The sequence below is a fragment of the Paroedura picta genome, chromosome 3, assembly GCF_049243985.1.
Source record: "Paroedura picta isolate Pp20150507F chromosome 3, Ppicta_v3.0, whole genome shotgun sequence".
NCBI classification, from domain to species: domain Eukaryota; kingdom Metazoa; phylum Chordata; class Lepidosauria; order Squamata; family Gekkonidae; genus Paroedura; species Paroedura picta.
In genome coordinates, this window is record NC_135371.1 from 147,246,771 (window position 1) to 147,500,488 (window position 253,718).

A 253,718-nucleotide genomic window follows, 5' to 3' on the forward strand; every position below is an offset into this window, starting at 1 on the left:
TAGAAGACCATTTTAAATATCTAAAAATAATGCATGTCTTCTGAAGCACTGGATGTATATTTCAACACGGGCTATGCTGGGTAACAATTCCGTAGCTTTAGCATTTGTCTTCTTCCTGCTGTCTTTTCTCAAGCTTTATGGCCAACTGAAAGCACCCTCTTGGTGGTGATCAGCAACCAGCTGGCAAATCTGAATGGCATCAGACAGCCCACAGAAAAGCAATAAAACAGCTTTGGAATTTTCTTCCTCCAGTGGTTCTAAAAAAGCCTAAATCTGGCCATTTTGTTAGAAGACGCTAGCATCTTTTTAACTGAGGGGGGAAATATAGTAGGCATGGATGAGCAAGGATTCTATCTAGCTATTTATTTAATTAAAATAGCATATTTATCTGTCATGTCGTTCACATAGATAAGTTTTATTAAACATTGCTTTTAGGTCTGCAGTCGTGTTCACCTAAATATAAGCTCCACTGAACTGAAAACAGAAGAATCTAGTCTGCAATACAGCCTATTAATGTCGTTGCCCACTTGGAGCCTTTCGGGGGAGAATTTCAACAGTGGTCTTTTATACAGATTAGTGTGCATGTGCATAGAGCCTGCATGAATGTTCATGCACCCATTTGCAAAAAAAACCAAACAAACCACTAATGCATATTCATTAAAACCATCTGGATGACCATGGGGTCTGATACACATGTTGAAAATGAATATGACAGAATATGTCATCTTGGATATGACAGAATATTCAATGTGTGTATGAAGAAAAATCACATGTACACGGATTGTATATGTATTCTGTACATGTGTAATTATAGTGTCAATAGTTCTATATAGAACATCTACTCTTCAATAGCTGATTCATATAAATAGCTGCAGTCAGGCAGGTAGAGTGGAATGATCCACTTCACCCACTGGCCTAAACTGAAAGGGAGAGAAAAATGGATTATTGTTGCCACTTGTACTCTGTGCTTATGAACAGCGCAATCTTAATTATGTAACCCTTTAATAAGGGAAAACGTGAAAATACCTGTCAGTAAACGAGGGGAGGGGCGTCGTCTGCGCAGTCTTATTCAGACCAACACCAGCCTAAAACCATGGAAATCAATCGGGCTGGAGTAAGTCTGCATAAGAGGCGTAACTTTTCTCCACCATGAAGCAGGAGTCCGGTGGCACCTTAAAGGCTAACCTTAATTCCAGCAGGAGCTTTCCAAGTCCGAACTCCCTTAAGCAGAGGCGCTGGAGGGAACTGTGGCTCGAATGCTTAATGGGGACAATATTGCTCGTCGTCTAAGGCGCGGCCTCTTCCGCTGTCCCTGACGCCCAAGGCTGCCCACGGGAGAGGGGGGGGGGGGGCTCTACCAGAGGCCTTGACACGGACGGCCCCGGGGGCGGCGGGGCGGGACTCCGAGGCCGCGGCCCGTTCTCCTCCCGGCGGGCTGGGTAGGCCGTGGTGGCCGCGCTTCCCCGGTAGGGGCCGCTGCATCGGCAAGGGCCTCCCTGCCTGCCTGCCTGCCTGCCTGCTTCCTTTCTCCAGTGGGCGGGCTCAGTTCCTCCCCGCCCGACCCACGGCAGCCGGAGGGTGCTGCGGCCGCTGAAGCGCGATCGATGCCGGGAGCTCGGAGGCGGCGGCGGCGCTGCTGAGAAAGGGGGGGCGGCGGCGGCCCCGCCCGGAGATGGGGATTCTCAGCATCACGGACCAGGTACGGCGGCGGGAGAGGAGAGGGCGGGCGGGCGCTCGGCCCCTCGGCCCTTGCCCCTCACCCCCGCGCCGGCCTCCTGCTTCCCAGCCCGGCCGCGGCCGCTACGCCAGCCTGGGGATGCGCGGCCTACTGGTGGAGCCGCCCACCGAGTTCGGCGGGAAGAGTCGGGTTTGGCCTCGCGGGCAACGGGATGCGGGCCGAGCTGCAGCGGGCAGAGCAGGAGGATGGGGAAGAGGCGGGCCTGGGCTGGGCCCGGCGCGGCGCTGTGGGCATGGCGAGAAGGCCGCCGGCGCCTGGCTTTAGCGTCGCCTGTTTCCCGCCTAAGTCGAAGGAGCCCCGCTTGCCCCGTTCGCCGCCGCAGTTCCACCTGCAGCCTCCCCCCTCTTCTTTCACTTTCGGTCCTGTCTGTGCTTTCCTGCGCCCCCCAGCTTGGCCTACCACCCCGTGGCATTTGTGTGAGCCTGGATCTCTTTGAGTGTTGCTGGGTCCCGGTCCTCGGAAGGCTTTTGTCTCTTGGGACAGGGAAACCATTACAGGGGGAAGGGGGAAGTTGCACCCTGGAGAACATTCTCTTCCCAAAAGCAGCAGTCGTGGAACGTGCTTTATTAGGCCCATCTAGATTAATATATGCGATCTCATGCTGTTTCCTTTTGCTTGCTTGTTTGCTTTCAAGAATGCTTTTTAGGGTAGAGTTTCATTCTTCAACTTCATAATATGCTTTATTTTTTTGCGCTTGGTCCTAATAAAAAGTATTACACGGCTTTTGTTTCTGGACATTGCTTTGGACCTGTGCAGCTGCCTGACCGCTTCTGTGCAACTGCAAAAGACACAAGAGCCTTCTCAAGGTGCAGATCTTGCAACCCTGTTCTCCCCCCCCTCCCTCCCCTCTGCTTGGCTCACAGATTGTTGTTTTGTTCCCTCCTTGCCAGCATTTTTTCCTATCCTTATTTTTACATACACGCACTCATCAAGCCATTGGAGCAGATGGTTCAGGTCTCCTGTCATTCTTCAAGAGATATTTCTCTTAACAATCTTTAGTTAAGCCACTGGTCCAGGGCCAGTAACCTTGTCAGACTTCCTGTTCAAGGTGCCTTGCGATGTGTGCATGTTTTCTATTTGTAATTTTAGTGGCCTTCTGTATTCTTGTTTATGTGAATGCAAAAACAGTTGCAAAGAGGTGGTTTGCATCCTTTCAGTAATGTCTTGTTGGCCTTTGAAATTGTGTTTTGTCATGGCCTGGCTGCACGCTCACCTTTTTTTCTGTGTCTTTTCTGTCCAGCTAATCTAATTTACTGCTGTTGCAGAATTGGAGTTCCCAGTCAGGGTTACTCTTTGGGCTATGTGTCACAATTTCCAAGCTTGACGGTTGGTCCTCTGAGTACTTAATTTGCAGTGTCTGCTATCATGACTCTCATACTTCTGATTTTTTTTAAAGTGATGCTTACTGCTCTGTGGATATAGTGGGGTCCACCACACACCTTATATGATGTAGACAAAACCTCTGTGGCTGTAATTGTATGTTCCTGTAACATGGGCTTTGCTTTCTTAATTTAGAAGGGTAGCTGTGCTCTGTATGAATAAATGCATTAAAATTAGATTGAGGAATTCCATCTTTTCATTCTTCATTATGTTTAGAGTATTTAATGTTTGGCCAAATATTTTTGTATTATTGCAGTTTTAGAGCTTTATGTTCTGTTTGAAAGAATGTTTTAGAGATAAAATGCCTGTCATTGTAGGTAGGCTGTGGGAAGGGCCTTCTCCTACAATCAAGCATCCAGTTTGCTTGAGGGCAAAGAAAGAATTAGGCTAGTTCCCTAGGATTGCCTCTGGTTTTTTTTAATTGCCTGAATGTTGGGCTACCAAGTGGGATCTTTTCCTCACCCAAACCAGACTTCTTAGTGGTTGTGTGCACTTTGCACAGGGATGCATTGACTCTCCTGTCTTTTGGAGATGGAAGTTAGAAATCGGCTTTCACTCTCACTCATACACTCTCTTACACATATGTGCACATGCACACACACACACACACACATTTTCATAGCATCTTTGTACGAAGTGTATTACAATAATTATTGGTTATCTGTCATTTCAATCCTGGAGAAATCCCTAGGTTCCAATCATTTGGGCAAGAACTTTTATATTGATATTAACCCCCATTCCATATAGGACAGTTTTCTTTTTTTTTAAGTGGCGTTGGCTCTTGGTAATTGAAAATATTTTTCAGCTCCATTCATACTTCTTTAATGTAGCTGAGGAACCAGAGTAGACTTTCTACACTTGGACCTTGAGAATGTGCTATAGATCCCACACACACACTGGTTTTGGATTTTTGTTTCCATTATGAATAGTGTGTGGTGTGTGTATGTGTGTGTTGTACCAGTTCCACAAGAATAATGTGTGTTGTGTGTGTGTGTTGTACCAGTTCCACAAGAAGATGTGTAGGGACCATCTCCTCTTTAAAGGAGGGATGCTGAGTTCACAGCATTCCATGTGGATGACTCATCCCTCTCCCTTTCCTTTTGCTGCGCTATCAAGCACTTTGTATGAAGGGAAATAAACCTGAGGTTTGCTGGACAGAAATATTTCTCTGGAAAAAGATGCAGAAGCTGAAGGAAGATGAGATGAACAGATGGGGCTGGCATCAGTGCTGCCTTGTACTAGCCTGTGCTGTTTATGTGGGAGGACTGTGAGGGCATTGGTAACAGTTTTCTGCTGTATTCCCCCCTTGAGATTGTGATTTAGAACTGTACCAAGATAAGGGAACTGTACCAAGATAAGGGATTTGGATTACAGTTTCAATTAAGAGTATGTCCTGCACACTAAAACAGCTACATATTCCACTGCTCTAGCATAATCCCAAGTCTGTACTGATGTTGAAGGAGGATATCCACATGCCATGGGAGGTCTTAATTTGTGAGGATGTTGAAAAGGGTGTGGGAAGACTGTGTTTTGTTATGGGAGGGGTTACTGGAAGGGAACTAGACAGGGGAGGTAGTGAGATGAGAGATAGGGAGGACTGCAAGGGACTGGGGATCCCTGTTATTGGGGGGTATGGAAGCTATGACGGTGGGAGAAGATGGGCCAAATGAAGAGGTGGGAGATATGGGAAAACTTGCACCTCTTCTAATCTTTGTACCATCCTGAGATATGATAGTGGTAGTCGGAATAATAACCTTTATCCATCATTGGTGTTGTGTGATACCAGGTCCATAAAAAATAAGACTGACTCTGCAAGGTTTACTTGAGGAGCAAAATATGGACCTGGCCTGTGCGATCAAGACCTGGGTACGGGAGGGCAAGATGGTTGCCCTGAAAGAGCTGGCCGCACCCGGTTAATCAGACCTCCACCAATCATGTATAAAAGGTCGAGGGGGGGGAGTTGTGATGCTCATTTGGGAGTCTTTCTCCTTTAGGACACTCCCTGCTTCAATGATCCCAGCCATTGAATGTGTGCGCCTGTGTGGGACACAGAGGAGAGTTTGGCTGTCTGACCGGTGTACCAACCACCTAATACACCAGCAGATTCCCTTCCAACCTCCTGGAGCTAGTGGCTGAGTGGGCCTTGCAGTTTCCCAGGATGATAGTCCTGGGGGACTTCAATGTCCATGCAGAAAAAAAAGGTACTTCACTGGATTCAGAACTAGTGTCAGCCATGGCAATACTGGGACTCTCTCAATTTGTAATGGTCTCACACATCAAACATGACGCACCCTGGATTTCATCTTTGGGATGGGGGATCATATTGGTCTGATGCAGTCTGCTGTAGTGCCACGGTGAGACTATTTCCTGTGGACTTGAATGGTCAATCAGGTGGCCTGTCCTGCCTCTGGTTGCATCCCCTCCAACTTCTTCCATGTGGAAGAATAGCCAGCCCACTCTACTGTGCTGACACTCAGAGGTGAACCGGCTGGTGAGTGAGCTGGGAGGGTGGGCTGTGGGGGGCCAGGGCCCATAGTGGGGGTGGGGAATCGGACAGGCAGTGGCTGGGGTCTGCCAGAGAGAAGAACCCGGCCCTGGCCTCCACCATGTGGGGGGCCACTGCATTCACTGAGAACCACGGAGAGGGGCAGGACGTGGGCTGCAATGCGAGCCCTCCCTACCACATGCCGAGCTGTTGGTCAGCCTGCCTTTGAGCCACTTTCTTGGCTGGCTGTGTTGTGTGGGTGGCTGCCGGCCTCCAGCAAGGGCTGGTGAGCGGGAGGCCCCGCCATCGACCCCATGAACCAGCCTGGCTTCAGTGCGGAGGCTGGGGGCTTGTGGTGGCTGTGTAGCCTGTTGTCCCTGCCTCCTGCCTGCCTGACCCCCCCCATGTGGCCCCAGGCCGCCTCCAAGTTATGTGCTCAGCTGCCTGCTTCACCCAGCCGGGGTGTGGACTCCTTTGAGGAGGGCTGGTGGCCAGCGGCTGGGGGGGAGGTGAGTGCTAGCATCACCACCATAAGTGAGCTCTGCTACCTTGGGGGGGGGGCTGGGGCAGCTTCGAGTGGGGTGAGACAGCTTGACTTCTGTGGGAAGGCGGAAGGGGGAGCTTCGGGTGACCACGAGGACTACCATCCCCACCGCCTGCCTTCCTGTGGACCCAGCCTGCGTTCAAGACCTGTGTTACACCGCCGGCGTGGTCGGGGCAGGTGCTGGCCTCCTACGAGGCCGGTCTGTTGGAGACCAGGGGCTGTGGGGGAAGCAAGACCCTAGCACGCTGCTGCAATGCAGCCCACCTTCTGTCAGGAGCTGGGTAGGGGAGCTGAGGTTCAGCAAGCCTTTTCAGGGCCACAAAGGGGAGACGTAGAGTCCTTGATGGAGCTTCCCATCACCATCCCTGGAAAGTCCACTGAGGCCTACTGTGGCTTCAGTGAGCCTTTTGGGGGCAGCGGAGGGAGGCACGGAATCCCCGCCAGTGCTCCCCCCCCCCGAAAATGCCCGCCAAGGCCTCTCCAGGCCTCAGCTGGCCTGCCCGGGGAGGGGGGCCTTAACGCCCATTGGACTTTTTGGTTAGTCATAATAAGATTCTTATGAATGCTTATGAGATGGCAATGAGGGCCACAAAAAGGGGATATTTTTGGCCTCTATTGCCTCCACTAGCTGACTGTCGATACAGTTATTTGAAACAATTAGATCTTTGGCAGCTTTAGCTACAGGACCATCTGAAATTGCATGATCAGGCATTAGCAAGCTTTTTTGTGGATAGAAACTTGTTGCTCCACCACAATTTAATCACTGACTTTGATGCGGCAGTGGAACTGAAGACCCCTTGGGCGTCGTCTGCAACCTTTTCAGGTTTCGGACCGGTGGTGGGGGGAAGGCGATCTGGGAGCTGTGCATGCGCGTTTGTGCCGGCGGCCGCGCTTCCCTCCCGCAAGCTAATTGGCTGCTTTGGGGCTGTTGAAAGCTAGTGGTAAGGAGATCTGGATTCCTCTCCGGGAGACTATCAACCTGTCACTAACTACAGGGACACTCCCAGAGAGACTGAAGTAGGCTGTGGTTAGTCCACTTTTGGAAAAAAATATCATTGCCTCCATGCATCTCAGCCAACTACTGCCCTGTCTCATATTTACTGTTTCTGGATAAGCTAGTTGAGTGTTTGTCACAGATCAACTACAGAGTTTCCTCGAAAAAACGTTTACTCGTGATCCATTTCAGTCTGGCTTCTAGCCTGACCATGGGGTTGAGATGGCTCTGGAGACAGTTGGATCTAGATGGGTAGGCACAGGTTTTATAGTTAGATCTAATGGCAATGTTCATCACAGTTTCTGTTGACATCCAACCTAGCCACTGTGATCCATGCAACGGTCACCTTCAGACTAAATTACTGTAACTCACTCCACACAGGGCTATCCTTGAAGATGCTCCGGAAACACTTAAGTAGTCCAAAATACAGCTGTGTGGGTCCAATGGAGGGCCCCTATAAAACCTGTGTTCTCCCAGCTGCATTGGCTCCAAAAGGGAGACCGAACCAGATTCAACATTTTGGTTATTACCTTTAAAGCCCTAAACAGTCTGGAATCATTGTACCTGTGGGATCACCTCTCCCTGTACTCCCCCCATCGAATTCTAAGATCTAGCAAGCAAAATTTGTTCAGGGTCCCTGGCCCCAAGGATATTAAATTGGCCTCAAACAGGATCAGGGCCTTTTCACCCTGGCCTGCTGGAACTCCACCGGGCTTGCAAGATGGTATTGTTCCAGGAATATGCTGGCCTCCCTGTAAAAAATAATTTTAAAATCCCAAATTATACCCAGCTACAGTGAGTATGACCCCCTCTCCCTTCCTCCCCTTTCTCCTTTCCAGCCAATAGAGGAAATTAGACGTGGTTATTTTAAATGTAATTTTAAGAAATTACAATCTATTTAATTTATTAGTCTGGTTTTAGAAACTCTATATTTTATTTGAATTTTATTTTTTATTTTTATGTAATTTTACTTGAGATGTAATCTGCCCCTGAGACCCAACAGATAGGATGGAGAATAAGTGTTGTTAATAACAACAACAACAATAATATTTATGCTAGGGCAGCAGAGAACAGCAAAAGGAGGTGATGGGGAAGGAGAAAGACAGTAGTGAATCCTGTATATTTTGTACAAAGAGATCCATACCACATCCCTCAAGTTCTTTGTGTTCTTATCACAGAAATAGACTATAGTGATTCCTCAATCCTGATTGCAGTTTCCCTGTACAAAGAAGTTTCTGTGCAGGCCTCTACAAATCTGCAAGTCAGGAGCAAAAGTTCTTGGCACAATTTGAGTGTGGCAGTCACCCAATCCATCAAATTGCTGATGATGGTCGGAGGAGTTTGGTTCTAGATTTTTAATAGAAGAATGTCCAAGAGTCAACAGTTGGATGCCATGATCATGCAGAGGGGCCACGGGAGCTCAGTGCTTGTCCTGACTGGCTGAGCTTTGTGTTCATGGCAACAACTGGGGCTTTAAGGAGCCAATGGAGGATAGAAGAAATCCAGGGTTGGAAGCTGGAAGAAACTGAATGCATAAGCTGATAACTGCTAGCATTGTCACTCCCTGACTTACGTTGCTTGATACATCTAATGTTGTTAGCCTGCTTGTTGCCTCGTCTACATGAAGCAGTGTGCTAGTGCTAGTGTAAGCCAGGTAAGGTAAAGGTATCCCCTGTGCAAGCACCGAGTCATGTCTGACCCTTGGGGTGACGCCCTCTAGCGTTTTCATGGCAGACTCAATACGGGGTGGTTTGCCAGTGCCTTCCCCAGTCATTAGCGTTTACCCCCCAGCAAGCTGGGTACTCATTTTACCGACCTCGGAAGGCTGGAAGGCTGAGTCAACCTTGAGCCAGCTGCTGGGATTGAACTCATGGGCCTCATGGGCAGAGCTTTCAGGCTGCATGTCTGCTTCCTTACAACTCTGTACCACAAGAGGCTCTTGTAAGCCAGGTATCCATTCTTTTAAGGAATGATGTTTCTCATCCCTAGGGGTTATGCAGGAAGCAACAAAGGAGGGCAAATCTCTTGTGCTAGAATACAAAGGAAGCAAAAATATACCTGCCAGTTACTTAACTGTGCGTTAGTCTTCTCCTTGTGATCCTTCCAGTTAGGGGACATGAATCCCCACAACTGTGACCTCAGCAGTTCCCTGCAGCACATGTACCTCCCCTCTCCTGGGTGTGTGTGGTGGGGGGAGTCTCTTACATTACACTGAACTTTGGAACAAGCAAGAGTTTCTCTGTGGCATACAAAGAGAATTTGAGGTAGGGAGTGATGTCACACCGCCCTTTGGAGCAAATAGGTAGTGGTATCAGGTGTGCAGAGATCAAAACTTTACACTCTTCGTATGTGTGCATGCCAGGAAAAGAATTGGTGGCAACCATGTAGTGGCTTGTCTACCAGGCTAAGCCAGTTTTGCCAACCATGCTCCTATGTAGAAAAAAATGGGCCTGGAATACAGGATAATTCTTTCATGCCCTGATCATCTGTGAAAGGCTTTGGAGAGGCTTTCATATGCAAGCTCTGAACACTTAGTTATATCTCTCACCTTTCTCCATCTGTTTCATTGATTAACTACTGGTGTCGATTATGCTGTGAGTAATTCAGAGTATTTCATTGGGTCGGTACTCAGCAGTACAGCAAAGCATGAGCTTAATAGTTATTTGGATTGTTGTACTGTTACTGTTTTTGTTTAAGGATAGATGTATTACAGTTTTTTAAAAAATTAGAACGGATATCTATAAGTTTAACCATATTTGACCTTTCACCTCCATCTGGTTGTAGTCCGTCCATGCAGATCTCTATTTCTTGTAGCATGCCCCAAATTTTGGTATGTTCATCTCTCTTAGGAGGGACATAACTGAGCTTCAAGGCACACTCTTCTAGTATATTAGACCTCTGAATTAACCTTTGTTTTTGTTATATACAATATTGAAAATACAAGCCTAGCTTTTCCAGAGCTAGGAATTATATCTTTCTGAAATCTGTAGAATCTTTTATCATTTCTGCCACTCAGACTTGAATGTGGTAGAACAGACTGAACAATGGCTGACCCAGGATGCTTTTATTCCTTATTTGAATACTTTTGGGTTATGGTAAGAATGCCTAATTCCCTGTTTATTTTATACCTGTTTTTCTTCTCTCCTTTGCAGCCTCCTCTGGTCCAAGCCATCTTTAATCGTGATATAGAGGAGGTTCGGTCGTTGCTGAGTCAGCAGGAGAATATCAATATATTGGTAAGTATTGGTGCACCAGATTTTCTTGCACTGGGCCAATACTATGTGAACATGGTGTTATCTGAAAATCACATTCCTCTGTTTCTTGCCATCTGGGTATCATTTCCCACAGTGTAGGTGGAGTTTGGGGAAAGGTCTTCTGGAGTTTTGACAACAACTTTCCACATAACCTTCATCCAGTCATTGTGCTGCTTTCATTCTCCCCTTATAAGAAGAAGATGCTAAAATTTCCTGCTTCAATGCTTGTGTAATTAATTATTGGTATATTTGGCTACTGTGGTACAATGACTATCTTGCTTCAGAATCCTGCTCAAACCTTCACTGGATGGTTTGCTGTGAGCTACTTGTTGCTTTTCATCCTTGTCTTGTTTGTAAGAAGTGCTTAATGGTGAACATAGGATGGTTATGGGCTTGGGTAAGGATTGTAAAGTACTTTGCATACTTAGAAGTGTTGTACAAGCCAGGCTCAAATCAGTAAATGTCGACTTTGTTGGGAATCAGCTGTACCAGATGTATTGGTCTAGCTGTACAGAGCAGTGAATGGTGCCAGAGTCAGCTGTTCTTTTTGGCAATGTATGAGTTCTGGATTAGTCTCATGGCCTCTGGGTGAGAACAGTCTATGTTAACAGTGTTGTTTGTCTTGTTTTTATGTAAACTTTGGGGCACTAATTGGCTCTTCATTTCATCTTGGCTTATTTCACACAGGCACATGTAATGCATGCCTTAGTATGACACATAAGTGGTGTGCTTTGTGATGCTAATTATGAACTGACTTCCTCTTTTAGAACGGGGAAGGAGAGCCTTTCTGTGGTTGAAGCAAGCCAGCAAAACTACTGATTATACACACCTTTTACTTGTCTTGTACAGCATGAGGGCTTTATTGGTAGCGCCCAAGGCTCAGGAATGTGGTAAATCTACTGTTTTAGCTGTTTGATCATGTAAGCACGATGTACTGTCAAGGAATTCAAAATAAAAAGTACCAAGTATAAGCACTGGGAAAAGTATTGGAGATTATACTGGAGATTATAATGTCTTTTGTGTAAGTAGCCAGTTATTTATACAAAAGTCATCAATAATCTCTGATCTCTGCTAGAAGGTTTACTTGCAACTAATCACCTTTCCCAAAAGGAGCCTTTCTAAATTTCAATATTGTAATAGTATTAAACATAGATGTCATTTGTATTGTTTTATTCTATTCTGTTCTGAACACCCATGTTTAATAAAATATTAGGATTTAGAGACAGTTTCTTTAGAAAGCCTGCATTTGCAGGCTACCTGCCCTCAGAAAACCTGGCCACTGTGATCCATGCAACGGTCACTTCCAGATTAGACTACTGTAGCTCGCTCTACGCCAGCCTACCCTTGTCCTTGATCCAGAAGTTACAGATGGTATAAAATGCGGCTGCGAGGGTCCTCAACTGGGACATTTTGGAGGGCCCATATCCAGCTGGTGCTTCATCAACTGCACTGGTTACCTGTCTATTTCCAGGTTGGGTTCAAGGTATTGGTATTAACATTTAAGGCCATACGCGGTCTAGGTCCAGCCTACCTGCGGGACCGTTTGTTTTGCTTATGCCCTCCACAGGGCTCTTCACTCAAAAAAAAAAATCAAATCAAATAATTTATTTACGGTCATTTAGACCAAAATTTTAGAAACACTACTATACAATGCAGTTTGTAAAAGGGAAGGTAATACATTAAAAGGTTAAAAATGCATCAACAATAAAACTTAAAACTTCTCCACCATAAAAGCCAACATTTAGAAGCATTAACTGCTGTTGACTATTTTACACGGATAAAATGAGCCATAAAAGCAATAAAACTAATAAAGCTGTTAAAATATAAAACAAAAGAGAAGATTAAGAGACACATCTACTAACCAAAAAACATAAGAAGTTCTGTGGACCTATTATGGCTATACATGAGTGACCCATTCTTTCCTAATTCTTAAAGCTAGCCACGCAAATTTTGCTACTTTGCTAGTTGACAAATTATCTGTATCTGATAGCAATATTTGCAGGCGATGCTTTCTCAGGTCATGAGGGCATTCTAAAAGCATTGGTACTAATGCACCTGTGCGAATATGATTATACAGCTTGCACTCAAATAAGTGCAAGTGTGTTTTCTACTTGACCCTCACTGCAGATACACAGTCGATCCTTGAGAGGAAGTCTATCAAATTTCCCGTTCAAGTAAGCAGAGGGTAGGGCATTGTGACGAAGGAGGGTAAAGGATCTCCTATGCTCAGGATTTACCAGTTTTCTTAGATATTGCATCTGGGTGTTCCTGTTTAGGATATCTTTCCTAAAGAGTGGGTCCTGAATATTGTTGAGATCATGTTGCTTCTCTACTTCTATCACTCTTGTCTTAACAAAATCTATAGCCTTGTCATAACCCATAGACAAAAACAATTGATATGAGAGACTATAGTAGCACAACTTTTTAGTGAGTGCAATTTGCCAAGGTGCGACGCATGTGTCGATCACTATTAACATTTCAAGGCTAAGGCTCTTGCTCAGCTAACATATGGGGCTTCAATTAGTATAACGGGCAGATTGGGCAGTCTAGAAAAGGTCCAGTCTAAATTTCTGAGGGCAATTCTGGCAATACAAAACAACATCTCAAACGTAGCAGTTAGGATTGAGACAGGTATGGTTAACGTTCAGTCCAGGCTTTGGATAGCTACCTTTACATTCTGGGCCCTTCACTCCGCGGGTATGAATTTACTGGTTGTTCCGGGCCCCCGGGACGTGTGCCTTGCCTCGACCAGGGCCAGGGCCTTTTCGGTCCTGGCCCCAACCTGGTGGAATGAGCTCTCGGAAGAGCTAAGGGCCCTGCCGGAGTTACCAGCTTTCTGCAGGACCTGTAAGACGGAGCTCTTCTACCAGGCGTATGGTTGAGGCCAAGGCAAAGTCCCAGGGGAGGGGTTTTCCAACTGGTTCCCAAATTCATCTCGGCCCCGGCTCTCATTACATTCTATTAGATCCAGTGCCCCACCCTGAACAAGGAGGATTATTAGAGATTATGGTCGCCGTTGCATAGTTGGTTAGTATGTGATCGTTATTTTAATGGGGATTTTATTGGGGTTTTATTGTTTTAGAATTGTATGTGTAAACCACCGTGAGGCTACAGCGAGCGGCGGTATAGAAATCTAATAATAAATAAATAAAAATAAATGAAATTGATAATCAAATCAATAAATAAAACATTGAGTTGAGGCTCCCAAATAAGCTGTGGCAAATGTAACTGTTTATTCAAAACAACAGCTGGGAAATCACACTGGTTGAATTGGTGTTTTGATGGACTTCCTCAGCAGCCAAAATCTGTGTTAGATTTATAACAAATATGTCAAATGTATACAAAATCCAAAAGCAAAAAATAAAACTATAATAACATTCTGTTATTACATTTAGAGATGGCATCAGTAGCCTTCTTTAAAAAGCTAGTAAAGTTGAACCTGGTTTGGTGGACAAAGAGAAAGAGCTTCCTGTCAACTCTGAAGGTAGAAAAAACCCTATCCCAAGGCTACTAACAGTTGTTCCTCTCACAATCTCAAAATGTTACGAATATACCCCAGCCTTTGGCTCTATATTGTAGGGATACTTTAGGGATGCTAGTAATCCAACTGCTCCCCAGTTGGATTACTAGCATCCCTACAGTATAGCTCCAAAGGCCGGGGTATATTCATAACATTTTGAGATTGAATAGAGGTATTGCAAGTACCAATTTTCATACAATTGAGAGGAACAACCACTGAGGAAAATTCCCTTTGAAAATGGGAGATATCTGGAACCCGTTCTGCTTGGATGCTACAATAAACCTACATAATAAGAAGAGACTTTTTATTTTTCTTTATCCTGTGTTAGTTTTGTTAACTCTGTTAGTAGCCTTTTTTTCTCTTTTTGTGTAACACTACAAACCGTCACTTTTGTCTGTATTAACTCTGAAGGTAGAACAGTTCACAGATGTCAGTCTCATGGGCTGGGGTGTGACTCTCTGAGGGAACTTAGTCCAGGGACTGTTGCCTCCACAAGAACCTCAGCTTTCTGTAAATATCCTTGAGTTGAGGGCGATCTTTCTAGCACTGCTGCACTTCAAGAACATTCTAATCCATATGAACATATTTGTGCGTACTGACAATGTAGCAGCCAAGGTGTAGCTGATCCATCAAGGGGGCTCCAGATAGTCCAAGCTACAGGCAGAGGCAATCAAGATCCTGAAATGGGCAGAAAAGCATCTGCATGTGATCTGGGTAGAACACAGTGAGGGAGTACCCAACAATCAGACGGACTGGCTTAGCTGCCAGACAATTTCAGAAGGAGAATGGTTACTGAAGGGGGAAGACTTCCAAACGACAGTAGAGAAGTTGCAGTAGACCTGTTTGCGTTATCCAAGAAAACGTGACCCCCACTTGAATGTTAACTCATCATCCTTTTTGTCAAAAATCATCTAAATGTAACATTGGCTACAAAGAACCTAATGCAGGAATAATCTGTAAAATAATTATATAAAGCAGTAGTCCCCAAACTCCCGGTTCAGGAACCGGTACCGGTCCGTGGATCAGTTGGTACCAGGCCACGGCTCCCCCTTGTCCTCCTCCCCAGCTGTTGCCTCGGGGGCTACTCTGCCACCGGCTCACCTTTGGTGTTCTCCGACGGCCACCATGGCTGGGGTTCCCCCTCGGCGTGGCACTGCGCAGCTGCTGCTGGCAGCGCCGCCCAGTGGGCGGTGGGAAGTCAGGGGCACTGGCAAGAAAGCAAATGGAGCAGGGGCTCAGGCAGCGGCGACGTCCCTCGGCAAAAGACTACCTCCCCCAAGCCTCAGTAAAATTGTCAAGCGTTGACTGGTCCCCAGTGATAAAAAGGTTGATATGAAGTAAATATTATTACTTGGCCACATAAGTTCAAGGGAATTGTATAAACATAATTAAACATAAATTTCAAAAAGCTTACCAAATATGATGTGCACAGAATCCCTGAAGAGTTACAGACAATCCAACCATCAATTCACAATCTGAACTGTAACATTTGTATAAATGTGATTTATTAATTTATCAATCAGCAGTCAACTTATAATTGGGTAATTATGTGCAGCTGTTGCAAAATAAACAATTTGGTCATGTAAGATCAGAATAATCTAAATACCTGGTGCATGCATGATCAACATATTAATCTTTTAAGATCAGAGTGATTTACGTGTTGATCATGCGTGCAGCAGATAAGCTTTTTGAAATGTCTAGCACTGCTGCATAATTTTGAAATTATGTTAAACTGTTTATGTTTATATTCCTCCCTTGTACTTTCATTGCCAAGTAATAATATTTAGTTTGTATTATTGTTTTACAGATTATTCCTGCATTAGGTTCTTTGTTGGCAATGTTCTTGTTCTTGTTGTTTTTTATTAAATTTCTAGCCTGCCACTCCCACGAAGGCTCGTGGCGGGTTACAATATATATAAAATCCCCAATGAAATTATCCCTAAAACACTATAAAATACAGCATAAACACAGAACCAAGATGTACAGTCACCAAAAAACAGCTAAAAAGCTGCACTGGCCTCGACAACTCTTCCCCCACCGCCACCCTCTGGGTTAAAATTACATGCTTTTTGACAAAAATAATGGGGGAGTTCATTCACAATTTAACACATTATGTTTTCATAAACTGGCTTTTTATTATGTAATAGTTTTCTGTATTAATATTAATTCTATATTACTAGAATTAATTTTGATGAATGTAGTGAATGTATTAATACTGATGAAGGCTTGTAGCCGCAATGTCTGCCTTGTTAAATACCACGAGTTTCACTTTTCGATACTTCAAGCCATAAATTGATAATGCAAATGCGAATTGCATTTGTAGTAATAATTATAAGTTTATTTCTAGCCATGCACAGTATTTTCTATAGTATTTGGCCTGAAACTGTGTAGACCTTATTCTGTTTGAAAAACAAGAGGGCCAAAGAACAACCTTGCCTTACTCCATATATTTACTTCTGTCTTTATATTATTTATTATTTATAGTCACGTTTCTCACTGACTCAGGGCAGATTACAGAGTGAATCAGTACAATCAAGAGGTTAGGACATTCAGGAAACAATGAAATAGCATTTGGGTTGTAGTTTTGCAAGAACATTAACTTCCTTCTCCAGCAGTAATGTTGGGTCCGGTATAACTCCAAGGTTCTTTACTGAGTCAGCAATAGTCAGCTGAACCCCATCAAAAGTGGGGTAGTATAAGCTCCCTCAAGACTTCTTCTTTCCTGGCCAGCATGACTTTCCAATTTGTTCATTCTTAGCCATTTAACCACAGCAGCCAGGCAGTGACTTAGGATCTCTATTGCATCTGCATTTGGATAAGGATATATATATATATTTGTGTTTATGTATTATCTGCATATTGATATTAGTCAATCCCAAAGGTATGTATGATTTGGTCTGATATCTTTACATAAAGATTGAAGAGCATGGGATATAGGACAACAACTGGTCTCCAATGGCAGTTCTTTGTGTCTGTTCCATGAGGAGTGTTTTAAACTAGTCCAGTGCACAACACAAATGCCTACTTGGGCTCCCAAGTCCCTTGGCAAAATGGCATGGTCCATAGTGTCGAAGACAACAGATAAATCCAGAAGGAGGAACAAGGAGGCCTGACCTTTGTCTATATATAGATGGAGGTCATCAGTTAAAGCCACCAGTGCAGTCTCCATCCCATAGCCTTGTCTGTAGACTGAAAAAGGTCTATGTGTTATCCAAGAAGACCTGGAATTGGTCTGCCTCTACTCAATCACTGTACTTATCAAGGACAGATTAGAGATGGGGTTATAATTGTCTATGTCAAATTTGTGTATGAGTGGTTTTTTCAGTACTGGTCAAATATCTGCCTTTTTGAATGGTTAAGGTGCCCTGAGTTAGTGATTGATTTATAAATAGATACGAAGGATTTGTTGATGTTGTCTTTACATAATTTAAGAAGCCAGGATGGGCAAGGATCCAGGGCACAAGTGTGGCCTTCACAGAACCCAGGAGCTTATCAACATCCATCATGGAAACTGGGTTAAAGTGGTCCATAAATAGAACAGGCAGTTCTTCTGATAGAACTATGTTATAATCAATAAATCAGACCATATTCTTGATATTTTATCAGCAAAAAAGGTATCACAACTAATTGTTTGGTCCTGATACAATGAAAGCTCACTTTTAGGATTTAGCAGATGCCATGTTAACAGTTGGGATGGTCTGAACTAGATGATGTTACAGTAGTAGAGAAGTAACATTTTTTCACTACCATCATCACTTGCTTCATAAGGCTTAGATCAAGCTTTATAACATGATCTGACAGATTTGGAATGAGTGCTCCACCAGCAGTGTTTTAGACATTTCCTAGCCCTTTTCTGATTATCCAACTCCGTTGTCAACCAGGGGACCAAGCTTTATCTCAAGGTCAGGAGATAACTTGCTGATAGCCTTGTTGATAGCTTCAAGAAACTTCAAATTTCTCTTCTACTACAACCTCAACAGGACATGTGTTTGGAATTAAAAGATCCCCCAAAACGTTCTGGAATCTAGTAATATCCCAGCCCTTTAGATGCCATATGGCTCTGCTCTTAAAAAATCATGCCTTCAGCCCACCAGTACTGTATGGCACTTTGCAAATAAGAGTTCCCTACCTCAACAGAGAGGTTTCCTATGTACATGGGGATGGATGCAGTGAGATTGGAGAAATCCTGTGGCTTGAACTCCTTCTGTTTGTGCATCTGTAAGGTATACTATTCTAGACAAGAGCCTTACAGAAACGAAATATATCCCATGCCTGCAACTTGATATCTTCTGTGTTGAGGAATGTTATATGAAGATGCTACTAATTATTTGCAAATTGGTACAAAAAGCTTCACCAGCTGGAGATCTTGTGTGAAGTCACAATTACCTTTACAGCTTTTTGGAAGGGCCAGCTTGAAGCATAGAAAGCAAGGGCACCATGCTTCTTGCCTCCATACACACATAAGCAGCAGTGTAAGAAAGGAAGGTCATTCCATGGTAGGAAGGATTTTTTTTACCACCATTATTCAGAGACCACCTCACGAAATCTCTCCCTTGCCTTCTCTCTCTTCCCCCATCTGTATAACACAGAGCCCATCTCACCAATTCCTCCTCCATTTCCTCCTCCTCCTATACCATGATTTGATTTCATTTGATTTCCTGTCATGTGCTTGTATCTTGATGGGTCTATAAGGACTGTAGCCTGTGTGTTCTTTGGGATTCCACAATATGACTCTACCTTGATCTGCAACCTACTCCATCTTAGATCTAGAGTGTGTGCTTTATAAAGATTTAGTCTTGAGTCACTTCTTAGAAAAGACAGTTATTCAGCATTCAGCAGTAGGGCCATTCGTGGTCAGGGCCCAGTGTACCTGAGGGACCGCCTCCCTGCCTATGCCCCCAAAAGAGCTCTGTGCTCCACCGCCACCAACCGGCTAATGATCCCTGGCCCTAAAGAAGTCCGCCTGGTCTCGACCAGGGCCAGAGCATTCTCCGTCCTGGCCCCCACCTGGTGGAATGAGCTCCCAGAAGAGATCAGGGCCCTGACAGAGCTTAAAGAGTTCCGCAGGGCCTGCAAAAAGGAGCTCTTTCGCCAGGCATTTAGTTAAGACCAGGCACAACCAACAACGAACAAAGGGCCCCTGCTTCCCCCCCCCCTTCCTCCCAGAACTCCACCAGAGTGCTCTGGACCTGTTGTGCCATTTGCATGTTTGCATTGTTATACTGTTATATTATTATTATTGTTATACTGTTTATTATACTGTTATTCTGTTACAACCAGTTATTATTGTATGATTATTAATGAAGACTGTTCTATGTATTGTTTATAAGTTTAATGTGTACCGCCCTGAGCCTCCGGGGAGGGCGGTATAGAAATATAATAAATAAACAAATAAGTAAATAAATAAATAAATAAATAAATAAATAAATTTGATCTGTTGGATTTGGTGGGAAATTCAATTTAATTATTTTACTAGCAGCTAGTACTAAGTGCTGGTCTACAATTTGTGAGTCAGGGCTGTGCCTGGACATTTAAGTTAGCACTATAGGCAGTTGTGTTTGTATAATTCAGATTGTTGTCCTCAGAAGAGGGTCATGTATTTCTGGTGCAAAATGAATGGCATCTGAGCACTGGGCCATTATCATTATACATTGCCCGAGTCCGTCTGTTCCTGTGCTTTACCTTGCTTTGCTCTTCCTGTTAACTGATTCTGACTGGAATTGATCCTGGCATAATAGGTAGATCTGTTTGCTGTTAGGATTTTCTGTACGTATGTGCTATTTTTGTAAAAAGGGTCATTGTTTTATTCCAGTGACATTAAAACCTTTTATCTTCAGGGAATCCTTTCTATATGTATCTGCCAAGTAACCCTCCTATGACAGAACTGTTAACATATTGCAAGGGAATTTGGGAAATGATATATTTATTTAACTTGAAGGGCAAGCTGGGCCTGTTATGCTAACATTTCCCTGTAAGAATATCTCACAGTGTCTTAGTATGGCTGCAGAAGAAAGTTATTCTTCATAGGTCTCCCTGGAACACAGGGTCTCCCTGGAACACAGGTTGACAACTGTTTTACAAATTTGCATAATTCTGCAAGATTAGAGTTTTTAATAACTGGTATCTCTTAGATGGTTTAATTAACCAAACAATTAGGGTTATATGCTTACTTAGAAGATTTTTATGCCACCTTTCCCGGAACCTGTCTTAAGATGGCTTACAAAATAAAAAAAACAAAACATTAGTAGGTATTAAAATACAGCGTAGCATAAAAACATAGGTAAAACATATATAAAAATACATAATAAAAACTAACCACAAACAGTTTAAACAACAGTTTCCGGGCTAAAATAGTGTTACAAATAACCCTTTAATTAAATACTTGAGTGTGAACAAAGGTGTTCTGGCATCTAAAAGAAAGCAAAGAAACTTATATGGGAGGAATGACAGATCATCTGTCTGAATTATCCTGCTTTTTACACTGTCAGTTTAACATTGCAGCAATTAAGAATAGACTGTCACATTCAAAAGCAATACAGGCTGTACATGGTATTCATATGTAGATCAAGAGAGTACATCGCTCTTGCCAGGTAAAGAGATCAGACATGCTATTTGCATTCATCTTTGTTTGTCAACAAAGAAAAGTAACAAGATAAAACATGCAGACGAGGTTCCTTGAAAGGCATGGTGGACACCATTTTTGTTTGTGGTTTAAATTGCTGATAAAAAAGGCTGAATTAGCTAATTGTTTGGCACCAAAAATTCCCTTAATAAAAGTGCATTCATTGCTAAAACCATAAAGTAGCACTGATCAATGTTCTCCATTGGATGATAATTAAATATCCATATTCTTTAATATTTATAATTTGAGCACTTAGCCTATTATGGAGATTGGGTAGTTATTTGGTATAAAATAGAAGTGAAAGATCTTTCACACAGTTCATTGAGCATTACCTGTAGTGATTTGTAGCTCCTGACCCAAAGTATTAAGTCATAATAAAAATGTTACAACTGTTGCATAGTGGGATATTTGTAAAGTTTTCTCACAACATTTATTTTGCAAAAAAAAAAAAAGATTTTCATAAATTTACTTTTAATATAGTATAAATTTGCAAAAAAGAACTGGTTTCATTTTAACTAGGTAATTGAAAAAGCTATTATAGTTGAAGCTTTACACAAAAATACGATTTAAATATAATCTTGTCACAAAAATGTTGATTTTATCCACATTGCTAAAAGATGAATGTTGTGGCATGAAGTGCTTCTACAGGGCAAATATTTCTGCTTTGAGGCAGAAGAATTCGGAGGTCGGGACTGACAACACACTAATTTGTATCTGGCTACATTTTTGACCCTTGCAATACAAGCATTGAGATGCAATAAATTCTTAGGAAGATAAGCTTGAAGATTTTGTAGCTGATCTAAGTACAGCAATATGGTGATTGCCTAGGGAGAGATGACCTCGGCAATGAAGGACATGGATACTGTTTTCTGTTTGGTCATCTTCTAATGCCTGTTATCATTTTATTTCAAATCAGGACCAAGAAAGACGAACCCCTTTGCATGCAGCTGCATACTTGGGAGACTCTCCAATTGTTGAACTCCTAATACTATCAGGTAAAAAGTATAGTTGTGCCCATTCAAATTGGCAGAGAGTTTCATATGAATTGAAAGCAGAAGACACTCATATTACATAGGGAGTGAAGCCTTGTTGCTGATACAGTAGTGAATTGGGAAGACTTTTTTTTTTTGAGTAAGATTGCTTCTCTGTGCTTAAGAACTGTCCTGTGAGATTTTCTTTTCGGTTAAGCTAGTGGAGGTGCCCTTAGTAGTAATGGTAGTGGAAGTGTCATATATCCCCCTGTAGATGAAGCAGCTATGTATCAGATGATTTTTAATTGAGGGAAAAAAACACTGAAAAACAGTGAAAACATATATGAAAAGAATAATATTGATGATAAGAGGATCATAATGAGCAGGTGGCAGGAAGGAGAAATACCTTGCTACTGATTTTTTAGCAGTGTTTAGATTGTGTTTAGCAGTCATCTTCTGAATGTTTAATGCCCTTCTCAGAACTTCAAGAAACACTGGCTTGCCTGTATGTGGAATTTTACCTCTCTCTCTCTCTCTTTCTCTTTCTCTCTCTCTCTCTCTCTCTCTCTCTCTCTCTCTCTCTCTCTCTCTCTCTCTAGGTGCTAACGTTAATGCGAAGGATACCCTTTGGCTAACCCCGTTACACCGTGCTGCAGCTTCTCGCAATGAGGTGAGTAGTGAGCCATTGATTTTGACCATGCCCATGTGCCAGACTGCCCAAAGCCACATTTTAAGCAACTTCATTTCACCTTCCCGTATTGATGGTACCTACCAGGAGTCATCCTGAAAACCGATACATTGCAGTTATTGTATTAACAGTGTTGTGGCTGCACACAAGAGGTATCTGGATATAGTTATTGCAGTATATCAGCAGAGCCTGCATGTGATGCTTGCCATCTTATCATACCCCTGTAAGTTTAATTGATTGGGCTTCCGTTACATCTTTCAGGCCCTGTTCTCAGGCTTTGCTAGATTGCCAACCTGCGGGTGGTGCCTGGAGAGCTCCGAGTCACACAAATCATTCCCCTTGAGGAGAGTTGCAGCTTTGCATTGTGGGCTTTATAACAGCTGAGATGAATGCATCCTTGTTTTGCTCAGGCACACACGGAAATGAAACTAACTTCTTGTTTAACAAGCTTTGTATTAGTGATGCCGCACTCACTGCAGACGTGTGACGTCCAGGGGCTTGGTAGGAGTTGTGGCCATCTTGACATTACTTCCAGGGTTCCTCCGAGCCAGAAGTTTGGAAAAGGCTGGGTTAGGGCATTGTTTCCCAAACTTCTAATAGCTGCAGCACGCTTGTCTTAATTAGAACAGGAGGCACATTTCAGTCTTGCACCTAGAAATAATGCCTTGCTCTTGTGTTTATGTATGCAAAGAGCAGTTGCTCATGAGGACAGATAGCATCTGGATCACAAATGAGTTCTGTGATTTAGTCTTGCCTGATGCAAAGACTTGTGGAATTACCTGCTGTTAGCAGAAGCCAGTTGAAAGGAATAGATCATGCACAAATGCAGCAGCCAATCTGGACTCTTAGCAGCTTTTAACATTTTTTTTATTTTTCACAGCCCTGACACACAGGTTTAAGAATTCCTGGCTTTGAAATATCCCAGAAGTCTCATTCACTGCTACTTCTGCTGTTGCCCTGTGGCCCAGAGTGGCTAACCCAGCATGGATGGCGTAGTATCAGAACCACATTGTTGCTTGGTGTTGTTGCTGGATATAATTCTTATCTAATAGTTTGTTTTATTAAACAGCATTATGTCTCAGTAATAATGGACTCGGCCTGAAATTTCAGATCTTTGCAGTCTGAGGTCCAGGGCATTGTTTTTTGTAAATGAATGAACAAATAAGCTGGCCTACCTGTCTACATGATCCCGTATTAGACTTTTGTGGACTAAATGGAAATGCACTCCCCTGCCCACTCCCGTGGAAATAATCTTTTTTTGTAAGAAAATGAAGAAAAGCCCTCCGCTTCAGGCTAAATGTCCTTCATGTTCAGCATTCTGTTTGTCACAGTGGCTGGTCAGATGCCTCTTTACAAGCCTGAGAAGACATTGCAGATATCCTGATTTGGCATTTATTCTTCAGAAGGTGGGACTGAAGGCAGGACAGTACCTTCTGAAATTTAGTTCTTTCTGAGTGACATGCATATAGCTCTGCTATGATATTTTGAGCATGTCCGGAACATGCTTAGAGAAACCCTTTAGCACTAAGTTTAAAAAGATTTTTTCAGTGTTGGCTCCACTGTCCAAGATGGGTCCCCAAAGTGGTGCCTGGTGGCCCTTTCCTGGCATCTTCAGAGAGTGCTTAAAAGAGGGTGGGAACAGATGGGTCTTCTGGTTGGCTGTGTAGATGAAAAGGCATCCTGTTACAACAGAGCTTCTACGAGAAATGCTGAGAAACTACTGTGTGTAACCTTGTTCCCGGGCATTTTATGGTTAGCACCACCTACTGTTGCAGCCATTTGTGGTTGTGCACTCCACCTTGTGTGAGAATTCCACAGATGCCCACAGGATCAAAAAGAGTCAAGGTGCCTGCTCTAGGAACCTGCTCAGCTATTTCTGCACATCACCCTACCTTTGCATGCTCCTTGTTTATTCGCATTATTGTTCAATGGTTTTCCAAAGGGTTATTGAGACTTTATCATCCACTTGAAAAAAACTTGTCATCTCTGGAACCTTCAGTTGGTGTTTGTCACTGCTGATGAAATACCCCTTTGAACCTATGGCCTCCTGTAACCTCCATTTGTTTTTATTAAATACAGTCTTCCATGTAGCTTGAATTCTGCCATAAAATTAACTCTGCCCTTTGACCGTTTTACCTACAACTTCATTAGATAAAGTGATCCCGATCCTACTTTCTTTTTTTGAGGTACTTGTCTCTTTCTATCTGAACCAATATTTAATGACCATCACCTGTTCATCTGTGGTGAGCACAAAGGATTCAGAATCTCCACTCTGCCCATGTCCTGACATCTCTGTGCTACCAGCTAGCAAATCATCCACTGGCAGATCTTTCTGGCTTTTCTGGCTATTGGATCATGGCAGACTTTTAGGTTTTTGTGGAGAGAGACTTATTCAAGATGCTTGCACAGAGAAGGAGAGTTGGCTTTTATATTCACTATCCGAAAGAGTCTCAGAGCAGCTTACAGTTGCCTTCCCCTCTTCTCCCCACAGCAGACACCCTGTGAGGTAAGTGAGGCGGAGAGTGTTCTAAGAGAATTGTGACTGGCTCAAGATGACAGCAGCAGCACCTGAAGCTGGTCCCAGCTTTCTGCATAGATATGTCACCATATCATAGATATTGGAGTGTAAAAGAAAGCAACCTTTGGTCAAACAGTGCTGGACACCTTGTTCCAGTAAGGCATGTATGTTTCCACCTCCATATAGGTCAGCTTGGTAGTCTTATCTCATGAGTGTGGTGCAGAGACCATGACAGAGAACAGGTTGCTTACCTGTAACTGATGTTCTTTGCATAGTCAATCTGTGCAGTCATAGGACCTCATTTCTGCAGCAGGTGTTTGATTCCCCCCCCCCCCAAAAAAAATTCTGTGTCTTGGAAGAAAGAACTATTCAGGAAGCATGAATATGCATGTTGCTTTGGAGTGCTCCTAAAAATTAGAGCTAATTTCAGAAAAATCCCTTTCTTAGCTTAGAAACCATCTCCAAACTTATTCTGTGCATTCTTGAATCTTTTCAGCATGCTCACTCAAAGAACAGTAATTACAAATAAACAACCTGTTCTAATCCTGCTAAAAAAAAGCCTTCCACATTGCACAGCAATCAAGATGATTCAGTAAATATCTTCTCCAGTACAGTCTTGTTGCTAAAGAATTGTAGAACATTCCCTCCCTTTCATTGACTATGACTTTGGACCTGTTTTCAGTGAGAGAGTAGACTGCATTGCTCTTAGTAGAATAATAATAAAATACATAAATGGATAATAGAGGAGCTCTGGGTGTTAAGGGTGCTGTTGTAAGATCCTGCTGGACTTCTCTGTAAAGTGCACATGTAAAGATTGTGGAGTAAGTCTAGGACATTAATTGCGCCGAGTTCGGCCTCCCCAGAGTGTGTCCTGCTACAAAAGCTTCCGTTCTTCCTCACCAGAGCCTGTTAACTTGTGCAATTATGTTTTCATGCTGGCCTCACAGCTTCAGGCCATTTCCAACAGCTGAGAAGCACAACTTAAAGCTGGCTCAATTAATTCACTCTCTGCTCTAAAAAAGCATCAGCATTTTTCTTTATTGATGGCTGGCTTGGCAGAGGAGGGGCTGTTTCTTCTCATGCAGAGCTTGTAAAGCAGTGCTGGTTGTGGGATATTATCTTATGCTAACAGAAGGGGAAGCAATGTCAAAATGTAGGCCAGTGGGCTACATTTTCCTCCTGCCAACACCACTGGAGAGCATTAATTAACTACAAGATCACATGGCTCACTCTAGAAGTCCTCAGAGAGCCCATCAGTGGCAGAGAAGCAGTTTTCCTTTGCTTACAGCCTGACCAGAATCTATAAGCCAGTTTTGTCAAGCTTTACACAAGCAGCATGGATTGTATTTCTGAGACTGAGCTGGATGCCATGTGTTTGGGGAGCTCTTGGTTATTGATGCTTCACCCCTAGGCTATGGCACAAATTACTGCTATATCTCCCTGGCTCCTTGTAATCTCCAGTATTCTTGTAGCCATATAATATTTGAAGCCTCAATTGAACACTGAACTACACTGAGTGAAATCTGAGAAGGCTTTTCTGTCTAGCATCATTTCAGTGCAGAAACTTGACATACTGATACCATGAGTCCAAAATGCATGGTGTCTTGGAAGTTTGAGGAAGAAGGAACCTTTTCATGCTGTTAAACTTTTTAACTGCTCTACAACAAAGTTTTTATTGAGTGCTCTTTAGGCAGGAGCTTCCATCAGGAATCATAAGAATTGGGATGGCAGCAGGAATCTGCTAAAGAAACCAGCCCTGAATCTGCATGTCCTGGCCAACTACTGCCCCATCTTGCATCCAGCATTTCTGGGGAAGCTTTAGTCTTGGATCTATTTCAGTTGGGTTTCTGACCCAGCCATGGGGTCGAGAAAGCATTGGTCGCTCTGATGGACGATCTTCAGTATAGTTGATCATGAGCTTTTAACTGACCACCTTCCTGTCGCGGGGATACAGGGGACAGACTTGCAATAGCTGATCTCCTTCCTTCAGGGTCATGGACAGAGGGTTGTAATTGGGGAGAATCTATCACACTGCTACCAGCTCCAGTGTGGAATACTGCAGGGTGTGGTTCTCTCCCCAGCTTTCTGTGACATCGTCATGTGCCCTCTTGCCCAGTTTGTCCAAGAACAAGTTTCTGACAGATCGGTTCCTCAGTGGAACAGGCTTCCTTGGGAGGTGGGAGGTTCCCCTTCTTTCGATGTTTTTAAGCAGAGACTAGATAGCCATCTGACAGAAATGCTGATTCTTTGAATTTAGACAGATTCTAAGTGGGTGGACAGAAGGGATTGTATAGGTGCTTGGCTCTTGTGGCCGTTTCCTACATTCTGCAGGGGGTTGGACTAGATGACCCTTTAGGTCCCTTCCAATTCTTCACCGCTCAGAACTACAAGTCACAATTCTGTTAGGGCTGTTCTTGCAGAACACTTCTCTTAGAGCTCTCTCAGCCCCAACTGCCTCACAAGGTGTCTGTTGTGGGGAGAGGAAGGGAAAAGTATCTGTAAGCCATTTTGGAGCTCTTTCAGGTAATGAAAAGCAGGGTACAAAACTCCCAGCTCTTCTTTTCTAGTTTAGTCCTTCAAGAGGCTCCTGGCTGTCTTGTCCCAGTGCTGCTAGATTCCCCTGCAATGTTATCCTGCTAGAGTTTAGCCCTTCCAGTGTCTATGGAGCTGTGCTCCTTGCATACTTCTTTCTCCCCAAGTGCAGGAGGTAATTAGAATGTTATAAAATCCCTGTTGTTCCCCATAATACTGTCCTATCCTCACTCATAGTGCTTTATTATTCCTCTAATGGCCCCTCATTGTGTCCTGCTCAGCCAGCCTTTAAAGCTGTACCTGTTTCCTATCTCCGGCAGAAGGCACTTAACCTCCTCCTAAAGCACTCGGCAGATGTCAACGCTCGTGACAAGTATTGGCAAACACCACTGCATGTTGCTGCTGCCAACAGAGCCACCAAGTGTGCTGAGGCCATCATTCCCCTACTCAGTAGCGTTAATGTGGCAGACCGCACTGGCCGCACGGCATTGCATCATGCTGTACACAGCGGGCACATCGAGGTAAGGAGTGTTTGTCTTTGAGAATGCATTCCTCGTCTATGAAATGAGGATTATTTTTATTTTTATTTTATTATTATTTGATTTATTCCCTGCCACTCCCAAAGCAGTCTCGTGGCGAGTTACAGTGGTCCATCATAAAAACCCCAGATAAAAACAGGACATCCAACAATAACAGGAAGGTAAACTAGCATGAAAATCATGTTAACTTAGATCTGTATGTACACAGGTGACTAAACCACGTGCCTTTTTCTTTTAGAGAACAGGAACATGGGGGAGCTAAGGAAGGGGGGACGTTTGTGTGTGCATGTGCATTGGACAACTTTGTTGTTGTTATGTGCGAAGTCGTGTCCGACCCATCGCGACCCCATGGACAATGATCCTCCAGGCCTTCCTGTCCTCTACCATTCCCCGGAGTCCATTTAAGTTTGCACCTACTGCTTCAGTGACTCCATCCAGCCACCTCATTCTCTGTCGTCCCCTTCTTCTTTTGCCCTCGATCGCTCCCAGCATTAGGCTCTTCTCCAGGGAGTCCTTCCTTCTCATGAGGTGGCCAAAATATTTGAGTTTCATCTTCAGGATCTGGCCTTCTAAAGAGCAGTCAGGGCTGATCTCCTCTAGGACTGACCGGTTTGTTCGCCTTGCAGTCCAAGGGACTCGCAAGAGTCTTCTCCAGCACCAGAGTTCAAAAGCCTCAATTCTTTGACGCTCGGCCTTCCTTATGGTCCAACTTTCGCAGCCATACATTGCAACTGGGAAGACCATAGCCTTGACTAAACGCACTTTTGTTGGCAGGGTGATGTCTCTGCTTTTTAGGATGCTGTCTAGATTTGCCATAGCTTTCCTCCCCAGGAGCAAGCGTCTTTTAATTTCTTTGCTGCAGTCCCCATCTGCAGTGATCTTGGAGCCCAGGAAAATAAAATCTGTCACTATCTCCATTTCTTCCCCATCTATTTGCCAGGAATTGAGAGGGCCGGATGCCATGATCTTTGTTTTCTTGATGTTGAGTTTCAAGCCAACTTTCGCACTCTCCTCCTTCACCCGCATCAACAGGCTCTTTAGTTCCTCTTCACTTTCTGCCATTAGAGTGGTATCATCTGCATATCTGAGGTTGTTGATATTTCTCCCTGCAATCTTGATCCCAATTTGTGACTCCTCTAATCCCGCATTTCTCATGATGTGCTCTGCATACAAGTTAAATAGGCAAGGTGACAGTATACAGCCTTGCCGAACTCCTTTCTCAATTTTGAACCAGTCAGTGATTCCATGTTCAGTTCTCACTGTTGCTTCTTGACCTGCATATAAATTTCTCAAGAGACAAATAAGATGCTCTGGTATTCCCATCTCTTTAAGAACTTGCCACAATTTGTTGTGCTCCACACAATCAAAGGCTTTAGCATAGTCAATGAAGCAGAAGTAGACGTTCTTCTGGTACTCCCTAGCTTTCTCCATGATCCAGTGTATGTTGGCAATTTGATCTCTAGTTCCTCTGCCTCTTCGAAATCCTGCCTGTACTTCTGGAAGTTCTCGGTCCACATATTGCTGGAGCCTAGCTTGTAGGATTTTCAGCATAACTTTGCTAGCATGAGAAATTAGTGCAATGGTGCGGTAGTTTGAACATTCTTTGGCATTGCCCTTCTTTGGGATTGGAATGTAAACTGACCTTTTCCAATCCTGTGGCCATTGTTGAGTTTTCCAAATTTGCTGGCATATTGAGTGTAGCACTTTTACTGCATCGTCCTTTAAGATTTTGAATAGTTCAACTGGAATGCTGTCACTACCACTAGCTTTATTGTTGCTCAGACTTCCTAAGGCCCATTTGACTTCACATTCCAGGATGTCTGGCTCCAGGTCAGTAACTACCCCATTGTGGTCATCAGGGATGTTAAGCTCGCTCTTGTATAGTTCTTCTGTATAATTTTGCCACCTTTGTTTAATCTCTTCTGCTTCTGTGAGGTCCCTACCATTTTGGTCCCTTATCATACCCATTTTTGCATGAAACGTTCTCTTCATATCTCCAATTTTCTTGAAAAGATCTCTGGTCCTCCCGATTCTATTGTTTTCTTCTATTTGTTTGCACTGTTCATTTAAGAAGGCATTCTTATCTCTTCTAGCTTTTCTCTGGAATTCTGCATTCAATTGGGTGTATCTTTCTCTTTCTCCCTTGCCTTTCACTTCCCTTCTCTCCTTAGCTATTTGTAAAGCTTCCTCAGACAGCCATTTTGATTTCTTGCATTTCTTTTTCTTTGGGATGGTTTTAGTTGCTACCTCTTGTACAATGTTGCGAACCTCCGTCCATAGTTCTTCAGGCACTCTGTCTATCAGATCTAATTCTTTAAATCTATTTATCACCTCCACTGTGTATTCGTCGGGGATATGATTTAGTTCATACCTGAGTGGCCTAGTGCTTTTCCCTACTTTCTTCAATTTAAGCCTAAATTTTGCAACAAGAAGCTCATGATCTGAACCACAATCAGCTCCTGGTCTTGTTTTTATTGACTGGATAGAACTTTTCCATCTTTGGCTGCAGAGCACATAGTCAATCTGATTTCTGTGTTGACCGTCTGGTGATGTCCATGTGTAGAGTCGTCTCTTGGGTTGCTGGAAAAGAGTGTTTGCTATGACCATTGTATTCTCTTGACAAAATTCTACCAGCCTGTGCCCTGCTTCATTTTGTTCTCCAAGGCCAAACTTGCCAGTTATCCCGGTTATCTTTTGGCTTCCTACTTTAGCATTCCAATCCCCCATGATGATAAGCACATCATTTTTGGGCGTTGCTTCTAGAAGGTGTTGTAGGGCTTCATAGAACTGATCAACTTCATCCTCTTCAGCAGCAGTGGTTGGGGCGTAGACCTGGATCACTGTGATGTTGAATGGTTTGCCTTGGATTCGAACTGAGATCATTCTGTCATTTTGGGGATTGTATCCCAAGACTGCTTTTCCTACTCTCTTATTGATTATGAAGGCTACTCCATTTCTTCTGCGAGATTCTTGTCCACAGTAGTATACCTGATGGTCATCTGAATTAAATTCACCCATTCCTGTCCATTTTAGTTCACTGATTCCTAAAATGTCAATGTTCAGTCTTCTCATTTCTTGTTTAACCACGTCCAGCTTGCCTTGATTCATGGATCTGACGTTCCAGGTTCCTATGGAATAAAAATCTTTACAGCATCGGACTGTCTTTTCGCCACCAGTTACTTCCACAACTGAGCGTCCTTTCGGCTTTAGCCCAGCCGCTTCATTCATTCTGGCGCTACTCGTACTAGCCGTCTGCTCATCCCCAGTAGCATATTGGACACCTTCCGACCTGAGGGGCTCATCTTCCAGCGTCATATCGTTATGCCTATTGGAACTGTCCATAGAGTTTTCATGGCAAAGATACTGGAGTGGTTTGCCATTTCCTTCTCCAGTGGATCACCTTTTGTCAGAGCTCTCAGCTATGACCTGTCCGTCTTGGGTGGCCCTGCACGGTATAGCTCATAGCTTCACTGAACTACGCAAGCCCCCTTGCCACAACAAGGCAGCGATCCTTGAAGGGGGTTGGACAACTTAAGAATGTTAAATAAACCTTGTCTGCAAAATGGCAGAATCTACATACTTTACTCCATCCAGAGAACTCAGAAGAGTGGGTTTTAAGCTCAAGATTCCAAGCCTTTGGTTCAAAATTGGGATATTTGAATTTACATTCAAAATTGGGATATTGTGTAACTTTCCTATCAAAATGTCCGGAAAAGTTGCATTAATTGATTTTGTTTTTGAGGGGGGTGATGTTTGTATTGATCTAGCATAGAGAGGCACTTGATGAGAAATCAGACCTGACTCTTCTTTTGTAGTAAGAATATTTATATTTACATTTATATTAAAAATAAGTCCATATAAATATATTTAAAACATTTTGAAATCAGTTCATTTAATTTAATTTGGAAGCCGTATCAAGTTGCATCTATTCTCTCGAATGGGAGAGGAAAACATAAAGTGCTAATTTTGGCAAAGGTTTTTATACTAATTAAGTTGTTAAGCATTTTCAATAGGGAGGCCAGATATTGTTGGTGATGGTCCCAGGCCTCAATCATAGGCCTCTTGAGACAGCTCTGTCTTGCAAGCCCTGTGGAATTATTTAATGTCCAGCAGGGCCCTGATCTCACTCAGGAGAGCATTCCACCTGACTTTTCTGCCAAAAAGTCGTGGCTCTAGCTGAAGCCAGTTTAATCTTCTGGGACCAGGGACCTTTCCAAGCTGCTTCTGTTTCCCTTTTATATTTATGTGGGGGGCAGAATGCAAGCCTTTATGAATACACATAGCTGGAGTTGCTGCACCTCAAAATGAAAATTGCAGGTTCTGGCAGTGTCATGCAAAGCATAGAGTACCATGAATAAATCTTTGCTGGCCTTAAAGGTGCTACTGGACTCTGATTGTATTGTGCTACTTCGGGCCAACATGGCTACCCATTTGGATCTATCATGTAAATTGTGTTTGGCTTTGGTGTCACATGTTGCTCTACTTTCTGAGTCTCCTCCTTCTCCGTCTCTTTCTAGATGGTAAACCTGCTTTTAAATAAAGGGGCCAATCTGAGCACATGTGATAAGAAGGAGAGACAGCCTGTACATTGGGCAGCTTTTCTTGGTAAGTTTTCTTTTCCTTCTTTGAGGACTCTGGCGTGTGGTTGCGGTGTTTGTATACCAGTATTCTGGTAAGGTACCGAGTACCTTGGAAAAATAACTGGCAAGGAATTAGAAGCACCTGAGGGTTGGCAGGCACCAGATGAATCCTGCTGTAGGCTGCCACTTTGCAATCCTAGTGGGAGACGAGAGAGCCATGGCTAATCTCCCCCTTAACCACCACCCCCATCCTTGTGTTGGCTCATATCACTCACCTGGTCTTCTGGTAGATTACAGACAAGGTGAGGGAGGGGGAGAAGACCCCACTAGGTTAGGAATGGGTGTGCTCCCTTGCTTTCGTGTTCAAGGCCATTGCCAAAACGGCAACTCTGTCCCTGCTGTGATCTCACAAGGTGGCTGTAGGCAAGCATCGTGGCTTCAGCCTCCCATGGAAAATAATACTGGCTTGCCTTACAACATATTGAAAGGCTCTGGCAAGGTGCTTTTGAAGCACTCTGAACACTCACGAAGCACTGCATGGATGTGTTTGGAGTCTTGCCGTTTTCTGTACTGCACAGCCAGGCCAGCCAAATGTAACTAAAGATGAGCTGGAAGTGCTGCAGCTGTGCTGACGCATACTAAAGCACCTCCCCAGGAAGGGGAGAAAAGAAGCCGATGGCTAGGAGTGGGACCCCAGCCCCTTGCTGAGGGCAAACAGACCCAATTTGATAATGAGCAAAGGGCAGCCAGCCCCAGGAATAGACCGACGCTGGCACTAATGCCAGCATGCAAATGCTGGCTATGAGACCTATTCTAATCAGAAGTATGAGTTCAGGGCTCTGGGCATTTAGGGCCTTTGCCGTGCATACACAGACACTTTGCTCACCCTCAGCAAGGGTTAAGCTGTCACAGCATGCGAAGAATGTTTGTTACTGTTATAAAGATGCCTGCTACTTAGAGGCAGAACCTTCTGGTGGATTCATTTCCTGGTTATGGAAATAAGTTCTCTTTAATACACCAGTGATTATAGTTCAAAGAACCTTAGTTCTGCTATACTTGCTTCCTTTCTGCAATCACTTGTGATTGGAATGCTCCCCCCGCACACACACAAAACACAGAGGTAGCCAAATAATGCATGTGGTGTTTAAGGTCCATCAGCAGCTGTTAACATAATATCTAGGACCATTTATACTTTATTAGTCTTCTTGCACTTCAGTCAATGGAGAGTGCTGTGCTTCAGTCTGTGTAGGGCAGGGGTAGTCAACCTGCGGCCCTCCAGATGTCCGTGGATTACAATTCCCAGGAGCCCCTGCCAGCGAATGCTGGCAAGGGCTCCTGGGAATTGTAGTCCACGGACATCTGGAGGGCCGCAGTTTGACTACCTCTGGTGTAGGGGAAGAGAGCTTGCACTTTTAATTCGGTCCTCTATTTTTGACTATGTGTCTGCTATTTCTCATGAGTGAACACCAAGTGAATCCGTGCAGGCTCAATAAACCATTTAATGAGGGAACCTCCTAACAAGTGTGCCAATTTCCAACAAAATAACAAACAAGTCCAACCAAGCGGGTCCTGGTGAATTACCCTTTTTCTGGTAAACTTTGTCAGTGTGTAATATAACAATCCGTATCAAAACAAATTAAGATAATGAATATAATACCACTTACGAGAGGTCTATAGTAATAATGGAAATACAGCTTTCACTAGTGACACTAAATTCCTTCCCAACAGAGGTTACAATCCTTACCAGTGGGCGGAATGCGATAGAATGGCAAACACTCTGTGTTCTCTCTCTCCAGGAACTTGCAGTGGCAGTTGGTCATGCCGTTCAAACCACAGTCACCATTTAAAGTTTAAATACAAAGCAACACGGCAGTCATGTGCATACAGTGCAGGAAGATCTCAGTTTCTTAAAGAAAAATCCTTATATAGAATTTTTAAAGGGACTGTCAATTGCATACATATACAGTATAGGACATTCACAATTCACAATTACTTAAATCAATTAATTACTAAAAAGTATGTATAAAGAGACAAACAAGTCAGTACAAGATAGCCATTTATAGGAGACATCCAAGGTCCCATGCTGAATTTAAACCAGGGGGCAATAATGCTTCTTTTTGCAGGTTTTGAGTCTTGACATGCAAATGAATGAAACTTGTCAGAATGCAGCAAGCAGGACATACATACAAGTGCATATGCAGCTTGAATAAAAGAAGACATAGAGACCATTTAACCTGTGCTTTTACGTATTATTAAACAAAGCATTCTTAGGCATTGGCACATTATATCTGACATTAGCTTAACCTCCGCTTTATTACAGTATATTATTTCAGCATAGACAAAAGGTATGGTTACCAGGCAGTATAATAACCTGTATAACATGAATTCAGTCTGTTTCGTTTTCCCCATCATCCCCCTATACAACAGTATGATTGACAGGATGTATGATTGACATCTTGGCATCATGAAGACTTAAATAGATCACCATTATAATAATTAATCTGGCATTAGTTCACAAGAGCGGCTTTCAGTTATAGAATGGCCTGATTGAACGAGAATCGATCTGCTGTAACAATCCTCTTCCCTTTGTTTTCCTTATTTGTCTGTGCGCTCTTTCTTTCCAGGGCATTTGGAAGTTTTGAAGCTGCTTGTGGCCCGAGGAGCAGATGTCACATGCAAGGACAAGAAGGGTTACACACTACTGCATACAGCGGCAGCCAGTGGCCAGATTGAAGTTGTGAAACACCTGCTGAGGCTTGGAGTTGAGGCAAGTTTTGTGCCAGGACCGGTTCAGTGGGCGCTGTGGTGCAGCTGACCACTACTTTTAGGCATCTTCAGTTATGTGCCTTGTAAATATTTATAGACAAGTTAGCAGATGAGTGTTCTCATACAAAAAATAATGTCTGGAAACTTGGGAGGTTGCTTTGTGATGTACATCTTCATAGTGAGAGAGGTGTGACACCAGTACATGATGTATGCATATAGGACATAGTTTGGTAGATCTGCTTTGTGGGACTGGATGGGGATGCAGTTGGTATCATATATTCCTGATGCGGGAGAGAACTTCGAAAATCTGTAAAAACCAGTGGATGTGACCAGGTTCTTTTTATGGGATGTGATACCTTTCCTAAATGCTTTGGAATATTAAACTTCTGGATTTGCATTTGTCCAGAAGGTAGGGAGTAGATTTATTTACATACAAGGGGTCCAATTTTTGTTTTATTGTGTGTCTTGCAAATTTGGTTCTCTACACACTTCTTGGAATTTTAAGCGTCATTATTTCCATGTAAAGTTGCTAGATCGCTTAATGAAGGAAGGAAGTTAGCATGTTAAGCTTACACAAGATGCTAGGTAGGGTGTTTTTGTTTTTATAATTGTTTTTATCCAACCTTTGTGGTACTTTTCAGGACCAAAAATGGGCTTTGAAAGGAGCGGCAGGCAGGAGGGCGTGAGAGGGTGGCCGCGGCTCCCTTTGGCCTGCAAAGCGGGCTAAAGGGAGTTGAAAGGGCCCCTTCCCAGGCGGCGGCACTGCTGCGGGAGGATCCCTTTGGGCCGGCAAGCACTCTCACCGTGGCGAGAGCTCCTCCCGGGCTAAATGGAGTGGGAAGCTCCCCCCCCCCCGGTGGCAGCAAAAGGGCTTTGCGGCCTACAGGGAGGCTGCAAACTCCCCCTGCCAGCTCCCTCCCAGCAGGAGCGTACCTGCAGGCCACAAAGCCCTGTCTCTGCCTCTCTCCTCGTGGGTGACAACAGAGGCTACAGCTACAAGACTTCTAGCAGGCAAGGAGGGAGGGTGGGAGCTGGAGGAGGAGGGCCAGTCTGGGTGGACCTGGATGGACGGGGCCCCGGACAGTCTCCTCCCAGGAGGCTGTTTCTCAAATATGTAAGGGAGCGAAATAGTGTTAAGGATATATTTAGCAAGGTAGCTTCAAAGTTACTAAAAGTTTGAGGATAAAAACGGCTTATTTGAAATCATATTGATCTAAATGTTAGATAGTTCATTATTGAATTTATTATGCACGGCCCTAGACCATGACAATATAAAACATTAACAGTATAAAATAAGTACCAAATGTACAATATAGAATGCAAAATTCAGATTAAAACAAAGATGCCAGAGAAATTCTTATAGATTCTTATAATAAAACGATGTAAGTGAAACCAGGCCAAAAACATGATTTAATGAAGCTGATATACCTGCTGTGTATTTGTGTCCAAAGCCTTTGCTTGCTTGGCTCATAGCTTCGTAGCAGCCAGAGCAAAGAGTGCTATTCTATTAGTTATAAAAGTGATCATCATCTGATAACAGAAATAAGCGTTTTTCAAGATCTAAAGAAGAAGAGAGAAAAGTTGCTTGGATCTTATATAGAAGTTTAGTTCTGGGTTCTTTGAAAAGAGAGCAGAATAGTACATAATGTTGAATATCCTCTGGAACCACATGAACAGGGGCGTATTTTTTCCCCTATTTGAGCAAACCTTCCTATAAGAAAGGCCAGTGGCATGGTCTGGAATCACAAAACGGTGAAGGCCAGTCTGAAGTTTTTTGAAGTGATGTTAACTAGATATAGAGATCTTTCTTGATTGGTCTTAATTAATTTAAACAAAGAGGCGAACCTAGGTTGTAATAGTAATTGCCTGTCATAGGAGTTACCAGTCTTAAAAATCCAGTCTTGTAAATTAAAACCGGGGATTGGTGGGCCCGTCAGGCCCTCTGAAATTGAACAGCAGGAAAGAATATTACTGTGATGTGCAGTCCAGGAGTCATCAGTGTGTCTCAACACATCAAAGTTTGATCTCACTGGGAGTGCTGAGGTAGGATCTGTTGCTTGGTGTGGAGAAACTTAATTAACTAACATCCCTCAAACCACCAAAATGCTGAATTCTTCCCCGAGCTTAAAATCAAAACAAAGTACAAATCATGAAGCTGAATAAGTTTTGCTTGGTTGGAAGGATGGGGTGGGGTGTGAATGACACTGCTTAGTTCTGGAGGTTCAGCAAAACCAGGTGATTTCCATGCAGTTCAACAATATACAAAACCTTTGTTTTGTTAATTCCATATATGAAGCCACTTGTAGAAATAGAGCTTTATAAAGCAACAGAGGCAAAACCATAACAAAGTAAACATATACACAGGTTTATCAGACTATTTGCCATGATAGTTAAATTTCCTTGCTGCATTGGAGGAGGGTTGACTTTCAGGCACTTGTGGACTTGCCAGTATACTGCCTGCTGCTGACTTCTGGTCCAGTCCTGCAGGGTTGCTGTTGTAATACGCTCTTTAAAAAGCCAGGCTCTCCCTTCTGCAGGGAGCTTGTAATCTAAATTTTGTTAAAGTGTCACAGGAGAGAATCTGATATTTTTTTTAAGCGCACCATACATATGTTGTATTTCTGGAATTTTGCTCTCAGAGGCAATCCATTTTTAAAACATTAAGATATTTGTGCCCATTTTTCTCGCACGAGGGACTCAAGGCAATTCTCGGTGGTGATTAACACAGTACAAATTCATCACACATTAAAAACGAATAGCTTGCCATTATCAAGAAATATAGAAGAAGAGTTGGTTTTTATATGCCGCTTTTCTCCACCAGGAGTCTCCAAGCGGCTTCCGATCGCCTTCCTTTTCCACTCCCCACAACAGACACCCTGTGAGGGAGGGGAGGCTGAGAGAGAACAGATCTCCTAGCCATGCACTCTCTTAGAACTGTTGAGCTTCACACGGTTTCCTAAAACTTTAAATAAGGTGCCTTTCTTCTGCCAATACAGCGAAGTCGAGAATTGAAATTTACATTCTCTCCCACAGTCTCTCTAGGTGTATACATTAGCTGGGGAGCTGTCCATGTGAGCGGTTGGGTTACACAATGACTACAATTACAAGAGTACTTGTAGTCATGACCAGAACAGCATTGGGGTAATTGTTTCTGGCCAAGAACTCTGCACACTACCAGATATGGCACATTCACATGTTTGTCCTTCTAGATTGATGAACCAAATTCTTTCGGCAACACTGCACTTCACATTGCCTGTTACATGGGTCAGGATGCTGTGGCCAATGAACTGGTCAACTACGGCGCCAACGTCAATCAGCCCAATGAGAAGGGCTTCACCCCCTTGCACTTTGCTGCTGTCTCTACCAATGGGGCCCTGTGCCTGGAACTTCTCGTCAACAATGGAGCCGATGTGAACTTTCAGGTATGGCCAGTAAAGCTGTGTACGGGCTTTAGATGAAGGTGGTGGAAAACCAAGGATTATTTTTAAATGCCTGTGGATGGTCAGAGCGAAGTGAAGTTCGTATTCTTGGTGGGGCGATAATATTCACTCCCTGATTTGCCTTTATCTTTGCAGAGTAAAGAAGGGAAGAGTCCTTTGCACATGGCTGCCATTCATGGACGGTTTACACGCTCTCAGATTCTCATACAAAATGGTAAGCAGAGCCAGTGCTCCTATGGTTGATACCTTGTGATGTTACTTTCTTTCTCTGATTTGCTTTGCAGCTTTTTGTTTTTAAGCCATAGAGGCATCTTGTTTGTCCATGCAGACATTTAATATACAAATGGGTATGTTTGGGTTCCAACTCTTGGTATAGCTGGTTTCTTCAATTCTTTTCCTTGTCAGACCAAGATGTGCTTCTGATCATATCTGAAAGTCAAAGTTGCTTATGGATTTTGCTTTCTAGGCAGTGAGATTGACTGCGCTGACAAATATGGCAATACCCCCCTCCATGTTGCTGCTAGATACGGCCATGAGCTGCTAATTAGTACTTTGATGACGAATGGTGCTGATACTGCAAGGTGAGGAAAGGTGGGGTCTCCTGGGAGGAGAGAGGACATTGGGGGGGGGGTGTTTAAGAGCACTTATAATGGAGTGATTCGCAGAAGGTTAAGGAAGCATAAGCATACAGGCCAAATAATAAATAATAAAGAAGCATAAACATACAGGTCTGTCAATTTAAAAATTAACAAAACATATTAAAAAACATGTATTTATTTTATCATTGTTTAAATACAGACATTAGTGCTTACAATAACCTCAGTTAACATTGTCAATCTGTAATTATGCAAAAGTGACAAATATTGACCCTGACCAAATGTGTTTCAGCCCTAAACTGACCATCCTTAGTGGTCAAACTAATAACATTGCAACATGGCTCCTGACCTAATAATATACAATTCAGTCATCATAAACTGACCAAGATACAGTTATTGTGACACTTTCTGTCTATGACCAAGGTTAAGAATATTGATCTTTAACCTCATTCTTAAGAGTGCACAACAAGGTGCATTCCTTGTTCCTATGACGGTGATTAAATCAGTTGTGTCCTTTTCTCACTTGATCTGAAAAGCTCTCTAAGCCAGGAGCCAACAGGGTGGTTTTGCTTCTCATGTAAAGCAACTGCTGTCTTGTACACATAATGGTAGTTAGGCTGAGGAGCGGTAGAAAGGGCTTGCGTTACTTGCATCTTCTGTAGGTATGCTTATGCGGAGTAGCAATTGTGAATTTGGGACAATAATTTGGGTGTGATCCTTTCCCAGATCTCGAATGCCTGACCAAAAGAGTAACAGTGTAGTAGCTGATACACTTCAGTCACTTCTGGGTGTGCTGAGAGTCATGCTTACTGCATTGCTATTGTGTGCTGCTTGTGTGTGGTCCAATCACATTTATTTCCCATATTTTTCCAGGCGTGGGATCCATGACATGTTCCCCTTGCACTTAGCTGTTCTCTTTGGATTCTCAGACTGTTGTCGTAAGCTACTTTCCTCAGGTACTTAGTTGCCATGCTCTTCATTATCTTTTTAAGTGGTCATAAGGACTCATGATCCTTTCCGATGTGTGTCCCTGAATCCAGTACAGGCTGCCAGGAAGGCTTGAAGGATATCTGGTAATACTAGTGGACTGTGCTGCCAAGTTGCAGCCAATTTATGGGGATCCCATAGGGTTTTCAAGGCAAGAGACAGACAGAGGCAGTTTGCTATTTCTTGCCTCTGTGTAGCAACCCAAGACTGCTCTAGTGGTCTCTTATCCAAAGACTAGCTAGGCCTGGCCCTGCCTAGCTTCCACAATATGCCAAGATTTGGGCTAACCTGGGTCATCCAGGTCAGGGGTGAAGGATAGACAGAAGTATTAGGCAGTTGGTTGAATTTTCTTTAGTTAACACCTGCATTTATTTATTTATTTACTTTCTGCTCCTTATAGTCTACACTTTTCACAGAAAGTGTAAAACCCAAGTAGAAGGGTATAGACATACCTCCCCGCCTTCACACCAAGGGGCATCACAGAGCAACCTCGGCAAGATATTAAGGAAACTGGGTCCTTGCTTATCCAGCTCTCAGAGGCAGTGTATATGGTAGGGGGGAGTATTTGGTATTGAAGCCAAATTGAAGTTAATACGTGCTCCTTGTCTAATACTAGGATTGTTCTTAATCTGTGTCCAAGGACACCCATGTACAAAGAAAACAGATAAATGATAATCAGCAAGGCACGTGTACAGTGGTTCATTTTGCACCAATTTGTGTACACTTTCTTCTTGAGATTGTGCGGGCTTTGTAAAATTGCAAAAATCTTGGTAAGGAACCATCTAGTAGGAACTGAGTAAATGAAGGGCAATATTCATTTTTTTATTCTGGGGTACATTGTAACAGATGACATGGCACAGAAAGCTCACTCACAGAACATTTGAACCTCTTTCAGATACTATTTGTCTGAATGTGATCTCCATAACGGTGAAGGCTAGCAACCGGAGGGGTGAGGGGGTGAGGGTGCCTATGAGAAAAGTACTTCCCTGAGGTTTTCAGGAATATGGATTCCATTTGCAAGCAGTAGACTTTCCATGGGATCAATCTTCTTTTGGATTTACAGTAAACAAATAATTTTACCCAAATCTTTCTCCTTGCTGTCTCCTCCCCTCATAGGTCAGTTGTACAGCATCGTCTCCTCACTTAGCAATGAGCATGTGCTGTCTGCAGGCTTTGATATCAATACGCCAGATAACCTCGGGAGGACCTGCCTCCATGCTGCTGCTTCCGGAGGGTGAGTGCTGCTGCTTCCGGGGGGTGAAGTTCCCTAAAGAGTGTGCGTCTCATTTGGCTTATTTCCTACTCCATAAGCTACTTGAAGTTCAGTAAATATTGTCCATTTCTATTTAACAAGACCTGATTCTCTAGATTCAGCAATAACTTGGTTACTGGCAGAGCGCCCAAGTAGCATTGTGATCAAATTGGTGTGGTTCTGATTACAACTGGTTTAGAATGAATATTAGACTATCACTAGTTATTATTAAGACTAAAACGGTAATGACTGGGGAAGGGAATGGCAAACCACCCTGTATTGAGTCTGCCATGAAAACCCAAGAGGGCGTCACCCCAAGGGTCAGACATGACTCGGTGCTTGCACAGGGGATACCTTTAACTTTAGTTATTAAAACTGTTTTTAATTCTCTTATCTGTCAAATTGGGGTGGAAAATTTCCTTTGCGTAGCCATTTTCTCTAGCTGCTGTAGGCAGCAGGGGTTTTGTCTTTATTGATAAGGGTTTCCCATAACAGTATAATGTATTTAGGAAGCATGCTTTGAGGTCATAGCTATTTCCTGTGTAAAGGTTTTAAAGTTTTGTCTGCATTCTGGTCTGTGACCATATAAATATATTTGTACGTGCTGTTTCCTGTGGTATAGTAACGGGTCCCACCCACAAACAAATTTATGGCAGCAAACCAGAAATTGATAAATTTATAAAGTGCACAGAATTATAAGACTCCTTGCATTCAGGTACAAGTGTACTCAGGCTACCGAGTGCTGCCATTTTAAATCAACCATGCATTCAAGGGGACCAATCGTTCTCTGTTGTGCCCTACAGTTGTTCCTTGTTTCTTCAGGTTGTGACTACATTCCCTTTGGTTTCCTTTGTAGGAACGTTGAATGTCTTAACTTGCTGTTGAGCAGCGGAGCTGACTTGAGGAGGAGAGATAAGTTTGGAAGGTAAACTTTTGACACAGTGTACTTGTTGTTGGAAGGCAAGGAAGGTCTGTGGGATAGCGATTCTGAAAATTGTCATGTTAGCATAGGGCTGTTTTCAGAATGTGAATTCTGCTTCTTTACACCAATATGTCTGTCCCACTGAAGGGGATTCTCAGTCTTTGTTGGAGCACAGTGCATAGCCAGAGTCATTGGCGCAACAAGTGCAGCGCTGGCTTTGTATATGATGAGATCTAGAGTCAGATCCTGCCTCTATCATGGAAGTGTAAAATGGTATTTGTGGAATGTTGTTGTTAACTGTGTAATTTGATAATTCCCTGGCACCAAGGAAGTCCGCTTGACCTCAACCAGGGCCAGAGCCTTCTCCGTCCTGGCCCCCACCTAGTGGAACAACATCCCAGAGGAGACCAGAGCCCTAATGGAACTAAAACAGTTCTGCAGGGCCTCCAAAAGGGAGCTCCTCCACCAGGCATTTGGTTGAGGTTGACCGAAACTAAATGACATCTACTGGGCCCCTGAACTTCCCTCCCTTGTACCCATGTGAGAGATCTGACCAATCATGGGTCTTTTAGATTGTTCAATACTTTAGGACAGTGGTCCCCAACCTGCGGGCCGCGGCCCGGCGCCGGGCCGCAAAGGCCATGGCGCCGGGCCGCGGCTCCCTCTCCCCGCCCCCCCTCCGCAGTAAAAAACTTCCCAGGCCGCAAGCTTGCGGCCCTGGAAGCTACTTACTGCGGGAGGGCGGGCAGGGAATCAGGGCCGGGCCGCGCCCGTGCAGGCCGCGCCCGCTCGGCCCGATCTGCGGGCGCGGCCCGTGGCCGCGGCCCATGGCCGCGGCCCGATCCGTGGGTGCGGCCCGCGGGTGCGGCCGGGCGCGGCCCGATCCGCGGGCGCGGCTCGCGGGCGCGGCCCGAAGCATGGGCGTGGCCCGCACGGGCGCGGTCCCTGCGGGCGCGACCCGATGCCCTGCCGGTCCCCAGCCTAATAAAGGTTGAAGACCACTGCTTTAGGATGTTATTTTCTCTGTTCATTGTTATTATTACTGTTACCTTTCATTCATTATAGTCACTGAGTTTGATGTATTGTTCTGTTTACATTCTATGTGAACCGCCCTGAGCCTTAGGGGAGGGCGGTACCCAAATGTAATAAATAAATGAAATAATAAAGTTAATTATTTGTTAGCAATAATAAATAAAAAAATAATGATAGATGTGATTCAGACTTTCCATCCTTTCAGCTCAGACTACCTGTGATTGCTGCCTTAACTTGGGCCTTGCGTTGGTCCAGCCCAGGGTTAGGTTGCTGAATTGACTCAGGGTTCTGATGGAGAGCATTGATGTGGATGGCTTCTTGCATCCGAGCTTCTCGATAAGTGATGCTTCCAGCTTCCTTTTCCTTCTCTTTTCTCATCCAGGACTCCTTTGCACTACGCAGCCGCCAACGGCAGCTATCAGTGTACGGTGACGCTAGTCACTGCTGGAGCCAGTATTAACGAAGCTGACTGTAAAGGCTGCACACCCTTACATTATGCTGCTGCTTCAGACACTTACAGGAGGTAGGAGAGAGATTTGCCTGTTGTGGCAACTGTTGGCTACAACTTTTCTGCCCAGAAAAACCTGTGATAAGAATAGCTTGCCTTTTGGCACCTAGGTTTAGGGGTACTGAATCTAAAGCTCTTACATTATTCTTATGTAACAGTTGTTTAGAAAGGGAGGGTTCCAACTGGGGTCCGAATTTATAGTGATCGTGGCATTATCTGCCCAGAGGCTTAAAAATCTATAAATCAAGCTCCACCTTAACAAGACAGGGCCAGTTCTGTAAAATTATAATTGTTTGGGTCTCTGGAGTTGCTCCCTGGTTTCAGGATAGACCAGGCTATCCCATCTTTTGCATCTCTTCCTCTGACCATCTCAGCAAAACTAACCTAGGTCTCTTCTCTTGCAGAGCTGAGAGTCATTCAGGAAACAGCCACGACACTGATGAGGAGCCACTGAAGGAGTCACGACTGAAGGAGGCAATCTTGTGAGTCCCTCATCCATTTGTGGGGGGAGAGGGGTCAATTTTAGGGGGTTCAGCTATTGCTTCGGCCATATTCCTGTTCTCATCTGCAGGGCCAGAATGAGTTTAAGCACCTGGGACAGTACAAAGCTTGGCTGTAGTTAGGGACCTACTTTGGAAATTTGGCTGTCTGTGGCTCTCTCTGCATTTCGATGACCCCCCACTGTTGATGTATGATTTCCTTTCCTCTTACTGAAACTGCTTAACGGGTTTTTGCAAAGTGCCCTAAATGTCCATCTGGCATGGAAAAGGGAGTAAAAACAATACGGTACCATCTTACAACCTCCCTTGGGGATTGACTGTGGGTAGAGGCAGTTTTTAGCCATCTTGTTGCTGGAGTTTTGTGTTTTATTGGGTAGGGGGTTTTACTGGATTTCATGTCTGATGTAACTCGCCTCGAGGTGTTCGAAAGAGACGGGCTAAAAATAGAATGAATAAATAAGCAATCAAACCATTATTACACATTTGTTTCAGTGTATGGAAGATACTAGTAGTGCAGGGAAAAGTTGAGTATTCCCTCAGTGAAGAAGGATATCCTTGTGAGTGTTACTCTTCCCATCCTACTCCTCAAGCTGGGCAGAGCTGAGTGTCTTGTAGTCTTTCTGTTTCTGGTGGGAAGAGAATGTTTTCAGAGATGCACTCCTTGTCCACCTGCAAAACAAATCCGAGATTATAACTAAAAAGACACAGAAAAGATCCTTTCAGCTGCTGCGTGGCTTGTTTCAGATGTTGCTGAAGCCCACGTGGCTTTTATAGGTGCACATAGGCTTGCCTCATGGAGCCAGTGGAGTAGGGAGACACCATGGAAGTGGCCATATTCAAATAGCCTTGATGGAGCTCTTTCAGACCAGCAGGATATAGCTCTAGCAGCTTTGCTCTCCTCTTCCCTTTGTTTGGATCCAGCCAATCATTCTGTTGAAGTGGGCAGCCATTCAGTAGACTTTGTATCACTAGCTCACAGAGAAGAGACCCACCACCACATCTCCCAGGCTGGCACAGACTAGATTCAGAATCAGACAGAAGTCCATAGGCATGGCACACAGCCTCCAATAGTGATGCACCTGCAGAGGTACTATCCTGCATGGAACAGGTCCATCACAGAATGATGTGTGCTGCAGGTGTTCTAGTACAGTTAGAAGAGTAAGATAGCTCACTAAACTATGGAGAGATTTATTACCTCTCCAACCAGAGAAACACTGGATAATTTTTGAAGTGATAGTCATCAATATTCTGACAGTAATACAGGTGCCTCATGTGTATAGATTCTTAGGCACCTGCTCTGTTGGGCCCAAAGAAAATAGATTGGCCAATCCTAGATCTGAAGAACCTAGAGAGGATAAGGAAGTTCAGATTGAAGAACTTGACAACCATTTTTCAGTGTCAGCCTACCTTCGTATTCCCATTTATTACCATCACAAGCCATAGTTCTGGCTCTCATATAACCAGCTACATTACCAGTATAGCATACTCCTCAACCCCACAAGTGGTTATACAACTTTGCCTACAAGAAATCACTACTAAGACAATTTTCTCCAGCCCTCTCCTGCCAGCCAGCAATGAAAACAGCAGGTCCTCACAAAAAAAATTGCAAATTCCTAGCCCATCAAGAGAAGTCCTGTCTTATCCGCTGTTAAGCCTTAGTCCACCTGGAATCCCTCCAAAGCAGCTGGAGCATATCTTCTACCAGGTTGGATAAGAAAGTTCCATGGTGCCATCCTTTCTAGGTCTTCTCTGAGGAGGTTGCCATGGCCTCAGCCAGAACACTATCAGAACTCTGTTTTCTCTTCATAGGAAGGAATAGTCCATCATCTTTCAAAGTATACATTACAAGGAGTTGTAGGGCTTCTACTTGGGCCACATCTTCTATGTTTATTAAGATACTACAAGCTAGAAATTTATTCTGAAGCTACATTTAGCAGATGGATGGTCCAGCAGGCTCTTTCCCCAGAAGTGCCTTAGGCTTTTCCTGCCTGGGATGGCATATTTTTTGTCCTACAAAGGTACCCTCTTCACCCAACTGAAGACGACTTACCAGGCAGGTTTCTTTTCATCACAGAAGTGGAGCCTATACTTCCCTAATCAGGTTGTGGCCAGGTTCCTGACTTTATCCTTGTAAAGTAAGAACATCAAAAAAGTAGTATGCTGTACATACATAACTTGGAACATCATGTTCTGTTTAGATATTCCTTAAGTAACATTCAGATTTTTTTCTGCCCTGATGGATGACATGAAGGGATCCACCTTCCACCAGAAATTGAATGATTCTACAAGATTTTCATCACAGATCTGTCTGCAAAGCAGGGTGGGAGGAGTAACCTTCCCACAGATAACCCTCTAATCTGCTGATGAAAAGAGACTCTCGTGCAGAGTCCAGCATTTTGATGTCCTCCTCTCAGCTCAGTTAATTGTGGCTGAAAGGAGTGTTTTATTGAGACTTACTTCTGAATATCATTTTCCTTATTCTATTGGAATAGATAGGGTTGGCCAGAGGAACTCCCTGATTTTGCAGAGAGGCGTGGCTTCTTTCATGATGCCATTGTGTGGCATTTTCATAACAGAGCCAACATCTAGGTTTGCACAGAAGCTTTGTGTCCTTCTAAAAACACACCTGTCTTATTCCATTATCTAATCTTATTGTTTCAGTTGTTTAGAGTTCTTATTGGATAATGGTGCTGACCCATCTCTCCGGGACAAGCAGGGCTATACCGCTGTCCATTATGCAGCTGCCTATGGCAACAGACAGAACCTAGAACTGGTAAGTCAAAGTGGTCACTTCTTTGAAGGTACTATTAAGGAATGCAGTTTTGCATGAACTTTCTGGCTCTGAACTCCGGTCTGTCTTTTTCTTGAGTCTTTACTCAAGCACATTGACACTGTTGCTTTAAGTAGATATAAATGCAAGAGGAGCTGGAGTATCTGTATGGCTGGGAACAGATATTGTGCCTTCTTTTACCGTAGCTCCTGGAAATGTCTTTTAACTGCCTGGACGATGTGGAAAGCACCATTCCAGTCAGCCCTTTGCACTTAGCTGTAAGTGTTTGTCATGAGCTTGGCTTTTGTAGCATTCTGAATTCTTGTTGTACTAGGGACCAAGTCCGCATTTGGGAATACAACAGGCGCTAGATTGGGTGGGGTGGAAGAACTCTGTGGATGGCCTCTCCTTCCCCCCAGGACCTGGAAAGGCTTCAGGTAGCTGTTATGGAATTCACCAGCAGGGGCAGCTCTCACGTGGCAGGGCTTCACAGCCTCCAGGCTTCAGAGGGAAGTGGCAGGAGGAGGGGGTGGTTACGGTTGGGGGACAGAAGGCAATTGGCTGGCCCCTGGACAGACAGGCAAGCTGGTTGGAGGAAGAGGCACTCAGAGGCAAGACAGCTCCCCTGAGTGGGTATTAAGCTCTGAGGGACACTTAAGCCATGAGACCAGCTCCTCCTCCAGGCCCTTACCAGGATTCTTAAGTGAAACAGATTGTGAAGAATAAGCTTGTTGGTAGAACTGCAGTGATTACCTTTTGAGTGCCAGCATTGTTCTGGAATAGTGAGAAGAGAACCTGGAATCAGGGCGCAAGCACATCTGTTCAGTCCTCCATATTTAATCTTGTAGACAAACAAAGAAGAAAACTGGAGGGGGGGTTGTTATTGCACCATCCATGTGCATGACCCTTTATAGAGTACAAGAAGTGAGCTTCCTAGCTCAGGTGTTTGCAGTCTGTCTGTTAAGATAAAGAAGACAACTAAGGCAGGCAGAAATCAAGAGAAGAATGTGGGTTCATTTCAGTTGCATGTATTTGGGTTTAGTTTCAATGCAGAATGGGGATTAGCAGTCTGTCAAAGGCTTTGAGACCCTTGCAAACTATTGTTTTTTTTGGGGGGGCTGCTTCTAGGCCTATAATGGTCACTGTGAAGCCCTGAAGACACTTGCCGAAACCCTGGTGAACCTGGATGTGCGGGACCACAAAGGGCGGACAGCTTTGTATCTTGCCACGGAGAGGGGCTCTACGGAGTGCGTGGAGGTGCTCACCAGCCATGGTGCTTCTGCCCTTGTGAAGGAGAAAAAAAAGAAGTGGACACCCCTACATGCTGCAGGTGGGAGCAGGACAATTCCTGAATCCTGAGCCCCCTGACTCCTTGGAGAAATGGCAGCTTAAGAAAGTGGGGGGAGAAGAGAGAAGTTCCGTGCTTAGTCTCTTAATTCTTCTTCTTACATTACCTACAGCTGCCTACGGGAACACCGATTCCTTGCATCTTCTTATTGACAGCGGGGAGAGAGTCGACATCACAGATGTCATGGACATTCATGGGCAGTGAGTTTCTATTAGATTCTATCCTAGTCTCCCTGTATTTAGGGTGGAGGTTCTTCTGTTCCTGATATTAGGCAGGAATGATAACAGCTTTTTGTTTTTAAGGATCCCAGACTACTGAATAAGTGACAAATAGTGCTGTGTCTGTGCTTTAACTCCATAGTAACATAGCAGAATATGGTACACATTAGCAGAACTGAGGTTTATTTAGTGCAAACTGCGAGTGACTTCAGGAAACAGCTTTTTTGTTTAGTTCCAAGTTTATACATTCCTACTTACAGTTCATGAAGCATACACCTACAGGAGAGCCTTATCCTGAATAAAATGCCTATGGAATAAACAAGGGTAAACCCCTTTTAGATTGTGTTGATGAGTTTTCTCATCCTAAGTCAGATGTTCCAGTACTTTATTTTCATCAACGTCCGAGAGTTGATGATAGCAACTTGGCATTGTGTTGTTGTTATGTGCGAAGTCGTGTCCGACCCATCGCGACCCCATGGACAATGATCCTCCAGGCCTTCCTGTCCTCTACCATTCCCCGGAGTCCATTTAAGTTTGCACCTACTGCTTCAGTGACTCCATCCATCCACCTCATTCTCTGTCGTCCCCTTCTTCTTTTGCCCTCGATCTCTCCCAGCATTAGGCTCTTCTCCAGGGAGTCCTTCCTTCTCATGAGGTGGCCAAAATATTTGAGTTTCATCTTCAGGATCTGGCCTTCTAAAGAGCAGTCAGGGCTGATCTCCTCTAGGACTGACTGGTTTGTTCGCCTTGCAGTCCAAGGGACTCGCAAGAGTCTTCTCCAGCACCAGAGTTCAAAAGCCTCAATTCTTTGACGCTCGGCCTTCCTTATGGTCCAACTTTCGCAGCCATACATTGCAACTGGGAAGACCATAGCCTTGACTAAACGCACTTTTGTTGGCAGGGTGATGTCTCTGCTTTTTAGGATGCTGTCTAGATTTGCCATAGCTTTCCTCCCCAGGAGCAAGCGTCTTTTAATTTCTTTGCTGCAGTCCCCATCTGCAGTGATCTTGGAGCCCAGGAAAATAAAATCTGTCACTATCTCCATTTCTTCCCCTTCTATTTGCCAGGAATTGAGAGGGCCGGATGCCATGATCTTTGTTTTCTTGATGTTGAGTTTCAAGCCAACTTTGGCACTCTCCTCCTTCACCCGCATCAACAGGCTCTTTAGTTCCTCTTCACTTTCTGCCATTAGAGTGGTATCATCTGCATATCTGAGGTTGTTGATATTTCTCCCTGCAATCTTGATCCCAATTTGTGACTCCTCTAATCCCGCATTTCTCATGATGTGCTCTGCATACAAGTTAAATAGGCAAGGCGACAGTATACAGCCTTGCCGAACTCCTTTCTCAATTTTGAACCAGTCAGTGATTCCATGTTCAGTTCTCACTGTTGCTTCTTGACCTGCATATAAATTTCTCAAGAGACAAATAAGATGCTCTGGTATTCCCATCTCTTTAAGAACTTGCCACAATTTGTTGTGCTCCACACAATCAAAGGCTTTAGCATAGTCAATGAAGCAGAAGTAGACGTTCTTCTGGTACTCCCTAGCTTTCTCCATGATCCAGCATATGTTGGCAATTTGATCTCTAGTTCCTCTGCCTCTTCGAAATCCTGCCTGTACTTCTGGAAGTTCTCGGTCCACATATTGCTGGAGCCTAGCTTGTAGGATTTTGAGCATAACTTTGCTAGCATGAGAAATTAGTGCGATGGTGCGGTAGTTTGAACATTCTTTGGCATTGCCCTTCTTTGGGATTGGAATGTAAACTGACCTTTTCCAATCCTGTGGCCATTGTTGAGTTTTCCAAATTTGCTGGCATATTGAGTGTAGCACTTTTACTGCATCGTCCTTTAAGATTTTGAATAGTTCAACTGGAATGCTGTCACTACCACTAGCTTTATTGTTGCTCAGACTTCCTAAGGCCCATTTGACTTCACATTCCAGGATGTCTGGCTCCAGGTCAGTAACTACCCCACTGTGGTCATCAGGGATGTTAAGCTCGCTCTTGTATAGTTCTTCTGTATAATTTTGCCACCTTTGTTTGATCTCTTCTGCTTCTGTGAGGTCCCTACCATTTTGGTCCCTTATCATACCCATCTTTGCATGAAACGTTCTCTTCATATCTCCAATTTTCTTGAAAAGATCTCTGGTCCTCCCCATTCTATTGTTTTCTTCTATTTGTTTGCACTGTTCATTTAAGAAGGCATTCTTATCTCTTCTAGCTTTTCTCTGGAATTCTGCATTCAATTGGGTGTATCTTTCTCTTTCTCCCTTGCCTTTCACTTCCCTTCTCTCTTTAGCTATTTGTAAAGCTTCCTCAGACAGCCATTTTGATTTCTTGCATTTCTTTTTCTTTGGGATGGTTTTAGTTGCTACCTCTTGTACAATGTTGCGAACCTCCGTCCATAGTTCTTCAGGCACTCTGTCTATCAGATCTAATTCCTTAAATCTATTTGTCACCTCCACTGTGTATTCGTCAGGGATATGATTTAGTTCATACCTGAGTGGCCTAGTGCTTTTCCCTACTTTCTTCAATTTAAGCCTAAATTTTGCAACAAGAAGCTCATGATCTGAACCACAATCAGCTCCTGGTCTTGTTTTTATTGACTGGATAGAACTTTTCCATCTTTGGCTGCAGAGCACATAGTCAATCTGATTTCTGTGTTGACCATCTGGTGATGTCCATGTGTAGAGTCGTCTCTTGGGTTGCTGGAAAAGAGTGTTTGCTATGACCATTGTATTCTCTTGACAAAATTCTACCAGCCTGTGCCCTGCTTCATTTTGTACTCCAAGGCCAAACTTGCCTGTTATCCCGGTTATCTTTTGGCTTCCTACTTTAGCATTCCAATCCCCCATGATGATAAGCACATCATTTTTGGGCGTTGCTTCTAGAAGGTGTTGTAGGGCTTCATAGAACTGATCAACTTCATCCTCTTCAGCAGCAGTGGTTGGGGCGTAGACCTGGATCACTGTGATGTTGAATGGTTTGCCTTGGATTCGAACTGAGATCATTCTGTCATTTTGGGGATTGTATCCCAAGACTGCTTTTCCTATTCTCTTATTGATTATGAATGCTACTCCATTTCTTCTGCGAGATTCTTGTCCACAGTAGTATACCTGATGGTCATCTGAATTAAATTCACCCATTCCTGTCCATTTTAGTTCACTGATTCCTAAAATGTCGATGTTCAGTCTTCTCATTTCTTGTTTAACCACGTCCAGCTTGCCTTGATTCATGGATCTGACGTTCCAGGTTCCTATGGAATAAAAATCTTTACAGCATCGGACTGTCTTTTCGCCACCAGTTACTTCCACAACTGAGCGTCCTTTCGGCTTTGGCCCAGCCGCTTCATTCATTCTGGCGCTACTCGTACTAGCCGTCTGCTCATCCCCAGTAGCATATTGGACACCTTCCGACCTGAGGGGCTCATCTTCCAGCGTCATATCGTTATGCCTATTGGAACTGTCCATAGAGTTTTCATGGCAAAGATACTGGAGTGGTTTGCCATTGCCTTCTCCAGTGGATCACCTTTTGTCAGAGCTCTCAGCTATGACCTGTCCGTCTTGGGTGGCCCTGCACGGCATAGCTCATAGCTTCACTGAACTACGCAAGCCCCCTTGCCACAACAAGGCAGCGATCCTTGAAGGGGGATTGGCATTGTAATTCCTGCTAAATATCCTGTAGAGTTAGGATTATAATACAGTTTCTGGATTTGCAGCAATTCCCATTGTGACCATTAAGCATCGTCTAATTCCTTGATTTCAACTCCAAGGCAGACCTGCATTTCATTCTTCTGATTTCAGCTCTTAAGGCGCTGTCTCAGCACCTTCCTAGCATTGGAAGTTTAGAAGCCCACTAAAACGGGTGAATCAGTCTTACTGCGTGAATGTTTGGTTTTGCTATTACTGAGGGATTCTCACTTTCTTAACAGAACCCCATTGATGTTGGCAATCATGAACGGCCATGTAGATTGTGTACACCTCTTACTAGAGAAGGGGTCCACAGTGGATGCAGCAGACAGGAGAGGCAGGACTGCACTGCACCGGGGGGTGAGTAGAAGTATTGCTTGGAGATTCACAGGTCACCAAGAGAGCTGGCTGTGTGGATCTTCAGCCACTATGATAAAAGCTTAAAAACTGGCATCGTACATTTGAAACCTTGGGCTGATATACTGACCTCACCTTCCAAAGGGCATTCCATCAAAGGGAAACGCCTGCCTACACAGGTACTGTCACAATAGTATTTGTGCTGGGCACATTCTCTCATTAGTTGCTGTTCTTTGCTGCTCCCAGGCTGTTACTGGCTGTGAAGACTGCCTTGCAGCACTGCTGGACCATGATGCCTTTGTATTGTGTCGGGATTTCAAGGGCCGGACCCCGATCCATTTTGCCTCGGTGTGTGGGCATTCTGAAATCCTGAGGACCTTGCTGCAGGCAGCGCTCTCTACTGACCCTCTGGACTCCGTGGTGGACTATAGTGGCTACTCACCAATGCACTGGGCTTCGTACAGCGGTAAGAATTCAGAGGGCTGTGTATGATTTCCGGGATCCTTTCTCATGGCATATCGTGAGCCCGTCCAAGTGGATTGGTGTGCTTAGTGAGGCCCTGGCTTAACCAAGTAGCAAGCTGTAGTATGAGATGATGCAGCAAAATGACACTTCTTAGTGCTCAGGACAGTGGCTATGAAACGTTCTGTCCTTGAGGAATCTTTCCGTTTAAGTTAGTCTTTACCTCCCCATGACATTGCTTTCCCCATTTTTTCCTTTCTGCTGTCCTTCACTCAACTTGCTCCTTTCTCTAAAGCTCCAAATTCCAGGAATGCTAAGAAACATGTTGTCAAAATGAATCATCCAGATTTACGCAATTTGGCACAGTGTATCCTAATTCTGGGTATGGAGAACAGAGTAGCTACTGAATAAGGCCTCCTCAAAGCGACAGGCAGATTGTTACAGCTTCTGTCATTAGCACGAAATGCAGAAAATCCTGGCTACCAAATCCCAGTATATGCTTTTTTGTTGCTATCAGAAGAATTCTCTAGAACTTGAAAAGCGACCAGATGGGTGATCTTGATTTTGCTGGTATTTAATTTCATGAAGCTAGAGGGTGATCTAATCATTTTTGCTGCCTCTTCTCTTTCCTTGCCAGGGCATGAAGATTGTCTTGAATTGTTACTTGAACACAATCCATTTGCATACCTAGAAGGAAACCCCTTTACTCCATTGCACTGTGCAGTGTAAGTAACAGTTGGCCCCTGAAGTATGGTGGGAGTGTCGTAGATGGGATTAATGGGTGGAGAGGAGAAACAAAGGTGGACTTCTGCTCTGGTAGTGAGACCCTGGGGTATGTGCTTTTTACAGAAATCACCCCAACTAATTCTGTTCTTTTGAAGCAAGGCTTCAATGTCAATGATTTTGAAAAGCCATGTCTAAGACTCTTAGATGCAGAAGCCTGAAAATTTTGGTCTACTGATGGGCTGAGAATATTTGTAGTTGGAAATCCTATCAGTTCCTACAGCTCTTTGGCTCGGAGTATAAAAGCAGGTTTTCATTTGGAGAGTCATGTAGAATGTTGTAACCCTCCGCAAACCAGCTTGCTGGGAGCGGCGGATAATAATGTAGTCTTCATGCAACCCACTAGAGGGCATATGCAACTCTTCTCGCCACCAGCAAAATGATGAGTCAGTTGTGGCAATTAGCAAACTATGCAAGGAAAGTTCTTTGTAGCAGAATGCTCTACTGGCATCATTTACATTTCCTTTGTCCTGCCCTGAGACATTTGTAATTTTTTTTAAATTCATTCATGCGCTCTTTTCTGTAGGATAACTCAGGATCCAAGCAAGTAACCACAGTATAGAAACAACTAAACATTGAAATTACAACTATAAAACACATTAAAACACCTTATGCACTAATAGTAGGATAATCCCCCTTTGCCCAGGCTCCACCTGCCCCAGAAGCTCTCTGGGTTTTTTTGGAAAACTTTTCTATAAGTATGGGGCAGCCACTGGAAAACCCAGGCTCAAGCCTTAGAAGGGGCATTGACATTGGGCCTTGCTGAAAAAAACAATATCTGCTACATGTGGACATACATGGAAAGGTAGCCCTTCAGGTTTGTAGTCCCTGAGTATCAAAAGGCTTTAAAGTATGCACCATATTGGAAACAAATAGGCAGCCAGTGAAGAGATCTCAAAATAGGAGTAATACGTTCCTGGCAGCTAGTGTTTAATAACATTATGTCTGGATTGTCTCCAAGAGTAGTCCCCTGTGGAGCGTGTTACAGTAATCTAGTATTGGGTTTACTGAAACAGATCAATACTGAAACAGATCATGCATTAGCAAATATGGATATTTGCTATATTTAGCAAATAACTAAATGAATGTGGGGAAAAAACATTTTTCACAGGCATGGACACCTGTTTCTCTAACAGGAGGCAAAGATCCAATATGATTCCCAAGCTGTTAACATTATCTTTCAGTGAAAGTTGCACACCATCGTTGGTAGGAAGAACAGTCCTACTTAAAGCAGCGGCCCTCCCAGCCAGCAACATCTCTGTCTTACGTGGATTCAGCTTCAGTTTGTTCTCCCTCAAACACTTGACCATTGCATTCAGACATCGAGCCAGGTATCCCCAATTTGGGGAGTAGTAAAGGGGCCTTTGCCCAAATTTGGGGGTGGTGTAGGGGCTTTTGCCCGAATTTGGGGGTATTATCACTTTCTGTATTTAGATTTCTAACCTTCCTCGTCCTAGAGGCTCAAGAATAAAATTTCATCATATTAAAACACTTTTAAAAGTTCCTAACATTCTGCTGGCTTCAGCCTGGCCTCTAAAAGCCACCTGAAGATCTAGAAGGTGCTGAGGTTTAAGTTGGATGACCTTGAGGGGAAGGGAATTCCATTGTTGGAAGAAAGCTGCCAAGAATGCTCCTCACTGTACTCACAGTATATTTTTGTTCTACTCCCTTCCCTTTTTTCTTTTCTTCAGTGCATTTTTATTCTTTCAACTTGCTTGCAGTTACGACAGCAGAGTTAAAATTTTCTAGAAATCACTGATTGTGGTAGGGAGGAGAGAATGCACAAATTGAGCTGCATTATACTAAATCAGGTTGTTTGTCAATTTGATCCTGTCTGTTCTAGTTAGAAGTGGCTCTCCAAGATAATAAGCAGGGATGGGCATGAACAACCTGTAAATAAAAATTCATCACAAATTTTGCCCTGTTTGTGGTTCACGAGCAAAAGTTCATGACGGGTCTACCATCACAAATTTCCATGAACTTTTAAAGCAGTTCATGGATAGAACAGAAAGCAGGGGTTTAAAGGGACACCAAGTCTTTAAACTCATGCTTTCTGTTTTCCACAAAAGCCAGCAAAACCGCTGAGCAGCTGAGAGGCTCTCCCCACTGCTCAGGTCTTTCAGGGCTGAAGACAGCCCAAACAGCTAAGCAGCATGGTCATTTAAAATGACTGTGGTCCCTTTCAACGGATTTTTGCAGGGTCATGAACCAGTTCCACTGATGAACAAGCCACCTAGTTAAGTTTGGTTTGTGTTTCGTTCACAAACTGACACAAACCACATTTTCCTGATTCATGCCCATCCCTAGTAATAAGTAGCCCTCCTTCCTGTCGTTCTGTTAACAGTCTGAATTCAGGATTTTCTGCACAAAAAATATCCTCTGGTTATGAAGCTACAGCCCTTCCTCTTTGTGTGTAAAACATGCCACCCTTCTCAGTTTTTCTGGGTGTGGAATTGGGCTTACTGTGGGTGGGCAGGTGTGAATTTCCTGCACTCTGCAAGGGGTTGGAGCTAGATGACCCTGGATGCACTTCAACTATGGTTCTGTGATTCCTCTCTTTTAACAACATGCAGAAGAAAACTACGCCAAGCTACTTGAATTAATTTTATTATGTTTCTTTCCTCCTGCAGAATTAACAACCAGGATGGCACTGCTGAAATGCTTGTCGAAGCACTGGGTGCCAAGATTGTTAATAGCAGAGATGCCAAAGGAAGGTGAGTGAGTGCCCAGTCTTGTTGTTTGCCATTGCTGGACTCCTTGGCTGGGTTGTCACCTCCTTGCTAGCATCAATGTTAGGACAGGACCCTTTCCTCCATGAAGTGGCATTTTGAAACTAGGAGAATTGCTAGAAGAGGAGAGGCTGAGGCTACCTCTCTTGCACCTTTCTAGTGATAAATGGGAGCTACCTAGTTACTAGAGTTCTAATCTGGTGATCAGGCCTCTAGCTTCAGTTCTGTTCTCTCTTTGGCTGCCATCAAGTGCATTATCTAGTCTGTTTTTTCCCATGTTTTGAGATTATGCTCCAAGTTTTTGTACCCCTTAGATTGTACTCCAAGCTTTTTTGTCAGCCAACAGCAAAAGTTTTGTGTCTTTAAGCCACGGATTCCAAACCAGGGGTCCATGGACCCTGGGTATCCACAGGAGCTCTGGAGGTGGTCTGCGGCCTTTTTCAATCTTCCTTAATGGACTCAGCCACAATCTAGGGAACCAGCTGTTTCCATTGCTCCCAAGCGTGAGTGAATTCTTCCATGGTTTATGCGCCTTTATGCCTACTCAGCCTTAAATGGCTCCTCCATTCAGTTCTCCTCAAGCCTGTCTGTTAACATGGGAGTGGTGATGTCACTTCCAGGGGTGTTACAGGGAGGCGTGACCAGCTGATATCACTTCCAGGGCTCCTCGAAGCTTGAAAAATTAGTTCAGGTGCTCCTCCACAGTCAAAAGGTTGAAAAAAGTTGCTTTAGTCATTAAGGGGTGGATGGCATGGATGTTAGGAATACCACCACCATTATTGGCAGGGGCTGCTTTTTATCTTCTGTAATGTCTAGTTGGACGGCAAGAAAGAAGTAGTTAATTGTATGGACATATGAACAGGAAAGAACAAGCAGGGAGGAGTTATGTTTTGGTTTATCCGTAACGTCAAAATTGTCCAGTAGATGTTCATAGGACTTGTGCAGCTACTACAACCCCTGTCATGATGGCTGAGCAGAAAGAGCATTTTTCTAGGGTTGTATCAAGAGCTTGGAAAAACTATCCTCAGGAAAGATGAGAGACTTCCCCCGTCCCTACATAAAAATAAACCAGAGCAGCACTTTTGACTGATGTTTAAGACCTTTCCAGAAGAAGCTGCAATCTTGGGCCCCACAATATACAAAGAAACAATTCAAAAGTTGGTGCACGATCAGGTCCACATTTGTTAACGGTATCCCCTCTCCTCTTTCCAGGACCCCCCTTCACGCTGCTGCCTTTGCAGACAACATCCATGGTTTACAGCTGCTTTTGCGCCACCAGGCTGAGGTAGACATGACTGACCAACTGGGAAGGACCCCCCTCATGATGGCTGCTGAAAATGGCCGGACAGCAGCTCTTGGTGCGTGGTGAATCCTCTGCCCTTGTGCCTACTTTATTCGCCCCATCAGATCCCATCTGCTCCAGAGGTCTGCTTGCTGTGCCACAGCCTTTAAAATGCGCATAAGTTCTAGGGTGGAGGACAGCTGGTCTGAGATATGTACCTGGCTGTGGTCTTTGCCCAACTCATTTCTGGTTGGTGCCTGACTATTTGTAAAGGTGCACTTCTTGAGTTCTTTACATTTGAGAATGAAAAAGTAATCCCAGAAAGCGTTTCTTAAGGGTCAGCGTGTTGTATCCCCCCACACCTCCGGAGATTCGCCCCAGGGAGAAAATCAGAAGAAAGCTTGGGCTCCCCTCATCCAGAGTGACCCAAGATACTTTGGTGCATGAGGCAAAGAATGCAAATAATCCTCCCCAGCAATAATTTATCTCTAAACTGAAAAATTAAGAATTTTGCTGCCCTCCAACAGTGCCATCAAAATGTCACCGGAGACTGGTTGGCTTATACTGAAACGTCGTTCCTGAACTTGCTATGTGTGTGTGTATGACCATACCAGTAAATGGCCTGCTTATTGGATTGCAGAATCATTCTCTGCCAGCTTCTATGCACTTTAAAGTATGCAAGCCAGGGACTTGGTCTTGGGGGGGACAGGCATCTTTACTGATCCTTGTTTCGAAGTTCATAAGCACCCTAATCATGCGCCATCAATCACATCGTCTCCTGTGGTGGGCACATGGGAGAGGGCCTTTCCAGTGGTCACCCTGCAAGTATTGGAGCAGCCTCCCCAGGGAAGTGAGCCCAGACCTCTCATTGTCCAGCTTCCGGAAGCAGCTGGAGTCAGTTTTATTTATGACTGCTTTTGATGGATTTAGTTTTTTGTTGTTGTTGGTAGTCCTGTTAACATGGGGGTGGTGATGTTTATTGTTGATTTTATTGTGGTTTTATAATTGTTGTTTTTATGTTTTTGTGTTTATACATTTTTTTAATCCAAAGATGTTTTATTTGTATTGTAAGCTGCTTTGAGTTCTGCAAGAGAGAAAGGCAGCATGACCCTCTCTTCCTCCAACACTGTCTGATAAGAGAAAGCAGTAACATGTGACGAAATGGGCATGAGAGCATTTTTCACGTACTTAAAAATTAAGTGCAAGAAGATATCACAAAGGGTGCTATATCCTGGGAAGAATGATACTTTATGAAATCAGGAGGAGAAGTTCTAAAATGTTGTTTTCTTTATCTTCTTCCCCTCTTAAAGAGTTTCTGCTGTACAGAGCAAAAGCGGATCTAACTGTGCTGGATGTCAACAAGAACACAGCTCTTCACCTGGCCTGCAGTAAGGTAAAGAGCTCAAGAGCAGGCCTGCATAAGGGCAGGCCTTCTCTGGCCATCTTCTTGTTGTTGTGTTGTCAGATGAAGCTAGGAAGTGATCTTTTACCACCTGGATTGCGATATGGGTGTCAGGGACAAGACTGTGTTTGTGATTTGCACTCAAAATGCATTTAAATTATGCCTCTCAAATACATGATGACGATTGATGACTACTAAATTAGTTGAGTCTGCTTTGTTCCAATGCAAGGAGAATTGTGTTGACAGAAGAATTGGGGAGGCCATAGATGTGTATTGGGTACTAGCTAACTGTGGAACATTAAGGAAGGATAGTGCCTTGCAGACACTGGGACCTTGCCCTGTCTTGACAAGGATGCTAGGAACTTGCCACTTTAAAATCAGAATTACTAGAATCCACTTCCTGTGCTAACTATAAGTTCCCTTAGTGGGCACGAACTGGCTGACAAACTAGTTTGTCATGAATGTTTGCTGATTTATGGTTCATGAAGCAATGGTTGCAAACTGAAGAACCACCATGAACTTTCATTAATTTGTATGTGCCTTAAGCCCCTGCTTTCTGCTCCCCGTGAAAAGTTGGAGGGAGCAGAAAGCAGGGGATTAAATGGCTCTGAGCCTGCCTAAGAAAAGCCCTTTTAAATAGCTGATCTGTGGGAGAAAACTATTCCATGTAGTGCAACTATTTAAAGGGATTTTCTTTTGAAAACCCCTTTAAGCAGCTGATTTGCTCAGAACTCTGTGGCTCAAGTATTTAAAGGGGCTTTCTTGGACAGTCAGCCCCTTTAAACAGCTGATCTGTATGAAACAAAGTGTTCTGCATGGCTCAGCTGTTTAAATGGGATCTCTTGGGCAACTAGCTCTTTAAACAGTTGAACTACAGGGAATAAGCTGCCCACGTGGCTCAGCTGTTTTGGCACAAACCCAGTTCATATGATGGCCAACAGGGTTCATGTGGCTGATGGTCAGATTCTTGGTTCACCCACAAACCATGAAGCAAATCACAATTTTGTGCTTTGTGCCCATCCCTACTTGTAGCCCCTTTGCTATTTCTGGACTTCCTCTATCTATCACATGCAGGCTTGCTCAATCTGGAGTTCGTAGCAACCAGTAGCTTGGGAAAAATGCACCAGTTTGGGAAAAATGCACCAGTTCTAAAAATGAATAGTCCTCCAAGTTATCTACTTTTCCTTCCAGGGTCATGAAAAGTGTGCCTTGTTGATTCTGGGAGAAACCCAAGACCTTGGCCTTATCAATGCAACTAACAGTGCTCTGCAGATGTGAGTATTTGCACAGCTGGTGGAAATGGAAAACTTGTCTTCCTTGTTTTTTCTACAAGTTGCCTTTCTTTTCTGTCCAATAGCACTGTAAAGTTAAGGAAATGAAGCAAGGAAAAGCATCATGTGTAGTGAATTCCTTCCCAAGCCCATTGATGTCTCCTCATTTGATAGTAAAATGTAATTTCACTTGACAAAAGAAGTGGAACTCTTTCTTGGGGGCGGGGGTTCTTTAGAAAAAACAAGCCACTTTCTGTGATGCTGGATATTTTATCATCTGGAGCATCAGTCACAGCCTAAATGAGAGATGGACAAATTGGTATAATAATTGCATTACCCATTGCTTTGCAAAGGCTTAGTTGGGATGAGTTTTGTTTAAATAAGAGATTATACAGAGTTTTCTCTGTTTAGCCCTCATTCCTTTTTCCATGGAATCCTGGGAACTGTAGTTCAGTGGAGATCTTGTGTAGAAAATTCTAAGCACTCATATGGGCAGAGGCATGATCAGTAAATTGGTATATATGCCATATAACTTGATACTGCAGGGCCTGATCATATTCAAAGATGGTGATGACATTTTCTCCAAGCGCAGATTCACTAGTGACTGTGGAACATCTTATATTGCTCATAAATGTCTGTACTGCCTTTCTATTTATTTACTTACTTAGATTTTTATACTGCCCTCTCATAGAACGTTAAAACATATATCATAGTCATAACGTAACACAACAATAACAGTTCCAATAGAACAGCTCCAATAGTGGATCTAAGATCAACAGAATTTACAGCAGGTTCGATTGATTAATGCTTTAACAGTGACAAAAATTTTAACAGGAACCCCTAGGGAAGTCTGATTAGTTTCAGGTCATGGAGGAGGTGTCTGAGGGGGGACCAGTTGATGTTGATGGGTTGGTCAGCCTCAAACAAATGACTGGTGGAGGAGTTCTCTTTTGCAGGCCCTGTGGAATTGTGGGAGTTTGGGCAGGGCCCTGATCTCTTCAGGGAGTTCGTTCCACCAGGTGGTGGCCAGGACAGAGAAGGATCTTCTCTAGCTTTCACAATCAGTTAACATTTAAGTTAGTAGTATAAAATGAGTACAGCTTAATTTTGTTAAAAACAAGCAACTGAACAGGTAAAGCAATACCAGTATCAAAAAGAAATTTACTGTTTTGTCAGTCTTATTGGGGGACAGGTTAAGTCTCAGGTGGTGTGAATCTTTGTAAAGCGCTAGATTTTTCTCTAATTTGTCTGAAATTGTAGCTGGGCCTAGAAAGAGGGTTGCAGCATATTTTTAAGACAGTGGTTCATGACCAGATACACAAGATATCCACAGATTAGGCGCTTGATTTCCAAGCTTGGGACCCTTCTCGTCAATCAACCTTGTTGACTTTCTCTCAGTTAACTCTCAACCTGCCCAAGAATATAAGTGGAATCTAGTTAATACCTTCCCCTCCCCCCTTCTTTTTCCTTCCTGCGGTCTGCAGGCCGCTCCATATTGCAGCTCGAAACGGACTGGCCTCTGTTGTTCAGGCTCTGCTGAGCAGAGGTGCCACTGTGCTTGCTGTGGATGAAGAAGGTGCGTATTTTCCATTCCTGTATTCCTAAACTCTTCTCTGTTTCAGGTCAGTTGCAGTGCAGGATATTGGCAACATTTATTCACTCACACAAGGGTGTGGCTAACTCAGCTGGTTGGGAAGAGGGGGAATTTGGCATCATTGCACATGTTCTATATGAAGTTGAATGAGATTCTCCTCTCCTCCCCCCTTCACTTTTAATGTTGGGATTTGATCTCTTTTTTCTTTGGGTGTTTGATGCCGTCTAGCCAGAAAAGGAATATGATCTTTCAACTCCTTTATTTGCTGAGGAAAAATTGTCTTGTTCTGTATTTATCTGCAACCTGAGAGGTCATATGTTTACATTAACACTGCATAGATCTTTTGCCCCCCCAAGAAACACAGGCTTGTTCAGAGCTTCGAGACAGCATAAACTGGCAAAACTACTGGTTTGCATTCTTTCCTTGCTCCTGAAAGTTCCCCTTGTGCTTTTTTGCTAATGGATACCAACACAGGGAAGTTGAGCAGGTTCTAAGGATGGAATATTTATTTCCCCCTGTATCCATTTTCCCCTTTCTCACTAAATGTTAGAGCATTCATGGTTATCTTGGCTGAATGCATTGGGGAAATGTGTCCAGAGAGTAGCCAGGTAGATGTTGTCCACCGTTGTCCACAGATAGTGGCAGAATGGCTAATTGGCAATGATTTCCTTAAATAACAGGAATTAATAGCATTCCACCCCTTGCTGAGATACATTTGGGCTTCTGTTGCAGAATGCAAAGAATCAGCCGTTCTAGACTGAACACAGAAGGGTGGAGGCTGTGGCTGCAGTCAGCTCAGGGTGGACATGAAGACACCTGTCCAATGGGAGGAGGAATAAATGGAATAATGGGATACGTTTAAGAATGTGAAACATGGATTCAAAATTTGTTGTGCACCCTTCCTTGTGATTTCTGTTGATATATTGTGTCAAGATTTCTCGAAAGCAGACACAAATTTTGTTAATGTTAACTGAACTCTACAAGTAAACACAAATCAGCAGTGGTTATCTAACTAGATTCGACTGGACTGCCTGGAATTCAGTGCAGGAACTCCTTGTCATTCCAAGCAATAATAGTCCCCCCAGAGCTGTGACTCTCAATTCCCTGTTCCTCAGGGCAGTGCATTCAAACACTGCTGAACTCTTAACGAAGGAGAAGCAGGTAGCTGGACAGAAAGTTGGGCGTTCGCTCCATTGGCTTTCCATCAATTGCTACTGTGATAATATTCCTAGAATATTGATTCTGGAGGACTTTAATGTCCATGCTGGGCTGCCATCCTCTGGAAAAGGACCAGACCTGGTGTTGGCCATGGTGACACTAGAGCTCTCACATTTTCTTGCTGGGCCTGTTCATCAGGCAGGGCACACTCTGGATTTAACCCGTCGTGTGGAAGTGGAACTGATAGCAGCAACTGTTGTTCCATGGTTAGACCACTATACTCTTGAAAGCTCGGCTCCGGTTACCACCCCTGACTTAGTTGGGCAGCAAGCAGATTTTAGCTCGCCTGCAGAGACTTCTGGATCCAGAAGGATTCCTGAATGCTCTGTGGAATCCAGTGCCTTCTGGTGCCTCTCTAGATGGTCTGGTCAGTGACTGCAACAACCAGATGCCATTGCATTCCAGATCAGGTTTAAGGTTCTGGAAATCACTAAGGCCATACAGTCTGGGCTCAGCATACCTGAGGGACTGCCTTATTGTCTATGCCTCCTGAAGAGCATTATGCTCAGCCAGTTGCAACCAGCTAGTGATCCCTGGCTCCAAGAAAGTACATCTGGCCTCATCGTTTTCTGTCCTGGACCCCACTTGGTGGAATGAGCTCCCGGAGGAGGTCCGAGCCCTGTTTGAGCTAGCACAGTTCAGCTCTGTAAAACAGTGCTCTTCCGCTAAGACTTTGGTTGGAACCAGTGATCTGATAGCATCTATTGGGCCATCCAGAACCCCCTCAGAATAGCCCAGTGGGAACATCAGGAATGAGCCGGTGTTATTTTATTTTTATTTATTTTTATATTTATACCCTGCCTCTCATGACGATGTCGCCTCAGTTAAGGACCGGACATCCGCCAACTATGGTTTAAATGTTTTAACAACTAGTATAATGTTGAAATTTTAATGTGATTAATATTTAGTAGAAATTATGTTTTTGCATTGTCTATTTAATTATGATGTACACCGCCCTGAGCCATCTGGGCGAGCAGTATATAAATTCAATAATCATCATAATAATTTCTCAGAGAAGGGCTATCAGTGCCCTGCTCTGTTGTGAGAAGGATAGCCTGGCCTTGGCTTGGGCATTGGCACTGGGATCATGTGCTTGCAAAGCTATTCCATGCTGTTACAGAGGAAAGGAGGCATGGAAGAGAAACCAGCCCCAGGCAAGGCTTGTCAAACTGTATCAATCTTTGTGGCCCCTGTCATTCATGAGACAAGGTGGCCTGTAGCGACCTTGTTGCCCAAATTTGGTTTGGTGGGATTGAGTCTCTTTCTTTCTCTTTGTCTCACAGGCCATACCCCAGCCTTGGCTTGCGCCCCCAACAAGGACGTTGCCGACTGCCTGGCACTTATCCTTTCCACCATGAAGCCTTTTCCACCTAAAGACGCCATCAGCCCTTTCAGCTTCAACCTCCTCAAGAACTGCGGCATTGCTGCCAAGACAGCAGCCTGCAGTGCCCTGCCCAACGGAAACAGCTGCCCCTACACCAAGGATAGGCACAATGCCATCGGCTTAGATGGTTGTTACTCGGAGTAGCTTAAAAACCACGATGGGTGATCTAATCTATTTATTTAGAAATTCTATAAATATAGGACACTTTAAATGAGAACAAGACTGGAGGGACCTTTCAAAATGGCCTGGGTACTGAGGGGGGAAGAAGATCTCAGCTTCTGCTTCCTATATAGACTCTTATTTGACCACTAGCATCTCTTGCCCTGAAATAAAACTGACAGGCAGAGATGTGTTTCTCAAATTCAACTGCATGGGAACCCTCTGCCACCCGTTATTGCCACGGCACTGAAAGCAGGCAGGTTGCAGATCACCTGCTCTTCATGCAAATGTTTTGGCATTATTATTTTTTATTTAAAGAAAATCATTTGCCCTACTCAAAATTTAGGTTTGCTGAATTGGAATTCCTTAAGGGTTTTTTTTTTTAATATTAGTCTATGAAATCTGAAAGCCTTGCTTCAGTCCTGACTGCCCGTGCCCTTCACTCAAGGGCACTGCCCATAGATTCTGAGCATGTGGTTTCATTGGATGTGTTCCATGGCCACCCATTTAAACTTCAGTTCCCACTGGTTTGATGATCCTGAGAACTGAAAGGAGTCCAAACCAAATTAATTTCTCATGTGGGTTTGCTGAGTAAGAAGGGCACCGATCAAGGGTGGGGCGTGGGGGGGCTGAATTGTAAACCCAAAGCCACTGAAAGTTGACCACTGCAAGGCTTTCTTACCTGTTTGCTGTTGTGATCATTTCCTCCATGTTCCTGACTAATAATGTTCATTCTGTAGGCCAGGGGTAGTCAAGCTGCGGCCCTCCAGATGTCCATGGACTACAATTCCCAGAAGCCCCTGCCAGCATTTGCTGGCAGGGGCTTCTGGGAATTGTAGTCCATGGACATCTGGAGGGCCGCAGTTTGACTACCCCTGCTGTAGGCCATTGAAGCTAAGCAGGGAGCAGAAGCCTGAATTTCTTCCGTGCTTTATTTGGCATTAGGGCTTTGATGAATAAGGGGACCACCAAGGGTGGGCAGCGGCGCCTGGCAAAGTGCCACTATAACTGCTCCTTTTCTGATGATGATGATGATGATGATGATGATAAATCCCCCCCTCTGTTTTGTGTTTGTCGTGCTTACCCCCTTTTGATTCCAGTGAAAACACTTGAATTGAGAACTACTGTAACTGGGACACTCTGATACCATAGGCAGCTTGTACTCCTATGTATGCAAAATGGGAACTGTTGCCCAGCCAATGTGGTCCTCTCTGAAAACTTGCGTATGCGCTGCCCGAATTATCCCTACCATATCAGGCACTTTAGGGATTTTCTCTTTCTGGAGGCTTTTCTTTTTTTTTTCTTTTTTTTCCCCGAAGGGTGGGGGGAGGTACCAAAACATTGGATCCCCAAAGAGAATTTCCTTCTTGGGTTTCCCCCACTTTTCTGTGTTGTGCAGTGTTTCCACATTAGACAAGTCAGTGTTGCTTTTTTTTTTAAAAAAAGAAAAGAAATTATTTATAATGAAACAAGCAAAAAAAAAATCTTTCTGCAAGTATCACCTTTTTTAAGGAAAACAATGCACTTCAAAAACTTACTTACAATCCTACACTTGTATTTATAATTATTATCCCCCCCAATAGAATGCCATTTAGCAAGTTTCATTAGGGAGCTCACACGTGTGTGTTTGTATGTATGTCTGTTAGGGTTAGTGTGTTGGGTTTTTTTTTAATTTTAAAAATGATATTTATAAAAATGCAGGCTTTGTGCATTTTGAGTGCGTGCACTGGTTTTTTTTTTCATACTGTAAATTTTATCATGTGTAGGAACTAACAAAAACCCACCATATCACATGTATGTTCAAAGCCAAAGATTGGGGTGTAGCAATCAGATGAGGGCAATTCTATTTTTGATCCAGCAGTTTTTCCCAGTCTTAGAGAGCTGCACTGGTTCTTGAACTGCAGCTGGCAGAGTACAAGAGACTTGCAAAATGAATTATTCCAGGACATCACATGTTTGAATCAGTGAGCCATTGGGAATAGAGAACCTTTTGAGCCAATTATTGTCTATATCCCTAAACCCCTTCTTCTTTAGGAATCTGCTAGACTGTTGTGGAGAATAATATGAACTAACTGTATACATTAACCATCCTGATTCGTGGTGAATTTTACAGTTGTTTTTTTTTAAACACGTAAGTTACAATTTCTTTAACCAAAAATTTAAATTGAAAGCCAATTTTGTTGTTGTTGCTTTTACATTGTCCTTGTGATACCGAGTGAGTCCCATAGCCATTCCCAAAGCCTCGCTGACCTTGGGCTGGTCAGGTTTTCAATGGGGGAAATTGGAAACCAGCCAGTTGGTAGGCAGGTATCTGCCAGAGAGAAGGTTAATCCAGATGCAAAAGGCACCAACAAACCTGAAAACGAGGAAACCCTTTGGCACTCTATAATTTACCAAAGCCAACCCGTTAGAGCCAAATATTTGAAGTTGCAATCTTGTCCTTTGGTGAACAGTGATTCCCCCCTCCCAAAAGAACATATTCTCCGTTCTCATGTTATTTCCCTTTTGTTCAGTCTCCACCAAATGTACTTTGTCTTCCCAACAGACCACTGCTTATCATCCCGAGTCAGCTCCTTAAATGCGAGCTGAACATTTCATTAGTTTGCTACGTATGGATAGGTTGCAAATATCGGGGGCCTTAAGGTAGCGTGTTCTAGTCTTCTAATGAACCCAGCCATTTTCTTCAGCCAAGCCTTCCACAAAGACTAGGGCGCTACTAGCTTAGCTGTTTCTTTCTTTGATGCCCAAGGAACTTTGAGAGATCTTTTTCACTTTTGCAGCTGCTAAATGTAAGCATATCGAGTTTTACTTGCGGAAAATGCACTTGCCAAATAGCACAGCAACAGCCTGTCGCAAATTGGCCGTTAGTTTCTTAGCTGCACTGTGGTTGAGTTAGTTCCCTCTGCCCTCAGTAGTTCCAAGTTCTCTTACCTTGTAAGAAAGTGTTAACCTTTCTACACCAAATACCTCACGTGGGAATAGAAATCAACAAAACTTGAATGAAAAGGTCCCTCTTCCCACCTGCCACCCGCTGTCGTGTAATACCGAAAGGTCCTTTTCACTACGCGACAGAGGGAGAGCTGGAAATCGTTTTAGAACCTTGTTTACATTGTAGGGTTTTTTTAAGGTACTGGCAACTTGTAACTTTTTCTAAAGTATTTTATTTCAGCCTTGAGATGTGTTTCTCTTCTCTCTGCCACCCAGGAGGAAGGAGGGGGGAGACACAGGAAAGGAAACTATAGAAAAATGTCCGCAGTCACATTCTTTTTCAAGGGCTAAAATTAATCCTTTAAAGACCATGAAATCTCTGGAAGGACCTCTAGAGTTTGAGGTATTTACAAAAAGGGGGTCTGAGGGACCCTGCACTAATTATTGTTGCACCAGGATTTGGGAAGACCTATCTCCCCAGTCCTCTGCTTCCTCCTCTAGATGCTACTGTTGGGTCTACAACTCACCTGTACTAGGTGGTTGGTCCATTCATTTTTTGGGTAGCCAGGGGGAGCATGACACATCACTAGTTGGGAAACAGAAAAGCTGCTTCATAGGTTTTAGGGCAATTTTTCTGTGTTAAGTGAATGATTGTGAAATTAGGGATGTGAAATGCAAAGACTGGCGGGCGGGGGGGCTTCCCTCAGTAGCACAAGCCTGTGAACATCAAGTATTATCCATCTGCATGTCGTCCAGTTACATTTTTAAAAATTCAAAAATGGCAGTGTGGGGAGAAGCTTAAAGTGGTGGTAGGTTTTCCAAGGTCATTTCAAACAAGGGAATCTCCTAGCCTTAGTGGTATATGGATGTGCTTGCTTTGTTTTGTTTTGCTTTATTATATTAAGATTGTAGCAGGTTTCTAAGCAAGTTTTCTTTTTCCTTAAGGAAAAATAACCAGATACCTGATCTTTTTCAATTAATACGTACTAGCTGATAACCTGTTCCTTTTCTCACATGACATTAAACCTTCACTATATGACAATCAATGTGATCTCTTTAAGGGCTTCAGCTTTCTTAGTTCTGTAGCATCATGCATTTTTTTTAACGTTCAGTTTTGTACCTTTTATCTCTCTTTTACAAATAATTGTGATGATGATGAAGAAAATGGAGTGGAAAGAATTCCAGCAGCGCATACGTGACTAAATCTTTTTTCTTGCTTGCTTTTTAAATAAAGGTGGTGGGTGGAAGCTGGGGAGGGGGGTGGGAGGGAGAAATTTGGCCAATTCTGCTGCAGTTGCCAGTCTTGTTCTCTTTTAATGCCGTAACATGTACATTTTGACAGCACAGCTTGACAATTTTAAGTAATAATCAAAGTGTCTGGTGGTAATAACTTGCATTATTGTGCTAAGATGAAAGTTGGTTTTCCCTAGTGCATTGTAAAGGAGGCCTTGGAGGCAAACTTCCTTTTCTCTTCTTCTCTTCCCCCCACCCCCTGCCTGCTTCAGTATTCTGTGAGCACACTAGTGAAGGATGTGCAGTATTTTATGCAGAGCTGGGGGGAGTGGGGCGCCATTTTTCTATGCAGAAATTACAACAGGTTCTTGCTCACTATCCAGTCCAGTTCCCACCCACCTTAGGAAGAGCGTAGGTCTGACCATGTTTCTTTCTCTTTTGACTTCAAAATAGATGACCCCCCCCTTCCCCCCAATTCTTTTCTTCATCTTTAAAAACTGGTCAGTGAATTTCCTCCACTAACTCAGCTAAACAAGGAAGTTTCTCTCCAATACCTTTCTCCAAAGCACTTGCTTTACAAGTAAATAAGCACTTTTGTTTTAGAAGCATGAGGGTCTAGTTCCCCCTTTTATAGCAACCCATAGGAAAAAGGCCAACAAGGGGAAATGGGATCAGGAGGATGTGGGGTTTTTTTTTTTGTTCTTTTTCTGTGAGGGGTGGGTGGGAGGGCGGAGAATTCTTTTAATTAATTTCACGTCTCTAGAGAATTAATGAACAAAGGGAAGTTGTGTTTAAAAAAACAGCACAAATACATTTCAGCTTGATAAGTGTATTTGCACTGCCATTGTTAGATAAATGGGCCACCCATCCTGGGCGCCCAGCTGAGCCATATGACTATTGACAAACACTGAATGTAAATGTCCCTTGGAGAGGGCAAGTACTGGGAAGCTATAAATTGGTATTATATTCTGAAATGGGCACTTCACTTGATTTGAAATAATGAATCCTGATAAAAAATGATATTCACTTATTTTATTTCATTTTATGGATTGAGGGAGGGAGTTTGGGTAGGTGGGTGGGGAAAGCTCCTAAGTTCCTGGATATTAGGATAAATTTTATTGTTTTCGTGTTTAAATCCCTCCCCAGGAGTATGAAATCAAGGGATATAGAGTCCCTTACGGCTCTACGATAAGAGATAAATTACGACTAGAATGGTGCTTTTCCTAGAAATTGATATTTGAATTAGTAATCAAAACCCAGCTCCACAGACATTTTTTTTTAATGTTTTGGAATGTTTTCTGACTGTTTTCTGGAGAAACTGGGGAAGCTTATTCGTTGTTCTTTGATGAGAAAATTTGGAGGGGGGGAGGATGGACTAGCAGTGACCCTGAAAGACATCTTTCTTACCACTGCCAGTCTTCTCCTAAGATGTCCCCAACGTTCCTCTGCAGTTGAGCATCCTAGCATTAATTCTCTGTTTGTGCAGGGCAGTTTGGCCCAGCAAGCCTGGTGACATCCATTATTAAATGGAAAGTATATCTGAGAACATAACCCAGGATTCCTTGAAGTTCAGAGTTTATATGGCCAATGTCAATGGGTTCTCTGGTAGATTACTCACTACAGAAGGGAGCTCCCTGAAAACAAGAACATTGCTGGCTGAAACAACTACAGGCCTTTTTTGTATGCTAGTTCCATTCAGCTGTTAGTAAAAATAATCTCAGCCCAAATTACACTCCTCCAACCATGCTGTAGGGACCATATTATCAGACAGGGAGGATAGCATGAATTTCTTTCAAAATCACTTCATACTGTAAGTCCAACTCATTTTTCTCTTGAGTTTTAGACACAAAACAAGAAAAAAACTAAAAAGAGTAAGGGTTGGGTGGGGAAAGGGAAATTCTACATTTTAAATAGCCCCAGTTGTGAAAGTGATGGATTGTTCAGTTATTAAAAAAAAAATTCCTCTGGGCTGAAATCTTCTGGATTGTCCAGCACTAAGCATGTAGTAATTTAAAATCTTGATGTTAACACCATTAATTGTTTAAGAACTCCATGCAGAAAAAAGGTGAAGATGTATAGAGATTTCCCAATTGAAGAGAAGTGGTTAATAGTGGCAAGGATGTTATGCGAGCCTTGGAGTGGTGACTTCACAAGAATCATGATTATTGGATCAACAAAAAAGCCTGTGCTAGAATAGGAAGACAGTGATCTGGGGTGGGGCAGGGGATAAATCTTTAAGGACTCCTTTTTTACGGCATCTGTAGCAAGTTCTCAGTGTCTTTCTTTCAATATCCTATGTGTAAATGCTGCACCTATGTATATTATGCACATAAACATTTCTTTTGAATAAGATAGGACAGACCTCATCACCAGTCAGGTATAAACAACTCTTCCTCTTCTGTATGTTGGTTTTTCCAGTGCGTGTGTGTGTGTATGTGCGCGCGTGTGTATATGTTCTGTGAGCATTTTTTCAAATTCACTTCTGGTGCAAAAACAAAAGGAATTGAAAAAGAAAAAAAAATAGCCTTACTTTAAGTCCAATTTTAATCTTAGTTTGTCAACTTGAATATAATAAAATGCATGAAAGTCTTTGAGGCCAGCTGAACCTTGTGTGCACTGTGGGTGGCAGTAAACTTTTTTCTAGACAAAAGTTAGTATGCAATTTCAGCCACGCTTGGCTCTTTGTAAAAGACCTGCTTTATTTTCTTGTTAAGAATGGCACAGGAAGGTTGGATTATGCCTGCTTGTGCCTGATTCGCCTTCTCAAAACTTTGGAAACTGACCCTCCCTGCCCCGCCTTCCATGACCAGAATAGAAACCTTTTTAATACTGCATGAATAACCTCAAGCGTTTTTCTTTATTCCCCATGCAGCCACCATTTCCAGAAGGCGGAAAGCTTTCAAACCCCTTCAGACACCTGGGTAGGCCGCATCGATGGCATGGCAGCACGGTTGCTGTATTTGATACTCTGCCTGAGGGCCTCCACCTTGCTTTTTTGGGTACATGAATGGGTAAAAAAAACGAAGGTTATTATTTCATGACTTTTGCACTGTTTAGTAAAGAAAAGCCAGTGACATCTCTGGTCAGAGTTGGCTTTTGAACTGGGGAAGCCAGGACACATCACTTCTTACGACGATAACTGGAAAGCAAAGGGACATCTTTTTGCAAAAAACTGGCATCTTACGAAAGATCGGGAAAGAGAGTGCCTTCAGATTTTTGTCTCTGTCTGCATCTGAAGAGATGCTGCCTTGGTGGTTATTGGTACCTAAACCCGCATCAGTGCAGAGCGCAATCCAAAGTGGAGGTGCTTTATCAGGAATAGAGACTACCTCAGTAAACAGCACAAATTGGAGTGAGATCTGGAAGTGTCTGCGATTTAACTGTTGTCTTGATCATGGACTAGTGTTGGTTTTTCGTTGACTTGGTAGGGAATGTTGCTGTTTTCCCCATGGCGGTTTTGCCTGCGGTGCAGTAGTTTGGCACTGGATCAGTCTCTTTGATCTTGGAGACGATGGTTGGTTTAATTTTCTTCTGTCAGGTTGACTGGGTTTTTCTGCATTGTGATTCTACCAGCATCTTTCTATCTATCACTTCCTCTAAATACACCAGCTTTGTGAAACAGATGAAAACAATCCCCTCCAGAGGTTCTTCAGTATCATAGCAGGGCAGGGGCCACCCACCCGCCCTGTGTTACATCCCTGAAAACAAATTATGTTGTTTGTGTTAGGAAGGAACACACATACAGTTTTGTTTTCTCTGGGCATTGCCTTAATTCCAGAATTTGCACTAATATTTTGTCTGGCCAGTTGGGGAACTCTTAGGCAATGGGGGGGTAAATAAGAGTGAACAGTGTACTGGGTGGGGGGCGGGAGAAAGAGACAAGTGTTGTGAGTTGACCAAAAAACAGAAAAGGCCAGTTCTTGTGGTGGAACTGAAGACGTGGAGGCTTATGTCCAGACTCAGGTGGCAGGGCAGGACGGAGGACCCTTGTGAAACATGCCCCTCTTCTCTTGTTCAAGATAGATTTGATGAACAGTACGCTCGCTTATTTGGTGCAGATTTTACAATACTGCATCTGCTAGGATATGAGATTAAAATTTGTCATTCCATTCTATTTGCAGTGGAGTAAAAAAAGAAAATGACATTTTTGGCACAGTTGGCTTTCAGAACAGAGGCTGATGTTTATAAACTAGAAGAGGTAGCAGTACAGTCTGACAAGAGACGTTTGCTACCAGGTTGTTTGGGATTCTTTTCTTTCTTTTTTAGTTTTCAGAAAGGCATTTTTTCATTGGTCCACTTGAAAGGTACTCACTTAAAATGGTAGCTTGAGTTTTTGTGTGTGTCTTGAATTCAAGTTTTAGTTGGGAAAGACTTCTGTGATGGGCTGGGTGACCTGCAAAATGGTCTAAATGCCTGCTGCTGGTCAACACTTTCTTGCAGAGGAATGGGGCATTTTAAAGTTCTTCTACTGGCTTTCCCCCATCCCTTACCTTTCTCTGTTCTCGCCCAAATAAGGCTTTGAAAAACTACACTGATCATTCCAGATGTGGGTGCTACCTGTGGTGGAAAGGTATAAGAAGTGGTCAGCCCTTTTCAAGGACAGCTGGTTGGTGGGCCTCCTGCTCAAAAAAGATGCATCATACCTCAGAGCTTTAGCTCTCTGGAATACTGGGGGGGGGAGGGGGGAGGTCTTTCACATGAAGATTTTCCTTGTTTATTCTGGCTGAGCTACAGTGGCTTTTCTCTGATCTTCTTCAGAATATCATTGTCATTATTTGAGAAAATATGCCAGGCTGATGATGCCCTTGTCATGCAAGGACAACCAACCAACAGTGATATGAGGAAACTTGGAGAAAACTGCTGTAGTTCAGTGCCCACACCTCTGGAAAACCTCTCATGTGTAAAGGTCCTTGGGTCTAAAGAAATGTGGCTTTTCTCTTCCTGCACTGCGGCTCCCTTTTTCCCCTCTCATATAGGAACCCTGAGTGGCAATTAGGATTTTCTGTCTTGCTCCCATGCATTCCACCAAAGTTACGTATCTTGTGTGCAAAACAATTCTTGATTTCTTCCTAATGTGAGCAACCCTTAGAATATTAAAGACTTATAAACACATATGATATGGTCTACAATAGCAGTCTGCATATTGCACTTCTTAGGTGTCATATAGAGAAACAATTACCTGGTCTTTTCTTCCTAATCTAGATATTCCTTTGTCCCGCAATAGGCGAACTGGATGTAACTGTTTTAGCCTCTGATTAGCTTTCGTTTATATTAGCTTCCTCCTCCATTCTATCCCAAGGATATTGAACGGTGGAGTTTTATTTCACAGCTTCTCGATGCCACCCTAGTGTCTTACCTGCCTTAATAATGGCCAAAATGTTTAGTTTTTGTTTTGCTTAGAGATTATGCTTAAGAGGTTTAGGAGCCATTTTAATTTAGGTAGCAGTTTTGAAATATGGAATGTCTGCAAGGTTTCAACGGAAGGAATGCAAAATCCAGGCAGTCTCTTTGCTTGTTGGAGTGTCTTGTGTGTGACATGGCTTTGGTACTTGCCCTTATTTTTGTACCTCTGGGTAACCACACTGTCAAGAGCTCTTCTGCCAAGCCTTGACGTTTCCTTTCTTCAACATGCAGGCAACTCTGTAATTTTCTAGTCTTGCAAACTCCCAAGCATTTGAGAGGAAAGAAGAACCTTTTCAGAAAAAGGTGAGGCTGCTTCGGCCTTTGCGGGTATGTTTAAAATAATGCTACCCAATACACGGTGGTTCTCTCTCTTCCCACCCCCAAGGGTGACTTGATGGCATAGTTGTTCTATGGCAGTACAAAATTTGCAAATTGCACTGAATATAGCTATGTGCCAGCTCATAAACTGTCGTTTGTTTTAGTGTTTATCCTCCTCTCTTCAAACCAAAAATTAAGTATTTTTTGTTCTTGGGAGGATGATGCAAGTATAGTGTGTGTGTTATTTGCCAAGTTTTTCTCTTAGTTCAGCTAACTCCTCAACTCTTGCATAATAACAGTGCTGTGCTAGAGAAGATAGTATAGGGAATTTTAAATTGCAAAGCATTTTAATGGTTTCACTCCTCCCTCTGCTGCAGGTGAATGGTATATTTATCATTCAGGAAGCATATTTAGCTATATAGAGACAGATTTTTCACCTGAAGCATTTGAACCTTTCTGCCCATTCTAGAAATGCTTCTGATTTATAACTCTCAGACTCAGATTTATAACTGCTAAAGACTCTTTCTGTGGCTTTTTAAAATGCAGATAGGTGCTTGCCCATGAAGCCAGTATCTAAAGGCACATGTCTGTGGTACATGAGAATTTGCAATTGGAATTTGAACACACAGGTGTTAAAGCTTGAGGCCCCAGGGCACTCCCTGATTCCATTTGAACTCAGCCACTGGGGGGGGGGGGATGAAAAAATAGGACTAGTTTCCTTGAGGTGAAAGACAAGAGTATCCCTTCCCCATTTACATCATGACATGCTGCTGTCATCCAAAGAGTAGCTTTTCAGATGAGAACAGAAAATCGTTCCACCTTTGTCTTAGCACTGTAACTGAGAATGCTTCCTAAGGGAGCAAGAGAAGCCATTGTTCGCTTTTTCCTCAAGTAACTGCGAACTCAGCCACCATGGCCAAACACTACTAGTTTCTGTGGTGCAGAATTCCTCTGGGGGGAGCACAATTTGGGCTTTTCGGATTCTTGCTTCGCCAGCATGTCCTCCTTGAGTGCTTCTATTTCTGTACTATCCAAAGTATTATTGGGGGGGGGGATATTTCAGTTTGCCTCTTTTGTCTTCAGAATAAGTCCTTCCTGCATTTGCCTGGCTTAATTTTCTGGGGTACAGTGAGGGAGGTCTTTTCTATAACCGGTGAACTAACAAGAAGGAAGCGGTACACCTATATATGAACCCAGCTTGCTATTTGATTAGAGACACGAAAGCTAGGAGCAAGGGCATAGCTCCTTTTAGAGGAGCATTTCTTCTTACTACCATTCATTCCCCTAGCATCAGTAGCCCTTTTCCTTACTCTGAGGCCTCACAGTCAGTTACACATAGAACATGGACACGTGTGCTGATGGCCCGGTGGGAATGTGTTGAGGCATTTGAACATGCTACAGCTAGCTAGAGCACAGGGTGCCGTTTTCTTCTGTTCACAATTTACAGAAAGATCCCAGTTGGCCTTTAGAGTATAGGACAAGACCTGGATACCAAAACAGAGCCTTGAACGCCAACAGTCACTCATCATTCCAGACTGAAGAAATGATGGCCGTAGTTCATGAAAACAGCAGGTGATCTCAATATGAGTCCTGCAGTTCTTCAAACAAGTTCCTTCCTGAGCCTCCACCCTGGCGGGGAGCATGTCTGTTCTTGGACTTCCCTGCCTCAGGGCTCTTATTGCAATAAGAGACGGAAATGGGCCACAAGCTCCAGGTCACTATTGTTTACTGCAGCTTCCTTGAGTTCATTGGAAAGTAGAGACTCTTAAAACCTATTTTAAAATTAAAAATAAAAATTGGAGTGTTTCAGAAAACAGTGATTCATGGCTTGGGGAGAATGGCATGTATTAGAGTCTAGGGAGCCTTCTGCCAACTTAAGAGGCTCTTCCATTAGAGGAAAGTGCCTTAGGCTGGAGGAAGGTTTGGCCCAGTGGAGTGGTATGTTACATGCCCCTATGTTACATGAACCAGATGCTTTGTTTTCTGTAATTCAGTTGTCTTGAAGCCTATAGCTTGTCTGTTTTCCCCCTTTTTTCAGGTTTGGTAACCTCTTTTGAAACCGAGATGGGGATTCCATTTGGCAATATCATATACGGGGGGCGGGGGTGGGGTGGTGGTTTTTCTTTCTTGCCTTAGTTACTTAAACTCCATTCCCAAACTTTGTATTCTGCTGAGGTTTCTTGAGGCGAAGCCATGGTAAACTTGTACTATTGTTAATGGTTCTGTTGCAACAGATGACACCAGATCAGAGCACTGGAATGGTGTTTCTTTGAAGAACAGCAGGAGTTGCTTTGATTTCCTTGCATTCTGTTCATTACAAACATGCCCGAATAGTTGGCCCAGGTTGCCTTTCATGTTGGGTGTGTGTTTGTCTTATAGCAATACATGTTGGGTCTAATCTCGCAGGCACTTCAAAAACTACCTGTGCTCCAAATACATTTCTTTCTTGGGAGCAGCAATAAAGGGACGGGGTGGGTTATGGGGAGGGAGATCAGTTGCTGTGTTGAGAGTTTGCAGCCTTATAGCTTGCACTGGGTTAAGTTTTGTTTGCATTTTTTTGCTATAATGGGTAGGATTGTGATTGGACCTATATGACCATTAATTTCACTCCCGGCGTGTGTGGAGGGGAGGGGTTGTTCTTTGTAGTTTTGATTATTCCCATGCTGTTTGTTTTTATATTTATCCTTCTACTCCACTTCTCAGTGTTGTTTTTTTACAAACAAGGCCTGTTACTTTGCACTTGGACACGCAAATGGTGTGTGTCACTCAAGGGGCATCCTAATTGTGTGGAGGGTTTTTGTGAGCGGGATAGGTACAGTCAGTATTTTGTGGTGATCTTTGTAGCTGAGGATGGTCTCGATGGATTCTGTTCTGTCTGCATGAGCCATGAACTTTGATTTCACTTGTTACTTTGTCTTCTCCTCTGACCGTAGCCATTCTTTCTAGGGGCACTGCAGAGAGCTGAGGAGAAGAAGGTTGCAGGGAGTAAGTGGGCACCTATCTCTCACTTTCTTAAGGGATAAGCTGTCTGTTTAGCTGTCAGAGACTTCCAGGTTGTCTCTTAGAGCTCTACAGAAATGTTCTGTAGAGCCTGCCTTTAGTGGGAACATAAAATACCAGGCCAAACTTCACTCTGAACAATGGCATAAGTGGTTCAAAAACACAGCCTCGAATTAAAGAGCCCGGAACTCTCTTAAACCAAGTTGTTGTTTTTTTCTTTTCAAAAATCGATTGTGGAGTGCTCTTCTAAGACTACTGTTTAATGAGGAGGCCTTGGCTAGGGGGTCTAGGGCTGATCTTACAAACTCTGGGAGGGAGGTGTGGCGTCCCAAAGGAAGTCTCTACTGTTCCCACTTAAAACTAAGAGGAGGCAATATAGTATTCTCTTAGACCTGTCGCTACGGTTCCTAAGCAGGAGCTTTTGCGAAGTGGAATGGATTTTCCCACCACTTTTCACATCTCTTAGATCCAAAGGCATTATTCAGAGAAGAGTATACATGTTGGTGTGGCATCGGCTTAATGTACTGTCGTTAATTTTATCTGCACATTTTGGGCAAGGCTTGAAACCTTAATTAGCATCTCCGCAGCATTTCATTAATTGCATTAGGGCCAGTTGCTGACTTTTTTTGAATTAAAAGAACTCGACGTGGCTTTTGCTGCTGGGTCTGTCTTTCAGGGGAGCCTGGAGGGAGGCAAGTGTCACTTCTGAACTCTGCTGAATGATTCTGGGGCGTCCCTCCCTTCCCCCATTACAGCATTCAGGCATCATCTGCACGCTCTGGTGTCCCAGGGCCATAGCCTCACTTGATCTGTTCTCCGCATTACAGTAAGGAAAGGCGGTGAGCTTTGATAGTCCTCAGTTGCCCTGGCTTTCTTTCCCTGTCTTTAAGGTTCTCCCCATCCAGGGTCACAGCCTCAGCGATCCCGACTGTGGAGGACCAGCATGAGGATAACCTGTATGGAAAGAGAAGGCTGTGGGAAGGCAGGCAGAGCTCACCACACCTCACAATTCCGCCTAAGTTGCCTGCCCCAAGAGCAAGCACTTTAACCTGTGTGTATACACATGTGTGTGTGTATATATGTATGTATGTATGGGAGTGAGAAAGAGAGCAATATCAATATGTTTTAATTGAGGGTGGCCCCAAGATGTAGACCAGGGGTAGTCAACCTGCGGCCCTCCAGATGTCCATGGACTACAATTCCCATGAGCCCCTGCCAGAATTCTCTGGCAGGAGCTCATGGGAATTGTAGTCCATGGACATCTGGAGGGCCGCAGGTTGACTACCCCTGATGTAGACAGATGAACAGGTGAGGTAAAGTCACCATGAGCTTTTAGTATTGACAGGATGTCTGTGCATACACACTTGGGGTTTTTTTTGGATTCTGCGATGACATGTAAACGTGGACCTTGTTGTCAGGGATTGCATTCCACCATTGCCTCTGCATTTCAGAAGCGGGTGTATCTTCTGCTTCCCGCAGGAGTTGACCCTATGCCTGGGTTGCCATTCCCCGCCCTTTAGCTGTATTGCTGATATGGGGTTCTCTCCGTGGCCAGTTTAACCTGGCAGGACGTCGCACTGAATTCTCATGGTTTATGTTGGATCTGTTTACTCCAAACGCAAAAGGAATATCGTTCTGCAGTGGCTTTACCATTTCTGATTGTCATCTGAATTCACCCCAATTCTACGTTTATTGGTCCATTGAAAACAAAACCCAAACCTGTATACTTTTGGATCTCTTCTCCCTCCCCCTCAAGAGCCCAACTCAGAACAGCTGTTTAGTAATTCAAGGGTATTTAGGTTGCTATGCATGAAAATGGAAGTTTGGATGTGAAATTTGTTCACTTTTCAAAACTTTAGGGGGACAGGAGGAGAAACAGGTCTTTGCACCTACCTCTTGCAATAAAAATGAAGTGGAGCAGGACGCAGTAGAGCCCTTTCTTGCTCTTCATCTCTGTCGGCATAAAGACTGTGCAAGGAAGAAAATCTGAAGGGAGAGGAGCAGCAGCAATAGTGGAAATGCTTTCTCCTGCTCTATAGGGTTTTGTGTTCCTTCTTAGGTTTTGTGTTCCTTCTTGTGTTCCTTCTAGCAAATGTAAAGGGGGGGATGGGGTGAAGGTGGGTTAGCTCCTAGATCAACTGCTTGCACTTATCGAGCTTGCTTCGGGGTTTGTTTGGGGGGAGGGGGTCTTTCTGTTTAACAGCTTGGGGTCGGATAACCTCGGGGAAGAAAACTACTTGTGTGTTCTCCTTCGGAGCACTAAACTTAAACCTGCTGATCAAAACCAGCGTGCAGGCACATTTGTCCTCCTTGGGAACAGGGGCCTTAATTGGAGGGTGCTTGGCTAAGGAGGATTATGGTTACTGGCTTTAGATGCCTTTGTTACGCATTTTTGCAAGACGAAAGGGTGGCTGAGGGAGTGCTGTTTGATAAGTAATGGTGTCCTGAGTAGGGATGGGGGGATGTGGCCTACAGAACACTCCCCATCCAAGCCTGTTGACATACAGCTGCCGATGGAGGCTTAACTTTGCACCGTTGTCTTGTTAGTATTGTGAATTTTGGACCAATGCTTAGAACAGACTTTTTAAAAAGGACACATTCTATCAGCTCACAGGCCTGCCTTCCTGCTTGCAGACACACGATCTTCCTTCGAACACTGGTTTAAAGCACAAAAATGGCTCTCTTCACAAATGGCTTGCAGGGTTTGTTGTGGGTAGGAGCTTCCAATGTGGCCCCAATCCCTCTCCCTAGCTAATGCAGTCCCAACCTTACCTGGCCCAGTTCCAACCCAAATGCAGCAGAGAGTCTCCTTGTGTTCCAATGTAGAATCAAATCTTTTTTGTACGTCCCACCTTACAGTCCAAAAGCTTGAGATGCAGGTGCTTTTGTTGGCATCATTCCTTTCTCAGTGGTTTCCTTCCCCCCCCCCCCGATCCCACCTCCGTTAGGGGCCTCTTGACAAAACGAAGCACTTGTCTCTGTCAGTAAACAGACCTCTGACAAGTCTGCATTTCTTCCCAAGAAAAGAACAGACCACCTCTTTTCCCTCTGCCTGGTTGTTCCATGAAATGAATGCATTAAATTAAAACATCTATATAAATGTATTATGAAAAGAATAAAGGCAATTGGAGAGCTACCACAAGCCATCCATCACCCCCCCCAACACCCCCCCCTTCCTGGGCACAGTGTGGAAGCCACCTTGTATAAGCCCCTTATGTGAATCCAGTGAATGGTTACTTTTTTTGTCTCAGATGTTATATATATATAAATATATAATATGCATTTTTGGAATTTCTGCATCACCTTTTGGGGGTGGGAGGGGGTTGAACAGGAACTTAAAAGCGAAATTAAAAACAAAGCATTCAGACTTGATCTATTTTCTACAATGTATGCTGCGACCAGGTCCTGTTATTCATATTGTGGCTTTGAATCAATTATGTTTATTAAAATGCTGTTGCTTCTATCTGTCTCTGACTTGTTTTTTCTGATAAAACATGTGGGGGAAGAGAGGGCAGAAGTGACAGGCAGCTTCTAACAACACAATCTGGTTGCTTATATCCCCTCCAAAGCTAACCTGTTCTCCAACCTCGCTCTGTGGTGGATACCCTAAGAAATAATTTTCTTATCCCTATGCTTCACCATTGGTAAGGCAAAGTAATGTTACTATTTCAAGACTATAGATTTTGGGAGCTTTGAAGTCAAGGAAGATACATATCAGTCTAGGATAGCTCTGATCTCCAGAAGCCTGTAAAAATGTAATGTAATCCCACTTTAACTGCTACTCCCTTTTCAGGAAAAGATTGCGGTCCACTATGAATGGCAGTGAGGTCTAGTAATGTTTTTCCGTATTAAGGGTCATTCCATAGGTATTTTAGTCTCCTATTTCGGTGGACTGTTCCTGGTAGAAAACCTGAACCCTGTTGCCCAAGTATGTTTCGTGTGTGGTGGTGGCCCTTTTTTAATCTCACTTGGATCATGGGGAATGAGCATCTGCACACCTGCCTGTTCCTTTTCACTGAGAGCGAGAGAGCGTGGTGGCACGGGTTCCCTGGTGCCTTTTCTGGATCCTCCATTTAGCCTTCACCTCTAATCCCAAATCTTTCTTTTCCCCCGTCCGGTACTCTATATCTAGTACCTTTGTAACTTGTCCTTATTTCAAGGAGCTCAGCAATGTATATGATTCCTTTTCATAACAGCCCAATAAGTTGCATAGGCTGAGTGGGACTGTCACAGGATCATCACCCAGTTAGTTTCATGGCAGAATCGGAATCCGGGCCCAGGCCTCATATATGAGGGGTAGTCAACCTGTGGTCTTGCAGATGTTCATGGACTACAATTCCCATGAGCCCCTGCCAGCAAACACTGGCAGGAGCTTATGGGAATTGTCGTCCATGAACATCTGGAGGACCACAGGTTGACTACCCCTGTCATATATAACCACTATCCCACCATGGTTTTCTTAATATGCTTTCTCTCACATAACCTGAGGCTCAGGCAAAGTCCTTAACCTCTCTATTCTTAGTTCAAACAATGCCAGAAACTTGTGTGAGCCACGCCTTCCTTTTTTCCTGTCCTCCCCTGTGTGAACCATGGGAGGCACTGTCAAACTTATCCCCTTGTTTATCTCAGGTGCCAATACCCAGCTGTGGTGCAACAAGGTGAAGACTTTGCCATTTGAAGAATTCAGTGCCCTTTGTCTTGAGCTAACCAAGCAGTGACAGCCAAGGCTATAGGCCTTGCCCAGGTTAAAACTTGTTAAAAATTGGTTGCAGACATCTGTGAGCCTTACTCTAAACTTGTGAGGAGGGCCTTGAATACAATGGGTGACTGAGCACTGACCTGCACCCCTTCCATCAATTCTACATGTGCTGAAGACCAGGGAAATAGCCTTTCTGGGACTCTCCCAGAGCTTTAAAAAATGTATGGTCAAGGGGCATGCCAGGGGCGTGGTGGCAGGGATCATGGTATTTGTAGTTTGTGGATGTCTGGAGAGCCACAGTCCGGCCACCTTTGTCCTAGGCTATGAGAGCCACTGCAAAAGCTGCCGATGTGCAGCTTGAATTGTTCTATGGCTTCCCTAACAACCCTTATAAAATCAGGCCTTCAGAGCCTTACGGTGGAGAACTTCAAGAAGGCCTAGCTGCAGCCACCATTTTCTTTTAGCATAAGGTAAGGGTGAGCTCTGCTCTTCCTGCCTAAGGAATCCTGGTTTTCTCATATTAGAGGAAAGCAAATATGACTACATTATTGGGAGGGGATTGTTGATTCAGTGGCAGCTATGCCTGAAGTGAATGAAGGTGTTCAAAATCTCATTCCTCTTTATTGGTACATGTGATTAAATGAGAATGAATTTCAAAACTACATCCATGATACAGATAGCTTGTAAAACGCAGCCATGCCGCAGATACGTTTTTTGCATCCCCCCCCCTCCCAAAAAAGAGTCATGGTTACTTCTCCCATTGAAAGACTTTCTGTTAAAGTGCAATAGGAGCCTACAATTTATATCCAAACTGAGCTGCTCCAGAAGACAGCTGCTGCCTTACATCTCCCCCCTCCCCCCCTTGCTCTGCGAAAGGCACACAATTTGTGCCTCAAGCAATTTGCCACTACTACCGTTTATACATGGGCCTCTTGTGGCGCAGAGTGGTAAGGCAGCAGACATGCAGTCTGAAAGCTCTGCCCATGAGGCTGGGAGTTCAATCCCAGCAGCCGGCTCAAGGTTGACTCAGCCTTCCATCCTTCCGAGGTCGGTGAAATGAGTACCCAGCTTGCTGGGGGGTAAACAGTAATGACTGAGGAAGGCACTGGCAAACCACCCCGTATTGAGTCTGCCATGAAAACGCTGGAGGGCGTCAGCCCAAGGGTCAGACATGACTCGGTGCTTGCACAGGGGATACCTTTACCCTTACCGTTTATACAGTACAAGGTGTTTCGATGTACTCGGGTACCAGTGTCCATAACTGACCACCATTCATGGGAAACGTACTAGAAGGTATACCATTGGTTTGCTGCCAACTGTGGTGGGAAGATAAAATAATGCATTGCTGGTGCATCTGTTCTTGCGTTTCCCCATCAAATGGACATTCTCTTGGAAAAATACAGTCCATTTCCTCAGCCCTCAGGATGCTGTGGGAAGTAGAGGCTGTACTGGAGTGGGCCACGATTTCATTCTTCGTAGCTGGGTGCCGCATGTTGCAAAAGTGCTACCCATCCACGTGGAAACTGATCTGGCCTTCAAAGATGGCAATGCAAAGCATAAGGGCTCCTCCCAGAAGGAAGCCCAGGTTCTGGAGGACAAATGGTATGAAGGAGCCTCTTTTCCCCCTGGGAGAGTGCCTCTGCAGCATCTCGGGCAGCTTAAAAAAAGCACAGAGAGTCTGTTAGGCCCATTGGAGCCACAATAAAGCAGCCTGCAGGTTAAAGGAGATTTGTCATTGAAAACAATAATAAGCAGATTGTACAGTTGTCTTCACTGCATCACAGTCTTTTGGCTACCTGAATCCCTGGGCCTTTTAGGAACGGAGGCTTTGGGGTGTCACTTCACTCTCCTGTCAGAAATAATGTCTCTTTCCACTCTGCAACATGGAGTACATGCTTCTCCTTTCTGCTTGGTTTTTAGCCTGAACCTATACATTTTACAAAGAGCCTCTTGTGGTGCAGAGTGGTAAGGCAGCAGACATGCAGTCTGAAAGCTTTGCCCATGAGGCTGGGAGTTCAATCCCAGCAGCCGGCTCAAGGTTGACTCAGCCTTCCATCCTTCCGAGGTCAGTAAAATGAGTACCCAGCTTGCTGGGGGATAAACGGTAATGACTGGGGAAGGGAATGGCAAACCACCCCATATTGAGTCTGACATAAAAACACTAGACGGCGTCACCCCAAGGGTCAGACATGACCCAGTGCTTCCACAGGGGATACCTTAACCTTTACCTTTACACATTTTACAGGGAGAAAACCCTGCAGAGTCCAAAAGAGTGTTTTCAGACTTTAGTTAATGTAAACCTCCCCTTTAAGAAGCTCAAGGCAGAATGTATACTTTGTACCAGACCAGGAAATGAGAGTAGGCAGAGGTATGACTGGCTGAAAAGCCACCCAATGAGCTTTCTGAGATTTGAATATGTTTTTAGAATCTGGATATAAGGTAGGTCACAATGAGGCAACCAGCCCATCCACCCATACTTGGTGATGTATGGAGGGAGGTGAGCCATTGGAAAGTTCTTGGTAGGCCATGTTACTTCCACTGGCTGGGAAGACATCTAGGATTTCCTTCCTCTTCTCTCTGGCCTAGGTTGATGCCTTTTTCACACACAACGTTGTGTGGGTGGGAAGTGCTGTCATAGTGTGGGGTTCTGAAGGCAAGAGATGTTTAATGGTGGTTTGCCATTGTCTGTGCAGCAAACTGGACTTCCTTGGTGCTCTCCCATCCAAGCACTAACCAAGGCTGACTCTGCTTAGCTTCTGATATCTGACGCAATCAAGCCAGCCTAGAAAAGAGCAGCTGTGAAAACACTACAGTCACTCTTCTTTAAAAAAATTGAAAACCCACAAAATGGCTCATCTGGCTGTCAAAGCTTGATCCTACCATGGCATTTCCTAATTTCCTGCCTTGGTCTCGTCTCTATGTACACTTTTCTCCTACCTTTTCTTCACAACCCCCTCTTCTATTTCATCCACAACAGCCCTCGTGAGACTGAAAAGGCAGATGATGGGAAAGAGGTAGTAGTCCTTACCATGTCCACCAGGGCCACATACAAGAAAATGCCAGCCGTGATAGCAAAGATCCACGAGGCGACGTCGGAAGTGCTCTTGCTGACAATTGACCCCACGACTGCACCACAGTAGGCCAGGAAAGCAGAGAGCAGGTTGAAGAGCAACACTCGCCTTAGAGGAATGCCTGCCTGGAGCAGGACCGCACAGTCTCCTGCAGAAGACAGAGAATACCAGAAGCATAAGGACCACATCTTTCAAGGCTGGGATGCACAAAACCATTCTCTCTCTCTCTCTCTCTCTCTCTCTCTCTCTCTCTCTCTCTCTCTCAAATGCAAAAAGACAGAAGAGGCAACTAGATTAAGGTGACCAGATTGTCCCAGTTTTGGAGGGACATCTGGGGGCACCTGGCAAATTGTACTTATGTTGAAATTAAAAAAATATTTATTACAATACTATTTTTGCGTTCTATGAAAATGTTTGTTGCTCCATATAGACCAAATTTTAATCAAGAACCGCTCCCCCCCCCATCGGTCAATGGTGTCCCACTTTACCAATGTTAAAATATGGTCACCGTAAACTAGATTATTAAGGCTTTGGAATACTTTTCTGGTATAGTGGAAGGTTTGGGGGTTTTCAGTTCAGAAGAACAAGATGCCTAAGGGAGGGCATGATAGAGATTTATAAAATGAAGAAAGGAGTAGAGAAAGTGGATTCAGAGAACTTGGTGTTCTTGGGTCTCTGTTCCTTTTATCTTGGACCTGTCTCGGTATGACCAAGAGGCTGCAGTTATTCTCTTACCTGTTTGGATACGTGTAAAAATTTCCACCTACATTGGCCTGTCTGGAATCAAACAGTAGCCATGCTGCTACAGGTACAAGTAAGCCCTGTATGTTGACAGGTTAATATTATTATTATCTTATTTAATAGTTTGGTGAGCAGAAAAATTTGTACTCAAGGTGACTTGCAAGATAAATAAATGTTCACAAAATTAAATAGGAGGATTTGAAACAATATCAGTCATCCAATGGTTGGAAATTCTGGAGGCAAAAAGGTTTTGAACTGCTGACAGAAGGAGATACGGAATCTGAGGGGCTTGTGGATGGATGTTGCACTGAGGACTGTTTTTTTTCCCCATTTCTCACACTTACCAAGTTCATGGGGCAGTTCATGGCAGAATACAGCCACCGTGGTACTTAAACCACTAGAGATTCCATCAGAGAAGGCAGCTCCTAGAGGGGAAAAATTCCAGATTAGTGTAACCCGAAGGCTGTCTGTCTTCAATTTTTGGCAACCTGAACCATGCAACTTAATCTTGTTTTATGATGGTCCAACTTGATGGCTTTCTGAGTCGCTTGTCTCCTTATGATTATATGCAAGGAGCCTTGGACAGGTCACCCTGAAAATGTGTGACAGAGAAGGGTCTTGTGCAACTTCCTTTCTAGCTCATGGGGCATAACCAAATTATTTTATGAACCCCACCACTGTGCCACCCCAAATATCAAAATGTCTTCCTAGGGGCAAAACATAAGGACTGCAATCACACTAAATAATACAAGGCAGTTGGTGCAGCAGAATCGGTATGTGTCATCGCAAGAGCTGAAGAGACCTTCTCACAAAGGTCTCTACATCTTAATCCCAGGTTTCCAACAGGACTTTACAACTAAAGAGCTTCCCAGAGAGTTGAAGCCAATTTAAAAGAGAGATCTCTGGTTGTCATGGGCACACTCCTACCGCTCTACAAAACCCTGCAATGCGTTTTGCGTTTCTTCCAAAGCCTACGTAATCTGCTTGACATGAAGTGAAACAAGGATGAACGAATCCTGTATGTGCACACCACAGGCAAGCAGTGTCTCTCACAGACCACTTTCAGATCTCTTTAAAGTGGTCTTTTTGGGTAGCTGTGCCCAGAATTTAGGCTGACTTCCTACAAAGGTTGGGAATTTTTATTTTATTATAAGCATATAGAACACCATGAGACACAGAATATTTACATTTGTTTATATTACGAAGTTTGGATTATTTTCTTCCATATGATGCCAGAATAAGCCTAATGCATTAAGCCTTTGTTAAGAATCCTTTGTTAAGAACTCCTTACCAATGGCCAGCCCATCTGTGAAATTGTGTATCCCATCCCCTAGAATGACCATCCATGCTATGTCTGCAATCCCAGCCCTGAGGTTGCCAGATGGGCTGTGGGAATGTCCATGGTGATGCTGTTCTGCTGCCTGCCTCTCCAAGTTTGCCTCATATTCTTCCAAGTTGTGGACTTGGACAGCACAATCCTGGACTTCACTGGAGGGATTCCTGGGTTCTCCTTCAGGCATTGTCAGACTCTCAGATTCAGCACCTGGAACCCAAAATAAGCAGAGTAACATCAGTAGACCTTGTCCACTGTACCCCACCAAAACCACAAGAAAATTGCCATGCACGGCATGGACACTTTCTTGTCCACACGGTATACTTTTTATTTCAGTTTATTGTAGAACTTGTTTCTGCAGTTTGCCCACTTCTGTGGGGACCCATTTGGCACACTTAGATCCACCCCTGCATCTGAATGGGACACAAAATAGCCCTTAATGAAATGTAGTGTAAACGAAGGAGGCTTGATACTAAAAAGAATGAAAAGCAGGCAGCAAAACAGACTCCATGACTTACCATGAGATGTTGCTCTAACTCCAGCATGGCTGCTCTCCTCCATCTTCACAGGAGACCGATGAGATGGCTTTCCAGCCGTGCCCTTTAGAAGAAGGAAAACGTAGGTCTTAGGCCTAGGTGAGAGATGATGATTCTGGCACAGAAGTGGTTATTCATCAGACAAGTGCCTCATATAACTGAATGTGGCTTTCAGAAATCCTTCAATCTAAAGAAGATCTTTGACGGAATGGGTTGCCTTGAAAACTATGCTCTGAGTGTAGACATTTTGGAAACCACAGACATCTTAAACCACAAAAGTATCCAAAAACAAGCAGGTCCCTGTATAAATAATAACAACTCAATGAACAAATATACTATAAAATAAAATGCTAAATATATTTATGTTGCATTTCTTGGTTCCAAATCACTCTGATAAACCATTGCTCATGAACAAAAATATTTGCAGAGATGTTCACATAATGTAACAAAGATACTAGGCAGGGATTTGGTATTTAACACCTGGTTCCAGTGCTCTTTGTCAGTAGCCAAAACAAGCATAAATTGGATAAACCCTCCTATTGGCAATAAGGGCAAGCTGGGGTAAGTCGCGGTTTCTATTTTCAGCAACCACAGGAGTTACTCCTAACAGCTATCTGTAGCTAAAGCTATACAACATATATATAGTGTTTTATTTTATAGCAGACTAGCAGTAAAGACCGTTGTGCTCTGTAATGTAATGGGCGCTAGCTCATGGTTGGGTGTAGATTTAGTGCCTCACTTGGAAGCTGGCAACCCTAAGAGGAGGTCTCTCTGTGCACAGCAGTCTTGACCTTTGTCAGGTTTATGCACATCTAGAAAGTGTGGAATTCAAGAACATGAACCTACACCAGTCTGGCAACCTTACCTCCTCTCTGCAATGTTCTCTTGACCTGAAATAGGTCAGGGGGTGCTTGGTGGCTGGTTAAGTGGTTGCAGAGGCATTATACACTTTTGAGGCCCCACCTCCAAGCCTCCAGGAATATTTCCAGATCAGGGACAGGCAAGCTCCAGGTGGGGCCTGGAGATCTCTTGGAATTGCTGCTCATCTCCAGACTACAAAGATCCCTCCCCAGGCAAAAAATGGCTGCGTTGGAGAGAATCACTCTATAGCAGCAGCCCTCAACCTTTTTCAGGCCGGGGACTGGTCTGCAAGGGGGGAGGAGAGGGAGGCCTGGGCACCCTCGCGCGCAAACGCAGGTGAAAATGGCAGCTTTGGAGGGTGGAGTCTGAGACATTGTAACATTTTGAGGACCCACCTCCAAACCTCAAGGAATATTTTCAGTCCAGGGGTAGCCAACATCCAGGTGGGGCCTGGAGATCTGGAATTACAGCTCATCTCCAGATTATAAAGATCAGCTCCCCAGGTGAAAATGGCAGCTTTGGAGGGTGGAAAGGGTTGTTGTGCAGAAGAAACATTTAAGGCCTCCCACACAGGTTGTTATGGAGATGAAATACTTGAAGTCTACTGCACAGGGTTGTTGTGCAGATCAAACAGGAGGCAAAAGAACCTTCACAACAGCATCCAGTTTCATCTGCACAACAATCCTTGCGTGGTAGGCCTCAAATGTTCAGAGAGCTGTGGAGAAGAGACATGCATGGCTTGGCTGCATCTGCCCTTGAGCAGCGAGGCTGGCCACAGCAGTATTTTAAGGGGCTTTTCTGTGGCCTCCCTGTCAGCCAGCAGTTAGGCAGAAGGAGAAAGCTTTCCCCCCTCAAAAGGAAAGCACTCCCGTGCCCACAGACTCCCCTGTGTTGCTCTTGGAAATGCACCTCTCCCTCAGGGGCTGTTAGAGGCTTCCTTCACGGTAGGCCTGAAGGGAAGGGAGGGGGTCCGGAATCCTGAGCAAGAGCAGCAATTGGCCTTGGGGGGGTGGGTGGGCGGGAAGATTCCACCAATTGGAGTCTTTGGAACGTTCAGCATGTTGTCAGAAGTATGAATCACTCTTTAGGTATATAGATTTGTTCAAGGAGTTGTTATTTATACATAAACCTGCTTGATTTTGGATCTTAAGCCATGGTCCTCATTAAATAAGACTCTCTTTGGCTCTGGTTGTAATGCTGGTACATGGAGATGCTGGGGTTTTTTAATCTCTCTAAAGGTAGCAGTGAAGGACTATGTGGGGGTTGTGGTACTGTTGAATAACAGCAGCATGGAATGTGAGTTGGCTCCCTCTGGTGGTGATGGTCAGCTGTGTAAAATGTACTGTTGTCTGAAACAAACGTATTACAATGCCCTTTCATATGTTTTTCCATCTTTCTCCTGCAGTTAATGTATGTACGAAAAACAGAAAATCAATTCTGACTGCATGTTGTTCTGGGTTTCTGTATTATCGATGGTCATGCAAAATGTCTGATTTAACAAGTGTCTTTTAAGTTTCCAGAGCTTTATATGTTATTTCAGGCTTAGAGGCTGGCATGTGCGCATTTAATTCACTACGCATGTCAGCCATAATGATCCAGCACACAACACCAGCAAGCCATGTGGAGATTTTGCAAATTCAGTGCTGGTTGCTGCCACTTTGGGCAGCTGAGCTAGGGCTGGCTGGATGATCACTGGTAGCTATGGGATTGTAGAAATTCCCAATGTGACACGCTAGCCTGCTACAGCAAAAACAAACAGGAGTCTTGTGGCATCAGAGAAGACGAATAAGATTTTGTTCTAGTATATGCTTTCCTCAACTACAACTAATTTTGTTAAGACAACTCAGTTTTTACACAGCCTACCAACACCACTAAAAGGTAAAGGTATCCCCTGTGCAAGCACTGGTCATGTCTGACGCTTGGGGTGACGCCCTCTAGCGTTTTCATGGCAGACTCAATACGGGGTGGTTTGCCAGTGCCTTCCCCAGTCATTACCAACACCACCAGTTCAGTAAACACTTCTCCCCTCTTTCCCACTTTCCCAAACCTTTTCTGGTTCAGAAGCAGAGGAGCCCCTGTGTGGAAACAGCCTCTGTCATGTGCAGCTGAACCTTCTTCCCCAAACCCAAACAAACAAATATGAGATTTCCCAGCTCAGCATAGAAAACTATGGATGGGAAGAGCAACTTTTGTTTGTAAAACATGGTGCTGAAATCTTTGTTCAATTCTCCAAGCCAAAGACTCGTCAGCCTGGTCGATTCCCCAATGATGAGAATCCTTTGAATCAATGTAAATAGAACGGAGGATCTTTTTGTTTCATGTTTCGAAATGATTTTTATTGTAACAATTGTAATACTTCGTATACTTTTTATGAAGGAATCACTGATGAAGTTCTCAAGAATGAAAACATTTGCTTACCAGTCTCCATTTTGATGATTTATTAAAAGACACAGAGGAGACAGTTGTTTGTCAGCTTCTTTCATTTTAAGTCTCCAAGCTAGGATCTCAGCTGCCCAAGACCCTGCACTTCTTACCTGCTTTCTGTGAATTTTCCTCAGTGTTCCCATAAGATTCTCAATGAGGAAAAGGAGATAGATGCCTCCCAGCACACACAGGCCCCTCAGTACTGCATCATCTGCTAAGAGTTCTTGGTTCAAGGGCAATGGAGCATGGGGTCTGACTTGTGCCTGGATTAAAACAGTTCAAGAGAAAAATAGTCTTTTGATAAAAAAGAATATCCCAAGATTTCTGGCTGGATCAGACCAAAGCTCCATCTAGACCAGCATGATGTAGCTAACAAGGCATGAGAAGATAAGAAGAGTCCTACTGGATAATACCAACGGTCCATCTAGTTCAGCATCTTGCTTCACAAAGTGGCCATTCAGTTGCCAAGCCCTGGTATTCAAAGGTCCACTCCCTCCAGACTTTCCAGGAAGATCACAAACAGGGCAGCAGAACAACATTCACCCCTAATATAATGTGTAAAGGTGCCAGAGCACAACTGGAAGAAAGATTACCTGGGAAGAAGCAGCTTCAGGTGGTAGGACTGGTGGTGTTGGGGGTAGGGAGAACAGCAGCTACTCACTGCCCATCTTTTGTATCCTTTTTGGAAGCCCAGCTCTCACAGATGGGTTTTCGCCTGTCTTATTTCTACCAATGGGGGTGCATTCCAGTTTTCTCATTGGACAAATAATGACTTCCTGTGGTCATTTCAGGTTGGAAAGAGTTTCCTCCCTACTTTAGCAACCATTTCCCCACCTGACCCCAAAGATGGCTTTTTAAATCAACAGTTGGCATATAATAAACCTGTCCATCAAGTTCACTGAACTCCCAGCTTTCATGTTTTTAGAGTCTCTGGCATCTTTGTTGTGGAGATACAAGGACAATGGCATATTTCTGCAATAAAGGGGCCAATGCAAAGGTCCCCAACCTTTTAAAGTCCACAGGAACTTTTGGCATTCTGGCACAGAAGGTCTTGTGGCTTGTGTTGATTGACAACCCGAAGAGTGGGTTGTCCACACTTCCTGCTTCCCTGCCGCCTCTTTGGGAGTCAAAAAGCCACAATGAGGTGGTGGGATAATGCAGGAGGGGTCTCCCGTCAGGAAGTGTGCAAATGTGCGGTTTCCTATCATGCGTTTGCAAGCAGGAGGCGGCCTGTGTTGTATGCCTCCATGTGGAATCGGTTCCAATAACATCCAAGCCTGGTGAAACGATCCTTAAACAAATGACCAAAACTAAGACTGCTGTCATGTCAAATTTGATTCCCCACTCCTCCATATGCAGCCACCTGGGTGACCTTAGGGTGTTAACTGCACGGAGCTTTTATTCCAACCCCAGATCGATTCAGTCCCTGCCCTCTACACAGAATGCCGTTTGGCATTCCGTTTGGATGTTGGGCGATTTAAATTTTCCTACTGCAGCAAGGATTGATCCAGAGTGACCCTACCTTTATTCTGCCATATCTGAGACTGCTTTTAATCCTGAATATATTCAGAAAATCGCATTGTTTTGAATCTGGGCTCTCCTCCATGGTAGAGGACCTGTGATTGGCTACAGGTGGTCATGTGACAAGCCTGCCTCAAAGAAGAAGCCCCTAATTTGTGCCTTCTTCGTTCCCCCCCTTCAAGAAAAGAAAGGATTTTTTTCCTCCCTCCTCTGACTTCTTGGATCCTCTCCCCCCCCCCAAGAAAACAAAGAAAGAGTCTCCATTTGCCGCCGCCCCTCTTCTGAGCCTCCCTAACCACGTGCAGAAGACTTTCCTGTTTCAATGGGGAGGGGGGGGGGAGAGGAAGACTCGAGTTCAAAGCGATCTGAATTCAACAGGATTGACAATGGAATAAAAAAAGTAAGTGCAGACTCTGCCCAGGCTAGTCAGAGTCCTGTTAGGGCTGTTCTCACAGCAGTTCTGTCAGGGTTCTGTCAGGGTTCTCTCAGCCCCACCTACCTCACTGGGTGTCTGTTATGGGGAGAGTAATAAAATCAGAGTCACTGATACAGGCAGTGTTTTTGTAAACGACAACTGAATTCCAGGGGATTGATTGGCTGTTTTGACAAAGAATTATCATTGGCTGTATTTGGTTGTGTGACACAGTCTACTAATGTAACAGAATTAATTTTTGCTATATATTTGCTAGATCTGTGTGACACAGTTTACTAATGTGAAAATTTTTGCTATATATTCCCTGTCATGTAAGAAGTTCATAGTCTGATGAAGACCGCTTGACTCAAAAGCTCACACCCTGAATAAATCTTTGTTGGTCTTAAAGGTGCTACTGGACTCTGATTTTATTGTGCTACTTCAGTCCAGCATGGCTACCCATTTGAATCTATTGTTACGGGGAGAGGAAGGGAAGGGGATTGCAAGCCACTTTGAGACTCCTTTGACCACTGGAAAGCAGGGTATGAAAACCCCCTCTTCTTTTTTTTCACTGTCAGGAACAATGGAACGCCAAGGAGAACATTGAGGCTACCCCCATGGCCTCTGCAAAGGCCTCTGCAATCACAATGGCAATAACTGTACAATGGGGCGTCATCATCATGTGGAAGCACCCAGATGCTGGTCAAAGGCTCCTTCCAAATGCTTCCCTTTCACTTTCTCTTCCAAAAGCCATAAGAATCACACGCTCACGTGCAAGGGAAGCAGTACGTACGTGTGGCCAGAGGTGCAGCAGAGCGTCTCCACACAGGGTCCCCACAGCCAGCGCCACCAGAAAACTGAGAAGGGATTGGAAGACTTCGCCGCTGAGGAGAGGGACAAGGACAAGGGCTAGTGCTGAAGGCAAACTGGTCAGGGTGATGGCTGCAAATCCCCAGCCCAGGCCTGTGGGAAACAGACAGCAGGAACAAGCTGAGAGTGGGGACACAAGCACCCAAAGCGACAATGTGCATGGCTACGTTTTGCAACCCAGGCATATCCTGGGCCCCCGGGCCCTGCGTACTTCTTTGCATGTCTCAAAGGCAGCAGAACTTCCTCCCTCTGGGTACTGAGGGTCTGTTTCCTCCCCCTAAAGCAGCAAGATCACAAACAGCCCTGCAAGGATTCTTAACAACAGATCTCTGACAGATCATTAACAACATCTCTGCTTGGGATTTCCCAAAACAAGGGTCCCAAAAGCAATGGGAATGTTGAAAGGGAGATTTAAAGTGGCAAATCCCTGATGACCACAAGCGCAAAGAAAGAACACGTGTGCGTGTGGGAGGCGGGGAAGGCAGAGGTTTGTGGATGAGCTGTGATGGCTGATGAGTAGGGAAGAAGGGGCATGCTGGGGTCAGACCCAGGAAGGTTCCTAGAAATCGGCTTCTGCAGAGGTGGACTGGAGAGGAAGCTTCTTTCAAAGTACAGCAAGGCTTGTGGTCCCAGAGAGATGCAATTGCTCATGCCGTACCACCTGGGAAATGTTTATTTTGTATTTTCCATGGGAATTTATATTCTGCCCTTTCTTTGGAAACTCAGGTCAGATGTTGGGCCATAGCTGGTGTGCAGCCCGTGGGGACACTGTGCAGCAGAACACTTTTTTTAAAAACGTGGTGTGATAGATCCCATTTATAAACAGTTTAAGTTTGGTTTTACCATTTCTAGTTTGCAATAAAATCAGTGGCAAGACTCTCCCCTGCCATTCTAATGTTCCAAACTCTGCCCATGGGACTTGTCCAGTTGTGCTCACTGAAGATTCCCCTGATTAAGTGTGGATTTTTCAAAATCACCATCACTGTTATCATCGCTCAAGGGATCCTAAAAACAAAAATCACCTGTTTCTATCGACTGACCATGGCAGCCCAATTAATGGGGAGAATGGGAAGGAGTATCTTAAGGAAGTTCCTGTTCATTTAAAGATGTTTGTTATATTGCAATATTGGCAATGTTATTATTGTTTTATGGGGTTTTAATGGGGATTTGTGATATTGTTACCCGCCACGAGCCGCAAGGGAGTGGCGGGCTATAAATCTAATAATAATAATAATAATAATAATAATAATAATAATAATAATAATAATAATAATAATAATGAGGGGTTCACCTTAAAAGCAACTATTAGTCCTGCTTCTGTAGAGTGATAGGCATATCTGGATTTCTTTTTAAAAGGACTAATGTTTCTGAAACTCTACCTGTGAACACGGCAGCTTCACCTGTTGAAGAACGCTGCCCATACCCCCTTCTTTCTGGCAGAATATATGTTTATGTACTGACCATTCTATTGGTTAATAGACTTCTTAGCTGGGAAAATGTTCCCTTGAAATCTCCTAGGCTTATAGTTCTGAATGCCTTCAAATTTCAAGAACATTGACATAAGTATCTTGGTTGCCATGGCACTCATGTGTCCTTGTTCCAAGGTATACATTTTAAAAGAAATAAAATGCATGCTTTCCCTCAACACATCCTAGAACCTTTGCCAAGAAAAGCTAACAGAAATTTATTACATAACCCAAGTAAATATTTAATTTTATCAGCTCCCCAGATGTGCCTCTCCACAGGGCTGATAATGTTCCAGAAAGCAAAGGAGCAGTAAACAGAGGAAAGGAGATGGAAATTGGAGGGAAAGGACCATCTGGAGGCAGGAGGGACAAAGGGCAGGCACCACCCCCTTTTTTTGTTTTGTCAAATCACAGCTGACTTATGACCACACCTGATATAGTTTTCATGGTAAGAGACATTCAGAGGCAGTTTGCCATTGCCTGCCCCCACCTCACGACCTTGGTATTCCTTCAAGGTCTCTCATCCAAATACTTAACTTTCAATGTGAAATTGGGAGAGCCTAGAATATCCAGGTCAAGGCGCAGCTAGCAATAGGGAAAGCATAAATTAAAATGTAGACAACAAAGCATTCTTATTTAAGTTTAGAATACCTTGTCCAGTCCCCAAAAACTCTGGTTTCCACATTTTTTGGTCACAAGGATTAGAAGCTTGGTGTTCCTTGTCAAAAAATCAAAATCTTTGTATGCCAGAGTCCATCCTTACAGACACATGTAACTGGCCCAGCCCTGCCAAGAACTCCAAGTTGGTATATTATAGGGGATTAGGACAAAGGTGCCATAGACTATTTTGTGGGCCACATTTTGGGGGAAGCAGCATGAGTTACCAGGCCAGAGGGAGCTTCCCATCATGCCAGGAGACACTGCCTCATCATAATGCTGGATGCAGACCCGGCTATCAATCTGGTAGAGCAAAGCTGGACACAGCAGAGTGAACTGCTCTGGAGTGATCTTGGAGACAGGATCCAAACCAAAATTCACCAACAGCTGTGATACATTGAGGCACTGCAGACAATTGAAACACAGGGGGAAAACAAAAGAGAAGGGTGGAAGTGAATGTGATATAGTCAGGCCTAGAAATCCAGTCATTATTGCATTGAGTAACAAAGCCAGTTCAAAAATAAGGAAAAAAGCAGATCCAGTTCTGTTTAGTGAGTGGCAAGGCTTATCTCTAGAACTGTGGACCCCAACCTTTTTATCACCAGTCAACGCTTGACAATTTTACTGAGGCCTGGGGGAGGGGGGCTCCGCTTGCTTTCCTGCTGGCACCCCTGACTTCCCGCCGCCCACTGGGGGGTGCTGCCAGCAGCAGCTGCGCAGTGCCACACCAAGGAGGATCTCCAGCCCTGGCGGCTGCTGGAGAGCACCAAAGGTGAGCTGGTGGCAGAGTGGCAGGGCAGCCCCCCAGGCAGCAGCCAGGGAGGAGGACAAGGAAGAACCGCGGCCCGGTACCAACCGATCCATGGACTGGTACCAATCCCCGAGCCAGGGGTTGGGGACCACTGCTCTAGAACATGAAAATATCAAGGCTCATTCCTTACTCCAAGGTAGCCAAACTGTGGCTCTCCAGATATCCATGGACTACAATTCCCATGAGCCCCAGCCAGCGCATGCTGGCAGGAGCTCATGGGCATTGTAGTCCATGGACATGCAGAGAGCCACTGTTTGGCCACCCTTGCGCCAGTAGCCACATGTCCAGGATGAGAGGACAGGACCTCCAAGCAGTCTTTCAGAACCCTGGCACCTCTCACCACCCTGCAGCCCTTGCACTGCCTCCAATGATCCTTTTGCCATGAATGCAAGAATTAGTGAGCCAGTGCAATGTAGAGGTTTGAATGGCAGACTAGGACCTGTAGAGTTGCCAACCTCCAGGTAGGAACAGAGAAAGCATCCTGTCGGTCCATTGTGAGCAGCATAGACAATGAAAACCCGCTTACAACTAGGCTACCAGTTGCAGAAATCAAATAACCACCTTTATTTTCATGAAGTTGCACCATAGGGACCAAGCCCTATGAAGATAGGTTGAGGGACTTGGGAATGTTCAGCCTGGAGAAAAGGAGGTTGAGAGGGGACATGATAGCCCTCTTTAAGTATTTGAAAGGTTGTCACTTGGAGGAGGGCAGGATGCTGTTTCTGTTGGCTGCAGAGGAGAGGACATGTAGTAATGGGTTTAAACTACAAGTGCAACGATATAGGCTAGATATCAGGAAAAAAACTACAGTCAGAGTAGTTCAGCAGTGGAATAGGCTGCCTAAGGAGGTGGTGAGCTCCCCCTCACTGGCAGTCTTCAAGCAAAGGTTGGATACACACTTTCCTTGGATGCTTTAGGATGATTAGGTCTGATCCTGCGTTGAGCAGGGGGTTAGACTAGATGGCCTGTATGGCCCCTTCCAACTCTATGATTCTATGATTCTATAACGTGAACTGATTATAAAACACATTTACGTATCAATTTCCTTAGAGACATAACTGTAAAATGAAATGAAATCTGCATATGTATGATACAAATGTGATGGACAGACTTACATCCTCATGCAGGTGGTTATATATGGAATGATCCAGGGCAAGGACCCTCTCCAGAAGATTTAGGTCAGAATGTCCAGGGGGAGACGCGAAGGGAGGTTCGCCCTTCCCAGAATACTCTGTTGTTTGCCAGGAGCTTGATTTGGTGATATGGCTGCTACCAGGGAGTGCAGGAGGTACTGATTCTGGCATAAAGTGGTCTGTCTGAGAAAGCCCATTCCTGAAGAAGAAGCAAAACAATCATTCCCAAGGAACAATTTGCGGTTACAGTTCAGAAGCCATTAAGCCTGATTAAACAGTTTGTTAGCAAGTACCTTAATCTTCAGGCCCCCACCATCCTGAAGACAATATGACAGAAAGCTCTGGATAAAATCCCTCACTAAAGGAAAGGCAGCTGTCATGGAATAAGCAAGAGGACACGTCCTCTAGTGGATTAAAAGATGGTTTATGAGGAGGAAGCAGTGACCATTTTCACAGGACAGTCTTACCTTGCGTTACAAGTTGAAGCCCCATCTTATATTTCCCGTTTATGGCACTTGGTCCAGAATAGGGTAAGGTGACCAGATTGTCCCACTTTTGGAGGGACATCTGGGGGTACCTGGCAAATTGTACTTATATGTTGAAATTTTAAAATATATATTACAATACTATTTTTGCGTTCTATGCATTCTATGAAACTCTTTGTTGCTCCATATAGACCACATTTTAAATCAAGACCCCCCCACCCGGTCAATGGTGTCCCGCTTTACCAATATTAAAATCTGGTCACCTTAGAATAGGGCTTCTAAGCAAGGATCAGACCCACTTTATGAGTTCTGCGTTTACTTTAAATGGGGTCTGTACTCCCATCATGCACTTCATCATTAATAGAGCTTTTCCTGTGTGCATGCCCAGCAACGTTGCAAAGTACTTGCAAAGTCTGCCCTACCCCCACCAAAAAAAGGGGGAAATGCTGGCGGCTTCCATTTGGATTCCTGCCACTAGTGGTTCCTTCCTAGTGTCCATTTCAAGGCCCCTAAACCTCTGAAACTGCAGCTTGCCTCCATTTCCACCATTAAAAGGGCTCTCTCTCTCTCTCTCTTTTTTTAATCCACACAAATAGCAACGTACTTGTACTGGCAAGACACACACACACACAGAAACACAAAAAGGTTGTTTTCATCAGGGTAACAATGGAGGTGGTCCCGCTGGGAGAATTCTCCCTGCAGGATCGGCTCCTTGACAGGCTCTGTTGGGCTGATCTTAATGTGATCAACAAGATGTTTGTTTGCGTTTATAGACAGATGGTTGGGGACAACTTTGGTGGGGGCGAGAAGGCAGTCAGCATGGTTAACGCAGAACCATGACTATACCAAAAGGATGACTCAAAATGATGCCGGGGTGAGAACATTAATGCAAATTCAGGAATTCCTCACCTTGAAATTGAGAGTCTAGATTCGAAGGGGAAAAATTGCTGAAAGGTAGGATGCGGAAATGTAGGATGCAGAAAACATGGGCTAAGGAGGTGCAAAAAGAACTCGTGGGCACTCCGTGAAATTAATGAGCGGTAAGCTTAGAATAAAAGGAAGAGTGATTAATCAAAGAGTGATTAACACATGGAATTCACTGCTATAGAAAGTGGTGGTGCTACAAGCAGAATCAGCTTCAAGAAGAGACTGGATAGACATCTGTTAGTCACAAGGTCTAGATGGAAAGCTCTCTCTGGGGTTCAGATGCTCTGTGTTCTTGGTGCTTGAAGGGGCCACAGTTCTGGGCTTCTGGAGTTCTGGCCCCACGGATGAACTTCCTGAAGGCACCTGAGTTTTGGCTGCTGTGAGACACAGAGTATTGGACTGGATGGGCTACTAGCCTGATCCAACATGGTTTCTTGTATGTTCTTATGTTCCAATGCGTTTAAAGGGTAAACTATTTTCTCCTTTATGTCATCTAGCTTCTCCAGATTTGCTTTCATTCTGATAGTGATAAAATGTTTTCATATTTAATTACGCCAGGCTAATTAAAATTTGGGGGAGGGGCAATAGCTGAGTCAGGTAGAACAAAGAGAGGTCCTTAGCGAGTTGACTTGCAAAACTAACAGATCTGTTTGTACAATCCCATTAGCAAAATCTGAATTATTGACTCAAAGCAGTACCTTCTTGTGAGATTTTGATTTGGCTGCAAGCAAATTAGATACACAAGACCCGCCTTGCAAGAGATTGGCTGCAAATCAAGATGAAAATCTGCGTCAATCCACCCAACTTTCTCAACAAAAGCGGGCATGATTGATAATCATGTACTTCTGAAAGCAGACAGATTACCTGGGGGTAACACCCTCCGCTTGAACCTTGCTTCTATGATCAGTCGTGTGGACATGCTCCAGTGATGAATGGAAGTGCAAGTGTTTGTTCTCTTGGACCTCCAGGATGTCCAGATGGGAGACGTGGCCATGGCCCAGTGCATCATGCTCAATGGCTACCACCTGCACCTTCCCTAGTCCCAGGCTAAGCAGCAGGCGTGTCAGGCCCTCGAAGGACAGGGTGCCATTCTCCCCGTATTGCCCAAAAAGCTGTTGCAGATAATAACCCTGCTCCTGAGCGGCATCTTCAGGCAGGCCCTGCATAACTCCATCAAAGAGAAAGTTGGGAGGATCATCCGGCACAAAGCTATATACACTCTTCAGGGATAGCAGGACCCCCCATGCACCAGCTAGAAGGAACCACAGTGCTCTCTGGTCCATTAACAGGGGCCTGCAATGGAAAGAACATAGCACAGAGCTCTGATGAGGGTGCACAGCCTGCATAGTGGTGGTATGGTTCTCAAAGCGAGAGACAGGTAGGCTTGCTGATCTCTGAGTGCAGCCTGGGCTTTTCCCTGGAATTACAACTGACCTCCAGGCTACAGTGTTCAGTGCCCCAGAGGAAACAGCATCTTTGGAGAGGGACTCCAGGGTATGCCACAAGGTCTAAGAGAAATTGAAGTTTTCAAATTGATATCACACCCCCACTGAGCTCCATCCCCTCCTCAAACTCCGCGCTCCCTACCCATCAAAACTAAGATTGAGACACCCAAGTTCAAATCTCCACACTGACACGGAAGCTCACTAGGTGACCTTGGTTCAGTCACACACTCTCAGCCGAACCCTGCCTCACTTGACTGCTGTGAGAATAAAATGGGTGTGAACAATGTAAGCTCCTTTGGCTCCCCATTTCACATACTATGTAAAACCGAGCTGTTCAGGGGGGTAATTTTAGGCAGGAAAAGGGCTGCAGTTTAACAGTCGTGCAGGAAGACATTTTGACAGAGGGAACGAGACTGTTTAGGAAGACCTGTTTTTTATTTACTTTGATATTGAACTGAACTGAAGAACATACAGACTGAAAGGTTTTAAGTTCTTCAAGCAAATTTTGCTATCGATTAAATATTTTCATCGAAGGAAGAAACTGTGACAAGTTTATGAATTATTTGATGTTTATTGTTATTAGCAATTCCTGTCACCCAGCATTTCTCTTTGTTTGCCACCTGGGGGGGGCTCTATGGTATTATACCTTACTGAGGCATCTCCCCTCGCCAAACCCCAGCCTCCGCCCTGAAATCTCCAGGGATTCCTCAACCCAGAGTCGGCAATGTCACTTCTGGTGAATATGAAAAGTGACAGCATTTTGTCAACAAGGTGATTCTCTAGGACAGGGGTAGTCGAACTGCAGCCCTCCAGATGTCCATGGACTACAATTCCCAGGAGCCCTTGCCAGCATTCGCTGGCGAATGCTGGCAGGGGCTCCTGGGAATTGTAGTCCATGGACATCTGGAGGGCCGCAGTTTGACTACCCCCGCTCTAGGATTGGGGCAAAGCTCCATGGATTTACTGAATGGTAGGGTGTCAACCTGACGTCATGCCAGCAATGTGATTTTAGTTTTGGTATTTGTCAGAAGTGCGCCTCTAGTATGCTGTTGTGGCCAATCTGCCTCTTCCTGTCCCCCCGCCCCACTCATTGCCAGCAACTGTGCCTAGTGGACTACAAATATGTATTATTGTCTCTGGCGAAGAGGGTGAGACCCACGCAGGTGGCGACTTAAATAGTTGCCCTGGGTCCCGCCCTGCCCTTAACGCTGTGTGCATGCTGCGTTCCATCAGCGTGCACACTAGAGGGCCTCTGGGTGGTCGTTTCTTCCTCCCAGCAAGCCCTCCGCCGCGTCAATGTTCGGCTGAGGTAAGTCTCGGCCAGGCTTTTGGCATTCACTTTGGAAATATTTATTATTCTCTCTTATTCATTCGTTCGTTCATTCCATTTATATACCACCCCTCTCTGTGATGTCTTGGGGCAGTGTACATAGAAACCAGTAAAACAGAACATACATTAAACCATTTTTAACAGTAAGAACAGAACAGAACAGATCATAACAGTTAACATCGGAGACAATTTGGGAGCATTAAAGAATGCTCTCTCTTATTCACATATATATCTATACTCACACATATATAAATTAAATGTTTAAAGAGGACCAAGACTTTACTATATATTTTATAGTGGAAAAATTGGAGAATTGTGGCCTAGTTCTATTATGCAAAATATTGTTGTTCACTGGAGAAACATCATTGGCATAAACCTAGAAAATATGCTGTATTAGAAATAGAATTGTCTGTATTTTCCCCTTCTATTCTATTGCACCAAGCAGAAGCCATAGATCTAATTCTGAATGCATCCAATAACAAAAGGAATTTGGGTCAATCAGACCCTTGCTTTTTAGGTAAATTAGTGAAGTTAACTAATCCAAGTATGCCTTTATGTTTCCACAAAGCAAGGATAAATGTGTTCATTTGAATCAGACTCAATCCCCTCATATAATTTTGTATGATCCTCTATTTCCCAGGAGCAGCATTCTGTGGGCATTATTGGAACCGATGTATGTGTCTCCCTTCATACAGAAAGCTAGCACATCAGGGAAACTATGTCCTAATCCTTAAACTGACATACAAGCTTTCCATAATCAGGAACTTTTTGGGGGCAGGGGGGGGAAGGACAATAAGCACTTAATCAGTTGCCATTGTTGGCTGTGACTTGATGGCAAAATAAAATAATTATCTGGCAATCATTTTTGCTACAAAGTTCACAGCATGCCTTCATTCTAACTGTACTCTTGTTCAAAACTTGCCAAGCTTTATCATTTATTCTTATGCTCCTATAGTCCTAAGGAACAGGTAGCCAGGTTTAGCATGAAGGATTCTCACCTGAACAGCAGGACACAAAAAACTTTGTCCGTTTTGTCAGCATTCCTGATTTGTTCAACTGCCTGCTTACCTTGCTTCAAATATCTGGAAAGGGATGCTAGTGACCACCTTTGAGTTTAAAGTGATAACATTAAAATTAGCCCCAGCCAGTTTTGGTCCATGTAAAGTTATAAAAAATAAAGAGGGAATAAATATTACATGGGGTAGAAAACAGAAAAGCTAACTGGAATTAGCTAGGACCCGAAAGGCTGGATGCCTGTACAATTTAGACAGCAGGTTATAAAATTATATAAATATTTATTGCACACAGCTTTTGAGCAAAAAAAAAATTAAGGTTAAAAACACACACAAAGCCCATAGGCCAACAATACCATGTGTACCATACAAAACCTGATGCTTTTCAACTCTCACTGGGTCTTCTTCAGAGGTCTAATTTTTGATACACATATACTTATAAAATGCAAAATATACAAATCAGCCAGTAAAATAAACAAAATATAGGAACTTGTTTTTTAGGATGACAAAATCAACTGAAATGGACCAGATGGAAAATGTCCATTTATCAGATAATAGTCCCCTTCTTTCAGGCTGCCAAGAAATTCTGACATGGGCCCATGAAGTCGGTGCGTGTACAAAAACCCCGTGGAAAGAAGGGGAGAACACTACCGGGTTGCCATAAGTTGGTTGCAACCTGATGGCGCTTTCCACCATCAAAGTTATCCCAGACTTCTGTTCCAGAGAGAAGCCGGAGGGATTCTCTCACAGGGACAGCTCAGGACCCATATCCAGCCTGATGCGATTTTCCTGCATAACAATAAGTACTTGCCAGGTCTGACGAAGAGTGCTTGCACTCGAAAGCTCACACCTTGAATAAATCTTTTTTTGTCTTAAAGGTGCCACTGGACTCTGATTTTATTGCCAGGATCCGTGAGCCCGTATGTGCACATGATGCTGCCTCATTAATATGCGCACATGAAGCTGCCTCATTAATATGTGCACATGAAGCTGCCTTGTAAGTCAGACCTCTGTTCTTTGAAGAGTAGATGAAAAGGTCTCAGGCAGAGGTCTTGCTCTTCACCTGCTGATCCTTTTAACTGGAACTGTCAGTGGTTTAATCCAGAACCTTCAGCATACAAAACAGATGCTCTATCACTGAGCCATAGCCCCTCCGTAAGCGAAGTGGGAGCAAGGAGTTTCTCCCCTAACCTGGCTCTATTACATCAGGTTTATGGATCCTTCTGTGACATGACTGCGTCAGGAGGGAGAAGAAGCCAAACTTGCCCACTCTCAGTCACTATAAGAGGCGGGAGACCATCTGCCATCCCCTTTATCTCTTGCAATGGTTATTATGCCAGTTGCAAACTGCTGCCCAATGAAAGTGCTCCCCCAAATTTCTCTTCCATGGGTTTCAAGAGCAAAAAGTCCCAGGGTCTGACCATAGGTGATATGCAACATCCAATCAGATAGCTGAAGACTGTCGTAACAGATGCTTTAAATACAGAAGAAGAAGAGTTGGCCCTAATATGCCATCACTAGGGAAAGATTACAGCATTCACATTGCACATCACATAGAATATCTCACTGATCCTTACAACAACCCTGCAGAGCCTGTTCCCCACTGCAGCCATATCAGCCTGTTTAAGGACACCAAGAAATTCAGGACAAGATCCCTCACTCATTGCCCTGTCTCACAGATCCTGGGAAACGATGGAAGCAAATAAAGACACAAATACTGAAACAACAACATTTAAAAAATACCTGTTCCTGTCACTGCAGTCCTGTCCAGACCAATGTCTGGAAGCAACATCAAACCTTCAACCCTTGGCACTTTCTGAGAGGTGCAGCTTTTGACGGGTGATATCAGTTCCTTAAAGTCCTTGCTGCTGGGGCCCAGCTTGCCCCTGCTGAGCAGAAGCAGTAATTAAAACGAAGAGCTTCCTTCCCAAGCAGTCATCTCTGATTATATGGGAGAACTGCTGCCTTCAGGCTTTTAACAGGAGCAGCTGGTCACAGGGCTGCTTGATCAGGGGTGGGTGGACTGTGTTGCATTAGAGTAGGTGGGGCTTGCTTGGGCCTCTGCCCATAGTAAAGCAACAGGTGGGAACTGGGGGTAGGATTGTTCATCTTTTCCCAGAAATTTGAGTCCAGAGCAGTGGAGAGCAGTATGTTCCTACATCAGTGGGTTTTGGAGGATAGTTTCACAAGAAAAGTGTGTACAAATACCTCTTGTAACTTTGGGCAAAGGCCCACTCAAAGGGACTTTAAAATCGCATTAGACATTCACAACATCTGATCTGACGGGTGCGTTGACCCTGTCCATAATGCTCTCTGCAGGAGAGGAGTGCGGCTCTAGGACTCTTTTCAGATCTGGATCAATTACATCATTAACCAGAGTTCCTGGGGGAGTGAGATTATTGTATAAAACGACATGTGCTTTCATTTTCTGTATGGTGGTTGCTTCCCAGAATGTAAGCCATACACAAAACCGAACCTGGCCTAGGAGTTTCCTTCTGTTTAACTTTGCATGAGGAACGGTGAAAGGAACACAGTGATTACTCCCTCTTTTAACTTAGCCATGTTACCAGACATGGATCTCTCTATTGAGTTGTAGAATAGTCCCTAAAATCAGTAGGGATATAACTAAAGCAGCACCCACATATTGGTGGATATTGCAATTATCGTTGGTAGGTGGATCTTCAGGTATGGACGAGAGCAGGCTGGCCCAAGAGATTTTGGTCCAAGAAGTCTGCAGCTTGCCCGGTCCCTGTCCCACTACTTACCTGGTCAGGTGCACTCTTAACTGCCCACCACTCACCTGGCCTGGGGGGTTCTGAGCCACTGCAGGCCAGGCCAGGCCAGGGTCACTCTCAGCCATCAGAGAGATGGAGCAGAACTTGGAGCGGCAGAGAGAGCACCAGCCTGCTCTCCCTCACTCCTTCCTTTTCCAGAACATGGAAGCACAGGATGAGGGTGGGTGGGTGGGTGGGATGGGGCCTCTGAGGCAAAGGCTGCTGTTTGCCCTAGCAAACCTCCTTTTGTGCCACGGGTGCCCCCCTGATCTCTGGGGTCCTAGATCTGCCTAGAGGGTAGGCTAACAATGCAATTGTGAATGACTTTACTCTGCTCTGGTTCGGCCTCACTTGGAGTACTGTGTTCAGTTTTGGGCACCCCCATTGAAGAGGGATGTTGACAAACTGGAGTGTATCCAGAGGAGGGCAACAAAGATGGTGAGGGGTTTGGAGACCAAGATGTATGAAGAAAGGTTGGGGGAGCTTGGTCTGTTTAGCCTAGAGAGGAGATGAGAGGGGATCTGATAACCATCTTCAAGTATTTAAAAGACTGCCATGTAGAGGATGGAGCAGAATTGTTCTCTCTTGCCCCAGAGGGACAGACCACAACCAATGGGATGAAATTAATTCAAAAGAAATTCAATCTAAACATCCGGAAGAAGTTCCTGACAGTTAGAGCGGTTTCTCAGTGGAACAGGCTTCCTCGGGAGGTGGTGGGTTCTCCATCTGACAGAGAGGCTGATTCAGTGAAGGCTCAAGGGGGTGGCAGGTTACAGTGGATGAGCGATTGGGATGTGAGTCCTGTATAATGCAGGGGGTTGGACTAGATGAACCACGAGGTCCCTTCCAACTACCACATTGATAGCACATATTCAACAATGTGTGAACGCAGCCAGTATGTAATTGGGAGACTCAGTATGGTAATGATTGCTAATGCTACTTGATCCAAAAATCTGACAGAAGTAGCAATTTTTGAATGGATTGACATTGAGAGCCAGCTTGGTGTATTGGTTAGGAGTGCGGACTTCTAATCTGGCAAGCCAGGTTCGATTCTGCACTCCCCCCACATGCAGCCAGCTGGGTGACCTTGGGCTCGCCACGGCACTGATAAAGCTGTTCTGACCGGGCAGTGATATCAGGGCTCTCTCAGCCTCACCCACCCCACAGGGTGTCTGTTGTGGGGGGAGGAATGGGAAGGCGACTGTAAGCCGCTTTGAGCCTCCTTCGGGTAGGGAAAAGCGGCATATAAGAACCAACTCTTCTTCTTCTTCTTCTTCTTCTAAACTGCCCAGAGCTGTAGGGAAGGGCTGTATAAAAATCTAAATAGCTAAAATAAATATAAAATCTAAATAAATAATATAATTGTTCCAACATACCTGAAAAGTCTTTACAAATAGAGTGTTTTTAGTGAAGGAAACACAGTTTTGAGGCAGTTGAAGTTTGGAGAGACAGAGGGAATGAAAGAAAATTTTTCATTGGCTAAAAAGATGATGGGACTCCCTTAGGGTTGGCGATGGCAACTGGACAAAAGGGAGCCTTCCGGGACCATTTCAGGTCATGAAATGCAAGAAAGGGGAGGCTAAACTGCATGCTCTCCATGTTCTATGGGCCCAATCTGAATCAGCCTCCTAAAATGTCAGGAAACTAAATTTCCAGCATGGAATTTCAGATGCATAGTCTATTCCTATTAGTCATAAGGGCTAAACGGAACATCCCTGTTAAGATGTATACCTTTGAATGCCAGCTGCTGTGGGGTTCTTACCTTTTTCTCTTCTTAGTGGCTTTTCCAGAAACATCTTGTGAGCCATTACTGGAAGCAGAATGCTGGACTAGAAGGATCTTTTGTCAGATCCAATAAGGCTCTTTTTAGGCCTCCAGGATTGCTCTCTGCGTATTATCTTTTACTTTGGGAATAGTTCACAAGTCACATTTAGGAAGTGACAGGAGTACCTCTTGTACTTGACTAGGCAGTTTTGCAAGCCATGGTGCTCTACGCAGAGAGGTTAATGGTTCACCCAGTTATCCGTTAGCTCAGAAGTTAAGTCAGTTCTTTTTCCCACCAAGCAGGAAATGTTAAAGGTCAGTGACTGGCTGCAATCTCAGGTGAAAAGGAAGGGGACACCGGCAAGATGGGAGCTAGCACATCGTTCCAAGAGAAAGGGGAAATGATTTGGTAATAGGGGGAGAAAAGCAAAGCAATTTCCCAGAGTTAAGATACAGGTTTCTTTGGCAATGCGTGTCCTTGTTTTGAGAGTAGCAGTACCTACAGTACTATACTGATTAAGGGTCACTCAATGACAACTGGTAAGCTAGCAACCTGATTGTACCCATGCTGGGGGAAATCCTTTCATACAGTGATGCAAGAGTAGTGTAGGCCTCCCTGCTGAAGCAGCGCAATATTCAAAACTACTGTAAAAAATCCCGATGGGCAGTCTGCAGCAGTAAAATTAAACAGGAGTTCGGTGGCTCCTTAAAAACTAACAAGATTTATTCTGGCATGAGCTTTCTTGAGTCAGAGTTCACAGATTTAAAAACTATACACACAGAGAGAGAAACACAGAGAGACAGAGAGAAACAGATTTTTCTGTTTCTTTTTGTTGTTAGTGGGTAGTTATTTTTTCTTTTTGTAGGCTGTTTTGAAGAATTGTATTTATTTTGTTACTTTCCAGTACTACATATATGGCTAAATATGAATTGTATTCATTTTTTAAAAATCACCCTCGTCTCTTGAGAGCACAGAAGTTCTAGTGCAGACACCAAATTCTACTCATAAATCTTTTCCTTCACTGGGGCAGAGAGGAATGTCCTGGTCCAAAGTCCTACAGGAGTTTGGCATGAATGTATGACTTTTTCATGTGCTGGCCTCCCCATTCATTTCAAAGGAGGAAGAGCATGGAGCTGCTTCTGCCCCACTGAAGTATCGTGGCCAGATTGCAACCTGCAAAGTCTGCCTAAACATTTTTAAAATGACCAAGGCAGCCAAGATAAGGGGCAGCTGCCGGGCTTCCACTCCATTCCCACGCATATCACCCTGGGCTTAAACAGGAATCCCAGAGCTTTACCACAAGGCCAGGGCTGCTTGTCATAAGAACTACATGTTTGTCTCAGAAGAAACAGTAGCCTCACGTCAGAGCCAGTTTGGTGTAGTGGTTAGGAGTGCGGACTTCTAATCTGGCATGCCAGGTTTGATTCTGCACTCCCCCACATGCACCCAGCTGGGTGACCTTGGGCTCGCCACAGCACTGATAAAACTGTTCTGATATCAGCGCTCTCTCAGCCTCACCCACCCCACAGGGTGCCTGCTGTGGGGAGAGCAATGGGAAGGCAACTGTAAGCCGCTTTGAGCCCCCTTCGGGTAGGGAAAAGCGGCATATAAGAACCAACTTTTCTTCTTTCCCCTTTCCTTTTCCAGTAACATCAAGTTATAAAGAATGCATGATGTGCTACTGGACTCTAATTTTCTCCACCCTTTCAAACACATCAGTCTGTTAAAAGGAGGAAGGCTGAGGACTACATGGATTATCACAAAAGCTCATCCATTTTATATTCGTAGATGTGATAGAACAGCCTTTATTGTGACCATTCCAGCACAAGAGCAAACCCTGGCATTGGCGTTCTTAAAGTATCAAACAGAGCAAAAAGGTCTGCACAAAATTTTGCCTCTCCAGGAGTAGATCTGAATTTCATGCCCCCTTACCTTGAGTTTTCTGAATATTCCTTTACAGCATCTTTTTCTTTTTAGTTCTTGACACACAGTTTCCATGTGAGGAATTCCTGAATTGGAATTTGCTTTGCTGCCATTTTGTAACATCAGTGGCACATGTTCTCCTCAACTACCACCTCCCCTCATGTTGTTCCCTGAGCAAACCATTTTTTTAATGTGATACTGATGGCTTTATGACATTTTAAAATTATAATATAGCGACACAATAACATAGGGACAAAATGGACAGCAAGGTTCCATGTAGCCTTCTTTAGGCAATTATGTGTTAAGTTCCCTTCCTTTCATTTTTTTTTGGGGGGTAGGTAGGTTCTGATGCCACACACCTATATTATTTCTTGATGCCTACCACTTCTCTTGCCCTATAGCTCCTGGTGTGTCTCTGTGTGTATGGTTTTACAATGTTTTTATAGTATAATATTACTGCATATGCAAAAAAAGGACAAAGCACACAGCAATAAGTTTAGCATTCATAAAACTGTTATGAATTGGTGTATCCAGGATGGTGGCAACCATGGTCTGCTCTCTAGGCTGGTCCACTTCGGTAACGGTGGGTCTCTGGGTCTGAGAAGTCACCTGGCAAGGGGGAGGGGGAGGGGGAGGGGGAAGGGAAGCGTCAGGCATTTGTCAAGGCACCCAGAGAGGGTGAGAAGGATGCACATGCGCACCTACTTTGTGTGTTTTACTTCTGTGGGATGCAACCAGCCTCAATCCAGAGAGGGGGCATGTTCTCTCTGGAGTCTAGCCCACCCATGGATGTTGCTCCCAAGTAGAGGCGCCCGACAGTTGCAGCCATGCTTGAGCACTAGTGCCACCTTGCACAGTGGGAGGATGGGGGCAAACAGAGAGGATCAAAAAAGGAAAAATAGACAACACAGACAATGACATTGAAAAACACTGGTTTGGAAGCCCAACAAAGTTGGGAAATATCTAGGGGAGATGAGGGGCAGGAGACACCACCTGTCAACTCCTAACCACGGTGCATTTTATATCCTACGTGGAGCACATCTTGACATAGAAGCAAGGAGTCACTAAGAGGCCAGTGGCTTCCTAGAAATCTCTTCCTCAGCAATCCTGGACCGAAGTTTTCCCCAGAAAGCAACTTCTCTTGTAGCTACCCGGGTGTTTTCCTTTATTTACAACTAGATATTAAGCCCGCTGTGGGCAAAATACAGCGGGCCCTAGCATGATGGGTGGGTGGAGGGATGGGGCGAAGGAAGGAGGAAAAGGAGAAAGAGAGACAGAAAGAAAGGGAGGAAGATAGAGACAGATGAAGAGGGAGAGAAACAGGTAGCCAGAAAGAGGCAGATGGAAGAGAGGGAGGGAGGGAGAAAGAGAAAAACAAAGGGAATGCTGGGAGGAAGGGAGGAACAGAGTAAGGTAGGTGGGCTTGGGACCTTCTGCTGGGCCCAGGGGCAGGCTTGGCTGCCCCAGGGCCCGGCAGAAGGCTCGGGAAGGCGGCAGCAGGCTTTGTGGCCTACTGCCGGACCCAGGAGCAGTCTCGGCTGCCCCAGGGCCCGGCAAAAGGCTCGGGAAGGCGGCGGCAGGCTTTGCGGCCTACTGCCGGGCCCAGGAGCAGTCTCGGCTGCCCCAGGGCCTGGCAGAAGGCTCGGGACGGGGGCGGTGGGCTCTACGGCCTACTGCCGGGCCCAGGAGCAGTCTCGGCTGCCCCAGGGGCCAGCAGAAGGCTTGGGACGGGGGAGGTGGGCTCTGCAGCCTACTGCCGGGCCCAGGAGCAGTCTCGGCTGCCCCAGGGCCTGGCAGAAGGCTCGGGACGGGGGCGGTGGGCTCTATGGCCTACTGCCGGGCCCAGGAGCAGTCTCGGCTGCCCCAGGGCCTGGCAGAAGGCTCGGGGCGGTGGGCTCTACGGCCTACTGCCGGGCCCAGGAGCAGTCTCGGCTGCCCCAGGGGCCAGCAGAAGGCTTGGGACGGGGGAGGTGGGCTCTGCGGCCTACTGCCGGGCCCAGGAGCAGTCTCGGCTGCCCCAGGGCCTGGCAGAAGGCTTGGGACGGGGGAGGTGGGCTCTGCAGCCGACTGCCTGGCCCAGGAGCAGTCTCGGCTGCCCCAGGGCCTGGCAGAAGGCTCGGGACTTCGGGAGTGGGCTTTGTGGCCTTCTGGCGGGGCCAAGGGCAGGCGAGCCTGCCCCAGGGCGCAGCAGAAGGCTCCCTGGGCGAGGGGAAGCTGGCCAGAGGACTTACCGCTGGGGAAGGCTTCTTCCTCTGAGCGGCAACTCCCAGGCCGGCCCAGGCGAGGCTGGGCCAACCAGCCAATGGGGAGCCACGCTTTGCGCGGCTCCCCTTTGGCTGCTTGGCCCTCAAGTGACACTCGGAGGGCCCAATCAGGAGCCGCTTTGCAGCTCCTGATTGGGCCCTCCGAGTTTTTATCCCGGACAGGGCCTGCCCTCATTCCTCCCCACTTGCCCTTACTCCTTTATTCCTCCCGTTCCTCCGGAGCGGGGGGGGGGGGGAGGTTTAAAGATGTTTTTATGTTATAAGATTACTGCATATCGCCTCCCCAAAGGAGGTTCCATACTGTCGAAGTACATGAGGACACATTTAGCATGCCTCATAATTATTGAATTGGAGTATCCAGTTCGAAAATCGGCAGGAAGAACAGGGGACGTTTGAAATGGTAGCAACCATGCTGTCCCCTGCACTGAATCCAGCATTTTTGCAATGCTTTTACGCTATCATGTTACTGCACATGTGCAAAAAAGGCCAGGTCCTGTCACTGATGAAGTACATGATGACACAGCCACACAGCCCCTTTTCAAAGGATGTGCAGAACACATGGGGAGTGTCAGATCATCATACCAGAAAAACATTCCCTCAAATAAATGCCCTTTTGCAGCAGGGGTGCACAAAATTGGGCAACAGCTGCGGATTCAACTCTCCACAAAACAATGGCAACACTGAGATACAGAAAAGGTCTGTGAGGAATATTTTTTTTTTTTTTTTTCATATTTGAACTCTTTAATTTTAATTTATGACTTCCAGACAATTTACAGCCATGGCTGACTAGATTTTCCCTAGTGAGCTTTTTTTTTTTTTATAATGATTTTTTTTATTTTCATAAAGATAGAAATATAATCATCATTTGAGAATATACGACCCCACATTGACTCCACAGTGATATAAACTTTTGCCCAAGACTCTAAGAGCCATGAGTCTAAGAGCCGTCCGCATTTCCACTACATTAAAAAAAAAGAAAAAAAAAAGGCCTGTTTAGATATACAAAAGAAAGGTTATACAATCTAAGAGCTATCCTAGCAGATATTTCTAGGTTTGAGTTAGATGCTTAACATTAAACATTTCTTATAGCACAGTATGAGTTTTGGCCCTGTATCAATACCCTGATGAAGGGAGAGGAAAGTAGGGCTTTGCCTTAAAGATGTACAAAGAAAAAAAATTACAAAAGGATTTCATAATTTCTCCTTATCCTTAATACAGATACATCTACAAACCATTTATACTTGATCCATTCTAAGAGCCATCCTGAAAGGTATAAGTTGAGAGCTTTGCATTTTCTACAGATCAATATGGGCTTTGGCCCTATAACAATACACCAATAATAAAAGATAATAATATGGGGGGAAAGCCCCATTTTATATTTCCAACGCTAACGATTATATTACCTATATGCCTACTAAGAAAAAGAAACAAGAGAGAAAAAAGGCACTGCTTCCCCTTTTTCATAAAAGTAGCAATGTAGAATATAGTATATGTTGTTAATACAGAGAATAATAAGATTTCCAGGTTTAGATTAAATGCTTAACATTAAACATAAAACAATATAAGCTTTCAGTCTTCTATAGCTTCTCCTTATCCTTGGTTCTGATACATCTACAAAACAATTTATGCTTGACCCATTCTAAGAACCATCCTAACAGATATATTTTCAGATTTAAGTTGAAAGCTTAACATTAAACATTTTCTACAAGTCAGTGTAGGCTTTAGTCCTAGGACAATACACTAATAGAAGAAAGAAAAAATAAGGGGGGAGAACCCCATTTTACATTTTCAGCACTGATGGTTATATTACCTATATGCCTACAAAAGAAAAGAGACAAAAAAAAACAAGAGAGAAAGAGACACTGCTTTCCCTTTTTCATAAAAATGGAAATATAGAATACAGTATAACATTAAACATAAGACAATATGAGCTTTCGGTCTTCTTAAGGGGGTCTCATCTCGAGGCTTGCTACATCTTGTCGTTCCCGTAAAATTATATTCTGTCCCATTGGCCTTTGGCGTAGAAAGTGCAGTTGTACTCTTTCCCGCAGAGTATGCATCGATAAATCTTGAGGCCGTTGCACCTCCTGGACTCCAGTATCAATACAATTTTTTCCCCAGAGAGATCCTTTAAATCGGTTACTTTCACTGCAGATCCATATTTCTTTTGATTGATTTTTGTACACTGTTGCTTTGAGATGGCTGTATGTCTTTTTAAAAAGGGTGTCCTTATTTGGGCTGCAGAACTCCGGCATCCCATTTTCCGTCTCCAGAATTTCAGATTTCTCTTCTACTGTTGGTTTTCCACCTTGTTTAGAGCTGTCATCAGCCACTGTTATTGATCCATTATTCCTGTTAAAGACGTCTTCCTTGGCATCTTGGATCTCCTTGAAGATATGAATTTCAGATTTCTCTTCTGCTGTTGGTTTTCCACCTTGTTTAAAGCTGTCATCAGTCACTGTTATTAATCCATCATTCCTATTGAAGACTTGTTCCTTGCCATCTTGAATCTCCTTGGAGATATTTTTGATCAATCCATCTAAGAATACTTTGTAATCTTGGGTTTGTATCTCTATTAGATGAGCCAATCTTTTTAACATAGACATGATTTTGACTTTTAAAAAACCCGGCCTCAAACAATTTTACAAGTGGCCAGTAGAGGTCCTCTGTTTTATCCTCTAATGTTCCGGCACAGGCATGTGACGTATTAGAGTCAGTTAAGGCACAGAGTTCTCGTGAGATTTTCACATTCACAGCTCTTATCTTCTTATCTTCGAAAACCAAAACAATTACAATAAGAGCTTTTGCCAATTAATTCGAGTTGATTTGAGTCCTTCTTCTGCTTAGTTAGGAGAATTAGCCTGCCTCTTAACGAGGTGGCTTCAGGCAGAGCAGAGTAAGAGGAGGGGGGAAACAAAAGGCTTTGATGCAGGAAGAAAGACGAAGAAAAAAAAAACGAGAGATACTTGCAGTAAATGATGTTTTGGAACTCAGCCGATGTCCTCCCCTCAGTTCAAAGCGTTCATTTGTAGTAAATCATCATGTAGGGTTGAAGCAGATACTTTAAGATTAAAGAAAGAAAAGAAAGTCCGAGGTAGAAAATGGCAGTCGTCCTCTGGACCTGGAACGCTGACAGCCTATAATCCAGGGAGATACACTCCCTAAAGGATTGGAGACGGCCCCAAGAACTTCCTGGGTAGAAAGGTGAGGTGGGGTTTGCGTACCCCTCCTCTTTTCTGCCAATTGCTTGCACAATTGACCCCTGTCAGGCTTCAGAGATAGCAGAGCAGATGCCCTGCCACCCTCTCAGGACGACATCTTTAGCCACACCTGTGAGGAATATTTTCAGGGTCCAAGATGATAACTTATCATACTATAGTAATGAAACCTAATTAAACTTTACTTCCCCATACACATATAATCAAGGATACTAGCAGAAGAACTTGGCTAGTAGGAGAAAAAATCCAACCTAGCAATACTGGAAGTTAAGCTACTTCTCTGGGGATCTTTAAAAGTCTTGTTCAGATTATTTTTACAGGAATTTCCATGGCTATCTTTCCCAGTTTATTGGGAATACTGGGCTACTTCTTGAGAGCCAAACCCATACTGGTAAATATCCAGGTAAAAGATTCCTTTACCTTCCCTCTTGTTATTGTGGATCAAGTCAGGCAAACACAGATGGACAGGCAAGGTGCGAAGCCAGAATAATTTCAACTTCAAAAATAGATTTTACTAAGCATGTAACACAAAAGATTACAAAAGAAAACAAAATATTGAACTCAGATCTATTTACAGCATTTGGAGGAAAGGGAAACATAAAAAGAAAAAAAACAAACACATTCTTTTTTCATTAGCTGTTCCCTCCCCCATACAAATAAATAAGTATAAATAAAGCTAGCAGAATTTATTTCCTAATTATTGCATGGGTATAAAACTTAATGTTTTGCAGGCTTCTGGCAGCTCTATGGCATTTCCTTTCCTTCTTTTTCTTCTCTACTTCTTTATTTTTAAAAATTAGTGTCAGATGCCATGACTCCACCTGCTGGAAAATGTGCAGTACCTTTTAGTTCTGTGACAATATTGTACCTCAAACAGGGTTTGTTCTCTCCTTCTAGCCTGCCAGTAATACATCAAAGCATTTTCCGTCACAGCAGGGGGAAGTTACTTTGAGAAAATAACTACTCTGCCCTAAGCAGAGTTACAGCCTGTTAACTGCTGGGAGCGATTGAGGGCAAAAGAAGAAGGGGACGACAGAGAATGAGGTGGCTGGATGGAGTCACTGAAGCAGCCGGTATGAGCTTAAATGGACTCTGGGGACTAGTAGAGGACAGGAAGGCCTGGAGGATCATTTTCCATGGGGTCGCACATTAATGGGGAAAGAAAGGGAGGGGAACTTGAGGCTGCTGCTTTTGCAACTCTGGTCATGCCCCAACCTCACCCCCACCCAGCACCAGTCAAAGAGAAACTGTACTTGCTGAAATACTTCTTACTGCACAACTATTAAAGGCACAGGACTCCTAGTATGTATTAAACTGGAACCCCTGTAAAAATAAAGGCCATAATAAACTCCAGGGCTTTGGAAAGGGAAGCTTTCCTTCTTGGAGGCATCAGTCTCATGCTGTGAAAGATCAAACCTCAAACCACTTTTCTCCTACATTTTGTCTGTCAACGAGAACTTCTATATAACCAGGGAAGCAAATAAAAATATTGCTAAATTTATCTAGCCCAAGACAGGTTAGTTTCATTAAATACATTATCATCTGATGGTAACTATTTTTAAAAAGAGGATGCAGAAACTTAGGTCACTTCTGAACATCTGTTAAAATAGTGTTATGCCAGCTGAATGGCGTAATGCTAAATATAATTGCGCCTCCCGGCCCATCCTCACCTTTTACCTGTCTCACTCTTCTCTGCCGCCTTTTCACTCTTCTCACCCTCCACAAGCACTGCTTGAAATGGCAGAAGAAAGCAACACACTTTACATATGACTCTCTCCCACCTGTCAGTCAAGCCAGGCAACCAATCCTCTTTCTCAATGTTTTAAAGGGCCTGCAATGCCCACTAATTTTTTATTCAATTTTTCTCCATTGAAATGCCTATGCATCTAATCATAGATGCATAGTGCTTTTTTAATGCCACCCATTATGGAATCACAAGTCTTGAAACTTAAGATAAAAAATTTTGTTCCTGATTTTTTTTTGGGGGGGGGGGATACTTGGGAGAAAATTATTTTTGGCTTTGCCCGCATGATTGAATGCATATTCGTTGCTCCGGGTAGTTTGCTTGAAAAAAAAATAACTCCTGTCCCTGGGAGAAGGGAGAGGGAGGTGGGGCGAGGGCAGAACATTGGAGAGGGAGATAGCACTTCTTCGCTTCCATACCTTTCTTTGGCTGGTGGGATGCTGTTTGCTCTCCATTAGATAGCACTACATAGGTTGGTGAATCCACTTTTTGGAATTCACCAACTAGCGCTTTAAAATGGAGAATGAAGCTGGCCGTTTACTGCCCAGACGCTGCATGTTGGTGATGTCATATGGAGGGGTCCGAATATAATGATAATGAAAAGGTAAGCATTTCACTATTTTTAATGGGTGCAGAAATGCCCTTATTTGCAAGCCATGCATTACTTCTATTATCCTATTATGATGTAAACTTAAAAAACAATACTTAGTATGGTCACCATTGTTCTTTCAAAAAGCAATCCAGTACAGAGGATCATAATGGTGGGAAAAGTAAGAATATGGTAAGGCTACGAGAACTTGTGAAAAGCAATACATTTTTGTCATATCAAGATAGAAAAGTAAACCAGACATTTTCAACCTTTATTATGTCAGTCTTCCTAAATAAGATACCATTAAGGAGATTTACAACTATTTGAAAATTGAGTCGTTACCAATAGTACTGTAAGAATGGTAGGAAGAATCTAACTTTTGCTTATAATCTTTTATCTGTAACCGCAGAGCGGTAGTAATAAAAGGCTAAGGGGGGGGGCCAGTCTGGGATGGGGAACGGCGGCTCCTGATTGGCCCCTCCGCTTGTCAGTCCGGGGCTAAGGAGCCAATTGGGAGGTGCGCGCAGCGTGCCTCCCGATTGGCCCCTTGGCCCTGGAGTTGGGAGGCGCACAGCGTCTCCTGATCCACACACACCCCGCCGGACGCGCAGGTAAGGAGGAGGCCATTGGGGGAGGCTTCGTGCAGGCCCAGGAGATGCCGCAGCTGTGCTCCTTTGCCTTCCCCGAAGCCTTGGACGTGGCCGGGAGGGGGGCAGGGGAAGAGGCTGCTAACATCCACTGTATTTAGCATACAGCACGCTTAACTTCTAGTTATATATATTGTTGTTGTTGTTATGTGCGAAGTCGTGTCCGACCCATTGCGACCCCATGGACAATGATCCTCCAGGCCTTCCTGTCCTCTACCATTCCCCGGAGTCCATTTAAGCTTGCACCTACTGCTTCAGTGACTCCATCCAGCCACCTCATTCTCTGTCGTCCCCTTCTTCTTTTGCCCTCAATCGCTCCCAGCATTAGGCTCTTCTCCAGGGAGTCCTTCCTTCTCATGAGGTGGCCAAAGTATTTGAGTTTCATCTTCAGGATCTGGCCTTCTAAAGAGCAGTCAGGGCTGATCTCCTCTAGGACTGACCGGTTTGTTCGCCTTGCAGTCCAAGGGACTCGCAAGAGTCTTCTCCAGCACCAGAGTTCAAAAGCCTCAATTCTTTGACGCTCGGCCTTCCTTATGGTCCAACTTTCGCAGCCATACATTGCAACTGGGAAGACCATAGCCTTGACTAAACGCACTTTTGTTGGCAAGGTGATGTCTCTGCTTTTTAGAATGCTGTCTAGATTTGCCATAGCTTTCCTCCCCAGGAGCAAGCGTCTTTTAATTTCTTTGCTGCAGTCCCCATCTGCAGTGATCTTGGAGCCCAGGAAAATAAAATCTGTCACTATCTCCATTTCTTCCCCATCTATTTGCCAGGAATTGAGAGGGCCGGATGCCATGATCTTTGTTTTCTTGATGTTGAGTTTCAAGCCAACTTTTGCACTCTCCTCCTTCACCCGCATCAACAGGCTCTTTAGTTCCTCTTCACTTTCTGCCATTAGAGTGGTATCATCTGCATATCTGAGGTTGTTGATATTTCTCCCTGCAATCTTGATCCCAATTTGTGACTCCTCTAATCCCGCATTTCTCATGATGTGCTCCGCATACAAGTTAAATAGGCAAGGCGACAGTATACAGCCTTGCCGAACTCCTTTCTCAATTTTGAACCAGTCAGTGATTCCATGTTCAGTTCTCACTGTTGCTTCTTGACCTGCATATAAATTTCTCAAGAGACAAATAAGATGCTCTGGTATTCCCATCTCTTTAAGAACTTGCCATAATTTGTTGTGCTCCACACAATCAAAGGCTTTAGCATAGTCAATGAAGCAGAAGTATACGTTCTTCTGGTACTCCCTAGCTTTCTCCATGATCCAGCGTATGTTGGCAATTTGATCTCTAGTTCCTCTGCCTCTTCGAAATCCTGCCTGTACTTCTGGAAGTTCTCGGTCCACATATTGCTGGAGCCTAGCTTGTAGGATTTTGAGCATAACTTTGCTAGCATGAGAAATGAGTGCAATAGTGCGGTAGTTGGAACATTCTTTGGCATTGCCCTTCTTTGGGATTGGAATGTAAACTGACCTTTTCCAATCATGTGGCCATTGTTGAGTTTTCCAAATTTGCTGGCATATTGAGTGTAGCACTTTTACTGCATCGTCCTTTAAGATTTTGAATAGTTCAACTGGAATGCTGTCACCACCACTAGCTTTATTGTTGCTCAGACTTCCTAAGGCACATTTGACTTCACATTCCAGGATGTCTGGCTCCAGGTCAGTAACTACCCCATTGTGGTTATCAGGGATGTTAAGCTCGCTCTTGTATAGTTGTTCTGTATAATTTTGCCACCTTTGTTTAATCTCTTCTGCTTCTGTGAGGTCCCTACCATTTTGGTCCCTTATCATACCCAACTTTGCATGAAACGTTCTCTTCATATCTCCAATTTTCTTGAAAAGATCTCTGGTCCTCCCCATTCTATTGTTTTCTTCTATTTGTTTGCACTGTTCATTTAAGAAGGCATTCTTATCTCTTCTAGCTTTTCTCTGGAATTCTGCATTCAATTGGGTGTATCTTTCTCTTTCTCCCTTGCCTTTCACTTCCCTTCTCTCCTTAGCTATTTGTAAAGCTTCCTCAGACAGCCATTTTGATTTCTTGCATTTCTTTTTCTTTGGGATGGTTTTAGTTGCTACCTCTTGTACAATATTGCGAACCTCCGTCCATAGTTCTTCAGGCACTCTATCTATCAGATCTAATTCCTTAAATCTATTTGTCACCTCTACTGTGTATTCTTCGGGGATATGATTTAGTTCATACCTGAGTGGCCTAGTGCTTTTCCCTACTTTCTTCAATTTAAGCCTAAATTTTGCAACAAGAAGCTCATGATCTGAACCACAATCAGCTCCTGGTCTTGTTTTTATTGACTGGATAGAACTTTTCCATCTTTGGCTGCAGAGCACATAGTCAATCTGATTTCTGTGTTGACCGTCTGGTGATGTCCATGTGTAGAGTCGTCTCTTGGGTTGTTGGAAAAGAGTGTTTGCTATGACCATTGTATTCTCTTGACAAAATTCTACCAGCCTGTGCCCTGCTTCATTTTGTACTCCAAGGCCAAACTTGCCTGTTATCCCGGTTATCTTTTGGCTTCCTACTTTAGCATTCCAATCCCCCATGATGATAAGCACATCATTTTTTGGCGTTGCTTCTAGAAGGTGTTGTAGGGCTTCATAGAACTGATCAACTTCATCCTCTTCCGCAGCAGTGGTTGGGGCATAGACCTGGATCACTGTGATGTTGAATGGTTTGCCTTGGATTCGAACTGAGATCATTCTGTCATTTTGGGGATTGTATCCCAAGACTGCTTTTCCTACTCTCTTATTGATTATGAAGGCGACTCCATTTCTTCTGCGAGATTCTTGTCCACAGTAGTATACCTGATGGTCATCTGAATTAAATTCACCCATTCCTGTCCATTTTAGTTCACTGATTCCTAAAATGTCGATGTTCAGTCTTGTCATTTCTTGTTTGACCACGTCCAGCTTGCCTTGATTCATGGATCTGACGTTCCAGGTTCCTATGGAATAAAAATCTTTACAGCATCGGACTGTCTTTTCGCCACCAGTTACTTCCACAACTGAGCGTCCTTTCGGCTTTGGCCCAGTCGCTTCATTCATTCTGGCGCTACTTGTACTAGCCGTCTGCTCATCCCCAGTAGCATATTGGACACCTTCCGACCTGAGGGGCTCATCTTCCGGCGTCATATCGTTATGCCTATTGGAACTGTCCATAGAGTTTTCATGGCAAAGATACTGGAGTGGTTTGCCATTTCCTTCTCCAGTGGATCACCTTTTGTCAGAGCTCTCAGCTATGACCTGTCCGTCTTGGGTGGCCCTGCACGGCATAGCTCATAGCTTCACTGAACTACGCAAGCCCCCTTGCCACAACAAGGCAGCGATCCTTGAAGGGGGTTATATATATTATATCCCACTTTTTGCCCTACTGACAACTGAAAGTGGTTGAGAGAATCATTCTCCTTCCCATTTCTCTGTGATGGGCCAATGGTCACCCAGCAAACATCCATGGCAGAAGCAGGAATTCAAATTCATGCCTATTCAGGATCCTGCTCTGCCACTCATTCACTGTGCCACACGGGCTCTCTAAAAAGATGATGAAGCCCTTCAAGAAAAATGGCTGAAAGATCGATAAGACCTCTTGATAACAAAATGTTTGGAAAGTAATCTGGAATAACATTTTAGATCCAACCTATTGCTTTTTGTAGACAACTGCAACACTCAGTTTTTTTTTCCTTTTCTTTGAGTAGGGCTCTCGGATCAAGGGTAGCTTACACTGGAAGAGGAGATAGCTATATGAAAACTAGCAGATTCGTAACTTCCATCTTAGCCAATGCTTCAGTCTCAAATAGAGGCTGACATGTCTATTTAGTCTTGAAGCCTGGTTCACACACGGATGTACATCACTGAATTTCTCTATACTTCATTTGTGTACTCTTGATTAATAAAAATGTGTGAACTGGCTCTATCTTATGCAAATTTCAATAACATTATATTGGTGTTGGCCAGAACCAGATATGTAGGAAATGAAGTGTTGATTATATTTGAAGAGGTTATACTACAGAAGTACATGCAAAACTGAAACTGATGTTATACAAAGCCAAACAGAGGATTATTATTCTCCCTTCTGCCATATAGATCTTTAATGTTGCCTTCTCAAATTGGGGGATTCATAGGGCCATTCCGCACAAGGACAAATGTTGCCAATTTTTCACAGAATGCAGAAATGCTATATTAAATAGTGGAATTTCGTCATTCCGCATACCTTTTTTTAAGTGGATAATAGAAGTCCCTGTAGCGTTTCATTCATTCCCCACAGGTTTCTGGTCTCACTGGAATCACAACAAAGGAAGCGATTTTTTTTTTGCGCTTCTTTCTGCTCCTGGCCATCAATCAAACGGAACAGCCAATGGGCTGTTGTGTTCATGCTCCCGAAAAGCCCCTTCCCTTTAAGAACTGTTTTTTTTTTAACCAAATACACCCGCTGCAATGAATCTGTGTTCAATCGTTGCATCGGAAAGACCTTTTTGCTGGCGTAGGAGCTGGCGATTAATCGTTTACACGCTCCTCAAGTAGAAAAAAAAGTCCCCCCCCCCATGGGCGCGATTTGTGGCCGAAATTATAGGCAGTGCCGAACAGGGGGCTGTGTTGTGCTTGGGAACTTAGGGAGCTTTGTTTTACTTTAAATCACTTCTGTGGAGGGACTTTAGCCAGAGAAGCCTCGCTTGTTCGTTGCTTTCGCAGGTCTAAGGGGAAAAAAATGGCGATCGCTTCTCCGGAAGTTCGGGGTAAGAGTGGGGGAGGGACTTTCTTTCTACTGCTACATTGAGAACACATGTCTTTCGCTGGTTTGTTGCAGCTTGTGCGCAGAAGTATAGCGTTTTTTTCAGGGGGAATCCACTTTTCCCGATTCCCCAAAAAGCACTACAATGAATCGGTTTTTGTGGGAGTGTTGCAGGACTGTTGCAGATTGTGTGCAACGTCATGCAGAGCCTTGAATTTTTAGCATTTACCAAAGGTAAGACTTCTGCTATATTTAAGTCGTGCGGAATGGCCCATACTTTTCCTACCTATGCAAACTCTGGCATGAGAAATCTTAGCTGCTGAAAATTTTCTCAATTCTTTGCGTCTGAAAGGGAACATACACACGAAGAGACAGGCTGCTTTATTTTTTCAGGGGAGAGGGTTCTATGGAGCCCTAGGATCATTCTGAAGAACTGAATGGAAATAGGGAACATTTATTTTGGGGGACTGCCTCTTCTGTGAGGTCTGTAATGCAGCAAAAGCTGTGCTGTTTTAATTTCCTCCCACAGCAGGAAAGGGATATGAAAAGGTGGCAGTGCTAAATAATTTTGCAAAGAAGTATTTGGAGGGGTCCAAAGGGAACAAAGGAACCTGGAGAAAATTTAGGGAAAACTGCATGGTACCTCTCAGAATGAAACCCATCCCTAACATGTTAGCAGCGTGCTATTTCTATGTTAAAAAAAAAAAAAAACCCACCAAACTTTGAGCAAAAGATGTAAGTAAAGTTACCTTAATTTGTTTCCCCCCTCAGCTCCTCAGATATGTGGCAATTCCAGGTGTTGCTGCTTCTGGTGCTGCAAGATCTGGCTGAATAGCAGGAAGGATCAAGGGTCGTTACGGCTCTACCAAGTCCTGTTCGATGGACCTAGGAGTGGCATGCAGGAGGCAGAGAGCTTGTGGACCAGGGAGGAGTTTCAAAGTCAAAAAGCTTCCTTGAAATGGATGGCCAAACTCCAAAGCTCTAGTGTTGACACTTTTCTCTTGTGTAGCAGCTGAAGCTTTTCCCACTGTCTGCTGCAGGGGAAAACTTCAGCTGCTTTATTTCTATGAATTACATAACAAGAAAAGGAAGTGAAGCAAGATTGAAAGACATGGCGACAGTTGACCCATAGGATCACCAAGAGCTGGACACGACCGAATGGCTAACATCACATCACACCACAAATGACAAGAACTTCCATGGCATGAAAGGAATCAGGGCCGTTGACAATCAAGGTATGCTGGTCTGCAATCTCCAGTTTTTGAATCCAAGGGAGAATTATGATGACTATATTTGCTGCACTATCCTGTTCTACACTACTAGAAGAACTGGAACCCACCTAGTCACCATGTCCAGTTCAGGGTTCGCACAGCATGAAGGATATGATATGTCTGTGCCACAAAGGTAAGAAGAAGAAGAGGTGGTTCTTATATGCCGCTTTTCTCTCCCTGAAGGAGTCTCAAAATGGCTTATAACTGCCTTCCCTTTCCTCTCCCTAAACAGACACCCTATGAGGTGGGTGAGGCTGAGACAGCCCTGATATCACTGCTCGGTCAGAACAGCTTTATCAGTGCTGTGGTGAGCCCAAGGTCACCCAGCTGGCTGCTTGTGGAGAAGGAGCAGGGAATCAAACCCAGCTTGCCAGATTAGAAGTCCGCACTCCTAACCACTACACCAAGTAAACTAGCTTCCCACACAAAATTCAGTTACCTCTGAGGGGAAGATCCTTCCAACTGTACTGAATGGCTCGATGTGCTTTAATAAAGGACAGTAATGATATTTAAGACAGCCAGCATGGTGTAGTGGTTAGAGCACCGTAGTAGGATCTGCGGGATCCAAGTTTGAATCAATGCTATGGAAGTTTGTGTGATCCTTGGCCAGTCACAATTTTAATCTTATCCTACCATACAGGGGTTGTGGTGAAGATAAAATGAAGATAGTGAGAATGTTGTAAGCCACATTAGGTTCCCATTGGGGAGAAGATTGAAGTAAAATAAATATATGTTTAGAGTTCATATGGCTTTTAGAGTGTTCAAAATACTTTGTGTTACCTCAGTAATCTTTACGATGCTTCTTTGAGGTGGGATAGGATGATCCCTCTCATTCTTTTAGAGGGAGGCTCCAGTTCAGGGGGGGGGAGCTCATAAAGCCATCTAGTGACATTAGAACAGATTCCAGTCAAGGGACTTTCTAGTTCACAGTGAAGGGATGCAAGACACAGTTCTTGGACTGCTGAACCCTTCAAAGATGTAGGTCTTGTGGTTGGGTAGGAAGGGACCAGTGGAGGAAACATGCTTACCCAGCCTGGATAGCATGCAACTTACTGTTGCAGAGATGGCCAAGAATCGGGGGGTGATATTTGAGGCCTCCCTTTCCATGGAGGTTCAAGTCACCAAAGTAGCTCAGCAGGCATTTTTCATCTTTGCCAGTCCAAGTTACTAGTGGCCTCCCTGGCCCCAGATCACTTAGCACAGTTATCCATGCAATAGTCACCTCCATATTAGACTTCTGTAACACGCTCTACATGAGCCTCCCTTTGTCCCTATTCCAGAAGTTGCAGCTGGTCCAAAATGCAGCTGCCAGAAACCTCACCAGAACACCATGGAAGGCTCATATACACCCTGTTCTTAAGGCAGCTGCACTGGTTCCCAATGGAATACCAGATTAGGCTCAAGGTGCTGGTTTTTAACTTCAAGGTCATCTGCCATCTGGACCTGGTGTACCTGGGGGATCGCCTCTCCAAAAATGTCCCCTGAAGAGAGTTACGCTCTGCTGGTTCCAACAGGCTGGTGGTCCCTGGCTCAAGAGAGGTTTGCCTGGCCTTGACCAGGGCCAGGACTCTTTTGGTCCTGGCCCCCACCTGGTGGAATGAACTTGCAGAGGAGACATGGGTCCTGTTGGAGTTCATTGAGTTCTGCAGGGACTGCAAACTCTTCAGTCAGTCATTCTTTTGAGGCCAGGCCTCCAGAAACACCTAAGAGCCTCCCCCTCCCTCAAAACAGATTCCCACATAGCGCCCTGGATGTGGCAAGTAATTTGATGGGGCCTGGGAGCAAAAGTTGCAGATTGTAGCTTCAGATGGTTTTGAGCAAGTATTCTGTTTTTATTACATGTTGGTTTTAAATTGTTGTACACGGCCCCAAGATGGCTTGGCCGAGAGGAGCGGTTCTATAAATCCAATAACAAACAAACAAAATGAGACTGCCCATCATGCGCTAGAAAGTTTCCTGCTGTGAACTCAGTTTCACACGTGCCCTTCCCCATGCCATTTTCCTGACCTGAAACGTCAGGGGAGAACAATTTACACCTGTGGGGAAACCTTCATGTACCATCAGTCCCTAGGGAGGCCCCAACAGGGCCAAGAGCAGCCATCCAGGGTCACTGCAGGTCAGCAGAGGGGCACAGGGGAAAGGCTGAAGCCTCTTGGCAGCATGGAAGTCCAGATCCAGATTGGGCCCTGTGCACCTGCAACCTGAGTTCTCAGAGGACATGAAGAAAATTAATTCTGCAAGTTGTCTATGTCATACATCACAGCAAAGGTGCATTCATGTGTTTTGACTTCACAGGGCTAAACTACCTGCTGTGCTGAGCACCAGGATTGAATCACTAGTTGTGTCCTTTGGCCCTTTAAAAAAATGAAAAGAAAGCCAGCAGGGTGAGGGAGAAAATATGTATCAGGGTAGCAGTGCTGGGGAAGGATTTAGTCTCCCCGTGCACCATAGCCCCAATCGGAAATGCTCCCTCTGCTGCTTTAAAATCTGAAGGGGGGTGTACCTATACTGTGCCTGTCTTGTTTTGCTACTGGGAATTTGAGTGGCCTAGGGAGGGGCACTTGTGATTAGTATAACAGCACAACGAGGGTATTAAACCCTGGCCCATTATGCACGTGTTGGGTAATGCACTTTCGATGTGCTTTTGCAGCTGAATTTGCCTGTGCAGAACAGGATATTTTACTTCTAAAGTCCATTGAAAATGCATTATTTAACATGTGCATAATGGGCCCTCCTCTTCCCCAACACCCTGTCCCCAGTCGGCCTTGGCCTTGCCTGTAGTTGCTTTTGAGAACCAAATAACGCCTTCGGTGATCAGTCACAGAATTCCAGAGTCATGTGCTGTGAGTACTCTGCTTCTCATCACTGGTTACATGTCCCCTGAACACTGGAAAAGCTGTTCCTCAGCCTTCTGGACTGCTGAGATATCCCAAGGATTTAATGCACACTGTCAGAGCTCCCTAAGGACTAGTAACTTGTGACTATACAGACACTTCCAAGATGCTCAGGTCTACAATCAATACCAGTTGTGTGCTTGCACAGTATGATTGAAGAATGTACAGCTGGGGGTGTAGAGACTGTTGCCAAGGGCCGTCACAGCACAGCATTCTGTCATGCTTGGCTCCCCTCACTGGAAAAGCACTACACGTCGTCGTCTTCCTCAGAAATCAGATGTTCCTGCTTCGAGTCCTTGAAGCAGTCCTGAAAGAAGGAAGAAAGGGTCTGGCGGAGGTGGCGCTGGTTCGTCTCCAAAAAGGTGTGGCCTTCATCTGGGTAGATCTGGGGAACAGACACATTGTGCTTAGTAATGTTTTTTTGTGGCAAAAAAATGAGAAAAACTCTGTGTTATTTCGTGCTGGTAAGAGCTTGTCAGAAGTGTCTAGTGTTAGGAAACAGCTTGGTGAAAAGGATGCCAGGTTATAAAGAAACAAAAGAGATAAGAAGGCCTAAAGCAGCCATTTTGTGGGCTCTCTCTTTGAGTAAGGAAGGCAAAGATGGGGATGCTCCCTTCATTGTGGGGACAGCTGGGCCTTCTCAAAGGCAAAACTGGGTCTGCCACTGTTAAAGTGGGAGGTGAAGTAAAGTCAAATCTTACTACAGATGCTATGTCCACCATTCCACTATTGTGCTCCATGGAGGGGGCTATCTGGAGCAGAACAGCCCAGGGTGTGCCCCTCCTCCTCCTCCTCCTCCTCCTCCGACCTTTTGCAGAAGTTGCTAGTTTAAACCAATGTGAGAAAGCTTGGCTCCATCCACTCCTCTTGGGGCTTTCTCTCAATCTATACTGCAAGAGGGCCCCAGTGCCTCAAGCAGTGGCACAGAAGAGGGAGTTCTACTAGGTGTGGGTTTCCACCTCCTGCACCAGTGGTGGGTAGGAAAACACACACTAGGCAGAATGTCTCCTTCCAGGAGAATTTCCAGGGCCTCTCAAGGTCTGGACAGGCAAATGCCATGTGGGCTAAAAATATGTGCATTTACAAATTGATTTGAACTAGGTTTACACCACAGATTACAATTTTTGGGTCAGCCTACAGAGGCAGGTATGACACATCATGCCAAATTTCTGGAATTCTTGTTTTGGAATGCAGGTAAGAAACCATATGCTTAAATGCTTTTGCACATGTCCAAACATGTGTTTTGCACATGTCCAAAACTCTTTGCTCAGAGAAAAATAAGCAGGTCCATGAACAGGTTTTATTTAGATTTCTTCTTGACATGCCAGTCTTCTACTTTGGAGGGGTTTCTAAAATGAGGAAACATTCGGGCTTCCAAGGAACTTTGGACCCCGCAATTTATCTCTATTTGTGGTCCAGCTCCTATAGGCAACTCCCAGAATGTGTGCCAACAGGGGCATTTCGCTTGGCCGGATCTCCACCAAAGCAATCAACACACTGACAGCACTGTGGGTTTCAGGGGAGCCCACAGACTTGTGACTGTCCTAGCCTCCAAAACCTGCCCTGCCACCAGCAGAATGGCTTGCTGGCAGTGCAGCTGGACAAATGCCACTCCCTCATCTCTCCACCCCATTTGGTTTCCTGGCACACCTACATTTTCATAGGTAGACATTCAATGTTTTTTTTTGGGGGGGGGGAGATATATTTTTGGACATTTTATTTAGTGTGGTGTGTGGCCCCAAAATGTTGCCTCCCCTGACAAAGACAAGAAAGACTGATTGTTAAATAATTACGAGGAAGGTGTGGTAGGTAGCATGGATCCTGTGGATCTCAAAAGGTAAGCAGAGCCCATATTTGGAAAGGAGACCCCCCCCTCCAAGGAGGCATCTGCAGAGGAAGGCAATGGCAAACCACCTCTGCATCTCACCTGCCTTGAAAGCCCTTTTCTGGGGTCGCCACTTGCCAATTGTGACATATTGGTACATGCCTACACTAAGATGACCAGATTGTCCCACTTTTGGAGGGACATCTAGGGGTACCTGGCAAATTGTACTTATGTTGAAATTAAATATATATATATATTACAATACTATCTTTGCCTTCTATGCATTCTATGAAACTTTTTGTTGCTCCATATAGACCAAATTTTTAATCAAGAACACCCCCCCCCGCGGTCAATGGTGTCCTGCTTTACCAATGTTAAAATCTAGTCACCTTAGTCTACATGAGAATCAGGTTCAAGGGACCACAAGAATGCCTCCCAGAATCAACAAGATATTAAAAGAAAATCCCAGCTATTTTCGAGTTTCCCAGTGAGAGAGAACTGGTCTCTCCTCGCCAATATGTCCTACCTGAGTAGAGTAGTTAGACTCTGCGGCCAAGAGATGGACAAGAAGCTCAGCAGTATGTTGGAAATGCACCGTAGCTGTCAGAGGAAAGAGGAAAAGTGTACTGGGTCATGTGTCAGGAAGCCCCCTCTTGCAGACCCCATTTCAGGAGGCTTTAAGTTGAACTAAGAATGCTCAATATTACTAAGGGCCACTTCTGCATTCAGATGCTGGCTCCACCCCACCCATATAATTAGCATATTTGCTGCTTTCATATACTTTCTTTCTGACATTTAGTTTTGGGGTCCCAACCACACAGAATGAAAGTGTGTGCAACGTGCAGTCCAGATAGGCAGTCACTATTATGTGTGGATAGGGCAATGCACATATTTCCCAGCTTCCATGCATGCAAATGGATCCCAAGTTTTTAAGGGAAATGACACGTAGTGAACCTGTATGCAATTAGGAAATGGATGTTGTTTATCTTTAAAGTGACACCGACTTGATTTTGAGGACCCCCAGTGGCAACCCATATGGGAAGAAGGGTTTCATTTTAGTGTCATGGATTTAAATTCTGCTGGGTGGGCAGAAGTGGAGCTACTGGTTGGAAGAGGGAGGGGGAATTGGTATTGGATTTTATTCTGTTTTAAAAGTGTTCATTGAATTTTTAATATTATGATGTCTTAACACTTAGTTCTGCTGTCAGGGCAAGTGCTGGAGTTATGCAGACATCCCCTCAAAGAGCTTCACAGGGAAGGAGTTTATGTGCTGATATCCTCGAAGTTCCCCTTTGCTCTTTTTTCTTCCAAGACAAAAATAATTTCATCCATAGAGAATGGCCTCCCTTTCAGGGAGTAGCAGAGCAAGTTCCACTTAGGTTCACACAATGTATTTGAAAGCTGTTTTTAACCCTGCCTTTCCACCATATATAGGGCCACCTGGCAGCACACAGAATCTACAAAATACACCAGATTAGCAAAACCTGCCCATAAAGCTGCCTGCCAGGATTCAATGTCTTCTCCACAGTCCTATACATTTTCCTACCCTTGCTGTTCTGACTCTTGTTCCTTCTTCAAGGTGCAACAGTAAAAATATCCTCCAGCCTCAGAAATAAATTGCTAAGCTTACAGTGCATCAATCAGGTATTCTCCATGGGCTTTTTCTTCTGTGCAGGAATGGTGGAGGGGTGCTTGGCTGCTCAGCATTAACTGATGAAAGCTCAAGGGGTCTTGAGGAGCAGGAGATTGGACTAAATGGCTTATCAGGATTCTTCCAAATCAAGAAACTGGATTCACACATAAAGAGGCATATGTTTTTCAAGGTATTGACTCCGACTCTCCTTACTGCAGTTGTTCTTATGCTAAGTTTGCCTGAATACATAGTAGGGGTATTGCAGTTAGACTTCTTCTGGAAGGTTTTATGTTGTACTTTTGTACAGTTTGCAGACAACTAAGAACCACAGCAAATATGTCCATTCTGCCAGTGAATCCTTATTTGGTATCCTTGATTCTTCTCCTTAGCTCCCCTTCTGGTAACCAAAAATTCCCTAGGAAAGGAAGTCCAAGTTCAACCCCACTCTTTCACATATTACACAACAGCAAGCCTGGATTTACATCTAAGACTACCCATGACAGAGAATCACACTCACATCCAACCCAAACCTCCTTATGAATACCTACCTGTATGTCTGCAAACAGAGATTTGTTCAGGATTGTTCACATTTTACATTTTCAAGTGTACGGTTCTTATATATACACCCAGAACAAAACAGAATGAGTCTATATTTTTGTCCTGCCTCATCTTAGCGCTTGTTGATGTTCCCTAAGCACAGAACTGGGGACAATACAACCATTCATAGTAATATGGTCTGAGAGGCTCCATTAGAAGCACAACAATTCCTACCATCCTTGAACACTTTCAGCAGAACCCTTTATATGATTCTATTCATTCAAAATTGAAATTAACTTTATCTAAGATTTCTGGAAGGGGTGAGGACCATGTGGCAGATGGTTTTCCAGCTGTTACCTTGATGGTTGCCGGTGTTATGTTATTAGCAAAAGGTTTGTGTCTAGCGTTACCGACAAAATCCATTAATAGTCCGGACCTAATTTGAACCTAATTTTAAACCCTTTTGTTTCAAATGTTTTAATTTTAATTCTTGTTCATGATACCTGCTGCTGGATGTTCATTTTTTCCTGTTTGTATTTGGCTATCATGGTTGTTATGGACAACATGAAACCTCTACATACATACTGTCAGCAGAGTGGAACCATATTCAAACTTACCATCTCCTGTCCCATGTACAAGCAAGAAGTTCCTGTCCTTCAGGAAGATGGCTTCCTCCAGTACAGAGGCCACCTAGAAGAGGAAAAGGAGTAGATGGCACAGAAAGAGTTAAAACCTGGACCTTTCCTTCTTTGACCGGAACCTGATTCCATGGGGGGTTTTTTTAATCATTTGTTAGTTTGTTTGTTTCAGTCTTTTATACCATTTTTATGCTGTAGTTACTTTTTAAATTCAAGCCCAAAGGGATTGTTTATTGTTTGTTTGCATCTATGACTGACCTCTGCACCATGATGACCTGCCAAAGAGTGACCAAGATTCCATCCAAGACAGTCCAAGACAGTGACCAGATTCTGCTTAGGTTTAGCAAGGTGCTTGAACTATCCAGCCTTCAGCCCATGATAGGAGTATTGTGTTTTTGGTTGTTGTTATTGTTGTTTTTTTTTTACTGCTGGTGTGTTTAAACAGCTCATTGATCATTATATATTTTGTTACAGCCACACAGAATTGGAAACCATCTAGAATGACTGAGTGTGGAGAAGATGCCTTCAATAAGAATAAAGAGAATGAGGAGTTTGGGGAAGGAGGGTGAGGCCTGAGAAATGGGCAAACTGCTGGAAAAGGTCATTGACCTGGTTACTGTGGTCTTGCACCTTATTGGATCTTGATGGAATGAGAAGAAAGAGAGATTGACTAGCGGAGGTCATTTAGAACAGGCTGAAGGGCCTTGATGGATGTGCTGTGCCATAGTAGGGCCAGTAGTAGAATTCAGCTTGCTTGTTTGTTTAATTATACCCCATTTTTCTCCCCCAATAGGAATCCAAAGTGGCTTACAGCAGTACTCTTTCCTCCTCCATTTTGTCCTCATAAAACCACCCTGTGTGGTAGCTGAGATGGAGTATACGTGACTAACTCAGGGTCATCGAGCAAGCTGAGTAGGGATTCAAGTCACCCAGATCATAGCCCAATACTCTAGCCCAAGGGTAGTCAACCTGTGGTCCTCCATATGTTCATGGACTATAATTGCCATGAGCCCTGCCAGCGTTTGCTCATGGGAATTGTAATCCATGAACATATGGAGGACCACAGGTTGACTACCCCTGCTCTAGCCAATATACTACAGTGGCTGTATTTGGGGACAGCAGATCATCTTGTCTTTGTGGGCTGTCATGACTTTGCAGTGCCTCATGTGAAAAATAAGGTTACTGTACAGATTCCCACCAACATTCTTCCAGCAAGCACTTCCAATATGGTGGCACTGCATGATCCAAGCATTCAAAATTGAGCTGTTGAGAATATACAATGGTTTTCTCAACTCAGACAATCTATTATTGTTTGTAATACTTAAGCTGGACAGTGGTTGCACAAGGGCCACGGGTGCCTATTAGGTGGTGCTTATGGAACCGTTCATATTGAATGACTATTCCTTCTTTTTGTGTCATTTTGAAATTTGTTTTATAAGTTAGCTTTTAAGCTGAAGCTGAGCAGTCCCTGCTATACTACATCCTATGTTTTAAAAAGCTGATGAAAAAAGGTTGGTGATCAACAGAAGGTACCCTGTCCTTTGAAAAGATGGACAGGAGGTGCAGCGACGTTTTCTTAAATGATTTGTTAGATATGGAAGCAGTAGCACTGGCGTTACATCCATACATGGGTCCTTGTTTAGGGGCTTGACTTGTGTGTTACCTAATGCTGGGCCTGGACTAGGATTCATTTGCTTTCAGGATGAATTTGGCTTTTGTCGATTAGAATTTATATCCTTTGGATATAACCTTTAGGAAAACTGCAATGATCTTTCTTGTTTAAGTTTTGTCAGGAGGATTTGGGTTGGGTGTATCCAAATTTATATTTTAGGTTGGATCTTTGTTATCTTTTTACTGTAAGTGAATGCAAGATCCTTTTGGATCAGTCAGCAGGATATTAATTTTAAAATCAGGAATAAAATAAAATACAAGTCAAATCGACTTAGGATCAGACTTCGGAGGCACTAGCCAAGGAAAAGGTGCCCCATTTTGAGATGAAATCAGGTCATACCTTTGCAGGCCAGTGCAATTTGTGGAGTGAGGAAGGCATCTCTTGCATAAATAGCACTCAGCATTATGACTGGGAGACAAAACTTCTCAGTTCCTACTGCATTCAACACAGCAAAGAGGGGGAAGGATGAGACAAAGATGGGAAGAACCTCTTGGGCACCCATACCATGTAGGCTGCATCCTCACGGGCTGGCATCCCTAAGTAGCGTTCAGAGAAAGTGGCAGCTGTGGAAAGAGGCAAAAAAAATGAAGGATTAGTTCACTATAGGGCTGACCTCTTCCAAAAAGCACCTCCCATTTCAATGGAAGTGTCCCAAAGTAAGAGAGAAGGAGCATTTGTGCTTTGACAAGCCTTTCCAGTTGGGAAAGAACACAAGAGAGCCCTGCTGGATAAGACCAGCGGGCCATCTAGTCTAGCATCCTGTCGGATGCGGTGGCCAACCAGTTGCTTTGGAGGGCCAACAACAGGGCAGAAGATTGTGACATGGCTGCCCAATGACTTTGATCTAGTGGGTAACAGGAAGATAGAAGTTCTTTTGAACATGTTTTGCAAGGCTGGTTTCATTGGTTGCTTATTGACTTTAACTTATATCTCTGATTAATATTTCAGCACAACTAAGGACTCCTGCAGTCTGAAACGGGACAGCTGGCTTCCTCATCTTTTATTTGCTTTTTGCTACTTTAGTTGACCAAGTGATTTTTCCATGCTAATATTGTGTATATATATATTTGGTGATATTAGCCAAGAAGATTAAAGTCGCTGTAACATAGGAGACTCAGGTATTCTTTTTGGTGCCATTACACGGTTCCTCTTTGTTTCTACTACTACCATGTACCTTTCTCTTTCTCTTGCTAACCATGCAGCCAAACTTTTTTGACAGTGCCTTTCATAATCAGTGGAATGCATTGTATCTGGATTTCAATTACCGTTGTTTTAAATAGCTTCCAAGTATCTTCTAGGGATACCCACTAAATCTAAATTGTCATTGAGCACCAACTGCCCTTCTTAGAATCATAGAATCACAATCCCAGAGGGGCTGCTTAGGTACAAGAGAATATTGGTCCATCACCCAAGGAAGGAGGTCCCTTCTTAGTGATCACATCCCTTCTCCTCTGTCAGACAGTCTCCAATCTTAAGACTCTCCACAACAGCAAAAGAGCTGTCAGCAAAACACTGGGGCTATTCTGGTACATCCCTGAAGTCCAAACCTATCTCTTTGCCGCAGCTTCTCCAGGTCAGCAACCCTAGCCTCAAGGGAACGGACTTGCTCCTTGAGAGCCACAAGCTCCATGCAGCATGATTTCTACCCATTGAGTAAATAATCACACATATGGATTCTCCCTTCCCTAGATCCTGAAAACTCAGAGGAAAGTTTTTGATGCTTCACTGCTCTTGTAGGAAGGTTCAGCAGTGTTTATAAAGACTGTAGAATTTAACTTTACTTTTTGCAAAATTAATTATGTTTTATGAATGTTTCTTTACTTAGCCAGAAGAAGGAAGGAGTAGCAGTGATAATGGGTGAAAGATCTTGGAAACTATGAAAATACAAACTTAGCGGTTTACAGATGGCTATGTTTTCATCACCAATCCAGATCTGGGTTCCTTTTCATTTTTCCTTTATAAGCAGAGGCAATCCGCAAACCTTGCTGCTACTTACCATGGAAGCGGAAGCTAGTGATGGGTGCTACAGCTGCTCCACATTTTAAAAGGTCTTCTGCTACTGCCAGGAGCTTAAGTGCTAAAAAGCCCCCATAGGCCTTTAAATGAAAACAAAAACAGCAGAGAGTAGCACAAGTTAAGTTGACTTGCAGGTAAGGAGGCATTATTCAGTTTTGCAACCTAACTTGTGTCAACATGTTTGACCTTCTGCTTCCTCCCAATGGCAAGAATGGTGCTTTCACAATCGGGACTAAGACTACCATTGACTAAGACTACAATTGGTACTGAGACGCTATTGTTTGCTGTTGCTCTTTGCTATGATAGAAAAAGGAGAGAGAGAGCAGCATGTTTGTTCTGCTCAAGGCTGCTCTTTTGATAGATTTACAGGCACGAGTAATTCAAATTCCTACACAAACAGGATAAACATGGATCAGGCAGAATCCCTAAAGACGCTTCCACCAACCAGTTTCTTCTCACCAATCATGGTGCTTTTGCAAAGGACAGGCAGACCTGTGACACCCACAAGCTGAGCAGACCTGATGGTTGATAACACCAAGTAAAGAGGCAAGACCACTGCAAAGAACACTATAAAGGTTGCACCAAACTAGCTGTCATAGTACCATGTTAGGAAGTACCTTTTCCTTTTAATGCAAGCGATCCGTGTCCCTGTGCACAATCCTCAGCACTGCTGGTTTCAAACTGGTTTGGATGGTGGCCAATGCCAAGCAAAGAATTTGACAGACACACACACAGACATTTGTGTGAGTTTTTTATTTTGATCATAGCTCTGTCCTTGTGATGCTTCCTGTTCAAAGCCCTGCATGGGCAGTATGGCTGCAGGAGGAGTGGCCATTGGGGAGCACCCTTTGGGGCATGCTGTACTGCCCAGAAAGGACGCTAAATGCCTCCTGGGCTAGGAATTTGGCTGGCACAAGAAAGGCCATGTGGCCAATGGACTGCAGCATTTTAGCTTACCTTTCCATAGACTGCTGTGCGCCGGCGATCCACATAAGGAAGCTGCTGCAGCAGCCTGCAAGACAAGGCAAAATCTTGTTGGCGCATCCTCCTTATCACCTTCTGCAACTTTCCACTGCCTGCCTTCCTAACCCTGAATTTCTATTAATGTTTCCATTTCCCAAGCAGCCCTCTACTACTTAAGCCCTAATATTACCATTTATTTCATTTCCCCCTGCCTTTTCTTTGTTATGAGGATGTGACAATCAGAGCATGTACACTGTTCCTGAGGTGAACCCTGGTTCTGTGGTAGTGCCACTACTTTGCTTGCAGAAAGTCACAGACACACACAAACACATGAAGCTGCCTTACACTGAATCAGAACACTGGTCCATCCAGGGTGTAGTCTGCACAGGGCTTCTTACCCACTGCCAGCTTGAATAAATCCCTCCTATCTACGCTGAATTTGATTTCCATTTTGATTTTTGGCATTTCACATTTTCTCTCTGCAATATACATGATTGATCTGGAGTGACCCTACCTTTCCCCCGCAATATCCAGAAGTGGATATAACCCTCGATGTCTGAAAAATCGCCATCAATAAGAGTGCAGATTTCTGCTTTTTGCTAATTGACTTCCTTCTCTGTGCCTCATAGCAAAGCAGTCTTCCCTGATTGGTCAGAGCATCAGTTCAAAGACTTCCTGGTTCACGGTTGCAAGGCTTGTCTTAAATTGACTGTGCTTCAGAAGCCCTAACTTCTCTCAGCAGAGATTTGCCTCTTGGATTTATTCCCCCTTCCTCTGCTGTCTCCAATCCTCTCCTCCCACATTCAAGAAAAGAAAGAAAGAGAATCCTACTGTGCTTGGCTCCCCTCCCCGCTCTGAGCTTCCCCAATCAAGTGCAGAATACTTTCTGTTTCAATTGGGGGGAAGTAGAGGAAGACCCGAGTTAAGATCTATCTGAATTCAGCAGGATCCACAATAGAAAAAGCAAAGGAAATGCAGAATCACAGCTCAGGGCACTATGGTCTACTCTGACAGGCAGCGTCTTTCCAGGGTCTCATGCACTTCCTCCCTGATCATTTTTAACTGGAACCTGGGACTCTTTGCATGCCAGGTGCTCTATTACCAAGCTACGGCCCTTCTCCAAAGTCCCTGGTTCAGTCCACGCCATCTCTGGTTAAAAAGTGAAAGACCTCTGTCTGAGACTTTGGAGAGCTGCTGCCAGTCTGAGTAGACAGTCCTGACCTTGATAAACCAAGAGTCTGGATCAGCAGAAGGTAGTTTCACACGGTACCCCAATGCAGAGTGCGGCAGGGATCCTAGTAATCATTTCTTTTCATCAGTGGAGGATGCAATCTGATACAGCCAAGCCTGACTTGTGTTCCTCTAAGCCAGGGGTGGGCAAACCGTGACCCTCCAGATGTCCATGGACTACAATTCCCATGAGCCCCTGCCAGCATTTATCAGCCTTTTTACCATTGAGAAACCCCTGAAACATTCTTCAGACTTCAAGGACCCCCAGAAGTGGTGCAATCGTGCAGAATATGGTCAGGAAGCATAGCTGTGTATACGCCCCTCCAGAGCCCCTCCCCCTCACCACCCCCTTCAGGCCCATCATTGACCATTTTGGGAGGGGAAGGCGGGTCGACATGAGAAAGCCTACTCTAAGCTCACTAAAGTCAGTCAACTTAGAACTGTAACCCTGTTTAGGATAAGGTGACCAGATTTTAACATTGGTAAAGCAGCACATCATTGATGGGGGGGGGGGGTTCTTGATTAAAAATTTGATCTACATGGAGCAACAAAAAGTTTCATAGAATGCATAGAACGCAAAAATAGTATTGCAATATATATTTTTTAAATTTCAACATAAGTATAATTTACCAGGTACCCCCAGATGTCCTTCCAAAAGTGAGGCAATCTGGTCACCTTAGTTTAGGATTGCACTGAGTGAGGTCTACACAGAACTGTGCTCAAGCCTATTCAGCAAGACTTACTCCCCAGGAACATATCCTTAGAACACTACTGTAAACAAAGTGTTCTTATTATACTAAAAAAAGTGGTTTGCAGGACTGTCGCTTGGTTCACAGTGATCTAAGCATTCTGATAGGCATACTAGTGGAATTTACTTTGGCTTGAGAGAGCTGAAACATCACTCAGACATGTGCTTTTCTGTGAATAAGTCTGAAATAACTTACTTCCTGTTCAAAGCCCTGCACGGGCAGTACAGATACAAATGAAAATACTGTAATGCAAAATATAAAAACCAGAGCAATACCTTTAAAAGTGCAATAACTAAAAACAGCCACTGGGCTGTAGGAGAAGCCAACCTCAAGCCGAGCTAATGGGAACAGTCTGCTCCCCACCATAGTTCCTTGGAACTGAAAAGAGACTGCAGTAGAAGCCCGACAAACAGCTGAGAGGCAGGAGTGATCTGCTCCTTCCTGCCTCTCCATGGTGTTTGAATCTTCCAATAATTCCTGAATATATCCAGGATTTTCTCAGGAATTTTTTTGTTTGTTTTCCTGAGACAATCAGGAGATATTCAGGTATTTTCAAGCATATTTTCAGATCAGATAGATCTAAATGCACACACCTCCTCCAGACCTTGAGTTACTACCCCCACGTTAAATTCTGAACTTCTCCCAGGATTACAGGCAATCTCCAAAGCACAGAGATCAGTTCCCTTGGAGGAAATGGCAAATTTGGTGGGCAGGAACTAAAGTATTACCACCGTATGGAACACCTTTTCCTACCTAAACTCTGTCCTCTGTAGGTGTTGCCTCCGAATCTCCAGGAATTTCCCAAGCTGGAGATGGCAAACCTATTTTTTTAGATTTTTATACCGCCCTTTCATAGGGCTCTGGGCGGTTTACATAAAACATTGTAGAACATTTACATATAACAGTATAACGGATAACAATCATGATATAACATACCAACTAGAACAACATTTCAACCAAACAATAACATTGACATCTGAGATGCCTTGCGACGACAAGCAGAAGACTGTAGATCCCAGTTGCAGTTCTCCAGGGGTAAGCTGCCAGCACAGATGGAATTAAAGATCACTGGCAGCAGACTGTTTGCATGGACTGACCTCCCTCTCCCCTGTCCATCCCTGTTAAAGGTGGCGGAACCCTTATAGGAGGATCAGCACCACCATCCTGTGGCTGAATGAAGTATGAGCAACATGTAAACATTGCCTAAGCGTAAAGTCTTGAGCTACTTACTGCATCAAAGTGACATGGTCCTTGATGTCCAAGTAGCCCAGCTGGCGGTTGACTTCATGCAGAAGCTTGAGGCCTTGGTTTCCAGAGCCTCGGCCATCGAACTGAACCACCACAGCCCCCAAAGAGCTGGAAAGCACAGTGTCCCAGTCAAGATGGAATTCCTCTGTGGCCTGCTGGCTGCCTGGAGTCTCTGGGCTGCAAGAAGGGCAGTCAAGGATTAAAGTTGTACAGAAGTTGTTTTGGGGCCCGAAGCAAAAATATCAAAATGACCCCAACAGCTCATAACTGGCAGGAAAAGAAACCCCTTCTGGGATTTCCTGGGTGAGGCAACTGTTTCTGAATAGGCCCTGCACCATCACAGTTCTAAACGTCACATGGTTAGAAAGCTCTGCCTGCCAGCTTTCCAGTTTGACTACATTTCAATGAATCGATATGAACCCGATTCCATTATTAAATATAGCATTTGTAGGAGAGCTTATAAATTGTAGGGCTGAGGGAAGCACAGGATGCAGTTTGTGAAAAACATAGGAAATGTAGCCTCAATTGATAACGACTCAAGGGGGGGGGGCGGAGGCTGAGAAGTAGAAAGGAGAATGAGTGAAACCAATTAAACAAGTAAGATTGCTTGAAGATGGCAAGAGGCAGTTAAGCTCAAGAGGGCTCATTCCAAGAACTGAAGAACAGATCTCAATGCTGTTTTGTAAGAACTTCCCAGTTTTCACGTGGATGCAGACATCTGAGTGGAGATGAATGCCATGCAGGCCAATAAAGCTGGCTGTATAAAGATAAAAGGACAGAGTCCCTGTCTGTGTCGTGGTATGGCATTCCAAACTGGCAACATCCAGTCGATAGAATAAAATTGCATTTCAGTCACAAGCTACAACCATTCCTACAGACAGTAATCTATGTCTATGTGAGGACCCAGGCTGCACCTTCCAGCTGAGACGCAAAAGCATATACTCAGAATAAAACGTTTTTTGGTTTTCAAAGTGCCACAGGACTCATACATTGTTCTGCTGCTCCAGGCTACAATGGCTGACAGCTGAATCTAATTAAAATATGTTAATCATGTGGCCTTGCCCAGGCTCTTGGGGCTCATACAGATTTGGTTGACAATAGCCAAGGTAATTCCCCAACTTTTTTCCTGCCAAAGTTTGATAGCTGGTGAGATTCAAAATTTTTATCTTGATCCAATCCAAAGTCAAGATGGCCCCAAACCTACCTGGGAGTCTTCTGTCCATAAAAGAAGGACCTCATGCCATAGCAAATGGTTCCTCAGATCCCCGGTCCCGATCTCAGCTGCTCAGAACTCTGGTTTCCTGCTGAGAACCCATGTTGCTGGGCAGGGTTTTTCTCCTCGCTCCTTGCTCTACTCCTTGGCCCTCACTGCCTCTGCCCATAGACCTCTCCAGACCACAAGACCTCAAGATGCAAAGGTAGCATTTCCCTACTCTAAAATGTCCCAGTTTCCTGCCCCCTCCCTTTTATAAGTGAGCTCTCTTGTTGGTGCAGGTATGCATGTGTAATTACTGAGGATATTAGTTCTCAGGTGCCTATTGCATGCTCTTGACATTTGTATTCCTTTTTATTTTGTTTTGTATGCAACAAGGCTATTTTTCGTGTCTACGGTCACATTCGCCACTTCATAATTTTATTTTGGGGTGCCACCACTGAAATCCACCCTGATTTACAGAGGCTACAAGATCTTGCATTATCCCAGAACCTTTTAAAAGCTCTTTTCCCCTTCCCTGGGTCCAGTTTGGGTAACAATCTAAAACAAGTTTTTTTTTTTAAAATTCTAACAATCTAACAAAGCCTGGATGTATATGTCAAACACAAAGAGTTTAGACAACAGTGGAATGTTGTTGAAGATGTATACATGAGCTACATAAAGACAGCTTGATCATTTCAAGTGAGATGCTGTGCAAGATGAGAGCAGTTAGGGATATTTAAGCTAGCTGCAGGGATTTGATGGCCAAAAGGGGCTGGACTATAACCAGAGTTTACTCCCCCACCCAACGGGTTCTTGGGTTCAAACTTGCTTTAGAGCCATCTCCTAATTCCTAATTCCAGAAAAACAAGTGCTAGTTGATGTTCCTCAGATCTGAAGGACTGCATGAAGTTTTACTAAGTTGTCAGATGTGAGCATGTAATTGTGGGGAAAACAATCATTAGCTAATGCATTTCGGTAGGACGGTTTTAGTTTTAAAAAGAAAGGGAAAGGTGGTAGCCCCAGGGGGCATCAGCTGTAGTTCACATGAGTTTGACATCCCACCCTTCTGGACTAGCAGCAACTCCATTACACATTTAATACCCAAGAATTAGGGAGTGCCAGTTAAAGCATACCCCTGAAAGGACAGGCCAGACAAAGGCCAGGGGATTCAAACCCTCATCCTCATGTTCACAGAAGCAGCTATCCTTACTAATTGGGCCATAGTTCTTGAATCTTTTCTTTTAATTCATATGTCTACTCAAGCCTTCATCTCTGTAAAAACGATTAAGGCACAAAAAGAGCTATGCTCCATGTGCCACAAGCTATAATTTGAGTGCTTATTTTGTGATTGTGCAAGATAATTCAGGCCAAGGAAGGTCCATTTCCCTGTGCCAATCCCCCTCGAGTGAGAGTTAGTTCCTTTGTTCCATCTCCACTCTAGCAGTATTGATGCACCATTCCCTGAGGTCTTGAAGCCAGCTGCCACGTCTGCTGATAGGATAACAGATGCACAAATGTGGAATCAGGACAGGAGGTGTGGCTAAGAGAATCAAGTGATGGGTATCACTTACAGCATCAGGAGCAATGGACAGACAGCACACTGGTTTGGAGGTGGCAAGGTCACACGCACAGGCAAGTCTGGGTTGGGAGGAAAAGAGGAACACAAAAAACTGTGATTATGGAGAGGTTACAACAAATGAAAGGAAACAAACTCAACCCAAAATTGTCCAATTTGTGTCCTTGTATGTGCCAGGAAGGCTATAAAGCCTAAACCTAAAGACTGTATTCAGAAGAGAGATTCCAGCATTATTCAAAGCTGTGTCCTGTGAAAGCCAAAGGATGTACCATGCATGCCTTGTCAGGAAGGACTTGTACCTTGTTTATAAAAGTTTTTTTTGCTCGCAAAATGTCTACCCCTGGAGAATGATTTCTTTGCCTTTTCTAAAATATCCAATAGACCTGACTGTATTTGGTCTGATAAGGTAGAAGAATTAAATGATGGAATACAAACATTTATACAAAGAATTTGACCAATTTGCTTACTTGAAATGTGAATCACCTGAATATATTTTTATTCAGCCTGGCTGAGTGGATGGAATAAACCCTCCACTCCTAATGATCCCCCGGGGAGGGCGGTAAATAAATAAATAAATAAACAAATAAACAAACAAACAAACAAACAAACAAACAAACAAACAAATAATGATAGAAATGTCAAAAGCTCACTGCTAGCTCGCCCAAATGCATTTGTTTTAATGGCTGGAGAAACAAATGGATGATATCCCTGTAAGTATGGAGGTGTTGGGTCAGTGCACTAGGTTTCCTGAAGAAAGTAATATGGAAGCTCTTACGGAAAGTGACAAAATCATATCCACCAACTTAGAATGTATTCTATGACTGTCTTTTTCTAATTTAAAAAAATTGCTTTTAAAGTTGTTGCAGCTTATTTATTGTTGGATGTTAAGTCCAGTGACTATAACACTAAATAAATTATTGTTATCACTTCTCTGTCTTGCATTGCTGAAGTCATCTCAGCTTTTCAACAATTTCAGCCTTCTTGCTGTCACCAAGCTGTGACACAGACCTAGGATTCAGCCTGGGACAGGGTTTCTGTGCCTTTGATAGCATCACAGGATGAAGAATCTCAGTCGTTTTCCCACGTATCAGCTCCTTGATGGGAGAAACAGCACCTAACATTCTCCCCGATTAAAAGTTGCTGCCCTCTTTTAACTAGGGAAACCTGTGCAGCTTCCACACAGAGATGATTCTCCATGCAGCTTTCGCAACTGCTATGAATGCAATGAATGGAAACAGAGCAGCCACACGGAAGGGCCTGTCATTTCTTCTCCTACTACAAGAGCCTCTACTCTACTCTACTCTACTCCAAGAACCAGTAATAACAATCAATTGCAACAATGCACTAGTTCCCAGCTTTCATTTTCTAAAAAGTCTTTAGCCTTTTTAGTCACAGAGTTATAATGAGAAACATGCAGCCACTATCTTCCCCCATATAACTATGTAACCAAAAGGGCTACAGACTTCCTTTAAAAAAAAGTTGAGAATTAAATAGCAATGTTCAATTTTTTTAAAGGCTTGAAAGGATCCTTTCATTGGAATTGGGGTCAATAAGTGCTGAGTGAAAGGGGCCATATGGACAGGATCTGGAAAAGAAAACACCTTCCCATGCAAGTGGCATCTAAAGCAGCTTTGACTGTGACGTTTTCAGAAAGATCACAGAAAACATAGAAGCAGACCAAATAGAAGATGTCAGATCACGTGGATGCTCATGCAAAAAGCCATGGCAGAGCAAAACCTCTGTGTGGAAACAGCCTTGACCAACACATGCAGAGCAGAACTTCAGGCCTGAAGATTCTTGGCCTGGTTTAGATTGCACAAAACAGAACCCCTCCTGTTCAGCCACAATTTAAACCAAATCCCCATGGCTCTAAACTCCACCAGAAACACCTCCTCAACCATACCAAGCCAGGCTCTTCCTATCCAGCTAAGGTCAGCAGGCTGTGTGTGTGTGTGTGGGGGGGGGGGGGCACAATTGCATACTTACCATAACTTGCCAAGCGGAGGGTCCGGAATTGTACTAGGGGTGTCTCCTTATGCATAAGGCTGTCTTGCAAGAGTTGGTTCTCTTCTAGGAGAAGAAAGTCTTGGGGTGGGGTAAAAATGAAACAGACATCAACTGGATATAAATGGTTAGAAAAGCCTCCCACTCACCCTCTAAAGCTACTTGTGGATGTTGGTCTTTAAAAGCCAGTGCTTCTCTATACAATCATATTAATTCTCTAGGCTAGGCTTAACAGTGACTCCTAACACTGCGACCTATTTTTATTGAAACATAAAGAATACTGCGTATGTTTTTATGTTGTACAAGATCCTCCCTCAGCTTGAAGGTCTAAAAAATTCCCTTCTCTTTACTTTTTCTTTTTAAAATTCCTTTTTAAAAGGTTTTTTATTGCTGCAAAATTTAACATCTTCAGCAATGAAAAAACAAGTTTTAAAAAAAGATTTTTTAAGCGGAAGGAATAAAATAATTATTTCTGGGAGTGGTTATAAATCACATGCAGATTTTATGTACAGATCCCGTTGCCATCCTAGGATTCTGCTTAACACCCTTTAAGAGAAGATCTCTAGATCAAATCCACAGAAGTAGAGAAGGACTGGACCCTTAATTTTATTTTATTAACCACCTTTCTTCCTTACAGAGCTCAAGGCAGCTCACAAAATTAATAAAATACATACAGTAGATTACTGGGGATTGGGGAGTGGAGGGATGACATAAAAACAAAATGAAATGATCCCGTGAGAATCTGCTCATCTCTAATAAAATTATCTACCCCTTATGTCTCATACTTACCATGTGGGTTAGCTGTACAATGAAGAGAGACCTGAGGGATTCCAGGCCCTGTAGAGGAAAGGAAATGCACATCTAACCTATGCTGGATGGAACTGCATAAGCCATTACACACAACTGTATGCAGACAGGATTTAGTGGGTGCAATTTACAGCTTTCTTGCTTTAAGCCCCCAGCACTCCGCCATTGGGTTGTGAGCCTTAGGAGGACTGGGATCTACCTTTTTTCAAACATGAACTTGTTTATAGCACCAGTAAGCCTACACATATCTTAAAAAATACCCCATTTTCAGGCTTCCCTAATAAGGTACTGAGGATGCAACAAATTCCAGCTCCCTAGCTGCTGCAGCAGTACCTTAAGACTCTATGAGTGAGTGAGTGAATCTCACGTTATAGAAAGAATGTATGTGCCTATTTGTTTGGAAACATGAGTGGGTATTCTTGTAGACACTCACCCTTGCAGAACAGTACAAAATGCCCCAGTCCAGGGCTGAAAGAGACGTCTACGAAGGAGCAGCCCAGTCGCAGGCCACAGGTCACACAGGTGCGGCTGAAGGAGCCAACCAGGTCCATGCTATTCAGAAAAAAGAAGAGAGGAAAATGCTAAGGCTCTCTCTTGCTCCGAGACCCTTGGTGCACACTGCTCCTGAAGATGGAGGCTTTCTTAGCATAATCTCCTTACTACCAATGCTTAAAAAGACAGAGTTGTCCAGAGACTAGAGCTGGGATTCCCAGCCAGGATTCCCCTGGGGGTCTGCAGGAGCTCTGGAAGGGGTCTACGGCCTTTCCCTCCTGCCTTAATGGACTCAGCCATAAGTCCTCTTGTGTTTTCTGCACCTGGGACTCCTGATTTAAACTGCCTCCTGCCTCTCCTCCCCTCAGTCCTCCTTTAGCCTGCCTGTTAACACAGGCGGTGATGTCACTTCCAGTGACATGGCACTTTGGGGGGCGTGGCGGGGAAGCATGGCCAGCTGACATCATTTCCGGGGCTTCTTGAAGCCTGAAAAATAATTCCAAGGGTTTCTCCATGGTCAAAAGGTTGAAGTATCAAGTTTTGAAGTAGGAAACATGTAAGCTCTGACCAGACACACTCTCAGGATGATTATGAGGTTAAAATGCAGAATATGCAATTGTTACCAAAAGCTACAAAGAAGCAATGCATCCTCCTCCTTCATGAAAATATGAACTAGGATGAAAGTGGGGGTGAACTCTATGACATCACATCCCTGTTAAGCTCTCTCTCCTGCCCAAGCTCCACTGCCCCCAAACATCCTGGAACATCCCAGTCTGTAGCTGGTAACCCTATACCTTAACATGTTTACATGAAATGTGGGATTAAATGGGTAGAATGTGTATGTGAACTGATTTAATATTTGAAATATACCATATAAAAAAGTTCAAACATTATTATTTTGATTAAATGACTCACTGTGGTAAGAATGTACTTCATTTGATGCAGGCCAGATTACTCACCTGTACAAGTGTCTAGTGGAGGGACCATCTTCAGCACTCAGGAAATACCTAAGAATCAGGAAAGATTCGATTAGATATGCTTACGCATGCACCCACACACTCACACACGCATGCGCACACACACACTAGTTACTGCCTTGAGGAACTGCTACAAACCAGGCTCCTATGAAACTGCCTAATGTCAGCCTGCCAGTCCGCTGTTCATTGTGGTCTCCTCTTACAGGCAGCAGTTCTCCAGGGCCTCAGGCAGATCTGGGGGGTTCCTGGTGATGCCAGGGACTGAAACTATGACCTTCTGCATGCAAAGCACAGGCTCTGCTGCCAAGCCCTGAACCCTCCCTCTCGTGGTTTCAGGGACTCACAGCTGCTTGTTGTGCTCCTGGTATGCCAGGATCCTGATCACATCCCAGTCTCCAGAGGTCAGGTGGTGCACACTGCTGTCCTTGCGGTTAGGCTGGCAAGAGAGAACAATGAAATGTGGAGAGACTCACGCATTTTCCCCATGTGCTGTTACTTAAAAAACCAAACATGTATGTGCCTGCCATGCAGAACCAAAGCAGGCTTTCACTGTCTCGTCTCCATGTTAGGAAAAGCTTCATCTTAACTTTACATTTACATGATGATTCCTTATACATAAAGTCAAATAAACAAGTAGCTAAAAGAAATGCCTGTATGTCAAGCTGCTCTTCAATGTTGTCAAGCCCCTGTCGAGTTTCCAACAAGCAGTTCTATTGTGTATTATTATTATTATTATTATTATTATTATTATTATTATTATTATTATTATTATTATTATTATTATTATTATTATTAACAAGAAATCTCTTTATTGCAGAAAAGGGGTGAACAGAAGCAAGGGTTTTCTTGCTGAAACTGACAAATGAAACTACAAGCATGCTTTTATGCATCCCTTACAATCTCTCCCCCCAATTCAAATGTTGCCACGTTCACCATTGTGCCATTTCCCAGGCCACTTTTCCAGGCCTACATTTCCTAGCAAATGCCTGGGGGGGTCGATTCCTTTTAGCTCTTAGAATCCCTGAATACTGACTACTGTATGATCTTTCAACATTCCAGTTTGTCTGGAAAACATTTATTTAGTTAATTATACCCAGTTTTTTCTTCCCAGTGGGGACCTAAGTGGTTTACATAATTTCCTCCTCCTTCCATTTTTATCCTCACAATAAGAAACCTGTGACATAGGTTAGGTCAAGAGTGATTGGCCCAAGGTTACCCAACAAGCTTCCATGACAGGGTCTCTCAGATCCTAGTCTGACATTCCAGACACTATACCACACTGGTTTCTTCATCCAATCCTTTTGGCTCAAAACCCATATATATTCAGCTACAGTTCATGCTGATCACAATCTTGTTGAGAACACCAAAAGGTTTCCATGTGTTTTCTTTCCTGGCGGAGTTTCTGTGCATTTAACTTATGATAGGCATCTTAGCATATCCACGCCATAAAATATTTTGCCATTTAAATTTCTGTTTGCAGTTCTGATCTGCAAGGAACATGAGCCTTGTTACCAAACAAGGAACAAGCCAAGAGCTGTGGCAGGAGTTCCGTGGAGGGAGTCAGGTTGCCAACTAATTCTTTAACAATCTGGAAATGCAACTCAGTGCCACTAGCAGCTTCATCTGCATATCGTGCACATAAAGTGCCATCAAGTCATTGCCGACTTATGGTGACCTCATAGAGTTTTCAAGGTAGAAGTGGTAGAGGTGATTGGCCATTGACTTCCTCTGCATGGCATATTACACCTTTTTCAAAGACAGAGGAGCAAGCAAGGCTGGGCTTCTTTCTGGACAGATAGCAACCCTAGTGGGGAAATGTAATTTAAAACATCTCATGGCCCATTGCATGTGCTGGGAGGCTTAGGTTGGACCACAGGGAACTGACCTGCCAGGTGTGTTCTTCTCCAGATTAATATTTTATCTTTAAAAAAAGTGGACTACTAGATCAACCAGCTGGCTAATGTTTACCTGTGTAGAAAGCATGGTGATGTGATAGAATTCTCCTCGGGTCCCCTGCTTCACCGGCACTGGCAGAAAGAGAGTTTCGGCATCTTCAGAAAAGACTGGCATCCCCTGCTGTTGTAAGAACAAGGCTTGGATGCATTACAGGATAATCCAGTTTATGGGAGGGAGGTGGGTGGGATTTACACTGCCTCACACCATGTATCAAGCTGCCTTAGAAGTCAGGCCCTTGGTTTTTCAAATTGGGGTAGAGCACTTTCATGGGCTGAAGACTACAGGGGTAGAGAATATGTAAGTAAAAGGACTCAAAAGTTTTATTTGTTTAATGTAAGTGAAAAATTCTAGGGAGCAACCTGGAACATCCTTGAGGGGCGGGGTTTTTCCCTCTATTCTCTCCAACCCCAAAGTCTGGCCAAGTGCAAAAGTGCATTTGGCATCTGATAGACTCCAGCATCTAGTTTCTAGTCTGTATGGCCAGAGGGATCATTTTGAACACAAGCTAGCAAACTCTGAACAGTAGGCAGTATTTCACTAGTTTTTCCTTCTACACAGCTACCCAAAGTGTAATAGACTGTAGAATAGCCAAGCATATAAATTTGCATCCTTGAATTGAGGCACAGACTTTAATGTTTTAGTGGTGTAATGTATATTGTACACCACCCTGAGCCACATGGAAGGGCGGCATATTGATGATGATGATGATGATGATGATGATGATGATGATGATGATGATGATGAACTGCTTTCCAAGACTGGCTCAGGGCAGTGTACATATATAGCTAGAAATACAGTTAAAAACAATAAAACATGAAACATTAATCATTCATTAACCATTAACCATTGAAACTAAGGGGTTAATCAATGTTCAGTCAGTGGAAGGTTAGGTGGGTTCTTGAGCAGGGAGGCCAGAATCCTCATGGTGTTATTTCCTCGGATCTAGGATGTTTGTGTGCTCCCTCTAATGTCTGTGCAAAATTCAAATGTTATGTTCATCAGGGAGCTGGTGCATCCAGTCTTGGCTTTGCCTAGTGTACCCTTATAATATGCACATTTGCAAGTATGTGACAACTGCAACTGTGTTTTGCACTTCAAAGTGTATGCCAAAGCATTGTGGCCACATATTCTAATACCAGAAAGTTTCTTGTCCCTCTAGGACAGTGGTCCCCAACCTGCGGTCCGCGGCCCGGTGCTGGGCCGCAAAGGCCAGGGCACCGGGCCGTAGTTCCCTCCCCCCCCCCGCAGTAAAAAAACTTCCCGGGCCGCAAGCTTGCGGCCCGGGAAGCTTCTTACTTTGGGAGGGGGGGGAGAGGGAATAAGGGCCGCGCCACGCATCGCGCATGTGCGGCCTGGCCGCGCATGCACACATGCGCGCTGCGTGGCTGAAATCGTGCATGCACGGCACTTGCGCACATGCGCAAAATTGCAGCGCATGTGCGATTTCGGCTGCGCAGCCGCATGTGTGCATGCGCGGCCCAGCCGCACATGCATGATGCGCGGGCGCAGCCATGCATGCGCGTGCGTGGCTGTCGCCCTGCCGGTCCCCAGCCAAAAAAAGTTTGGGGACCACTGCTCTAGGATATCAGCACACAGCTGGCCTGGACTGCCGACAGTAATAAAGCAAGAGGATATCAAGTCTGTTACCTGCATGTCCACCCAAGCATCTGAGATCACTTTGTATTTCTAAAAGAAACAAACAAGGTTGTTAGCAGAATCTCTGGTTCAAACTATGCATCACATTTTAAAAAATCGCACTCTTGCATCCTGTGCTCAGCTCTGGAGGATAGACATTAAAGCATTAAAATGAATCACAGCCCATGTCTTCACAGTTAGACATGCTCTAAAAGAGAAGAAAACATCCACCCAATCTTTGCTCAGACCTGTGAAAACAGCTTGGCCAATGTGGCTCTTTTCTCTTTGCATTGGTTGTTCCCACACTTCTTTCAAGTATTCTTTAAGTGGAATTCAATTGGAATTGCAACTGGATTCCACACAGCAGTTAATATAACTGAGCCTCCGGGGAGGGTGCTATATAAACAAACAAACAAACAACAGTATATTCTACCTAAAAGCTAGCCATTTTCTTCTCCTTGCTCAGCTAAGGCCCTGCATCTTTCCCTTTAAATTGCCTTTCTTCCCTCTTCCCCTGCTTCTTCCTGCCTAATTACTTCCTGTTTACTCCTGCAATATACCCTTAATCAGTTTCTTCTACTAAGTCATTAAAGGCAGATTTTCAACCATGTAGGAGCCCCTGAAATAATTTTTCAGGCTTTGAGGAGACCCAGAAGTGATGTCATCTGGCCACACTCCCAGAAGCCACATCACCATAAGGAAGGATCAAGAACTGAATAGAGGAGGGACAGGAGGAGGTTTAGGTGAAGTAGACATGCAGGCGCATAAACCACGAGAGAACTCACTCACGCTCAGGAGGGGGAGGGATGGAAGTGGCCAGCTCCCTACCTAGTGACTGAGTTCATTAACGTAGGAGAGGAAAGATTGCAGACCCCCCCCTCCAGAGCTCCTGTGGACTCCTGGGGGTCGATGGACCCCTTGTTGGGAATCTCTGCATTAAGGCTTTGATTGGTACCTTTTCTCTTTTCAGCTAAACTTTGTGATCAGTAAAAAAAAAAATTAATTCCCATGATCACAACTTTTGAACTAATTGCTCAGTTGTTCAAGTATGATTGTAAAAATTCTCCTCTATTGTATATTAAGTAAAATTATTGCCATAAACCATGAGAGAAAAACAACACAGACAACTTTCACACCACAGCATAAAAACCCATCCTGCAAGAGACACAAGAGTGAGCAGGAAAAGCATCCGCACCCTCCTGCAGCTGCACCCCTGCTCAGTTGTACTTGACCAAGAGGAAAGCCCCAAGAACACCATGAATCATACATGGAATGAGCATGGTGTCACTGTCGGTGCTCCCATTTCATGTGTGTGTGGCTTCTATTCAATGGAAGGGGAAAATCCCTGTAAGGAGACAGCTACTGACATTGGAAGAATACAACTGTTTGACAGCATCATCAGTTCTCTAATACTGTCTATTCCAGGCTTAGACACTTGGTGTGGAGTCTCTCTCCTTGGTACCTTGCCACCAAGCTCAGCCACAAGGCCCTCTGCTTACCTCTGCGCAGGCCCCTGTGGTGGCCTCACACAAGCTTAACACGGACATATTCTGCGGCCTGTTTAACCATCGCACAGCCAGCCGGGATTGTGCCACCCATTTTACCATGGTGATGTAGTACTCCCTGGGGAAGGACAGAAGAAAAACCTTTGAGTGTGGAGGATCAGGAAGCCATCCAGACAGCCCTAATGCCCACTTTAGCCCTTGCCCAAGCCATTAAAGCTGCAGCAGCAGTTCTTCCAAGCCCTGTTCTGTATTGTATCATTCCTCTCTGTGCCAAGTGAGAAGCTATTTCTGATTTGGCAGAATCCTCCTGGAACAAAATAAAATAACACCCTCAAATCCCTTACAGTCATAGTGCGGGACTATCCCCAGCCAACGTACTGGAGGGTGGAGGGCCAGAGTTGTATAAAATAAGCTTTGAACCTGGCTAGTGTTCCTTCTGGCATTAAATCAGAAATGGGCTCTAAAGAAAGTTCCTGTGACATGCTCTCACCTTGCACTGCCAGGTTATTCATCCTGGGCTCTGGGCCTATCACACGGAGGTCACTGGACAGGGAATCTGGCCCCTTGGCAATTTCCCTTCCAAACTGAAAAAAAACATGACAACTCCCTGCAGCAACATGTTCCAGGAAGAACCAGCGCAAGAGCCCATTTAAGCCTGCAACTTATTTCTTTTTCACTGTGCTTTGGTCCACAGTGGGCATCAGTTCTCAACTGATGCAACTCAGCCTTCAAGAAGCTCAGGGTGACCTCTGCTCATGAAGGGCCGTTGGGAGATTCTAAATCAGCTTTTTTGGTTGTAGTCTTAGTATTTCAAATTTCTTCCTGAAGGAGGGCTGTCAGTGTATCAGCCTGCAGGCATTTATGAAGTTTTGCAAGACATTTTTAATGTCATGCTGCCAAATCCCTGTTTATTATTTCTTAATCCGCAAATTTAAAAAGCACATATCTTCAAAGACATCAAGTTTTAATGAGTTCTCTGGACCACTGCACTGCTTCTTAGACTTGGGGCAGCAAAACATTACAGTTGGTCAACACTAATAGCTCCCCTTCTACAAACCTGCCCTGGAAGGATTCGGGAGGAAGGAACTCCAGGAGACCAAGCAGCCCAGACAGATTCACTACTAAAAGTCGAACTGACGGAATACGCTGGCCAGCCTAAGAGGAAGGGGTAGGGGAAACATGGGGCAGAGGGAAATTAAGGACACATTATGCTTAACAGTATCAAATAATAAGGGATATCTCTGAATTGCAAATTCTATCACTACACATTTCTTGAGGGTTCTACCACATAGTGAGAAAAACTCAATGATTACAGTGGACAGAAGCAAGGAATCTTAGAGAGACTGTTCTCTCTCCAGAGTCAGGGAAGCTCTGATTTTGGTTCTGCTGCACTGAATGTTGCAAAGCGAGGTCTGGGAGAATCTTGGTATGAACAGATACTAGACTTCCAGGATCAGGTAATGAGGAGGGACAAGCTCTAAGGCGCTCAGTCTAATAACTGGCTCTACAAATATTTTGTATTTATTTTATCTGGAAAAAAATATGCTACCTCTCTGGCAACTTGACTCAATGAGGCATAAAATTAAGACAATAAAACAAAAACATTACCAAAAAAAGCCATTGTCATCAAAACATCCAGATCCTAGCAACATAAACACATTGAGAAATCTAAAATGCTGAAGGTAAAATGATCCCCAGGAGGTAAAAGCCTTAGTTAAAAGCCTGGGTAAACAAATGTTTAAGCCAGCACCTACAAGCTGCACTGGAGAGGGCATTTGAAAGATGAAGTGCCAGTTCTGGGGAGTGGGGGGGGGGGGAGAAACCTGTCTCTGGTGAAAGATGCAAGAAAAAAATGCAAGACTGAAACATGGAGAAAATTAAGCAAGATACTTTTTGGATGCTGTAAGAACTGCACATAAATGTCCTTATGATGACTATTTCCTTCTCTTTTTGCATGGAAACGGCACTCACCTTTGGGTAGGGATAGTGTTGACTGCCTGGGTAATTTCCTCCTAGATACTGGGGCAGTTCCATTCTGGGCACCAGGGAATTGTTGATGGTAAGATAGGCTAGCTGCAAGCCATCCGGTGAACACCAGTGAGCATTACTTGCCTGCAGGATCTCCTCTTAGGAGCAAGGGACACCAGACATGAGTACCAGATATAAAGCCTAGCTGCTCTAGTCCCCACACCAATCTGAGCTAGATACTCAGGACTCACATAGGGAATGCCCAAGGAAACCACCACATTCTCAGAAAAGTTGTGCATCTCTCAGACTCTTATCCAGAACTAAGTTAATTTTAGAGTGCATCCAGAAAGCTGTCTAGTCCCTCCATGGTGTTTATCAACCATTTGAGTTCTGTCCCATCTTTGAAACTGAAGGAAACCCTGGTTAATCAACCATGCACAGGTACTACTGTGTGAAAGGAAAATAATAGGAACCAAGATAAAGTTCCTTTGCTCAGAGTAAGAACCTTCCACCATAACTGCCTGTACAAATGAAATGGGATATCATTCCCAGTCCCACTGTCCAAGAAGTCCATTGTAATTATAGTGGCCTCAGGGTCTCTAGCAACTTCAGCAATGCTTTGCTTTCCAGTTTTTTTCACCTTCATACAGCCAATCAGAAATCCCATTGAAAATAACTCCTTGGCGTCCAGATGAAGTGATACGCTTGGCCCGACTGGAGACATCAGCTTGATAGTAAATGTTATTATCCAGGATAAACACCTGGGAATGGAAGGAATCAGTAAAGTGAATCTGTGTTTTATACTAACTGTATCCCTATGAAGGTATTATTAGTATTAGTATTAGTATTAGTATTTGCAAAGTGAATGGATAGCCCATCCAGAGATTCTCTTTGTCACAAAAATCAGGAATAGGGATTCTTTAGACTTTGTTTTATTTTATTTGTGTGTGTATTTTTGTGTTTATATTTTATGCTGTTTTTTAATATTTGAAATATTGCAATGTTTGGCAACTTGGAGACCCTGAGTTGGATGGAAAGGTTGAATAGAAATGTTTTAAATAAATAATCAGAGGTTAATGTGTAGAAATGGACAGCTGAACCCTTCTGAAGCATGGAGGTAAGTAATAAGAACCCAAAAAAGGTTAAAGAGATAAATTGTGGCCTATTATTATACATTAATTAATATGTAGATAATTTAAAAGGTTAAAATACATGAAGATACATGTATTTATTTACAAAAAAAGTTAAATGACCTCAAAACTAGCCTCACATTCAAAATCAATTATTAAAATCTTAAAAGGACCAAAAGACCTGGGCCAAATGCTTTCAGGCATACATATATAAGCATACATAGATTGCAAATAAATTGGGTCATATAATAAATAAATATAATAATATAATAAATATTGTCAAATAATGAAAAAGATGCAGAAGATATTGTAATCTTATATAATGTATCTCAGGGCTAGGATGAAATTTCAGAGGCCTCTCCACTTGCCTCCCAAATTTCTTTATGCTACCCTGGCAATTTCATCACATAGAATCCCCTGCACAATGCAAGAACTCACAACTACCTGCCCACCCACAGTGACGCCCAAGTGCTCTCCCCACCAAAAATCTCCAGCATACAGCATGGCCTGGTGGAAATTCATCTAGCATCCCTCATCCATTGGTTTAAGGGCTGCACACCGCCCCACCTTATCCTCCAGATACAAATTACTTAAGGAACATACCAGAGTCCCTTTGTGTGACTCTCTCTTCTGGATATCATACATCCAGAGTGCTGGTTGCTTTCACTGTTTCTTCTGGAATTCTATACATCACAAAGGTAGATATAGTCTTTCTCCCCTAATTATATCCTCTATAGCAGTGGTCCCCAATCTTTTTACCACTGTGGACCACTCAATGCTTGACAATTTTACTGAGGCCCGGGGGGAGGGAGTAGTCTTTTGCCGAGGGACATCACCAACGCCTTAGCCCCAGCTCCATTTGCTTTCCTGCCGGCGCCCCTGACTTCCCGCTGACCACTAGGGGGCGCTGCCAGCAACAGCTGCGCAGTGCCATACCGAAGGCCGCCGGAGAGCACCAAAGGTGAGCCGCTGGAAGAGTGGCAGGGCAGCCCCCAAGGCAGCAGTTGGGGAGGAGGACAAGGAGGAGCCATGGCCAGGCACTAACTGAGCCACAGACCAGTCCCTGGACCTGGGGTTGGGGACCACTGCTCTATAGCACCATCTCACCTCTGCTTTTACTTTGTGTATATGTGTTTAGGTTAAACTGCACACAACAGCCTATCACCTTATGCCCCCCCCACAGGGTCCTTCGCTCTGCAAGTAATAATCTGTTGGTGGTTCTCAGCCCAAGGGAGGTGCACTGAACCTCGACCAGGGCAAAGGACTTTTCGGTCCAGCCCCCGACCTGGTGGAATGAGGTCCCAGAAGAGCTAAGGGACCTGCAGGAGCTTTCTCAGTTTCACAGGACAACCAGGTATTTGGTTGAGGCCAGAGCAATTAAGAACTATGGGCCCTCCTTGTCATAGCTATAACATCAAGCTACCTCCCCATGTATCCCCCTGAGGCACAGGATGTAGCGGGAGTCTGTCGAGTTTGGATAGTGGAAGGGAAGCAGGGGGGTTGGATTTGCTGCCATTGTTATTTTTTTTAAGTGTTGGGAATTTAATATTTCATTGTAAGTATCTTTTAACCCACCACGAGTTGCCAGTCCGGGAATGGAGGGTAATAAATCAAATAATAAACAAACAATGTTAGTTTCATTTTAATTTGTTTTCAATAAAATCATTATTTGTTTTATTTTATTTTCATAGAATCATAGAGTTGGAAGGGGCCATACAGGCCATCTAGTCCAACCCCCTGTTCTACGCAGGATCAGCCCTAAGCATCCTAAAGCATCCTAAATTTTAAATATTTATTTTGTTTTATTTATTTTATTTTAGTGCAAGTTTCTAAGGGTATACGCAGGTGGAGAATTCCATTGTTACCACTCTTGCAAGCTAAATTCCCCAGCTCAATTCTAATTTGGGTAACTTAAGTGGCATACCAGAATCAAATTGGCCTAAAATATTTTTTTTAAGAATTCTCTTAAAATTCCAAATGATCAGTCAGTTGATTCAAACAATTAATGTCTACAGTTTTTTCAGCCTCATACTGAAAGCATACCAGCAACATACCATCCAAGCTGAGAATCCTCTTTTATGTATTAAAACAGAAAAAAAAAGAGTGAGGCAGATCCAAGACTTACCAGCTGGTTATCCTGGGCTCCCCAAGCGGCATATTGCACGTGAGTATTGTCTGCCTTGGGAACATCTAGATGGCTGATTTCTCTAGAAAGGAAAATATTGTGTGATTTCCCTTGCAATGGGGTAACTTTGAGAGCACAGAACGCATAAACCAGGGGTAGTCAAACTGCAGTCCTCCAGATGTCCATGGACTACAATTCCCATGAGCCCCTGCCAGCGATTGCTGGCAGGGGCTCATGAGAATTGTATTCCATGGACATCTGGAGGACTGCAGTTTGACTACCCCTGGCATAAACTGTGTTCTTGTATTCACTATAATGGCAGCTGTCAGTCTTCTAGTCCAAGGGCATGAGATGCTAAATAAGCAATGATGCTCCAATTAACTTTTTGTTCCTACCCATGTTAACAAGAATTTTGTACAATAAGCACATCTATTGCAGTTTTTAAATGTAAATGCTTTATATATTGTTTTGTATGGCACTTTAACTGCTGTCAGTTGCCTCGACACTGCTGCTAGAGATGGGTGACCTAAAAATATAATTAAAAAATAAAATATTTAACTTGCCTAACTTGTACCAGACACAGAGTTTTTGATCAATTGTATAAAGCAGCCATAAACTGATTTATGTGTTCTGCATGAATTATACCTAAATATCAAATTTGAAGGTTTTTGGGTGGAATTTGGATTGGGGCACAGAGGGCCCATTGCCCTAAATATACCTCACTAATACAACAAGGTGATCAGATAAATCAGATCTATGAGTACTGGGAGTTTGTGTTAAGCGTATGTCAAAATTTGGGACTGGGTGGAATGAAGAATAATGGCTGTAACAAATCCATATTTGGTAAGACATAATTCATCCAAAGATCTGAAGGAAGAGGTCAAGAAACCAGGTCACATACCTGTTTTTTGTGTTACAAAATTCAAGTCTAAAGTACTATATTAGAATTAATGTCAAAACAGAGCTTAGATGGTCATGTGATGATTTCATATCCCCCATTAACTATTTTGAATCCCCTTTTAAAACTTTCATCATGTTGCCTCATAGTCTGCACAATTTATTTATTGAGTAAAAAAGGAATTTTTTCTTTACTCAGTAAACGAGCAATGGACTTCACAGACTGTATATACATGGCTTTAAAAGGGGATACAAGACAGACTCATTGAAGATAGGTCCATCAATCACTATTACCCATGGTCGAAGGAATATCCATGTACATAGGCAGCAAACCACTGCACACCAACAGTAGGAGCAGCATCAGGAAAGGGCTGTGGGTCCTCCAGGGAAACTAATTGACTGTCTGAAATAGGATTCGATACTGGATGAAAAAATCCTTCTATGAAAAAAACCTATGAATAGATTTTGTGTAACAGTATTCTTGAATGGGCAGAGCCTCTTGTGGCGCAGAGTGGTAAAGCAGCAGACATGCAGTCTGAAGCTCTGCCCATGAGTCTGGGAGTTCAATCCCAGCAGCTGGCTCAAGGCTGACTCAGCCTTCCATCCTTCCAAGGTCGGTAAAATGAGTACCCAGCTTGCTGCTGGGGGGTAAACGGTAATGACTGGGGAAGGGAATGGCAAACCACCCCGTATTGAGTCTGCCATGAAAACGCTAGAGGGCGTCACCCCAAGGGTCAGACATGACTTGGTGCTTGCACAGGGGATACCTTTTATTCTTGAATGAGAAATTTTGTATTGTGAAAATGAAACAGTAACCTAGTGAAAATTAGGGATGATATATAAAAATGACAATTTTTTTTAATGTAGAAATTATCCACATTTTCTTTTCCAGGCGTACTATTGGTAAAATCATGTCAGGACCATTAAATATAGGAAACATTATAAATTTCAAAAGGCTATGAAGAAAAAAATATATGTTGGAGGAGGACTACAGGATAAGAAAGTTTATCACAGAGAAAGTTTAAGGTAATCCTTCCAGCACATGGCAGCTAAAATCCATGAATACATCTAGCTTGATATGATGGGATGAAGTTTTCTGAGACATATTCAAAAGCAAGGACACATGGCCACTGTGGGCTGAAATGGGAATGGGAACAAGCTCGTTGACAGAGGTGATATAGAACAAAATACACATCCTTTCCATTCAGTCCCCTCATTACTGTTTATATCTATAAAAACTCTACAGAACACTATTGAACAACCACTGACTATATGGATGTTAGTTTTTTGCTTGAAGAGGGCATTTCAAGATGATGCTAGTCATGCAGCTCTCACCTGGTACCAATGTTATAGATCAGGTATCGAGCAGTGAAGGAGTAGCGGAAAACCTTTAAACAGCAGGGAAAGAAAATTGATATTAGTGTGGATTTTGAGGTACCCATCCCCCCTTTCTGAGATTACTAATTGTACAATGGGGAAGTGATGGTATGGTCTCGTCCCCCCCCAATGGATTCCCCATTGGTATATCTTAAAAACGAAAATGTTTTTATTTCTACATAAACTAGAGACAACTGCGGATCTCTAGCCCACAAACCCACAAATCTCTAGCCCATCGAGCCTCTTGTGGCGCAGAGTGGTAAGGCAGCTGCCTGAAAGCTTTGCCCATGAGGTTGGTGTCAGGATTGTAGAATCTCTGTCATAAATTAGCCTGAGTTCCTCCATGTCAGTTATATTGCTTGATTGGGCCTGGCGCCTGCCTGCCCTGGCCTTGTAGTTTGTAAGCTATAAAATAGAGTAGTGATGTTATGTTAACCTTTATCTTGTTGTGGGCTCACAGGGTTGTTGTCACCTCTCTCAAGGCTGGGAGAATGGAATCCTGTTTTTGTAACACACATGTCTTTTCTCTCCTACCCCCCTCCTTGGGAACTGTCAAGTTTTGGGCGGGAGAAATGTATTGATAAGCTGAGGCAAATCTGGCCTCTGGTCAGATTTGACTTTCAGTCCAATGCGTATAGTGCTAATCAATAAAACTCTTTTCTTTTGAATAAGTTTTGTTGTGAGTTTCCTGTGCGTCTGACATCAAGTCAAATCTCACAACTCCTTTCACCTGCAAAAATGCAGGGCGAGGGACATACTTTTTCTGAGCAGGGAGAGGGCCTGGATTGGGACCTCTCCCAGGGCGACGGCGCTGGAGCAGGGCCGTACAGCTCGGGCATGCTGCGGGTAGTCTCGGGGACAACCCCGGGGCCCGAGGAATTTTTGGAACGACACGTCACCCAGCGTAGGCGATTGTCAAAGTACGACCGCCCTACTGGGGACGAATTGTGGCCGGAGCACCTGGCACTGCCTAGCTACGGACTGGAGCCTGTGGGTGAGACACAGGACTTGCAGTACAAGCTGGACAGGGTGACCAACTGGCTGCAGGACCTTTCGGGTCGGCTGGATCCGGAGGAGAAACGCCGGACACAACGCCTGTTGAAGGAAGTGCTCGGTGGTGGTTCGCACGATACCAGCGGGCGCAGAGCGAGCGGTGGGCTTGCCCTGCGGGAGCACGGCATGGCGGACACGCAAGCAGCGGCGGATGCTGAAGCGGTGGCCAGGGCCAGAGCGCAGCTGGAGATCGAGGCGGAGGCGGCGGCTCGAGCGAGAGCGCAGAGGGAAAGGGAAAACGAAGACGAGGAGCGAGAGGACGCAGGCGGCGCTGGCGGCGACGGAGCCGGAGGAGACGGCGCGGAGGGGGACGATGAAGCAGCGGCGGCGGCAGCAGCAGCGGCGGCGGCGGCGGCGGACGTTGCGGGAGCCGAGGCGGCAGCAGCAGCAGCGGCACGAGAAGCAGCGGCGGCGGCCGCGCGGGCAGCAGAGGCGGCGAGGGTGGCAGATCGAGCGAGAGCGGCGGCGGGAAGAGGACGAGGCATCGGCCGTGGTGCGAGACCCCTGGTCCCAGCCCCGGCGCCAGCGGATTGGGGCCCGGGACGCCTACCCCCCCACCTCCGTGGAGTGGAGATGCGGAGCACCTATAAATTCAAGGCTAAGTTTTCTGGGAACCCCGCAGATTTTCCTACGTTCCTGGTGCATCTCCAGGCCTACATGATGGACATGGGTTTCACTTTCCATGACGACGCCGAGCGGGTGCGCTTCGTGGGGGAAGCCCTAGAAGGCAAGGCTGCCAAATGGTTCGTGGACTTGTACCGTTACCATCCCCAAGCCATCCGTAACTACAACCATTTTCTGCGGGCCATGCGCCAGATGTACGTGGAGCCGTTCGAACGGGAGACTGCAGAGAAGAAACTCAGAGCTCACCGGCAAGGAAAATTGTCAGTGGTTGAGTATGCCAGGGAATTTAAGGAGCTGGCGTCCTCGGTGCCGGACTGGACCGAACCCCAACGTGTACTGGCGTTTGTGGGGGGCCTCAATCCTACTCTGGCTGACAAATGCCTCCTTTTGGAAGACCCGCTTACAGTCGACGGGTGGGTCCAATTGGCTGGAGAGATGGAAAATCGATTGGAGCGGGCCTCGATGGTTCAGGTCCTGGCCGGTAAAACCGTGGCGAAGACTTCCACCCCGGCGAAAGTCAAGCCCCGAGCGAAACTGGAGCCGACTGAGCGCACCCGACGCATGGCCAAAGGGCTGTGCTTGGGCTGCGGCCAAGCAGGGCATTTTCTCGCACAATGCCCGTCAAAAGCAGTATCGACCCCGAGGGCAGCGAGCAGTCCCCCACCGAAAGCCCAGCCCGCCAAGAAAACCGCCCCGAAGAAAAGTGCCAAGTCTCTTCTGGTGCCAGTGGCTGCCGTACCGGCAGTGGACGACTCGGAGGAAAGTAGCGGGCTGGAGGAGGAGGATCAAGCTGAGGCGCAGTCGGGAAACGAGAACGGTCTGCTGTAAAGGCGCCCCGCCAGCAGGCCGCCAACAGGGGCAAACGCGCGGTGAGTGATTCCCCCTTGCTGCTCTTACCCGCCAATCTCTCCAACCCCAAGTCGGGGAAAACAGTGGGAGTCCGTTGCATCGTGGACTCGGGGTGCACCCAATCCTTAGTGAGCCCGGCACTGGCCGAGACTTTGGGGGTGGGAAAGGTGCCGCTGAGAGAACCCTTGCCAATCACCCAATTAGATGGGAAATGTGCTCCCGGAGGGGAAGCCACGGCAAAAACGCGCCCAATGGACTTGGACATAAAAAAACATTGGGAGCAAATCCAACCTTTGGTAGCCCCTCACTCTGCCTTCCCTTGCGTGTTGGGGCTGGATTGGCTGAAGGAACATGACCCCCTAGTGAAATGGAAAGAAGGGACTGTGGAATTCACTTCTCCCGCTTGCGAGCAGCACGCTCGACCGCGGAGCCCCCCGGGCTCGGGGATTGTGGCCGCATTGGGATCCGGAGGGGCAGCGCTCCCTCCCGAGTATCGGGACTTTGCTGATGTGTTCGCGGAGGTGGAGTGCAACCAACTTCCCCCTCATCGTAAAACTGACTGTGCCATTGAATTAAAGAAAGGGGAACCCCTCCCCAAAGCCAAACTTTATTCCATGAGCCCGCGGGAAATGGCGGAGCTCAGGGAATTTTTGGATAAAAACCTGGCGAGGGGCTTTATTAGACCGGCCACATCGTCTTTGGCGGCCCCGGTCCTTTTTGTGAAAAAGAAAGACGGTTCACTGCGCTTGTGCACCGACTACCGTGGTTTGAACGCAGTTTCCACATGCAACGCCTACCCGCTCCCCCTGATAAAGGACTTATTGGGCCACTTGGGGAAGGCGCGAATCTTCACGAAACTGGATTTAAGGGAGGCCTATTACCGGGTCCGAATAAAGAAAGGACACGAATATTTGACAGCATTTAACACTCCCCTGGGGCAGTTTGAATACACCGTAATGCCGTTCGGCCTCGCCGGCGCTCCGGGCGTGTTCATGAATATGATTAATGAAATTATGCATGATTTATTGTACCAGGGGGTGTTGGTTTATATTGATGATATTCTTGTGTATTCAGAAAATGTTGAGAGTCATGCTAACCTGGTCCGCGAAGTGCTCCGCCGCTTGCGGGAGCACCAGTTGTTTGCCAAACTGTCAAAATGCGAGTTCCACCAAGATGCGGTGGAGTTTTTGGGCTTCTGGGTCTCCCAGGCTGGGATTGAAATGGACCCGGGCAAAGTGCGGGACCTGTTGGCTTGGGAACCTCCCCGTACTAGGAGACAATTACAAAGTTTCTTGGGGTTCGCTAATTTTTATAGAACCTTTATCCCCAATTTTGCCAAAGTGGCGTTACCTCTTACCGATTTGTTGAAAACCAAACAAGGGGGAAAGACAGCGAACCGTCCGGGGGCGCCCCTCCATTGGACTCCCCCATGCCAGGACGCGTTTGACAGACTAAAATTGTTGTTTACGTCCGAACCGGTGCTGGCCCATGCTGACCCAACTAGGCAATTCACCGTGCAAGTAGATTTCTCGGACGTGGCAATGGGGGCCGTAATCCTCCAAGAGGGGGAGGATGGGAAATTGCACCCGCTAGCCTATCTTTCAAAGAAATTTTCTGGGGCTGAACGAAACTGGGCAATTTGGGAAAAGGAGGCGGCTGCAGTAAAATTGGCCCTTTCCACTTGGAGGCATTGGTTAGAGGGGTCCACAGTTCCATTTGTGGTCTGGACGGATCATAAAAACCTCCAGGCGCTCAAGCAGCCCCGCTCGCTTTCGGCGAAACAGATGAGATGGGCGGAGTTTTTCGCTCGTTTTAACTTCTCCCTCAAACATCTACCTGGAAAAATGAACTTTCTGGCAGACGCCTTGTCGCGCCTGCCCCAGTACAACAGCAAACGAGACCCATTGGTGGATACAGTTTTTACCCCCGCCCAACTGGGGATGGCCGCGGTGACGCGCAGCCACACGAAGTCTGAAACGCCCATTCCAGGGGGCTGGGTCCAGAAGGAGTTGTCACAAGACTCGGAATTTTACTCCCTCCGCCCCGATCTGACTGAGAAGGGGGGGCTCTTTTTCAAAGGCGAGAGGCTTTTTGTCCCGGCGGCGGCCAGGGGAGATGTTTTGAAACTTTGCCACGATGCGAAAACAGCTGGACATTTTGGGTTTGTGAAAACTCTGCACCTGGTCAGGAGACAGTATTGGTGGCCATCTCTGCGCAAGGATGTGGAGAAGTATGTGCAGGGGTGCCCCATTTGTGTCGCCTCAAAACCTGCTGGAGGAAAGAAAAAGGGGCTGTTGCAGCCCCAGCCCACCCCCTCCCGGCCTTGGACGGATGTTACTATGGATTTTATTACAGACTTACCTCCCAGTCAAGGGAAAACTGTCATTTGGGTAGTGGTGGACGCTTTTTCAAAGCAGGCTCATTTTATCCCGTGCACGGCCTTGCCTACTGCAGCCAAATTGGCTTCAATGTTTATAAACCACGTGGTACGTCTACACGGGATCCCGACACGCGTTCTGACGGATCGGGGCCCCCAGTTCGTTGCCAAGTTCTGGCGGGAGCTCCTGAGGTTGTTAGGCGTAGAACAAGCCCTCACCTCGGGCTATCACCCCGAGTCAAATGGCCAGACCGAGAGAGTAAACCAGATCTTGGAGCAATATTTACGCTGTTTTATCAATCATCAGCAAGATGACTGGGTCTCCTTATTGCCACTCGCTGAATTTGCCTATAACAATGGGGCCCACGCCTCAACGGGGGTATCCCCCTTCAAGGTGGTGTATGGGACTGATTTAGTGGCAGCACCCACCTGGGAACTTAGCTCCACCGAAGCCCCTGACATTAATAAGTGGGCAGCAACCATCAGTGCAGGGTGGCCGGAAATAATTGCCAGCCTCAAAGGAGCGAAACAAGCCTATAAAGCCCAGGCTGATAAAAAACGGGTACCTGCACCCGAATGGAAAGTGGGAGATCTGGCCTATTTGTCCACAAAGAATTTGCGGTGTCAACAAAAATCCAAGAAGCTTGGCCCAAAATATGTGGGCCCATTTAAAGTGGTTAAACTAATAAATGCTGTGACTGTAGAGCTAGCTTTACCAAAGACTTATAGGAATGTGCATCCGGTTTTTCATTCCAGCCTGCTGCGGAGAGCTCCCGTCCCGGATGAATGGCACCCTCCTCCAGCTACGCCTGTGCCGATATACATCGACAAAGACACCCACTATGAAGTCAACCAAATTTTAGACTCTCGTATGCATAAGGGTCGCCTCCAGTATTTGGTCGATTGGAAGGATTTTCCCTCTGGGGACAAAGAGTGGGTTGAGGCTGGGAATGTGAAGGCACCCCGCCTTCTCCGGGCTTTCCATCGAGCATTCCCTGATTGTCCTCGCCCGGTAGATGCCGGCTAGGTGGGGGAGTGAGATAGTTTTAATGCGGAGGGATGTCAGGATTGTAGAATCTCTGTCATAAATTAGCCTGAGTTCCTCCATGTCAGTTATATTGCTTGATTGGGCCTGGCGCCTGCCTGCCCTGGCCTTGTAGTTTGTAAGCTATAAAATAGAGTAGTGATGTTATGTTAACCTTTATCTTGTTGTGGGCTCACAGGGTTGTTGTCACCTCTCTCAAGGCTGGGAGAATGGAATCCTGTTTTTGTAACACACATGTCTTTTCTCTCCTACCCCCCTCCTTGGGAACTGTCAAGTTTTGGGCGGGAGAAATGTATTGATAAGCTGAGGCAAATCTGGCCTCTGGTCAGATTTGACTTTCAGTCCAATGCGTATAGTGCTAATCAATAAAACTCTTTTCTTTTGAATAAGTTTTGTTGTGAGTTTCCTGTGCGTCTGACAGTTGGGAGTTCAATCCCAGCAGCCGGCTCAAGGTTGACTCAGCCTTCCATCCTTCCGAGGTCGGTAAAATGAGGACCCAGCTTGCTGGGGGGTAAACGGTAATGACTGGGGAAGGCACTGGCAAACCACCCCGTATTGAGTCTGCCATGAAAACGCTAGAGGGCGTCACCCCAAGGGTCAGACATGACTCGGTGCTTGCACAGGGGATACCTTTACCTTTTTACCTTTAGCCCACAAACAATTATGGTAGAATATGAATGTGTTAGGCTTTAAGGGTTTAAGTAATTGCATTAGCATTTGTAAAATGCATATTGGCAAGAGGTTGTTGGTATCGATTGTTGCATTATTCCTGGTTAACTCCTGCACGTGTTAAAACAAGCACGTTAAAACAAGCCGATTGATGGAGAGACAAGTATTCACATCACCAAGCTAGATAGGTTTGTATAGTGATCTCTCTTGATCAATCCCTTTCAAGAGCTTAACACCTTTAGGGCCTGCAATGACAGGTGCAGTTTATTACATTTGTAAGCTGAAGATGCAAGGAAATATGGTTTGTGCACAGTGAGGCCTTCTCCCCACCCCAGCCTCATCTATCACTGGCTGCACCCACATAGGAAGGATTCTCTGTCTTGTACTTATTGCTGCTGCCTACAGAGAGGCATCTGCTTTGGCAAATGAGCTTCCACTTGGGAGTCTTCCGCACACTTTCCTCCATCAGCCACCCTTTGATCTGCATTTTCTTCATATTATGCCACAAGCGGCCCTTTTTCAGGTCTTTCAGAATGGTCATTCCGATAGCACTGTAGTATCATGCAACTTTAGCAATTATGGATTTTTTTCAAAAAACCAAAAAGCCCTCTGACGGCCAAGTAGTAGAAATGACAAATGGCAATCGCTGATAGAAGGAAGATGGCATTGGTGTTAGGGTTGGGTGATTCAGTTCAGATAAGCTGAAAAGCACCCAATTCAGATACATTTCAGATCTACCTGAGTCAAATTGCTCATCCCTGTGCTTTAAATGGGCCAAATCAGCGGAGGCCGAATTGTCAATTTAGTCACAATTTGACCAGTTTAAAGGAATGGATGGTCTGGAGGGGGAGCTTGCCAAGCAGCTGATGTGTTATCAGTTGCTTGGGAGGCCCTTTAAATGCCCCAGCCTTCTCTAGTAACTGAGAACATTCTTTGCTGCCGCAGAAGGCTGGGGGAGGAGACATTTAAAGGGTCCACCAAGAGGTGATGACACATCAGCTTCTTAGAGAGGCATGTGTGTGTACGTGTGTGGGGGAATTCAAACTGCTTCATATTTGGCCAAATCGTTGCTAGTAGTTTGGGTGGTTCAGGTGATTCAAATTTGACCTGAATTGATTCTGGCCAAATTTTTCCCCCCAGTGCACATGTCTGCAGGAACGTTTCATATATGCATCTTTCTATCCAGATGATAACACTCTTAAACTGTGTTTTTACCAAAAATATCAGGATAAAAAGCCAGTTTGGGAAAGACTGCAAAATGTTGTGTGAGTGCTCCAAAAATAAAGTGCTACAGGTTGTGAGGCAAAGGAGAGAATAACTACAAGGTGGAAGCAATCATAGTATCTGTCATTCCACTGATGTGGAGAGGGGGTGGTAGAGTTTGAGGAAAGATGTAGAGCTATACTACTACACAGAACTGGAAACTCAGACTTTTGCAGAAATGGTTGAAGAAGCAAGAAAAACAAAATTGACCCACTGAAGCTGGCATGAAAAGGTACCATAGAGTGGTGACTCAGCATTTCTGTAAGTCTGAAGGTTTTATAAATCTCTGAGACAGGAACAAGGAAAGACAGCCAATTTCATTCCCAACCAGCTTCTTCAGGCTTTTATTGGTGATAAATCTTGATCCCCCCCCCCCCGAAACAAAAATCCCATGGCCTCAGATAATTCTAATTAATCTCAGTTAACTCTAATGGTCCCTTTTTATCTACTGGATGGGGAAATGAAACAGCTTGGAAGTGAAGCTCATCTCTTTATAGCTTACCGGCTGTACATCACAAGCCAAAAGCAGGAATTGGAGATCAGGAGACACTTGGAACCTCTTGGCTCTCAAGAAATGCTATGGAGGGACAAGGAAAGAGTGAGAATTTGAATTGTTATGCACAGGATGAGGCAACTGGACCCCTTTGTGAAGTTAACCTTAAATATGTGAATGATCCAGAAAAACAGGTACTCCAACCCAAGGGCAGACAAGTCCACCCATCTCTATCCACCATCTATTGTTCTGCACATAATGGCCCTTCTTATTAAGATTGCTCAATCTAAAGGATAGCAGCAGATTTGAGAGTTTTATACCATGTAGTGGCCCTGGACTGACTTACTAGGGTCACATTACTCCCTGCACCAAGCTGTTGAGGGCTTTTCTGTGCACCTCAGTTGAAACTGCTTGAAGTTCTCCCCTAGGGCCTTCTCTGCCAGGGTCGCCTCAGGCCATACACAAGCAGTGGTATTCATATCCTGCTTTTTGGTATATACCCTCTCATCTCACCCAGCTGTCCTGCTGAGCTTGCTGAAGGTGGTGATGGCTTGGATGCTGCAGTCCTGGGGGACTTCAACGTCCATGCCAACTCACTGTCCTCTGGTTCAGGTTCGGATCTGGTGTCGACGCGAGCTCTTGCCCGGCACAATTATTTAGGGTCTTACCACTCTTGAAGAAGGGCACCAAAACTCTAGTCAATCAGAACTTGGCTGTGAGGCAAGCTTTTTGTGGATAAAGTCTTGTTGTTCTGCCAGGACCTTCTGGCCATGATTGATAGAAAGGGAACTTGAGGCCCCTTGATCACCTTGGGGGGATATGTTTGATGGCTTCAGGTGGCTCACATAAACCAAAGTGGACTTTGCTAGGGAAGGTGGTGACCACTTGCCCCCTGAATCCTTGTCCATCCTGGTTACTCAAGATGACTGACCCGCGGATAGGAGGCCCTCTGAGGGAAAGTGTCAACCTCTCCCTGTCTTCAGGGGAGTTCCCAGAGATGCTGAAGGAGTATTGGTTCAACCCTTACTGAAGAAACCATTGCTGCATCCACGGGACCCAGACAGCTACAGCACGGTCTTGTATCTTGCTTTTCTGGGTAAGGTAGCTGAAAGGGCAGCTTCAGACCAGCTCCTGGCATTGTTGGAGGAAACTTCAGCACTTGACTCATACCAGTCGGCCTTCTGTCCTGGTCACCTTGACGGATGATCTCTGCCACCAGGGGCGGCTTGGCTATCCTTGTGATGGGTATGCTGTTGGCCTTGAACTGTTAGCCTGCCATCTCATTGGGGCCCGGATTCGGTATCTCCTGGGAGTGGAGTTTAGGAGGGGATTTAGTCTGTCACCTCTATGTTACATTGATTTTATTGCATGGGGTTGTTATTGGGAGATTATTTAATTGTTAGCCACCATGAGCCATTTGGGAATGGCAGGGCACAAATCAAATCATAAATAAACTAGTATCAAAGCCCATTTTTAAAAGACTTCCCGTTGGGCAGGAAAGCCCTCTCACCGGCTCTGCAAGGTGGCGAGAGGGCTTTGCAGCCCAAAGGGAAGATAATCCTCCCCCCCTCACCCCACAGCCACTTCCCTTCAGCCCCCAAAGCCCTCTCGCCACTTCTCTGAGGAGGCGACTAGGCGTTGGGGGCCAAAGAGAAGGGAATCCTCCTTCCCCGTCCCATGGCCACTTCCCTTCGGCTCCCAAAGCCTTCTCACTGCCACTCCAAGGCGGCATACCCGAGGGCATGGATGGGGTGGCCTGAAAGGCTCCCACCGTAGGCTGGCAGCGCGGCCAGGCCTCCCCCAGTGTGGGCCTTACCTGGTCGATGTCAGGAGCGATTCGAGGGGCTCGCAGTTGTTGGGTCGGCTCGACCGTTGGGGCTGCTGGGTCTCCCGCGACCAGGGGGTCCCGGCAACGATCGCGGGCGTGTCGGCTGTTGCTGGTGCGGCAGCAGGCGGCAGTGGCCGGAGCCTGGGCGGGGCTGCGGGGCGGGCGAAGCTGTTTGCGCTGCCCCCATGGCTGGCATTGGGGCCACTGGGGCGGGGGAAAGCGGCGGCGGCGGCTGGGCGGTGGTAGAGTGTGTCAGTGGGTAAAAAGAAGACGGGTGGGGCGGGTGGCGAGGCGGGCTGCTGGCAGATGTAGGCGGCAGTGGGTCCTCCATGGTGCGCGGGCATGCGGTTGGCGGCTGTATCGTCGGTGAGTGGGGCTAAGCCGCGTCGGGCGTTGGTGAGGCGGGCCGCTCACGACAGGAGCCGGCGCCGGGTCCTCCTGGAGACGCGTCCACATCGGCAGCAAGTGGGGAAATGGCGGATCTGGGCGGCCAATCCAGGGCGGTCCAAGTGGCCAATAGGGAGGCACGCTACGTGCGCCTCCCAATTGGCCACTTGGCCCTCGAGTGGCACTCAGAGGGGCCCAATCAGGAGCTGCTTCGCGGCTCCTGATTTGACCCCTCCGAGTTTTTATCCCGGACGGGTCCCACCCTAACTACTCCCCACCAGCCCTTACTATTTTATTTAGTCCGCGGCGCCCGCGGAGCTGTGGGACATTTAAAGATAGCGAGTCCGCTATTACAGATCTATATAAATATTGCCTGTCTGCATTTTATTTTGAGGATCCTGGGTTTGTGGTTTTCTTACTGTTGTGGATGGCAGTATGCCTATAACACAGCTTGCTTCATTCTCCTATTCCCACAGTTCCACTAACCAGATGCCATCTGAGAAGCTAGACTAGTACAATGGCTGGCAAAGATGAGATCTGAAGAAGTCTCAAAATTCAGCCTAACTCATTAAGTGGCTGTAAATATGTCAGTTTCTTTGTCAGCCATAACCCAACATCTGAAATATGGGCATATTACAGGGTTGTTGTAAGAGTTACAATCAGGAAATATATGTGGAGTACTTTGGTCACTGGAAGCACTATATAAATCCAAGGTACTACTACTACTACTACTACTACTACTACTACTACTACTACTACTACTACTACTACTACTACTACAGTTCATGATTCAACCTCTTTTATCTAGGTCTTCTTGCAAGTGCCCGCTCTAATGCTGCTCAGACATTCAGGCCCAGCCCAGGGTTCTTTAGACCTTTTGCCTGTTACCCCCATGGCTTCTGGGATTGTGTGAGGGCTGCCAACAACAGCTGCCCAAGGCATTTCCATTTTAGGAAGCAACTAAGGGCTTTCTTTTGATAGATCCTGACCTATGCTCTTTTCTTGTTCCCTGCTATGTAAGGATGAGCACCATTGGCTTCACATCCCAGGCAACACTTTTAACTCCAAAGAGATGTTTAACTGCAAAGAGATGAAAGCAAGTGTTCTTACCAAATCTCTGTCTTCCACTAACAAGGTGTAGTTCTTCTGGGGTATGTGCCACTTCATTATGATCCCTGTGTTACTTAGCATCACTAGCTCATCATCTGCACAAAGAAAAGGAAAGAAGCTAAGCCAAGCACCTCAAATTAATCTTTTGAAGAAAAATTAGATATAATGTTGTGGTTTGCACGCTGGACCAGAATCTAGAAGGATTCCCATTCTGTAGTGAATCTCACTGGGAGATTTGGGGCCAGTCACTCTTTCAGCATTCATTACCCATCTCACAAGGTTGTTCTGAAGATAAAATGGGCAAGGGAGAGCCATACAAGCAACCCTGAAATCCTTGGAGATATATGTCTTAATATGTCCTGTCATGTGCCCGCGCGGGCATGCGGGTGTGGGTGCGCACAGGGGCGCACAACAATCAAGGAGGTGTGCAGGCAGCCAGTCCCATGGCTCTGCCACCTCCAGCCACTGCCACCACCCGCCTCCGCTTGCTGCCGGCCGCCGCCATCACCTGCCTCCACCCGCTGCGGGCTACTGCCGCCACCGCAGCAGCAAGCAACCTGGCGACCCCACAGAAGGGGCCAGGCGACCTCAAATGGGGTTGCAACCCGTAGGTTGAGAACCACTGACTTAGAGGATGAGACCTTCCCCTAAAGTTTTATTTATTTATTTCTATTCCGGGCACTTTCTGCAGACTCATTGCCTCCTGGCTCTGGAACTCAGAGGTTTAGTGCCTCTAAATAAACAATAATAAAAACCCCTTAACATTATGCCCAAAGACCTGCGTTGGACTAATTCTAATTAGCCAATCAAATATACAGCAAAGTCTATTATTAAGCAGGTGACGTGGCCAATCAAATGAGTTTGCCAATTAAACCAATTGCCCTGCAGCTGCATTGAGTTCAACTGAACAAACACTTTTCCCCAGGTGCTCATGAGCTGCAATGCACCCTCCTAGATTTTTATGTCCTTGAACCTACCAGGCTGTGACTGGCAGATGAGGTACCTCCAGTCTCCCCTACCTGAGGCCTTTTCTGCCTGCACAGCAAGTTGTGGTGGGGTGAGATTTAAGCAGAGGGATGGATCAGCTGCCTATTGCTTTCTCACCACAAAAAGCACAGGAACAATCCTGAACATAGGAATAGCCCCTCTATGTACACAGTACCCGGCCCCCCTCAAACCCTCTGCACTCCCCCACCACAACCTGCCCCCATGGCAGAACAGAAGTCCTGTGGCTGGAGCCCCCAGGGCAGCTTGGAATCCAGAACCCTCAACCAGTTGGTAGGTGCACACAAAGCCCTCTCCTCAGATGATCTGTCTCCTTGCACTCAAGTCTTTCCTGAAATCACCACCCAAATAGTATGCTGGATGGGGGTGGGGGGACAGGGCAACACCAGCACAACACACACCCGGGCTGCTGGATCCACCAGTAAGCACATGGGAGCTGCAGATGGCGATGCAGGAGGCATGCTGGGCAGCAGCAAGGACTGCTCTCGGGCAATCTCTGCACCCCTTCCCCCAGCTCATACAGCTCTTTGGGGAGGAGCTTTGGTACATGCCGAGCACCTGATCCCCATCAAGGAAGGGAACTCTCCCTCCCTGTCATCAAGCAGGATAGGCTGCAGGGGGTGGAGGAGGAGAGGGTGGTCTTGCTCACCCCAGCCCTGCTTAACCTGGCCTCTCCTCCAGAGGGCATGTCTCTTGTTTAAGTTTAAAGAGCATATATTCTCATGCACACCATTTAAGACCCGCCCCATCATGAATTTTTTTGACCAGCCTTCTACGTTGAGTGAAAAATCATAGAATTGCTAGGCTCAGCCCGTTCATAATTTTTTTAAATGAATAAACCATTTCATCATCATGTAATCCGTTCAGTCGTGTCCGACCCTCAGCAATTCCATAGGAAAGTTTCTACAACACGTCTCTGTCAATGACCATTTCTTTTAGTTAGTTCATGGCCATCCCTGTGTTGGCTTTGATCGTGTTGAGCCAGCGGATCCTTTGGCAACCACATTTCCTTTTGCCGCTGACCATGCTGAGCATTAATGATTTTTCTAATGAGTTTGATCTCATGATGTGTCCAAAGTAAGTGAGCTTTAGCCGTAACATCTAGCTGGTTTGCTCCTCTCTAAAACTGTCTTGTTGGTAACTTTGGCTGTCCATGGTATTCACAGCATTCGTCTCCAACACCATAATTTGAAAGCATCTGTTTTCCTCCTGTCTTCTTTCTTTAGGTAAACCATTTACTCCATTGTAAATTGAGGCTTATCACCAGGAAAACAAAGCTCTCACCTGTGACCCAGCGTAGCTGAGGGTGGTGAGTTTGGAATTCATCGCTGTCCAGGTCAGCAAGAGTCAGTGGGGTGCGGAAGCCTAGTGGGGGGTCTTCTGGATGGAGAAGAAGAGGAGTTAGTATTTGACTAGCAGGAGCCAAAACAGACCTGACTAAGATCACAGATCTGTCAGTCTGTGAAAAGCAAGTGCTCACAACAATTCGAATCAGGAAAGGATTTAAGCCTTCAAGTTCCACTCAGTTGCAGTAATCAAAACTATGCTCCCTGATTAGCTGTTGCAAGGGGGGGGGAGCATGTGCTTCTAAAGCATGTACTTTCCTCCTTTAATACAACAAATTAAAAAAAAAATTTCCAGCATAGAGTCCATTTTCAATTAGGGAAACAAGCTGAGATGGTGGTGGCAAAAGGTTAAATTTCTTTCCCCCTTCCTGTTCATTCACAATCCACATTATGCACAAAATTTACCATTTACAGACTGAGAGTTCTAATTTTCATCAAAGAAGACGAAGAAGAGTTGGTTCTTATATGCCGCTTTTCTCTACCTGAAGGAGTCTCAAAGCGGCTTACAGTCGCTTTCCCTTTCCTCTCCCCACAACAGACACCCTGTGGGGTGGGTGAGGCTTAGAGAGCCCTGATATTACTGCTTGGTCAGAACAGTTTTATCAGCACCATGGCGAGCCCAAGGTCACCCAGCTGGCTGTATGTGAGGGAGTGCAGAATCGAACCCGGCTCGCCAGATTAGAAGTCCACACTCCTAACTACTACGCCAAACCACTACACCAAACAAGTACACCAAATACTTGATTGGGGTTTTATGGTGGTTTACAGGGTTTTATTATGTAATCCCCCTTGAGTCTAAGGAGGAAGGCGGACTAGAAATTTAATATAATAAATATAAAAGAAAGAATTAAAACAAATTCTTGTATTCTGCACATAATGCCTTGTAAAAGAACACGTTCATCTACTTACACTGCACCCTTCGTTCAGACGGCTACGTTGGAGAGGGTGCTTGCCAGGTCTCCCTTGAAGCCCATAAAGCAACTTAAGGTTCAGGGGAGACCTGACAGTGGAGGCATACTTTTGCGAGAAAGATTCCTAGACTAAAAAAATAACCCCATTATTTTTAATCCCCAGAGAACAGTCTAAATCTACCATCAAGGAAAGTGCCACCCTCCCTTGCTGATGTCGGCTCTTACCTGGAGTGAGCATCAGGATAGCCACAATGATCACAGAGGCCAGCATGGCGATCACCAGCATAGAGATCCCAATTCCTTTCCAGTTGTGGGGTTGAGAGTTGGAGGCCCCCAAGCTCTGCGCAGGAGCAAAGGAAGAAGATTCTCTGGTAGTACGAATGAGTCTACTGAGCTCCAGGCAGGGGAGGAGGTCGTCAGTGGTTTTAAGGGGACTCTTTTTCTAACTTGTCCTGATGCCAGTATGGATAGCAAAGTAAGAGCAAATTCATTTCAAATTTGGTTTTTAAAAAAAAAACAGATGTTTTTTTGGGGGGGGAGGGGAGGGCAGTGTAAAAAGCCTGTTTCCACATTTCACTGAAGCCAAACAGAGATAAAAACTAGGGTTCATTCTCCTGTGGGGCCATCCACTTTGCCCTTAGTCTTGGGGCTTCAGAGATGGGGGACAATACAAGCAGGAGGAGGAGGGAGATGAAGGAGACCAGGAGGAGCAAGAAGGGAGGGCAATGGGATTTCCACTCTCCTCCAACTCTTTGCAGGTTCTCACTTGTACATTATAGATTCTGAGACATTCTCACATCAATAACCATCGATGAACAACGGTCCAGGCATCCCCTCTTCCCCAACTATCATTTTATCTCCTTTGCCTTGGAGATCCCAGGATTACCTCAGAGAGAAGCAAGAGCTTCTGATGCTCATGCTAAGTGCACAGCATGAACAGTAACCAGGAAAATACATGTGATATTCATGTGACCTGCTTGCTTTTCCTAGATGTGTCATTTAAATTCCATGTTGCAGAAAGGTTTGGGGCATTCCAGTCTGAATTTTTAAAAGCAGTTTAGACTACATTGAATCCCTGTCCTCGCTACCAAATTACTACAAAATATAAAATAATCACAACAAATATTCCCCCAAGCTGACAAAGGTTGACACAATTCACTCTTCCATGCTCCTCCAATCTGGATCTTAGCCCTTACTGATGGCCAACTGGGAGCAAGTCTAAGCAGATTTAGTTAGAAGCAAGTCTCATGTTCTTCAGTGTGGGCTTCTTACACCTAAGACAGTGTTGCTAGGAGTGCAGCCTCCCCCCCCCCTCACAAAATTTGAAGTGGTGCTCCTATCCTTAGGTAATCCCTCTGTCAAATGAACACAGTCTGTTCCTTAGGCTGGGTTACGGCAAGATGCTAATTCTTCTAGGTTAATTCCCAAAAGTCCCTTCTTCTGGAAAAGCCAGGAATTACTATTTAAAAAAACAACTCAGTAAAACAAGCTCCTTTATTGTTCTACATTACCCACAGAGCTTTTAAACTAATTGCCTGGCATCAGACCTGCCTTTCTTCCTCACTGGTATTTTCAGTCTTAATTAAGAGATCACTTAGGAGAGCCTCCAGAACAGCTTGGATGAGAGCCTGGGACAGGTTCATGGTCAACCACTAGACAGATCTTTGGACTCAACATTCACCATTTGGCTCCTCACACAGCAGTAGCAACTTCACTCTCCCCTTAGAGCTGTAATTGGCTTGAACAATAATCCATGTAGTAGCTTATCTCCCTGAAACCTCCTACACTAAACCCAAAAATAATGTCTGATCTTCATCTTTAAATGGAAAGGGAAATTCCTTTAGGGACAACCAAGACATTAGTTTTCTCTACAACAAATAACCCTAAAGTGGAATTCCTTCATGGGGTAGGGAGAGTTAGGCAGGAGTAGGTTGTTGTAGTGGCACATGTAGCACGTGCTACAGGCCCCCCGTAGTGACTCCCCTCCCCATGTATAAGTGTGGTCTATGGGAGGTGCCAGACACAACACTGAAGGTGCCTCCCGGCAGCCAAACTGAGAGACCCTCAATGCCAGTGAGGAGGGGAACCATCGCCAGGGATTCAACTGGGCGGGAGAAGGAATTGGCAAAGTCCCTGAATTGGGCAGTAGACAATAGGCAGAGAGCATGTGCAGAAGAAGCTTGTCTGGTCTGATCTTCACAGAAACCCCAAGAAATAGGCCCACGTGAGCATGCCTCAGTGTTCTCCCCCCATCCACTACACCTTCTCCCAGGGGACAGGAAGGACTGGGGGAGTGAGGCAGGGATGTAACTCCCTGTAACTCTCTCCTGCCCCCCAAACACTGGGCAGGCTAGTAGCTGGAGAAGTTTAACACTTTCCCCTCCGAAAGAAACCCCTGGCAGGGAAAACCAAATACCGCCCCCCATCTAGAATAGCCCCATCTAGAATAGCCAATAGCCCACTTGATGAAGGCAGTGATGTCATTGTGTGGGCAGCTTGGAGCTGGTAGGTGTTGGCTGAGGCGGGTGGGCACCCTCTGAACTGCAGTAACCAGCATGTGGCAGCAAGCCAGCTGTAGGGTTCTGGGCAGCCTACTTGGAGCTTGTGGAGAAGCTGGGTATATTCTGGGCATATTCTGAGTAGAAAAAGAAAAAGTTGGTTCTCATATGTTGCTTCTCTCTCTACCAGAAGGAGTCTCAAAGCGGCTTACAATTATCTTCCCTTTCCTCTCCCCACCACGGACACCCTGTGAGGTGGGTGAGGCTGAGAGAGCTCTGAGATTACTGCTCAGTCAGTACAGCTTTGTCAGTGCTGTGGTGAGCCTAAGGTCAGCCAGCTGGCTGGCACTAGTCACCTCTGTTGCATATATAACTGCTCTTCAGCCATGCAAGCTAAGTAAAATGGACCCCTATTCTTCTGTGAGTTCTGGGCCAAGCTCAACTAGGGCTGTGCTTTTGGATTCAGTGGTACCTTTTAACCAGTCCATGCCTTATAGAGTAACCAGTCTTCCTGATCACTAAACCTAGTCAAGGGATTGGAAAGTATTCTAGACCTTCCATATAATAATCTGTGAAGATATTATGCCACATCAGGTGTGGACATGAAAATTACAGGCAAGGAAACAAAAGAATGCTGGAAAGAGTTCTGCTGGATCATACTAGTGATCCATCTAGCAATGGCAGCTGGGCAGATGACCCCAGGAAACCCACCAGTAGGGCATGAGGCCCTACTGTTCTCCCTTTCTTTCTTCCAGCAACTGGCATTCAGTGGCATACTCACCCTGAAACTGGAGCTTCAATTTAGCCATTGTGGCTAAGAGAACTCTCCTCCATTCATTTAGAGCCTTCTTTAGAGGTCTCCAGCATTACCATATCTTACCCCATAATTATGGGAGGGGTGAAGAAGTGCGTTGTATTAGATCCTGATGGATTCAGAAAGGGCCTTATTATTGACTATGGGTAGCAGCTCAGGTATCCTCCATGGCACGTAGCACCTTTTATCAGCTACGGCTGGTTCAGTAGTTATGGGTGGTCCTTAAAAAGTGTCATCTGGCCCAAGTGAGCCATGCTCATATTATATCCAAGTTCGGCTACCGTAATATGCTTATGCGCTGCCTTTGAAAATTGTTTGGAAACTTCAACTGGTCCAAAAAACAGTGGCTGAGCTATTATAATGGATTGGTCATAGGGATTGTATCACCCTATTACAAAGCTCCCGCCCCACTTGAAGGGGGAGAAATATTACTTTACGACTGGAATCAAACCACAAAGCTGTAGTGAGATCATTTCTGTCTCTAATAATCAGGCCCTGACAGGCAATCAGCCCTCTGACTAGTGAAAACATTATAATCCATCGCCCAGTGTTATCTTTTATGTTCTTTATTTAAAATCAGTCTAATCACTCTTGAAATAAGAATCATGATCCAAAAAAACCTAGCACATGTATCACATTGCTCTGGAGCCAATCAATCTTTAATTTAAAAAATAGACTACTGTATCTAAGATTCTTACCAAAGCATTTTCAAAAAAGATAGTCTCGTTGCAATCCAAACCTGAGAGATTTAAGGGTTTTAGGAAGTGGCTACCTTATATAGGTCTAATTATATGAACCTCACATAACATTATTAAATTATCTAATTTGTTTTCTCTGTTTATGCACTGGGAACTTCAGTGCCCCAGCTCCCCTGCAGGAGCACAAATTGGGGGTGGATGAAGTGCACCAGGCCAAATGCTCCCTCGTGTGGGTGCAGGAAGAGGTGGGGCAACCTGCCACGACTAAAACTCCAGCCTACAGCCCGGCATGAAACCTCCAGTGCATAAACGGTCTCTGAAAGTCTGATCATACACCTCTGAACACAGAATAGCATTTTCCCAAGGAATGCATGTTTTAAACCAAATTCTGCTTGTTCTGATATTTATTCTGGGCACAAAACAATTTATGAATGATTAAAACAATGAGCTCAGGATTATATATATTTGAAGTCAGAGTCTGTGATACCCCAGGGCTAAAAGATCTGCACTGGTTACCCATCTGTTTCTGGACACAATTCAGAGAGCTGGCTCTTTTAAGGTCCTGAATGCCTCCCATACTATCCAGCCCTCAATCTCAAGCCCTGTTCTCTATGCTTCTGCCTTCAGAAGAGAGGTGGGTGATGATTAGAGACAGGGCACTTTCTGTGGTGGCACCTCACACATCTTTGCATCTTGTCTGGCAGCTACTTCACTTTCTTTTCCATAGCAGCCTAGAACACTCCCTTTTAAAATCCAGGCTTTTAATTACGGGTTTTATCTTATCAGCTTTCAAAGGGTCTGTTCATGTCTAATTCTTAATGCCGTGGCTTTTAACTGTAAGCCACCTTGAGCAGGACTCTGAAGAGGCAGCACAGAAATATTCCAAAGAAACAAACAGAAGACAATAAGCATCTGCTTAGACAATGATTCTTGATTGGTTTGTGCAATGAACTTTAGTCTTTGTTTCTTATACACCAGTGCTCCCACATTAGCTATCCAGTGATAACGTGAAATGAGACCTCACACCCCATTATTGGAATGTTAAGGATAATTTGCAGGCTCTTTTTTTTGCATGGGAGGCAGATTTACACAATGAGTTGCAGTGGTAGTTATCTTGTGTTCTCACACTAAGAAACCCTGAATTTCACAGCCTGGGATAGCAATTTTAAATATATACTATGGTTATTGCAGTGGCATTTAATAATCATTACAATAAATAGAAAGCCTTCAAGGAATCACAGAATGGGGGACCACATTGGGAGTCCCTGTCAAAAAAATCCATCTCCAGGATTCTGTAAATTCTTAAGGATTTAAGCTGGGCAATTTTCCTTCCTCCCTTTTTTTATGCCTTTAACTGAGTCCCATCTGCACTCAACTTCTTGCCCCTTATTGAACATACTCCGTCCCTAGGCTACCCCCCTTTTGTTAATTTACAGCACCATAGGATTTTTTCCCTTTGCCTTATGCGAGGAGTCCCCTGGTTGTGCAGAAACTCCAAAGCTTGCTTTCCCTTGGTGATTGACACCATTCACACATTATATTTGTAGTGACAATTCTTTGGTTACATGGTATAGTCAGTTTGTAAACCGGTCTTCCTCTTGTCTGTCTTCTTACCAGTTCTGTGAGGTAGCTTGCTGTCATCCTGTTTTTAAAGATGGGAATTGACGGGCTAACTGAAAATATAAAATTGGGCTTACCACTGAATGGTAGTAATAATTCCAGCCCACAACAAAGAATAATCATGAGAGGCAGTGAAGCTATGGTTTGAAAGGTCCTGGCCATTTAACTGGGGAGAGAAAACGGGAACAGAGATGGGCAGCAGGGGAAGTCACAGCAATTTTGGAGAGTGTCTCATCAGCCCTCATAAGCTAACAATAGTTTCCAAATCTCCACTGAAGTTTCCAGTTGCATTAGCCTCTGACTGTAGCATGAAAACATGAATTGACTCTGATACAACCAGCACAGCTAAAAAATAATAAACACCTCCAAATCAAAAGGTTTTAGTTTGGTATCTCTCCCCAAACATTGTCTACCACATCTACAGGTGCTTTTGTTTGTCACTAAACAGGCAGAGAGGTCTAATTTTGAAGCATGCGCATCTGATATAGTCAATATCAAAAATAGGTCCTAAGAACTTGGATCTAGCCTCAAGGTATGTATGGAGGCAGTTCAACATATCACGAAACAAATCTCTGTTCAGACACACCCTCAGATGAAAACCTCCAAGCCTCGGAGCATAAGAATCCTTTTGTCTGTGCTGTCTTCAACTCCGTCTTCGCTCCCCAGCAGCAAATGGGCACTGTGTAATCTTGATCTCATTCTGAAAGTGCTCTATGGAAAGCAGGCTGGGGATACGCTGCCAGCCATGAAGTTAAGCCCTATCTAAGCAACTACCTCGGGGAGCCCTGATTCACTTGTCTTCTCCTTGAACATCTGCTTTAAACCAGGGCTCCAGGAGTAAACTAGGGCTAAGGCAAGACTTACCAGGGCAGTTGTCATGTTCTGATGAGTGGCAATCATGCTGAGGTTCTTGTGGAGAAGGCCAACTTGCAGAGAAACCAACTGTGGATGTCACTGCATTCGTCCTTGGTGACAATCTTCAGGTCCTCTGGATCGGAGAAGTGGCATTGAGCATCCCTAGGACATCAATGCTTCTCGCAGAATACCTTCTCACCAACAACTAATATACTGACCAGAGCAGAGGAAGGGGGATCAATCAAGATGACAGGGACCATTTAGACTCCCTCAGTGGGGGGAAAAAATCCTGCCAATTGCTTGGCAGGCAGCATTGCCAATTAAAGTAAATGGATGGAAGTAGAGGAAAAGAGAGAGAGTATTCAGGCAGGAACCCAGAAGGTAACTTAACTCTTTAGGGTACAGAGATGGTGAAATGGAATGACTACAGAGGAAAAACACCAAGTTCAAGTTCAGCAGTATATTCATAGACCTGGAAAGGACCCAAAGACCCTCAAATCCAGTGTCTGACTCAAAAGCAGGAGGGTCTAGTCTCCTACCTGTTGAGTTAAATGTTTTAAAAATTGTCTTGGAAGCGCAGAAGCTTCCAGTTCAGGGGGAAATGCTGCTCAAACAAATGACAATGATGATCTTCCAATAGAAACAAAAGGAAGACATTTCAATTTAAAAACCTATCATATATGACACTGAATTTAAGTTTCCCATGCAGAATGATCTCTGCAGATCAAGTAAAGCAGGGGTAGTCAAACTGTGGCCCTCCAGATGTCCATGGACTACAATTCCCATGAGGCCCTGCCGCAGTTTGACTACCCCTGAAGTAAAGGAAACCAAGCCAGGTTATCTCTAATTCCCCCTAAAAACTCTTACAAGGTCCCTTTAGCTTTTAAGGTTAGCAACAGAAATAGCTCACACATTTGCAACAAAATAAGTTGGAAAGAAAGCTGAAGTGCTCCAGAATCTGAAATATACGATATTCTATGTTTTCCCCTTAACATGGTGAAGGGGTTTGCGAGTGTCAGTTAAGCTGAGAGCAATACCGCAAGGAATTTAGACTCTGTCAAGGGGCTAAACTCCTACCAGAGTCACTCAAGGAGGAATGGTCCTCTCTGAGATGACCAGATTTAAGTGTCTCCACCCCTTCAGGAATCAACAGCCACAGCAGAAGAGTATTAATGGTGATGGGGGATGAGGAATTCTTGAAGGATAGTGCCACTCAAGCTAACCTGGTTAGTTCTGTGCAGAAGGAGGCAATGATAAACCATTTCTGACCATTTCTCACCTAAAAACCTCAAGACGAGACAATTCAAAACAATAAAAGACCAGTGCTGGAAGATGGAGCCCCCAAGTTGGATGACACTCAATCAGCTACTAAAGAACAGCAGAGGACAGCAATGAATAGCGCAATTCTTAATGACGCAAGTGGACTATAGCCTAAAAGGCAGCCAGTTTTTTACATGAATGGATACAAAAGGAAAGTCCAAAGCTGTTTGATGCAAATAATAGGAACATGGAATGTGAAGGATTAATAAAGATAAGCTTGAGGCCATAAGATGAGAAATGAAACCTTTCAACATTGTAATCCTGAGAGTGGGTGGAATGAAATAAACTGGACTAGGACATTTTCAGTTAGAAAATGAAAAGTGTTTTACTCTGGAAGCAACAAAGAAAAAAGGAGTTGCTCTAACAGTGAAGCAAGATCTTGCACAAGCAAACAGGCGCTATATTGCAAAGTCTGACCGAATCATATTAAGACTTCATGGAAAGCCTATCAGCATAACCAGCATCCAAGCTGACTTCCCAACTACAGAAGCTGACAAGGAAGAAATTGGACGCTTTCATGCAATTGTCCTGGAAGAAATTGATCACACGCCAAACCAGATATTCAGGAATACAAAAGTAGGAAACCAATCAAAATCAAATATTGTTGGAATATTTGGGAAGAAGCACAAAATACAGCAGGAGAGCAACTTGCAGAATTCCATGAAACCAGCAATTTGTTCATTGTGAACACGTTTGAGGAAACCAAGCAGAAAACTGTATATGTGGACATCACTGGATGGGCAATGTAGAAATCATCAAGTAGATATAATCAGATGCAGAAGATGGAGACGTTCAGAGATGCCAAAGACTGCAGTAACTATTGAATTAGCACAGTAATTTCTCACATGTGTTAAGTAATGCTTGAAATCTTACAACAAAGACTTATCATGCGTGGGACAAGAAATGCCAAGAGTTCAAGTTGAATTCAAAAAGGAAGAAGCACTAGAGATAAAGAAGGTTGGTTCTTATATGCCGCTTTTCTCTACCAGAAAGAGTCTCCAAGCGGCTTACAGTCGCCTCCCCACAACAAACAACCTGTGATGTAGGTGAGGCTGAGAGAGCCCAGATATTACTGCTATTACTGAATAGCCAGGGAGCAATTTTCAGAATGTGAGTAGGATTTGAACCACAGTCTGCTTTCTTAAGCAGGAAAGAAGCTTTATCACTAAAAATTAAACTAGAGCTCACATATGGAAAAGAGCAGTCAGACTAGCAGATACAGATCTGGTGTGAACCTAAGTTCATAGTTTCAGGGTCCTCAATAACAACAGGAGCTAGAAAAGATTAAGTTGTAAGAAATGTGTCACTGGCAGCCACATACACATTCTGTGTTTTTTCTGTCCCTGTGCAAAATACACTCAAACCCTGGATTAGGTTCCCACTACACAAGCAGCTGTATGGATACAGGCAGAAAAGGAAGTCCTTATCCCTTTCTTTTGTAAGGAGGTTGGCACATACCTGATCCCTTGAGGGAGTCTGACCATCCCCTTTCCCAGAGGGGCTTGGTAGGTTCTGATTAAAATCACCTCTGAGATTTATTATAGGAGCAACTAGACTCCTAGACTTCTCCAAAGCAAGGGTCTCAATTTGAGAGGCTTAGGAGAGGCCTTAGGAGGCCTTTCTTCAATTGTAGGGGGCCTTTCCAAACTTAATTACCTGAAAAGAAAACTAGGTTTTCTCCCAGGAGTGCCAGAAAAAAAAAACAGATCTTAAATTTGAAAACAAGTTAAGATATGAACTGAATTTTTTAAAAAGTGAATAAACTTTTTTGGGGGTGGGGATGTTTATTTTACAATCAAAGTCGTCTTCATTTTGAGTTAATAAATACTTCTGAACCATGCCATTACCAACATGTTCAACCACTCGAGGAACTCACTGAGCATTCAGAAGTACAAGAATTCAAACATCAGAATGGGGGAGAGGCTTTTTTATTAATAAATAGAGAGACAAGAGTATCAACTGGTACAGACAAATTAGAAAAAGCTCTGCTTTCCTTACTGAGCCATCCATAAGATGAGGAAAGGGACTAGGAATGGGCACACTCACATCTTCATATTAAATATGACTGGCTGCATTTCCCCTTAATCCCCCCCCCCCCCCAATATATCAGGTCTCAATGTAAATCGGGAAAAGCTTCTTTTTTCACAAGGATAATACTGGAGGTGGGATTCTGTTTCAAGCCTTCTGGCCAATGAGGCCTGGGGCATGCAGAGTTGAAACCAGCCAATAGGTAAGTTAACTCTGCTTCTCAGAAGTTTTGTTATTTACTCAGGCGAAGTGGGACGAGAAATGAATACCCCATCATGACCTAACTGCTTCTTAACAATCCCCATATGAGCACTTGTCCACCTGAAAGGAAGTGTATTGTGACTGAAGGGACAACTGGGTGTGAGCCAGCTTTTGGACAACTTCTCTTTCCTGCTCTACTGGAAACTATGGAACAAACTTTGATGTGCTGGGGGTATCCCTCAAAATATAACCATAAAAAAGGCTTGCTCCACCAGAGGAAGAAACTCTCAGCATTCTGACACTATCTGGATAAGCTAATCAGAGCATATGAATAGTGTAAATCGGTGGGGGGGCCCCAATGGAAAACATAGCAAGTCAAATACAAAATATAAATCACTCTGGAATGCTTGTGATAAAACACATACAGCCAAGTGCTCTGGGGGCTGTTTTGAGCACTGAGCAGGCCGCAATGGGAAGCTATTACAGGAATGTTTTTTGGCACAGTAAGGCTTGGAAGCCCTCCATGTATTCCCACTACCTGTGCAACAGGCTAGTGACCCAGGATTTCAATTCAGACTCTATTTGAGCATACAAATCCTAAACTGTGAGCAACTGTACATCACAAAGAATGGCAGGCTCTTAGAATACTGCTTACAAAAGTACATAGCAAAGATTGTGTTTATTTATATTAATGGATGCTTTAGTTGCTTTCTACCCTTTCCCAAATGAATTGCTTTCTACTTCAGTGCCCCAATAAACAGCCTCCCATATTCTAAACTAGGCCCTAAGACATTAATCCTGAAAAGAGCTACTCACAATTCATAACCAAGGACGTCTATTTTACATGTCCGCCTAGTCTCACAGCAGGGAAAATTCATGCCGGAGCTTGGATCCAAACCCAGGAATTTCATGAGGACTGGTATGGTAACCTGCCCTCTGGGCAATTATTTGATGTGGGGACAGCACCCAATGCTTTCAATTTTACCAGGAGTTTAAAAAATGGGGCTATGTACTTAAACAGCATTCTGCTTCTACGGATAGAATGTAATAAAGCATCAAGCAGGAAAAAGGCAGGACTTCCAAGTAGTGTTTGAGAACTGCCTTAATGCTTTATGACTAGATTTCATAATAAAGATCTCATGACCGCAACTCACAGAGGGGGAAAAGGAAAGAGTTTTAAAGCCACGGGGCTCCTCTGAAGGGCAGAGGCCAGTTTGGGATCGTTTCAAAGAGCAGCTCTTAGCTGGAAGTCTAACATGTGCCATCCCGGAAACCTCAAATCGCTTCTTGCTATTTTCTGCAGACCAGCCACAGAAGAGACAGGAAGTGCCAACGGCTAGAGCAGATGAGTGAGAAGAGTGACTAGACGTGACATCCCATTGAGGATCTGCTTGTGGGCCTGGAACAGGAACCATTACTGAAAGCTTATTTGGCTGGTGTTGCCCAGTATGCAAAGAAAACTCTGGCAAAAGACTGATGTATGTGGGAAAGGAGGACTGAGCAGTTCACAGGCATGATTCACAATGCCCTTTTAAATATAAAAACATATGCCAGAATAGCCAGGGAGTGAGTGCACTACTGGCCCAGATGAAGAGCAATTCCTCTCTTGTGCTACACAGAAATAGAGCATCCAGACCTAGAGACCAGTGCTTCCAATGCAAATGCACCCTTATGTGGTCATCAAAGGGAACCACCTCATGTGTCCTCTTAGTCTTGGACCCAGGAGTTTGGCTAGTAAATTGGAGACAGCCATACCCCAGGGGAAATCTCTGGGCCCTTGAGGAATGTGCAGGCTGATGTTTAACACTGTCTTTTCTCTTCTCATACATGTACATATCCTAATCCATGTTCCGGAACCACCACAGGTCAAGGACCAGGTGTCAGATCATCCTTTCCAAAGCACAGGCAAAATATTGTGTGTAGTGAGGTCTTCTTGGATCAGAGAGACAGCACGGTAGAGAACACAGCAGCACCTGTTAGAAAGGCAAAAAACACAACACCTTGAGCCATGAGGGGAGCACAGCCTGAAAACCTAGTTCTAGGGGAAGAGCTATGCTACTTGCAGGAAGAAGTCATGCCCCAGCATCACAGAGCAGAATCTGAAGAGGGGCAAACCATTCCTCGAATTCTGTGTAGCTTAAGCAGAGCAGTGCTACATAAACTGCACTTTCCTGCCTCTCCTGCTTTCCTCATCTATGCTCCATGAAACTGTTCCTTCTGTGGGTCAGCACAGAAACATGCGGTGAGTCAAAATGGGAGGCTGAAAGGAGAATCAGCCAACACTGCCCTCCTCCTCGCCCAAAAGCCAAAATGGCAGCTGAGCATTCAAAGTCAGCAAGCTCTTCTTAAATAATGGTCAAAGGGTTCAAAACCACATGATGTATCTCAAAGCAACCAATCTGGAAAAACTTTCAGAAATGCTGGTGTTCCTGCAGCAGCAAAAAGATCCCAAACCATAAAAGATGTTGGGCATGGAAATTTCCACCCGGATCAAATAATGAAGAGGAACACTGACTGCGAAGTACCCAAAGCAGTAAGTTCTGGTGCTCTGGCCTTCAGTGCTGCAACATACCTGCCAAGCACATACTGCCCACCCATTCTGTATTGATATATGAAGATATGCAAAACTTGCAAAGAGACATGTGGTTGGGGCAACAGGCATTTGGAGGCAGACATAAGGAGGCAGAAAGGAGCACGCCAAAGGGGACACCTGGATGTGCATTCACACACCTGTGGGCAGAGACATTGGGGCATACAGGGGAATGTTTAACCCAGGCTTACAATAAGAAAAATGGCTCCTTACTCTTAGGGCTGCTCTGGCCTTCTGGTTCAGGTACCTTCCAGTCCATTTTCCTCCCTTTCTCATAGAGGCCCTTGAGCACTTTGCGGAACTCCTCGGGCTCTAAGCCACCATTGCTCAGCTCCATGTACTTCCTGTAGAGCTGGAGTGCTGTGCGGGCATCCTCAATGCTGTCGTGAGTCTCCCCCTGGATCTTCAGGTCTACGGAGAAAAGGATGCAGGACTGCATGAAAGAAATGTAGTTTTGCCCTTTTCTTAGAGATTCCTCTAAGGCAGGGGTAGTCAACCTGTGGTCCTCCAGATGTTCATGGACTACAATTCCCATGAGCCCCTGACAGCAAATGCTGGCAGGGGCTCATGGGAATTGTAGTCCATGGACATCTGGAGGACCACAGGTTGACTACCCCTGCTCTAAGGAAAGGGGCGGGGGACGACGACAAATTAATGTAAAATGTTGGTTAAGGCAAAGAGTTTATCTTCCTCATAATAGTAAATGGCCCAAAGCAAACCTTTTCTTATTTTATATTTTTTTTCCTTCAGGGGAACTAGTATACAATGGGGAGGGAGGGGCGGTGATAATTAAAGTACAAGGATTTCCATTTAGAATAAGTAGGGATACATTCTGGGAAAACCTGGTAGCTTTAAATGCATATACATTCTCAGGATCTGAATTGCATCCAAGGATGTTGAGAAAGCTGACAGATGTCATCTCAGAAACTCCTTCTTTAATTTTTGAAAAATCTTGGAGGATGGGCAAGGTACAAGGGGACTGGGAAATTCTAACATTGTACCTATTTTTAAGAAAGAGAAAAAAGACAATCCAGAATGGAATCAGCTGGTAAGTTTGACATGGATTCCAGGAAAGATTTTAGAACAGATTATCAAAGGGTCTGTTTGCAAACATTTGGGCAGACTCGGTGAGGTTGCTAAATCTCAGCATGGCTTTCTTAGGAATAGGTCGGGTTTGATATAAAAACTACCTTGGCAGATAAGAAGAATCCTATGGATGTGGTCTATTTGTATTACAGTACAGCTTTTGACATGATGCCTCATGACGTTCTTGTTGAGAGGTTGAGGAGAGACAGACTAGTAGACATCATTACTGTATGATGTGGTGTTTAAAAAGTCTAAAGAGAATTTAGGCGGCATTAGTGCTTGAGGTACTGGTGCCGCTGTACACTGCTTTTGTTAGATCTCAGCTGGAGTATTATGTCCAGTTTTGGGCCCCACAGTTCAGGAGGGATGTCAATAAGCAGGAAAGTGTCCAGTGTAATGCAATTAAGTAGGTGTGCGGTTTGGAGTTCACATCTGTATGAGGAGAGGCTGAAGGAGCTGGGAATCTCTCTACGGGAGAAGATGCACTTGTGAGGTGATATGATTGCCACCTCATGCGAAGGAAGGACTTCCTGGAGAAGAGTCTAATGCGGGGAGCGATTGAGGGCAAAAGAAGAAGGGGACGACAGAGAATGAGGTGGCTGGATGGAGTCACTGAAGCAGTCGGTGTGAACTTAAATGGACTCCGGGGAATGGTAGAGGACAGGAAGGCCTGGAGGATCATTGTCCATGGGGTCGCGATGGGTCGGACACGACTTCGCACATAACAACAACAACAAATGATTGCCACCTTCCAATACCTACAGACATGTCATGCAGAGGATGGGGTGGATATATTTTTGGTAGTTTGGGATGATGGGAATCTAACTAAAGAATATAAACTACAGCAAAGGAGGTTTCCTGACGGCAAGGTGTGTTTTGACACTGGAACAGTTTCCTTATTGAGGTAATGGATTCCTCATCTTTGGAGGTTTTAAAGTACTAACCGGATACCTACTTGTCAGGGATATTGCAGCTGTCGTTCCTGCCTTGGCAGGGGGCTGGACTGCATGACCCTGGTGGTCCCTCCAACTCGGAAATTGCAAAAATAAATAAGCCCTATCTTCAGAACCTGACATTAACCAAGCCATGAATTCTTCCTTGGCTTGTTTGGCCCTCTCCATCCAAATTTTCTAATAAGAAACTGGACAGATGCAGTAGGATAGAAACATTCTAAACAAACAAACAAAGGATCAGTGAAATACCGAGCCCTATGAGAATTATACAAAGGGAATTGTGTTGCACAGCACCCTGGGGTGGGGAGAGGGACGTGTTATTTTCTAACAAAGGATGGTCAAGCTGATTCTGATGGCAGGAAGTCTGTACTGACCCAAGAAGTACCATGCCAGGAAACGCAGGGAGATCATCCTCTTCCTGGGCATGTGGAACAAGTACACAGTATCGATGACTTGATCCTTGGGCACCTGCAGCGATAGACATATCTTGTTATGAGTGCACAAACACATATACATCTTGCTTCTACACAGGCACTATTTTCCATCTCTGCCTTTTAAAAATTGGTCCAGTCCTTTAACACTATAGTAATGTATTTACTACCAATTTTTTTAAAGGTGAAAAGCTTGACAATGGGGGATGGGAAATGGCAGGCAAAAGGTGCTTGGGTGTAGAAATCTGCAGCTTCCCCTCCACACTTTCTGCAAATGGATTTTAGGTACAGCATTGTTTGAGAGATATTACTAAAGCGGAATGGAGAAAGCGAAAAGCAGAGCCAGGAAGCAACTGGAAGCAGGATGACTAGATATGAACGTTGTGTGTAAGCCCTAAAAAAAAACACTGCAGTTTGGGAGGTGAAGAGTTCCATGTGGAAGCAAACACAGTCCTGACCCTCAAATAAGCAGGCAGAATATTAACTGAATCGCTGGTGATCAACAAAACAGATTGAGATGGGTAGCTGCATTAATCTGTAGCCATAGAAAAAAAGCAAGAGTCCAGCAGCATTTTAAAGACTGACGAAATTTGTGGCAGGGGAGGAGCTTTCATGAGTCACTGCTCACTTCTTCAGATATCTTGCCACTAATGTTATTAGTCTTGCTCTTTTCAACAAAACAAGAACCCTTGATGTATAGAAACCCTAGACTAGAAGAACATCAGTGGCTGAATATGGTCTCAAAAGTGTGCCAAGAAAAGTATTAGGGTATATTTCCAGTGCCTCTCTAGGCAGTACCTTCTAAGTCAACCGAAGACAACGGGCTTAAAGGGACAGAACTCTGCATAAGAGCGCAACAGTGCCTCGCATTGTTGTGCTCTAACTAGTTGCTTTTGGCATGAGCTGTCAAGTCTCAACAGCCTCATCCACTAGTTTCCAAGTGTCCTGTCATCAAGGAACCATTCTCCATATTCTCCTGCATGGTGGAAGCTTGCACCCCTGCAGCAGCCTATGGCAGAGGGGAAAACTGGGACATATGAGGCCCAACCCAGTCCAGGCGTAGGGACTGGCCAGTTCAGTTGTGCCTCACCATGACCTTGTGTGGCTGACATGGTGACCCAATTACACGTTGCAGAGGAAGGGAATGAAGGCAACAGTGGGCATCCTGTCTTTTCAGGAAAACCTGACTGCCAATTATATGGAGGAGCACCTGATACGTTTCTGAGACACCCCCAAATCTCCCAAAATGAAACTTGAAAATCATATTCAGGGAGCTACGTAAGTATTTTGTTATTGAAGCAACACTGCTGTTTGTACACAATTTCATCTGGTTTCCTAGAATTGATTTATGTATGCTGCCTTACCACTCAATTCCTCTCATCACCCATGATCTTCACAATTCATAAATTTAGAGGCCTTTCTCAACTTCTTTACCCTGAAACATTATTCAGGCTCCGAGAAACCCCAGAAGTGGCATGATCATGCAGAATATGGGTGGGAAGCATAGCTGTGTGCATGCCCACCCGAAGCCCCTCCCCCATCCTGGCCTCTCCAGGTACATCTTTGGCCATATATGGTCAACATGACCATATATGGCCATATCACCTAATAAATGTTTGACAAATTTTAAAATATATATAAAATTGAATTAACCCACCCATTTGGGAAACCTGTCCAGGGCCATCAAGAAACCATGGTTCAGAAAGCCTGGCCTGGAGTCCCCTTCTTAAACTATTTTCGCTTGCTATTGTTCTGCCCCTGCAGGCCTTCGCTTTCTCTATAAGCAAGAACCATCCCAAGCATTTACTCAACTAATGTTTTCAGTTGATAGCTTTATACCAGACAGGGGAAGGGGGGGGGGAAAGACAGTCACCATGATGTTGATGACCCGGAAGTCCTTTTGCAGTCCATGACCCACGAACTTGACTCCAGCATCAATCAGAAAGCGTAACTTTAAGTAGGTGGATTTGAGAGTTGTGAGGTGCTTGGAAGAAATTTTGGCATCCAGGTCACCTGGTTTTATACCTGAGTACTGAGTGAGGTAATCTACCACCTGCAAAGATAAAGAGAGGATGGTCAACAAGTGATGAACTGGACTTCTTCATGTTCAGTGCAAGAAGGCCAACTGACATACTCTACCATATCCAGCAGGCAAGAAAAAAATGAAACATTTTTTTAAACATTATGAACTACAACAAACAATGTTCAGTCTATCACGGCAGGAGCTTTCTTGGACAGAGGAAACAAAAGGAGGACACCTCCCACAGGAATGAGCTAAGACAACTACTGGGACAGTCTGTCCATCCTTCCAAAGCCAGTGAAAACCAGCGTCACATAAAGCTCCAGAAATGGAGATTTGGAACCAACTTGTCTACAGTCAAATGTTACCTCTTCATAAGGTGGAACCGATAAAACCTTAAGTAGGTCTTGATATCAATGGCGACACACCTGTTCTTGTGTGGAGATGTAGTCATCAATAAAGGGAACACCTTCGTTGGGACCCTGCCCCCTCACACACGTGATCCTGGCCACTGACATCTGGCTGGGCTTGATAGTGGATTTGGTCCCATCACTGCGCAGCTCAGCTTCCTCCTGTTGTTGAATAAAAATAGATTTGTTTTCTGTGGCCCCCTTAAAGGAACAGATCTGCAGCTGGGGGAGGGAGGGGGAGGGTTGCTGCTGGATCCTGGCTTAGGGCTGGAGACTTGGGTCTCCTCCATGGCACACGGCACCTTTTGTCACCTCTCACTTCACCTAGCTTCAGAGGTGTGGCAGGGGGCCACTAGAGACAGGGTCTTTTCAATTATGGCAACTTGCCTATGGATGCCCTTTCCCTCATCTGGTGCCTATGCTAATCTCTGTAAGATACCAGGCCCAAGCATTTCATTTCCCCCCAAGATTTTAATTTTTATCTTTTAACACCTTTTTGTATTCTGTTATTTGCCCGGAGACTGTAAAACTCATTTTACCCAGCTCAATGCAACCTCTACCTCATTGAGGGTGACAAACTCGGCATCCAGTCCCACCAGGTCTCCAGCCTGAGGCATCTCATTCAGCATGAGCGGGATGAAAGTGGCATGACACTTGCGCTGTTTGCGAGCAAGGGAGGCCTCAGCAAGCAGCACACTGGCTTCAATGGGGTTCTTAACTGCAAGAGGGAGGAGAAACGTGGTCAGTGGCTTCACTCTGTGCATGGATGCTCTCTGGGATTATGGTCAATATTGGCCTTCCACCACTGATTTTGGGTTTAGATGCCCCAAGGAAGAAGGCCTTGCAGGTACACATGCCTGCATGTCTAGGGACACATCCCACCCAATCCCTAAAACTCTTAAGAGAGGGAAAACTTCATCATTTTGATCCACTGGAAAAAGACCTAGTGATGTAGACGGTACATTTTGAAATGCTGGTGTTCTTCCTCACACCCCACAGCCACACTTCTACAAAAAATGAACTTCAGATTTTATCTTTTCATTCTTTGGATTGGATGAGTGATGAACTCAGGAGTCGAGTATGTGCCAGGTAGAGTCCCAACAACACTTCTCTCTTGAGAAATGAAGCTCTCATGTGAAACCCAAAGAACATTCAGATCAGTTTGCTTCAGGAAATTGAAGCAAACTAGGTGCTGGTTCACCCTAATGGACGATCGGAAAGCCATCAGTGTGAACCAGAGTGAAGCATTCTTGCAACAGAAAAACAATAAGATAGACCAGCCTTACAGGGTTATTGTAAGAGTTGCAGCAAGATGATCTATGGGAAGAAGCCGGCTGGAGCATCCTGTTGTACACAGTGGCCTCCAAGAATCCCACCAATAGAGATTGGTCCCTCCCCCTGCAGCTTCGTTGTCAACCACCACTGAACTCAGAGGTTGGAATCTTGGCGTTCAGAAATGGTTAACAACAGTTAGCTAATGTAGCTGATAGCAATTGTTAGACTTCTTCTTGAATTTGTATTTTAAAAGGCCATCTCAGGGACAATGGTTATTATAAATAACAACACACATTTGTACAGTGCTTTTGGAAGTTTTTAAGGCACCCTACATATCAGTCACCAAAAACCCCTCGCACCTTGCACTTTCAACCCTCATGTCCAAATTTAAAAACACTGCAGCACAAAGGCATAAAATAATCACTGTCAGTTCCACCTTTTCTCATGCACTGTGGGTGCCTGTAGGGAGCTGGGTCAGTTCCACGTGTATGTTTAAATTCTGGGGTATCACTACCCCCCCCCCACAAAAAACCCCACAGCTCCTGCAAGCTTAGGACAGAGCTACTCTTGAAGTCATAAGAGCAATAAATAGCCTTTCTCCATCAGGGGTGCTGATGGCATCAAGGATATCATGAGGTCTTCCCACTACACTGCATGATTTCTGACTTTCTCAGGACCCTTCTGCAGTAGTGCCGAAAAATCCAGGCTTTCAGGAGCACGCACAACCCACATACAATCGATTTCCATTTCACAATTTGGACTTCTAGGTTTATGTAAATTTGCCTCAGCTTCCACCAGCAAAGAGTTTGGGCTTGAAAACAGCATTTCCTCTCCAAATGAATTTTTCACTTCCTCATAATTTGCATCCCACTTCTTTGCAAGAGGAACTCCCTGCCTGCTCATTTCAAGTTCTGCAGGGCATCAGCACCTCATAGCAACCCACTTTAGCCTCACATTCCTTCTTGTGAAATCTATTATTCCCTCCCCTCCCAGTGGTAAACTACTGTCAGGGAATCCCTTCTCCACATTAGTCCAGACTTATCACTTGGCAGATAAGGATGGATCAGAAGAGAAAGTCTAGATCCAGAACTACAAGGGAAGATGTAAGGAGCTGAGAATGTTTAGAATAAACACTGCTTTCTAGCAGAAATAATATTTCTAGCAGAAATAATATTTTAATCAGGCTTAAAAGTTTTTTCTACCTCTCTGGTTTTAAAACTCAAATCCCTGACCTGGATAGCTCAATCTCATCACATCTCAGAAGCCCGAGTTAATATCTGGATGGGGGACCACCTAGAAACGCCACAGTTGTTATGCAGAGGCTGGCAATGGTAAACCACCACTGAACGTCTCATCTTGAAAATCCTACAGGGTTGCCATAAGTAAGTTGTAACTTGACCACAATAACAAAGGAGACGGCTGTTTCTCAAAGGGGTGTGCCTAATATGTAAACAATGAATTGTTAGGTATAGTAACCAGGGCAGGGTGTAGGAAACTGACTGGTTTGCAAAAGGAGGGAGAGCCGGGGGTCTTGGGACAGTCCAGCTGATACTATCCCACAGTGTGACTGCAAGGCTTGCGGAGGAAAACAGAATGAGGTCCATCTAATGCATTCAGTTCCAGCCTGTCTCAGTGAACGGAATGGAGCAAGGCCTACTCACGTAGATGGACAATGGGATGTTGCAGCACAGTGTGCTGCAAGCAACAACATTCCATGCTTCCCAGACCATGGAACAATGTGGAGGAGTCTTGGCTCAGGAGCTCCACTGGCTTTGTGCACATATCTGTATGTGGAGGAACCTTACTAAACCAAGTAGTTCTGAATGGGATTAAGACAGCCTTTTGCAACCTTTTGACCATGGAGGAAACCCCTGAAATAATTTTCAGGCCTTGAGGAGCCTTGGAAGCAGGCTGGAAGTAATGCCAGCTGGCCGTGCCTCCAGGCCACATCAAGGGTGGGAAGAGAGAGAAGTTGGTTTGAGGCAGGCTCTGCCCCCTTTCCCAGACACTGTAACCACACAAGAGCACCTTTCGCAAGTCAACAGAAGTAGCAGGCTCTCTGCTTTCATGGCAACGCTGAGAATTAGTTTGTGGCCGAGTCCATTAAGGCAGGAGGGGAAAGGCCGGGGAGCCCCTAGGAAGCTCTCACGGAGACCTAGCTTAAGCTTAATTGTGCGGCTTTGAGTAATAAAGTGAATTAGATGAGCTTTCATGGTAAATTCCATACCTAATATAGACATCTGCATTATAGAGAGAGACAGAAAGTCTGTGGCAAGAGCACAATGTTGACCTTGGATCTCCCGAGTCACAGTGGAACACTTGCAAACTTCTGCACTAGCCACTTCCATGCAGCTATACACCCATGCGCACACTCACTCACTCACTGTTTAAGTTGAACTTCGAGTGGAGGTTGCGTCGCACATAATAAAGGATTCCGGGCACCTTCCAGCTCATGTCGAACTGCACAGCCTCACACTGCAAAATACAATCAAACACAAGCACCATGAACACGCTTCAATAATAATTTCATTTAAAAAAGAAAGCAAAGTGGGAACACAGAAAAACAGCTCCCCTTGGGATAAGTCACTACCACACTCTGGACTCTTACACAGACCCAACTTGCATTGGGCTTTTGTATTTAAAATCATTTCCCCCCCACTTTTCCTCTGCTATGAGTCCCTGAAGCCACTTGAAGGCAGACAATAAGAATGGTGCCTGCTGGACGTGTGTCGCAATGTGGATTCGGGAGGCTGAGTGCAGAGGGCAGTTAGTGAAGATGTGGCAGCTTCTTGTTGGAGGAGCAGCTGCAGGCAGGCCAGTGTTCTCTTTACGGTGTAGTGCAACAGCCTCAGCCTTGACCTGCTGGGGTCTTTGTGGGATCCACCTTGTATTCAGCATAAGCAGGCTTGGTCAAATTTCCTTGTGCCAATTTTAGGAGAAAACCTGCTTTCCTCTTATGTGTCACCTGGCTCTGTAACTAGATTGACGTTGGAATCTGCTTCCTCTTGCTTGAGACTGCAGAGAAAAATGCTGCTTTGTTCCATCGTAACAGAAATGGACAATGGTTCTGTGGATTTTGATATTCTTCTGAATGATTTGTGGAATGAGTGTTTGGAGACAACCTCATAATACTGGAAGGCTGTACCTCTAAATCCAGTGATGACTTTTTTTGGGGGGGGGATTTGGACTAGACATTTAAAAGGAATTTATTTCGGCAAATCTGCAGGTGTGGACAAACTGGCACCTGATGCCAGACATAGTCTGCAAGACACTCTGGGATTTAGTCAGTGAGGCCTCTGTGCTCTCTGCTGCTACTTCACTTTTGCTAGCAGGCTCCGAACACATTCCCCCTTCCCTGTAACACTTCCTCTGCTTTGCTACCACCCCCCAGTATTCCAAAGAGGTCTGCAAAAACTAGACATGTTTGCAAAAAGCAGGTAAAATCAAAATCTTTATTTTTCAAAAGCCCTTTATAAATATACTAGAAATTAAGCCCATTTTATGCCTGCTTTATGCCTGCCCCCCCCCCCACCCTCCTGAAAGCCGGCTGCGGTGGGTGGGCAAGGCCTCTGCCGGCCCCGGGCGCTACTTCGCGGTTCGTACTTACCTGAGGTGCGTGCTGCCAGTGGCGTGTGTGAGGAGTCCGGGGCGGGCCAAGTGGCCAATAGGGAGGCCTCCCAATTGGCCACTTGGCCCCTGAGTGGCACTCGGAGACTCTCCAACTCTCCAAGTTTTTATCCCGGACAGGTCCCGCCCTAACTCCTCCCACAGAGCCCTTACTCTTTTATTTATTCCGCGGTGCGGCGCGCCGCACCATGGGGTTTAAGATGAATGTGTAGAGCCAGTTCTCTTGTGCAATTCAGATTTCCCAGGGAAAGAGCACAGTATTCTTACCTTGTCCACAGGCTCAATGAGAAAGTCATTGAAAAGATACCACTGCTGGTGTGTGACCCCCTAAGCAAAGAGAAGGACAGGTGAGTATTACTGATGGTAAATCTTCACTTATGGACTATGAGTCACAGTCAAACAAAAGGCCCAAGGACACTCTGGTAAAAACAGTAACAGAACGAAGCCTTGATAAAAAGAGGATTCTTCCAGAGTCTGGGACACCACCAAGAGCGGGGAACTCTTAAGGGGAGCAGAATGTAATGACCACCAAGTAGTTTCGATTTCCTGGCTGACTCACCTCCTTTCTTTGATGGTAGGTCTCCCCCACTTTTATGTGCCCTACTAGGCTGCCTCCAGTGCGGGAATCCAGGATGTGCACAACAGTTGCCATAAGATCATAGACATAGGTCGATTCCTGATCATCCAACACACTCAGCTGCAGAGAGGAAGGTGACACTATCAGAGGGTTGAAGCTCTAGAAGAAGGCAAATAGTCCAAGAAACCCCATGCTTCCCAGCATGAGGGGGAAATGGACCTGTCCTTCAGTCTACACCAGCAGCCAACCCTTAGCCTTTAAAATGAGAAAATCAGAACTCAGCACAAAGATGGACTAAGGCTTTTGTTCGAGCACAGGACATATATCTATCTTCTCCTGCCACATGGGCTACCTTGAGGGGGCTACCTCACAGCATCTTTTTAAAAACCCTGCTTTAAAATCTGTCCTATTGTTCTCAGAACCCTGATAATATTGCCTTGGCTTGCAGTCTGATCCACAGCTTTCATGTAAGTACAGAAAAAAATGTGTTTGGGATGATGCTCTGACCTTTCACTGGATTTCAATAATTCTAGTTTGCTATGCTCCTGCCATTTGGACCCTTTCCCTTTTATTTATCCTTCTTAAAGTTGAGTTCTCACCATCTGAAAAAACTGTCTTGTCAACTTCTCTGCAAGGCAAACCCACTTATGTTTATAGTTGTAAGATATACCTTTGAAATTTACAGATCAGTTCACAGGTTCTAAGATGAGAGAGTTAACACAAGCCGTGCTTGGGATCTTTAGCCAGTTATGGCTCCTGGATACGTCTTGACTTCATGCTCTCATTTAACATCATTGCTACTACTGCAGAAGACCAATCACTGCCCTGGAAGATGAACTAATAGCTATGCAGGGAAATCCCAATGGCTCTCATTTGTTTCTATCACACCATTGTTTCTATCGCATCATCATTTTGTGCTTAATGTTGGAATTTTTGCAATTTTGTGAAATTCTCACCAAATGCTTTACCAGTGAGGAAAGTGTGATAAGTAATGCAAATGGGTAAATAATAGATGGGAACTCTGTTTATTTTGGATCTGAATCTCCACTCAATGTGTTACAGTGCTTGTAAAAGAGGCATATGGTGGCCAAAGGCAACTTATCTCATTTATTAAGAGGAAACAGCCCACAAAAGAATTAAACCACGGTACAAGTTCCAAAGGGAGGTTATGGACCCCTCAACCCTGGAAATTCTTCCAAACTTGCTGCTTAACTCCTTCCAAGGATTGTTTGCTTGTTGTCAGAAATCAATCAGAAGATTAGCTAAAGAACTGCTGAGGCCTGTGATACTGAGAAAGCACTTATTTACAAATCATAATGGATCAGACCAGATCTAGTCCAGCACTCTGTTTTAAACCATAGCTAACTGGTTGCCCTATGAGCCTCTTGTGGCGCAGAGTGGTAAGGCAGCGATATGCTGTCTGGAGCTGTCTGCCCATGAGGTTGGGAGTTCGATCCCAGCAGCCGGCTCAAGGTTGACTCAGCCTTCCATCCTTCCGAGGTCGGTAAAATGAGTACCCAGCTTGCTGGGGAATAAACGGTCATGACTGGGGAAGGCACTGGCAAACCACCCCGTATTGAGTCTGCCATGAAAACGCTAGAGGGCGTCACCCCAAGGGTCAGACATGACTCGGTGCTTGCACAGGGGATACCTTTACCTTTACCTTTAACTGGTTGCCCTGGAGCAGGGGTAGTCAAACTGCGGCCCTCCAGATGTCCATGGACTACAATTCCCAGGAGCCCCCTGCCAGCGTTTGCTGGCAGGGGGCTCCTGGGAATTGTAGTCCATGGACATCTGGAGGGCCGCAGTTTAACTACCCCTGCCCTGGAGTATCAACAGACTGCATGCAGAGGTCAGGGCCTCCTCTTGAAGTTGCCTCCTGGAACTGGTATTCAAAGGCTTTCTACCTCTGATTGTGGAAATTTCCTGTAGTCATCACTGTTAGGAGCTATTGATCCATGAATCCCCCACCCACCTTTGCAGCCATATTTGGAATTTAGACATATGAATCGTATTGTTTTCGCTTATTCTAGATGCCTCCCCACCTCTTTGGTACTATGGGTCACTTTTTGTATTAGTAAGAGATGTTTTACTTCACAGCTTTCATCCCAGTTGTAAACTTCCAGCTCCTTGTTCTTGGACAGCTTCATTTTTATGGAATAAGGAATCCAGATGTTCTTCAGCTCCTCAATGGATGTATAAGTGTTGCCCCCTTCTGCAATTCCTAGTTCATTCCTGAAAGCAAAGCAAGCACAAGCACTGGTGGCATCGCGGACCAAGAAGGAAGCATTCGTAAGGATGACTGAAGTTCCAAGAGCATTTTTCCCCAGCTCAGTCAAGTACCGTTACTGAAAGGACACCAAAGTACACAAGCCAAAGAGATGAGCCCACGCAGTTCAGGGAGAGGGCATGGGCACTATTGACCATTTAGCCATTTACACAATGAAGAGAGAATTTTTTCTCTATTTGAAAAAATAAACCAGTTTGGTGTAGTGGTTAGGAGTGTGGACTCCTAATCTGGCATGCCGGGTTCAATTCCATGCTCCCCCACATGCAGCCAGCTGGGTGACCTTGGGCTCTCCACAGCACTGATAAAACTGTTCTGACCGAGCAGTGATCTCAGGGCTCTCTCAGCCTCACCCACCCCACAGGGTGTCTGTTGTGGGGAGAGGAAAGGGAAGGTGATTGTAAGCCGCTTTGAGCCTCCTTTGGGTAGAGAAAAGCGGCATATAAGAACCTCCCCCTCCTCAGCATGGAAAAGTTACATCCAAATGCAAAATGCTCCATGATTTCGGTAGGAAACATATCTGAGAAAGAGTAGATCAATAAGCAGTCTACAAAACAGTTGTTCATCATTCCTGAAAAATCTGTGTAGACTGTTCATTAAAAAAAATTACTCTTTTTCCATTTTTCAGATATGACAATTATATTCAGCAGAAAAATGGAGCGAAGGACCAAGGATTTCAAACATAGAAAAGGAGGGTTTATTCAATATTCACTTTGCCAAAATAAGAAGAATCCATTAAAGCAACTGAGAACTATTATCTGCTACACCAAGTTGGCAACCCTAGAAGAAGAGAGGCTTTCAGGACAGGAAAAGAGGAAATAGTGGAGGAGGAGGAAATGAGATACCTCGCTGGAGTCCTTGTGGGTTCCCATGTATTAATACATATTATGGAGATATCTACAATTTAGCTTTTGTTATCCCAGGATCACTAAGACATCTAGAATTTGGATTTTTAAAATCTTTTAAGTATATGGCGTTCTGGATACCCCAGCTATAATGGTCTATATCAGGGGTAGTCAAACTGCGGCCCTCCAGATGTCCATGGACTACAATTCCCAGGAGCCCCTGCCAGCGTTCGCTGGCAGGGGCTCCTGGGAACTGTAGTCCATGGACATCTGGAGGGCCGCAGTTTGACTACCCCTGGTCTATATTATTCAGTTTATGCTGTCTTGCTGCTGAGATTTCCTGCAGTGCCCCTTCCCAACACATAGTGGTCAGAGTCCCTGCTGCCTTCCAGACTTTAAACCAGGAGTCTTAAACAAAAGAAGATCAGTAGTGGCACTGAATCTGAGAAGAGAAAAACTGATATTTTCCGAATGGCAGGTAAAAACCTGTCCCAACTTACCATTCCCCAAGAGAGATTTCTCTACTCTTGGAGAGTTCCAGGCCACCCTTCTTCATCATCAACTTCTTAAAGGCATACTGTTGAGAAAGGAGAAACCAAAACCATAAATCTAACAGCTGTCCATGCACACATGCAATGCTTCATTCAGCATCAACCCCTCATGACGTCTCCGTTTCAGGAACGGGTGTCTTGAAATGCATCTGACTGGCTGCATACTGAAGGGGAAAGCATATACTCTCCTAAATACCTCTGTCTGCATCTTCCAGAATTCTGCTTCCTTGGAGCTGTTCACTTCACAGTTAATGACTAAAACGTCAGGAAGGCAGCGGATATTGCGTGTCTGGACCTTGAGCGGGAAAAATACAACACGTTACATGGCAGAAGAGCAAGGGACACACATGACTACTAGGCATTATTATGGTGGCTTTATCCTACATCTCCTGGGAATTCATTATAGCTCATCAGACAACCATCTATCCTAAAAGAATTTTGTTACCAGCTTCTGGCTGCACTACAGAGAAAGATACCAGATGTGATGAATTATCTTCCATTCATATGGAAGTCTCCCTGTCCATCTGGGGTACTGGGGTGGGAGGAGAAGGCAAGGTAATGGTGAGAGGCTCACAGACTCTCATTCTGAGTTGCCCAAGTCCAGCTGCAACTGTCTGGTCAGAGGGGCACCTGCTGGGAAGAATGTGGCTATTCGGACCTAGAGCCACCAGGGACGGGAGAGTGTTCCATTCAAGTGGTGAGCCTGGCAAGGAGAATGCATATGGAGGCCCTGCCCCATGGCCCCAGATGAAGACCCTAAGTCGGAGGAGAATTTAAGAGTGGCCCTGAGAAGAGTTGTGCAGCTGAAGGTGGAGGCATGACTAAATCCCCCCCCCCCCAGTTCACTGAAGGTAGAATGAGAACAAGAGAAGGGAGCAATTAAAGAGGAAAGGGGGAAAGGGAGTGAAGTCAATGACCCCAGGGCTCCTGCACTGCCTCGGAGGAGAAACCCTGTAAAGGGAAGGATGAATAGAAGTGTGAACTGGCAAATGGCTCCTTGTGTGTGAGCCTGTGCTAAAGGGCTGCATGCAGAGCCACCTAAGGCCGACTGTTGAAACCATCCACCAGCACAAGCAGTCTCTACCCAGAACCTGGACACACCACCACCTGTGCCATCGGCTTAAGAATTCAACCCCAAAAGACAAGCTGCGGTTGCTTCACAACCTGGTCACTCAGAATTTCAGGAGCCCTCTATCAAGGGTGCAGCTTGCTCTCCAACAACAGGCTTCACAGACGCAGCCTTGGGCGAAAGCTTTCCACACACCCATAATGCCACAGCTCGTGGTATGGAAATCAGTTTGCGAATTATCATTCTCTCCCCGCTTACCGTGGGCTGGTATTTCTCACAATTTTCACACCAAGCCTGTGTATTCTGTTCCAGGCAGATGCTTCTCCTTAAGATCTGGGCAAATTCATAATCCTTGACTTTATCTGGGGACAAGGGAAGGGGGGAAAAGGAACAACTTGCATCTAACTAGGAAGTAAAACTTAATCATCTAAATGTGCACTGAAGAAAATTAACCCGAAAAAGGAGCAGAGCTCAACCGCTATTGCTGAAGGACAAACTGCATCAAGAAACAGTTGCCGGTACCCATTGCTGAATGGAGGAGGCTAAAATTTTATCACAGCATCACCGTCTCATGTGAAACTAAATCAAAGTGTTTTTTAAAAAAGAACAGGAATTGAGAGATCTTAAAAATCCAGCATTTTAATTCTAGCACAGATGTTCATAGGCTTTACTTTGCTTCATCAGATGCATGTGGTCACAATCAGATTTAACTTCACTGGCTGAGTTCAACATTGTCTTATGCAGAGCAGGGGAAAAAAAGGCAAAGAAGGAGGGAGGGAGGAAGGGTCAGGCCAGCTTGCAGGGAAGAAGCCAGTTTGAAGGCTACCTTGGTTCAGCGGACAGTGTTAAGACTTGGACTCTAGAAACCTGGGTTCAAATTTCAGGTCTTCTATGAGCTTACAGGACTGCCTTGGGCAAGTTAACATCTTCCCCACATGTAAAATGGGGAGGGGGGTAAACTGTGAGAATGAACAGACTAAAAAGTACAAAGCACAGTTTAGATTAGGAATGCTACAGAAACGAAATAACCAAAGCGAGAACACAGCTGCCAATGACACTATGTCAGACGGGCAGGGAGGGATCTGTATTCAGGCAGGGCTGTTAAAAGTGGCATCAAGGCACTTGCAACTTCTCTAGCAACAGCTTCCACTGCTGCAAGGTTGCCTCTCTCACAGGGCTCCAACCTGTGCTTTTCTAAGCAAGGAATTCCAGCCATATCAGCCTGATAGAAGCCACTGGAAAACAGTGAGTTTCACAGCAACTCTCCAATGCTCGCTGCCTTTAGTCTAACGAACCATGCCAGCCACTGCTCAGTTTTAATTCCATGCTTGCCCTAGCCCTTCGTGGCATCCCTAGAAGTCGTACCATTGCTGTCAGGGTAGGAGAGAGTAAACAGGAGTGTAGAAGACACTCGGACAGTCTCCTTGCCACAGCGACACATGCTGCAATTCTCCACTTCACAGCTGAAAAGCTGCCCAATGACTGAGTCCCCTGAAGATCCAAAGTTGCTGGAAGAAAGGAGAATAGATCAGCTGAGTTTTGTGTTTAACAATGGGAAGGGCCATGTTGAAACTTCCTTACAGTACCTGCTCCTTTACACTGTAACACTGTCCGAAGAGACTCAGTCCCTCCTCCCTTCCCAACCCCCTCCAGGCCCATCATTGGCCATTTGGGGGGGGGGGCAGGTTGGCACGACCATATATGGTTAGATCACCCAATAAATGCCTACAAAAATGGCTAGGGCTACACCTAAGGGAAAATCAGGAGAGACTAACAGTTCTGGAATCCTGAACTTTTAACCCAGATCAAACTGGGAAAAGGAAGAGAAAGGTGTATTCCAAAAAAGAAATGGCTAACTGTGTAATTCCAAACTGCCCTCTGTAAACAGAGGAAAGCAGAATGAAGGGACATGTTTTTTCCTACCTGCTGCCAATTCCCCGGTAAGCTTGAGGGCCTTCCTGTTCTTGAGTTTCCTGATGGAGCTGGGTCAGAATGAAGCGGTTCCAACTCTGAATCAGGCGGCCAAGATTCACTTTCCCTGTTGCCTCATCTGAATCGGCCAAGATCAATCCCAGAGCAGCTGCCTCTGGAATGGTGCGGAAGGCACGGAGGAAGTTACTGCCCTGGGACAGACAAGATGAATGACCTTGTTGAAAAGGTTAGGTGAAGACCGCTGCCCATGGACTGGTTCCAAGACTGCTCCATCCTTCCATGTAAGAAAAAAACACTGGTTCCATTCCAGTCTCTTTGTGAGGCACCGTCCTCACTGGAAGGGGGAGGAGGGACGAAGCATATAACTCCATTATTGCTGGATGCCACTGCTGCCTCCCAGTTACCCCCAGTTGTGCTATCAGTTAGGAGTCAAGAAGCTGTATCTGGGGAGGAATCTGTGGCATTATGCTATGGTTCTGTGCAAGCACTGCAGTGCAGCAGCAGTGGGACACGTGTAATGGACAACCATTCCAATCCTCCCCAATGGGATCCACTGAATCAATGGCTCTTCACAAGACAAGCAGCCCCCATCTCCTGCCCACTCCCATCTCTGCTTCCTTGCCAAAAATTCTAATGCAATCCCAGGTCAGGTGTAGCTTTCATTGGCTTCCCACTTCTTTGCCTCCACTCTAAATACACCTTTTGAATCAGCATCTTGCCAAAGGTACGTTAAACCAAGGTACTTTAACCAACAAAGGTACTTTAACCTGATACTTTAACCAAGGTTTACCTGACATGGGTCCCCCCGGGACAAATCCAGCATGTGGAATAGGAACCCCAGTTCACAGCTCAGGCAGAATTCCTTCTGGCATAGGTGGTTCTGAACCAAGCACCTCACAGGCTCTAGGAAATACAGCACCTGAGGAGGGATAGGAAGAGGAGGAGGTTACCAGAGAAAGGTGGTGACTGCAAAGGAGGGGAGAAATGCAGCACAGAAAGAAGGCAACATTGCATCTACCTGGATCATGCAATTGCAGTAAGCATTTGGGATGTGGGGCTCCAGGCCAGCAAAGAGAGTCTTGTTATAATGCTTGAAGTCAAAGTCCTCCAAGCCCAGCTTGGAATATTTAATGGTGACCTAAGGAAATCAAGTCAGAAAACCGTCACAAGCCGTCAGGTATGGGATTGGCAGGTTATAAGTACAAAGATAAATAAATAAGTAAAATAAAAACATATGCGTGCGTAATGATGTGCTTGTATGTACTGGCACTTATTAGACAAGTAATTAATAACAGCACTTCAGCATGACAGAAGAAACTCAAAGGTCTTTGAAGAAGAAGAGTTGGTTCTTATATGCCGCTTTTCTCTCCCCAAGAGTCTCAAAGCGGCTTCCAATCGCCTTCCTTTCCTCTCCCCACAACAGACACCCTGTGAGGTGGGTGTGGCTGAGAGAGCCCTGATATCACTGCTTGGTCAGAACTGCTCTATCAGGGCTGTGGTGAATTCAAGGTCACCCAATTGGCTGCATGTGGGGGAGTGCAGAATCAAACCCAGCTCACCAGATTAGAAGTCTGCGCTCCTAACCACCACACCAAGCTGGCTCTCTTTGGTTCTTTTATACATGCACTTCTCAATGCACTTGGAAAAGCACATCTGACTTCTCCAGGTGTTACTAAGAAAAAGAGATCATCATTCCTGTTTGGGTCTCAATCTTGCCACTCAAGTTCGTGACAGCAGCATAAATACCTTCAACTTCCTGTATGGGTTTCTTTTGCTCTTGAGCTTGTACAAAGGAGGTGAATCTGCCTTACACAAGCCAGAACGGTGAGCAAGGCCTGACCTCCCCACTGAACCTGAATGTCCGGGCCCAGACTTAAGCCCAGCACACAGTTAATCCTCAGACCCGACCCCAACAGCCATCCAAGACCAGCAGCAAGAACCCTAGAAGAGCCAGGCAAACAAAATACTCAGAGTCAGCCTGGCACAAGAGGCCAGCTGGAGGGAGTAGTCCTGCCTGACAGCAGCAAAACAGTTCGGAGTCTTACAAAAGCCACAATGAGAAGCTGCAGGTGGTGCAAGTAATAGTGGTGGCCTTTGTCAGGCTCAGGAGAGCCAGAAGGTCCCGCCCAGCAGTGGTCCACTCCTTTATCAGGTTGGCAGCAAGCTGTGGCAGCAGCGTGAGTGAACTCCTAAGGCATTTAAAGGGCTTGCAGTCCCTTCAAATGTCTCCTTTAAGCTGAGTGTTCACACTGGAGGAACTTAAAAGGTATGAGAGCCCAAAAATCTTGGATATTTTCAGGCTTAGCAACAAAAACAATCTGCTGAATTAATACCCCCAAAATACCAATCAGGTATTTTTCCAGCTGGGATTTGTCAAATGCATACCCCTAGCTTTTACACATGGGCATACTTGACACCTCCCTGACTCTAATTACTCTCCATCCTTTGAAAATCCTTCACATCTGCTCTCTCCCTCTGCCAAAAACATCCAATACCCCAAGAAACATTTTAAACAGACCTTCCTATATTTCTTTGCCACCATGTAGACATATGGCTCTTCCTCCCGCCCAATGGGGGATTCGGGGACTTGGTTGAAACTGTCAAACTCATTGTCGAGTTCTTTCAATCGATAAGGAATCTGCAAAAGGTAGAAGCATGCTGAAAGCTAGAGTGTATGGACTGTCTCCATTCCTGTTTATGTTTGTACCCCAAAGCCTAGAATATACTCATGAAAAATTTTGTGCATGTTCCCCGTTTTAGCCCCAGACCCCCCAAATGGTGATTCGTTTATTTTCAAATGTATACGGAATTTCTGTATGCTTGAATTTCTATATGCATGAATGGGTTTATGAGGAAATATTAAAATACCTGGTTGGTTTTGTGATTAATTTTTTTGGAGGTTATTGAAATTTAAAAAGTATATATTTATGCATCTTATCATGTAAACTGCTTCAAGCCCTATGGAGGGGAGGCAGTTTAAAAATTGAATAATAATGATAAAGAACACAGGTCAGTAATAAAATAATTCCATCACAGACCAGTGGAGATACTCCACCAAGTCACTCAAAAGCCAAACCCTGTATTAATAAAAACATGTCCATCACAGATGAGAAAAATCAAATTACTAATGGTTAATACTAAAAATAAATGTCAGTTAAAATAATAATAATAAAACAAACATAATGCACAAATGTTAACAGAATAGAAAGCAACATATAGGAACTTGCAAGGAGGGGGCATCCCCTTCTCTTACCTCTGCTTCTTTTCCTCTCCCTCTTTTTCTGTCAATCTCCCCCCACCCTTTCTCTCTGTCTTCTATCAATTCTTTCTCCCATCTCCCCTTATTTGTCAGCCCTTCCTCCATTACCTTCCCCTTCCCTATCACTCTTCCCTATCTCTCTTTCCCCCCCCCCCTCCCCTCCCTACCTTGACTTGCTTTAGGTCAACCTACCAACCCCCTGATCCTTGACACCACCCCCTTGCCTTTCTGTCCTCCCCTTTCCCCCACCTTTGCTACTCTTACCTTCCCCACCCCATTGTCACTACTGTTCGTCTCACCTCCCTCCCCCACAAAATCCTTGGTGCTCTGTCTTGCCACTTCATCCCCATCCCAGAAGAGGGTGGGCCAGCCTCTTTGTGAATCTCCAGACATGGTCAGGCTTCCCCTGTCTAAAGCAGGCTGGTAGATCATTGACTCACAGTTATGATTTAAATTACATGCAGAGAGGAACCAGCGGGATATTTTTTTACAGTAAGAGTAGTTCAGCAGTCGAATTGGATGCCTAGGGAGGTTGTGAACTCCCCGTTGATGGTGGCCTTCAAGGAGCAGCTGGGTGAACACTTTTCAAGAATGCTTTACGCTGATCCTGCATTGAGCAGGAGGCAGGACTAGATGGTCTGCATGGCACTGTCCAACTCTATGATTCTATGAACTGCAATTCCCTTGTTGTTCAGGAAGTACACAAAGGACACACAAAGGACAACTAATGCTGTAACTACCTGGTTTCTAAGCTTGGTCCTCGGGTTCGGAGCATATCCAATGAAGCCAACTTTCTTCATGGTACGAAGAATCTCTGGGTCAACAGGTGGGGCTCGTCTACAAAACAAATTGTAGCTTCAACCTGTAAGCCTCAAAAAGTAAAAGGAGCTTCATAAAGAAAGGCAGAGATTTACTGAGGAAGGCATGAGAGCACTCCTCTCAGATTTCTTCTATGGATTCAGATGCCTTGTAATGACTTAGATCGTGTAAAGATTCTGGCATCAGCAGAACGCTCCTTGAACCAGAGAAAAATGCCGCCGTCAGATCTGTGGGATCCAGTCCATTGGTTCCATTTCTGGATGCTGCTCTTGCCAAGAGACTATTATTTATTTTTCAGGTGCAACCACCCCTTTAACAGCCCTCAGAGTGGTTTACAATTTGTAAATGAGTACAAAGAGAAAACACACACACTTTTAATGCAATGTAGTAAAAAAAAAAAAAACAGTGAAATGAGAAGCAAAGTTATAGGAAGCAGCCCACTCAGCTCCCAAACAACCTTTCTTTATTAAATCTCTTGTTCTACCTGGGTGCAGGTCCAGAATTGGCAGCCGGCCAGTCTGACAACAAGGATTCAGTGGTTAGCGGCACAGGGATAAGTGACAAGGGCATGAGGTCCTGGTTCCAGTCCAGATGGGGCAAGGTGTCCACAAGGCAAGGCAAGGCAAAGTCAGTCTCCCGGGAGTAAGCATTAAAGGTGATTTCAGGTGAGTCAGCCCAGAGGTGGACACAGCCCTCTGAGTCTCCAAAGACCAAAGCCTGTTTGCTGGCTGACACATCAAAGCTCATGATCAGTTGGCCCACTGTATTGACATGGAAAATGTCTGCAGGGTTGGCCAATCCGGTGGGTTCACAGAACTGACACTGACCTAGACAGGATGAAAAAAGAAGAGAGCAAAAAGGAGACATGGCTTCTCCCAGCACCCAGTGCAAACATTCCCCCAAAGTAACTTAATTCTCACACACTGTGGTTACCTCTTGAGGGAGGCACTGCCAGGATATGACTGTGAAATGCCAGCATATACAGTGGGGCATGGTCTGGTGTCGAAGCACCCATCTGCCCACTATCCTACCTGTTTGGGAGATGATAGCCAAGCGAGACGTGTAGGTAGGAATAAACTTCAGAAACAGAGGGTCAATGTGGACTTGCAGAGGTGTGATGGCTCGTAGCATGCGCAGGTCGTACACTTTGAGGAAACGATCACAAGCAAGGCCGTTCATCCGACTGGAGAAGCCACAGGTCACCAACAGGTTGCCATGGACATCAAAATCTGACAGACTACCCGAGTAGGCATCAAACTCATGCTCTACGGCAAAAGTGCGAAGATCACGCAGAGACACCTAATAGGAAGCAAACAATATTCTATGGGAGAATATGCTTACAAGGACCTTGTCAGAAAGGACCAGCTGAGCAATTTTAAACATAAGCTCCTATGTCACACACACACACCCCAGCAAGATTTTTCCCCGTTTCTCTTTTCCTTTACTGACTGAGCCGCACTAGCAATGCGTTTCCTTCTCTGCCTATCCCACTTTGTCACAGTACATTGTTTTGGCTGTTGGCTCAGCCTGAACTTAAATGGCACTCAAGGAATTTTCAAATTAAAAAATAACAAAATATTTTATTTAATATAGAGGGGAAAGGTCATGTGAAATCAAGAGCTGAAAATTACTGAGGTAACTCAATATAGATAACTCCTGAGGTAAAATCAGGCTAGTTCTTATGTTTCAGGCTAATGAGAATTTTTAAAGTTATTCACTGTTACTTAAATCTTTATGTTGAGAAGCTTTTGTTTCAGTGTTTTTAACTACCTACTCAACCTTGCCAACTTCCCCCAGTTCCCCTGTCTGTGTCAAGCAGCACGATATGCTGTATATGGTTCTCTGTGCCTTCATTTTATACCGACAACAACCCTGCGGAGTAGGTTAGTCTGGGAGTGACTGGATGAAACTTCATGGATGAGTGGGGATTTGAAACCAAGCCTTCCAAGTTCTAGCCTGCCCCTAACTTCAATGTGGGGCTTTGCTCACCAGGGGATTTGGTTGCCAGCCTGTAGGTGGGCCTGGAGATCTCCTACTAATACAGCTGATCTCCAGACAGCAGAAGTCTGTTCCCCTGGAGAAGATTAACTCTATGGCATTGCATCCCACTGACATCCCTACACCCCCCCCCAAAAAAAATCTCTAGATATTTCCCAATCAAAACTGGCAGTCCAAAAGGAGTTGGTAACAGGACAAAAAAGAGCAACCACTTAAGGAGGAAGACTAAAGAGACTTGGATTATACAGTCTGGGGCAGGGGCAGGTTGAAGGGGGCCCATGAAAGTATGGAGGTGAACCAGGGCTGCTGCGTAATATGTTTCACATATATATTATACACAAGAATCTGATTCTCACACCAATTTATCTGCCACTCAGTGGGAGACCAACAGTGGACTCATGAGCAAAATTATACTCTGCTAGGCCCAATGAAGTCATAGAATCACAGAGTTGGAAGGGATTTCCTGGGTCATCTAGTCCAACCCCCTGCACAATGCTGGACACTCACAAATCTATTGCTCATCCACTGTAACCTACCATGCCCTTGAACCTTCACAGAATCAGCCTCTCTGTCAGATGGCTATCCAGCCTTTGTTTAAAGATTTCCAAAGATGGCGAACCCACCACTTCCCGAGGAAGCCTGTTCCACTGAGAAACCGCTCTGTCAGGAACTTCTTCCTGATGCTTAGATGGAATTCCTTTTGAATTAATTTCATCCCATTGGTTTTGGTCTGTCCCTCCGGGGCATATACTGCCCTGCAAGTAAATCTCATTTAGAAAGTTGCAGTGACCCATTTTTAATGGTTTGCAGAAATACAGTGGGAACATTGATAACCTTTTATGCTTTTTACAAGAATCAAATGGTTAAAATGTTACCTTTCCTGAAGTGTGGCCACAGAAGAAGAAACGATTTGACTGTCTCATGATAGTAACTCCAGGCACTTCCACAGTATACTATAATAAACAACAAGGTAGGAGAAAGGCAGTCATAAAGCATGCTATCTACAACACACAGAAGTGGTATCGATTAAAAGTGGGGGGGAGCATTTAATTAGAGCTAAATTCCATTTTCTATCCCATGAGAGAAATCCAGTGATTCTGCCAGGGGGTGAAAGAAAGCTGGATGCAAAGAGAATTACAACTAACAGAACCCCCTTCCACATCTGAGGCCAAAAGCAAGGAGCCCTTGAGGATCCCAAGCTGGCAGAAGATACCAGGGTTTCTGGCAGGCAAGGGTATCTTGACTTTTAGACTATGTAATTTGCATGAGGTTAGAAATGGTCACATTTTTACTTTTCTTTGTCTCTGCCCCTCCTTTTTCATTAAACGAATTACAAATATGGTATGAGACTTTCATTTGGGATTCTAGGACATTTCTTTGAGATGGGAGGCAAAAATATCGGCGCTTCTGCCTGTAAGAGGAGTGGAATCAACACAAGGAGGATCAAAGCATGATTTGAGGCAATCTTTCCTAGATTCTCAGTTTTGCTAAGATCAGTTAAGAAAGTATTAACAGGCAACACTAGTTGTAAAACCAGCTATGAAGTCCTGCCTCTTTAATAGAGATTTAATGGGATGTTATTTATCCGATATTGTTATTTACTACCTCCATGCCATGAAAAGCTTCAGCTACCAATTTTTTCAGATTAAACCCTTCTAAAAGGGACAGGGCATTTTTTCTCCAGGTCTGTGGCAACCATAAACACACCCACTTCCAATTCAGGTAATCTAAATAAATGACATAAAATGGGGGCGGAGAACACTTGGTAGTTTGGTATACCTTCTGGGTCTCTTGCACTGTATTGAGATCTATTTCTATCACATGGTTGGTGAGTCCCCCAATGAGCAAAGTGGTGGGATCAGTCAACAGAAGGCTGTGCATGTCTTCACTTTCATCCATGCTAGAAGAGAAAGAGGGACATTCAGGTCGAATTTCCTACTCGCATTGCTTGCTTGATTGACCTGGTAAGCACACGCATAGAAAAGTTGCATCATGAAGTTACACTATAAGGATCATCCCAAGAAATGTTGTGGATATCCTATTCTGATGTAATTTCCCCACCTCAACATGCTCATGGAATGACTTCCCAAAAAAGAAAAGAAACAGGAAATGCTATGCAAAATCTCTGTACAGAGAGCAACAACACACAATGCCAGTATCTTCCAAAGCCCAACACCCCTTAGGGAAAGGCACTTACAGATAATCAAAGATTATGAGGCCTCCTCTGGACATGTACTTGAGATTGGTTTTGGTCAGGAACAGCACTCCATTCTCCAGGCTCTGGATCTGTCGGATGTCATCACTGCTGTGTACTTGGAAAGATGAATAACGTTCCAGGGCTGGACCAAAGAAAGAGGTGGCATGGCCCTGAAATTAAGATGTGCAAGGCTTCACTACAAAGCTGTCCTATAAGGATCAGTTAAAATGTTTAGGGCTGTTTAGCCTTTAATAGGTGACTAAGGGGAAACAGAACCTGCAAAATTTAGCATGGTGTGGAGAGAGAGACCCTGGGGCACCCACTGAAGATGAAGGGTGGGAGATTCAGGGTAGACAAACGGAAGCACTCCTTTACATGGTGTATAGTTGATTTGTAGGCTTCACTGCCACAGGATGTGATTGTGGCCATCAACTTGGAGGGCTTCAAATGGTAAGTGGACAAACTAATGGAGGATGGGACAATCAATGACTGCTCCTCTCAAGTGATATCTACTCCCTTCAGTACTAAAGGCAATATGCGTCTTTGTATCTATTGTTGGGAAGTACAGGTAAGAGGATGCTGTTTCAGCCATCCTGCTTGTAGGCTTGAGAGAGGCAGGTGATTAACTTCTGTGCAAACAGCATGCTGGACTAGATGGGCCTTTGATTTGATCCAGCACGGCTCTTCTTATGTACTGGTCCTTTGTCCTGCACATTTTAGGTACCATAACATCGTTTGTCATTTGCTCTTGGTTTTTTGATTACATAGACCTATTTAATAAGCCTCTTGCAAGTTGTCATAGTAGGAAAGTATTTCATTTTAAAAAATTCATAAAAACTATTAAAATATTTGTTGTACATATACACTGATACCCCTTTCCCTAGAACTCTGTTAGCCATATCTGACTGCCAGTAAAAAGAATGAAATTCAGCTCAGAATTTTGCTTTTACAGACTCGCATAGCAGAAATATAGGATTTTAGGTAATGTATATTGTTCAGGTCTTGCTCTAGTCCTTTCCCAAAGTAAAAAAAAATACTTTAACAATTATTGAGACTCATTGCTAAAATTATCCTAGAGCCATGGTGAGTCAAGAGTCCTTGTAAGGATAATTTTATTGTTAGTACTTTCACAGAGTATGAGAAGCATTAAAATTCCATCTAGAGCTGCAATTTATTTACCAGTTGATTTTAAAAGTTGGATTGCCATTTACGCAATTTTAGGTTAAAGGTAAAGGTATCCCCTGTGCAAGCACCAAGTCATGTCTGACCCTTGGGGTGACGCCCTCTAGCGTTTTCATGGCAGACTCAATACGGGGTGGTTTGCCAGTGCCTTCCCCAGTCATTACCCTTTACCCCCCAGCAAGCTGGGTACTCATTTTACCGACCTCGGAAGGATGGAAGGCTGAGTCAACCCTGAGCCGGCTGCTGGGATTGAACTCCCAGCCTCATGGGCAAAGCTTTCAGACGGCTGCCTTATCACTCTGCGCCACAAGAGGCTCATAATTTTAGGTTATGGTGATGAAAATAATTGGATTGCTACAAAATCTGTTTGAAAGTGATAGAATATAATTAGTGATTTATTGAAATTTGTTGACATTTTTAATCTTCTACTAACATCCAAAATTTCAAAAGCAAAGATACAACATATTTAAATGGAACAAGAATGTGAAAAATTAGTATTTATGCAATTTTAAAATTAAAAAATATCATTATAGGAGAAGGTCAAATGGCATAAAATAGATATGTTTAAATGTTGAGATTTTTTTAAAGCCTCATTCTGGTGGTTTGCTGATCTTTATAGCTCTAAAGAATTATTTTTCATAAAACCGCTACACCGTGACATTTGTTGCTACAGCAGTAGCATAAAATTTATTACATTTAGAACGGTAGATATTAGCTTTATTCAATAAATAAAAGTGCTTTCTCACATGTGGCTGACTTGAAAAAGAGCCACTAATGGAGGGAATTAATTTTTAAATACCTTTTATTAGATGCCAATATAACACAAAAAATTTCCCCCCAAAAAAATTAGACATATTATAAATATAAACATTATGAATCATAAAATAATACCAAGGTAGTAATAAAAAAGGTAATTTTTACTCATTTGTATTGTTAAACCAGATTTTTAAAGAAAGGATAAGAACGGTAGTCATCAGATTACATTCAACATAAATTTAAATGATCACTCTAGTTATACCAAGAAGAGTTAGATAGGGTTGCCAGGTCTTAGGAAATACCTGGAAATTCTGGGTGCAGAGTTCAGCAAGGATGTGATGTCATATCCCACGACATCACATTCAAGTAAAGGTCAACTAATGGTACATTGTGGCTTCATTTCTGGACTGCACTCCCAAGTCTCCCTTCTGTGAGGTCACCTCCTCCTTTCAACATTCAAATTCCCTACCTTACATTACTTCCTGCTCCCCATCTTTACATTACATATAGGTTTCCTGTTGGGGCAATTTACAAATCAACATCTTATACCAGGTGTTTGTTGGCAAGGCACTCTCAGCTCCTCCTATTTACAATATGGAAATAAGTCTACCTTAGACAGGGGAATATGGTGAGAAGCCTACCCTGCCTAGTTAGGATTACTGAGATTTATGAGTGTAGAGTGGTTTAAACACAGAAAGGGCTTGATAAATGCCAAGCATGTTCTGAGGAAAAATGTATATAATTGGTAAGCAGAATGATGATACCATTGGACCAAGGATATCTTACCAATAACTGTCTGCTGTTTACTTTAAATGCTCTGAAACAAAGACCCTATTTCTCCCAATGCAACCCAATAATGCTCAAAAGCATTCCCCCTCCAAGGCGGCCGCGTGGGGGGCAGGAAGGAGCAGGGCTGCCATGTCTTTGACGCGGCATTCCCTGCTCCTATCCCCAGCGGGAAGGGACCCCGGGCGGGAAAGGACCAGGGCCGCCGCGTCTTTGACACAGTGTCCCTGCTCCTTTCCCTAGAGTGAGGAGAAGCCGGCCGGAGGACTCACCATGTGGGAAGGCTTCTTCCTATGTGTTCACGGCTCCTGATTGGGCCCTCCGAGTTCTTATCACAGACAGGGCCCGCCTATTCTCCTCCCCTTTAGCCCTTACTCTTTTATTACTACCGCTCTGCAGGAGCGGTTTAAAGATGCTTTCTTTTGGCCCTATAAACAGACTGATTTCAAAAAGTTCAAAAAGTAAAGGGGGGGTAGAATTATGTAGCCGAGAGTCTCCCCCAAACTCGGTTTATTGGAAGAAGAAATAAAATCTGCAGACAAGACACAGAGAAAGTCTTGCCAAGTCAATGAAAGGACAGAAGTGGCTGGATTCCTCCCTCTCAACATAAAGGTCAAAACAGAAACAGTTTGATCCATTGTAAAAATGTAAAAAAACAGATTTAAAAAGAAACACTGGGGCCATTTTCAAAGCCGAAACTCTGAAACTAGTTCCAAAGGATAATATTGAACTAAACATGCCTACATATATCTTCAGTCTAATGTGTTGCCACCAACTCCTTACTCTGCCAAAAAGCAGTCGCTTTTTCTCAGTATACCTACTTCACAGGGGTGGTACAAGGATTAAGTGTGGGGTGGGGGAGATGACACACACCAGTCTGAGCTCCTGGGAAGAACAATAAGATGAAAGTGTACTTGATAAAGAAATAAGTGGCAGCCGACTAATTTTGGGAAAGCAGAAAGGAAACCAGCACTAACTGAGATTAGGATATTAGCAAGTCTAATTCTGAAAGGCAGGGATAATGTGGAGCAAAGCCTTACTAGTGTGCAGCTCCACCCTATACAGAAAACATGAGTGCAGGGGGACACTTCCCCAATAAGTACCACAGCCTTAGCCAGCCCCTCCCCCCCCGGGCTGTGTTTTTAAGCACCCTGACTCTAAACACCAAAGCTTCTGCTTTGTGACAAAGCAGGGACAAGAGGCAGGAGATGGAACTAGAAGCCTTGGCTCCATTTTATCCCAAAGCCCTGATAGGCATGTCTCTGTATATAAGAATTAGGTGGCCTGGCTGGTTACTGATCTTTCACACAAACAACTTGAAACTGTCCCCAATTCACTTCTCTTCCCATTTGTGCAGACTGGTTATCCCCTTTAGTCCTACTTCACTGCAACCTTACTAACCAGCAGAAGCATTCAGAAGGCTCAATCATGGTTAAAACCCCTTGGATTTTCTTTCTATAGAAAGGTCTCTGTTGCAAAGGGGATAGAAGTAACCTGATGGGGGATAATAGAGATTGCAGTGAAGTGTGTCCCAGTCCTGCTAAAGCTCACATCACAAAGGCCCATTATGCACAGCCGCCAAAACAGCGATTTCGGGTCACATGGAAAACGCGGAGGGGGAAGACGCGAAGCACACCGGTTATGCATGGGACGGGGAGGGGGAATGAAACAGGGGAGGGGGAATGAAACAGAATGCAAGAAATCTGGTAATGAAGGGTAGGGGTCTATTTTGCATATCTGTTGCTTCTGTGCATCTAAACAGGAGATGGGAAGAACTGTGTACATTTCTTTTTTAAGGTCAATAGGGAGAGGAATTGTGAAGAAGGAAATTCCTTGTTGGCATTTAAAAAAACTATTAGCAGTGATGGAGATGAGACATGTACCCACTGTAACACAGTCAATGAGAAGCCTTTACACTCGGCACCTTGGAAGAGGCATGGTGAGAACATCAGTACACTGGGTCAGTGGGGGCTAGCTAGCACCAACACATTGGCTGGGTGGTCTCTGGAAAGTAGGCTGTGCAGCAGGGTCAGGGGTCTCATGAAAGAAAGAACGAAGCCACCTCCTCATCCCCTCTCCTGTAGCTGAGAAGGGCAGGGAAATCACCACAGGCCCAGTACATGTATACTGTACAGACACCCTGAGAGATAGGTGGGGCTGAGAGAGCTCTTAAAGAGGTTGATTTTCTAGCTTGGCCTCCAGTCTTACCTTAGAGACTAGGAAGCAGAAATCCTAGATTCTCTCTGTCAATTTCCCCCCTTGCCCCACTGTCTCAGGGGTTGGGGCCTTACAGTGGGAGAAGTGGGCAAATGGCAACTTCACAAACAATGCATAAAATTTTCGTATTTCAGAGACTCAAAAAATGTTATACAGTTGAGAGAAGTTTTTGGGTGCAATTGTAGAGAAATTTAGTGAGGAGAAAATTTCTCTTCTTGGATTATAAATAAAGGACTCTCAATGAATATTGCTTGGACAAGGATGTCAAATATCAGCGGCATTATTTACCACCTTTGTGCACGCTATAATTAAAGGTTTAAAGATGATAAATAAAGTAGAAAAGCTTTCTGATTATAAGATAAATGAAAATGAGACAGAAATGACATAAATTTAACTGATTTTAGAAATATGATTGTAATCAGCCAATTAAAGTCCTAGGGACCAGTCTTCCCTCCAAAGTAGGATACATAGTAAATTTTGAACAACTACAAGCAGCTACATCATCAAGCTCTCAGACATATGACAGAATCACCTTTGTCTACAGTCTGAATTAGAACTGGGTTTGCAATAAAAAGTTACTCTGACCACAGGATAAACATAACGAGAGGTAAATGTAAGCTGTCAATTGCAATATTGTCCCCAGACTTTGCAATGCATTAAATGCTTTTGGGGAAGGGTAGTGTTCAAAGGAGAGAGCTGCTTTGCATGCAGAAGGTTCACTTGAAGGATCTCAAGTAAGATCTACTGAGAAAGTTTCTGCTGTTCTCAAGATCATGGAGAACCACTGCCAGTCATACTAAGCTAGACAGACCAATGATCTGACAGATTTTCAGTCCAATCCTCATTAGATAAACTAAAGTACTTGGAATTAGTCTACTGAATTTAGCAGAGTTAAAACTATATGAATCACTTTGTAAACTGAACAGTTCCTAATACTAACTTTAAAATATATATCATCTAAAAGAACTCTCAACTATGTAGTAAATAGGACGAAAAATAGCCAACTTCAGGTTTAACAAAACAGTAAAACACATAATAAGCAATACTTACCCCATGGTTACCAACCCAGAGCATCTCTTCATGTAGATCAAAGTGTGAGAAGGAGACAGGTACACCCACTTCAGAGACTACAGTATGGAGTTCTGAGTACATGCCTTCCATGATGTGCACTGGGTCAGGAACAGGAATACCCTCCAGGGATACCCCTTCGGGATCCAGCTCCACATTCTGTAATAGGCTAGGGTTGAGGTGGGGATCCAAAGCAGGATGGAGGGCAGGCACATATTCTGCAAGCGCTGGATCAAGACCTTCAAAATTCATGGCGGCTGTCCACTTTTAAGACAGAGAAAGGAATTCAAGCGATAAACTTTTACTAAGATAATGATATTATCACTATTAAATGAAGAAATAGGAAAAGTATTTCATAGTACAGGAAGACTACAATAATTGGATCCATCTTATTGAAAAATAGCTTTCAAGACAGAAACAAAGCTTCATCACTCAGCTGCTTTATAGTCACAAACATGCCAGCTATGGATTTGAGTAACAAATCTGTGGTGGAAACTCAGTCCCCAGTTAGAGAACATAATTCATGATTAAAAGGGCTGTGTTCAGTTCTTGGAGCTTGATGTGGTCATAAGAAGTTTATGTAAAAAATTTTCAGGGGATGAATTTTCTTGTGTTTGTTGTGTTCACATAAAGTTTACTGAACACATTTCATTTGTACTGAAGCAAGGCATTTTATTACACTTGTATTCAAATACACAAGCATCTTCATTTGGTTTTATATATACACATATGTACGCACACGGACTCACATATTATAGTGAGTCAGACTTTTTATGTTTATATATCATAGCTGCTCCTGAAAAATGGCATAGCTGACATGTATCAATGACCTTTTTCTTTTCCAAACATTAGCTATGGTGTTTTTTTATACTCCTGGCCAATTCTGGACCAAATCTTCTAGGAATCTGAAATGTAAACCCCCTGTACATTGCTACTATATGTACACAATGTTAAGCTTATCTGATATGTCTGCATACAAAAATTAATTCAATCGAGACAGATTTTAAGTAACAGGACCACAAACTCTTATTTCAAGCAAATAATCTACACATTGCTCTTTTCCACAGTAATCATACTGACGAATATTCAGTGGGGCTTACTCACAGAAAACTATTTGTGAATTGCAAGAAAAGGGTTTTTCTCTGTCAGGGCTGCCTCTGTTTTACACATACAGCATGGCTATTTGCACAGTAAGACAAAGGATCAAGGGGAATGGGGGGTGAACTGAAGGAAAGGACATGTAGGCATCAATAGTTTTAAAATGTATGTTTATGGTAAAACAGGCTTTTATGCATTATCCCCACAGAGGCAGAGCTCTAATAAAGGAAGTCTAAACTGTATGTCAAAAACACCTTGAAACAAAAGTACTCTTAATCTCTGTGTTTTCATTGCTCTAGCACTCTATCCATCTCATTGCAGAATAGGGATAATTCTGCTGACTCATGGTCAACGAACCATCCAGTCATTCCCAATGCAAATTCAATAAAACTACAGGTTACAACATTATCCAGTGTGGCCTCCAAGCCCAACCAGAAGGGATAGTTATCAAAATATATTAGCCATCCTTCTTAAAAGTGCTGTGTTCCTACAATTTTAATCCAGAAGTTTTGAAATGAAATTCTTGCTCTAGTCCTCGTTGTCCCCGTACCAAAACAGCCAAAACAAAGTGGAACTGGGCATCTTAATCAACAGAAACCACATCAGAAAAGCATCCTGCTATTGAATGGGAAAAGGAGAGCAGTCCTCTGATTGCAAACTTACTTTGAAATAAATACCAATGAAGTCTGAGGCCTACTTCCAAGTCAATGTGCCCAGCATTTCGCTATTGAGCAGCAACAGGTCTTCAATTAGCTAATAAAAAAACCCCAAGAATCCATACAATTAAAAATTATACCCATAATCCATTGCGCCACCGGGGCAAATTACCCATGACCTACTGCGGGAAAGAGAAAAGTAATAAGAAGGTAATTAAAACTTCCTGTTCCGTAGCTTATCTGGAGGACAAACCATTCAGGATGTTTTTTTAAACACCCTCGAACTGCCCGCAACTCCTTTCAAATTACTTAGCACTCCCTGCTTGAAAGGAGGACGGGATTACCCACAATCCTTCGCTCTTCCGGTTTCCTTCTCCTCGGGCTACCGTCTTTTCCCCGCCTCCACCTTCTTTGCTGCCGCCATAGCAACTCCAATCCGTTTCCGTTCCTACTTCCGCTGCCTAGGCCCGCCTTAGCGGAAAAGAGTCGGGGAGTATCCACCAATGACAGGGCGGCTTGGAAAGCTTAGCCAATCAGAGCAAGAGTGAGATAAAGGGCTTTCCGGGGATGACGCGCAAGGAGCGCTGCGTAGGGAATACGGAACTGCGGAAGGGATGCAACTGCGAGCGAGTGACGTAGTTTGTTAGATATGTTTTATATGGCGAGGAGCGGGTCTTCGTTCCCTCAAATTTAGATTCAGGCGGGCTGAAGTAGCAGAACAAACTGAGTCCAAAGGCACCTTTAAGACCAACAACGTTTTATTCAAGGTGTGAGCCTTCGCGGCAAAGCTCACACCTTGAATAAAACTTTGTTGGTCTTAAAACTTTGTTGCCTTTGGACTCACAGTTTGTTCCCTCAGATTTGTTTCGCCTTCGTTTGATGGGGTTGTGTTTTTCCCATTTACGTTTTTAAGGTAATACTCTCAAGTCGACCTACTCAGGAAGGTTTTAAGTTTCGAATGAGGAAAACCACCAACACCGTATCCTGCTATTATATCCAGCAAATGGGCTGTTCCGTCCTTTGTCTAAGAGTCTTTGTGTGCTTGTATTCTTCTTGCTGTATCGCTTTTGTTGTCCTGCTGCTGAGCTGGTCAGCCCTTTCTTGAAGAGCCACTGAGAAGTCTTATGGAAAGAACAACTGTACTTCCCTGTCTTAATGAATCATTGCATTTAGCCCACTTACACATTACAGCTTCCTTTTTACATAGCTGTCCAAGAAACTACATCAAATCTCCGTGAACCCGTTTGAAAATAGATTCCACATGGATAGTGATTGCCTTTTGTGCTTGTTAGGGTCAAGAAAAAGAGCAGTGTTATTTACTTTGGGTACTTATATCCCCCCTTTCTGTACAAAAGCTATACAAGGAACACAACTTTAGTAACACCATGCGTGTAACTAGCACAATTATGGAAAAAGTTTTGCCAGGGATTGAATTATGGAATTTTAAAATATGTTTTGTGAGGTTTTAATAGATAAAATAACAGTGTAAAAGCACTGGAGAGTGTGGGGGAGAATGAAGAATTCCATCATCTCACTAACAATATTTTTGTAAAGAATCCTCCAGAAAAAGGAAATGTTTCTGGTAAATAGGAAAAGTTTATATTTACTCTGTTTTCAAGAGGGATTCAAGGCAGCTTCTAAAACTCCAGATATGCTAAAATACAATAAAAGCAAAACAGGAAGACGAAATAATCAGCCATTAACCAATATATTATTAAAAATCAACACTTGACATGTTGCTATGGAGCAACACAGAGCTGAGATAATGCTTATAAACTGGAAGCAGTTCAACATAGACCAGGCCCTATAAGGAAAGGCTGAAGGGCATTACCTTCATTGGAGAAGAGATGCTTGTAAGGTAATAACATTGCCAGCTTCCAATACCTAAGCTATTGCCATGTAGACTAGAGGATAGTGTAGATATGTTCTCAATTTTGTTGGACTAATTAATTTGGAAGAGGAAGAAGAGTTGGTTCTTCTGTGCCGCTTTTCTCTACCCGAAGGCGTCTCAAAGTGCCTTATAATCCCCTTCCCTTTCCCCATAACAGACACCTTGTGAGGTGGGTGAGGCTGAGAGAGCCCTAATATCACTGTTCGGTCAGAACAGTTTTATCAGTGCCATGGTGAGCCCAAGGTCACCCAGCCTGCTACATGTAGGAGAGTGCAGAATTGAACCCAGCTCGCCAGATTAGAAGTCCACACTCCTAACCACTATACCAAACTGGCTAATGAATATAAATCACAGCAAAGGAGGTTCAGATTAAATCTGGGGAAATTTTTCCTAATAGCATGTTGGGTTTGACACAGGAACAGTCTCTATCATGAGGCAGGGGATTCTTCATTAATTGAGATTTTAAAATATCATTTGGATATCTACTTGTTGGAGATATTATAGTTGTAGTTCCTGCAATGGCAGGAGATCACTTTATAAAACCCTAGAGGTCCAAATAAGGACAGTTGTGACAGTTGATAAAGCAGAGGTTTTGAATGGCATAATTCACTTCATGGGGGTTGACTGATTCTCTTGAGGAGGTTGGAGTGTTATGGTTCTAATTCCCAGGGTGTCCACAGAGAAGCAGAAAGTGTTACACAAGCTATATAATATAAATGTAACTTTAGGACCTGAAACCTTCAGAACAATATCTAGTGGTATCTTCATTGTGCTTGGATCACTTGGCCACAGTGATCCATGCAATGGTCACCTTCATGATTGACTTCTGTAACTTGCTCTACACTGGTTTTCCCTTGTCCTTGACCTAGAAATTGCAGCTTGTGCAAAATGCTGCTGCTAGCCTCCTCACGGGTACAGTATGAAAGGCCCATACCCAGCTAGTACTGAGGCAGCTGCATTCGTTGCTAATTGTGGCTCAGATCAAGTTCAAGGTTCTGGTACTGACCTTTATCTGCGGGACCGCCTACCCTCCAATGCTCCTCACAGGGCTCTTCACTCTGTGGGTGAAAACTTGTTGGTGATCCCTGGCCCCCCGAATCAGCTAAAATATCTGCTACTCCTTGATTATTATCTGATTATTACTATCTATCCCCTGAGGCAGGAGGTTTGGGAGAGGGAGGTTATTTTCACCACCAGGGAGGGATAATTGTTTTAATTGGAGTTCTTAATGTGTAATCTGCCACAAGCCAGCCTGGCTGGGAGTGGCGAGCTATCAATCAAATAAATAAATAAATAAAATGACACCTTGGTTCTTATTCATAAAACCATCTATGATAAGAGTCTCCAAGCCCTGTGGCAGATCAGTGCTCAATCCCTGTGACTCGGTTACTGGGGTTTTGTTAGAAAGGAAACATTCCTCTGTGATTATATTCCTGTCCTCTTTTGATTTTCCCCTTTCTCTTCCCCACAGCAATGACTAACGTTGGTTCCTTATAACTTTATTTCCAACATCTACTCAACCTTTTTTTTACAACCTCCACTCCCTGAGAAGTTTAATTCTATTTGTATTATTAGCATGACATCAACAATTTAAAAACCCTCTTATATTTGGAGGAGTCAAGGCCTTTGGGAATTTTTGTATTAAAATAACATAATGTTATGCTTTCATATTTTTCCTATAGTTCTCTCTCCCCCAGTCACTTCATCCTTAATTTCTTCTTATTCTCTTTTGTGCTCTGCTATATTCCATTATTCTACTCCTTCATAAAAATTGCTCTTGGGTAGCCTATGTTTGCTTATTCTGAAAAGGTTCATTACATATTGTGTGATTCTTTGATCTGACTTTTTACACACTTACGGTGTTGAGACCCCCAACTACTAGGAAAATGTATGATTCAGTATGTTCCGGAAGGCATGGAATGTTGAATGCCATTGAGGATAAGCTAAAGTTTTTTAAAAGGTGGAAGGGGAAATTGACACAATTAGCCAACTACCTCTACTTGGGTCCAAGCTCAAAAGACTTTATGGTAACTAATTAATCTTTATGCCAGTACTAGGAATAAAGCCCATTTTAAAGGGGAATAAAATGGGCGCTAGGGCGGGCGGGAGAAGGCTGCGCAGCCCCCCCCCCCACCGCCAGGTCTTCCAGAGGCTTCTCCCGGCCGCTGGAGTGGCCTGGCTGGGGAGGGCCGGCGAGGCTTCTGCCGGCCCCGGGCGCTCCTTCGCTGCTGCGAAGGAGCGCCCGGGTCCGGCAGAAGCCGGAGAAAGGCAGCGGTGGGCGGGGGAGGCTTCTGCTGAGCCCGGGCGCTCCTTCGCTGCTGCGGGACCGGTCAACGCTTGATAATTTTACTGAGGCCCGGGGACGGGTAGTCTTTTGCTGAGGGACATCACCACCGCCGCATGGGCCCCTGCTCTGTTTGGTTTCCTGCCCGCACCCCTGATTTCCCGCCGCCCACTGGGGGGCACTGCCAGTAGCAGCTGCACAGTGCCATGCCAAGGAGGAATCCCAAACATGGAGGCCACTGGAGAGCACCAAAGGTGGAATAGTAGGTGGAGACATGCTAATAGGTCTTGCAGCAACACTACAACATCACTTCCAGCGTGTCATCAGGATGCTCTGAGGTGCCGCTCCCCCATTCCATGGTTTTACCACAGAGGGGAATGAGATTCTAGAGTGAGGTGAGGCATCAGTGTGATAATTATTTGCCTCACTACCCATCTACCAAAGAGCAACGAAAAACCAAGGCTGCTAGACAAGACATCATCTGTCCAAGTGAGAGAGTCCTGATATTACTGCTTGGTCAGAACAGTTTTATCAGCACCATAGCGAGCCCAAGGTCACCCAGCTGGCTGCATGTGAGAGAGCGCAGAATCGAACCCGGCATGGCAGATTAGAAGTCCGCACTCCTAACCACTACACCAAACTGGCTACTGTTCTTTTTAGTTATTGTGACTGGTGTCTATCTTTAAACCGCCCGTGGCGCCACGGACTATATAATTCGGTAAGGGGGGTAGAGGTGGGATTAGTCCGTGATGAAGAAGGGTCTGGATTGGACCCTTCCTCACGACAGACAATCGGAGGGACCAATCGGCAGGCGCTTTGCGCCTGCCGATTGGCCCCTCCGATTCCCAGCTCCAGGAACTGCGAGCTGCGCGCAGCGCGGCTCGCAGTTCCTCCCGGCCTGACGCGGTGAGAGGCGCGAAGCGCCTCTCGCCGCGTCAGGGCGCCGACCCAGGGAGCCCCCGGCAGTCGCGCGAAGCGTGGCTGCCGGGGGTTCCCTGCCTGGCGGGCTGACGCGCCGCATCAGCCCGCCACCCACGAGACAAGCTCCCCGCCGCCGACCAGCCCGCCGCCGACCAGCCCGCCGCCGGCGCCGACCAGCCCGCCACCGCCGCCAACGACTGAGGTAGGACCTAGCGCCCGCTGCATTCCCCTGCAGCGGGCTTGATTACTAGTTGTGGAATAATTTTCTTCTGAATCAGTTGTGATCAGAATTAGCCTGACTTTCTTCCTGCATAATTAAAATGTAGATCTGGTTCAGTAGTCAGGCTTTCCCCCCTCCTATTCACTTTAAAAAAATAGTCCAGCTGTTACCCGAATTATATTGGAATGGGGAATTTATCTTATGAGAGTAGTAAGGGAGTCTCCACATATGCATACCAGGGGTCTTCCCTCAGAAAACTCACACAGAGTTTTAAAAATGAAGAGTGATTTGATTGAAAAACAACTTTAAAATGCATCTAACACACATTCATATAAATTAAACACACACAGAGAAGAGGAAAAATAGAGGTGAAATGATGTGATAGCGGATATAATTTGGGAGGAAAGAAAGATTCTATCTACATGATGTGTAGACGTCCAGAAGAAACAGCGACAGCAGTAAGCACTCTGGGCTCATGCAGAATACCCAGAAGGTACGTACACACTGAGGAGTTTCAGCATGTGTCTTAAATAACCAGATGGTCGTCTGGAGACTAAGGTTGGGCTCTGTAGCCCCTAAAACAATGGATTTTATTATATTTCCAGTATAGCAAATCTGGGGAACAGGTAATACTCTTGTCCCAAGTAGACAAAAGATACAGCGAGCTCCAGGAGGTTTCTTAGGACAGAGATAATGCCAATAATTCATAGAATCATAGAGTTGGAAGGGGCCATACAGGCCATCTAGTCCAACCCCTGCTCAACGCAGGATCAGCCGTAAGCATCCTAAAGCATCCAAGAAAAGTGTGTATCCAACCTTTGCTTGAAGACTGCCAGTGAGGGGGAGCTCACCACCTCCTTAGGCAGCCTATTCCACTGCTGAACTACTCTGACTGTGAAACATTTTTTCCTGATATCTAGCCTATATCGTTGTACTTGTAGTTTAAACCCATTACTGCGTGTCCTCTCCTCTGCAGCCAACAGAAAGAGCATCCTGCCCTCCTCCAAGTGACAACTTTTCAAATACTTAAAGAGGGCTATCATGTCCCCTCTCAACCTCCTTTTTTCCAGGCTGAACATTCCCAAGTTCCTCAGCCCATCTTCATAGGGCTTGGTCCCTTGGCCCCAGATCATCTTCGTCGCTCTCCTCTGTACCCTTTCAATTTTATCGACGTCCTTCTTGAAGTAAGGCCTCCAGAATTGCACACAGTATTCCAGGTGTGGTCTGACCAGTGCTGTATACAATGGGACTATGACATCTTGTGATTTTGATGTGATGCCCCTGTTGATACAGCCCACAATGGCATTCACCTTTTTTACCACTGCATCACACTGCCTGCTCATGTTTAGTTTACAGTGCTCAAGTACCCCAAGGTCTCGTTCACACACAGTGTTACCTAGAAGCGTATCCCCCATCTAGTAGGCTTGCTTTTTATTTTTCTGACCCAGATGCAGAACTTTACACTTTTCTTTATTAAATTGCATCTTGTTCTCATTTGCCCATTTTTCCACTGTGTTCAGATCTCGTTGAACTCTGTCTCTATCTTCCGGACTATTTGCCAGTCCTCCCAATTTGGTGTCATCTGCAAACTTGATGAGTAGTCCCTCCACCCCCTCATCTAGATCATTAATAAATATGTTAAAAAGTACCGGTCCGAGCACCGAGCCCTGAGGTACCCCGCTACTCACCTCCCTCCAGTCTGATGAAACACCATTGACAACAACTCTTTGAGTGCGGTTCTCTAACCAATTCCCTATCCACCTAACTGTCTGAAAATCCAGATTGCAGTCCTTCGATTTATCCATCAAAACATCATGGGGAACCTTATCAAAAGCTTTACTAAAATCCAAGTAATTGCCCTTAATACGTTTTCTAGGCAAAGAACAAAGATTTACAATGACCGAATTAAACAAATACGGTTTTGACCCTGGGATTAGAGGACAGGAAATGGGTTCAGGTGTGGTAGATGATCATGGCTAATCAAGTTTCATAGGTGAAGCAGGAAGGAAGAAGCACTTAAGGGGTGGTAAGAGTAGGAATTATTCCTAGGTTAGCTAATGACTTGCAAATGGGTATTGTCTCTACCACTTGCAGGAGGACAGCATACAAATCTAATTATTATTATTAATAATAATAGTGGCTGAGTACCCCTGTGGGCTTCCTATGATGTAATCTAAGGAATACAGGCAGCTCCTGGAAAGCATGGCATCTGGATGGAGAGTACACTTTCCTATTTCTGCATCAGTTCAGCAGACATTACTGGTTACCCTTTGGCGAAACTGACACACACTTAGAATAGAAGGGACCATCTAGACCAACCTGCTGCTCAAGGCAGGATCAGCCTGAAGTATATTCCAGCCACTACTTAAAGACTGCCAGTGATATACCAAAATGCAATTGCAGAGCAATATACTAGCAGGATGCAGACAATGCTGACAAACTCAAAGCAAGGAGGGGTCTGACCACTAAATCTGCATATAAACATATCAGTTGTCACCTCATTTTAAAAAATGCACACTCAATTTAAAAAGTTGCAAAAGTGATCCGGGGTGGAGACAGGACAAGCATATTCACAATGGTACATGAACCAACCAGTCAAGACTCTGCACAGCCAAGGTTTGAGGCAGACTTGCCTCCCTCTAAATCCCCCCCCCCTCAAATTCATTCTTGGAGATAAAATTGTTTGCATAGTATGTAGAGAACATGCTCACAGAGCAGACAAGCTACTCAAATAATATTACATCCTGTTTGTCATTTTCATTTTCAACACTTTTTCCTTCTTTATTTCCTCTGCATAGGTTCTTGGACAGCCCATGGAAATGAGAAAGTTCAGGATTGTGTCTCCTACTGGAATGCAGCATTATAATCCAGGCAATAAGATGCTAAACAGAATCTCTCTCCCCTAAAAGTTCAGGTAGCAGCTCTTTCTTCCCAAGACAGATACACACGTGGCATGTCAAATTTTAGATTTTTACATCCTAGGCAGTTCCTTAGTTAGTTTCTATGGTTGGACTGCTCATGGTGAGAGCCACTGCCATACATGTTTCTCCTGTGCCATTCTATATGCCACTTTTCTCTACCGGAAGGATTCAGAACAGCTTTATCAGTGCTGTGGTGAGCCCAAGGCCACCCAGCTGGCTGCATGTGGAGGAAGAGCAGGGAATCAAACCCAGCTCGCCACATTAGAAGACCACTAACCACTCCCAACCTGGCTGAGCAACTCCATAGTGCCAAAATCTCTGAAGAGAAGTTCCCTAACACTGCTACTGTTCCAGCTGATGAAATAGAACTGAGAGGGGAGGCATGATTTCTCCTCTTGGGCATGTGCAGTCTGAACTGCATCTCTGAAGAAAGAGGACTTTCACGCCTAACAGCTAAGCTGAGAAGCTTCTGAGGAGACTACGTGATAATGCAGAGTGCACAAAGAAATCCCATACAGCTACGTGTAAGGCAAATAGGTATTGCAAGGTATCTGTGAAACACAGATCAGAAACACAAAACAGGGTGAAGGTATTGGGGGGGGGGGGAACCCTTACCCAGAACAGTGGCCCTGATCTGACCCCATCTGCGCAACAGCTGCTTTAACAGATAACAACAGGCAAACTAATCTTCCACTGTCAAGCAGCCAATGTTAAACTATCTACTGTAAGACAGCTGTTCTGCCTGGCCTATGGTTGAGCCTAGAAATAACATTGGGATGCTGGCCTCCCCGCTTGAAAGTCCACCCCAAACAATTTCTTTAAGGACTCATATCCCCCTCCCCCAGTTTTGAAACCATTTAGTTTCTGTTAAGAGGATGTGGCCTGATAGTTGAATAAATAGAGTTGATTTTAATTATGACTTGTAGGGTTTAAAATCTGTTTAATAATTGTATATTTTAAATTCTTGTAAGCCTCTCGGAGCCTACAGGGAAGGGCGGTGTATAAATGTATCAATCAATAAATAAAACTAAATTTGTAGATACGTCTGCGTGGTCTTACCCTCTGCTCAGGTTGCATTCAGGCAAAGTGCTGAAGTAGTGAAGTCACCAAAAGTTGTTGGTGGTGGGGAAATCCATGCGCTGGCCATGTATGTGAATAGCGTGACCTGGCGTGAAGCAGCAGCAGAGTGAATTGGCTCACCAGTTCAACTAGTTCTTTTGCAATCCAGGATGAGCCACGAAGAGAAGGAATTCCTAGCGCTCAAAAAATGCCTGTGGTTTTCAAGCAATTCCTGCTTTCACTTCCTCTCCCGTGCTCAGATGCTCTGTTTTCAAACAAAAGGGACACGTGGAAAGCCAGTGTTGTAATTGGTCAGAGAGCATGAAATGTGTCATGTGAATTTCATAGCTGTGTGCAGTACCTTTCTGTGCAATGTGGGATCATCAGGAAAACAGGAAGGGGCATTCCCTGATCAGTGTAAGTTTCACTTAACAACTTTTGGAATCTCCACTGAGCCAGCTTTGTGTCTGGCACATCTGATCTCCAGTGAATTCCACCACAAGAATCTCAGATTCTGCAGAACTGTAGGGGGAGAGCCCCGAGCCAGAAATGGAATGAGGGAAAGAGTGAAAGGCAAAAGAGACCTGGGCAGGTAATTCTTAAGACTCATTTGGCAGGGCATTTCCCCACCACTAATCAAATGTGCGCTTTCAGGAAACCACATGGCATTCAGCTTGAACAGGTCCCTTCTGGTGCCTGTTAAATCTTCAGTTATATGCCTCAAAATACTAGCAGCTACAAACTACATATGCATATAAAACAGTGGTTCTCAACCTGGGGGTTGGGACCCCTTTGGGGCCGAACAACCCTTTCACTGGGGTCACAGCAGGGCAAGTAGCTTGGCCAGGGGGGGCGCCATCCATACCCTTGCGGGGTAGATCGAGATAGAGCGTTCATCTGTCTGGAGCAGCAGAAAAGAGTGAGATCAGCATGGTGGGACAAGAGGCAGAACTAAACTGAGAAACCCCAGAAAAAAAACAATTTATATACAATCATGAACAATGGATCTTCGCGCCAATAGTCAGTTTCGGTTTAATTTCTGTGAAAGAACACTTGCATAATTTTATGGTTGGGGGTCACCACAACATGAGGAACTGTATTAAAGGGTCACAGCATTAGGAAGCTTGAGAACCACTGATATAAAGGCTTCCTGGGGAGGCGGTGAAGGCTTACTTCCTGTTTTCCTTCCTTTTCTCTGTCATCTTTTCCTTGGTCAAAAGGTAGTTTGTAATGCAGTCTTGTTCCCCCCCACCCGATTTGTGAAATGTGTGGGAACTGATGGTGCAATATACATTACAACGACTTCTACCAGCATATTGGTGCTGGGAAACACAACATGATCCTAAATCATTGATGAACCATGGCAGCTTTCTGTGATGCCGGACATTTGGTTAAGGTCAATTGAACTAACAGCATCTACTGGGCCCCCAGAACCCCCCCCCCCATGAACTGAAGTCCAAACTAACCGACCCTTGGGATCTTAGTTAGCATGTTAGTGTTGTCACCATTAGTTTTAGAATCTTATGTGGAAATGTTACAAGAATTATCATCACCAGCTGAAACCACTGTTACTCTTTGTTAATCACCAATTATTGAAATTACTGCTATTGTGGTTTACTTAACATTACTGATTTATACTGTATATATTATTATTGCTGTGTTCCATGTAGATGGCCCTGAGTTGCAAGGGAGGGCGGTATATAAATGTAATACATACATACACACACACACACACACACACACACGCCACAAGTTTTTATTAGTTACAGTTTGCAAAATTTCGCACTGAGATGCCAAACATAGCACATATTTTTGAAAATATAAAATTAGGCAGGAGTTTTCTTGCAGCATTTAATTATAGCACACCTGCTACCCCAGTTAACCTGCTGGTCTGTCTTTTAGTTTCATCTATCATCTATCATCTATCATCTATCATCTATCCATCTATCCATCTATCCATCTATCCATCTATCCATCCATCCATCCATCCATCCATCCATCCATCCATCCATCCATCCATCCATCCATCCATCCATCCATCCATCCATCCATCCATCCATCCATCTATCTATCTATCTATCTATCTATCTATCTATCTATCTATCTATCTATCTATCTATCTATCTATCTATCTATCTATCTATCTATCTATTCACAATTATATACCGCCCTCCCCGAAGGCTCAGGGTAGTTCATTTAGAACTGAGAACTATACAAGAAACCATACACAGAAATAAATATAACAATTAATATTACTAATTGATAACAAGAGGGTAATAGTACAACAGTAAACAATAATAATGCAAACAAGCCCAGGAGCAGAATGCCTTGATGGATTTCTGGGGGGGGGGAGGGGCAGCAGGAGCCCTGCAGATGTTGCTGGTTGTGTTTGACCTCAGCCAAACGCCTGGCGGAAGAGCTCCCTTTGGCAGGCCCTGCGGAACTGTTTTAGTTCTGTCAGGGCCCTGATCTCCGGGAGCTCATTCCACCAGGTTGGGGCCAGGACAAGGAAGGCTCTGGCCCTGGTCGAGGCCAGGCAGACTTCTTTAGGACCATTAGCCAGTTGGTGGCGGCAGAGCTTAGAGCCCTTTGGGGGGCATAGGCAGGGAGATGGTCCCTCAGGTACACTGGATCCTGACCATGCATGGCCTTGAAGGTAATTACCAGAACCTTTAACCTTAGTATACGTGGATGAGGCCTCAGTCCTTGACCCATTCCAGACCCATTCCCTGACCTGGAAACTCCAATTGATACAAAATGTGGCTGCTAGGGTTCTCCCAAGAAAACCATGGAGAGCCCACATTCAGCCGGTGTTGAGGCAGCTGCAGTGGTTGCCAGTTGAATTCTGGATAGGTTTTGGTTTTAAGGCTATCTACAGTCTGGGTCCAGCATATCTGAGGGACTGCTTGGGCCAATCTCTTTCTTTCAGACTAATCTACCCCACAGCATTACTGTGAGGAACAAAGGAATGAGAGGAGAACAATGTAAGATGCTTTGGGTCCTCGTTGGGTGAGAAATAGGGTACAAATTAAGTAAGTGTGGTATAAAGGTTTTGGATGAACTTATTTTAATCATGAGATGCCAAAAACTCTTATTCTGGGAGTACTGCTTCCAACATCAGGGGATACTCAGCTTGGAACTTCCTGATGATTTGCAATTGCCTTCCCCATGGCAGTCATTTTGTGACTGGTCCTGTAATCATTTCCCATTTTGTGGAGGTGTCCATTACATGTTCTCAAAATTCCAAAAGTGCTACGAGCAAAATAAGTTTGTGAACTCATATGGCTTTCACCCAGATATGAGTCACTGTCTGAGATCCATAGGGAGGGGAGAGCTTTGTAACTGATAAGCCTCACAATGAGATGGGAGTTGTGAGAAGATCTCTTTCATAGTATCTTGGCCCATACAAGTCTAAGCCAGTAGACAGAGAAAATGCTGATAACCTCTGGTCCAATTTAAAAGACATTTAAAGTAAAGCCTATAATAAAAGTTAATTGCCAGTCTGATAAATTTTACTCCCAATAACCGCATACTAGCCAGATTATTAGCTATTTAACTGGACAATGTAGAGACCTCTTAGGAAAAAGACCTGGTATGAAAAGTTTCTTGAGACTAATCTCTTTCCCCATTCCCAGCAAGGAGTTAACGAAGAAGGAGAGGGTTGGTGAATAAATCGCAATCCACAGGAAGGTATGTTTAACTTTCCAAGAACAGCATTGTCTCATCTTTGGTCTCTCCCAAACATTAGTGTCCAGAGGTCATTCATTTTAATCTTGCCACTTCCTGGCCAACAGACCTCAGGATCATTACTTCATCTTTTTTAATGTAACCCTTGGGGTTTCCCCTCAGAGTGGGGAGAGGGACTGTTTGTGATGGTATTATGGTAGAAAAGCAATATAGAACTGCAGGAAAGCTATATCCAACAGCCTTAGAGGGGAGATGATAAAGGCTGGAGGAAATTTGCTATTTTTCTTAGAAAACTAGTTGAGACAGAAATCTGTATGACAGGCTTGCCTTTTTAAGCACAGAAACTAACTCATATAATGTAACCAGTGGGGGGCATGGAAGGACTTGCAAATGGCATTTTCCCCTCCTCCGCTATTTCCTCTTTCCCTTCACTGAAAGCCCCCATAGTGTCTCCCTTTTTCCTGCCTCCTTCTCTCCTTCCCACCTGAAGGAGTCTACCTTTTTGTTCCCTCTCATCTCTTCCTTCCTTACCTCTGGCATCCTGTCCTCTAGGAAAGTCTGGCCAAATTTATTTATTGTTTGATTTCTGTAACCACCTCTCCCGTCATAGTCCGCTCACAGTGGTTTACAGCAGTGGCCCCCAACCTTTTCCGGGCCAGGGACCAGTCCGCGGGAGGGGAGGGAGAGGGAGGCCCAGCACCGGTGTGCGGGGGCAAACGTGCATGTGCGGAGCTGCCACGCCTGCGCGTTTGCGTCTCCCTCTCCCCCCCCCCATTGCTCTGGCATAGTGAACAACACACTGCGCGCTTGCCGGCGCCCACGCCTCCATCTCCCCCTCTGCAGTGCAACACTCGCTACGCAACAGAAAAGGAACAGAAAAGCGTGGAGCGATCAGCTGATGAAGCGGTTGATTCGTCGGCTGATCACTCTGACATAGCTAGCGCCGCAATGTGTGTGTGGGGAGGGACAATAAAACAATAAAATTCAGTAAACAATCATAGGCTGTCAAACCAATTAGTATCTATTAAAGCTTCTGACATCCTGCCCGCTAATTGCCTCTCGCATCCAAGGTCCCCAGTATTTTTATGGGGGGGGGGGGGACAGGTAGATGTCTGGGAGAAGAACTCTGTCTTGCAGGCCTTGTGGAACTGAGCTTGTTCTGAAAGGTCCCTCAGATCTTCCAGGAGCTCATTCCACCAGGTAGGGGCCAGAACAGAAAAGGCCCTGGCCCTGATTGAGGCCAAACAAACCTCTCTAGGCCCCAAGATCACCAGCCTGTTGGAATTTGCAGAGCAATGTGCTCTTCAGGGGGTATAGTCTGCTAAGTGATCCCTCAGATATGCTGGGCCCAGACTGCAAATGGCCTTAAAGGTTGATACCAAAACCTTGAACCTAATCCAGAATTCAGTTGGGAGCCAGAGCAGCTACCTAAGGTTTGGCCGAATATGGGCCTTCAGGATGTTCTAATGAGAACCCAAGCTGCTGTATTCTGGGCCAGTTGCAGCTTCTGGATCAGGGTCAAGGGCAGGCCCATGTAAAGCAAGTTACAGTAATTTAGCCTGGAGGTGACCGTCACATGAATTACTGTGGCAAGGTGCTTTGGGGAGTGGTAGGGCACAAGTAGCTTTGCTGGAAGAAGGGGAGAAATCCTAGCTGTGCTATTCTAGTGACCTGAGCCTCCATTGAAAGGGAGGCATCAAAGATCATGCCTCAGTTCCTAGCAAATTGTGCAGTAGTCAACTGCACACCATCTAGGCCGGGCAAGGCCAATTCCTCACCTGGTCCTTTCCTACCCAGCCACAGAATCTCCTTCTTGGAGGGGTTGAGTTTCAAGTGATTCTGCTTGAGCCAGATGATGACTGCTTCCAAACATCTCAAATATTCTATATAAAGAAACACTGTTGGTTTCTTGTAGAAATATACCCAAAAGCAAACGAAACCAATAGGCAAAACGTGGTATCTTCTTGAAATTTATTAAGTGCGGTCCTAGGTTAGTTTTTGCAACCAGAACGGGGTCCCAGGTATTCAATCCCACTTTCTGTTACTTCTTCAATTGTTGCCAATAAATATAAAGATTTAACATCACCAGTATTAATTTCAATTATAAAGGTAAAGCATATCACATTGGCAGTAGCTCTTCGGTAAAGGAGTCACTTCTTCAATTATGCCCCAATTGAAGTCTCCCAGGACCAATAGCCTGGGAAACTGTAGAGCCTAGATGGCTGTTGTCTCTAGGAGGCCCGACAGGGCATCTGGTGGCACATTAGGTGGACGGTATACCAACCAGATGGCTAAGTTCTCAACTGCATCACATTTGAGGCCAACACATTAGGTGCCTGGGATCTTTAGTGCTGGGAGTGACCTGAATGAGCAAGTCTCCTAGACCAGCATTGCCATGCCATCCCCATCCTGAAGGCCGGGACTGATGGAGGGCCGAGAACCTAGGGGGACAAGCTCTTTCAATGCGACCATTTTGTTCTCCCTCACCCAGGTCCAAGTCGTGCGCACCATGTCAACCATGTGCTTTGCAAAAAATGCTTGCAAAGTCTAAGATTTGTTGTTAATTGATTAGGCATGGCACAACATCAATGTCAGGGATAGGCTAATCCTCCTAGCCTCCATCCTTGCATTTCTGGGGATGAGAAGGAGATTAGGAGTGTGGGCATAGTTGTAGGGCAGTTGTCCTCAGGAAAATTGAGGGTGACAGCTGTTTAGAAAATTGCCTCTCCCACCTCTTCTCTTGTTCAGTCTCCTCCCACTGCCATACCTGCCATACCCTCTGATTGAATAGTGTCAGCTGCTGGGTCAGGCCCAGTTGTGTTTGTGTGTATGTGAATGTGGAAGGTCTTCGGGGGTCACTTCAGTCTCCCCCGTATCCTGTCCATCACTATTTCCTGTTTATCTCCTCCAGGCATCTTCCATATCCATATCTTTTCCTGCTTCCTTCTCTCCTTCTGCCTCACCCATATACCTCTAATATATATGTTTAGTTTCTCCACAATGGGTATCCAAAACAGTTTACATCATTCTCCCCTTCTCCATTTTATTCTCACAGCAAACTGTGAAGTAAGTTTGACCTGAGAATGTATAAATGGCCCAAGCTTCCATGGCAGAAAGGGAATTTGAACCTGGGTTTCCCTGATCCTGGTCTAAAACTCTAACCACTACACCAGGGGTAGTCAAACTGCGGCCCTCCAGATGTCCATGGACTACAATTCCCAGGAGCCCCTGCCAGCAAATGCTGGCAGGGGCTCCTGGGAATTGTAGTCCATGGACATCTGGAGGGCCGCAGTTTGACTACCCCTGCACTACACCATGCTGGTTTGGTGAGGAGGGATGTGTGCTGCTGTTATTGAGCAGTAGCAAGCAGCCAGTCCTTACAAGTTGCATGGTATCAGTGGCCCAGTGGTTGCTGCGAGGCCTGGCCTAAATTAGTCCTCCATCAAAGGCCAAAGGAGTCCTGGAAAGGGCTCTGTGCAATCATTGACAGAACCCATGATTTCAACTTGTAGTATTTTGTGGCATCCTAACAATGGCACCTAAGGCATTAATTTCATAAAGCCATTGTTTATTTTATTGGGGAAGGAGTTAATCCCCGCTGTTGGTTTGTTTTTTTTTATTTCCTTTACAAACCTGGGCTTTCTTCAGGTTCACAGATAGAACTGTTTTGTCTATTGATAGCACCAGTTTCTGGATTTAAGTATCCACAGATTTTGCTGTGTTGAAAATTAGCTACATTGATGATCGTTTCTCTTTGTCCTATGAAATTAATAGTGGAGAACTGACTCCTTAGAACAACAGGGTTTGCTTGTATCAATAAACTGTACCAGAGTACGCAACTTCTTGCGTCCAGTTGTTCTGAGATTCAAAGCATGCTGAAATAACTATATTAGTATCCCTATGGGAGGAAACGATGCAACTCCTTAATGAGGAAGCATCAAAAATGTCTACAAAATTAGTACATGGAACTTTGTGACATCATACTCCACTTTGGCCCACACTTGTACTTTTGCAGCAATTAAACTTCAGCATAGTTTGCATTGAAACCAACCCTGATGGCCATCTACAAATTCTTGCTTGGCTCCTGGGCAACCAGCATCACGTTATAACACGAATGGAAACAGTAAATGAAAACCAACAAAATATATTCTAGAGCAGGGGCAGTCAAACTGCGGACCTCCAGACATCTATGGACTACAATTCCCATGAGCCCCTGCCTGCAAATGCTCTCCGTCAGATGGCTATCTAGCCTCTGTTAAACCTACCACCTCCTGAGGAAGCCTGTTCCACTGAGAAACAGCTCTAACTGTTAGGAACTTCTTCCAGATGTTTAGACAGAATTTCTTTTGAATTAATTTCATCCCATTGGTTCTGGTCCGTCCCTCTAGGCAAGAGAGAACAACTCTGCTCCATCTTATATGGCACCCTTTTAAATACTTGAAGATGGTCTCATGCTCTATTTTTATGGAGAGCCATAGAAAGGATGTAGTGTATTTGTTCACCCATTGTTTTCCTTTTGTTTCCTTTCCTTCATTGGATGTCCACTGCACAACTGGGTCTGGCCTAGCAGCAGCTGGCATTGTGTAACTGGGCCATAGTTTTCCCAGGTAGAGGCTGCCAGGAGGAGGGAAAGAAGAAAAGCTGAAGGTTTGCAGGGGGATGGGAAGGGGAGAGGCTATGGGGCTGTGAGTGATGGGAAAGGGAAGATAGCGGGGGAGGAAAATGAGATCTCTTCAACAGATTCCCCACTTGTTTTAATATAATAAAGGAGCAATCATTCCTTGGATGTTATTCCAATTTGATCATGGATTGTAAGCAGTATAAATAAAAGGCTAAGGGGTGTGGGGGTGGGCTCAGTTCGGTTGGCCCCTCCGCTTGTCAGTCTGGGGCCAAGGGGCCAATCCGGAGGCGTGCACAGTTAGGGGCCAAGGGGCCAATCTGATTGGGCCCTCACCAGGACAGACCAAAGTTCCATCCAGTCAGGAGCACAAAGCATCTGACCAAGGTCAAGACTGTTGTGCACAGAGGGACCTCCTCATAGGGTTGCCATCTTCCAAGTGAGGCTCTCTACCCCACCACCCTCACGGAAAGTGTGCTATGGGGAGAGAAAGGGGATGCAATTGGAAATTGCTTTGAGACACCTGAAGTCTGCTGGGTGACTGCGGCCCATTCCCAGTTCTCTCAGACCTCTCACAGCCCCACATCCCTCACAGGTTGTCTATTGTGGGGAGACAAAGGGAAAAGGTGTTTGTAAACCACTTTGAGACTCCTTTGGGTAGTAAACAGCAGGGTACAAAAATCCAGCTCTTCTTCTAAGGAGCAGCTGTGAAAGAAGTACTTGGCCACATAATATTTTATCAATAGTAAAAAAATGGAGACAGAAGAAGCAGGGTAGACACCTGTATACTGTGACTACTCCATGTGTATTAGGGCAGGGGGACAAGAAGGGAAATGATGTTGAATGCAGAAATAGGAGGAATTGGTTGCCATGTAATTTCCCCCAAAAAAGAGTCTCCAGTTTGATTTCCCTTTCACATATCTGAGGACATGTTCTGGAAAGCTCATCTGTAACCACTATGCCGCAATTCCCAAAGGTCAGTCCTCTCCCATACTCAATGAACATTCCACACCACAGTGTGGAATCACAATGCTATCTCACCATTGTTGGGGTGAAAAAATGCCCGTTTGGTGTAGCGGTTAGGAGTGTAGACTTCTAATCTGGCATGCCGGGTTCGATTCTGCACTCCCCCACATGCAGCCAGCTGGGTGACCATGGGCTCGCCACGGCACTGATAAAACTGTTCTGACCGAGCAGTGACATCAGGGCTCTGTCAGCTTCACCAACCTCACAGGGTGTCTGTTGTGGGGAGAGGAAAGGGAAGGCGACTGTAAGCCACTTTGAGACTCCTTCAGGTAGTGAAAAGTAGCATATGTAAGAACCAACTCTTCTTCTTCTTCTTCTTCTTCTTCTTCTTCTTCTTCTTCTTCTTCTTCTTCTTCTTCTTCTTCTTCTTCACTCTGTGGTGCCGCAAGGTGCTGTGGAGCCAAATGGGGTATTTTTAGATGTGGGGCATCTAAAGCGGGCCAGAGCTAGCGGTGATGTCATGCATAAGCGGGGATTTGCCCCACTGTCATGCATACACCAGCCTGCCCCCCCCATGCATAATCGGTCTCTCTGCAGTATTATACACCTCTAGAGGAAGCTGCCCATTTCCTTCAAGAATTCCTCCTGCTGGCTTGCAGGGATTCTGGGAAGGAGGTTGTGATACATTGGTTTTAAAAAGAGTTCCAGGGGTTAAATTCATTATTCTAAAACGATGGATTCAGGTCATGAAACGAGGCCCGTCTTCAGGAGGCTCAGGTGGTCTATCCTCATTCTTTCTTCCAGCATATGGGTTAGATGAGGGAAAGAAAACAATATCTTCCTGTGTTTGTGTGTTTGTGCAGGTAGGGAATGCAAAGGGGGATTTTGTGATTGGCCCACCCTGCTTGGAGCTTCTGGCATCCCAGCTCCGATTAGTCAAATGAGCTGCCCTCTGAGGTTACCCACACTGGAGAGCCCAGGGAAGGTTATTGCTTCTGCTTTTCCAGCGGACTCAATAGTGTCACAGTGAATGGGACATGTTGGGCTTAGTTCTGCTCCCTGACATCATTGCAGTGTCCCACTCCCACCTGCCAGGCTCCAAGGGAAATCCCCACGGCCTGCCTGAGTCACCACCTGTGGCAGAACCATAAATAGGGAGTCCAGTTCTTCAAGCTCCCAGTCTCAAGCCCAGTCTCAAGCCTGCATCATTCCAGGCTCCACCTGAATGCAACTAGAGATGAAAAGCCTGAGGAGACACGGGGAAATTGTGCTCCTTTGCCTCCTGTTGCTGCTCGGAGCTTCCAGAGGGAGGCCTCAGCTCAGGGATCATGGCACAGACTGGCAGAATTGTAAAAAGGTCTCACAAGAGATCGTTCAGCAGCTGTGGAAGCTGGGAGTGAAGCCTTTGGCACTGGTGAGTGGAAACAGAACTCCTCATTCTAGTAGGACAGGCTGGGCCAAAGTCTCAAACAGGAGCATGGCTCTATGCCCCCAGGTCAAGATAGAAGAATTAGTATGTTGTAGGCTGTAGGAATTAAACATTTCCCAGAAGAAATGGAACGAGAGCTTGTCTGTAGTAGGCGGCAGGAGAAAGTGAAGGGTATTTACCACAGCTGGACTTTTTTGTGTGGAGAAGGGGTCACTGCAGGATCATCAACGTACCCTGAGGTGGGCGCTCTGCCACAGAGTACACCGGCCACCTGCTGCCAGGGATGTGCAGGTGGTGTATGATGGTAGCGATGCAGACAGGTACATACGTTCAGTGCGAAGGAAACTCAGGGAGGTGGGGATGTGGGTGGGCCGGAAGGAAGGCATGAGTGGGAGTCCTGGGGGTGGATACAGGAGGAGAGGGGGGCCCTGGGTACTCCCTGCTCAGGATCCCCCCAAACCTGGGACTGACCCTGAGCCACTGGGTGAGAAAAGAGATTTATTCTCCCATTTTAGGTTTGAAAGGAGTTTGTTTAGAGAGCAGACTTTAGAAACTTGAGGGCTGGGAAGGGGCTGGGAAGGAATGGGTATGAACTAGGAGTTTGGAGAAGACTCTTATGAGAAACAAGGTACAGTGATTGGGTCAGGTGGGCCTTGACACTGCATATGCAAGATCACATTATCATCATCTTCATTATGTTTAGTTATGTCATGCCATCACTATGTCTAGGACTTTACAAAGTTGCAAGGACAAAAGTTCCTGCTGCGAGGTGCTTACAAATCAAAATATTCCGTGTGACTTCATTCAAAATAGCTAGTACGCCCTGGCTTTTATACCCGTTTTCACTAATGTGAATTAGAATGCCCAAACCCCTCATAAGAAGATAAAGAAGATTCTGCATGTGTGGGAAAGATCCAGATGTGTAATAGAATAATTGCAATCCATGTTTTTCTCCAAGGTGCTTCCAGAATTTTTTCTTGCATATCCAGATATTTTGGTAGTCATTCGTAATGATCTGTCTCATCTGCCATCTTCATTTTGAAACCATGGGTGGTGATGTAATTGCTGTTTTTTTAAACTTCGTATTCTAATATTGCAGCATCACTGGCTCTTGTTTTCATATGACTGGGGGAAAACCCACCAACTACCCTGTTGCAAAAAGAGTTATAAGGAATAAGGAATGTTAAGGGTAGGTTTCATGGAGGGCGAGATGCTGAACTTTGATTATTATGTCTGGAGTAGAGTTCTTTCTCTTTTTAAAAAATGTAATGTTGCTCAATCAACCATATTGATACAGCAAGATGAAAACAAATCCACTGGCATATCCATTCGTGCTAAAACTGGTTAGCAGGATCCATGTGCTATAGCAGGGGTAGTCAACCTGTGGTCCTCCAGATGTCCATGGACTACAATTCCCATGAGCCCCTGCCAGCAAATGCTGGCAGGGGCTCATGGGAATTGTAATCCATGGACATCTGGAGGACCACAGGTTGACTACCCCTGTGCTATAGTATGCAAATGTAATGTCAGTAGTCCCTTTCGTGTTTTTTTTTTAAGCGCCTTCAGGAAAGGGTGATACAAAGAGAGGCTGAAGCTGGGGGAGGAGGAGCGCTTATCCTTATCCCCCAAGACATCCTCTCTGTGTCTTTCCAGAAAACCCTGGGACAGCAGACAAGCAGGGTGATCGCTAACAGATGTCTCCATATGGTGCCCAGCAATAACTCCCATGATTATTTGCAGGGAACGGATGGGGAGGGCAGGTTTGTGCCAGTAGATTTCTGTGCTTGAGTATGGGAAGGTGGGTCATAGGTTACACCTTGAACATCACAAAAGGTGTGGTGAGGATAACTCAAGACATTTCTGCAAATTAGTAAAAATAGCATCACGGCTGCAAAATGGCAAAGCGCGACATTATATCGCGCTCTCCCTCCACGGCCCTTCTCACCTTTTTGCTGTCCCATCTTCATCTGCTGTCTTTTTGCACATCTTACTATCCTCAACTGCTGCTGGAAGAGGCAGAAGAGAGCAACGCGCCTTATACACGTTGTGCTTCCACCTGTCAATCAGTTCAGGCAACCAATTCCCTTCTTCCATATTCTGACACAGTTTAAAGGTTCACGCAGTTTAAAGGATCTCTCTACTGGATATAATGGAGCGGATGGAAACACCCTCTTCAGGAACCCCTAGACACGGACCCCTTGGACCAATCAGGGAAGCACCTCATGGAGCTACCCTGAAAGTTTGGAGGCTGTACCTCAAACCGCCCCCTCCCCAGGCCCTGGGAAAGGCAGGAATACTGACATTGACTTCCATGGGCGCCAAGGCAGCTGAGTCCTTTGATAAATGAGTAAATTAATATCATTCCTGATTTGTTTTACGGTGGGGGAGAAAATTTTCAAGAGGCACACTTTGTTGAATGAAATATTCCTTTATTTCTGGCATTGCCTACACACGTGCCTGCCTATTTTAGCGCTTTTGACCCTCCATACTTTCCTCCTGCTTTCTGGTCGCTAGTGCTGTTTAGAGTGGTGAATCCACTTTTTGGGATTCCCAGAGATGTGCTGTAAAATGGAGGATGTAGTGAGCTATCAGTGGGCCAGACGCTGGATGTGGGCAACATCATGTAAAGTGACCGGAATATTCAGCTTGCATTTAAAGGTGCAGAAATCCCCTCAGTATCCGTTACCACCTGTGTACTTTGGTGGCCTTTGACTTGCCTTGTAACATGGGCAACACAGAGCAGTTTGTATGATGCACAACAGACTCGTGTGTAAAAGCATAAGGGATAGTCCTTCCCATCTGACAAAAGGAGCTTTGATTATTGAAAGCTTATACCCTAAGGGATTGTGTTGGTCTCCAGGGGATAGTCCAATTAAGTACTAGTGTGATCTCAGGAGAGAAAATGGGACAGTAGCTATTCAAAACAACATAAAGATGACATTAGATTCTTCAAGGAAGAAAATATTCATGCCAAAATTTAATAAAGCAAAAAGAGAGAACAGGAATGTATACTCATTGGGGAGGGGGACATGACCCCAAGCCAGGTTGTGTTAAACAGTGCCCAAGATAAACTCCAAATGGAACTCCAGTCAAGCAAGTGACAGGCTGAGAGACTGTCAGATCACGGAAAGGTTTCCATACAACCTAATTTCCTATGAGAACCAAAACTGAGCCGGCTGGACGGGCCATCTCTTACTGGACCCAACTGCAACGTAGGCAGGAGGAGGAGTGGTGGAAGCACACATGAAGCTTGGGTGGTTGGGAGAGCTGGATCAAAAGCTCAACATCAGAGCTGGGAGCAACTGAAGGTAAATCAGGAGATATGCATGGCAGGGGTAGTTGTCTCATCCCAGCAGGAGGCTGGCTTCTCAGTTCTGGAAGCAAGACATCGTTTCACCCAGCGCCTGCTTTATTTTCTTCTAGAAGACAAACATGCCTGGTTTGTTTCCCAAGAAGATAGAATGTGAAGACCGCTGTGATCCTGAGTCCTTGAGCAACGATAATAAAATGGTAACCAATTTTTTTACATCGGTCGTGTTGATTTATTATAACAAAAATCTACATGCAAAATAAGATGAGTTTGTGTTGTGCTTTGATCGCTAGCTGTGCTAATTATAACGATGACTGTTGCTCTGTGTAGCTTTGTAGCTGCTGCTACTACTATACCTCTCTCAAATACAGAATGAAATAGTGTTTTAGGCAATGCTGGGGACTGAAGCTATGGCAGGGTTAATTAATGAGAAGATGAATAATGGCAGGCAAGATTGTGGTCCCTTGTTGATATTCTCCTGCAACAGGGAACTGTTGGGTGTGCTTTAACATTCATTCACATCAGATTGTCTGGTGCAGGCATGGTGCACTGGATCAGCTGTTGGCAAGCAGCTCATCGCTCCAGTCTGTGATGGAGCACACTGGTTGTCTTTCAACCCATCATAGCCTCTCAGCTTTGCCTGGTAGGGTTCTTGTAAGGATAAAAAGGAGGAAGCAAGAATTACGTACATCCAAAGCTCTTTGTAGGAAGGGACGCATGGCAATATGATAGGTATGTATATACTAGCTTGAAAGGGTCCCTTCCCCTGGTGCTCTGCCAGGCAACTTAAGGTGGCTTTGGGCTGCAGCTGGCAGCTGGATCAAGTGGGGTGGGGGCTGGCCAGCTCATTAGCAGGCCTGGGACAGAGCTCCTTAGCAGGCAGTCAGCAGGCCAGGAGGTCCTCGTTAGCAGGGCAGGAGGCCCTCGTTAGCAGGCCCTCCACCATTACCCTTTGCTCAGGGGCCTCTCCCCTTACCTGCTGCTGGCTCCAGGCACTGAGGTGCGTCTGTGAGCAAAGAGGCTTGGGTCCAGGGACAGAGGGCGGGAGATGCAGGGGCAGGGCCAATTAAGGTACAGCCAGCTTTGCTGGCTGCACCCTGATTGGCCCTATTCCAACTTGGACAGCCGGACACTTTCTACCCCCAGGCTGTTTCACAAATATATAGAGGAACCATGGATAGCTTGGCTAGCTTGGCTTTTGCTTGGCTTTTGCTGTCTCTGAGCAAGACCATGCTTTCTTGGGATACATCCCCAAATCCTTAGCAACATGTAGCAAATTCCCCAGTGGCCATTCAGGGTTGCTTTTTGGAATGGTTCCATGCAGATAGCAAGTTTAAAAATGTTTTAGAACATACCATAACTGCCCAATCTCTTCACAAATGACAGACTTGAAAGAGTAGACTGCCAGATTCTATTTCTAGTTTGGGGAAGTGAATGTTGTATAGTGGTATAGCCGCTACTCAGGTAAAAGAGACACAATATTAAATAGAAAACTCTTTCCATGTAGTGGGAGCAGCTTTTTGATGTTTGTAGGGTTGTAATGTGTGAGCAACTTAGACACAAGATTGTTCTGTGCCCCTGCTGGCTGCTCACCTTTTCATGACCACCAGATTCTACCTCCTCTCTTGCTGGGGAACACAATGGCCCACAATCTGAAGCAGAAAGGAATTGTACAGTGTTTGTCTCAGGGAATGGACTTCAGCTCCCTCTCAGGATTTTGTCTGTGTGCTGAAAGAAGGATGAAATGGATAGCAAGGAGATTTCCACACCCGTTAAAAATAGTGAAATGCCTACCTTTCATTGTCATTATATTCCAGCCCCTCCATACAGTGTCACCAACATGCAGTGTCTGGGCAGTAAACGGCTGTCTACATCCTCCATTTTAAAGCACTAATTGGTGAATCACACAAAGTGTATTTACCAACCCATGTAGCGCTAATTAATGGAGAACAACCAGCAAGCAACCAGTGAAGTTATGGAGGCTAAAATGCATCAAGGGCGCCTCCCCCATCCCACCCTCTCCCAGGGACTTTGTAAAAATGTTTGAAATCCTGGAGAACGAATAGGTGGACGAGCATGCAGGCGATGCCAGAAATATTTTTTCCCAAACATTGTAGCACAAAGTATGTCTCTCTAAAGCTCCCCCCACTGCCAAATCAGGAACAAGATTAATTTTTTAAAATTATCAAGCCTTGTGATTCAATAAGGAGTATCATTTAAAAAGTGCTATGCATCTATGATTAGATGGACAGGCATAGCAATGGAGGAGTATGTGTTTGAAAAATTAGCAGGTATCGTGGGAACGTTAAAGCATGAAGAAAGGGGATTGGCTGCCTAGCGTGATTGATAGGTGGAAGAGAGTCAAGTATATACTGCGTTGCTCTCTTCTGCCATTTCAAGCAGGCAATGTGCAGGGTGAGAAGCATGAAAAGGTGGCAGAGAAGAGTGAGACATCAAAAAGGTGAGGAAGGGCCGGGAGATGCGATTATATTTAGCGTTACGTCATTCGGCTGGCGTAATGCTATTTTTACAGATGTGTGGAAATGCCCCAAGATTTCCAGCAGAAGAAGAAAAGAAGAGGAAGAGCTCTTTAACCCTCGAGTCTTTTCACCAGTGGTTCAGACTTCTGCTGAGTCAGCTTTGAATACCAAGGCTCGGTCTGTGAATATCTAAGTAGCAAACATGACAATGCCTCTGAAGATGTGCAGAACACTTTCCTTTTCTCAGCTTTCACAGACTGTTCTCATGGGTGGGATTAGGGTGCAGTTTCCAGACCAAACTATGTAACTTACAGAAGACCTTGGCTTTTTTTTTAAAGTTCCTTTTTTTTTTTTTTAGACTTGCCTGGAGAAGATCAGTCAAGGACTTCACCATTATCATAGTCTTCTGGGACAGTATTTTGAAGAGCAAAACATCAGTGACTTACGATCCGCCTTAAAAAATCTGTTGTTGCTTCTTCAGAAGGTGGGTGTGTAACCTGATCTGGATCCCATCAGATCTCGGAAGCTAAGGAAGGTCAGCCTTGGCTAGCACTTGGAAGAGGGACCTCCAAGGAATCCCAGGGTTGTGATGTGAGGGTAGGCAACAGCAAATCACCTCTGAACTTCTCTTGCCTGGCAGCCTGACAATCTTAGGATCTCCTGGAGATATTATACACAAGTCATGTGAGACATAATAAATAGGTAGATATGTCTGGAGAATTGACAGTTAAGAACATAAGAAGAGCCCTGCTGGATCAGTATAGTGGCCTATCTAGTCCAGCATCTTGTTTCACCCACTGGTGAACCAGTTCCCCTGGAAGGCCAACAACAGGGCATAGAAGCTGAAGCCCTCCCCTGAAGATGCCTTTTTTCACCGGGATTGAGGTTGAATGTGTCTGAAAGTGGTCAGAACAGCTTCATCAGTGCTGTGGCGAGCCCAAGGTCACCCAGCGGGTTGCATGTGGGGGAACGGGGAATCAAACCCAGCTCACCAGGTTAGAAGTCCACATTCCTAACTACCACAGCAAGCAGGCTTTCTCAACTTTTTTTACTAGTGAGAAGCCCCTGAAACATTCTTCAGGCTTTGAGAAACCCCAGAAGTGTCATGATCATGCAGGATATGGCTGGGAAGCATAGTTGGGTACATGCCCACCTGCAGGGCTGTAAGAATGTTCAGAGAGCTGTTGAAACAACCCCAACTCTGACACCTGAAAATATGATATTTTAAAACAATTTGTAACTGGATGGGCCTACTTCAATATCTGGTAGATTCTATACATACCATTTAAAGCTCTTTGTAGCTATATCCCCACTGTTGGTGAGCATTGTGAATGTGAACCTTACAGAGATGGTCCTGTACAAGCCACAGGAGGGGCCATGGCTCACGGGCAAAAAATCAGCTTTGCATGAAAGTCTTGGGTTCAGGACCCAGCATCTTGAGTTAGAAAGGTCAAAGGGCCTAGCTGTGTGAAATTGACAAGGTCAGGGACAGTATTGCCATCTTTAATGGCAGCATGAAAAGCATGGCCAGCCAACTTCTTTTCCTCACCTCTGTTATTTTGGCTCTTTATAGAGGGAACATGGAACATTTGTATTTCCCTCAAAAAGGCCTATGGATACTGGTGTCTATAGTAAGATTGTCCCACTTTTGGAGGGACATCTAAGAGCACTTGGCAAATTGTACTTATGTTGAAATTAAAAAAAAAAATATTACAACGCTATTTTTGTGTTCTTTGCCAGTGGTCTCCAACATTTTTATCACTGGGGACCACTCAACGCCGAGGACCACTCAACGCCTTTTACTGAGGCCCAATGGGGGGGTAGTTTACTCCTCTACTCTCAACCACTGCCCTAGCGCTCTCTGATCGCTATGGTAATGTTTAAAAATCCCTTCAAAATAAGATACAGACACGCCACAACAATGAAGAGTGTTGTAAAGGGCTGGGGGGGATGAAGTAAAGGGCCAGGAGGGGGGGAGAAGGCGTCCTTCAGGGCCCACCTCAAATTAGTCGAAGGACCACATGTGGTCTGCGGCCCACAGGTTGGGGATCGCTATTCTATGCGTTCTATGAAAGTTTTTGTTGCTCCATATAGACCACATTTTTAATCAAGAACCCCCCCGGTCAATGGTGTCCCATTTTACCAATGTTAAAATCTGGTCACCTTAGTATGGTAATACTTATTAACAAACAAATCTAGTTAGGCCTCAGTGAAACGAACAATGCCTTGTCGGCTTCATCGAATGGTAGATGGGCACAATGAAGGAAGCAGCTAAAGATATCTAGGTATGTCTAATAGTAAGGCAGTGAGGGCCAGTAGCTTGAACATGGGCTAATGCACATGTTTTCCCTCCTGGAACATTTAAACTGGGAAAAGTGCTAAGTTATGTGGGTTGTGATATGTGGTTAAGAAAAGCTGGGAAGAATCCCCCAAGAGTGTTAGAGCACTTTAAAATCCACTAAAATGATCTGTGTCTGTTACCCTTTTGAGGTATATAAGAGGAACTTCATGAATCCATCTTTATACTATCTTTATACTAAATTCACTCCATCCTTAAGAAAGGAGTTCCTCAATCATGAATGGTCCTCCATTTCTTGGTCTGAGACTCAGCCAGTCCCACAGGTGACAGCTGGTAAATATCCAACTCCAAAATGGCTTTCTGGTGTAAGAACCTGGCTCTGAAACATGCACAGTGAAAGTCAGGAGAGAGCCTGGTCTGGCCTGTTCTCTTTGTCACCTTACCAGAATGATGAACCTAATAGAATTGTTCTTACAGATGTAGCCATCTGGATAAAAACACCCATGTAACTTTGATTTTCTTTATTCCTCTAGGATCCAGATGTTACAGAAAGAACTCACCCATGCAAAAATAACCCAAACTCTTGGGATTGCAAACCACTCCAGCAACACACCCTGTGGCGCCTGCAGTCCTTTTCGATTGTGATGGCAAGGGTCTTCGCTCATACTGCAGCTTTAAATCTGCAGATTCAGCAATAAGGCTTTGAACGCATGGAGGATTTCTCCATATGGAAAGCGGGGACATTTAGCCACTTCCCCCTTTCCTGGCACACCTGTGACTCCCCGTGAGCCATTCTGGGGGGTACTTTCTCCTCCAGGAACAGTGCTTGGGGTGGTCTTTGGGGTTACAGCAGAAGGGGAGAAGTTATATTCTCTGCCTGCAAATCCTTTCTATCTGTAGAAATCTCCAGAAAAACAGACCAAGGGGAGAGAAACTAGCTATGAGTGTTGAGAGGGTTTCATGGAATATTTCTATTTATTTAATGTATTTATTTATGTGGCCTGATGTCTGCAGGGCATTGCTTTACCAGTGCTAAGGCTTATGCCAATATTTAATATGAATGGACAGGTTTGTTATAGAACCTCACTCCATCACTTTATTATTATTATTATTATTATTATTATTATTATTATTATTATTATTATTATTATTATTATTATTATTATTATATTTAAATGTATTGCCTGCCTCTCCCCAAGGGCTCGAGGTGGGTTACAATGTAGTCTAAAATCCCCATAAAGCCCTTAAAACAGGCATTAAAAAATCCCGTTATATACAATATAAAAGCCTGAAAGAAAAAAGAAACCAGAAAAGATGCTGCGGCAGAAAATACAGACCTAACAATCCCCTAAAATACACACTAATAGGGAGAGGGTGAACCGAGGGCACAGATGTATCTCACTACCGCCACTCATGTAGGGAGGGCCCAGATCTTCCTTGCTGCCCGGCCTCAATCATAGACCTGGCAGAAGAGCTCCATTTTGGAGGCCCTGCAGAACACTGAAAGATCCTACAGGGCCTGCAGCTCCTCTGGGAGCTCATTCCACCAGGTCGGGGCCAGGACTGAAAAAGCCCTGGCCCTGATTGAGGCCAGGCAAGCTTCCCTGGGGCTGGGAACGACCAACAGATTAGTACCCGCAGAGTGAAGCACCCTGTGGGGGGCATAGGCCAACAGATGATCCCTCAGATATGCTGGGCCCAGACCGCGAATGGACAAAGGTCAAAACCAGAACCTTAAACCAGATCTGGACAGCTACTGGCAACCATTGCAGCTGCCTCAGCACAGGCTGGATATGGGCCCACCATGATGTACCTATGAGGACCCTAGCAGCTGCATTTTGCACCAGCTGCAATTTCCGGATCAAGCCCATAGGCAGGCCAGCATAGAGTGAGTTAAAGAAATCTACTCTGGAGGTGACCTTCACATGGATCACAGTGGCTAGGTGATCAGAGGACAGGAAGAGCGCTAATAAAGCCTGGCAAAGGTGGAAAAATATCTGGCTAGCTACTTTTTTGACCTGTGCCTCGAGTGTTAATGAAGCATCCAAAATCACCCCTAAATTCCTGGCCTGGGGTGTGATCTTAAGTTGCGTCCCCACCAGGGAGGGTAAATGCGCTTCCTCCTTTACCGCCCTACGACCCAGCAAAAGGATCTCCGTCTTGGAGGGTTGAGTTTCAGGTGACTCTGCTCGAGCCATTCAGCTTCCCAACTTTTGGCGAATGGATCCAGGGGGGAGTCCGGGTGGCCATCCATGAGGAGATAGAGCTGGGTATCATCAGCATAAAAAAAATCAATACCATATCCCTCTTTTTAAGGATTTTAAAAATATTTATATGTGGATTATTTATATTTTGTACCATTTGCTCCAGTAAAGTTCTTAAATTGGAAATGGGGTGTTATTTCTGCACAACTGCAGTAGGTGCCCTCAGCAGAGCAATGAAGTTGGTGGGCATGTACATGTTTGGAGTTGTATGTCATCTACCAATTTTTCTTGAGGTTATATATTCTACAGTGAGGTCCCCCGTCACGACTGTACTTCTGTTCCTAGTGGTGGTGGTGGTGGGAAATCAGATCCTCCTTCAAGAGCAACTGTCTTATATGGCTCTTTTCAACACCTGGGTGTATTATGCAGCATGGAAAACTTGCAAAAAGACTGCCAAAAAGGACATTATTTAAAAATAATTCTTAATGCGGCACTGTTTTTGCAGGTTGAAGCCAATCATATTATTTTCATTTTTGCATTGCCAACGCTACCCACAGTTCTGTTAGCATTTTTTCAGCGAGGCTTCTGAAACTAGTTTTGCGGTGACTTTTCTTGTGTGACAGCATTGAGGACTATATTTTTTGATACATAAATGTTAGCATGTTTTAGTCTCATCCCCTTTTCTGCTCGCAGTTCCACCAATGTGAGCTTAAGGTGCCTGCTGCTGATTTCTGTCTCCTCAGTGTCAGCAATCATGCGAACATATAATTTGATTCAGTCTTCTGTTGCCCATAATAACCCGAGGACAGCCTGGGTGTTTCACTTGGCTTTTTCTTAGGAAGGAAGGGGTTTTGCCTTAACTCCAGGTGGTTCCCCGGCAATCAGCTGAAGTTTAGAGCTATTTCCCCCAGAAATCAGTCCTTTGTAAGCTTGATTTATGCAGACCCAGGGTGTCTGTCTTAAAGATACTGGCTGCAGCTCCAAGCAAAGCTGTAATTGTAACACTAAGGCCTATTATGCACGGCCGCTGAAACAGCAGCATGGAGAACGCGGAGGAGGAAGAAGCGAAGCAAACCGCTTACGCACGGGACGGAACCCAACGGCGGCAAAACCCAGAGTATCCGATTATGCACGCGGCTACTCCGGAGCCGCTTCTGGTTGCGCCCTGGTCCCGGGAAGCTCCGCATTCTTCCGCATCTCGCTAATGCGGCCTTTTTGGCGGTATACATTGACTCTGCGCCCAGTTGCCGCCTGCAGCGTGCATAATTGGTGATTTTAGCCGCCGCCATTCCATCCCAAAGTGGACCTTCCACTCTGTGCATAATGGGCCTAATTTAGAACAAAGCTAGTTGTAAAGTGAATGGCGTTGCCTAGCGACAGAATTCCCTCCTATTATCTAGATATAACTTTATCATACAATGGCAGTCTACCACTGAACAGTGGCCATGGTGTGAGGGGGGCTGTTTGATAGTTTATCAGGCTGGCAAAGCGGAGGAGTCTTCCCAGTGCCACCTTGCATTGGCTCAGCAGCTGTCTGAAAGGCAAACGCCTGTGTATCCAACAGAAATTGCTTGTTAGGTCTCCATGTCCATGAACTACAATTCGCATGAGGCCCTGCCAGCAGCACGTGCCAGGGTGGCTGTCAGGTGACACTGCAGCACAGCGGAGGAAGTTCCGCCTCCCAGATCTACCCTCAGAACTTTTTAAGGTGCATAATCACTGGAGGGGGGGGGGCAGCGCAGTATCACATCACAGTACATTAATGAACGGGAATTTTTAAAAAGTTTTTTAAAAGGACAACTTAAAAGGGTTGATGAACTGACTACGTTGAAAACTGATACATGCATCATTGGTGCTGCACAAACGTTGAAAGATGTTTAGCTCTCCTAAACATGCTGCTTCAAACAGCAAACACTCGGTTGTAGGGACCCACATTGGCAGCCAGCTGCTCACCTGAGGCCTCTGCCTATGGAATGTCCTTGCAAAAAGTATAGCGAACAGGAGGGGTGGAAGAGGATTCTAAAGACTGGAACCCAGAATCTTAGATGTGAAATGTTTCGTTTCAGAACTGGGGTCTACAGCATCTTTCCTCACTATTTCAGTTCAGTACTGTCCCACACAGAGAACTAAAGGCTGTTTCCAAACTAATGTTTTGCTCCATCTGAACATCCAGAATAAAATCATCCACACAGCAACATCCTCTTTCTCAAATCTTCTTTGTCCTGATCTCATCACAGTGTCTGGAGGGGGAGGTGTGCTTTTCCAAGGCTCCACTGCATTGGCCCAGGTTCCCGCCATCAGCGGTCTCCAGGCTGCCATTTTCCCCTGCTGTGGGTTTTGGGGTCCTTTAAAATATATGTCATGGCTACAGTAACTACTGATTTTAATTGCTTACTGAAAGCCCTCTGGTGGCATGGCAGAGGAATACGGCTGATGATGGAGGGCAGTGTGCAGAAATGTCCCAGCGATAGATGTCTCCCAACCCCACTCCACCCCATAGCTGGATAGTTGGGATCCAAATGGTAAATTCTATTCATACTCTTACCCAGAGAACAGACCCCAGCATTCTGGCCTGGAATGTGTGGATGTAAAGAAGAAGCTGGTATGATTGCATCAATTTAGGTTTGCAGGGTGATAGGTTTCAAAGACAACACATACAAAGACACACTCCATTCAAGAGTGACAAATTGAAAAAAAGGCAAGTTGCGGCAGAAGCCGACAGGAGGGGAAATGCTCAGCCATGAACATATTTCGATGCCTGGATTCCATGCATGGCTGAATCTTCCCCCAACTAAGTCAAGCAATTAAATAGGTTAAAATGTTGGGAGGATAGGAGCCATTTTAGTGTCTGTCAATGGGGTTGCCAACTCTGGGTTGGGAAATTCCTGGAGACTTAAGGTGGGTGCCTGTGAAGGGTGGCGTTTGTGATGGGGAGGGTGCTCAGCAAGGCTGTGGTAGTACAGAGCAGCCTTTTCCACCACGGAGGAGCTTCAAGGAACCCCGGAAGTGGTATCAGCTGGCCACACCCCCCCTGCCACACCCCCCAGGGAGTGAACATGTCACTGGAGGTGACATCACCACTTGCATTAACAGGCAAGCTCAAAAAAGAC

General features: G+C 44.7%; 4 protein-coding genes and 1 long non-coding RNA gene across 19 annotated transcripts; 2 read left to right on the top strand and 3 right to left on the bottom strand.

The window, feature by feature from the left end:
• The first annotated feature begins 1,426 nt into the window (after window positions 1–1,426).
• ANKRD52 (ankyrin repeat domain 52) lies at window positions 1,427–81,376 on the top strand. 3 transcript variants are annotated; one of them, XM_077328564.1, is made up of 30 exons: window positions 1,427–1,699; window positions 10,294–10,377; window positions 21,454–21,532; window positions 22,108–22,178; window positions 27,567–27,767; window positions 32,303–32,390; window positions 34,990–35,132; window positions 38,341–38,553; window positions 38,707–38,785; window positions 39,038–39,152; window positions 40,041–40,123; window positions 41,271–41,388; window positions 42,263–42,331; window positions 43,743–43,883; window positions 44,273–44,350; window positions 47,030–47,141; window positions 47,345–47,416; window positions 48,267–48,468; window positions 48,599–48,686; window positions 52,635–52,752; window positions 53,071–53,215; window positions 53,849–53,936; window positions 55,179–55,325; window positions 56,625–56,708; window positions 57,936–58,081; window positions 59,316–59,398; window positions 60,599–60,681; window positions 62,163–62,254; window positions 64,774–79,063; window positions 79,192–81,376. In XM_077328564.1, exons 1-29 carry the CDS (start codon window positions 1,673–1,675, stop codon window positions 65,016–65,018), a joined length of 3,294 nt encoding a protein of 1,097 aa, XP_077184679.1. In that variant the 5' UTR covers window positions 1,427–1,672; the 3' UTR covers window positions 65,019–79,063; window positions 79,192–81,376. The 3 variants fall into 3 exon arrangements, with proteins under 3 accessions (XP_077184679.1, XP_077184678.1, XP_077184680.1); XM_077328563.1 differs by having other exon boundaries at window positions 1,432–1,699; window positions 52,996–53,215; XM_077328565.1 differs by lacking the exon at window positions 55,179–55,325 and having other exon boundaries at window positions 1,435–1,699; window positions 52,996–53,215.
• Window positions 81,377–83,215: 1,839 nt separating this feature from the next.
• Window positions 83,216–124,168, bottom strand: SLC39A5 (solute carrier family 39 member 5). Of its 5 annotated transcripts, none has more exons than XM_077328569.1 (12): window positions 124,066–124,133; window positions 122,798–122,864; window positions 100,727–101,155; window positions 98,433–98,649; window positions 96,734–96,911; window positions 94,307–94,476; window positions 91,691–91,843; window positions 88,278–88,359; window positions 87,718–87,969; window positions 86,771–86,851; window positions 85,643–85,833; window positions 83,216–84,271 (listed from the first exon to the last, which is right to left on the bottom strand). In XM_077328569.1, the coding sequence occupies exons 2-12, from the start codon at window positions 122,836–122,838 to the stop codon at window positions 84,119–84,121; spliced, it is 1,947 nt and encodes a 648-aa protein (XP_077184684.1). In that variant the 5' UTR covers window positions 122,839–122,864; window positions 124,066–124,133; the 3' UTR covers window positions 83,216–84,118. The 5 variants fall into 5 exon arrangements, with proteins under 5 accessions (XP_077184684.1, XP_077184687.1, XP_077184685.1 ...); XM_077328572.1 differs by lacking the exons at window positions 122,798–122,864; window positions 124,066–124,133 and adding exons at window positions 103,636–103,743; window positions 105,394–106,053; XM_077328570.1 differs by lacking the exon at window positions 122,798–122,864 and having other exon boundaries at window positions 124,066–124,168.
• A 48-nt stretch (window positions 124,169–124,216) lies between these two features.
• Window positions 124,217–134,837, top strand: LOC143833127 (uncharacterized). Of its 3 annotated transcripts, none has more exons than XR_013229530.1 (4): window positions 124,217–124,551; window positions 130,982–131,129; window positions 132,589–132,714; window positions 134,735–134,837. It is a non-coding gene; the product is annotated as an uncharacterized LOC143833127 (long non-coding RNA). The 3 variants fall into 3 exon arrangements; XR_013229531.1 differs by having other exon boundaries at window positions 124,224–124,551; window positions 132,589–132,679; window positions 134,735–134,829; XR_013229529.1 differs by lacking the exon at window positions 134,735–134,837 and having other exon boundaries at window positions 124,229–124,551; window positions 132,589–133,083.
• Window positions 126,310–184,176, bottom strand: LOC143833124 (inactive dipeptidyl peptidase 10-like). Of its 3 annotated transcripts, none has more exons than XM_077328566.1 (26): window positions 181,091–184,176; window positions 174,822–174,936; window positions 173,624–173,719; window positions 171,335–171,429; window positions 168,019–168,093; window positions 159,595–159,647; window positions 157,363–157,444; window positions 154,748–154,868; window positions 154,111–154,265; window positions 153,197–153,294; window positions 152,134–152,257; window positions 150,647–150,685; window positions 149,012–149,119; window positions 147,388–147,479; window positions 147,026–147,073; window positions 146,008–146,126; window positions 145,557–145,604; window positions 144,750–144,848; window positions 142,759–142,825; window positions 139,975–140,169; window positions 136,760–136,814; window positions 135,783–135,882; window positions 134,291–134,349; window positions 132,094–132,166; window positions 129,833–129,906; window positions 126,310–127,866 (listed from the first exon to the last, which is right to left on the bottom strand). In XM_077328566.1, the coding sequence occupies exons 1-26, from the start codon at window positions 181,124–181,126 to the stop codon at window positions 127,729–127,731; spliced, it is 2,364 nt and encodes a 787-aa protein (XP_077184681.1). In that variant the 5' UTR covers window positions 181,127–184,176; the 3' UTR covers window positions 126,310–127,728. The 3 variants fall into 3 exon arrangements, with proteins under 3 accessions (XP_077184681.1, XP_077184683.1, XP_077184682.1); XM_077328568.1 differs by having other exon boundaries at window positions 174,822–175,048; window positions 181,091–181,139; XM_077328567.1 differs by lacking the exon at window positions 168,019–168,093.
• Window positions 184,177–184,313: 137 nt separating this feature from the next.
• PAN2 (poly(A) specific ribonuclease subunit PAN2) lies at window positions 184,314–220,762 on the bottom strand. 5 transcript variants are annotated; one of them, XM_077328558.1, is made up of 26 exons: window positions 220,664–220,762; window positions 218,548–218,829; window positions 212,557–212,726; window positions 212,139–212,259; window positions 211,235–211,312; window positions 209,393–209,660; window positions 208,846–209,188; window positions 208,283–208,379; window positions 206,802–206,921; window positions 205,302–205,421; window positions 205,074–205,202; window positions 204,275–204,474; window positions 203,717–203,859; window positions 202,610–202,713; window positions 201,479–201,577; window positions 201,232–201,308; window positions 199,693–199,834; window positions 197,582–197,719; window positions 197,290–197,349; window positions 195,780–195,870; window positions 192,681–192,838; window positions 192,139–192,282; window positions 191,564–191,743; window positions 189,634–189,727; window positions 187,434–187,631; window positions 184,314–186,603 (listed from the first exon to the last, which is right to left on the bottom strand). In XM_077328558.1, exons 2-26 carry the CDS (start codon window positions 218,815–218,817, stop codon window positions 186,569–186,571), a joined length of 3,579 nt encoding a protein of 1,192 aa, XP_077184673.1. In that variant the 5' UTR covers window positions 218,818–218,829; window positions 220,664–220,762; the 3' UTR covers window positions 184,314–186,568. The 5 variants fall into 5 exon arrangements, with proteins under 5 accessions (XP_077184673.1, XP_077184675.1, XP_077184672.1 ...); XM_077328560.1 differs by having other exon boundaries at window positions 220,668–220,758; XM_077328557.1 differs by lacking the exon at window positions 220,664–220,762 and adding an exon at window positions 220,327–220,657.
• Window positions 220,763–253,718: the final 32,956 nt, after the last annotated feature.

What these genes read in the sequence shown, in the direction of transcription:
- PAN2 (XM_077328558.1), bottom strand. Translation starts at nt 218,817, where the DNA reads ATGAATTTTGAAGGTCTTGATCCAGCGCTTGCAGAATATGTGCCTGCC. An exon ending in GGACCAAGCTTAGAAACCAG is followed by an intron (nt 206,922 to 208,282) that starts GTAGTTACAGCA and finishes TACCTTTTGCAG; the next exon opens with ATTCCTTATCGATTGAAAGA. An exon ending in GTGAGAAATACCAGCCCACG is followed by an intron (nt 201,578 to 202,609) that starts GTAAGCGGGGAG and finishes TTCCCGCTCAAG; the next exon opens with GTCCAGACACGCAATATCCG.
- ANKRD52 (XM_077328563.1), top strand. Translation starts at nt 1,673, where the DNA reads ATGGGGATTCTCAGCATCACGGACCAG. An exon ending in GTCATGGACATTCATGGGCA is followed by an intron (nt 48,687 to 52,634) that starts GTGAGTTTCTAT and finishes CTTTCTTAACAG; the next exon opens with AACCCCATTGATGTTGGCAA. An exon ending in TTCACCTGGCCTGCAGTAAG is followed by an intron (nt 59,399 to 60,598) that starts GTAAAGAGCTCA and finishes TTTTCCTTCCAG; the next exon opens with GGTCATGAAAAGTGTGCCTT.
- LOC143833124 (XM_077328566.1), bottom strand. Translation starts at nt 181,126, where the DNA reads ATGATTGCCACTCATCAGAACATGACAACTGCCCTG. An exon ending in TCACCATGCTTTCTACACAG is followed by an intron (nt 147,480 to 149,011) that starts GTAAACATTAGC and finishes CTCTCTTGCCAG; the next exon opens with CCTAACCGCAAGGACAGCAG. An exon ending in TCCACTAGACACTTGTACAG is followed by an intron (nt 146,127 to 147,025) that starts GTGAGTAATCTG and finishes TTTTCTGAATAG; the next exon opens with CATGGACCTGGTTGGCTCCT.
- SLC39A5 (XM_077328569.1), bottom strand. Translation starts at nt 122,838, where the DNA reads ATGAAACGCTACAGGGACTTCTATTATCCACTTAAAAAAAG. An exon ending in ATAACCACCTGCATGAGGAT is followed by an intron (nt 96,912 to 98,432) that starts GTAAGTCTGTCC and finishes AATTGTCTGCAG; the next exon opens with TGCCTCAATGTATCACAGCT. An exon ending in GGAAAATTCACAGAAAGCAG is followed by an intron (nt 88,360 to 91,690) that starts GTAAGAAGTGCA and finishes CTTCTTCTAAAG; the next exon opens with GGCACGGCTGGAAAGCCATC.